This window comes from Aquila chrysaetos, chromosome 17, assembly GCF_900496995.4.
Source record: "Aquila chrysaetos chrysaetos chromosome 17, bAquChr1.4, whole genome shotgun sequence".
In the NCBI taxonomy this organism is placed as follows: Eukaryota; Metazoa; Chordata; class Aves; order Accipitriformes; family Accipitridae; genus Aquila; species Aquila chrysaetos.
The window spans coordinates 8,360,805-8,604,597 of record NC_044020.1 but is presented as its reverse complement, the minus strand read 5'-3'; the positions used below and the strand labels follow the sequence as shown (position 1 = coordinate 8,604,597).

Genomic DNA, 243,793 nt, shown 5'->3' with positions numbered 1-243,793 from the left:
ATCTTCTGAAGTGACTGGCAACTTAAATATATTTGATTTTTTAATACAGTTTGAAATAGATGTGCAAAGTATCAGTAACACTGCACTGACAGACTTCTCTCTTCACCTTGCCCCTGCACGCCTGCTTCTCACTCTGCCTTTTCAGGCCGTGTCTAGTACTTGGCTTAAGACTCTTGGCAGCAGGAAGACAAGGGCACGATGCAGAGCAGGCAAACAGTAGTTTCACGAGCAGGATTTATTATGGCAGAAGGATGTAATGTTTCTCGCCCCAAATTAGCAGCACCGAGCTCTCCCGTGGCCTAGTGCCAGTTTTCGGTCAGGGCTTTCGGGGTGCCACTGGCTCGCTTTGCTCCCAACCCCCTCCCCGCCCGCAGCCGGCGCCACGTTGCCGTTACGTGTTCTCCTCTCCAGAGCAAGGCCCGTTTCCCGCCCCTGACTAAGCCAGCCCAACCGGCGCAGCCCAGGCCGGCAGCTGGGCGTCTCTGAGGGCCCCACCCCGTCAGGCGAGCGCTGCCGCTCCTCGGGGCTGACTGGGGCGAGGCGGCCTCCGAGGCCCGGCTGCCGGGCTCCGCCTGGGCCCGGTCCCCGCGGTGCGGGCCGGGTGCCCTTCCCCGGGCCGCGACCGAAGGCTCCGGCCCGCCGTTACGTCGCTGAGGCCGCGCGGCGGTAACGCCCGGCGCCCTCCCCCACCCGGCACGTTCCCGCCTGGACGTTCCCCTCCGCCAATCGGAGCCGCTGTTCGGCTGGGGGCGGGGCGGAGGGAAGGGGCGGAGCCGGCGCGCGCCTCAGCCGCCGCGCTGCCCGTTTGCCGCCCGGCCCGCGCTCCGTCCGCCCGCCCGGCCGGAAGGAAGTGTTCCCGGAAGTTCCGGTGCTGCCGCTGAGTGGGATAAACAGTAATGGCGGAGGCGGTGGCTCTGGGAACAACGGCGGGCGCCGCGGCGGCGGCGGCAGCGGCCCTGGGAACATCCGCCGTCGCGGGAGCGACGGCCGCGGCCTTCGACTTCGCAGCCGTGCCGCCACCCGTCGTGGGGCCGGGAGGAGGCGGCTGGACCAAGCAGGTCACTTGCAGGTACGCGCTGTCGGCAGCCGGGGGGTGGTGGTGGGGGGGGGGGGTGGCGGTCGCGGCCGTCCCCGTCCCCTTCCCCCCCTCCCGCGCGGCGGCGGCGGCCGTTTCCCTCAGCGCCGCTCCCTCAGTCCTCCCCTCCCCCCACGGTCACGTACGCGCGGCCGCAGCGCCCCCTTCCCCCCCCCCCCCCCCCCGGCCCGCCCCGCCCCGCCCGGCGCCCCGGGGGAGGCCTGCGGCAAACTGCGCAGCTGGCCGGGCCGGGCCGCGCCGCGCCCTGCGGCGGCTCCGGGCGGAAACCGGCCGCGGCGGCGGGACTTGTGGGGGATGTAGTGTGGCGGCGGCGGCGGCGGCCCATTGCCGGAAGTACCGGCTGGCGTCGAGCGCGCTGCGGGCCTAGTCTGCCAGAGCCGCGGGCGGGGGCGGCGCGGGCTGCGGCCTTTCTTCTGCCCTTGCCTTACGGGAGGGTGTTCCCTGCGGCTCCGCCGTGCAAATCGCGTGTGGCTACCGTCCCCTCGCCTTCCCGGAGGGGTCGGAAGCCTCGCTGGCTCCTTATGAGATGCCGTGGGCCACTTTTTATTGTGTGAAAATATGCCCGCAGTGGTCGGTGTGAAGGAGACTGTAGAAGGGAAGTCCTGTAACTGCGTTCCAGAAAATGCGATAAAGCAGGAAATACCAAATTGTTTTAAGTTCTTGTCCGTTTGAATCAAAATTTTAAAATGGAAACGAATTCGTGATTGATATAGCAAGAATTACTTATTAAACCAGAGAATAGGAATAAGTCATGATAGGCTGCAAAATGTGAGGAGTGCTGCTACTTGTGTTACGTTAAGATTCCGTATGCTGCGTCATTTTCTATTTGTATTTTCCTTTAAACTGTATTTCTGATAAATCTTTTATATGGGGTTATGCAAATCACACTGCATGTTGTAAAGCTTGCCAGATGGACTATTTTTAAATTTACACTGCTGCTCTGTTTGCAGGCTGAAAGGAATATAAAACAGTTTTGTGAATGTAGAAAGATGTTACTTTATATGAAAGCAAGTGGTAATCCAAGATTAGTATTAAGGAGCACCTGATCCTTTTTTTCAATGATTATTTTTATTTTTTTATTTAAATAAAATCGTAAATTACGTTTAACCTGAGTATGCTTCTGAGCAAATACTTTTCAAGTCACTTGGAAGCAAAAAGGAACATCCCTTGGGCAGAAAGGGAAGAGGCTATAGATCTTGATGTGAGCTCCGTCTCTCTTCTGCATATTTTTCCGTTTGTGCCAATTGCAGATTGAAATAGTAGTATAAGAACCGTTGCTTGGCTTTCACAGGGATCTTCCTTGCTCTGTCTCTCTTTTGTGCTGTTAAGTATACCCTGCAGTATTTAACGCGTTCCTGTTAACTGTTGATCACTGTTTATTTTGGTTAATGCACTGTTAACGTGTCTATTTGAGAAGCGCTGTTTCTCAGCTCTCTCCCAGTACTTCTGCATACAAAGAGTCTTGCCTATGAATAACCGGGTTAATATTTGATGCATGGCAGTTAAACGTAGGCCAGTGACGAGGAAATGACCGGGTGTGATGCTTAGCTCGGCTTTTGAGTGAGCTGCAAGGGTATAGGTTAGTGCTCCCTCTATGCAGATTGCCTCGTAATTTCTGAAAATCGAAAGGCTCAATTAGGTGAAATGGATTGGGGAGATCTCTCTCTTCCCCCCCCCCCCTTCTCTGTTCTCAGGTAACAGGCACAATAAATCAATTTATTGAAGGCGGTGACTGCTGTAGTACAGAAGCAGTCAAGTTCATCAGTGTCATGCAGTGCAGTGAGTCTGTCTAACGAGCATATTTATTTACGAACACAGGACTAGTGGGAAGTTAAAGCTACTTTTTTGTAAGGGTTAATGTGCTTTAATGTGAGCTTAAACAACGAGATCTGGGCTTTAGACCTAATGAACCTCTCCATTCTTTGTTCTTTTTGACAAGTCCTCCTAGTTATCCCATTGCTTGCTTGCTTATTGTTTATTTTTACTAGGCCATTCAAGTTGTAGACAGAGCAGCTTTCCTCAGACTTGAAAGTGAAATTAACAGTTCTGACTTGAGCTTCTGGGGATGTGTGATAAGAATTTTGTTTTTCTAAGTTTGGTTGCAATAGGATGTATTCCTATTCAAGAAAATAATATTTCATACTATTAAATCTTGTTTTACCTTCGTAAATGAGCTTGAGGTTTTAACTGTGAGATGAAGGGGTTGAATTTTGAAATGCAGGGTTTTAATGTGATAGGTAGAGCAGTTTCTGTTTTGAGTAACAGCACAATTCTATTTGTTTATAGGCTTTATTTACTTGAATCTTCATATGGGTGACAGTAAATGCTGCCTGAAAAACTTCTGGGAGATAGTAGTCCCTTCAGTATAAAGACTTAGCACTTCATGGCTGGTGAAGGAATACTGCTGTTTTATCAGAACTGATAGTTTTAGAATTGGTAAATAAGTTCTTGCTGCTCCTTCAAATACCTGATATGATAAATTGGTTGGTTAATGAGTTTTATTATGCCAGTGTGATATCCTTGGGATGGATAATTGATACCTCAGAGTGAGAGACACAATGACTAAGATGAAGGACTTTGATTTCTCCCAGACATCTAGTCTTGCAGATGTTACCCTTCTGCTTTTCTTGCATCTAAATTTCAGAAGTCTCAGGGTGAAATGTAGGAATTCATCATGTTCCTTAAGAGATGATAAAAAATAATTTTCATACGTTGCTTCTATGGTTTAGCAGTATTCAATGCTTTTGTGGTGTGTAATAATGTATAATCTTTTAGTCTGGAATAAACAGCAGGGGAATAAAACTGTAACTCTTAACTACTTTTTATTTAATATTCTGATCCTTTTGTTACTGATATGTTTGAAATAAGAAAAAGAATGGTGGTCCTTGCCAAGTTTCTCTGTCCTTCCAGGTTCAGATGGATACGTAGTTTTATTGAGAAGTAGTATAACCAACATTGTTTTCCAAAGACTTGACACTGTTAGCTCCAGATGCTTGTGTTTTCCAGATGTCATGCAATAATAGTTCAGGTCATCAAGTTGATGTAAATAGATTACATTTCATTTGTTTGTTTAATAACTGAACATAAATAAAACCCTTAGCAACTAATTTGTGTATTTTGAGAGTTGTCTGTGTGTTTGTATCTTTGCTGCTCTTTCAGAAAAGAAAGACTTAGCAGTCTTTCAATGTGAGGAATCTGAATCCGTGAAGTATGCCTCCTTCATTCAGTGGAGCACTAATGATAAGGTGTGGAGTGCAAACTTCTTAACAGCCTGCTTGTATTGCCCTTTTCTTAGCTGCTCTGTTCTGGATTCCCCACTAGCTTTGTGCTGAAGGAGGTTATGGAGAAGAAGGGACAAGGAGATAAATGCTATTAAGACCTACTTTTTTTTCTTTTCCTTTTTCTTAAGGTTACTAACTCATGTAGAATTTCATCAGCCGCTCACGTGGCTGAATGCCCGTGTGCTGTGCTAGAACAGGGTGCCTGGCCTCTTCTCTGGGAATTGTCAATCTCTGTATGGCACCTGAAGAAGCTAATGACTGCAGTTGGCTATTATCCTCAGGTTCCCTGTCTGCCAGTCATGGCAATGTCTCAATTTTTGAAGGAGGCCTGTTGCTGGGTGTGACATTCTAATTCAGCAAAACCAGTAGTTAAATAAACAAAGTGGGGTTACCTGAAAGCAGAATTAAGTGGCCTTGAAGTAGAGAACAAACCACACCTGAATAAGCAAACCCATTGCAAGCTTCAAAAGCTATGAAAAGAAGTATTGCATATTGATTTCACTAATAGGATTACAGGGGTAAAGACTTGATATGTAGAAGTACTAGCTTCTTTCAGATGCTTCCATGTTCAGGATTTTAGACTGCAGTTATATGTGTTTAACACTGCAGTGTCCTTTTGATAAAGGCATTGCACATTCTTTTTCTGTAGCTTATGGAAAGTAATAGAAGTAATATTATTCTAGCAATGGAAAACAATCTTCAGTAGATTATTATACTTTAAAGCATCTTGGAAATCAAGGTCGTTGAAACCTGGATAAACTTGAAAATTTTAAGTATTCTAGTAAATCTCTTGTAGCACTTGTAACATCTGACCTCTCTCCAGTGGTTGGAATTCCAGGGAGTTGGAGACGTGATTAGCTTTATGGCCTTGGGCAAGTGTTTCTTCTATACAGTTCCAAAAAATGCCCACTGGATCTTGTCTACAACTTGAGACTTTTGGATGTGCAAAGCCTGATTTCTGTGACTTTAAGTACCCTGTGAAAATCAGGGTGTGCTATTTTGATCAAGGCATCTGTAACTAGACATGAGTTGAAATGTTTTTCAGTGATAAAATGCCAGTGCAGGCAACTGCTACTTCTGTGTGGTTGTTCTGTGTGTTGGGATCGCTCATGTTTTGTACAGTCATGCAGTGAACTGAACTGGGGAGTTGATCTGGGTTTGGACCCCGATGAGTTCTCTGGTCTGGTTCCCCATGCAGCCTCACCAAACTATGCTAGTATATCTGAATAGGGAAGATGGAGAGGGTTGCTGTCAGAGTAAGTGCTTTTTTGGATGACAGCATCATAGATGCTCAGAGAAAATCCAGCTACATACCTGTCTTGATCCAGTTTTACTTTTTCAGATGAAATTTAATGTATTGTTTGGGTACTTGACAGAATGCAAATTTCGGATATCTTTCTACATGTCACTGAGTGAGGCAGGTAACTCATGTATTTCTCAGTTTTTAGGGATCCTTTTTTCCTGTAACCAGAAACAAGAGGCTGGTATTGCTGTTGTGTAAAGCTACAGTTAAATTAAATACTCTGTGTGTGTAAAGATATTCTCCAACAGAAGTTTTGTTACCTTTCACCAAAAGTAATGCACTGTTTATTTTTTTACATTACCAAAGCATATTTTAGCCAAACGCAGCAATTTCATGTGTGAAATGTTAAATTCTTTGTGACCTAAAAGTAAAAAACCCTACCTCTTGTTGGCGTGGGGGGAGTTGGTATAATCCTTAGAGAAACACATTTTTCTCTCCTCCCACCCCAGCCTTCTTTTTCAAATGAGGCAGAGCTTGCTGTGTAGGATTGCAGGCCTTTAAAAGTAACGTGTGAATTAAATTGAGCTTATGAGTGTTTCAGGTTTGTTTTTTTTCCCCTTATAGCCTACCATCTTAATGTAATAAATGGTGACAACTTTCAGAATTATGTAGAATCTGTATTTGCAGAGGATTTTCTAACATAAGCTGGGAAAGAAGGAATGGGACTTGGAGCCCTATTTCCTCTGTCTAACAAGCAGTGGGAGAGCCCGATTTTGAGGCTTACGTGTTCAGGGTAAGTTATGTTGACCAAGTACTTCCTGATGAAAGTCCTCACTTCAGGCTAGTGCCTTTCTCTTAGTCGCTTATTTCAGCCATAGTGGTGTCCCAAGGCTTTGTTGGCTTAAGTAGCAGCGTGGCTGCGCAGTGGGGCTGAACAGTGATCTGATCTAGATTAAAAATAACGATGGGGGCAGCAAAAGGAATGTCAGGTTACATCTGAAGCTCTGTTCCCTGATCTGAGTCAGCAAGTGGCTATGAAATTGCATGCCCCAGCAGGTGGGGGAAGCAATGCTGTGTGGAAATAAGCAAAGGGTGGAGATAACAGTTGTTAACAAGAACAAACGTTTAACAACCCAAATTGTTTTTTACCCTATTGGTGTGTGACTCTCGCTTCTTAAAAGCAAGCCAGAAATTCCAGTTATGTTCTGGTTCCACGAGTTCGTGGGTTGTTAATTTTTTTGGCTTTGAGGTGGGTTTGTTTGTGGGTGGGTTGTGGTAGTGTGTTGGGGGGGGTGTGGGTGGTGGGTTTTTGGTGGTGGGGTTTTTTTTTCTGCTTTTTTTTTTTTTGTTCATGGTAGAGAGTGCTGTTTATGGAGTGTGGGGTTTTTTGTTTTGTTTTTGTCACATCCTATTCCTGGTGTGTGCTGGCATAGCTGATTGTGCAGTCACCTGGCAAACCTGACTAGGGTACTTGTCTCTCTGGGGAGAATATCTTGCAGAGCCTCATCTTGGTCTTATACCACTTTTATATAGGACCACATTTCTTGCCTGGTTACTCTGCAGCTACAGTGTACAGACAGGTGATTGTTTTGAGTGTGAATTGCAGCCTGATGGCAAGTGTCAGATGGTGGTTTATAAAACCGCTTTAGTTTGGGGGGGGGGGGTTTGTTGGGCTTTTTTTTTTTTTTGTTCTTAGTACTTTGAATATACCACTGGTTTTGCACATGGAGGGTTATCAGCCCTCTTAAGACTTGCCTCAGGTTTTAATAGATCCCTAGTACTGGGTTACAAATGTAGGTCTGCTTATGTCATTTGGTGAATTGTTCACTTCGATTTATCTGACATCTTAAAAATACAGCAAAGTACCTATGCAGAAGTTCATGCAATTCAATGAGTTGACACCTTTTAAGTCTAGGAATATTGACTTGAACGTGCTGTTTTGTGAAGAGCTATCCTAATCTTAGTTTGGGCTGCTGAAAGATGATCCTTCTGTCTCTTGTGCTGGCTGTACTGCTGTGTGGCTGCACAGTCAGCTGGTCGGAGGACCTGGTTCTTCTGGCTGTGTAGGTGTGGTAGTACCAATGCGGAAGTGTGTAACAGGACAAGGGCAGGACTGCCCCTTTCAGCAGCAGGATAGGTTTAGAAGGGTATAATCTGCATCTCAATCTTCCCTGAAGTGGTGTTTTATAGGCAAGTGAAGAATTTGTATGAGACCTCAATCCTGACAAATTTTTATTGTTTACCAGGTCCTGATATTTCCAATGAGTTCAGAGTTTGCAACTTACTTGGTATCTGGGGCCACTGCTTCTCTTTGTAAACTGAAGTGTTGGTAAACATGTTGATGGATTCAGTTTTTACTTAGTGGTTAGTTTTGTTTTGGTGTGGTTTTTTTGGTGGTTTTTTTTTTTTGTTTGTTTCCCTTGGCTAGTACTTCTATGTTGATTGGGAAAGATGTACTTAAACTTGTATTTTCAATTGTAGTTTTGATGTGAGCATATTGAGTCTGAGTAGTTACAGTACTTTAAAGAAGCTTGTGTCTTCTAGGTTTAAATTTCAACTAAATGGAAAATCACTGTTCAGTTTTCTTGAATAGCTGAATTTGAGGATGCTCAATTAAACTCGTGTTATTTGACATGCTGAAATTCAGTAAACTGCCCTCAAAAGCTTTGAAACTCCACTCAATTCTTCCAATATAGGCAGCACAGTACTGAAGCAGGGTGCTTCTACTGAATATTTGGCTCCTATGGCAAAAACTAATGTGTATGTTTTGTCAAATGCAGTTATCCATCATAAACATGTTTTGCATTCTTGGAGAGGAAATTACTTTTGATTGAACTATTTACAAATTCAAAATAGATTTAAGCCCTCAGGAAAATTGTTTAGGGTGTGGCTGATTTTGGTTTTTGGATTCAGTGGTAGGCTTCTCTAAGGTTTTTGTTGGTGTCAGAACACAGGAGCTACAAGTAAATTTTGTCGCCATCTACTTTGTCCAAGACTCTTCCTTCTCTCTGTCATAGCCCAGGATAAAGTTTGCTTCGCACGTTTTTTTTCAGGCATTTGTAAGCGTAAGTCCCTAAATGTGCAGTACAGTTCACTGAAACAGTTAAGGCTTCATCTTCTCTCAGATGTAATTTGTATGTTTATACTGGGACATGGTCCCATGAGTTGTTAGTGGTGTTCTTAATTCAGCATAGCTTGATTTATAGAATAATTTGTCATCCAGATACTTTGTTTACAGCCTCAGTGCCTCTCCTTAATTCACAGTAATCTTCTGTCTTGCAGATATTTCATGCATGGAGTTTGCAAGGAAGGAGACAACTGTCGCTACTCCCATGACCTCTCCACTAGTCAGTCTGCCATGGTGTGCAGGTATTATCAGCGAGGATGCTGTGCTTACGGAGATCGTTGCAGGTAAAGAAATGCATTTGACCATCTCGTAGGGGAGTAATTCACTCTAAGTCCTTGAGTAGAGAGCTCACAGAAGGACAATAAATCTTAAAGTGTTTTCCTCTTTCGCGGCAACTTCAGAAATCTGTGAAAATAGCTTCTTTTCACAAACTGCCTTCTCTTGCTAAATACTATGGTGTTTGCTTTGCTATGGAAATAAATAGCAAAGGCAAGGCGAGAAGACAACTGGTAAAAATGCTAGTTGTCAGGGTGTGGGGGATTTTTTGTTTGTTTGTTAATAACAAGAGTATATAAATTAATTGAAATCTGAGACTACATTCAAACTAGCTGAACTGATGTAACTGAGTTACATTTGCTGAGTGGTCATAAAAGCCTGAACAGGTAAGAGAGAGAGAGAGAGAGATATATATTTTTTTTATTTTTATTTTTTATTTTTCCCCTGATTGTATGTGTCTCTTCAGGAATTGCTACTCTGACACTTGAACTGCCAGTTTGGAAAAGTAACTTGAGTGTAGTCATGTAGGTTCTAAAATACTGCCTGTACAAAATGGCCCTACATTATGAAAACATAATATGACTTAACCTATACCCCTGAAATTATTAAAAAGAAGTGTGAAGAAAGGAAACGGGTGTTTTCCCAGTGTAGGAAAGCTTTACAAAGGCTTAGGGATGTTTGCATCATCTTAAGTTCACTTTATTAAAATTTATCAGGAGTTTTAACATTCTCTCTTGTTGCAGCTCTAATGCATGATTAAATATTTGCATGATGACTTCATATGGTAGTTCATAGTTAGCTTTATTTTCATGTTTAATATATGGTTACTATGTATAAGAAAGATAACAAAAATAAGCCTCTCTGTAGCCTTGTATGTGCCAATGTTGCTTTCTTGACCATGTAGATCAGTGGTCCCCAAACTTTTGATCACGTACCCCATCAGTGAAAAATTTTTGAGCAGCCCCCCAATGTATATATATTTATAGATTATATATATATCTACTACTGTACTAATACATTATGTACAATATAAAACATACAACAAAAATCAGAATTTCAAGAAGGATGTAATAAAGATGAAATAAACAATGCTTTATAAATATTTTATTAAGTCCAAAACAATTTTTGCTCTCACTAGAAGCATTATTAGTAACAATATTTTTTTACTGACACTAATGTTGATTGAATATGCTTCATTATTTTTTGAAATCTTAGTTTAACATTTTGTAATATGGCGATTTGAAGGTCTTGTTCTAAGTTCAGTTTATTTCAGTACTTAGTTTTAATGGCTGTCATAGCTGAAAAAGATCTTTCACAAAGATATGTAGATCCAAAAGGAAGAAGTGTTTTGTTGGCTGTGCTTACTAAGGCGTGATACCCATTTTTCAATCCCATCTACCAATTGTGCAAAGATTTTTTGTTAAAATTTGATTAGTAAATTTCCATCTTTGCTTGATGTCAATCAGCTGTTCTTGCAGACTAATTGGAAGGTGTTACATTTTTATATTTTTAACAAATGGGTCCAAAACCCACTGAAACTCTTTGTTTGGAAGATTTTTTTTAAACATGTTAGAGAATTCTGTTTCCAGGTTTTTTAAGTGTACAAGCTATTAGAGTTTTTTATATTTGACACGCATCATTTTTGGCAACAAAATTGCATAATGGTGGAAATGTTTCAGAACAGCCATTTTCAAAATGTTGTCTCCATGCCTCAAGTTTCTTTCAAAAAGCAGTTACTTGTTCTTAAAGCATTGTCTTTACCTTGAAGGGACAGATTGAGTGTGTTTATTTTTTTGAGAATATTTGCTAGGTAGCATACTACTGACAGCAACTTGTCATCACAGAGGTGGTCAGCAAATTTGGAACTCTTGTCTCTTTGTGAAAGAAAAATGCGTAACTCATCTTTGGCAACTTTTAAGTGCTTTACCACGAGATAACCAGCAAACCTCTGTGTACAGAAGACTTTCATGGTTGCTCTCTATCTCATAACAAAGTGTTGTAAAGATTGGCCTATTTAAAGGTCTTGGTTTTTTAAAAATTAACTATATTGATGACACTCTGTAGCACTTTGTGCACTTCTGGCTCCATCTTTGCTGCAATATCTTTCCTGTGAACCATGCAGTAAATGAATTTCTGGTGTGGTGCTATCTCTGTAACCTTACCCTGGAACCTTTTTTTTTTTTTTTTTTTTGTTGTTGTAGTCAAAGCAGCAGCTCCATCAGTGGTTACACTTGGTTACAGTTTTTCCATAGAACATTGTTTTTATTAAAGTAGTAACTTACTGTTGAGAGTCCATCTCCTCCAGTACATCTTTTTTTTTTTTTTTTTTTTAATTAAAGAAGTCATTTGTTGAGAATGTATCTCTTCTGGTACATCTTTTCTTCAGTGGCTCACAAAGTAGTTCTTCATGTATTTCATTATTTAAACAGAATGTAGCAAATATCATAAGTGGAGACTTGTTAGAAATACCTGTACTTTCATCCAACTGTACAGCAAACTTCCCACACTGCGAAATTTGTTCTAATGCTTGTTTCTTCACATCTTCAGCAGTGTTTTCTACGTGTTTCCCAACAGTATATGCTGACAAAGGACTGTGTTTTACTTTGTTACCATATTGTTTTCCATGCATTATTTCAGTCATTTTTACCACAGCAGGAAGAACAAGTGGTCCAATGGTATGTAGCTTTTTGTCTTTTATTATTATATAAGAAGCCTCAAAAGAGGCTTCTAAACATTTATTGTGAAGTTTTGTAAAGTACTAGGTTGAGTATCGCATGACTTGAAACATCTCTGAAAAAATTGTAGAGATTTGTCTTCATGTTCTGGATCTTTAGATTTTAAATGTCGTGCTAACTGTGATGGCTTCATACCACAATAGACACTGAGGGCAAGGTTCACCATTAATAATAGTGGATGTAAATCCATATTTCAAGTAGTCGTCTCGGTAATCTCGATTTATTTATTCCTCCCTGCCACGTTCTTTCAGATCTGATTAGGCTGGCATTGTCTTTACCTTGTAATGAAGAGCTCGTAGTAGGAGTAGGAGAAGTGTTAGTTCTGACATTTCCTTGTTGTTTGCTTGTGCCCACATTATCAGTGTTGTCATCAGTCCACAGCTTATTTCCAGGAATCTTTTTAAGCCACTTGTTTGTTTTGCCAGTTAATTTAGGTAAAAAAAGATAATATAATCTGTCAGTCCATTTAATTGGGCACAAACAAACTGCAATGTGTTGAAATATTCTGAAAGTGAGTGAACAAGTGAGGGTGCCACTGTCAACCCCGCTGCGTGGTGGAACACCCGCTCCTCCTTCAGGACACCTCGCACATACCTTATGTGGGACCCTCTGACATACAGACCGAATGAGGACACCGCTGTCAATCTGTGTGTTAAATATTAGTAAAACTTAATTCTTGGGGTTTTTTTTTAGAAAAAAGAAATATGACAAGAAGTTCTAGTATTTTCTTCCTGCACCCCAGTGGATTGTCTTGCGCACCCCTTAGGGTGCATGCATACCACTTGGAGACCACTGGTGTAGAGGTCTGAAGTTTTGACTTTTAAATTTGTGCTTCATAGCTTCCTTAGGAGTTCAAAGCTGACATTTGGTTGGGAGCATCTCTTTAATATGCAAGAACCGTGAGACTTTGTTGTTTTCAGTCTGACGCAAGGTAAATGAATCACAGTCGCTTAAAAGTTTTGTATGATCTCCAAAAATTCCCTCCCTTTATTCTTGAAATTAGTCGGCAAATATCTAAGACTTCGAAGGTACACCTGTAATTTATTTTCCCATGTAGTCTACTAGTTGCTGGAAGACAGATTTTTGAGGGAAATGGTGCTTTCCTGTTGCTAGTGGGATCAAAGGTAGGGCTCAAAGTGTTCCAAGCATCATTTTCCACAGTAAGTTGAAAGAGGCATTAGAAATAAGTAAAATTCAACATAAAATCTGAATGAGGCAAGATACTCAGATACAGAAAAGTATCACTTATTTTGGTGGGGATCTCTGGAGCCATGCTGAAGGCAGAGCCAGCCTAGGTCAGGTTGCCCAAAGGTATTGTCCAGTCACGTTCTGATTATCTGCAAGGATGAAGATCATGCAGCCTCTCTGGGCAGCCATTCCAGTGTTTGACTACCCTCACAGTGAATTTTTTTCCTAACACCTAATTGTAACTTCTCATTTTGGACTTTTGTCTACTGGCTGTCATTGTTGCACCTTTGACAAGACTCTGGCTGCATCTTTCGTGTGGCTTCCTACGAGGTAGTTGAAGACAGCGATATCTGCCCCTAGTCTTCTCTTTTTAAAGCTGAATGAACTAATTTATTTCATTCAGTAATACTGCACATGCATAATAGGTATGTGACCAATTTTGGACATAATTGAAGTTCATTCTATGTAAGTTAAGTAAAAATTGTGCATGCTGCTCAGTTTCCCCAAAAGTCATGGATTACCTTCTGTTTCCTTAAGCAGTGCTGACATTACAGAAGTGGAAGCGCGTTTCTATAAAGGGTCATTAGTGGCTTTCTCTTTCAAGCCATTTCTAGGTCCTCCTTCAGAATAGTGTGTTTACATATTAATCAGTTTATTTCCAATACCTTGGGCTGCTTTATGGAGGTATCTTTTTGTGAAGAGTTGACATGATGTGTCTTAACTGTTTAGATATGAACATACCAAGCCACTGAAAGAGGAAGAAGTGACTGATGTGAATCCAGATGCAGAAGTTTATCCCTCAGTATCCTCAGACTTCGCATCACTCCCTGAAACGGTTGAAGAAATTATTGCTGAGATAGAAGATGAAAATATAGATCTGGCAGCTGCTGGAGTAGGTGCTGAAGACTGGGTGAATGCTGTAGAGTTTGTCCCTGGGCAGCCATACTGTGGACGTGGTAAGCTGATCATGGGATAACAGTAAATTTCTGTCATGGGTCAAGAATTTATATGTAGTCCGTTTATTTTAATGCTTTTGGGTTTGTTGAGTACAGCTAATCATATTTATTTATCACTTCATGTGATCTGTCCTTAACTTACGTTTAAATTTTCTGATGTGAATAGTCGGACCATACCATGTCAGTTACTACTGCTGTCCTGATGTTCTGAAAGCAGGTATGCTTAAAGACAGTCTCTGCATAACTGGCTCCTTCTTGTTGTGGCTCTGAATGACTTGGAGAATCTCCTTCTTTGAAGTTTAGTTTGCATATGTGATGGGAGAAGAAAATACTGGCGATGCAATTAATATCACTACTCTGGAAAGATAATCTGCTGCCTTTGTTTTGGGTTTTTTTTGCAGTCTCTTAAAGGTTTTTTCGGTGGAGGTACGGATTACTGTAGAATGAATGGAAGCCTAATGCTTGCTTTCATGAATCCCATGGCAATTCAGACCAGAAGCTGAAAATCATTTATTCTAGTTGCCTTTCTGAGACTTGACTTTCTGTTACTGGGACAGGTCATGTTGAGAGTGAGATTGAAGAAGCTTATCGTATGGACCAGACTGTTTAAGTAGCATACTTGTCATCTGCTTTCCCTGCAGAAAGATAGCCCAAGGACTTAAAATTTAAGTGAAAAGTAGGCTGAAGGTGTTTACTTTAGCATAATTTCTAATATTTGGCTCTCTAAAACTGAAGGCTTATGGCCATGAGTACTCAAATAATTGTTTGAATCCAAAATAGATACCTTGCATCCAGAAAATTTTGAAGTTGTCATACAGTGCTCAGATTATACTTTTTGTCTCCACAGCACTACTCAGATTCTCAGATCTGAAAAGAGAATTACCTTCTCAATGTTACAGGGTGCTGCTGGAGCCTGCTCTGATTTGATTTGAGGAAGGGTGAAGAGAAAAGGAATGGTCAAGTGACATTAACATTTTGGTAGTGTTGTTGAGAAGTTTTGATTATGGAATTGTTTGGTGAATCTGTGACTTGGGTATAGTCCAAAGGAATGAAAACTTGTCTTCTACCTGTTAATATGTCACCTTACTGTCATAAAAGATGCAGCTTCTGTGTTTGAGATAGAGGATCCCCTTTTTAAAATACTTGAATCAGAATAGAATAATTTAGATTGGAAGGGACCTCTAGATTTCATCTAGTTAATTTCCTGCTCAAAAGGAGGGTCTGCTATGTCAGGTTGCCAGGGGCTTTGTTTAGTTCAGTCTCTATCCTCAGACATGTTCAAAATGCCATAACATTTCGGCAGCTTTTGCAGTGTTTAACTTCTTCCACAAGGAAAAACTCTTTCCTAGTATGTGATTGGATTTTTCCCTGCCTCGGCTTGCCTTCTGTCTCTTGTCCTGTGCACACCTGAGAAGAGTTTGGCTTTGTGTTGTTTGTTGGTTTTGGGGTTTTTTTTTTCCTTTTCCATTAAGTAGTTGAAGATAGCAATAAGATCGCTTCTTAAGCTGAACTAGCCCAGTTTCTCAGTCTCTCTTCATGGGCTTCAGCCTCCTTAATGTCTGGGTGGCCCTCCACTGGAAGCATTTCGTTGCTAGTTTGAACAGCCAGAGATCTTTTAAATACACCTACTCCTTACAGGAGAGGTGGTGCTTTCTCCTAAATTCCTGAAGCGTAAGAGCATTTCATTATACCTTTAACTCATTTAGTTTTACTGAAGCAGTTCCTTTTTCTAGGGGGTCAGGCTTATTTTTCGTGGAAACTTGTGGCTGCCACAGATTAAGTTAAGTAACATTCTCTTCTCTGAATCTTGTTTGAAGTTCTCTGTTTTGTATCCTTTGAAATTTGATGTATTTTAATGTACAAACATACTCGGCTGTTTCTGTTCTGAACGGCGCTACATGATGCTAATTCCCATGGTGACTTCTTAAAAGCTGCATTTTAAAACTTTATTTTTCTGGAGCTGTTGTCTTTATTAAGCTATAAAAAATGAAGAACCTTGCTGTAGTGATCACGAACATGTGTGCCCGGTTCCATGGTATACGCTTTAAAGCCTTACAGATTATTCTTATCAAATGCCTGGAGAAATGTACAGGTACTTGGAAATTTTAAAATGGATCCTATTTCTCAAGATCAGCTAGAAGCCTGTGTGTTTTAAATTGTCTTAAAAATGCTGAAGATTCAGGGTTAGCAGCTTAACCATGTGTAGCTTGGGCTATAATGCTCATCTTTTACTATGAGACAAGACATTCTGCTAATGCAGATGATTCTCTGATTTGGGACTAGACCTGATATCTTGAAGATGACCTCAAGGCCTAACAAAGAAAATAGTGGTGATTCTTCAGATATTCACTTGTTTGATCTACAGCTGCACCACACTTCTGTATGTGTTTTGCTGCTACTGCTGCTAGATGTTCTGGAATAATTGAGGGAGAGTGGAAAGGCAGAAATATAGGAAACGCTCTGAATTGGGTGGCTGTTTCCTGCTGCTACAAGATGAATGTATTTGATGCTACAAAGTGTGTCCTGGAGTGAAAGCAGGTGGTGTGTGAATTGAAGGTAATGAACTAGTTTTTTCACTTGTATGAATTTAACCCTGTTGACTGTGAAATGGCAGTGAGAAGATAGGGATTGGGTCCACCTACTGGAGAATAGTGGTTTTGAAAACAGCAGAGAGAATTGTAGAGAGTGAATGTTGCTCTATGAGGGATGTTTGATTCGGAACTACTGAGGCAATGATGTCTTGTGAGTTTCTCTAATTTTGCTTTCAAAGAGGTAGCAAAACTGTAGCAGATACAGTGCAGTAGATACAGGAGATATGCATGCAGGGCTTTAGGTTATGGAAGCTAAGATATTCAGAAGTGAAAATACTAATTAATTTTTATTTCATAGAAATACAACTCTTGCGGAGGGGAAGTGCTGGGACAGCACAGGAGACTGGGACTGGAAAACTAATGTCACTTTTAGCACGTTTTTCCCTCTCCAACCCTCTCATAATGTAGAAGTACCCAGAGCCATTATTAAAGACTGACCTTCATAGATCTGTATCTTCTTGTCTAGATGTCTAGTCACTAAGAACTGGTTGTACTTTTTTGTGCAAGCATGGTATTGTGGACTGGGCTGGAATTTAGTAGCTGTACTGTGCTTGTTGACATAAGTAGTTGTTGGTGGTGGCTTGTTTGTTTAAAGTAACAACTCTATACATGTTTTGTGCCAAGATGTGAAGTTCTGCTCTCTCTTTGCATGGACCAGCATAATAAATAAATGGGTTTCTAAGTAAGTCTCTGGAGGGGTAAGACTTCAAAGTCTTTATTCTCAAAGAACCTCAAGTAATAGATTGGTTTTTGGGTTTTTGGTTTGGTTTGGTTTTTTTAAACAAATAAAACCCTTTTGAATAAAATTTTGCCAAAAGATATGCTTGAGAGGAGTGCAGGTGACTGGAAATTTTTTCTGTTAAGAGGAGCTTCAAATGTGCCTCTTCTTTCAAAGAATGCATTTTCCAGGGATATAGGATTGCCTTAAGTAAAGATCATCTTCCCAGCCCCATTAAAAGAAGTACTTTATCACTTGATTCCTTTGAAACTCAGCTGCATTTGTCTGTCTAATAGGCTTCTGCCCATTCATGCCATGATCTACTAAACTCTTCTTCCTCAGTAAGGGTCAAACAAGATGTCAGAAGTCATGTGAAGCAACGAGGTAAAAAAATCTGTAACAACATTAACTAGAAAAAACACTGGCAAAAATGACAGTCGAGGGAGTAGAAACTGACTGGTAGTTGTGTTTTTTGTTACTTCTTTTGGAAGTGGAGACCATGGATTTCAAAAGGAGGGGTGGGGGTGGAAATTTCCATTAATAAATACAAATTTTCATATTATGTTCAGCTACTCAGAAGAGTAGGTAGAGCCTAGTATATGGTTACTTGTTACTTTTCTTGGTGCCAGTTTACTAGAACTCATGGGGAAGAAGGGATAATGAAGCTTTTTTGGTTGGAAATCTCTTACTGAAAAATGAGCAGGTTGACAGTTGACTTGCTACACTGTCACTCACTTGCTTTTGAAAAGTATGTTTCTAGCAAACAGACTGATCCAAGATCAGTGTGAGTGACGTCTCAAGTCAGAGATGGTTCAAGAAGCAGACTTGAACTTACTTTGAGAGCCAATATTTTCCTATGCTAATCTTCAATATTTGCTTATGCCCCAAAACTGTGAGCTCTGAGGGACCTGCTTTTTCTTTGCATGTCCAGAATCTAACAGGCTGATACATGCTTATTGTATCTCTTTGCTCCATGGGGATGAAAACTGTGTGAGCGCGCAGCCTCTGATTCTTTTTGAGAAGGAGTCTGTCCTTTACTTTTACGGATCCAAGTATGCCTTTGATAGTTTTTGCTTACTTCTCCAAATCTAGTGCTCAAATGGCTTATGAAAGTTACACTTTCTTATAGCCTAGATGACTTTTTACTATTGTAACAGCTACTGGTTATGTAAACGAAGTCCAGTTGCTGTTCTTCCTGGTGTTTATTCTGAATATAGTAATGCTTTCTTGTCCTCCTGTGTTTGTTATGTATTCAGTTTCAAACCGACTGCTTTTGTCTTATAACTTAGCTTATCCTCCTACTTATGTAATTATCTCAAAAGGCTGTTTGGCTTGTGGTTACACAGACAAGCATATGTTCAAGAGGTACAGGGAGAAGTGTTAGGCAGCAGCTGTCTAAATGGGGAAGAGAAATGATACAGATTTCAGTTCAGTTTAGAATTAGGTAAGGGAATTTACTTAAGGATTTTGCAAAACTGATGGCTAGCTTAGAATGCAATGAAAATATTCTGAATTTCAGTTCCTTAAAGCTAGGTTTACATGTCAGACTGACACCAGATATCTGTTTAGGATAGGCTTTTTGGCAAATACCTAGAATCAAGTTAGTTTGGTGAGAGGTGTGGACCCAGCTTTTGTGTCTGTCATGGAGATGCATGGGAGTCTAGAAGTGAAAGTCTGTTGTCCAGGCTGAACAACAACATGCTAATTAACCTGCACATAAGGAACTGCTGGTGTGGTGTTTCCATACTGGTGTTTTGTTATGCTGGATATACCTTTATTGCTTCAGCTGTGTAACTTCTGGGAAAAAGCCTGTTAACTTTAGCTGATGTGAAATTGATTCTCAAAGCAGTGATAGATTTGTAACCATATTTAACTGTTGCTGAACCAGTTTTTATGAAAATGTACTTAAGCTGCTGAGGACTAGCAAGATTTTTTCCAGTGCAGACTTAGGCTGTAAACGGATCTGAATCTGGCCACTGAAACCTTGATAGCTTTAGTCTTGTCTGGGTTGAAGGATGAAGAAATTGGTCATGCTTTCTTGAGTGGAAAAATAACTGTTAGTTCAGGTTGAGGGTATGTGAAACTTGGACTGAAATGAACCTTGGTTGTTTTTATTATTCTCTTTGGATAACTTGAGCAGGGTTACCCAAAGATTACTTTGCATTAAAACAGTGTATTCTTGCTCCCAGTGCTCTCAGTCTGAATTTATTGCTTACTGTCCTTAATTTTGTTTCCAGCTGCTCCTTCCTGCATTGAAGCACCCTTGCAGGAAATGGTGATTGAGGAAGAATATGAAAAGCAGCCAGTAGATGTGGAGATAAAGAAGGAGCTGTGCCCCTATGCTGCAGTAGGAGAATGTCGTTACGGAGAAAACTGCGTGTATATTCATGGGGATGTGTGTGATATGTGTGGACTGCAGGTCTTGCATCCAATTGATGCTGCACAGAGATCCGAGCACATAAAGGTAAGCAAACAACTGTGGTGTTAAACAGCTCTAAGTTATTGCTTCCTAGCTCCCCACAATCAGTTGTCACTAGTTTCCTTTCATTTGAAGGTGCATGCAGGTCAGGCAGTGAATGAAATTCCTGTTGTAAACTGGACTGTTTCCTGTCAGGGCCATATTTAAAAGCAGCTGGGTTTCCTTATCTGTGCTGGGAGAGCAGTCTGCTTAAAGATACTAAAGCTCTGTTCTTTGCCTAGTAAAACTGGATGGTATTTTAGATTGCCTTTCTCATGTTTAAAAGCAATGTCTGAAGAAAGGAATTTGAATTCTGTATTGATTGTTCCCCTCCATCTGAGCAAGTTTGTTTTTTGGATAAAGATTTTTCAGCTTAATCATACTCCATTCATTATGCAAAACAGCAGAGTAAAACTGAGCTTGAAAACCTGCTTAGAGTTCACCAGGTGACCAGTTGTCTCTGGAGTCGTTTTCTTTGTCTCTCCTTTTCAGTCTTGCATTGAAGCTCACGAGAAGGACATGGAGCTTTCATTTGCCGTCCAGCGTAGTAAAGACATGGTGTGCGGGATATGCATGGAGGTGGTGTATGAAAAAGCTAATCCTAGTGAGCGCCGCTTTGGGATCCTCTCCAACTGCAGCCACACTTACTGTCTCAAGTGCATCCGCAAGTGGAGGAGTGCTAAACAATTTGAGAGCAAGATTATAAAGTGAGGCACTTTCCCATTTCGATTGTGCTTTGTTACTGTGGAAGAACTTAGTAACTTGTGACAACTTGCAACAGACTTCCAGATGCAGACTGCACAGAGACTGCATTAAATGCATACTAACTTTAGTTTGGAAGTGAAATAATTGTTAGGGATAACATGTACACTCTGATTTGGTTAATATGGATTAAGTTTGCAAAACTCAATTAATGGTAGAAAATAACTTTCATTTATTTAGTAGCATGTTGTCCAGTGGTTACTGTTTGTGTCTTGGACACCCAGCCAGGAATCAGAAAACAGATTAACCAGTTCAGAATGTATGCTTCTTAATTCATTACCGCCCTAGTTCATTAATCAGTTGACAAAACATTTTTCCATTTAAAGGCTGTTCTAAAAAAACAAAGTTCCAATCAAATAAATACAGAAATCAAACGAAAATAAATTTATTTAATTGTAAAGAAAAAGGAGTCTGTGTGAAGTGTTTTTTCAAGCTTTTCTGAGACAAGCTGACCAGCTGCCATTGCCATTGAGTTCTTGGAGAGTTTAGGTTATCTTCATGTGTAAGAGAGAGTCTAGATTGAAAAGCTCATACAGCAAGTGTGTGGGTACAGTACATCTTTAAAGATGGATATATATGCCATGACTTGTAATTTAGGAGAGCGAGCGCCCTGTAATGTGGAATTTTGCAGCACAGTCTGTTCATTCCCCAGGTCCTGCCCTGAATGTCGGATCACATCTAACTTTGTCATTCCAAGTGAGTACTGGGTGGAGGAGAAGGAAGAGAAGCAGAAACTCATTCAGAAATACAAGGAGGCAATGAGGTATGAGCACTGCAGCCTTTTGTCAAGTTGAGACTGCAGAGATAAAGGCACACCTGGAGAAGAAGGGTGTTGATGTAAAGCCCTCTCACACCTCCTTTCCACCACCACGTGTGGAGTGCGTCCTTGCCTATCTGCCCACAGATGCATGCAACCACACAGTCGCAAAGCTATTCCTATGTTCTTTGACCTCAATCTTTCCCTTCTATAAGCAAAACGCTGGTGGTGTAGCCATAAGGTAGTACAAGCTTGTGCACTGCGAGCCATCAGCGTCCCTATGCATGCATCGACCCACACACATTGTGTAATACATCATTTCTGCGCGTCGGTGTTATACTGACAAAATACCTTCAGCTCCAAATGGTACCTGAGATCATTTTGGACTACAGGTAAATGCAATTCTGAAGTCTGGTTGGGGTCTGCTGTGAGTAAGGGTTGCGATATTTTCCTTTCCAGCAACAAGCCATGCAGGTATTTTGATGAAGGCCGTGGGAGCTGTCCATTTGGAGGGAACTGTTTTTACAAACATGCGTATCCTGACGGCCGCCGAGAGGAGCCACAGAGACCCAAAGTGGGAACATCAAGTAGATACCGGGTCAGTGCTGCTGTTTTTTGTCCTCTCTATACAGAGAGAGTGCAAGAGAGGTGTGTGTTAATTCAGCTGCTTTGAGAAGAGGACAGGGAAATGTTGACACTGGGTTTTTTTTTTTGTTTTGTTTTGTTTTTTTTTTACTTCTGATAGACCTTTGTAATGGTGAATTTGAAGGAGGCTGTAGTCTAAAGTTTGTGAATGCTGGAGGCCAAGATGGAAAGAGTGAATTTTAAAAACTTTCCTAGTACACCAACATACTGAAGTAGAAATGTTGGGTAGCATTAATAGGGGTGTGTAAGGATAAATTCTACTGGAGGTCAGTGTCTCCTTGAAAGAGAAACATGGTTTCTTGCATGTCAGGCAGTATGCTGGGGGCTGAACCTTGTCAGCCTCTGAGAAGACTCCTACCTTGTACCGCTTGGTCACCTGGGGAAATGTTTGTGTTCCACTTGCAGGCCCAGCGGAGGAATCGGTTCTGGGAGTTCATTGAGGAGCGAGAGAATGGTGATCCATTTGAGACCGACGAGGATGAGGTGGTGACCTTTGAGCTTGGTGAGATGTTGCTTATGCTGTTGGCAGCAGGAGGTGACGATGAGCTAACGGATTCCGAGGATGAGTGGGACTTGTTTCATGATGAGCTGGAAGATTACTATGACTTGGATCTATAGCACCTGTCAGTGGAGTGTGGACTGTCATCTTGGCTTCAGGCAGTAGCTATTACCTGTGGTGTTGTGGCAGTGCCTGTGTTTCTCCTAGGCAGGCCAATCAATTCCAGGTGCTGTTGTAATAACTTTTACCCAGGGTCTGTCTCTTCCCATCCCCTCCCACCCCAGGAGTGTTGTTTTTCCTCTGTTTAAACAAATAACAAGAAATAAATCTTTAAAATGTTAGTTTTTGTAAAAATGAATTTAACTGTCAAACAGTTAGCTTAGGTTTGTTGCTTCATCTGTGTACCCAACAGAGTTCACCCAGTTCCAGGGTTAAAGTGTTTACAGGACTTCCACACTCATTTTGAAGAGCCCAGATACAAAAATGAGCAGTGGCCATGCAGTGGGGATGTAAATTGGCTGATGGCCTTTCTTCTGTCTTTGTACCAATATTTCTGACTTGAGGCCAGATACAAATACTCTTTCTGGCATCAGCTCTGTTCCAGCCCCCTCATGTACACATCTTCATTTGTGATTTTGGTCTCTTGTTTACTTGCACATTACTATTACTACTGTGTAACCAGAACCAGGTGTGAACGTTCTGGGTTTTTACTGTGTTTAGCATGAAAGGAAAATGTCTTTGTGAAAGGAGAACTCTCTATGTGTATATACAGATAAATGTAGAGTTGGACCTCAAGGATGGGGAGACTCTGTGTAAGTTAAAAATAACAAAACCATCTTTCATCCCCTCTTGGTGCATGAAGTCTAGCCTCCAATTGGACATGAAACTGGTTTAGTGGTCTCAGCCCAGTCTGTGGCAGTGATCTTAACTATCGCTTAACTTAATAGATGGCACTCCCTAATACACCAGCTCTCTTTCATGGGTATGATTAGGGTTGTCCAGGAGCAGAAATCCAGTTAGCCAAGGTGGGGTCAGAGGAATACCAGAGAGGCCCCTTTAGCTTTTTTGCTCTGTAAGTTTTAGAACTTGGTGTAACCACTTAAGCCGTGAGCTTCACTAGGGAATTGTTCTGCCTGTCAGCTGGTTTGAGGTACACGTGCCTCTCAGCATCTGAGTTGGGCAGGTTGCCTGGTAAAGCTGTTCAGTTTATGTGCGTTACTGCTTACAAAGGCAGTCATGCAGTTTCTGGCTGTAATTTGCATTGAGAAATTACTTTGCCACCAAAGCCCCAGCACAGGAATTTTAACCTTGCATTACATTATTGCTGTTTTTTATTGACTCGTGGATGCCCCGTGATCTGTTCTCCTGCTGCTCTTGTCCCCTAGACTGCCTCTCCTTTCACTTTTAAATGGAATGAGAAATTGTTCTGAGGTCTATAACGTATTGTTTTGCAGCTGCCTTTTGTAAGAAGCACTTTTCCCAAATAAAAAAAAATCAAAAAAATTAAACAAGAAGTCTGTCTGTTCTTTTAAGTTTGAAGCTTCTGTGTTTCAGCTTGATTGATTATTTTTGTGTGTGTTTCTGTAAGTATAAAGGCATTTATGTCACTTATTCTTAACTCCTGCAGAATCGTTTCACACTAATACGGAATTTTAACTTGGTTATAACCTTTCCAGCAAAGAGCCTGTAACGTAAGGAACACATTCTGAACAGACAGCTGAGACAATTGAACTGTTGAAGGAATATATGGGGCCATTAGTGGGAACAGACGTGGTTTGCTTTCTCAGAAGTAAGTTGTGCACTATGGTATTAATTTTATTTGTTCAGGACAAAGTCAGTTGCAGTACATATTGTATTGATAGTTTCCTGTCATAATGCTGTTTGGATGGCAAGTCCAAGCATTGCTACAGGCCACTTCCTGAGAATCGACATGCTTCTTTAAGCCTGTGTGTTTAGAAGGAGGCATTCTTCTGCAGAAAAATTTGGCAGTAAACTACTAGAAACATTCAGATGCTGAGGGATATGTCTATGAAAAGTTTAACTGAACAGTCTAAACCCATCTTTGGGTTGGTTTGGTTGGTTTTTTTCCAGAGGCAAGTAGCAGAGGGAGAAAAGGCTTTGAATGTAACTTGCGCAAATGACATTTAAAACTGACAGGGAGAAACAGAAAAAATGAAAAGCTTTGAAGTAGAGCTAGCTTTTTCTCCCCTACACAGTGAACATAAGTTGTTAATATCTTATTGGAAGGTTGCATTCAAACATAAGTTTCACAAAGATGTGTTCTGGTAAGATGGAAAAAGGTAATAAATTTGCCAGCCAGAGCATGTGCATCAGGTTTCCTTCATAAGGGGTCATAAATGGCACGCTTTACTTTTTGTGGGGGTGTACATGTGGCACAATGGTGGATGCTGCTGCTTCTAAACCTACTTCTGTATGTGTTACAGGGGAAGCTGAGAATACGCAAGTAAGTGACTTGCTTTGGTGGAGGCTGTTCTGTCTAGCTACAAAGTGACTGATGTATTCAAGTGTGACAAGTAGTTTCTGTTGATCTCTTGCTTTGAAGCCTGGTGTGGTTCTTGTTCTGTAAGTTAAAGAACTGCATGTATTTGTCATCAAGCAGTACTGCTGTGTGTCACTTGCTGGTGGTAGGCCTGTTTCTAAGCTTGCTGTTGAACTATGATTTCCACATCCCCCACCCCAAACTGGAATGACTGAAAAGAGTAGGGCCTTTGAAATGAGTGAAGTATGTTAGTAGGCTGCTATGTTTTTCCTCTGTAAGAACAGGAATAAATTCAGTAATTTAAATTTAAAAATATGGGGGGTGATGACTTAGGCTGTGCTACATTTTCTTTAAGCAAATACTCAAGTTACAGAAACTGAAGAGGCCAATGAGAGTAGTGTCAGGATGAAAAAGGTATAAAGACTCCATAAACTTCCACCAGCAAAATCTTTTTTTCTGAAGACTATTGTTTTGAAATTGACACATGCTCTCACTTTAAGTGCCTTGGCTTTACTCCCTATGCAAGAATATATACATATGGTTTGATATAAAATTTTGCATCTTGTGGTAAGTGCAAAATAAGTGACTGCTGCCCATTCTAATTGGTCTGAATGTGATCATACAAGCAAAGAGCGCTTCTTGATACCTCTGTTGCTTTTGTTCAAATCTTGATAGGACAGCTCTTTCCCAATGGTAACCCAAGGTGTATTGTAATCTTGCTGAGGGGATGCCTGGTTCATTTAATGAAATACAAGTAACTCTTTCCTGCTACAGCAGGTACAAAATAGATTTCTGTTTGGAGGATACTGTGAGGTATGTGGTGTCTCAAGCTTGGAACAGAACTTGCATAGGTAGAATTATTAACGTTGCAGCAGCGTAAAATGAGGGAGTTCATGTGTAGTCCCTTAGGACAGAGATACAGTACAGGACTGTGCTGTTGGGATCAGGTTGCTACAAAGTCAGTTTTACTCTGGTGCTAGCATTAGAGAGGCATTCTTAAACTGTACTTGTCATGAGCCTCACTTCAGGTAAGCAAAACTAGACAGACCTGGCAGTGAAAACTGTAGTAAGCAGTGATGTTTATGGACACAGCTGGAGCAAGGAAATGTGAAGTTGCAAATATGCTAAATTTCTGCCCCTACTTGCTGCTGTTGCTTTTATCCGTGGGTATGCTATTTGTCACTTGCAGTCAAGCCAGAGTCAACACCTGTTTGGCAATAGCTTGATGTGATTGTGTAGACAGAGCCTGTGCAGGCAGCTAAGGTAAGGTTGATTTTTAGAATAACAGCACTAGAAGAAGTGCTTTAAAAGACTTTAAAAAGTCCTACCTCTCTCAAACTGCAAGTTCCTATTAAAAGTTGAAGTACTCTTAGGTAGAAGGGGCTCTTGGCCTATCTAAAACTACTCTCAGAGGACTCAAGATAGCCCAGCATTGCCTGTTGTAGTTCCAGTCCTTAACACCCTTGCTTGAGAGGTGCTTGAAAATGGCTTCAGGAGTCAGTGTGTTGAGCAATGAATATTAAAGCCCCCCTGCCTGCAGCCAAATGTGGTGTCTGGGAACCAAGATGTATAAAAATCTGCCTATTGGCAGCTCACAGCTGGGAAGGGGCAGCTCTAAACAGTGCTGTGGTTAGAGCACTCACCTGGCTGGGGGAAGCTTCAGTTTCAGTTCCTTGTCCAAAAGTGCAGGCATGCATCTCCTTCCTGCAAGAAGGCTCCAGGATAGAGCATGCTGTCTCTGTTCAGGGCCTGAAAATTTGCTTTCTCTGTCTCCTTTCCAACTATACTTAAACATTAACTGGAATGATTAGATAAGAACATGAGCTTGTGTTGTTAAGAGCCTCCCTGTTATGTATGGAAAAAAAGCTTGACCACGCAGGCAGTGCCATGTGCCTTCCACATCACTGGGTTGCACTTATGTTTGATTTTAAGCCTGTCAGCTTCTGGGAGGTGTCAGTTTGCTCCATTTTAAAATGCTTCTAGGTTTTTTTTGTTACCCTGTTACATTGACTGGTGCTGCTTCAATCTCACCTGGTGTGGCTGTGATACCAGTGCAAGTAATGTGCCACAGCTAACATTCAAATACTTCTTCCAAGTAGATAAAAATTTAACAAGTGAGCCTGTCCTTGAGCTGCACATGCAGCTTTTAAAACTGTGGGACAGTAGTAGTTTTTAGGATAGCATTGTAAACAACATTACAATAAGCTACATTTTGTACAAGTGCATTAGTGATGCTGTCAGGAAGCACATTGAATTGGCATATGATGCTGCAGGAACAAACACATTAATATAATGTTCCATAGCAGTTAATGCTACTTGCATTGTCATAGCTGCATGCTTCCATCTGCTCTGTGATGGGGAGAGGCACAACTGCAAAAGTTACACTGTGCTTTTAATCTAGTGGTTGCTCTCTTGCAGCCTAGAATAATGTGCTATAATAAAGGAGGTTTTTTAAGTTTATACCTTTCTTCATGTATTACCTCATGAGTAATACTGTCTACTAATAGACACTTTGAAGAACCTTCTTGTTAGCAACTGCTGCAGCTTGCTTTTTAAGCTGTCTTCATGTGAATGAAAAGTGACCCTATGGAAACCATTCAGTAGAACTGCCCAAAGGGCTTGTGGAAGATGCCGAACAACCGACCAAAAGAGGTCACACTCCTGGTTTAGTTGCACAACGGGTAGGTATTTAAGACTAGTTTCTCACAAGAGTAGTAAGGAGCCTGTTGCACCTGTTAAAGGAAAGGGAACAGTACAGCTCAAAGCACAATCACAAGCCTGTTCTTCCTGATCCCGTGTTGCACAGCTTTCTGCCAAGGAAGGACTTGCTTTGCAAGTAGCTCTGTGTGTGCAGGAAGAGAATGGCCAACAGCCCTGTAACCCAGCAGTGCTGGGCAGTTAAGGGAGCATCAGCCTGCAGAAGTCTCCGTACTGAGGGTAAGCAAAATAGCTTCATATGGTAATCTCTAAGGCAGTAAACCCAATGAACCATCCAAATGTTAATGCTCTGCTGGTAAGATCCTTCCTCCAATTCTTGGCTAATGAAACAGTATGATGGGAGATGAACACAGTACTTTTCTATTAAGGTCTCGTGGAAGATTAGTATTTGCTGCAAATACCATCTTTGGTATATCTGAAATAGAACACAGTTTCCTAGCAGTTTAAGTGTGGATTAAAAAAAAAAAAAAAGTACAAACTACTACCAGGGTAGTTTGGATTTGAAACACAAGAATATTGAACTTATATTTAGCTGTTTTCCTAGTGGTAAAAGGTGTAGAAACTAGTTCTTTGTAAGCTGGATTGCTACTTGTTCTGCTACTCTGAAAGGTTACAGTGTTGACTGTTGCTTAAATATGCAAACTAAAATACAACTACTAGGCTAGTACCAAATCAAGATGAAATTAAGATTTAAAAAGAAAACATCACGAAGAAGATGCCTGAAGATGATGAAGCTTTCTCCACAGCAGGCTATAGCAAAAGGCTTGGAGGCTAGCATTGAAGATTTCTCCCTCACTTTACACATAGCTGAATTAACCCCTACTCTTTGGATGTGGTAGCAAAGAACCTGGCCAGAGGAAGCATTGATAATATTAGAAATATTTGCAAGACTATAAATCAATGATTCATTCTGCTTTATTTTTTTGTGCTTCTCAGACAAGATTTTCCAGAAATATTTGCTACATGTATTTCCCTATTTTCCAAGAACTTGTGAAACATGGGTAGACTGCCATCTGGTAAGCTAGCAGCATACCAGCCTTCTCAGGGCTTCTTTGCATGTAACCCAGACCGTATTTTATCATTACAGAGTTTGAGTTCCAGTTCATAGCTTAACAGTAACTAAGTGATGCACTTTGGTACATGAGGATTGCAGTCAAAAAACTTCCTCTGTATAATATTTCTTTCCTCCTTCTCCTTCCCTGTTTCCATCTACTGGAAAAAAAGAAAACCCCAAACCCCAAACAATTCAGTTCCAGTACATAGAAGAACTAAGCCCCCAATAGCAGAGCTTGCATGTGGGAGGAACAATACAAAACCTTCTACTGCTACCAAGATGTTCAGTCTCCATAGCAGTAGCATATATACTTGCCTAGGGCTAGCTTTCTGGTATGCCTCATACCATTCCCTTATTGCTCTAAGGCGAGGTTACGTAATTAAACCATCTTACCCCTTGCCAAGTTTTACAGGAGCTTGAATCCCTTCTTCGCACTCCCTTGAAAAAATCTACAGGCATACTCTCAAGCTGCCATTAGTCCATCACACAAACTACGGAAGGCTTCTGATTAAAATCAGCACATCAAAAGCAAGACAAGTTGGGGGGCAGGGGGGGGAAGTCCTTTCACCCCAGCATTGATTTAGGCCATTACTGGTGCCTTGGAAGCTTCATTACTCCTAGCAAGTCTATGTAGCAAGGCAGAGATCACTACTGGAAACAATTCTTATAATTAGTAAAGTGAAAGACAACTTTTTTCACCCCAGGAAGAAGGTTGGGACCCTAGTGTATCATATTCTGCCTGCTATGAAACCCCAGGGACATCTCCAGGTTTGTCTGGTGAGGAAGTCAGTACAGATGTAAAATCATGTACTCTTTCACAAATATTAAGCTCCTTGGGATGGGTGGCTACATGCCTGACATCAGGACCACCCCTGAAAGAAAGTTTAAGCAGCAATGGGTTAGTGCTGCCCAAGCATGTGTCAGACTTTTTAAAGCTACTGGCAAAGAGTAAAGAGCTTGCACTAGAACAAACAGCTTAGAAGGGTCAAATCAGTGCAGAGCTCTGGTGCAAGTTTGTCTTGACACAGCCAGAAAGTTGTTTAACGATATAATTAAAGGCAATAATTTTTACAGTTCTCTTTGGTTAAGGCAAGGGCTGGCAGCTTCCTGAGTCCTCTCAGCTCAGAAGTGCGTGTTAAAGCATTAGCTGCCATGTTCAAAGCAACCTGTGCTACCAACAGCAACAACAATCTCTGAAGATACTTACAAGCCAAGCTGCAAGGTAGAGATATCAAGAGAAGTGGCTTGAGGCCACACAGCACACTTTCATGAATTGAATAAAATCAAACAGCCTCAGAAGAATGACAACTTCCAAGTTGTTCCTGAAATCTGTCTTCAGCAGAGGCACTGGGTCTTCTCCACATTTGGACTGGCAATCACTGGCCTGGAATCAAGGTAGATGCTGTTTGGAGGGTTCTCTCCATGAAGCTGTAAGGTATTTCGGGCTATTAGCTCCTTAGCCATTAACATGAACACCTCTTCTATGTTTTGAGCTTCTTTTGCTGATGTCTCCAGTACAGCTAAGAGCCCATGCTTCTCTGCCAGCGTGCAAGCATCTTCAAACAGGACTTGGCGCTTATCCAGTGAATCTGATTTGTTCCCTGAAAAGAAGGCAAATAGGTAATTCAATAATTTAGTATCTCAAAAATTAATCTTTAAATGCAATCCATTCAATTTTGTTAAACTATAGATTTATGTTGGGAACAAGAGTTACTGGAAAAAACAAGATGTGAGCACATCAGAGCCACAAACATAGAATGCGAATCAAAACTGCAGCTAATCATACGATATCAAATGAGTTAAAATCCAAAACCTAAAAACCTGTGTTCATGTAGTTACTTGCTGTAGTTAGTGGTGCCAGAGGATTATTTGGAAGCAACTGTTGGTCCCTATTCCCTAGTGTTTTTAAACATTAAGGAGCATTTAAGTTAAATATTTAAAAAAAAAAAAAAGAAATCTTGTAGCTATAGTGATTGCACACAGCAAACCAAAGCAGCATTGCTTGAAGGTTTATTCCTCACTCCTTCCAACTTCCAACCTTCAGTGGAAGCCACACGTGTTATGCTAGTGTCAAGATACCTTGACACATCTCAAAGTGGACGCTCAGCTCTGAAGACCTGGAATGTTGTTAGTCTACAGCAGATCTCCTCAAAAAAAAAAAAACCCACTAAAACCCAGGAAGAACCTGCTCAACTGTTAGGTCATGTTAAAATCTGATTTATTTATACAAGTCAGTCATTTTAAGATGACATCAAAACAGATAAGAATTCACACCAGCTACCTTAATGCTTAGAACATGTATTTAAAAAGTTTCTGCACATATATATTAAACTTTTCATTGAAGCAGTTTACTCAAAATCTGCCAGAAGTCATGAAACACCTCAGATAAAATACCTTTTTATATTTAAGTAGTTGCAGCACGTGTGGAATTATCATCGGTTCTGGTACATGTAGTACCTGGCTGAAGTCTACATTCATAGTTTCAAGATAACCCTTCCTCGAATTCAGATCTTGAATTTGAAGCATATATAAGCCAACTCCCCTCCCATTAAGTCCCTTTCAGTTTTTCTAAAAGGGGAAAAAAACCCCCATAGCCCCCCCCCCTAAAACCCACCTTGCTTGAGGGTTATTTGCCTTCTTAAAAAGAGCCACCGCCCCCCCCCCCCCCTTCTTCAGTTCCAGATGGGAAAGTTAGATTTCTTAACCTTAACCTCATGTTAGAAAAGTGTATAACATGACTACATGTAATTAAACATATAAAGGCTTCCTGCCAAAGTAAACCAAACAGCACCAGCTTTGGAAAAAAGCACCAAGCTGGATCCTTGACAAAAGCTTTATTTTTACCAATTTCAGAACTTCTTAAAAAAAAAAAAAAGAACCAAACAACCAACAGCCTCCACCACACACACAGATAGATCTTGTTCTTCAGATTAATGAGAAAAGTTGGAAAAACCCTACCAAAGCTTAGCGATCCTCCCCCTCTTACTCATTCCAAGCACTGCAGTTACATGCAAGTCAGAATTTGTTGTTTGTTTCTTCAGAGGAAGAACAAGAAGAACCACCACAGCAGAAGTAAGTAATTTGCTAGGAGCACAAGCAGAAGCTTAGGTCCCATGCCTGCTGTGCTGTGGGGCTCAACGCTGCCTGTCCTCAAGAGCCAGTTTGGGCTGGTGCGGCTGCATGCGTTGCCCTCGGCACAGTGCCACAGTGGAAGAGGCAGAAGCAGTGGAATGTAAATAAAGGCTCTGTCATTTTACTACACCAGTTCTCTCATTTGCAGCTTCCTCCTTGGAGGAGGGAAGAGCAATAATAACCTGAAACACAAAGGGAAAGAACCACATTGCTTCCTACCAGCTCCATTCTCAACAATTTCTACCCATTTCTTTCTTCAAGAGGCAAAGTTTCCTGAATGCTTGTGGAATAAATGAGGAAGAGGAGGAGGAATGCAAGCAGACTACTTCATGCTCTGGAAAAGCCATGTCCTCATCTACCATCTTACCTGATCAGAGTCCAATTACAGAGCAACGTGCATGCATATCAAAAGAACAGAGAGGAAAGATGAGAATGAGGAGTTGTGTTGCTCTGTACGTTCCCCTTCGTCTTTAATTATTGAGCCGCTGAATTCCTGTGCATCAGGAGTACAGGCTCAGACTTACTGCAATTCTAACCTCAGTAAGGTTGTCCCTGCTTGCTAGACTAGCAGCAAGCTTGTTGCATTATTCCAGCAGGAAAGGAAAAAGTAAAAAGGTTTCACTGTCTGCAATGCGCTTAGTCCTGTCAGGACCAGGCTGCGACTTTCCTCATTTTTTAAGCTTAGGCCAAATTGATACACTTTCTGGTCTCCTTTAATTAAAACTGCATTGTTCTTTAATGCATAGTTATAGATGCTTTAACTAGTGGGGGGAAAGCAAGGGGGATTTTATATACATATTAAAAAAGCTACATAACATAATATTTAAAATTAGATTCCTACCAATTAACATCATGACCAAGTTTGCGGCACCATACTTTTCAATTTCATGAATCCAGTGAGGAATGGATTCAAATGTAGACCTCCTAGTAAGGTCATAGGCAAGGATGGCCCCATGGGCACTCCTGTAATAAGACTGGGTTATTGTCCGGAAGCGTTCTTGTCCAGCTGTGTCCCACACTTGAATCTGTAAGAGAAAGGATAGAAGTTGTAGTAAAGACCAGTGAATGTGGCTTCCTGTGCATCTGCCATGAGCATCTATGCTTTTGAAACCCCTTGTCTAGAGGGGGCTAGACCTGTCCCACCTTACTCTACTACACCACAGTGTGGCTTTGTCCTCTAGATCTGAAGAGACACTTACATGCCTGTAAAGACAGTCTACACAGAGCAAAGAGAAAGCTGCAAGGGTAAACCCAGCTTTGCAAAGAGGCCAAGAAACCCAGTTTCAACAACTGTACCAGAAGATATCAAGCATTACCTTTTAATAGGAAAGGAAGAGGAGCCAAAAAGCCCTGATGCAGGGCTGGGTAAAGCAAAGCTATATAAAGGGCAGGCATCTGAACTTTTGTCTACACACAGAGGTAAGTTTTAGCCAACAATTTCTTCTGGCGTTTGTCTTGCAAATCTTCACCTTCCCTCAAATCAAGCACGCGTCAAGGCAGAGTCTTTGCATACTAGAGGGTTTTCCCTCCTTCACGTCCCAGCTCAACCCCCCCATCTCTGAAGGAGGGAAGAGACACCCCCTCCAAACCAGAGCCGGCTTTTAAAGAACTTTCTGCGGGAAAAGTGTGAGCCGTCTCCACAGGTAGCTCCAGAGAAGCCACGAGAGCAAGCACGTACCCAGATTGGGGTGACTGCCTCCTGAGGGAAAGCTCCCCTCGGAAACACCCCCGGTCAGAAAGGCTGCCAGCTTTTGCCCGCTGCCTTCAGCGGGGCCGAGCGGGAGATGCTGTGCGTCCCGCCGCTGCCCTAGCACCCGCAGGGTGCTGCCCACCGAGCGGCTCGGGCTCGCTGCGGCCACCGACCTTCACTTTCTTGCCGTCGATGTCCACGGAGCGCACAGTGAAGTCGACGCCGATGGTGTTCTGCTGCTTCTCGTTGTACTGCCCCGTCTTGAAGCGGTGCACCACGCAGGTCTTCCCCACGTTGGAGTCCCCGATCAGGATGATCTTGAAGAGGTAGTCGAAGGCATCGTCCGCGCCGGAGCTGGAGAAAGGCATCGCGGCTCCCGGGCGGGCCTGCGGGGGGGAAGCGCGGCGGTGAGGAGGAGGAGGAGGAGGAAGAGGAAGAGCCGCCGCCCGGCCCAGCTCCACTCACGGCAGCCCGGGGAAGGAGCCCGAGCCCCGACCAGCCGCCCGCTCACCTGTTGGCGCTCACCTGCCGGGACAGGTAGCGCCCGCTTTGTACCCGCCCCGGCCCTCCCGGGGCCGCCGGGAAATGTAGTCCTCCTCCTCCTCCTCTTCCTCCCCTTCCTCCGCCTGCCCGGCCCCGCGGGCTCAGCCCGGGGAGCGGTGCCGGCGCCGCTCGCCCCCCCCGTGCTCCGCTGCAGCGCTGCGGGAGGCGGGCAAGGGCCCGGGGGCAGAGCCGGGGGGGTCCCTGCCCGGCGGCGCCGGCGGCGGCGGGGCCCGGACTACAGCTCCCGCCGCGCCCGGGGGCCCCTCCCGCCGGAAGAGCCGCGTCCCCCTGACTGACTTCCTGAGGGCCGTGCTGGCCGCCGGGCCCGGTACGCGGGGGCGGGCGGCTTCCCCCGCGGCGGGGGAAGGCGGCGCGGCGCGGGGCGGGCGGCGGTTTAACGGCCGCGGCGGGCTAACGGTGGCGGCGGAGCCGGTGCGTGCCCTGCCGCCGCCTGCTCGGCTCCCCGCCCCGCTGAGGACGTGGCCGCGGGGTCACCTGCGCCGGCAGCCGGGCGGGGGTTCGCTGAGGGGAAAGAGCCGCGTCCTCATCGCCTGCCTCGGCGCTGCAGCGGGGGAGCCGGCCCGGCTCGGCCCAGCCGAGCCCCGGAGCGGAGCGGGGCTGCGTGCGGAACCGGCGCCTCAGCCCGCCTCAGGTGAGCCCTGCCCGCCGGCGGGAGCGCGGCCTGTGCGCCGGGCCGCTCGGCCCAGCCCGGGTCTCTGCCGCCGGAGCTGGGTTACCGGGGCGGGGGGGGGGGGGAGCCTGTCTGTCGGGCTGTCGCCGCCGCAGCGGGCGTGACCGCGCTGGGGTCGGCGCGGCGTTCGCAGGAGTCCCGCTTCCTCCCGAACGGCGTCCAGCCGGGGCTCTCGGGTGACAGGCGTCCGCTTCTGCTGGCTGCGGAGGGCCCCGGGTGGGTTTGGGTTTGGGTTTGTACCGCTTTTCTTCCGTTTGGAAAGAGGGCGTAAAACAGCATGTTGGGTTTGGGGGGTTTTTTTGGTTTGTTTGTTTGTTTTAAATAAAACCTCCTTTGTTTGTTTTGCATTTCAGAATGTTAATTCTGGTCTTTCCTGCCAGCTTTGGTGGACGGCAGGGTGGTATGAAGGTAGTTTATTTTGACCTTAAGGTGCCTTATTCTGACCTTAAGTGAAGGGTTAAGGGAGAATGCGGAAAGCTTAACAAAAGCTTATTCAAAATATCAGTTAGCTGAAGGTAAATAGTGCTAAACAAGCAGACTAGGCAGCCTACCACCCTAAAAGCAGTTCTATTCTTTTCTTCCAGGCTTGCACTTTGCAGCCTTGAGTTCTGCAGTTTATCCTGCCTCCTAGCCTTTGCTCCCCCTCCAGTACAAATTTAATGTGATATTCTCAGAATAATTAGAAGATTAATTTGTAAGGATAAAGTCCTAGTTGCAGACTCTTCTAGGCTAGGGAGAATGCCAGTTTTGAATATAAAAATGACAGGGTGAAGAAAGAAAAAAAGGAAAACTGAAATCTTTCATAGTCATCTCTATGCCGTAAATAAGTGAAAAGTGTCATCCTGTGCCAAAAGGTCGCCTTCTAGAAAGGTAGCTGAGATTGAAAAGCTCTGAGGAACAGATAATTTCAGTAGTAAATGCTATAAAAAAAAATGGGTGACTTTAAGGTCAAAACCAGGTCTTAACTTTAAAAAGACTCAGTATCTTGGACAAATAAGATCTATATTTGCATAAGTTGACATGAATCAAGTAGTAAATCTCATGCTTCAGGCTGCGAACTGATTACTCGAGGAAGGAACTTTTCCCGCAGCGTTGCACAACTGGCAGTGTTTTGCTTTCCTCAGGAGAGCTCTGTTATCTGCTGTTGCCTGGTGGGAGGGGAGGGAGAGGCAGGGAGGGGGAGCAAGCTCTTGTGTTTGACCAACAGACTCTGTGGTTCATAGGCTTGTAAGGACCATGGTGCTGGGAAATTGGGTTGCTTTCTCTTCATGCAGCTTCTGGGGGGGACAGCCCTGAGCAGTTTTACTGCTGTCTAAAAGGACATAGCACCGTGTGATAATGGTGTGGGTGCTGAGTTTTATTGATGTTGAGAAATGGGCTGGGACTTTAGATGGATGTAGTTTCAAGACTACTTGTGAAGATGCCTCTTCCAAGTTTAGCCTTGCCTTTCTACAGCTTCTGCTGTAGATGCTTTTTTTTTTTTTTCTTTGGGTGAACCCAAGCAGCCTAGAAGCGTGTCCCTGTTAGAAGGTGCTGCCAGACCTGGGCAGGCTGTTCTAGCTGGAGGAATGGGAGCATGGCTCAGCTGCACCTGGGCTGTGTAGATGCAGGATGGTCTCAGATCTTGTATAGACTTGCTGCATTTGTCCTGGATGAGAATGGAGGTGTTCAAGTGTGGTGTAGGATAAACATTACTCCAGTGTCTCAAAGGTGTAATAGCTGGGTCCCTATTACTCAGAGGATCTCCATGCCATTCGCCGTTTTGGAGGTCAGATGTAGCCTCGGTTTCCATGATGATTAATATATCCAGTAGCAGCTGGCATCCGTTTGTCAGTCAGGCATGCATCATCATAGAACAGGAAAGGAAGACTTCTTACAGTGGGAATTGTCTTGATGAAACCTTTAGAAGTTATTAGAAGGAAGAGCAGAAGCCTCTGTGAAATACAGACTTTTCAGCAGCAGAAATTTGGATAAGGGGGAGTCTGGGCAATGACTTCTAATTTCTCCAAGTGAGGTTATGAAGCTGAACCTGAAAAGTCTTCTGTCAGATTTACATATCATTACAAAAAGCACCTGTGGATATGAAAGAACACAAAGGCATTATGTTCTGTCTTATTTCAGCTCTGATTCTTTGGGGGAATAGGGGTGGTGCATTATTTTACTTCTCCTCAGCATTCAGAACGTGTGTGGTGGTTGAATGTTCTGAAAATGCAGTTCCCACCAACTACTTTGTCTAGCTGTCTGAAGCCAGCTAGCGTGAACAGAATCAAGTTCTACCTTCAGCAGCGATATCAGTGTACAGCATATCTTTCTCTGCACTGCTCTCTCTGTTGCACGGACACGAGTGTTTGTGTAGCTGCTTTGTGAGCTGTGGCAGGGAAATCTGGCTGAAAAGATCTCTACCTAGATAACAAAACAGAGGCATGGAGAGAGATTCATCACCTTGGTGCCCAGCGGGGTCGTTTCCCGGACTCCATTTGCAGAAATGGCCCTCAGCCATGCCAGCACAGCTGAGGGAGTGGAGTAGTGTGGCATGAGCCAGCACCAGAAACCGTGTGTCTGTCGTAACCTTTCCTCAGTACTGATAATATCTGATATCTAGAAGTTTAGGCAGATGTCACCCTTGCCCTATAGGTAGGGACAGGAAAGTATGACTTGCCACATGCTGTACTAATGAGTTAGTGACAGATGGAGCTGCAATGAAGGGTTTGAGAATGAATAAGCAGGGAGTCTAGCTGTTGGATTTCAGCACTGTCCTCGCAGTTACTTTCTTTTTTCCAGCTGTGCAAGTCCACTCTTGGGTATATTCTTTCAACAACATCCTAAAGAGGCAGTTAGATCCAAAACCATTCCCCGCCAAGTAACCAAATGCTGCTTTCTTGACTTATTCACCAGTCTGTAGCCAACCGTGTAGCAGTGGAAAGTTAGTTTATTTATGACCACTCTGTAGTGCACCGTATATGTAAAAGGTGCAGAATGGTCTTTAAGGTGGGAACACTGGAAGTTGGTAGATCCTGGGGGAACTCCTTTGGTGATGGGCACTGAAGAGGCATCTGCTAGAAGGGGATGAAAAAGAAGTGGGTTGGAGGATAACCGTGGGCTTGCTGGGCTAATGGGAGTAAAAAGACGTTTCTGGGCATAGAAAGTGTCAAGGAATGTACAGGTAATGAGATGGGCAGCGATGTGAAACAAATTGGGAAGGAATGGCATAGAGTAGTTCCTGCTGAATTCCAGCTGTTTGAGGAACACAGCTGTATTTTATACATGTGTTTTAATTCAAATATGTTTTCTTTTTTTCTCCCTTTCCACCCTCTTCTGTTTAAGTGAGAAGAAAAATGACCTAAGCACTGTCCAGCCTTTGTGGCTAAGGGCAGGAGCAGGGGTAGGGCTGCCAGGAGGATGGCTTTGCCTGGAAGCTTACGGAGGCAGCCTGCAAGCAGAGGCCTTGTGTCCCATTGCACCCACCATCATATTGTTGTGTTCCTGCTGACCTTCTTCAGGTAGGTTGCGTGTATCTCTGTATAGAGAAGTGTTCATCTCGCTGAATGTGTGGAGGTGAGGGCATGTCCAAGGAAGGAGAATGAAGGCAGGGAAATAGTCTAAACCTTTGGCTGTGAGCCTTGAAAACAAACTTAAATGCTAGTAGTACCAACTGGTCTGGGAATCATGCAGTAGTGAAGCTAAGTGTGCTATGCCCCTGGGGAATCCAGCCACAAACGGGGTTTGCACCAAAGGTGAGGCTGACTGTGCCAAGCCAGCAGCAGTCTGTTGCAGAAGGGTGAATGTGGGTGCGTGTGGGGAGGAACTAGCTGAAATGAGGAAGGAAGCAAATCCTGATGCTCAGAACTCTAATGCCTGTTCTGCCTGATGGAACATGCTGTCGTTGCTTCTGGGGTCCCCTTCTCTCCTGAAAGTGCTGTTTGCAGAGGGTAGACAGGCCTTAGAATAGAGAGGTCACTGCTTCAGATCTGAAGGTCTACTAGATTAGTTTGTTGAAAACTTGTCTGTTACACCAGCTGACAACAGCTGGAATACCACACTGCCTCTCCTTACAAACTTTGCCTCGCTGATATCCTTTGATCTTCACAGGAATACTGCCACTGATACCTAATCTGTCTCTGGAAGAGCACTTGTAATGGTGGTTAGCCAGATGAGTGTGTCTTCTCTTTTCTCTTCATTGTTGTTGTTTTTTTTTTTTTCTGAGGTACCTAATTGTTGTTGCACAGTCACCTCCTCTTTTGAAAATAAAAGAGGAGGTCCTTTCTAGTCAAGACGCTATTTCACAACTCCCCACTAAAATCAGTGTGTCTACCCATAATTTGGGGGTTCCTGCTGCTGACTACTATCTCCAAAACTACCAGTCCTCTGCTATGCTGCCTGCTTAGACAGCATGTATCTGTATTTTGAGTCCCACCCTTTCCCACTTGACCTCCAGGGAAGATTTGGCCAACCTGTGCTTGTGTGTTTTCTGGCAGTTACTCCCTGCTCCATGCTTCCAGAAAAACGTTCAGTAATGTCAAAGTCAGCATTTCCAGCCAATGGACTCCCTCCTGCCTAAACAGCACGGCCCCTGAGCTCCGGCCATATGAGGTAAGGACACAAGGGATAGGCAAGTGCAAAGAAAGATGGGTAACTTCCAGTATTCTCAGAATGTGAGTGGGAACTTTAGGTGTCTGGATTGTAGTTTTCTGGATCGTCAGGTGATGGTGAAATCTTTTCTAGCGGTCCCCAGAGAGAAACTTCTCAAGAAGTTACAGTGTTCCAATAGAAATTGGAACCCCAGGAGAGTGTCTGTAGTAGCCAGCAGCACGGAGGTGGGGAAGGAGGGGGAAAGAGTGACCCTACCTCTGAGTGTTGGAGGCAATAAATGAGAGTAGTTAACGGGCTTACAGCGATCTCTGTAGAACCCTGGCTGTGGCTTTCTCTGTGGCGGTGCTGCTGCTGCCACCCTACTAAAAGGATAGCCAAAGTAGGAAAGAAGGAATCTATCTGAAAGTGCTAGCTGCTTATCCTAAATTGATACTGGAGAATGACATTTTATCTTGCATCTGAAAGGTCTGATTTCCAAAAATCCTGAACATCCAGTACCTCTTCTCTGTAAAATCCTAGCTTCTGTGAAAACAGTGGGAGTTTTGGCGGTGTTTGCTTTCAGAAAAAGAAGTTGTATACTGCTTGCATCTCACAAATGGGAATGTGAGAACTACCTCCTGACTCCTACTCATAGTCCTTTTAGGAGCATGCTTTTTTTTAGCAGTGGCTTGTCCCAATGCTTTTGAGAAGTGCAAGAAAGTTACGTTAACATCTTGGTTGCAGGCCATGAGCTCTATTAGAGCAGGGAGTTCCAAGTCAGTTGCTTGGGTGTTGTCTGCATTAGAAATCATTGGTTATTTGAACATTTGACTGAGGGATGATAAATGCTGACTTTTTGTGATAAGTGAAAACAGTGAATTGGGCCTGTAGTGTGTTCAGGATTTCATAGTGTGGCAAAAAGGAGCGAGCATCTCAGGGATGCTAAAATGAACTACAGGGTGTTTATATTTAGTTCCTTAACTGACATTCAAACAACTAGTATATTTTGGAAGCTGGTTTGATTTTTTTTTTTTTTTTTTTTTTTTTTTTTTTTTTTTACATAGATGATTTAGTGTTTGCTGGATATTGAGATATATGTGTCTAATCAAGAAAAATGGTCAAAATGGTCCTTTTGGTATCAATTGAGATTATGTCAGTTAACAGTAAAGTGCGCTTTGAGAAACTGATAGAACAGATTAAGGACATGAACAGAGAAGTCACGTGCTATCAGTTTTGAACTTTGGTATATCTTTTTAACTACAGTTGTTCTTTATTTTTATACTTAAAAAATATTTTTTTAAAGTATAACATTTTTCTGCAATTGTTTTGTGAGTAGGACCAAGTATGATTTTATTAGAAGGACAACTTAGATCTATACTTTTCAGCCTTTAAAGATTTGTGGGTTCTGCGGAGGTTGTTTAATGAATTTAAGCCTAATGACAAAAGATTTGATTCTCTTATCTTTCTAAGACTCTTAATAGCTTGTGGACCTCTACGGTCTCTGGTTAAAAGTTGAAAGCTACTGGTGTAAGTAGGTATTGGTAGCCTCAAGTGGCAAAAAGTGTTTTTCAAGGGATTTATTAATTTTCTTGGCCACAGGAGACTTAAGCAGAAGCTATGTCAATAGGCCTTACCAATGTTACATCTTTTAAACTATGTGGATGTGTAATTAGTGTTGTCTGTACAGGATGTTCTCCTGGAGAGGTAGAATCAAACTAAAACTGATATTTTAGTTAGGCGCATCCATAGGTCAGGTTTGGATTGGGTTTATTTGTTTGCTAATGGGGGGCATGGCAGGGTGGGAAGAAAACTTTGTCCTGATTAACTTTATTCGTTCTTAAGTCATCCTCAAAGCTTGCTATTTTCAGCTGATGTCACTAATCTTAGTTTGGGGACAATTGAGTCTTTTTCCCTTTTTTTGATCATATTGAAAGTAAAATGAGACTCAGGGTAAGCACAAAAAATAACAACATTAGTGACTGGAGTTCATTGTAAATAGTTTCCAGCAAGTCTATTTCTTCTTGTTCCTTCTGCGTTCTTTCTTTTCTGTTTGTGGTCTGTCATTTCTTACTATGGTTGCTGCCACATATACTTTAAGGGAATTATTCATTTAGTGAAGACAGCAAGATAAGTACAGAAGAGACGCTGCACATAAAACAGAATATGCCTTTATTGTATTATTCATTAAGATGCTCATCAGTGTTTCTGCCTAAGAAGCTGTCTAAGAGTTGCATGCTTGTTAGAAGTAGGGTTTGTTTTGCTAGTCATTTGTCTTGATCCAGGTGGAACAAGCATTTCTTTCTTCTGGTTTGCTAGCTTGCCCTTTAGAAGTGAAATAAAGTGGCAGTGGACATTTTCTGCAGTAGGTAATGCCAGAATTGTTCTTGATTTGATAATTAAAGTGTTCAAGGAATGGGAGGCTGATGGGGTCAGATGCTGTTCTGCTTTGAAGGTGGGGTTTCCATCGCGAAAGAGTAGAATGAGCTGTGCCTTTCCCTGTTTACCTGTTAAAATTTTCTCTCTGTAGCTCTGGAACAGCAGCCGTTTATTTCCAAATGCAGAAGAAGCAACTCTCTTCTTGGGGACATTGGACACTATCTTTTTGTTTTCCTATGCTATGGTGAGTAAAACTAACCCAAAGCTGCTAAGCTTTGGTTGAATCTTATTGAGATGATCACACCCACATTTGGAGGGGATGAACAGGATCTTCTTCTTGGTCTTGCCCAGCACTAATGCAGTTAAAAAGCTTAGTTCAGGAGCAGATTTTTTTTTCTTTAAATTAGTTCTGTCCATGCCTGTCAGCCATGTGAAGATGCTTGTTAACAAATGCAAGAGAAATACTATCACTTCAGAATTTCTCACACCACTGTCGCCAGTCAGTGGGAGGGCTAGTTCTATCTCTCCAGGGGTTCTCAGCTGAATTTTTTAAAAATAAGAAATGTAATGAACAACTATGAGCAGGGTTTCTTTAGTGGCAGATGTAGTGGTTAGAATCAAAGTGTAAGTTGGTATAATAACAATATTTGGATCAGCTTGACGCTTCTATATTGTTTTAATTCTTGTAGATAACAGATGCAAATCTTGTGGCTTTATTTAATGCTGTGTTTTGTTCTTAGGGTCTCTTTGTCAGTGGCATAGTTGGCGATCGCCTGAATTTACGCTGGGTTTTGTCTTTTGGCATGTGTTCCTCTGCTCTGGTGGTAAGTCAGAACATATAGGTGTGATTTAGAGATCTCTCTTAGGGTTTCTTGATAGGGTTTTACTTTAGGGCAGAAGAGGCTCTGTTTATGTGTGAATCTGCCCATGAGCTGTAGCTGTACCTCAGTAGTCTCAAAGTCTGCATGTAAAACTTTGTCCTGGATGCACTTACTGCATTGTCTAAAGCATAGAGCTATGCTAGATGACTCACCTCTTCCTGAAATATCTATTTATGGATACTGTGTTAGAAGGAAATTCCTAAGTTTGAGGCACTGTCTAGAGGCTTATGAACAGCTTTTGTACTAGATTGGTGTATTTGGACTTCTTGGGACTGTTTTGTATTATAACTGTTCTCCCAGCCCACATTTGTTGTCATCAAGGCTTTTGCTTCCAAATGCAATCTTTGCTCTCTTCTGTAAAGGACATGCTAACAATACTAAGCATTCATTTACTTATTTTATAATTGCTGGAAGGGCATGTGTCAAAAAAGAATGTCTGCTTAAAACAAAAGGGTTCTTCAGGTTCAAGCCACTGCAGATAAGTGTGAATTGGTTTTATCTCATTGTGGTTTTCTGGTTATTAAAGTAGTGGTAAAATGTGTGGAGTGCTTTTGATTTACCCAGTGGCTACAAACCCCACTATGGCCTATTGCGTTCTGCAAACACATGACCACAAACATGCATCAAGGATAGTGTGCCACAAAGTGTGTTTATTTTGGCTAGTTTGGATTGGGGCTATTAGTAATTTGAGACCTGGCTGTTGTATTGCTGTTAAATTTTGCTCAGATAAATGACTGCTCAGGGTTTTGTGTTTGCATAGACCCTTGTGGATTCAGATGTCAGTACAATAGCAGATCAAGAGGCTACTGTATTTTTAGTGTTGTTACTGCAAGTATTTGTCTCTTTCTTCTCCTCTGCTGTTATAACTGTGCTGTTTACAAAGACAAAAGTCTTTCGGAGGGGAAGTGCCATGACAGCACGTTTGTCTCTGGAGTTGTTTGGGCTCTGGAGTCAGTGCTGTGGTGTCTCAGCAGAGGGTGCTGTTAGCTCTGAGCTGGTCCTTAAACAATGCCAGGCTTGCATCTGGCCTGGCCCCTGCGGGGGACCTGCTCCCTGAGAAGTTGTTTCTTCTTTAGGATCCCACTCCTGCCTGGCTTTCAGCAGTAGCCTCAGGGTTTCTTCACTGCTTTGTTGGGTTTTTTTGTTGTGGTTTTTTTTTTTTAAATTTATTTCCCTCCTCTTTAGGTATTCTTCTTTGGCACACTCACAGAATGGTTGCATTTCTACAACAAGTGGTTCTACTGCTGTCTCTGGGTTGTGAATGGCTTGCTGCAGTCCACTGGTTGGCCCTGCGTGGTTGCTGTCATGGGCAATTGGTTTGGAAAAGCTGGGTAAGTTTTCTTCAGTGACTCACTTATCTGACCTGCTGAGTAGCAGATTGAGCTGAAAGTCTCAAACCAAAAAGGCCAACTAACTGTTAGGTCAGAATTAAAGTTAAAGTTATGTGGGATGAAATATGCCCTACTTGTTACTATTATATGGTTTTTGGTTTTGTTTTTTTTTTTTTACCCTTCTCTCTGGAGCCACAGAACAGCTTGGTGTGAGCACAATTGTGTGTGTTAAAGGCACAGGTTCAAACTTGAAAAGTCCCATAGCGCAGAGTGGCTGAATTTGAATTTTCATGCCACTGGAAAACCTGTTTCTGTCTACTTACCACTGAAGAGACCTAATGGAAACTGACTCATTTTAGGTTCAACTCTGTCGCTTTGGGGTGTTGCAGATGAGCTCTAGTCATAGCTTGTAACCCTGTTGTTGCCAGCTCACCTCTGCTGTAACACAGGTGTTTCAGGATAGAGGTTCCTCGCTTACCTATTTGGTACCCGCAAGTTATTCTGTGTTTTAAGTAACCTTTGAGTCTCTTTGAAGTGGACTGGGAGAATGCTGTAACTTTATTCATAAGTTTAAGTTCACTCGAATGTTATATCTTTGTTTTGGTCCTAATGTCACCTCTCCCCGCATTGCCTTTTTCAAATTTTCTTCCCCTTCTGCAGGAGAGGTTTTGTGTTTGGACTCTGGAGTGCCTGTGCATCTGTGGGAAATATCCTCGGGGCGTTCCTTGCCTCCTGTGTTCTCAAGTATGGCTATGAGGTAGGTATTGCTGTCTGGCTTCTAGCTAGGACTGCATGTCTGATTGGGTTATGAGACACTAGTTTCTTATCCTGTCTCTGAGAGATAACAGGCTCAGAGTATCCAGTTTCATCTTCCTGAATTCTGTGGTAGCAAGCAGTAGGCAGAAGAGAAAGAGTATTCCTTTACTGACCCTTCCAAGTTGGGAGAAATGAGCCTGAGACTTCTCTGTAAATGGGACTGGTGTTATTGAAGAGCCCTAGTGTCATAGTGTACCCTCTTCTGATTTGTGTGGCTTAAAGTGCTCTTCAGAGTCATCCATCACAGGTTCTCACTTAACTGAAATCACTGCTGCTGAATAGTGGTGAGGTTCTGACAGGCATGGAGGCATTTCCTTCTATAACTGGGAGGAGGCCAGGCGTGTGCTACATTGCTGTAATGCGGCAGGCCGGCAATTGAATACAGGGAATGTAAGTGAACCAGCACATCTTGCAGTGCGTGACCTATGAGGACAGGCTAACAGAGCTGAGCTTGTTACTCTGGAGATGAAGAGGCTTAGGGTACCAAATAGCAGCCTTCCAAAGGCTGTGAGAAGATTGCTGAAAAATCAGAGTGAGACCCTTTCCTGGGTTGCATGGTGAGAGAGCTAAAAAGCAGTGAGTATAAAGTGAAGCAGGGACAGTTCCAACTGGATGTTTGGAAAACTATTTCACTATGAAGTTAGTTAAGCACTGGAACAAGGGGCCAGAGCCTGGAGGATCTGTCTTTGGAGGATTTCAAGACCTGATTGAACAAAGCCCTGAGCAACCTGGTCTGAACTTGGTGTTTGACCCTTCTTTGAGCAGTCCCTTCCAATATAGCTGGATCTGTAGTTGTGTTGGGTGAGCTCCTTCCTCACTGCTGTCACCTCAGTACACTAAAACAGCTGTTTCAGTGTGGTCTTTCAGCCTCGATAGAACTGAGTCTGTTCAGGAGATGCAGAGATCACTTGTTTCCAAGTTTTATGGATGTAGTCTGGGTTGTTGTAGCTGTGTTTACCCTCTGACAAGGTTGGAATGTAAAGAAACCCTCATTAGTCAGGGAAGCCTCTGTAACTGGAAGTGTTTTAAAAAAAAAAAATTGTATTTATTTATCTTCAGTATGCTTTCTTGGTGACTGCATCAGTACAGTTTGCTGGAGGAGTCATTGTCTTCTTTGGGCTCCTGACATCACCAAAGGAAGTGGGTAAGTAGAAGACAGCTGTAGAATTTCAGTCCCTTCATGGAAAGCAGATCTGCAGCTTTCCATGTAGTTCTAAAAGTACTGCTCGTTCTGACAGCACTTATCCTCAGGGATCTTATAAAATGGTGTTGCACTTTAGTGTATTTCATGGAGCAAATGCTTTACTCACCAAAATCGTGTATAGGGTCTGGATATTTTAAAAAGCGAAATAAAACAACTTGGCTCTAACATCTCCATTAAGATGTGCCTAATTATCAGGTTTTATTCACCTGGAAAATCAGTATTTTTTAAAGAAAGAGTAGGCAAACTGATAACTGGCTATTGTAGGAGAAAACTATGGCAAGCCTTAACTGTGCAGTGGGAAGGGTTTTTCATCTGCAGATGTCCCACAGCCAGTTAAATAGGTCTCGGGTTGGATATGGTCCTTCTCTGAGAAGATGGTAGGCAAGCCAAAGTGTAACAGGAAAACGAACTTTTGGGCTTTGACAGGGCCATGGAGGAGGTTTCCCAGGTGCCTGCAAAGGCTGTAAAGTTGGTAGCACTAAAGTTACCATAAAGAGTGCTCATAAGAGCACGCAGCAGCCCAGAAAGCGCAGTGCAGTTCCTAGGGTTTCCGTTCCAGTGGAGGTGTTAACAGGCAGCAGCTGAGTAGTTGCTGGTACAGCCTCCATGCTCAAGGGAAGCGGTACCCAGGAGCCAGGTCCAAGGATCCCAACCACTAAATAAGTGGGAAAATGCACTAATTTGTTGTGCCTTCCAACTAATGGCCAGGCACTCAGAACAGACAAAGCCAATGCCAGGATCAGACAGAGTACTTTCAAGAGCGCCAGAAGACAAAGAGTAGAAGCTGGTGACACTGCAGAACACCATCTAGAAGAGTTTCTAAGCCAAAGGAGGATGGAGGTATGGGAGAGCAAGGGAATTGCTAGAAGGGAGAATTGCTTAAAAGAGGCAAGCATAGCTTTAGCGTGGGGAGAGCGTGAATGGGCTCTGGTCAGTTTTCCTTGTTGTTGCATATGCATTTTAAAACTTAGGCCTCCCTGAGCTTGGAGCAGATGAAGACGACAGTGTGGAGGAAGATGCCAACAGACCTTTAATGGGCAATGATGATGCAGATGATGATGACCGGAATTACTCTATTCAAGCAACTGACACTGACAACCAGCCAAAGGCCATTGGCTTTTTCCAGGCTTGTTGCCTTCCAGGTGTAGTACTGGTGAGGACACAGATTCTTGAGCGAGATCTGACTTATGTTGTTAAACATAAAGCTGACTTTTTGTGTTGTCAGCATTTGTTGACATCATTGTTAATTTGTTGACCGTGTGTTGTAGTTGTTAACATCTGACTTCTTATGCTGTTAAAACCTTGGGGTTGGGACTGTCATCCTTGTGCGCGTGGATTATAATACTGTCTGGGTATGTGGTTGCATGTTGCTCTTCCCATTGGACGACTCCTTCATTTAGTGCATGTAATGAGCCAACTAAGGGCAGAGATTCTGCCCTTTTTGCTGCTGAATTTAGGAGGCCATGAACAAAGGTGGCTGTAGGATGCTTTCTTGGTAAGGTAGCTACACTGCCCTGAGGAATAGGATTCTCACTGCTAGCTGAGCATCACACAGAACTCTGTGGCACTGATATTGGGGTTCGGGTTTTTTTAATTGCCTTAAAGCAGAAAGCTGGCCTCAAAAGCCTTAATCAGCATGATGTAATGCAGTGAAGTAGGCAGGGTTTTTATAAACAACTGGAAACAAGGCCTGGTGATGTAGTTTCCACATATCCTCATCCTGTCCCTTGTGTGAGAACCTATATTTCTGTATCAGCAGTATTGCCCAATTCATGGATTTGGTTCAGCTGAAAAATTAACCTGCCATTAAAAAACAATGTTAACTTTCTGTGTCAGTGGGCTGTGTGCCCCCTGAATACTAGAACCAGTACAAGAAAGGGGGCAGGGTGGCTGGTTCAGTAATACAGTGTGAACTCTCTGGATTTGATCATGAAGCAGAATTACTGAATGGACAGTATTGTCAGGTACCCTTAATGAGTAAAGTGGTTGGTTGTAGTGATTAAGGGAACACAAAATCTAGAAGGGTTGGGTGGATTGTCAGTGTTTAGGGTGCTGGACAGCCACAGTTCTCTTTTTAAGACCCTGGTAGAGGGATGGCAAAAGAAAGCATACCCATCTTGAGTTCTTTCCTAATATGGCTAAATGCCATATAAACTATAGCTCGGTTTTGGTGGTCCTAAGAATGGGCTGATGTACAAAGAACCTTTAGGCAAAATTTCCTAGCAGTGGAGGCTTCCTCAGTTGATGTGTGACTTTTTTTTGTTGGCTAGAACATAAGGAGGTACTATACTGATGTTGCTGTTTCTTCTGAGGACGTTCTGTGCATTAACCCAGCAACATGAACACCTCTGAGTCTGAGTTTTATCTGATGTCAGATCAGTGCCCAGCCAAACCAGGACACTATGTCAGATCAGTGAGAGACCAAATACTGAGAGAACCTCCAAAGCCTTGTCAAGATTCTACAAAGACTTTATTTGACATATTTTTTCTGTAGTTCCTCTCTTCTCCTGCTGAGTGATATGGTGGAAGAGTTTTAGTAGACAGCTTTCCCCTGAGCCCTCTGTATTCCTGGGTTCCCTTTGATGTTCAGCATTAAGCTTTCATAATGCTGCCGCCTTACGTGAAATGCAGAAGCACTTCCCTCTGAAAGCTTTAGCTGGATACAGAGCTTTGTGGGAAGAAGCAGAAATGCTGTTTGCATTTCTCAAGTGCTAACTGCTTGCTGGCCCTCTCTTTGTGTCCCAGTACTCTTTGGCCTATGCCTGCTTGAAACTGGTGAATTACTCATTCTTCTTCTGGCTGCCCTTCTACCTCAGCAACAACTTTGGATGGAAAGAAGCAGAAGCTGACCAGCTCTCGATCTGGTACGATGTGGGAGGAATAATAGGTGAGTGAGCAAGTGAATGACATCTTCCTGCAGTTGTCCTGCTAGTGTTTGAAAATGAAAGACAATGATTGCAGCTCAGAGCAGTCATGTTCAGTGGGATCTAGTTGTTTACTGAATATATGAAAAGTCTAGTTACGTATGTAGCTGCTTGGCTGTGTTTTATTCTAAAACACAGAGTATGTGAACCCCCTAAAGAGTTTACATAGAATTTAAAGGGCACTGTCGTATTCTTGGACATTACCCTCAGTGGGCATTTTCTTTACTCGCTAGGACTTCTTGAAAAGTGCCGTGTACAAAATGGTGTCCCTGCTCCTTGCTGCTTCCTTTTTGACAGGTACCCTTGAGGGAGAGTTTAGATCTGGACTTACTGGGTACTGTACTGTCCCTTCTGTCCTGTATTTTTAAGAACAGACTCAGCACAGATCTCAGCAGAGCAGGCACAACTGTGTTATGTTCAGAAATAAAATGTAATTGCACTTGTTTCTGCTGGCTGCAAAATCTGACCCTGTTCCTCCAGAATAAAGAACATATTGTATATGTGTTTAGACTTCCACTCTCCTGTGCTCAGTTTCTTGCTTTATTACCTTGTCCAGTTAGCTTTCCTAGAATAGACATCCTTGTTTTGGTCTGTTCAGGGTCAGTTTTTTTGCCTCTGTGGCCTTTTCTATGTTAGGCCTTCTCAACATTCTAGTTTTTACCAGCAGAGCAGTTCTTACAGAGGTAGCAATGCTACATAAGGTGGTTTTTATCAGCTATCAACATTTGTTGCAATTAGTTGCACCTACCCTAAGTAGATGAGACAGCAGGGAGTGTTAGGACCCTGTGTGTTAATGCTTTCCCTGTGGAAAAGAACTGCCTTTTCCTGCACTTAAAGAAGCCAGCCACAATGTTAAGCTTGTTTAAGTCCAGAGTTGTGGTGATCCTGGAGCTGTGATGGTCCTACAGGGGAAGGAAAGGGAAAGCAGGAGCATTGGCTAGTGGTGTGCCAGAAAAAAAAAGTAATAAATTCCTGGGAAAGCAGTATGAGTAATTTTTCCTGCTCTATCTGAGCTACTTAAGTTTACTGTTGTCTCTGTGTCTGGGGCAGTAAGGGCAGGACACTTAGTTTTCAGGATTTTAGAGAGAATGCGTATTGATGAGAAGGCAAGAGGCCACTGCACTCAGTGAAATGAGTTTTGTTCAAGGTGTTAGCATCCTGAGCCTGACAATGATTTATTGTTTTGCAGGTGGGACTATCCAGGGCTTGATTTCTGATGTGCTGCAGAAGAGAGCCCCAGTGCTAGCAACTAGCCTGCTCTTTGCTGTAGGCTCTCTTTTTGGATACAGCCGTGAGTATGCTTTTGCTGCACAGTGGTAAGAGGTTCGTTCGGTACTTCTTAGAGAGAACCAGAGCACAGCCTTTTCTAATTATGTTTTCTGGTCTTGAAACTGCTTCTGGATCAGGATTGTGCCTTTTGGTCTATTTTGCCTGAAGTGTGGCACTGCACAGAAAGAAATCTGTTCTCTGGTTAATGAGGTGGAAAAGAATTAGCTGAGTGGTTGGATTTCCTTGTACTGGTGAGTTACGGTACTGATCCTTCTCCAGTGTCAGTGAGATTTTTGGCATTGTCATTGTATCAACACCACAACTGGCAGAGCAGGAAATCTCAGGTGCATCCCTCCCTAGCAAGAGGAAAGAGCATGTGGGGACAGATCTGTGCTGGAGTATATATACACTACAAAGAGGCAGAAGCTCTTAGACTCTACCACTTATGCTTCTCTAAGTGGTGAAATTGAAGAGTTTCTGCCTGTTTTATAATAAATGCAGTTCTCGGTGACTGGTTATTGAAAGGAGTCTGTCAGGAAAACTCAGTAGAAGGAGACAGGCAGATCTCATTTCTATGAAGTGTCTGTGAAGCTCTTCTAAGGGTAACGGTTTTCTGTCTTCAGACATGGTGTCCTGTGGTACCAGAGTGCTTTAACTCACTGGGATGTCATTTCACTTCTCTGTGTCTTCCTCCAAAACGGGGTGGTGATACCGACTGGCTCTTACAGAGCACTTTGAGATCTGTGGACAGAAATTGCTGCCTGAACTGGACACGAACAGTAAAGTGTGGCTTTCAGAAGCACGCTGGCTTACTCGGATGGTCTCAAAATAAGTCAATAAGGTATAATCATTAAATAGCAAGGATTGGGTTTGTTAGAGTTCAGTGGACTTTTGGAGGCTCTTGTGTGAACTCACACTTTCAGAAGTGCATTGAAAGCAAATATAAAATTATTGCTGATGAAGTTTGAAGTTTGTTCTAGACAGCAGAGCAGCCAGAGGTCCAAATGTCTTGTGCTTAGCTCTGTCCAGCCAGATATAGAAGGCTCAGACAGGCAATACAAAGTTACTGCAGTGTGATAATTAAATTCCATCAGCCAAACCAGGGAACCTTTTCATGTTCATGGTGTGTTGCACATAAGAGTAGTAATGGCCTGAGAGTATGTGAAGAGGTCTGCAACTTGCCTTACACATGGTAACTTGACCATGTGTGAGCCCCAAGTTGAAGCAGTGAGTAAGGAATTCAGGTGTTGCCTCAAAGTGAGGTATCAGGGAAAACAGTGTCTGAAAAGCACTGAAAAAACTGTAGTGGAAAACCAGCTGCATGTACACAGTATGATGCTGTTACTGGAAGGACAAGCAGAACCTGTAGATACCCAAGCATGGCATTGTAAGGTGGACTGAGGATATGGAGTTTTGCATCTTTTACTTTGTGGTGCAGCATTGTTTAGGCAGTTGCTGGCTTACTACCTCTGGATCTAATCTCTGTATTTTAAAAAAGATTTTGGAAAATTCAGAATGAGTGAAAGGGTGATTCAAGTGTTGAATACTTTATGGTGGGAGAGATTGAGTTGAGTCTAACTTCCCCAGGGAGACAGAGGGAGGATTCTCTTACTATTCAAATGGACTCTCAAGTAGGGTAAATGCAAGCTCTGTGTCATCAAAAGAGGCATAACAAGGGCTGGAACCCAGAGCCAGGCAAATCTGATACCGAAGTAGGGCACAAAATTTTAATGGTAAAGGTGACTTTTCTACTGTAAATTGCTGTCAGGAAACTTCTGGGTCTTTAGTCTCTAAATGCCTTTGCAGTAAGATTAATCTCTGTAGAAGTCTGTAGTCAAACAGAAGTTGCTGTTGTCACTATGTAGCTAATTGAACAGACAGTTCAAATTGGATGTTTGCGTGCTTCTTTCTGATCCTTTCTCAAGTTCATTTGTTTTATTTACACTTATCTGGTCTTTCTCTTGCAGGTTCTCCAAACAGTAAACCTATCAATGCTGTGATCATGGCATTTACAGGTATCTTATCAAATGCCACTGTTATGCTAGTAGACATACGTATACACCTTGCAGAAAAATCAGTAACACCAGCCTCAGGTGGTGGTAATGCATTTGTGTGTGCTGCCATCTGTGCTGGTTTTGCAGAAAGAGTAAAAGCTGGGGCCCAAGTTCTGTTACTTTTGGAATACAGCTGTAGGAAAACTGCCTTACAGAGGGAGATGTAGAATAATGGCTTGGAACTACAGGGGTCTGCCTTGGCTCAGTATGATGAGGACAGATTTATGCAAAAATACCTAGCAGCGATCTGGTATCTGAGGAGGTGTATATATGGCAAAGTCATGAGCTGCAGCTCAAGTTCGAGGGTGTTTATCAGAACCCCAACTGCCCTATGTGCTGTGAGAGGTCACAAGCTTTGTGTGCTACCAGACATACTGTGCTGTGTTATGGAATTAAGATTAGCCTGCATGAATAGAGCCTTTCTTTTCAAACACTCCTACTACAGAACTCTGTCCTGTCGCATTTTTTTCCTCCCTTCCATCTCTTTCACCAATCCCTGGAGACTGAGGCAGTAGCATGGGGGTATACTACTCCACAGTAGAAATGTTTCTCAATCTACTTCGTGTTGAGGGTTTGTATATGCATGCTGTTCAAAAGTAGCTTTCTCTATGCAGTTTGGTGTGTCCTGACTCTTCTTGCAGAGTGTGCCACAGCTAATTGCCTCGTTTTTGCTGTTGGACGAAAATGTGCTTGTTGGCAATTTCTGTGTGCGTACTCCAGGTATGCCATGACTGAATGCTTCAGCTGTGAGGGTACACTTCTACCTCCAATTAGTCTGTGATCATTGTCCCTAGACTTAATCCTTTTCCTGAGCTTTGTGTGGTAGAAAAATCTGTGTTTTGAAGATGTTCTGTTGAGAGTCTGTCCTCATGCTTGTTTTGCACCAAGGCTGTTTTCTTGGCACTTACAGGATTTTTCATTGGAGGCCCTTCTAACATGATCAGTTCTGCAATTTCTGCTGATCTGGGGCGCCAGGATCTGGTGAAAGGCAGCAGCGAGGCTCTGGCAACAGTCACGGGAATTGTGGATGGAACTGGCAGTGTTGGTGCAGCAGTGGGACAGGTGAGGCTACCAAAGGAAAATAGAGGTCTGGGGAAGGAGGCAAAGTCTGTTGTGGTTAGAAATGTTAGCTCATTCCTCAATCCAAAGTTGCATGGAGAAGAGAGAAAGAGAAAGAGAGGGTTGGGTTTCAGGTTTTTTTTTTAATTTATTTATTTATTTAAGAAACAATCAAGGGAACATGTGTGTTTTTAAGCACCCAGTGGAAGCAATTTGATTAAGAACTAAACTAAGTATTCATAGTGCTAATGTTATGGCACTTTCATAGCTCAAATGAATTTTAGAGACTTTCATATCCTGAACTCCAAAAAGCAAGCAAAGGTCAGCTTCACAAAGAGTGAAAAGAAAATATTTTGAAGTTTGATTGGGATTTTTTTGTTCAAAGGTAATAGCAAAACCTTTGCTTACAGAAAAGTTTACCTGTATAGCCGAGTAAAATTAGAATACTTGTTATGAATGTTACAGTGTTTATAAAGTAATTTAAAATTTGCTCTTATTTGTGGTTCCCCTTTTTATCTATGGATGTCTTTTACACCTTGTAAATCCAGCACCACTTGCTTCCATAGTCCTTACAGTATGCTGCCAGAGGTCTGAGGACTAGACTGTTGCAGAAAAGGAAGCTGACAGTGTGCCCACTGGGGACGTTCTTTCTTCTCAAATACAAGCGTTAACTATGTGGAAGAACACAGTGGTGCTTTGGGGTGGGGAGGATTTAGTAGAAAGATTGGAGCTAGTTCTGTTCCAGGCATCCTGATACCAAGGATGCAGGCAAGGCCTAGAAGTTTCTTTTCTGGAAAGGGATTTGGGTTTGTACTTGGCATTGATAGCCTGATAAATAAAACCATTCAGTCTCTATTTTGTAGAAAAGATGCTGCTTAGCTCCATTAAACATGGAAAATTATGAGTGCTTTGTGGACATCTTCAAGTGCGCTGTTACACTCAATGTTCTTCTTGCATTGTCTCCAGTGTTTCTGTCTTCCCCCACACATACCATTCAAACTTACGTCATCATAAAAATTGGGTCTTTAGTTCTGAAAAATTTCACCTGCCTCCAATTCTAACATTGCATTTATTTGAACAGAGACAACCATGATGTCATTCTGGGGGTGTGTGAATAACAGCAAATGCACAATGAACATGTTAGAAATTCAGATCCTGTTTTGTGCTGATATACCCAGTAGTGAAGAAGGGAGGCCCTTGTACAGCATCTGAATATAAATCTGCTAATAGGGAATACATTTTCTTTTGTAGCCTGTGTAGTCTTTTGAACTAGGATGCAGTTCAGAACAGACTGTAGTCTCAAGTGTCTTGCCTACGATGAAGGGTTAAGTAGTTAGTGGTTGCACAGCTCTTGAAAATGTGTCCTGTGTAATTTATAAGCCATTCTAGAGCTTTTAGTTCTTCTGAGAGTACTTGCATCCACTTATGTCCCAGTGTTCTGTGCAAAAACCTTGTGTTCAGCGGAGTCAATTTGTCACCCTTTGAAACTGTAGTTCAGTTCTGTCTTTATGCTGCTATGAGTTACTGTAAACCTTCAGGATGGTATCTCCGCTTTGCTGAGACTGTGGGTTTTACACAGAAAGGCTGCTGTCCTGAGTCATCTCTTCTGACAGGAAAAGATCAGCTGGAAGGTTTTGTATGAAGCTCTGTATGGAGTGTTAACAGCCCACAAATTCTAGAAAATTAAAGAGTAGTGCCTGAAAGTCATGCTTATCTTCCCAGTGTGAATAATTTTTTTCCCCCTTTCTTTTTAGTATCTAGTGTCTTTGATCCAGGAGAATCTGGGATGGATGTGGGTTTTCTATTTCTTTATTCTAATGGTAAGAAATCTCCTTTTTAAAAATTCTTTGTCAAAGTTCAATTTGCAATAGAAAGTTTTTGTGAGAACCTGAAAATTGTGATTTAGACATGCAATCTGTTTCTGCAGCAGCTGCAAACTCTGATGCCATTCTTAAAATGGTCTATGGTATGCCTTTGCCTCAGGGCGTCTAAATCAGTTGGGTTAATTTTGGATCCTTCAAAGTCATGTTGGCCAACAGGAACTGAGATTGTGGCAGAGGCACAAAAATACTTGCCTTAAAATACCTGTATGCATTTCCTAAAGCTGACACCACCTGACTGACTTCCAGGGCAGGACTTTTTCCTCCTTCATGTCCATGATACGTAGTTCCTAATATTTAAGTTAAGCTGCTTTTTTGTTAGCCCTTGAAGATTAGCGGAAGGAGTGATAAGGACCTTGAAACTAAAAGGAAAATGCCTTGCCCTGGTATACTGCTGGTGGAGAAGACCATTCAGGCCCTGGTCTCCTCAGCATTGCCACGGTGGCGAATGCTGTACAATTCACCTGTTCTTCCCTGCTGCAAGTACCTGGAATTGTCTTTGCACCTGTGCTGACAAGGGAGAAGGCCACTTTGGTAAGCAGCAGAGGTGGCCAGGAGGAAGGCCACTGACGAGGTGAAGAGTTCATCTTTATGAAGAGAAGATCATGACAGCTGAAGTTGTATGAGCTTTCCTGCAAGCTCAGTCCTTCCATCTGCTGTGCCACTTTATCATTGCTTCTCTTAGCCTGTATCTTTCTGGGGAGGCCTTGAGTGCACTTTGGAGCTTAGGATGGCTGCAGCTATGGTTGCTCAGTGCTTCTGGATGTGCTTCTTTTCACAGACGAGTTCAACAATCCTGTTCATTTCACCATTAATAGTGAGGGAGATCAAATTGCTTCTGCATGAGCGGCGCCTGCGAATGCTGGCTGAGTGACTTCTGCTTGCCTCTGGAGGGACTGTTGTATGGACCTGACAGCTGGGACACCAATCAAAACTCTGGGAGAATTGTTTCTTACGTCCTTCAGGTTTGGACTAATTCAAAATAGCTTGGTTGATCTGCCTTTGGCAAACTCAATAGTGAAGTACCAAATACCCGTCCTGAGACCACCCGCATCACGGAGCTGCTGACCTAAGCTAGACAATCCACAGGACTGGTGGATTGTCCCAGCCTACCAGACTCTTCCATGTCAGCAGTCACACTAGGGTCTTCTGTTGGGTGGTCTCACTGCTATACCTGTTCTTATTTATTTCTGGATGTCCTGACCAAAGGTCAACTGTTTAAAACTGACAGTGGAGAGGCTGTCTTGCAATGAATTTTGATGCTCCGTTGTGCCGGTGAAATCATACAGTGCATTTCGTGGGTAGTCTAAATTTACGATCACTTTAGCTTTTAGAAAGGGCAAAAATAATTATTTGGAATTTGCGCTGTCCAATTGTTTAAAAAATGCTGTTGCTAAATCTCTGCACAGACAGACCTCTGCTATCTCTAGCTATTAACTGTCACATATTCCAGTAGATTCACATGGAGAAGTTACCTCCATATTTGTTTTTAGCATTTTTTAGTAATAATATTACTAATCTCTGGGAAATGAGATTTCAGTTTTTAACTGTTTAAGCAGACAAATAGTGTGCAATACTTTACTGTGATCTCTGAGAATAAGCCTTAATAGATCCTTTCTGTCTAAAGGATCCTTGAATGGCTTTGGGGATCAGTAATGGGACACAAATACTTTCACTACTGCTTTGTTATTTGAACTCTGATTAATACTGACCAAAATGGGACTGTCAGGTGACCCTCTGAAGGAAGCTGGTGTCACTGATTTCATACTCATTGGGCAATTGCTTGTCTCCAGCAAAGGAGAACCAGAATGGAATTAAAGGCTTTTAAGGGACCTGGCTGCTCTCGGACATGGGCTGCCAGACAGGGACTGAAGTGTACTTGTGAAATCACGTCAATAAGCAAGTGCTGCTGTGTCTTCCCCTGTGCTCCTCTGCCTATGGCTGCGTAGGGAACCTCAAGCTCCAGGGTTTTAAAACTTGAGTTGTATCTTGAAGAGAAAGGTAGATGCAAGTCAGCACTAAAAACATGTGACTGCACTTAGTATGGTGGTATTTGAATGTTTTGCAGTACTGCGGTAAGCAGGGTGACCGACTGACACCGCTAACATTTGTTGGTGATGTTAATGGATCATTGAGTAACTTCTCAACAAATTGTTTTCTGCTTATGCCTTGGGATGTTTCATTGTAATAGGTATGTGTTAACCAGCAGAACTTCTGATTGAACACTCAATCTAACTAAGCAGTGATGCCTGGATGGGGGTGGGGGGCAGCAAAATTCTTGGAGCTGAAAGTTTGAAACTTTTTAAATGGGAAAAGTTGCCTTTTTAAAATGTACAGTGATTTTATTTTTTTTTTAAATTTATGAATGTCAATTTTTAGTTATGTGTTGATTGTAATGAGTGGAACATTATTAGTGCCTTACGGTTTTACTGTATTGAACGGTTGCTTGGTGATTGCTGCTTCTGCAGTGACGGCTCTGTGCACAGCTTTGCTTACTGTGAAACTCAGTTGCTCCATTTTATACTTTGAGTCTCTCTCTTTCTTGGTGGAAGTGATTCTTGCATTTTTTGCTAACCCTTGAAAAATTTCAGTGCTTGGGAAAACGATGCCATTAAGCTGATGAGGGACCTGAATCCTGTTCTTGTCTCTTCTCATTCCCATTCCAATTTTTGCCTGTATAATTAGAGCAGGAGACTGAGAATCTATCATCCTGTTCTCAGAATTATGCCCTGGGGTTAGTGTTCACATCCCAAGCTACTCATTAGCCCCTGTACAAATAGAATCAAAACTCCCTGAAATTTAGTTCTAAAATTGATGGCGGCACGGTTTGCCCCAGCCACGGTGTCTGAGAATCTGTGGTTTCAAATTCCAACCTGGATGAGCTTTTTGGCCGGCCGTCTGGGCACTAGATAAGCTTCTGATGAAAGGTAGGGTGGGAGAGGGATGCTGCCGGGGTCGGGGGGAGGAGAGGCAGGCCCCTGTAACAAATGGTTTCCTGTGAACAGTTCTGTCCCCTCTCGAGAAGTGTCAGATGTGTTGTGAGCACTGCAAGCGCAAGCTGCCCAGCAGCTCGCATGTAAGTGTGTGGCAGTGCTTTGAGGCCACCCTCAATTAGCTAGGCATGCCTGTGACTTCAGGATTGTTTTGTTGTTGTTGTCCTGGGTTTTTGGTTCTGTGTATTTCCTCAGGGTGCTCAGATGCAGAAAGGTTTTCAATCTGATCATGTCCAAACTGATCTCACATGAATAAACTTACTTTGACTTGATCTGGGCTACTTCTTCTGTGTGCTTTATTCCACTCTTCTCAATGTGGTTCTGCTGAGCGTGCTTCTCTTCCTCCTCATTATAGGCCTAGCTCTAACAGCTGCTTTTCAGTCAACTGCTGTGAAGACCAGAGCCTTGACTAACACTGAAACCAAACCCTCATCCCAACCTAAATGGGGGTCGTGTCCCACATGCTGCGGTTTGGCACTCTTCCTGATCAGTCTCATGAGAAGCTTTGTGAGAGTCCCCTAACAGAGCTGCCCATAAATGTGTAATTAACGGTCTTAAATAAAGAAGCCAGAATATACACTTGGTTTTATTTATTTATTTGTTGATCTGCATGAAGTCAGGTGTTCTCCCCTTGAAATGAAACATGCCATGTGGCTGCTGGCCCTGCTGTGCCTTCTCTCCTGTGGCTTGTTTCTTTAAACACAAATCGACACCTATGCTTAGCTGCGTTTAAATGGACACAGTGGGGAACTTTGTAATTGTGTTTGTGTTTTATAGTTTACCATAAATTCAGAGTTGAGCACAATACTGGATTGCTGGAGAAACCCCATGCCTGCACGTTCTAATCCCTCAACTCCAAGTAGTTTGGTGGTGCTATGATGCTATTCCTCAAGAAAAGTAACACTTCATATTTTTACCACTTTCCTGTCACTTTTTTATTTTTTCCTACTCATGAGGAACTTTCCATCCTACTCTGGAAGTACTTTAAGGAGTAGAGCTTTGCTCGAGTATCTATTTGAACATGCTGATAGTAGCAGTCCCCATCACCACCGCTGTGACTGCGATCTCCAAGCAGAAGTGTAGGAATTACTTAACTTCCGAGTGCAAAGGAGGCGCATTAGGAACTGATCTCTGGGCATTTGGCTGTAGCCCAGGATGTGACAGACTCTCTGACCAAACTGGTTATGAAAGAAAAGGCGTGCTTCAGCCCTGTCATGCTTTCCCGTATCAGGGGAGGTCCTTGCAATAGGTGCCCTACAAGCAATGCTGTAGGTGCTGGTTTTCTCAGAGGTGCGGTACAGAAGTCTGCCTGGCAGCAGTATCACAGGGCTCTCCAAAGGGGGAAGAATTGGGCTTCTGCTCGGAGTGCTGGGCAGCCTTCGGGAGCACGTGAGCTTCTTGTCCTCACCAAACCCAGAAGAGCAGCTTTCCCTTCTGCAGGAAAGTGGGAGGAGAAGCAGCAGCATGTTTTAAGTGTTATTGTTTTCTCCCTGAGATAAAAGGAGAAAGTATCTATTTCAAGACAGTCCCACAGATCTCACCAGTAAAAGCAGTAGCTGTTCAGGGATGTCTCAAACACACCACTGATCAGTTACTCTTGTGTAATTTTGCCCTCTACCCAGCGGTGGCCAAAGTGCTCTGCCAAACCGATTTGCAATTTCTCCCCCCCTTCTTTTCTAACTGAGAGTGCCTACAGGGATGTTTTGGGTTCTGTATTGCAAAAGTTTTCTAAGGCACAGCATGCCCACCTTCCTACATCTTTGTCAAGCCTTATCTAATCCTTTTAGTAAACAGCCTACCGTTCTCTGAAGGCTGTAAATACAAGCTCTTAGACTGTTTTGTGGGGTTGGATCGGGGCAGGGGGTGTGTTATGTACAGGCCCATGAAAGCATCTTTGTTCTATTAAAGCCTTTCCTAAATGAGAGTTGCTTAGATGAATGTTTACAGTAATGCAAAGAAGAATTTAGGCAATTGCTGTGAATGTTCCCTTTGGTTCTCCTGCACTGGTGATTATGTTTGTGTACATTTGGATCCCAGGAGGTTCTCCTGGAATATCTGCTTTGGCCACCTCTGCAACAGAGTGCAGGTATCTACGAAAACAAATGTGATGGGCAAATCAGAAGGTACTCCTGGAGCACAGGAGCAGATAGCAAGTTTTGTGGCTCTCTTGTTAGGTTTAAGATTACTGCCAGGAGAAGGAAGATTTCTGCTGAGATTACAGAAGCCCAGGTAAACTATTTGGGGACAACCTCTCTTGTTTTGCCGTAGTTTTTAAAGCAGCAGATGGCAGTTGATGGACCTCTAGATGAATTGGTGAAGTCTGCGTTCTTGCTCAGTTGCGAAGGCTAGGAAATCCATACACCACTACCTCTTGTCCTTGTGGGCCGCGTAAGAATGTAATCCAGAGCGTACCAGTGGAATGACAGCAGATAAGGATGAGATTTCTTACATGTGCTATTTAAATCTACTTTCCTTATAACGTAGTAAGCAAAGTATTGGGGATTTTGGATGGGTTGATTTCTCTGGGCTCCTGGATTCCAACACTAGCTCAGAGAACTCCTACACGTGGAGACCTACATCCTCACTCTTTCCCCGTTTGTCAGGGGGGACCAGTTTCTAGAACTCACTCATCTGCTCTGGGGTACACGGCAGAGAAAAGCGATGTAGGGCTGGCAAAAGCTGGTGGTGCTTGCCTGCAGTGAGTGCCAAAGATGACAAAGCAATTGGGTAATAGCTGACTGTGCTAGTCAGCCAGAAGGATGGGGCATCTGAAAGGCAGTTTCATCGGGACTGGCTCAACTATCCATTCACCTCTTCTTCAGCCTCCTTGCCCTCTGCTGTAACTCTTGCATCCTTCTGGCAATATTAATGTTTCATTTCTTCCAGTCAGAAGCAGGTTCATCCCAGGACTGCTTATCAAGGCACAGCAACAAGTAGGACGGGCGGCAACAGGCGGCTGTGGTTCCTGCTGTCGGATGCAAAGGAGCTGTTACGCAAGGAGAGATGCGAAGGTAGGAGCCCTGCCTGCAATCGCAGGCGTGCGTCAGCATTGCGCCAGCACGAGTGATTTCTGTATTAGTGCACACCTCCAAACGGCACGTGAGCGTGTGTGCAGGGCTGGTAGAGTCTCTGCTGGAGGTGGCTTTTCGCCGCTTAGCTTTGTTTCTGTGCGCATCTGCGATGCTGTTCAGGGCTACTGGAGCTCCCAGGCCCGTTTTTAAACACTGTCTTGGCCCTGTATGCTCAGGGAGCGTCAGAACTGGGTTCCCTGAGAGAAGGAGAAAGGTATTGGGTGAACATGGAGCCATGGCCCCAGCAGCTGGGTGCCACCCTGGTACTGAGGGAATCTGGCCTTTGCTCCCAGATGGCGAAATCCAAATTGCTTTACGTGCCTGGTTCTGCTGTACTTTGCCTCTTGCTTTGGCTGCTATTTTGCTATCAGTTGGATGAGCATCTCCGCCTGTCTTCTGCGACTTCGTTGACTGCAGTTTTCTCAACTGCCTTCACTTCTTACACAGGAAGGGAGCAGGGAGTTGTTTTGGAGGGTTTATCGTAAGGCAAGAACTCGGTTTGCCTGACTTGCTCTTTTCTTCCACTGTTTCACCTCAGTTTACCTGTTCAGCCTCAAATGTGCAGGGCCAGATTCCTCCCTCTTCTGTCCCCAGTCTGTTTTCTTTGCTCCAGCCTTTGTGGTAGCTTGTCTCCAGGACTAGAAAAGGAGCTGGTATTTTCTGTGCTAACAAAGTGAGCATTGTAATGCAGTTGCAGAGTGGGTGGATGTGATTGCCGACAGACGTATTCCTTCTGCTGGGGTGTGGATTAAAGCTCAAGGTGACTTTGTTCCTGCATAAATTCACTAACTTTCCCCGGGGAACTGAAGGGGCAGGGTTGGGAGGGGAGAAGTATGATAAATGAAAGTGTCGGAAGGAAATGCACTTACATAGCACGCACTACCAAAGCATAAATGCGTGCTCTGTGAGGAACTTTCAACATAGCTTAAGGTAGCACTCCGTGGATTGAAAAAACCCAGGACGATGTTTAGCTGAGAAGTTGAGCGCGGCTCTCTGCAGGCTGCTATCCCAGTGTAATTGCCTGGGTAAGTGGATTAGCGAGCAGCAGCGTGGCTTGTTTGGGGTTAGGCAGGCTCTGAGGGCACTGTTCCTCACAAGAGGATGAGATGGAGGCAGGCAGCCTTTGCTGCTCTCTACCAGTCAGACCTGTTCGACACTGAAAGCTGTGGCAGACGGTTGGGTTGTCATCGCGTGGGCTCCCTGGGAAGGGTCCCATGGAAACAGTTCCTTTCAGAGCTATCGCTTGTCCTTATCTGCCACGAGGTGGGTATGGTGACAGCAAATCACATCTTGGGACACTTCTTCTCTGCCTACGTTGCCATGGGAATCGGCGTCTTCTGCAGCTTTGTCTTCTGTGAAAAAAGAGAAGTATTGTTACCTCCCCTGGCTTACCCACCCAAATGTGCCAAGGATGAGGGGGTTGTGGTCAGCCACATCGTGCTGGAGGCAAAACGTTCGTGTCAGGGACGGGGCTGCCAGGTTGCTTGTATTAAAATCTCACCTGGCCAGGCTTGTCCTTCTGCAGTAGTTAACCACATCTACATTACAGGGTGGTGATGCAGAGCACGAAGCGGTGAGGCACGCTGGCCCAGGTAGCCCTGCTCTCGTCGCCCTGGGTGTTGGACACAGACCTATCTGGCCTTGCCAGCGTAACAGGGCTGGGACCTGCCCTTGCACCCGCTTCACGGTTCGGTAGAAGAATCTGGGTCACGCAGACGTCTGACATGCCAAAACGTGATGTCGCTTCAAAAGTCTGGCACAGCCCAGGGCTTCGAACGCCCATCCAGCGGGGACTCAGGTGGGGTCCCCTGCCTTGGGGGGGGCTGCAGCAGGGGCTGAGGTACACCAGGTTCGTGGGGAGAGGTGCCGCGTTTCGTCTCCCTCCCCGGGTGACTGAGCAGCCCCCGGCAGGGATGCGGGAGCCGCGCGGCCGGTCCGTCGCAACCAGGAGGCGAAGGGACCCAAGGAGTTCCCGGGGAGCGGGAGCCCGGTTGGGATCCTAACCCAGGACCTGCATCGCTCCTGCGCTTCAGCTCACGGCCAAGCCCTGTCGAGTGTGGTAGGGAGAGGAGGGAAACTGTATTTACAAAGCGAGCCTTAACTCTTAGGGGAAACTGTCCGGTCCCTGGAATTTTCCATGCTGTACGGGGAGCCAAGGCTCTCGCTCTGAACTATCCTGAGGAGATAACGAGAAACTAGCTCGGTTCGGAGAGCTCCCCGCCTTTGTACCGTATGTCTTGTTCCTTCCTCCCAGCCCTCGCTTGCGTCATTTCTTTAGATCGTAACTGATCTCTATTTTAGTTACACTTCTCGAGTGGATTCCGATGCAGAATTAAAAGATATTTATCTGCCCAAAACTCCTACGAAATAAAGAAGTGGTGTTATTTCCACGGTACGAATGAGGAACTGAGTCAGCGGGAGGCTAAATGACACATCTGAGGTTACCCAAGAGTGCCGAGCGCTGCTGGGAACCGAATCTGGCGGTTCCTCTCCCCGCTGCCAGAGCCCTCGCCCTCCGCGGCGCTGGACGTGGGGCATCGCCCCGCTCTGCCCCCGGCCTTTCCTCTCGGCCTGGGCCCTTGGACTCTGGAATGAGCCATAAATGCAGTCAGCCACTTTCAAGGGGAAGGAGTGATTTATCTCGAGCCCTAAGCTTCTGGCACTGGAATTAAAAGTAGAAGTTGGACCGGTCTGTGTAAATAACGCCACGATTACAGTCCAGCACTTTTGCTTAGACTTTGGTGTTTGTGGTGCCACCTTCTCCTGGGGAAGCAGCTGTGATGCCTCCAACTGACAAAAGGTTCATATTTGTGCTGAAGTTGGCATGGGGTTTGCAGCTAAAAATACTGCACACTTTCAAAATGTGCTGCTTCATGCTGTGCAAAGAGTCTTCTTTATGATCAGTCATTCAAGTTAGAAGCAGTTAAATGTAGAAATACAGATGAGAAACGTGGAATTCTGGAGCAGCAGGAGAAAAAAGGCCATAGCAGTTTAGCCTGGGATGGAAATAAAACACACAATTCGGTCTCAAAACTGTGTGCAAGTGTTGTATTTTTAAATATAAAAAATATCTATGTAATAGGCTGTTTTAAATGAGTCATTCAAAAAATGCAGGAAGTTTCACTTTCTCGTCTAATAGATGCGTGTATCTGTGTTTACCCTTTTGCATATGTATGAGTACATACACATGTATAAATACATGAAATGCTCACATTGTTGTAGCTTGAACAGTTTTTCCATATTTCTCCCTCTTCGGGTGGTGTTGTTTAGTCTTCAAGGATATTCATCACAAAATCCACTTTAACTCGTGCACTGCTAATTTAACAGAAAGGGGCTTGAAGCTGTTTTCGTTGCCCTTGACGTCTGTCTGCGAAAGGGCCTTCTTGGAAGTCGTCAAGAGTATTGAAATAAAACAACAGGATAAAAACAATGAATAATAGCGGGTAGGCAACTAATGACTCACCACGAAATACCGTCAGTGGAATATGCTGAGCTCCAACCCAGCTCGGTCTGGCTACCTATGCATCATTGCTGAGTTCTTCGAAATGTGCCACTACAAACGGCTGATGCAGTCAGCTAACCTCAGTGAGATGGTACAACTTCAAAGCTCTGGGAATAATAAAAGTCGTGTCTGCCACCGTCTGCTTACTCACCCTTGAAACAAGCTGGTATGAAAGCAGCAGAGAGCAATTTAGGCTCACAAACAAACTGACTCGCAGGCTGCGATGTGTTAGAAATTAGTCACGTTTCGGTTCGTGCTTCTGATTTTGCTCAGCAGCCGTCTGCGGTGCCTCGGCCTCTGCCGCCTGTCCTGGAAGTCGAGCAAGAGGGGAGAAGCAGGGAGCGATGGGGCGGAGGGGCTCCTCCGGAAAGAATCGAGCCCTCCGAGCTGCCCCACCGCGCGCGGTCCAGCGCCGGCAGGCAGCCCCCCGCGCCGGCGCGGCCGTGCCGTTGCCGCTGGTCAGGGGTTTGCGGGGTGACCTGCTGCTGAGGGCCGAGATTTGCCAGCGCTGCCGGCGGGCAGGAGCGGCGGAGGCTGGGAAGCGCGGCGGAGGTTGGGAAGCGCGTCGGACGTGGTGTTTGAAGGCACAAAGGGATGCTTTATTGGCCCGGGGCTTCTCATTCAGCGGCTTCCCCAGCGTGGACACCTCCGCAGGGAGGTCTTTTACCTTTGCCAGAAGAAAGGAGGGAAAGGTCGCCCCATTGTTCTCGGGCTTCAAAACCGCTTCCCCTCCCCGAAACTGCGGGGCCGGTGGGGGGCTGCTTTGGTGGCGTTTTTCTTTCATGAGTCTGGGGGTGGGTTAGCCTGATTTTCAGACACCTTCCTCCAGCCTTTCCCTTATTGTACAGCCATATACTCCTGCCGGCGGGCAGTAAACCAGCAGTTAAAACCGAATCCCTTTCTGGCGGGCTCTCTGAGCCCCGTCCCTCCTCCTGACTGCCGCGGGGCTCAGCCCTGCCGCGCTGCTTTTGAGGACGAGCGTACAGGGGCGCGTCCACCGTGGCCGCAGGGTTTGCTGGAGGTGGGAGCTCGCTGGCTGCCGTACCCGGTGCAGCTTGCCTACCCCAGCGAGCCGCAGGTGCCGTGGGCCAAAGCCAGGCCCTTTCCTCCACTTGTTCGTCCCTGGGAGCCCACGAGGGCTGGGGGCATTTCCACTCGCTGTCCGTGACAGCGGAGCCCCCGTGTATGGCGGGGGTCCCACGTATGGGTGGGCACCCATCACGTGTGGGATACCAGCGTTGGGGCGAGCTGTGGTGGGAAACAGCCAAGGGAAACGAGCCCGGGGGTGCAACGCCACGCAGAGGTGTCACCTCGCTGTCCTTGCCCTCCAAAACAAGGTGCTCAGCGCACGGGGAGGGAACAACGACGCTGCGGTGGCTGTAAAGGGCCCGAGCAGAGGGTGGGTTGATTTGTGGGATGTGCAGCGATATATTTTTCCCTAGCGCTGTGGGTGTCCTGGGTTATACAGCGTGCTGAGACTGCCCGGTGCTCTGCCGGAGCCCGGTTCTTATCAGTCGCTTTTTCTTTCTGCCCAGTACCAGCTCGCAGGGGACACGACCCGAGCGGCGGCAGGGGATGCCCACCCGGCCGGCGCGTCCCCCGGCACATCCACCGACAGACGCGGTGCTGCGCAGACCCCGGCTACAGCTCAGCGCCGTCGGGGCAGGAAAACCTGCGTCGGCTCCCGTCTTTCAAATAAGAGCTGGGCAACGTTGATAAATCTGAGCAAAAGGGCGATCCCGGTGCAACGGCTGGTTTTAATCAATAAGAGGACATCTCGCAGGTGAGGCCAGCTCCCCGCCGCGGGGGCCTGCAAAGGGACCCCCTGGGAGGGGGTTACCCAGCGCTGCCGGCAAAGCCCCAGAGACCCGTGTTGAGTTTGGACTGTTTTAATGTTTAACAGGTGCAGGTGCACCTCCGCAATACAGGCGGCGGAGCAGGAGGCTGGTGGTAGTCAAAAGAGAAAAGGGGTTTTACAGCACGTGCTGCAGGCGCTTTTTGAAATGTTAATATCACATCATCTCGCTTCTACTTTTCTGAAGCGGTAAAGCCCAGCTCGAGCAAAAATATTCTGTTAGAGCTAATGAGAGTCGTACATATCAGTCTTTTCAGTGGCTAGGAATTAATACAGAATATTTTATCCTTTAAAATGCTGGGCAAACATTAACTAATCCTCTCAACACCCTTCTGGGGTAGGTAAATATTACTCTCTCCCAGGTGCAGAAACTAAAGAGGAAAAGTTATGTGATTTGCTTAAAGCCACAGAGGGAGTCAGGTGGGGGTAGAGATGAGGGGGAGGTTTTTTTATAGCTTGTGCCTGTGGTTGTGCTCGTTGCAGGTGCTGCCTCTCAGCCGGTGTTGTTTTATAAAGTCAGTTGTGGCGGTGGGGAAACGCGCTGGTGTCTCCTTAGTGCTACAAGGAGCGGAGCAGCGGATGCACGAGCACGGCTGCCGCTCTACAAACCGGCCACGCTCCAGGGTCTGCCTAGAGCACGGACAAAAGGAAAGGCTTTTGGGGACAGGGTTTTCAGGGAGCGCACAGCTCTGCAAAAGCCCTCTCGCTTTGAAGTCACTAAAGTTTCGGCCGGTTGGCTTCGAGGCAGGACTTAATGTCGTGAAAAGCTTGTCGCTTCCAGGCTGAGCTTGCCATGGGTGGGGGGTGCCTCGCAGGGGGCTTAGCCCCGAGCCGCCTGCCTTTAAAGCGGGTGATAAATGTTGTCTGCAGAGCCGGACTTGTTTATCTTTGGGATTTACATCGCAGATACAGTGGCGGGACGGCCCTGTGTTTGCAGACCTGGAGGGAAAGCCGAGCGCCCGCTTCTGCCAGCGCGTCCCGAGGAGGGGGCCGCTGCCGTGGGTGTCGGGGGGCCGCCGCTGCCCGGGCTCAGCCTTCCCGCAGCACCCGCTGCTGCTCGGGGCGAGGGTGGCTCTTGGGAAGTCAGCGCCCGGTGCTCCTCCAGATGCTTGCCGCCTCTTCTTCGCGGCTGGGATTTTAAATGCCCTTGTAGCGAGAGGTTTCTCTCGTTGTGTTTAATTGCCCCACGCTAACCTCTCCCTGCTCCCGTTCCCATGGCGCGTTGGCTCGTCTCCTTGCTCGTCTTCTCATCTCTGACCTGGCCAGGGCTTCAGTTCACAGGCGATCAGATAAAATTCAATGGAAACGTTTGTGTGTCAAGCCGCTCTCGCCTGCAAAGATAAAGGTCACATATGTGCCTCCAAGGTAGCGCTGGGGTTTACCAAGTATTTACCCAGCAGACTGCGACCACGGCCACTTCAGGGCAGTCGCCGTCCATTGGAAAGCCCTTGTTTGTTGTCCCCGATCCCATTTCGGATCGGGTCCGAGGCAGGGCCACGTAGTCTGGGTCTGTTCCTGCGTGACGGGCTGCCAGGGAAGGCTCCTGTCTCTGCCGCGTAGTGCCTGGGCTCTTTTAATTAGAGACACATGGTTTATTATTTGAAAGAGTGTGCTTTCCTGGTCATTTGTTAGGATCTTGTATCTGAGAGTGCTGCAGCTTGTAAGCCTTAAATTAAGCTGTATGAAGGACATTGAGCACCTCGGGAAGGGGGTGCTGCAGAACCGGAGCCTATTGTTCTTGCCCTGAATTGCGGGGAAGCTCTTTCCCCATGCCGGCTCTTTTACTTGGTAGCCAACTAATACACACGGTGGTTTGTTTCTGTCTCCATCTGTTCCAATTTCAGTTTATTCACGGCTCTGTAGGTATTGTACATTCTGCTGATTTTTTTTTTTTTTTTTGGATGGGAGAGCCTCCCCTTTTCATGGTTCACTTATTCATTTTGTAGGTCTCTGGCTTCCTCGTCAAGTTTTCTCTTTTGTTGTATTAATTGGTCTTAAATCTATAGTCAGGTGCTGCGCGCGTGCTTCCCGTGTACACCTTAACCATCTGCTGTGTTTCATCTCCATGGTACCCAGGCCAAATTCCAGCTCTGGTAATGACATCCTGCCTCCCCGCATTTTCCCTCTGCTTTTAATTGGCTTTAGTTCACTTTTTTTTTTTTCTGTCCTAATGTGCCCCTTCACTCAGCGGCGGGGAGAGGTGGATTTGGGTGGTGAGGGGCTCCAGGCTGCCGGCACCCACCTGGGGGCAAGAGATCCGGCAGCAGGCAGCTCTCCTGCCTGCAAGGAGCAGCCACAGCACAACTTCACGACTGGAGAGCAAAATGGGGAAAATGTTGCGCTGGAAACAAGATGCACATTTTCCGCACTGAAGGCAGTTGCATGACGTTTGGAGGCATGCAGTGAATTTTGCATTTCCTCAAAGTTTTTTGCAGGAGAGAGTAGGTGGCTTGCTGAAACGGGTGCCATTGCCTCCTGCCTGTCCTGTCCAAACGGATCAGCTGTAGTTCCCGGAGAAGGGCAGAGCAACTCCTGATAACGTTTACCTCTGGCCTTAACACTCCGAGATCTTGATACTTTCAGAGTAAAAACCGATGTATCCAAGTGATCCCGGAGGGTATTGAAGCTCCAGGAGTCTCGCTGGCGCTTTCGCCTGGCTTATCTGACACTTTAATAGCGCAACAGTTGTTAGCTTTACAACCGGGTTTTGGGAGGACGAGAGTGGTGTCTGTGTTTGGGAATTGCTCTGAGGCACACGTTTTCCTGTGAGAGAGCTGGTTCTTGCTTTCTTGCTTTCTTGCTACTCTTTCTTTCCATCTTTTTTTTTTTTTAAATACCAGATTCTCATTATTGTTAAAGAGATTCTCTAATGCTCAAAAGCATGGCCTAAACTTCTTATGCACTTTGTCTATTCCTTGCCAGCCTGGAAGCTTTCTCTTCTCTCTGCTAATCCTGTTACTTCCAGTGACAGCCCCAGCCCCGGGGTGAGCCGCCGGCAGGGCTCCGTCTCGCCTGCGCTCTCCGACTGCGAGTCCTAAATGTCACAGCCCGGCTCCAGTTGTTGTACCGAGCTCTGTACCGAGACCCAGACATGGATGGATGGATGGATGGATGGATGGATGGATGGATGGACGTCCTCCTGCTGTTACTGCTTGCTGCTTATCATCTAATCTCAGTTTCACTGGAACAATTTGTGCGGTTTAATGTCAACAGTCAGACCTCTGCTACCCCGGTGTGGTTAGCTGCTCATTTATGTTGTTTTACATGGGGCAACCTGTCAGGGGGTTTCTCCCTGGCTGCTGTCAGGGTGGGGGTTCAGGGCAGGGACCTGGCCCAGGGCCCCCACTGCTCCCTCATGGAGGGACCTCTGCACTGGCCTTCCCAAGGGCATCTGCATGTCCTGCTTTCAAGCGTTGTCAAACAGGAGAAACAGCAACTGTGTCCTTCCCGAGGGCACTGGCCGAGAGCCTGGGAAGAAGCTGTGCTCTTTGGGATCCCCCCCCCGAGCCTGCCTCCCCTCCTTCCCTTTCCTAACCAGAAACCTGGCACGCTCTGCAAACCGCTCTGTGAAATCTCCGAAGGAGCCGAAATCGCTGTTGTCCCCGGCCTCCCCAAATCCAGCATGCTCTTCATGTGGATTAAAGGTTCCCAAGTGCTTTCTGAGGCCACATGCAACGGCTGGGCTTTGGACCATGTTCCCCTTCATTTCCTTGGCATCAGGTGGAAGCCGAACCATTTCCCCCACCGCAGAGTGGGACTAAATTGGACGGCAGGGCCAGGTGCCCGACGGGGGGCTGGGGCCAAGGCACGTGCCTCAGACTCTGGCCAGGGCCACCACCAGCCTCTTGCCAGATCCGTTATTAGGTGAATTTATCCATGCTCAGTTTACTTCTGCCCTTTACCTTTCATACAGTCCTGTGTGCAGGTTACAGGATGGGCTGGGACTCTTGTGTGCATTTAAATGTTGGTAAAACATGTATAAAATGAAATACCCCACGCCTTTGTGCTTGTTAGCACTCGGCTACCCAGACAGTAGCACTCTTACAGCTTTCGCAGCAGTCTGGGTGCGCAGCCCGGAGCTGCCGGCACCCATCAAGTAGGTGGGTGCCTGCTGAGGTTGGCAGCAACATCTGCCTCTTATACAGCTTTTTGTCGCAGGAAAAATCTTTCTGGTTGAGTGCAGGACCAGTGGTGGAGGCTGGGCCGCAGGCAGCCGCTCAAAAGCAAGGTGATGATTGGCATCACTTTTTGCCTCAGTAGGCAAAACGTCTGCGGGACTTCAAATGCCTGGTGGTGGTTTCAGCTGCTTTGGAAATGCCAAAGGAAGGACTGGGACTGTGGGAGTGTTCAAGGGAGGGTTGCCACATGAAGTTCTGTCATCTCCTGGGCTTATGTGAACCAGTGGAAGGAACATCAGGTCTTGTCCTTGCAGAATTCCTCTCGCCCTGTTCTGCACAGACCGTCCCTTGAAACAGTGGTAAGCCGCCTGTGCTCCCGTCCTCCTAGCAGTGGAGCATAAAGTACTTGTACCGACGTCTCCCCTAGCAAACCAGCATTGAACGCATAGGGAGAGAGACCAGTTCTTACCAATGAACAAAGCAGTGCAGCTAAGAATAAAACCACCATCAGTGAATAACCCTGCAAGCCCCGACCCAACAAGGTCCTTGCAATATTATATATTATTTGTCTTTTGAACCTTAAGGTCTTTGTGAAGATGGTGACTCGCTCGGCAAGGTGTTAAGCATGCACATGTGTGCATGTAGGAAAGTGTCTGTCCTGAAGTATTTAGAGTCCAAGTGCACAAGGCAGGCGGCAGGGGAAAGGAAGGGCTATGGATCCCCTTTCCCTGACAGGGAGTAGGCTGACTACAAGACAGATTTTTTTAATAGTATTTGGAAACACAGAGATGTCAGGAGGAGGTTTCCCTGACAAGTTGCTTGCTGGAACACTTCATAGCACGGCCTTTGGAGTACCTCTGAGAGATTAAATGTCCTTGAAAATTTGGTCTTGAACTTGCGAGACTTGGGAGTTCAGCACCAAGTTTCGGACTCTGAAGTAGTCTTTTAACCATGGCAGCATCCTTCGTTTGCTACAAGGTAATACGTTGGGTCAGATTTGATTGTTTCAAACGCATGGGCTGGTTTACCAGTGTAGTGGGTTAGTACTTTGCTTGTATCCGTCCCCCCCCAAGCTCTAATTTCTGTATTGATGGAACAGTTTGTGAATGGTAATAGATTTATTAGTGCTCTTGCTCCTGTGACAGAGAAGTGGTCTTTCGTGTTTCACAAGTAGATGGTGTGGCATAGAAGAAATAAGGTTTTTTTAACTCGGTGCCAGAGAAGAAAACGTTGGCAGGGTGTTAGCAGTGCCTCGGGTGGGCAGCATCCTGCCCCCCCCCCGCTGGGATGCTTACAGCAGGGAGCAGAGGTCCCCTGGTTAAGGACTCAGCCGGTGCTCCCTTCTCCTGCCCCTTTCCCTGTTCCCACAGATCAGATCAGCCCTCTGTGCCACAGCCTGTCACCTGATTTATGGGAGCCATAAACTGCAAAGCAGAAAGAAATAAAAATACTAAACACTTAGTTTTTTTAAAGGCCAACAGCGCATTGAAGTCTCGGTGATAATTTGCTCATAAAGAAATATTATGCTTCAGATCATAATCCTAGGCTGCAGATGGAGGCTGAGATCTGGCCTGAGTCCCTCCCACTTAGGCTGTAAAAGGAGGGGAATGGGATGAAAAAAACCACATAGCATGTGGGGATTAGGCTTGGCTATCTTGCTGTCCATCACCTCTGGTGCCTGGGAGGTCATGTGGAGAAGTGCTGATGTTCTCCAGAAAAAACTCTTGTCCTCTGCTGGAGGGACAGTGGGCTGGCGAGAAGGGAGGGGAGGATAAAAATCCGCAAGCAGTAGTCAAACAACTGAGATTTATAGGCTGTGTGGAAGTGCCCAAATTGTTGAGAGCTGTTCCCCTGGACTAAGCAGGGGGTCTTGCCTGTTTTAACTGTAATATTGTCAGCCTGGCCAGGCCAAACAATTGTTGGCGCTGCTTGGGCAGCAGTTGCCTTTAATAATTGTTGCCGAACACTGATTTTTGGTCAATGCAGATAGGTGTGTCTGTTTCCAGCAGTAAAAACCAGCCCCCAGCCAGCACAGCACCTATAAGAGCAGAGAAGCAGTAGGTACGGGAGCAGGTTAGACCTAAGTGGTGTCAGTGTCTGATTGCTGGAGAGGTCTCCCAGCTGCCCTGGGGAGGGGCCTGCTCTGGGCGGCTAAAATTCCTTTCTGGTTAACCTTCCTGCTGCAAACACTGCCTGTGGCTATTTACCTACTGGGTTTGCACTGGTGACTGGCACCCAGCAGCTAAAAGCAGTGCATTTCACCAAAGGAGATCAAGGATTTCATGGCCAGTTCAGTGCAGCCGTGTTTTCTCCTATCTGATCTTCTCCACCTTACCCTGCCAAAACTACCTACTAGTCCACTGCCATCTCAAATGAATCTTCCTGTGATGCTCTAGGGTTGCAGGAGTTCAGGAAGGTTGTCAGCAATTTGTTTGATTTTTTTTTTTCCTTCTGTCCTTTCTTTATGTCCCGCTGGCAGGGAGGCTGCCAGCAGTGCTGCCTTGCACCCTGAACAGCACGGAGCTTGGTTCCCTTTTTCAAGTCTTCTTCCTACAAGAAACTTTTCTTTAAAAGAGAACCTTGCTTTCTCAGATACACATCCTAAATGTGGTGATGTTGGGCCATTTATAAAGACGCGGGAAGGGAACTGGGAGGAAATTGTCACTTCTGGGTTTTGAGGGTTTTTTCCTTTTTTTTTTCTCTCCCCCAATAATCGAAATGAACAGATTTTCTAGGAAGCCCTAGCTCTGCTGTGGGACTCATAATATTAATGAAGTCCATTATTCCAGCTCCGTTCCAGGTGCAGCCTGAGCGGTGTTGAATTATCACCTCCCCTTGGCCTGCTGGCCACGCTGCCCCTGACATTGCCCGCTACGCAGTTCTTGGTGTTTGCGATGAGAGCACACTGCTAACTCACGCATGGCTTGGCATGTCTGTAGCTCCCAGGTCCTCTCGGCCAGTCTGTTCCCAGCCTGCGCTGATGCCTGGTGTTACTCCTCCCCAGGGCAGAGCTTTGCGCTCTCCTTCCTGTGCCTCATGAGGTTGCTGTTGGCCCAAAACTTGAGTTTCTCAGGGTTGTTTTGGATCCTCAGTTTGCTGAGAGTACGATCTTTCTCCCACGCTACATTTAAAGGGTTTTTATCACTCCAGGAGAGCTAGTGAGTTCAGCCATGCTGCACCTTGAAGGCTTGCTGGCAATCTCAGCAGAGACATGTTAATGGTAACCGGCGGGGCAGGGTACTGCATTTCAACAAGGACTTTCTTAATTAAAATAAGAGGGCTTTAACAAAAACAAATCCAAAGCTTAAGTAGCCTGGTTGAAAAGGGAATCTGAAGTATTTAACTTCTCCTGCAAAGACGCCGCTTGGGCAATTCCCCGGTTGCCGGGGTGGTCCTGGGCTCGGCAGTGCCTGTACTCCTGGGGCAGGAGCATCTCCTCCTCGTGCAAGCAGTAGAGTTTCAAATACTCTTTGTCAACCCCAGAGAAGCAAGGGCATGAGTCTAGTTCAACTCCCCCTGGGAAAAAAATCACTTTTACCTCGTAAATTAATCCAAGAGTGTTCCCTCCTCTACAGCCCTTTACAGTATTGAACACCATAGGAGAAACCTCTCTGGGAGAGAGGGCTCACAGGCTATTTCTCCTCTAGTTAGATCAGGCAGTTCATTATCTTGGAGAAATCAAAACTTTCAAAGCTTCTGGCTGCCCCCATCTTTCCTTTAGTGTTTCCTGAAATGTTTAACAGCATCCTCTTTGCCTGTTTCCCAGTGACAGGGTTCCTCTTTGCGGTCAAGGTTTCTCTTTCCCTCCTCAGTCACTGAGAAGCAAAGACCTTGTTAGTACGTCTTCGCAGGGAAAACAAACGATCGTGATGGCCAAACCACACCATTTCTTCTGGTAAGTGGCTGCAGAAGTGGAACTTGTTCCTTTCTCCAGTTGTTTTTACTTCTGCAAACAGGAGGGAGAAGGAATGCTTTCGCCCACCAGACACAAAGTACACTTGGCAGTGTGGTGAATTTGTAGTGATGCCTTTTAATAATACACAGAAAGAAATCAGCTCTGAACTTCATTCCCCCCAGACCCGTCCTTTGATTAAAAAAGGCTGCAGGTGATGTGTCCTTGCAAGTTTGGCAATAGGCACTGGTGCTATCTGAATAGCAATGAACATCTCGCTTCTAATAGGGCTAAAATAGTGGCCGTGGCTCAGAGTAAGCAATAGTTGCATGTTCACAAACGGTGCCAGAAGTGGTTGATAAATCACTGATCGCTCCAATAAAATGCTCAAATATGAGGAACACTTCCAGTAACTTTACTTGGATGTTCTTAACTCTGACCTTCAGGGAGCACAGACACTTAAAAAGAATAATACACAGATACTGTTCATTATAAAGTATGTAAATACAAACACTTCAAACAACAGAACCGTAAGCTCTCTGGACATCTGCAGGTTTGGATAAGCAAGAAGCACGCTTGTGCATCGTCCTTTAAGTCGATGTAGGCTTGTCTCTTGGGTATCAGGTCCAATGCTCTTACCCACACTGGTTCGGGCAATAGCTGCGAAGTGAATGAAACCTGCTTGGCTTTTTTGCTTGTGAGCCTGCAGGGAAGCTGGGGGTAGCAGAGGTTGTTTGGCTGCTCCGCTGGTGGGGAGGTAGTTATAACTGCTGCGTAACCCCTTCTCGCTGGGTAACTTGATTGCTGCAACAGGCGTACGCTGGGGTGAGTAGTGCCGATCCGAGGCCAGCCAGGATTCAAAGCATGCCACCAGCTCAGCGACTCTTTTGCTTTGATTTTCTTTTTGGCGACATCCTGCCCAGTGATACCTTTGGAAAACTACATTTGCAGCTGCATCCATCCGTGCTTCTCTCCCAGGTTTGATCAGTGATGGGCTCTTGCCTTCCTCTCTGCTTTGGTTCATAAGAACCTCTTTCCCTCTGTGCCTTTCTTGCAGCTCCTCTGTGTGTACATCGCTGCCTCCAGTGGGGTAGGTTTTCTGCCCACCGGTGGGGTGACCACACTCCAGGACATGTCTACCCTCTCCCTTGTTCTGCCTCCGAAGGAACGGCTCCTCAGGAGCGGCGGTCAGCACAGCAGGCGGCACAGCAGGCGGCGGATAGAAAATCACCCCTGGGATCTCAGAGTTTCTTTTGGAGGTGACCTGGCTTGTGAGGGCTTAATGGCCCGACAAGAGACTGGCTGCGGGAACCGCAGCAGTCCCCTCCCGCTCCCGGGAGAAGCAGCCCCGCTGCTCTCATCTGATGCTGAAGTGCAACGCTGACTCCGTTACCCATCCCCGCTTGTCCAGCGGCAAAGCGATTAATTTTCCAAGTGACATAGTCTATTGAACACTTCTTTAAATTAGGGCACTGGAGGCGTAATTTAGATTAGGGTTAAGTTCTAGCTGCAGGGGAGACACTTAAAACACACAGCGCATGTGCCAACGGACCCACTCATCTCACCAGAAAGTGAATAAATCTGCCTTCTCGGCAGAGAATTTCCTGCTAAACCTGGGGACCCTTTCAGGCTTCGCTGGGGTGCAAAGCCATTTTGTCACGAGAGGAGGAGGGAGCCGTGTGGCCTGATGGAGACGGGTGCCGTAGCTGAGCAGAGCTGGCTCCTCGGGCACCGGCTGGTGAATGAACACTGTCTCACCACCCAAACGCACAGCGGTGCGGTGGAGGTCTCTGGGCAGATGGGGTAGGAGATGCTTTCTCTGGACGTCTCTTTTATTCCTAGGAAACCTGTGCGATGTGCTTTTCAAATCCGCTGTTCCAGAAGAGCAGCTAAACACGCGCTGAACTTTGATCGTGTGACTGTTGGCGTTAATAAGTTACAAACTGACCCGAGTGCTCTGCAGGAGCTGAAGGCAGCCTGGGGGAAGTTCCCCGCTTTTCAGTAAGAGGCACCTTGTTACACCCCATCCCGTTCCCATCAGCTTCATTAACTCGGGCAGCTTCTCCGGCTCGGATGCCAAAACGGCTCTCGTAGTCGCGTTAGTTCAGCTCTGGGCTGATGCAGTCGGCCCTCCAGCTGCTGAAATGCCGCTGTGCGGGACCGCCGGCTCGGTGCAGACCCGGGGCTGGCGGGGCAGAGCTGCCGTGTCCCCGTTTGCCTGAGGAAGAAGGGAGGTGTCATGGAAGGGGCACAGAGGAGAAAGGCCAGGAGCTCTGCCACCAACCCACCGCTCAACTCTGGTCTTTCTCCTTTCTCTGACTTTTTACAGTCCAAGATGAAGGCCTTTTGCTTTATCTGGCTTCTTGCTTTATCTACCCTCACAAAGTCTCGTCTTAGCTGGTGGCTTTGGGAACGACTGCCTTGCTTCTGCAACTTAGATATTACTGGGAATCTCCTGTCCACTGAACTCAGTGTGATTCCTGCTTATAAAGCACAAGTATACTTTACAAGAGGTGCTGAATCTTCACTGTGAAGTGCAAAACTCAGAGAAGGAAGTGATGCTGTTTAGATATCATGGTTTCTACTCCTCTTGTTTTTCTTTTAAAGTAAGAATTTTACAGTTTTCTTTAGCAAAAACTTATTTCTGGACAAAGCTTGTTTGGAGACCTCCTTGTTGGTGGCCATAGGAGCTTTTCTGCAATGATGACTTAGAATTTATTTAAAGTACACCAAATATAATGAAAAATAGGAGGAGAAACTGAACTTTGGACAGAGCCTTCCTCTTTAGTGTGCACTCCTTAGTACCAGAAAATGTCAGAAACTGTTCTCCCAACACAAGACTGAGAAATGGGCTCTTTAGTTTTACGTATACGGCTGCCTCCTTACCATCCCTGTCCCTTATAGATACGCTTCAGGCTCCGTCAGCAGCCTCTGTACGGTAAGTCTCCCGGTGCTCGTTCCCAGACCCCACTGTTCTCTGGAGCGCCCAGCACGGCTGTCCCGGCAGCGGAGCAGATGCGTGCTGGGGTTCCTTCGTGGTCCCAGGTGCCATCCCACTGGAGCAAGCTTTTCCCTTGTGTTTGTGGACCTTATCTTTTTTTCTTTGCTTACATCCCGTTGGCTGTGTTGCCTGAACGACACCTACCTTGCGGTTTGTTTCTGCACGTGGCTAAGATCGCTGGTGCGAGCGGTGCTGGCGGGGACGTGCGAGACAGCCGAGGGCGGCCAGGGCAGGGACCGCGCGAGCCGGTGTGCCGCGTCCGGATGAGCGGTGCCTCTGCGGCTGTTGCTCGCCAGAGCTGGCCCACGTGCTGTGGCTGCCGTGGGGCCAGGCGGCCCTCGTAGTCCCTTGGACGGTGGCACGGGCGTCGCGGGGTCACCCTGCTCCTCGCACTGGAGGCGCCTGGCTTTCCCCTTCTCTCCGTCCGCGGCGGGAGGAGAGCCGAGCAGCGTGCTGCAGCTGGGGACCGACCCCTCGGGAGGGCTTGGCAGTTACGGCTCTGCCCTAAAACAAGGGGATCTGGGTCTTGCCGCCAGCCCTTGCGGGACTTGGGGGGGGGGCTGTAACGCTGCAGCCGCAGATGTGGCTCGCACGGGGCGGGGAGGGGGGCCACGGCCGCCGCTCGACGAAGCAGCGGAGGTTTGGCAGAGGCGTCCGCGCCGCTCCTGAGGCCGGGAGGGATGCGGATGGCGCGGCGGGTGCTCGGTGCACGCCGAAGCCCGTGCCGCCACATCTGCTCCCTAGCGTGGCTTGGCGGGGCTTGCCGGCCCCGCCATCCGCGGGGCGAGGGCAGCCCTCCCGCTCCCCTCCGCAGCACCCGACGACCGCTCCCCACCTCCCAGAGGCGTCGCAGGGCCGAATCTCTGGGGGAGCCGGAGGGGGCTGCCGGGTACCCCTTGGCTGTGGAGAAACACCACCCCCCCCCCCCCCCCCGCCCCGGGTCCGTCCGTCCGCATCGCTCTGCAGCCCCCGGGGCCGGGCCGGCCGTCGGGGGTGGCACGGCGGGGACCGTCCCTGCCCTCTGGGGCAGAAGGAGCGCGGGCCGGCGGGCCGGACGGGCACGTACGGCGGGGAGAGGGCAGGAGGCTTTTCGCGCGCGAGGCCTTCCTTCAACAAAGCCGTTTCTGTCCCGCTCCCGATATTTCTGCCTGTGCGGTTGGGGAGCGGGGTGGGGGGGTGCGCGTGTGGAGGAGCACAAAGGACCCCAGACAATAGGGCGAGCGGGAGCATTCCTCACACCCACGGCGGCCGGCGAACGAGCTTTGTCTGCAGCCGCTGCCTCCCTCCGTTTCGGGGGGCAGTCGCTGCCGTCCTCCCCTGCTCCTTTGTTCCCGCGCTGCCTGCCAGGGGTGAGACGGGCAGGTGAGCGGCGCGCGAGGCAGGGGGCTGGCGACGTGCTGCGGCGGGTGCATATTAATGGATTTCTCCAGCCTGTCGCTGGGTGTTTGACTTGATTCATGAGGCTCCTCCGTCTTGGCGAACGACGAACGTGGCCGGGAGGGAGAGAGCTATTGTCTGCCAGGCCTGGGGCCCTGCCGGTGCTGCTCCGGCGGCCGCCATCGCCGTCGCCCCCAGACGCAAAAACGCTTTGCGCCTTTGCCCCGACGTCCTTCCCGCCCGGGGCGTCCGTCTGTCCGGGGCGACGCGAGGTGGGACCGGCTGATGCCCGCACGCCGCGGGTGTCCCTGCGGCGTGACGCTGCGCGGGGGAGAAGGCGGGCGGGCGGGCGGGCAGCTTCCCAAACACACCGCCTCGAAGTGCGAGAGCAACCGCGCTCCAGTCGCAACGGGCTGCGCCCGAGCGGGGCTGCTCATGTAAGTGAAAACGCTTCCACCCAGTACCTTAGCAGCAGCAGAGATCAAACGTGGAAAAGCCCACTGGTGCTTTTTTTTTTTTTTTTTTTTAACAGCAGCTATAGATTTTACACCAGATTTTATAATTGGCTATAATTTTTGAACAAAATAAATACGCAGCTGGTGGACAGATAGTAGCCAGGCAGCAGTCAGCCTGTGTCTTGAAAAGGCTGGTTCAGGTACAGCATTTGATACTGCTCACATGGAAAGGGTGTGTATGGTAATACCAGGGAAGGAAAACAAACAGGACGGAGCGTACTCCATCATGCTGACAAAGACACGGATTGTACATGCTGGGGTGCAAATAGGATTGTTTGCATATTCAGCTGACTCTATCTTCCCTTTTCCCCATCCCCGAGCATCGGTGGTGCCTGGGCTCCTCGGGGAGCTGTTTGAGTCGGGGGGACAAATGTGCATGGGGGAGGGGGGCAAAGAGGCACTTGGAGGAGGGAGGGATGGGAGCAGAGAGGGTGCTGCTTTCGGGGGCTACAATGGAAAGGGGCTAGCTGGTGGGATGAAGCCCTGGGAGTAGGGTTTATCAGACTGAATGTAGGAAGCTACTGATGAGCTTGTCCAACAGCTTTCCTTTTATAACCCTAACATGCAGCTCATCCTGTCCTGAACTAGACATCAAACAACACATCTAAATCATGCTCCAGAGCAAAGTAAAGGTCCCAGGTTTGATTTTTTTCCTTTTTTTTTTTTTCTTTCTTTTTCTCAGCTGTCAAGGAATAAAGCTGAACTGAGGGGGCAAGGAGCATTTATTCCCAGTGGGTAAAGAGAAGGTGGCTGATATGAAGGATTTTCTCCAGCGATAGCACTCCCCAGGTGGCAAACCCCACCTCTGAGTTTCCAGTAAACCTACCAGGACTACAAAGCAAACAAATCAAGAAATGTCAAGGGGTATTTACTCGCCTGTTAACCTGCTGCCCCGATCCCTCCCTGGCGCACACTGGTGGCACACAAGGGTGCACCCCGACTCTGTGTCCCGGGAAGGGGTTACTGCTGCGAGCCCGGCCGGGGAGAGGTGACCGAACGAGGACCTGGCTCCCAACTCCTGCTCTCCGGCCGTCGCAGCATGGAAAGGGGATGCTGGAGGGGAGCACACGTTGGGAACAGCGGTGCTTGGGGGCTGTGCCAGCCCTTTGCGCTGCCTGCTCTCAGCGAGGCAGAAAATTGGTTGTAAAGGGGAACTCGCACACACCTGTTTGCAGCTGAAGCTGGAGGAGCTTATGTTAGAGGTCACCTGGACTCCACTGCTGTCAAATATTGGCTGCGAGATGGGTTTTCTGAATGCCATGTTTTACTTGGTGACACATCCAGAACCTCTGGGAAGAGCTTTTTCAAATAAGCTTATCCTCAAGCTTTTTGCAGTTCTCTTTTTTTCCCCTTTTTTTTTCCTTCTTCCTTCTTATAAAGAGAATTAGGCAATCACAGCATTTTGATGAAGTTGCGTCTTAGCCTCTTGCTTCATAGCACGTGGCCTTCCTGAAGAATCAAGGAAAAGCTGATAAATTGGGTGTAGGAGACTTCCCTGTCTTTCCTTTCCCCATCTAACGTTCCTCCCTGTGCTGCCCTCGGAGCGTGTCCTGCTCCTAGTTGCTCTCTTAACTTGTCCCTACTTATAACATTCTGTACATAAAACACAACCGGGTGCTTTTCACTCTGATTAAAATCATGCTCTGTAAAAGAAAATCCAAATTAGCTCTGGCCTTTGGGCTCCTGACAAGTTTCCAGCGCTGCTTTCAGCACCGCAGAGATTGCGTAACTCCACATCTTCTGTGCAGTGACGTCTCCCCCTCGTCATGAGCTGGGCTGGCTGCCGCACATGCAGGTTCAGCTATTAATACTTCAAGCAGCTTTTAGCACTGAAGGAGGAAGAGAGATTGCCAGCAGCTGGGTGGCATGCAGCAACTTGTTTTTTCTTGCTAGGGGACAATGATGTGGGAAGGGGTAAAAGGAGGAGGATTTCCTGGGTAATTCCCCAAGTTTTGATGTTTGTGCAAATACCTCCTGGTCTAATGTGTGCTGAGTGACTGGGGAGCCCAGTGCAGGGAGAGCTAATGCTTCAGTACAGGTTAACCCTTGAAGGAAGAGTACAGTAGCATCTTATACAAACTATGGCTTGAGTTTGCCAGATCTTGTATGCAATGAAGCACAGGGCGCTTTCCTGCCTCCTCCAGGGATTCAAGCCAGGTACGCTGTTACACCATTTCAGCATTGCTCACAGAAGTGCTGAGCCTGCAGCTATCGTGTCGGGTTTTCGGCAGAAACCTTTGCGTCTCGGCAACTTCCTCCAAGGATGCTGAACCAAACGCCGTCCAGACTTGCGAGTGAACGAGTTGCAAATGACATCACTGATTCGAAACGGCGCGTAGGCACGACGTGGGCGAATGTTCCCTGCGCTGGGTGTTTTCTAAAGGTCTCTGAAGCATGAGGCATGACTGAATGACTTGTGTTTTCTTTAAATGACGAGTGGGTGAATCCTGAATTGTTGGGCTGCTTTTATTTTTGTTAGATGTGTGTGGGCTGACAACATGACTCAGTATTTTCTCAGCAGATGCAAAGATCATATTGCCAATTCTGGGTATACTTTGGGCAGTTTCATGCAGAGAACTGGAATGCTTTTTTGGTCCGGAGCTTTGCTTTTTGGCAGCCTTAAGCCTCTTGATGTGAAAATAAGTAAGTAATTCAAAAAAAGAGTGCTTTTCCAAAACGTACAAAAATACACTGAAGAAATGACTGAACATGGGGAAACTACCTCTACCCCCATGTTTTCCCAACAATTTATCTGATTATTTTCATGTTATTCTAGAAATGTCCATTAATGTCTGATTTTTTTTTTCTGATTCTCCCTAGTCGGGATTGCTCGTGGGCCATCTCTTTGTCAGCTGAGTATCATCTCCACTATTTTTTTAACCAGCCATGCCCTGCCGGGTGAAAGCCACTGTCTTCTGACTGATGGGTGTAAGTTCTCGCCCTGCTCCCAAGAGACAAGTAGGCATATTTGTGTGTACATGTATGTGGTTTGGCCAGTACCCAGAAGTGACAAAAGTCCCAGAAAATTTCCCTTTCTCCCTTCTGGCAACCTCCCTGCCCTGCTCCCCCTTCTTTTTCCTCCCTGTATGCCACCTACAGCATCTGGCATGTGCTTTGGGAGATGCATGAAGCCAGCCATGGACTGTGGATGCTTTTATTGTGCAGCAATGTGTGCTCTCTTCTCCCATCCCCTCTTGTCTGCTGCAGAGCAGAGTGCTGGTAGTCATGTCCTTGATAAGAATAGGTTGCTTGCTAAGACCCTTACGTGTAATCATAGCCCAGCATCCTAGAGCCACTGATAAACTATTTTTCCCTGCTGATACCAGCCCTTAGCCCACCATGAACCTTGCTGAAGGTATGGGAATGGCTAGACAATACTAGACTTGTGGGTGAAGGATGTTGTGCAGCAAAGGTTATCTTTTGGGAGATCAGAAGATGATGTGCCTATAGATGTATTCTGTAGAGGGTGCAGGGTGAAATGAATTCCATAGACCCTGTTTTTTTGATCTCTAACAGTAACTTTAACCACAGAAAAATTCCCACACTCAGCCCCTAGCAATGGCCTTGGCTAACGTGACCTCTACTTAGCACCGTGACCCAAACCCCACTACAATCCTGACTATACTGGCCCGTACAACAGTGAGCCATACCTGACCGATAGCTAATTGTAAGCCATACGCACAAGCATGTATTGTAGTGCTAGGGGACCATATCATCTTCCTACCATTCTAGCTCTTCAGTTCTAAGCCCTACGTCCTATTCCTGACATTTTCTCTAGCCTCCACTGCCCACCCATGGCAATAATTCACCCCAAACTTTAGGTTGAGTGCATCCATCGTCCCTCCAGACCTAATGACAAGCTGCTTCATTTGGTTAGCTCTAGTGCCTTTGCAGCCCTATCCCCAAATGACAAGAACTGGATGCCAGTCCTTATCATATCTCTGAAATCCTCACATTATTCTTGAATAATCCCCAACTTCTCAGCCTTTTCTACCCCAAAGCCTGATTCCAGCTTTAACCATAAACTGTCAGCCAGCACTGCTCCAAACATAACCCGAAGCCTTCCGCCTCGCTGGGTACCAGCACTCAGGCTTGCCCAGAGGGGCAAAGAAAGAGGTGATGCTCTTTAGTCCTTGGTGTCCCAATCTCTAACCCTGACTTTAGTGTCTACAGACCTGATGGTCTTTACGTACTGGCCCATAATTCTGAGTGCCAGAGCCATTCACCCCAGCTAGCCCCAGCCCTCATGGCTGTGTTTCTAAGGTCTTTGCTGGAGTCTGGGCACGGGGCTGGGGATGGCCAGTGGGGCTTGCTCAGGGCACCTTTTGGTGGAGTATAAGGTGGAAAGATTTTGGGGGGGGGGCATGGCTTGAGGGATCAACTGGTTTGCTCCAGCTGCTGAGCGGATGGTAGGCTGGCTGCAACCTAGACCGTGGGGCAAGGGGGAGCGTGAGAGTGTCGTACATCAGTGAGAGAGCACGGAGGCACACTGTCACAGAGAAGCAGCAGTGGGTCAGCGATGATTAGAAAAGCCTGAGAATGGCTGATGTGTCCCAGTGACCTTGCTGCTTTCTTAAAACAAGCCTCATTGCTGCTGCCTGCTTACTTCTCACTGCCCTTCTACTGGTTCTTCGTCACCATCCCCACCCCTTGTCCTCCTGCCTCTGGATCTCCAGAGCTACTTGCTCCTCTAGAGCTGGTTCCGCAGCCCTCCCCAGCCCTGCGGCACCGCTGCCTCGCCTGCTTCTGGCAGTCAGATCTCCTCCAGGGGCCAAGCATATGAACCTGACGTTGCTTATTACGAGGCGCTCTGCCACCCATATTTCACGCTGGCATGTCTTGCTGGTTGGGAGCCAAGGACAGAGAGGGCTATGGCCCCAGGTCTCTTAAGGTGTCAGATGTGTTACTGTGAATCATGAGCTTGCTTGTGAAGATTTTTGGGGATTGGGCTCTAAACTGGCTTCATTTATTTGTTTATGTTCAAGGTCCATATTGCAATTTTTGTTTCTAAACTGCATTTAATAAGACTGTCATATAAAAGCTCTCCAAGTTTCTGGGAAGAACACTTATTAAAAGTGGTTTTGTAATTCTTACAGTGTGTGGTCTTTGGCTATTCTGAACTTTTGCTGTGTTACATTCAAGTATAGTTTAGTGTAGTTGGAAAGAAAGCTTGGAAAGAGAAAAGCTGACAAAGAGCAGATCAGACTGAGAGGGAGATGGATCTGGTTTATGCTTCTATTTTTTGCAGCAGATGGAGTCGGTATTCCCCACCTGCTTAAGGAGTGCCCACAGCTGACTGACTCACTAACACACCTTGTTCTGAGAGAAATCACAACAGCAAAAGGATGATGTTTGTGGCAGTAGAGAAAGTGTTTATTAAATGGCAAGCTTTGCTTTGCATGCTTAAGGTTGCAACTTCTTTCTTTTCAAAAAAAAATCTGTTTGTTGCAGTAATCAAGGCTGGTGAAGAGAAGGTCCCCATGGAGTGCTGAGACCAACCTGCTTCCTCATTCTTTGCACTCTGACTGTTGGGCAACTTTCTTCTATGTCAGTTGAAAACTTCCTCATCAAATCCAGTAACACAGGACTCACCCTGAAGAAAACAAGGTCTCCTCCCTACTTAACACACGTTAGGCAGCCTCACCCCCATCTCTTACGGGAAAACCCAACGGTGTGCTTTACCACAGAGGTTAAGGGTTTTGTCATTTGCAGACACCTCCCGAAATATGATGTGTGTATTTTTATGGCCACTTTGGATAAAGTTAGCACTGCAGCTGGTAACTGCAACTTCAAGATAAAACTCACCATGTGACATCCTAAGGAACAGCAAACTGAGGAGCAAGGAATTGTTTTTTTTCAGACTCCAACATGGCTACGTATACTGACACTTTGTTGCACAAACACAGAATAATGACTTTAACTTGAACAGTTGTCTCTTAGTAGCTGTTATATTACCTGTAATTGTTTCTGCAAGAGCTTGCAGGCCCTACCATTAACACGCATCTTCCTGGGTGTGCTTTTGAATCAGATTAATAAAGGAAAACACTATTTTTCATGAGAAAGCCTCTTGGTATGTATTATTTCCAGAAACCCCGAAATCATCATTTGTTACCCTACTGGTGTTTTTTACCCCTATTAAGCTTAACATCAGCTTTTTAGAGGACCGCTGTGTCCATGGCCACATTCTGAGTTGCTAAAATACTGGGATGCGTTGGAAAACAAGAGTACTGAAACACCCGCTAACAACATCCTGCAGGTCAGAACCGCATGCACTTTCTAAATAGGTCGGGGTTTGGTCTGAGAATCTGGTATTTCTTGAAGAGGTCCTTTACATTTCATATATTTCTCTATTTCATTCTCTATTCAGTCACAGAGCCTGCATGCTGGATTTATTTGTTTTACATTTCTTTGCTGTCCCATTTGCTGCCAAATCATCATCTCGTGTTGCTGTCTTATATAAATGTTAACATTAGCTAGCTTCACAGTAACAGCCTGGAAAGGAAACATTTACTTCTGAGCTTCCCCCTGCCAAACAAACGTGCAGTGTATGTTTTTTTGTGGCTACTGGTGGTTAAGGGCATGGGATGTAAACTCGTAACACCGTTAGTCTATTACAGTTATGATCACCGTAACGCGCATTTCAACGTACTTATTGTTTCACTTTTAAATTGGTACATTCAGTGTGGAGGACGTGACTCCCTATTCCCTTATACAACATAATCTCCACAGGTCCTTGAGACTCTGCCTGCCAGCAGGAAAAAAAATGTAAAAATTTCCATTTTAACCTCTACTTTTTTGTCCGTGATGACGTACAACGCATGCATCGGTGTTACTTTTGTGTCCTGAAAGAAAGGGCGATGGCATGGAATGGAGCAGCGCTGCAAACATACGCAGAGGCCTTGACAAGAAGTAACGGACGGCAGACCCCAGCTCCGCAGCGTGAAAGCACCGGCCGGCCTCGGCGTCACGAAATCAGGCGACGTGCCTCTGCCCCGAGACCCCTCCGGCACGAAGCAGCACTGCCCGTCCGCTCAACGTTCGGTGTGTGCCCCGACGAGCTGGGAAAAGCCTCCTCAAAAACCCGCCGGGAACGAGCGCTGCCTCACTGACTTTCTGTGACCCGTGGTCGGGTCTTCGGCTACTTCGACTGAACCCGCAGGAGCGGAATTAAGTTAAAATGAGAGAGGACGGCCTCCTGCAGCAGCAGGCCTGCGCGGCTCCCGCCGTCAGAACCAAGCGGGACCCGGCTGCTCCCGGACAGCGGCCCCTACGCCAAGGGCCGGTGCTGTCTGCGGGAGGCCCCTGCTCAGGAGGGAGCCGGGACGAGCCCACCGAGGCGGAGAGGCCGGACCGGACCGGACCGGACCGGACCGGACCGGACCGCCCCGTCCCACCGGTGCCGCGGGCCGTCGCCCGAGCCCGCTGGAGTGGGGGTGGCCTCTGCGCCTGCGCCGGCGGCCGCGGCCCGACAACAAAGTCCGGCCTTCGGGCGCCTTCGGGAGCCTCCGGCAACGCTCGGCCGCTTCCGCCGCCGCGGTTACATAAGGGGGGGAGCCGGCGCGCGCGCGCGCCGCCGCCGCCGCCGCCGCCCGCCTTCTCGCCGCCCGTGTCCTCGCGGCACCCTGCCCCTCCCCCTCCCCGCGTGACGCTGCCCGGGGGAGGGGGGAAGGGCAGGGCCAGCGCGTGCCTCCCCGCGCCACGCCTCCCGGGAGGGGAGGGGCGGGCGGCGGCACGTGCGCTCCCCTCCCCGCGCCCAATGGGAGCCAGGTCTCCCTCCTCCCCCCTCCCCTCCCTCCCCCGCGCATGCTCTGTTCCAGCCGCTCGGCGAGACGGGCGGGGCGCGGAGCGGAGCGTTCCGCGGGGCGCAGGCGCGGCGGGGACGGTGGCTGGGAAGAGAGAGGGCGGAGGGGGGGGGGCGGTTCCCCCCCTCCCCTCCCCTCCCCTCCCGCCCGCCTCCGCGGGGGCCGGGTGACGCACGTGCGCGCGCCCCCGCGCGCTGTTGTTCGCTCGCTCCCGCGCCGCCTCAGCCCGTGCCTGCCTGCCGGCGGCGGGGCGCGCGCGGCGTGTGGGGCTGGCACGCGCGCTGTTGTTATTGGTGCCGCCGGCCGCGGCGGAGGGAGGGGGAGGGGGAGCGGGCGGGCGCCTCAGTCAGTGAGTTCTTTAAAGATGGCCGGAGCGGCGGCGACTGCCGCCGCGACCCCCGTGTACTGCGTGTGCCGGGAGCCCTACGACGTGAGCCGCTTCATGATCGAGTGCGACATCTGCAAGGACTGGTTCCACGGCAGGTAGGCGCCGGGAGCCGCGCGGGGACGGGCGCCGCGGGGCGGCGGCGGGGGGGGAACGGGACCGCCGGGTCGGCCGGGCACAGGCGGTGGCAGTCGCCCTCCGCCCCCCCCCCCCCCGCCCGGTAACGGCTGGGGGGACAATGGCGACGCGGCGGCAGCACGGGGCGGGGAACGGGCTCCCGTCCGCTCCGTCTCTCCCCCGCGGAGGTGGCAGTGGCCGGTGCCGGCGAGGGCTGCCGTCCGTGGGCACATGGGGTCGTCGCTGGCGAGGGGGCGGCCGGGCCGGACGAGGCGGCCGGGCGGGGGGGGGAGGCCGGTTATGAAAGAGCAACAGATGCGGGGCTCCCCGGCCCCCTCAACTTGAGCCGGCTTTGGGGAGGCGTCGCGTCCACCCCCCCTCGCCTCGCCCCGCTCCCCCGGGGGGTCTCTCCCGGGACAGGGCGGTCTCTCGGCGGAGAAGTGCGGAGGGGGCACGGCGCCGGCTGCCGGGGCTCTCACCCGGCCGGGCCCGGGCTCGGGCTCCTGGCTCGCCGTGCGTTTTGGTTGGGGCGGGCGGGCGGCCGTCCGTGGGGAGGGCCGGGGGCGGGAGGCGGAGGAGGGTCGCCCCGCTCCTCTCGCCGCGGTGACGTTTCCAGCCCCGGTCCCGAGCGGCCGCCGCCGACTCGGTGCGTGTTGTGCGAGGCGAGCGTGTGAATAATAAAAGGCCCGGCGGCAGCCTCCCGGCTGCGAGGAGGAGGAGGAGGAGGAGGAGGCGGCGGTGGGGATTCACGGGCAGTTAAACAAAGGAGCAAGTTGGGGGCCCGCGGCTCAAGCGGCTCGGCCGGGCTGGGGCTGCGGGGCTCCGAGTTGCCGCCCCCATTATGTGGGGAGCCCCGGCGCCGGCGTGCGGACCGGGGAGCTGGCGGCGGTGTAGGAAGTGCCTTGTGATTGACAGCAGGACATTTAAATACCCCCCGTGTAACAAAAACAGGCTGCCGGCGAGACAGACAGCCGCCTCGCCCTCTGCCGGCACGGGGCGGCGGAGCCCGGCCGGGCCGAGCGGAGCGGAGCCGAGCCGGCGGCCCCCGAAGTTGCCCGGAAAGCCGGCGACCGCACCGGGGCTTTGCACCTCGCCGGTGCGGCCGGCTGCTGAACAAAGCGGTGCGCCGGGGAGGGCTGCCCGTCGGGGAGAGGTGTCGTGCGGCAGCGCGCTGGCGGTCCGGCCGCCTTCGCCTTTCATCTCTTGCCCTCGGCGCTTGCAGCAGAGAAGCGGTGGTTGTGTGGGTTTTTTCTTGGGCTTTTTTTGTTTGTTTGTTTGTTTTTTCTGTATTTATTTTTTTCTTTCTTCCCCTCCATGGCAAAAGAAAAATGCTGGCTAAAAGTAGGTTGCGTATCTAGGTGTTACTTAACAGTAATTATTACACATGGGTGTTTCCTTGCCACGTTTTAGGATGAAAGGAAGGCTTGCAGTATTTCAGATGTTGACTTGTACATACATTGGGTTGTTACGCTCTTTGTGTATGGCTTTCCCTCGACTCAAACCACAGTATAATAGAAACTATGAAAAGGGTTTTGTAAACTGTAAAAACTGGCAAAGCAGAATTGTTGTACCTTTAAAAACAACCCCTCGTTAATATTTTTAACTAGACTGCTACTACTCTTGCCAGCGCTGTTGTTTGAAGCTAGATGCACAACAGCTCTTTTGGATTACAGTTTCTTAATACAAGTTCGTCAGAACTTGGTCACTGCTTGTAGTAAAGGTGCAGACATCGTCTGAAGGTCTTTGTACAGTTACAGGTTCTCTCTCTTGCAAGTATTTTTCTGCATTTGCATGTTGCTCTTTCACTCTGTCTTGGCAGTCGCTCGGCTCACATGCAGGCTCAACTTAAGTGCCAGTCTTGTGCACCAATATTGCTAGGGTACAAGTGAACTAATTTCTGAAGTTGTTACGAGGAGGAAAGTATTGACTGTCTGATGCAAAGGTGGGACAGACCACTCTGTAGCTTTCTTCCTAAATCTTGATCTGCTTAAAGATCTACAGTGGTTCCTGTGCTTGAGCTCTGTCATGCAATTGGTAGAAAAACTGTGCTGGCACTGAGCTGCTTTGATAGTCTGAAACCGTAAGTGTGGAAAGTAAGCAAGCCAGCAGGATCTGGCAACAGCCATGTTGCTCTGGGATTTAGTTGCATGCTCACCCAGTCTCGTGAGTAAGGGACAGGATTGTGGGAGATCTGTGTCCTCTCCCAGCTGTGGTTGCTCTGGGAGTGCCTTTCCCCTTGCTCTAAGAGTATCTGAAGACCATTACATAGCTTGTGAAAGAACATGTATACTCTTAAATCTTGAAGTTTTTGTTGAACTTCTTGGTTTCGTGCTTTCTTAATCTTCCCCCCCTTCCCCCCCGTGGAATGGGATTGATGTGACTTCATGTTAAACATATAAACCCATGCTTACTTAAGGCTGTGCTGTGCTAACATGATACCTAGCATGTATTACTGGATGACGGACTCTTTGGTGCCTTCTGGTGTATAGTTAAGAGAGCACCTTAGCAATATGCAGGAGGCAGTACAAAGTCTGTTCTGGCAGATTGGTACTAATCCCTTTAAATTTTATGTGTGATTTTTTTCCTGGGTGTTCTTGCACTGTCTTCAAATGACTGTATTTTGGTTTACTGTTACCGAGATATTAATATTATCAAATATACATTTTATTGCTTCTGGCAAATATTTGTGTAAAAGTAAATATTTTGATATGCCTTACAGGGTTGTGAACTTACATTCTGGGTTTTAGTTACTCTATGAGTGGGCCTAACAGCCGGCCACAGTCTTGTGTAATTACTTCTTGCTGAACAAAAGAGCACAACGTGTGTGTCTATGGTGTTCTAGGCTTCGTCACTTTCTTGAATGGGTTGCAAGAGTGGACAGACTACAGAGACACAGATATGACAAACTGTCAAATGTTTCAGATGGGCAAATCCATTTATGTTTCAGATAATTTTTGTATTTTCCCGGTCTTTTTATCTTCTTTGAATGAAAATGTCACATTAAGCTGCTTCCCCCTTTCTGGCTTGTCTAGGATATGCTCCAGCTAGCATGCAGCAGAAAAACTCCTTTATGCTGCTCTAAGTGTTCTACTTTCTCTTGAATCTGTTCAGTAGCTCCTGACACCTATTTTAAGTTCCTGGCTTCATCTTCAAATGATATGTATCATAGCATGATACTTCTCGTTCTGTCTCCCTTTGTTTTTCTGATGCTCTACCTCAGTTATTAGGTTAACTACATACTGTTGTCTTTTCTCGCTTGTGTTTTTTACAGTGATGTATGTAACCTTACGCACAGAATATCGTTTTTTAAATCTATCTTGCAGTCAGCTGTGTTCTTGAAATGTGTTTGTGGAGTCTGTAGAAATCCTATTGTCAGCTTTGAAGTTTTTGTCCTTTTTTTCTGTCCATGATACCTGTACTTGACTAGATTGATGTACGTTGCATAGATGTCACTTGTTCTTGTAGACTAGATTTCAGACAGGTCAGAACAAACTTAAGTTTAAGCATGGAATTCACTTTTTGTCTGCACAACATAATGTCAGTAATGCTTTAGGAGTAAGTGATTGCAGAGTTAGCTTTTTAAGGCTGTTTGCTCTGTAAAGCTGCACTGGTACTGTACTGGTTGTAAAGGAGCACGGAGAAGTCAGGCAGGCAAACTGAGAATTAAAAATGCAGGTGCCCCTATGAAGTTTTCTGTGTAGCACTTTTCCAAGGGATGTTTTGTTTGTTGGCAAACATACAGTGAACTTCTAACATGTCTCAATAACAATTAGGGTAAGAAGTTATCAAACGTGAATATCAATTACAGTAATGGTCTCTGCCTTTTAAAATGCCTGTAACCTTTTAAATGTATTTTTTTACGTTAAAAAAAGATTTTTTTGAAACAAGGGGAGTGTTTTATTCTTCAAAGCTAGAGCAGCAGGGAATAGGAAGGGAAGACATCTTTTTTTTTTTTTTTTTTTTTTTTTTCAAAATCAGTAATTTTTCCTAAAATTTCATAATGGTGTCAACTTTGATGTCTCACCCTCAGGGAGAAAAAAGAAAGAAGACAGACTATCCAGCTTTGCCTAAGTCACATCCTTGGTGTTTTGTGTAAATGAAACTTAAAATTAGAAGCCATAAATCCTTTTTCTTTGATAAAATTTTATGTTTACAGGAATCAGCATTTCATTTGAGCAGGTTAGAGGGCAATAAAGGAAATACAGCACTAATCTGTATGTAGTGTGTGTATGTACGTGCTTCTGTTGCATAGCAAAATCAAATTGATTAAATTTATATGGAATTGTTTTTAAATTGATAGCTCTTGCTCTCACGATTAATTCTGTATTCTGTGTAGCCTTCTCGAAAGAATTAACTTTTTTTTTTTCCTTTCCTAGAGCAGTTCATTGATGGTATATAGAACTTCGCCATTAAGTGTTTGATGTTTTTTACAGCTTTGTCATTATTAAAAAACACTTAATAACATAATTTGAAAAGAAAGGTGATTCATGTACCTTTTGAGGCTGACTATTTAAATTGCAGATGCCTTGAGGCTTTTTTCTCAAATGGAAAAAAATTTCAGCACCAAAATCACATCTGAGCTAAGTTCACGTAGAACATAGGTTTTCTGATGTTATATAGATTTGAACATGTCTTCATTTGGTCTCTGAAGAAACATAAAATTTCTCAACCACTCCTTAATCTGATCTCAATTTCAAAATCAAGGATCCCTCTTGCAGCTGTTACGTTACATGGTACAGGTCCCTCTTAACGCATTGATTTGTACACTGAAGGCAGGCGTTCTCCTTAAGAAAAGAAGGAAATGCACGTGCTATAGTGACTACTTTTCCTGAATTGGTTCTTTGTTTTGGAGCTTTATACATGAGGTTCTGCACGATGGGCTTCGCCAGCTCCTTGCTGCTGAAAGAGGCTGTCCCACTCCTGGCTGCATGCTACTATAATTTCTCTTTTGCTGGTTCAGTGCTTGTCTGATTGTTTGGTAAATCAACCCTGCTCAGAAAACTGACAAACCCCATTCTTTTGCTGGGTTAGCTTTTTGTTGGGTTACTGAGCTGAACAGGCTCATCAAGGGCTAGGATGAGTCCCAGACTGTTGCAAAATATTAGTGAGGACTGTGTTGCTGGAGGAGATGATAGTAGGTGGGAAAAGACAGAAGAGTTGCCTGTTTTTCTTCCTCACTGCCTGCGTCGGGATCAATGGCTCACCCAGTTCTGTGGAACTTTGTTTTTGTGTCTCAGTCACCGTATGTGACTCTGCTTTTAATCTGATGGCCTCTGCCCAGACTTATCTGCTCATCTAGTGGGGTCCATAGCAAGCAAGGCATTTCCAGTGCAGCTGCAGTGTTGCAACCCCAGAGCATCATCCGTTTGCAGAGATGGGCGACGCTCCTGTGTCTGTCTTCAAGGGACTTAGAGGACAAGGTTCGGTGATGCTCATGTCAAGAAACATGGAGACTGCAAAGACAGGCTTTTACAAATGCCTTCTGGTGCAGACCTTCTGTTTACAGAAAATTAAGGCCTTGTAATTGTAAAAGTTCAGGGGCCAGAACTGAATCACCAGTCCTTGTCTGGTCACTAGAGCTCTGGTCTGGCACCAGAGGCTCCTGAGCTGACTTCCTGGCTTTCATAATGTATAAGCCTTAAATTCTTCCTGTGGCAACTGGATGTATGTTAGGGAAGTGTTTTAGACCTCAAGGGAAAGTGAATGTGTTTGTTAACCTTACTTTTCTATGGTTTAGCCTTGTTTCCTTAGAGGTAAGATGGAAGCCTCAGCTTAAGTCCAGTGAGCTGTGTGTCTTCTGCCAAAGAATTAAATAACTTCAAGTGACTTCAGCTCTTCTAACAATACAAAAGCTGAAACAGTTTTGGTTAAACTGAGGAGAAACTAATAATAATAAGGATGCCAGACTAGCACTTGTGTAATTGGGTGTCTGTTTCCAATCCTTTTATATTCTTCATTTGAGCAAACCAATTCTTCCTTCTCGGTTCCCATCTGTGAAGTGGGAAGACTTATTAATATATATTAAAGTAGATGTATTCTACCATAATAAGCACTGTAAAGCAGTAAGTATTCAAATTTCTTCCATTTTTGGAACTGTGTAAACATGTAGAATTATATATACAAGGTTTTTTTCTTAACAGTTTTCTTGAAAAACTGGCTTTATTTGAAGTATGTGTACTTTGAAAGTTAACACCTCTTTCCTTTAGACATGTAATGTGGTAGATTTTTTTCATTTGATGTTCTGGAATAAAACATAGTAGATGTTTTAGAATACGCATTTCGACACAATAACTAGGACAAGGAAAAAAAAGTATTGTCCAATAAAGATATGTAAGAGAGCTGAAGGGTACATAATTAAGCTTTTTAAAGTAGAATTGCAACAAGATTCTAGTGAGTTTCTGAACAATTGTTAAATGCTAATAGTTCTAATTTCTACAGTACAAATTAATTATTGCCTATTCAATGTTAGTTACAAGATACAAAGGTTCAGAATTAGTGATTTAAACACTACCTTTAATTTTTTGTAATGTTATAGTTGATCTATATCAATATTTTTGGTATTGTTTTTTCTTTGGCCATTCTTGACTGCGCAAACGAAGGTGTTCTAAGTCTCTATGTGTAATTTAACTGTCTAATAGTGAATTTTTTATTAGCTAGTTAATTTGTGATTATTTTATATTCCAAGATGTCATTTGTTGATGTTTATGTAGCACATCGGTATCTTTCTTTCCTTGTGTTATATTTAATACTTGCTTGATTTGACTGAAGAATTAAAATGCTTCCAGAAGGCTCTGTTTTGTGACTTCTGTATCTACAAACTACAGAGGTAAGAGAAGTCTGGGTGGGGGCCTGCTCCTTGGTACGCTTAATTTCTGTATATCTCTGCTAGGTGCTACAGTGCAGAGCATGAAATATATTCCTTTTATTTTCAACTTATCTTGCTCTGTTTATAGTGCTGAGTTCTCTTACAGGAACACAATGGCAATAAAATGGATTAAGCCTTACAGTGGAGTGTCACTCTGTTAACTGCCAGTGGGCAAAATCACATTAATTTTGTTTTCTTTCTTCATTTGTGGTTTCTCGCTTTTTTTTGTGGACAGTTTTCATATTCATTAGCAGGTTCTCAGTGCAGTTTTCTGTGCACTTTCTGTATCATCTTTTGAAAGATCATGTGATACAGTGTCTCCATTCTGTTTACATGACAGTTTGCACAAGTTGAAGATGAACTCATACTCTTCATGTAAATATTTGTACTTTCCCTACATAATTTTAAAATAAAATACCATTGTCTCAAAACAACTCTGAGTAATCAGTAAAGACTTTCATAGGTACAATGTGCAGGCTTAAAAACAGAAATAAGTTTTAAATTTGTCTCATTGCTGAAGTACGAAAATTCGATTAAGAACATTGCTATTGCTTTATTAGCAATGTAGGAGAGATATTTTAGTGAAATATACAGCTTTTAAAATAGCTAAGCTATTTTTCATTTGTCAGTCCTTTCTAATGTATTGTAACATTAGCTTATGAATACACAGAACTAACAATCTATGGAGTATGAATAGTCTTGAGATGTCTGCTATATGGTGGTAATGTGGATTTATGTGACTAGTTACATCTCCTCAGGTCAATTCTGCTTTTGAATGGAATTAATATTTAATACTGTTTTCTCCATTACTTCAGCATTAACTAAAGTAGACTTTAAAACTGGTCTTTCTTTTTGAAAATATTGAGTTCATTGTTGCTCAGGCAGGCATAAATGCTGATGTTTGCCACAAAAGCAAGAAAGCTTTTTTAAAAACCCTCCCACATCATTCTGTCTTAAAAGCCAACTGGAGTGAGGATGACTGTTCTAAATTTTTAATACATTGTGGTACAAAGTCTATTTATTTTCATTTGAAACTGTCAGCTGACATTGCAGCTAGCCTGGGAAATTAATTTCATAAATTTAATTGTGTTTGTTCCATTTACATTAATGCTTTATTCACTTAAAGGCTCTTAAAGCACGATTCATGAAAATGAGTGCAAGGAAAGGTGACTTTCTGAGAAATGAAGTCTTTGATATTGAGGAGATAGGATTGATCTGATCTGTCATTCTTACCACTTATCAGGCAGTATTTTCTGAATAGACTGACATTTTGCTTTTGGGGTATTGACATTTGAGGGCCAGTAAACAAAGGCCAAATTGGGTAAATGAAGAGCAACTAAAGAAATTGCTATGTTTTATTACCCAATATTACTTGTAAAACTTCTAGCTGGCTTGCCCAAGGTACAGATTTTTAGTTTTGTTTCAATAACAAAAATATTTGGATCTTTTCACTAAAAGATTACATCATCCTGTTGACTTGCAAAACTCAGTGTCAAGAACAAGCGGAAGTGAAATGAGGCACTGCAACTTGAACGTATGGCTTTCAGGGAGTACTGATGGGCAGATCTGTGAGCTGCAAAGTACCATATGGAGCAGTCTAGGAACAGTACCAAAAGCAAGATAGCCGTGCTAATCTGATGTTGTGCCCAGGCAAATGTTGCCAGTCTACCTCTTAGGATAGTGTTTTCCCTTTTTATTTCATGATGGTGTGCTGTGTTGACATGCCACAGCTTCAAGCCCAAACACGCTGTCCTAGGTATTTCTATGTGCTCTATTGCTTATGTAAGATAGGACCAAAAGCATGTTAACAAAAATGGTGTACACATGTAGTCTAGTCTCTTAAATCTCAAGTTAAGTTCTGCCTACAGTATACGTCTGCCTGGAGGACACAAGAATGTGATGCAAAGGTGAGCAGCAACTTGGTGCCTCTGATGCTGTGCCTTCCTGCGTGAATTGCTGGGACCTCTGGGGGCATCACTTTGAATCTCTTAACGCTGCAGTAAAATGTGCTGCTGCTCTGATGTAATGAATACAGGAGGCGTAGTTTAGAATGTTGTTCTTATTCTTCATAAGAATGAATGGGGCAGCAGTAGTATTGAGTGATTGGACTAGCATCCTTGCTGAAAAGTGTCTCACTTAACTGAGTGAAAGCAAATGCCTTGGCTGTAGCTTATACTTCCAGCATGGTCAGCTGACTTGTGCTTGCAGCATCATGAAACTCCAGTAAGAAGGATTTAGGTGTGAACTAGCGTTAGGAGTATCATTTGAGTAGATCAGAATTTTCTGAAGTGAAGATGTAACTCTTAAGTGCTTCTGCAAGTGTTACTTACCTCTTGGCTTTTATATTTTACTAGTAGGGGCAAATTCTAATTTTGTTTTGGTTTTTGGATTTGGTGTCTGTGCTAGCATCGCCAGTGAGAACATACTGTGCATTCTATGTCCTGGCCCTTATCAGAGTGTGGAAATAACTTTATTGGCTAATGAAAAAAAAACCACAAACCCTCCACTTTATAGAATAATAAAGCTTTTTACTCCTAGTTAGTTCTGGTACTGAATGTTGAATAGACTTATTAGTATAAGAGAGATCAAGATCTTGTATATTGGTGAAAGGAATGTATCGCTTTTGGTGCCAGTGCTTGACCTGTTAATGTGAGGTGCTGTTACCTGCTTCTTGCGAAGATGCCTCACATACAACTGGTGTTTTCTCAGAAGTAGTTTCCTCACATTAAGGAATAGATCCCAGGTATCTCTAGAATCCTGTTTGTTTATTGCACATTAGTGCTTTTGTGCCTTTTTTCTCCCCCCCCAGCATGTGAACATCAATGCATGTCTCTACCTTAATTGGCTGAACCTTTGTTTTTCATAGGGTAGCACTGCATTTAATTCTCTTTTTTCTTTGATGCTACACACAGTCTTAAACAGCGATGTTATGTGGGGAGGGGGATAAGGAAATGAGACAAAATCATGAGAAAGTAGTAAAACATTTGAAAATAAAGCTTTAGCCTTTGAATATGGTTGAATGATCAGTGAAATGATTTTGAGCAAACATCTTGTTTGTCTGGACTAAACTTACATGAAACAGGGACTGGTACATTTACATCATGAATTAAGAGTGAATTGCAACGCATTCCTTACTGCTCTTGGAGCATGTGTGCTGAGAGTGGAAGTGAGCGCATCCCTGCAGTGTATGATGTCAGTTCCCAATGCAAACTACATGGAAAATTCCCAGGGAGTTGCTTGTGGACCATACAGCAGCTTGAAGCAGGAAAGCCTCTGTCTCCAATTTTCCATACCATCCCAGGGCAACACTAGTAAAATATCATGTGCTGTTTATAACACATTTACTAATGTTTTGAATAGTCTATTTTTCTGTTGTGGTTTTTTTTTTTTTTTTTTTTTTTTGGTACATCTAATGGGGAATTTGGAGACAGAAGTAGCAGGTAAATGTGTTTTATATACTGTATAGTAAAATTCTGTTTCTTATAATGCCAACCTGAGGAAGCTGGACAAGTCTCTTCCCAGTGTGAATGTATGCATTGCTCTGAGCCTCCGGGAAATTCATCAGCTTTCTATGAAGTTTGTGCACCATGATACTTTGGAACAAGGTTTTTGTTAGGAAGTGTTCTCTATCCCCTCATATGCTTGCCAGTGTCATGTGTACCCTCATATGTGTTTGGAAGAAAAACTGTAAATCTCTAAATGATCATTCTTGGAAACTTACTGACTATATGCTAAGAGGCTGGGAGTAAAGCAGATACTTCCTTTTCAAAACTCTGTAGCAGGCACAAAGCAGATGAATGAGACTTCTGGTTATCAGGTGTCTGAAAAATCAGAACTGAGATTAGGAGATTTTTCTGTTCTCGTGAGGTGTCTACAAAGGGAGTAAGCAGCACAGTGAAGAAGAGATGGTCTTCTAAGTGAAAAGCTGGAGGGAGAGGACAGGAAAGTGAAGACAGTGCAGAATGAAATGGGTATCAGAACAAAGAATACTTGGAGAACATTAACTTGTACTGCAAGAGTCTGGAGTTTTAAATTTGAACATTAATTTGTGAGTGGAAAGAAAGCCTCTGTGCTAAAATATCTGTTGCAATGACCAATCACTCTGAAGTGAAGTGTGGAAGATCCAAGTTCTAATGCAGCCAGTAGGCTTGCTGATGCTGATACAGATGCATGGTTGAGTTTTTGATTTGATGGAAACCACTTTACGGTGTGCAGAAAATAAGAAGTGATGTTCAACTTTAATTTAAATTTGCAATGTAGTTTTCTGTATCTTTCTCTGAATGGAATCTAACCTGAATCAGCTGCATCAAGTCCAATCTTAATTCTTACATTTTCTGGTGATAAATACACAGTTTGAGGTTGTCTTGTGTAACTCCATCGGTTGAATTGCTAAAAGTAAAAGCTGTCTTTTTAAAGAAAGCTGACTCTAGGTGTATTTAAATTGACGTACTACAAATTATATTGTAAGGATGGGGAATCCTCACTCTTCAAATAGCTTGATTATTTTTTCTTAGTATTTTTAGTTTTACTTAGTTTCATAGCCTGTGCTATGTAATACAAAACTGATAAATAAACTTTTCTTCTGTAATTGAATTGTAAGAAAATGGCTTAATACTTCGCATTCAGTAAATTATTGAACTCATTAAAGGCTCTTTAGAGATCATTGACCTCTAAATCTTTATCTAGGAAACACTCATGGTAAACGATTATTCTCATGTGACGTATTTACTGCTTTTTGCTAATTATTAAAGAAAAACCTTTTTGGCGCTTTTGGATTATGTTAGTAGAGGTCGTAAAGGAAAGCAAAACATTACTACCACTTTCAAACCAGAAAAGCAACAACAGTTAAGTGTTACCTGTACTCCAAAAAGTCTGGCAGGTCTGAGTCAGATTTTAGGCAAATGTAAAGCCCTCACCAGTTCTGAAATATTTAGAGAAATTGACAGCCTGCCTTTTTTTAAAGAAAAACAAGTGCATTCATAGTCAGGGGATAGACTGTTTTGCCCCTGTAGGAAGCACTATTCAATCAGAAGACTAAGAAAAAGTATTAGGATGTCTTAAGATCTGCAAAAGGTTGTGCTGTAATGGATGCTCACTGTATGTATGTATTCACAGATGTCAGGAGCAGGGACCAGAACTCAAGATAATCTTGTCAATGTCTGAGTGCTCTAACCAGAAGATTATGTTTGGGTCATGTTACGTTCTGTTCTGGGGCCATAATTCTTGGATTCTTTTCTGCAGAGTAAGTGGGGGAGATAAAGAGTATCTTTACATAAAAAGTAACTTGGAGGTGAACATTCCCTTGAGGTGTGTGGGCTTGAACTCCCACAACCTGAATAACCACTGCTGCCATCTCACTTGGAAAAACAAAATAACTTCTCCTTCATAACTACTTTTTAGTGACCAGTACTTTGAAAATATGGCAGCTGTGCTTGCCTTCTGGCTTCGATGCCGGGGAACGTGGTGCATGCTGGCTCGGTGCGCAAGGTGAGCAGAATAGATGGAGCTTTTGGAATTTTCAGGTCAAGTGGTGAGGTGTCAGGTGAGTGTAGGTACCTCTGTGGTTAGCTGTCTGTCTTCTGAATTTAGGTGGGCTTTAGGGGCCAGCATTCCCTGTTTGGATATTGCCCTAATACCCTTATATAGATGTATCCCTTCCCCCCCCAGCTCCATGTTCTTGCAGTTTCTCCCTGATTCTTCTCTACTCTGGATTGAATGTACTTGTTCCTTACAGCTATTCATTCCAAGGCTGCATCCTGTTGTACTTGCTATTTTAACTAATCCACTTAGTATCAGTTGCTGTGGAACAAAAGTCCTCTGGTAGTCTTACTTTTGGTTTAAACTAGATTTGTAACAGTGTAGTGATAGACCCAAATTAATCTAGAAAATTTTGATTTAATAAATAACTTTCACAGAATCACAAAACTGCTGAGGCTGGAAGGAGTCTCTTAAGATCATCTAGTCCAGTCCCACCCCTGCTCAAGCAGGGTCAGCTAGAGCAGGCTGCTCAGAACTGTGTCCACTTTGTTTCTGAGTATCTCCACAGATGGAGACTCTGCAACCTCTTCCACTGTTGGATCATTCCAGCAGCTAAAAAGTAAATAAATACTTTTTTTTTTTCCCTTGTGTTCAGGTGGATTTAATATGCTTTAATCTGTGGCCATTGCCTTTTGTCCTGTCACTGGGCACTACTGAGCAAAGTCTGTCACCTTTCCCTTTCCATCAGGGGAACTGATACGTATTGATATTTACACACATTGATAAGATCCCCCTGCGCTTTCTCTTCTCCAAGCTGAATGGTTGCAGGTCTCAGCCTCTCCTCATATGAAGGACGCTGTAGTCCCTTAACCTTCTTAGTGGCACTTAGCTGGACTTGCTCCGGTATGTCCACGTCTCTTCTACTGGGGATCCCAGAACTGGACCCAACGCTCCAGGTGTGGCCTCACCAATGCTGAGTAGAGGAGAAAGATCACCTCCCTTGACCTTTTGGCAACCATTTTCCTAACGCAGCCCAGGAGGCTGTTGGCCGCCATTGCCATGAGGTTGCACTGCTGGATAATGATCAGCTTGTCCATCAGGGTTACAAGGTCCTTCTCTTGCAGAGCTGCATTCCAGCCAGTTGGCCTCCAGCATGTAATGGTGCAGCTTACCCTTGCAGACAAAGCCTAAGACCTGTAATAATGTGTACTTTGAATGAGTCTTGAATTGCAAAGACGTAATTTACTTAGCTTCTATCAAAACATTTTCATATAATCACTTCTTGTAGTATTGACACCCAAAATAAAACACTTGGACGTGTTGCTCTTTGGCAGGCTTCCTGTCTTCTCTCATGGAAACAATTAAGCAAAACTTGAGTCAGAATTTTCTCCTGAAGAATTAATTTTGTATTTTTCACAATAAGTGAACCATAATGTCTCCTGTAGTTTTTACAGGAATGGTAAATGTCTGTACTCATTTCCAGGGGACCTTTTGTAGTAGGTCCTCTGCTTCCTGCTTCATTCTTTTCTCATGCATTTCTTTGAGCATTCTTGTTCAAATATTATTCATGTTTTGCCCACTATGAAGAAGAAGGCATTGTAAGAGGTACATATACATACACTAGAGTGATACACGGATAAAATCTTTTTCCCCATCTAAAAACTGTGAAGCTGAGTAGTATAGACTGTGAAGTAAAGATTACCTGTAAAAGTGTTTGCGTGTAAAATCTAGAAAAAAAGATGTGAATTTGTGCTTTTGCAAATAATATACATGATTCTAGATAGCTTATGGAAGAACAAAACTGGTTTCAGTTAGAGTTTTAGATTAAAATCAGAATGTCAAATTATACCCAGAATAAAAATAATTGATGCAGATAAAATTAAATCTTAGTGCTGATGTAACTCAACCCCCAAACTCTAGTTAGCTTTGTTCTGCACTATTTGAAGTTTCCACGTGGTCTGAAAATTACTGTGCTTCATTAATTCCATCTGAAGAGGATTGAACAGTTAGATTTCTGTAGATGGAATAATGTGTAACAGTAACTTCTTGATATGTTATGGACTGCATGGATGCAGTTTTGGCCTGTATGCCCCTCTGGACCTCTATAAAGAGCTGAGAATCCAATAAAGATCTCTAAATTATAGGCATTATCTAGTTGATTGAAGGAGCTTATTCTACTTACTGCTCTGCCAGCCAGCCAATGTAACATCTGATATTTAAACTCATTATCTGTGTATCTGAAACAGTTTGCTTGTATCATAGCTTAAATAGAAGTTAATGTAATCAGCTACTCCATCTGCGTTTGAAATGAGGATGGTGAGCTAGAGATGATGAGCCAGTTTGCTCTCAGATTTCTTCAGAAATGAAGCATCTGTCTCTACTTGCTATTGCCTGCAAGTCTATTTGCCTTAGAAATGTAAGGTATTTCAAAGCTATAGGAGCCATCATATATTATTTTCTGTTGTGCTTAGAAGATGCAGAAATTACTCTGCTTACTAAAAAGTTCTTAGCAATGTCTGAAAAATATTGTAGGCTGGAGGAAGAATTACACAGTTGAGAAGCAGAGGACTTTAAAAATGTCTTGGTTTTTTTTTTTTTCTTTCTTAAAGGAGACCTATTTAATGAGTTGAATTTTGAAGGCAATAAAAGATTCATTTTGGGAACAGCTGCAGAGACTCTGAATGCTACTGTGAGTGTTAAGGCTACTTAGTAGGAGGCTCCAGGAGATCTTTAAAACCAGTCTGTTTCAGAAATTTTTAAACCAGGTAGGTGATAAACTGTATTTGGTGTAAGGAGCCAATTAAAAGGTGTATAAAGCAGGCTGAAGCCAAGTTTGGTGTTGCTGCGGTCTGTAAAAGTAGCAACGCAGTCCTATAGTAACCCAGGAATAAGGGATTTGCAGCAATGGAGTCTTAAGGTTGTGCTAATACTGGTTACTGGTGCTAGAACATGGGAGACAGAAAAGGGTATTGCCTGATGTTGTTAGCAGAAAGTCATATTTTCAAATCATGCCTGACATAATTTTCTAATGAAGGGGCACCGTTTAAAAACAATAATTAACTTCCTAATCAATCCCCTCAGGCTAGGAAGCCATTGTGGGTTTGTTACTGTTCACCTCCAAACCTTTTTTTATCACTGTGCTTGAGAACAACACAGGTCTGATGGTGCCTACTGACAGCATTACTCAGGATGTCGAAAGCTTTACAGACTGTGTGTTGCATAAAATAACACAGTACTGATAGTACTTGTCATGCTTCATGATCTTTTTAAACAGCTCATCTTTATTAGGCAACCTGATCTTTCTAAACAGCTCATCTTTATTAGGCAACCGGAATAACCAGCTAGTACTCTCTTTGTAGGAGGCTGCAGTCCATGCCCTTCGTTGATGAGGAACAGTCAACACTTCTACCTGTTGAGAAGGAGATGGAACTCCTGAAGACATACCAACAAATTCCCAAATAAATTAAAACCTGCTTTTAATATACAGTGCAGATCGCCTAAAAGAGGTGGTTGGCCTAGTATCTAGTATTAAAGAGACACTTGTTACATAACAATATTATTATAAATTTTTTTTGTGAGACTTGGGTGTAGGTAATTCTGGAATTCAGAAACTGCTGTGAGTGAGCATTAAACATTAAGTCTTCTTGTTTCCCTAAAAGCTGCCATAAAGTGATACTTCTTTTATTAAGAGCAGGTAGATATCTTCACACTTCAGAATGGTCATCATGTTTCTCTCAAACTAGGAGGTGGGAATCTAGCTGAAAATCTGTCCTTCTGATCTTGTCCTGCTTTATGGAAAGCTGTGTTTGATGTGGTTTAGAAATGTAGTTTTCAAACTGTTTGGGTTCCTTGTTTGTTTTTCTGGACTGTTATAGTTACGGCTGTACTTCAGTGAATTACTGGAAAGAGTGTTTTATAGGCAAATAACATATTGGCAGTGGCATGAAGTCATACATCTGCCTGGTACTTGCCTCAGCTACTCTCGTAGCTGGAGCTACAGATAACTGGTCTCAAGGAACTGATAAAACTAAACACTTCATCAAAGAAGGATTGGGATACCTAAAGGCAGTCAGACAAGACCATCTTAAATGTTGTGCTGTCTAAAAAACCTTGGTTCACTTACGGCATCTAGTGCCAATGTATGCATCTCTGGAACTTAGTAACATCTTTTTCGATGTTGTGCAGGCTATATGATTAAATTCTAGGAAGTTTTTCAGATGCAGGGAGGGATGTTCCCTGTAATCTATTCGGTAAACTATTGGCAATTTATTAGATCGGAGTAGTACTGAGTATTAGTGAATAATGAAGGTGAAGGTCAACAGTAGGCCTGACTGGGTCTAGCGACTTCTGTTGCCAAAAGGGGCAGTCCTGCTTCTCATGTTCCTCTCTCTAGGTTACATAGTCCCACTCCCTCTCGTGAATTGGCTCTGGTAGTTGTCTGATGGTGCCTTAAGCTAACTTGGTAAACAGGCAAAAAACTGGCTAGGTTAGTTTCCGTTGGATAAGCAAGTGAAAAACAGGTTGCCTTTGTAACCAGACAAGTACCAGGGCCATTGCAGGGAAGGGGAGTGGGAGTGCTTGCTTGGAAGGGAATGAGTAATCTGCCTCTTCCAGTGGCTGCAAGCTGTTAGATCAATGCAAGCTATATCATGTCATTGCGTCCTAAGATTTGTTTGTCATTTTGGGTTGAACCTCAGTTTCTCTTCATAGGCTGTTTGTGTGCTTGCGATTCAATTAATTTCTCTCTTCTTTCCTCCCCTTCCAATGCCCTCTCTCTTACAAGCAGCTAGTATGTCTATTCTGTGTACAAAAGGCCCTTGCTACCTAATAGGAAACTACACTGGAACTGAAATTTGTGTCGATTGTGGTCAAAGGACTTGGGATGCCAGTAATACTTAAAACCACATCATATGCAATGTTGCATTAAGATGGCCAGAGACAGAGTGATAATTAACAGGAGTCTGTGTGCAAGTTGGCGCTGAGGAAGGTTAAGACGAACAACTAAGAATGTAAAAGTTGAGGCAAGTGAATGTGTGTAGACAATATATAACTAAAATAATAAAAGCTTATTTACATTTCATTTTTTATATCTTGTTTCAGTAAAAAGAGTGGCCTTCATATGCTGTATTACAGTTGTCATATTTGCTTTATTCCTGAATGAGTGAAGGTTTAATTAACTTGTATACTGACTTCCCTTTTCCACCCTCTTGTTATCTCTGTAGTAGAGCTTAGCCTATTTCTCTTTCTTTTTCTGCTAGGGAAATAAAGGTAGCAATTTTGGGTAGTAGTTTGTTGTTGGGTAGAATACAACCACACACACAGGCACTCAGTTAAGATGTCTCTTTCAAGATAGCTATGGCAGCTGTTTTAAATAGGTTGAAGATTTTGTGATTTGTTTTTTTGTTGTTGTTGTTGTTTTTCTTTTCATAGAATCAAGACAGAGCAGTGGTTCTGCCTTTAAAGCCTCTGCGGTTTGTAGGTATTATTTTAAAGTACTTATTTTTGTTTAGTTGTAAGTTTAGGATTATTTTTTTCTTTTCTCATTTGTAAGCACAATTGTAACAGAATAACCCTGACTGGGAATTGAAGTAAGGCAAATTATGTAAATAAGACGTAGTTATGTGTCAGGGGCTTTTACTAGGTTCTGGAATATCTTAGAGGGGAAGAGGTAAACTTTTGTTGGCTTGGAGTCTTGAGGAGGAGATAAAAATACATCATGGAAAAACTTTCTTAAAGACCTAGAAAACCTTTGTTGTCAGCGTATAGGGAGACAGTTAATTTCTGTCCTTTTTCTTCCCCTTCCAATGCCCTCTCTCCTTGAACCAAATAACTAATACGTGTATTCTTTTGTGTATGTAAGGCCCATGCTACCTAATAAGAAAGCAAAGCCGCTATAGACTTTGCATTATAACCAGAACTAAAATTCATGTTAGCTGTGGTCAGATAAATTTGGACTCCAATATTCCTAGAATTACTTGAAATCCAATGTTAATCCTTTTTCCTGCATCAGTTGTGGGAAGGACAGGATAGCTCTCATTTACTTCAACATGCTTCTAGCAGGTGCAACTCCGCCGAGACACAGTGCTTGAAGTAAGATTGGGCTGTTGTTTCTCCTTTTCTTTGGTGTGTCAGTCTGGCCACACTGGGAGAATGAATGGAGAAAGGTGGGAGTCTGAACTGCTACAGAGAATCTTTCTGAATTCCTGAGCAGAGTGCTTTGCTTCCTATGTGAAGGGTTACACTGATTACTGGTTTTAAAGTGCTAAAAAAATTTTCTTCAGGTCAGATCGATATATATATATATATATTTTTTTTTTTTTTTTTTTCTTTCCTATAAATCTTATGTCTTGATACACTTGCTGGTATCATCCTGGTTTGTCTCATTGGTTTCACTCTGAAATAAGGCCTTCAGCTATCACTGCTGCTTTTAAAATGCCTTTTCTCTCTGCTGTCACTGCATGGTCTTTAGTTTTGAGGTCTGCTGCAGTTTTATTAAATGTTATTTTTCGGATCTTCTTGAGGCAGCTTATTTTGCTAAAATCCACACTAAAAGATCTAGGCTCTTTCAGACCTTCATTTCTGTAAAACAATGATTTTAAAAGGACAGGAACAAAAACATTATAAATACTCTTTCAAAGCAGCTTGACGCAATCAGTCTGGTTGGGAAGAATAAGTAGAAATTTCAGTTGGTGTCAGAAAGAGGGAGAAATTGGGTATGTGCTTAATAGATGATACTAAACAGAAGGAATACATCAGAAGTACTTTGGTAATGTTAACGTGGCCTTGTCAGGAAATTGTCACTAGGAAAAGTACTTCTCATAAAACTGTTACACGTAATCCATGATGGTCAATGCTATTATGAATTTAGCTGGACTGTGTGTCTCTTCCTAACAGTCTTACATTGTAGTGAAAAGGTTGTTTGACTTCAGTGTGGATTTCTGCATGTGAAGTTCTTTGGATTTCCTGAGCATGTACTTCTTTTGACTGCAGTTTGAACAGTCTTTTTACTCTTTTGCTTAAATTCCTAATAGTTACATGAAATCATTGTATAGAAAATGAGCTCTCCACCCAATCTTTTCATAAACGTAGATGATGAGAAGTAAGATTATGCTGATTACATCAAATATTCAGATGTCAAAGTATTTTGTAAAAGTAATGGCCCTTTCTCTCTTAACTTCATTCTAGCAATTTCAATAAATTGAACTACTTGTACTTAAAATCCAGATCTTGGAAAAAAGCATGTGTTCTGTTTCAAAACCAGATCAACTCATTTTCAGACCGAACTGGAATTATGGAATGGAAGAATCAGTGTACAAATAACGTATGTCAGTGTTGTTTCCCTGAGATTTTGGGTACTGTGGTGATTATGTTGAATACATGGCTACATCCCTAAATGTAGGTAGAAGGTTTTGTTGCATCTGTAACTGAACCTGTATCATTATGTAACTTGATAGATTTGTTCCATTGATCATAATTTTCCTATTAGTTTTCTACTTGTCAGAATCTATTCTGTGGAGTTGAGCGCTCTTTGACAAGATGTAACGCACTGATTTTATTTATTTTAGCCTCTGTGCTTTGAGGGAGTGAAGAGCACTGTTACTTGAGTGAGAAATTGCGTATACCGATTTTCTTTCTCAATAGAAGAATGTGCATGAATAATAAATGCAATAGTATTTTGGGTTTTGTTACACTCAAACAGATTAGGACTGAAAGTAGCAACTGCAGACCTTGTTACAGGTAAACTGAAAAACTGAAAGCTTCCATAAAGGTAAACTGAAAGCTATGATACTTGCCTACTACTAAGAGTTATTTGCTCAGTATATTAATAGAAATATATCTCATCTGTGATGGTTTGACATTCAGTAATAAGGCCTGATACTAAAAAAGCAAGTGTCAGTCTCTTTCTTACATGTGTATATTGTTGCCATAAGGTTGCTAAACAGACATCTCTTTCCTGTTGTTTAGCAAAGATTTTTAGAAAGACAAAAAAGTGTAGGGGTGAAATAACAGAATATTTCAAATATCATGTCTTGAAAGTAACATTAAGTTATATATTTGTTAAATAACTGCATATAACTGTAACATGTACCATTTTGTTTATTTTTTATTTATAGGAATCTTATTGTTAGGGTCTAAAGCCTATCTGAAAAAGTGAGTTGAATGGTGGTTCATTTTTTTCTTTTGGATCAGCCTGTTGAACTGACGTGTCACGTGGCTGCCTGATGGTTTAGATCTTGTATGAGAAACAATGGAAGTCCATGGTCAGACAGTTGTAGGAAGGAGGGTGGGATCTTTTTTCAGCAGCAACAGCAATATTCAGTTTAATATTATATGAGACTGTACCCTGCGGTAGTGACTGAAGTTTTGGGGCAATTAAGGCTGTCCTGTTACTAATGAATCTTTGCTACCTCTAGAATTGACTTACTCCTTTCTTCATCCTGTTAAGACACAGTAGGGACTCAGTATCTGTTTCTTCTCAGCTGTTCTGTGGATAACTGGAAATTGAAAAAGGATTTTGGGGATCTGCTCTGTCGGATAATAGGAAACATGCCTATACCCCTAGTAATTGTCTATAGCCCTGCATTCCTAGTAACAGGGAACATGCTCTAATACTCTTAGTATTTTTCCACTGGTCAGGATTTTTATTGATTTTTTTCCTACTGGATGTCAAGACATGTGCTTTTTTCCCCTTTTACGGATAAAGCCTGCGGTGCTTTCTGAGACATAGCAAGGAAAGGTTGTGGGTGCTGCTGCAAGGGTGGACTTGAAGAAGAGGATGTGCCAAGTTCTTGTTCAGAAATAGGATAGTAGAGAAAGAAAAAGAACATCACCCATAGTGTTTATTCAGGAAGAATATAGGGGGGATCTTGGAAAATGTAATTTTCAGTAACTTTAAAGCTTGGAAAAGATGAAAGGTAGTTTGCAAACTCCTTGTACAAGGCATTCCAGCATAATTGTGAAATGGTTGTTGAATCTGTCATACCGAATTATCTGTACTCATCTCTTAAATTCTAAATTAATAGCAATACTGCAGTAGAGAGCAGCCTCTGCAGGACTTTCCCCCCTCTCACCGTCCCATGAAAGAAGCTTTATTTTACCTTTACAGAACAGCAGAAGTCCATTGGTATCTATCAGATACGTTAGATAGTCCTCTTCTGATTGTTTTTGATTTACACTTGCTCCTTTTACATATCTCAAATAATCAAATGGAAATTTGAGACTAAATCAAAACCATCCACCTTCTAGTGAGACTTAAGTCTGGAGAATTGGTTCCTCGAACTTTGAGTAGCAAGGGATTTCTTCAGTTGCCAGGGTTGGGTACGTTCTTGTATGTGAAAAAACTTAGCACTTCCCCAATTCTTCTACTACCTTTTGCTGACCTTGCATTGATACTAGACACCTTGGGGAAGTTATGAAAGTCTGACCACTCAGAGACTGATACCGTGGAGTCTATTTTTAACTAAATTTTTCTACCTTGCTACTGCTTCTAGAACCATTTCAAGTATAATTGGGCCTGTTCAGGCCTTCCACCTTCATGAAGAGAATTAGAGATGTATTTTTGCATAGTCTCTTACAGTTAGTTTTTTTTTTATTATTATTGTATTTTATTTTTTATTTTGTTAATACTGTAAACTTTTCACCATTCCTGAGGATTAGTCTACAGCCTCCCTGCAGGAGATGAGCAATTCAGAAACTAGGTAATACACACTAAAGACATTTCAATCCAAATGGATGGCGAGGTGAAGGGTAATAATGATACTTCATTCAGGAATACATTAGTGGATTGGGAGTGTTACTGTGTTTGAGTATGTTAATGCTTTCCAGGCTCCCTGATACCTCTTGGTGACCTTGCTCTGATGCTCTAGGTCTGAAGTTGCACTTACGACAGTAATTGATTACTTGCTAGTAGCCAGAATGATTAATGTCAGGTTCATCTGTGTGCGTTGGGGAAAGGGACTCAGGAAAGTCACTTGTAATGGTGGTGTATGTGATTGATATGCTCTCTGGCATCCTTGGCACTGCTTGTTCTTGGAGGTGCTGGCACCTCACTTGCCCTTTGCATCAGTCGGGTATCTGCTACTAGATTCACTTCCAGTATCTCCCAGTTAGTGTTTTGCCTTTCCAGTTAGCTCTGAGTTTAGGGCATAAATAGTAGACCAAAAACGTTTGCTTGCTTTCTTGAATGGCTATTCCAGCTATTCTAATACCATTCCAGTGTCACCTGCTGTCTCTGTACACAAAACCCCATGTACCTTCATGAAAGGTTATGGAATTAATCAAGTCGGAGAAAGTGTTTAGTACTTTAACAGAATTTCTGCTTTATTTTCAGGCTATCTGTAACATTCTATAAGAGACAATAAAATTAACATTCTTAAACAGAATATGACAAACAGTTGTCAAAGCTTGAAGGTATTTTTACTATACTTTGATTTAAATTTTTTACTGGTAGTCAGCAAGATAATCTGAGTGGGGTGATGATGAATGTATCAAACACCAAGAAAAAGGAAAGGGAGTAAGTGAAGTTTTCCCATGGAGTACTGTGTTTCCTTGAATAATTGTGCAAACTTGGATCAAGATACAGTCCAACATAAATATCTTTAGCTGTTAAAAAATGAGAAATTTAGCTAAAATAATGGAATTCCTAAGGATGTATAAAACCAGCCTTCTCATTTGGGGCTTTTAGAGTGTACATTTTAAAACAGTTTTCTTATTATACATAGGATTATGAGTCACTCATCTATTCTATAAAAAGAGAGAGAACACAAGCAGAAGGAAATGGGGCATGTATTTTTAAAGACTGCTTCTGCCTTCCTTTTTGTTTATGTGTCAGCTGAATTTTCATGTAATAACGATTTCTGTAGTTGTTGGTCTTGAAACAGATACTAAATATTGCAAGAATTGTGATGACCTGTGGCAGCTGAGTTTTGTATTTAGATTTTAAAATAGTATGTATATGAAAAAGCTATATAATTTCTAAATTTCATGTGGTATGTAGCAAATGGAGAAGTAGAAGAACCAGCTGAATCTGTTCATAGAGAATTCAGAATGGTGTACTTATTGATAGTTACATGGGAGATGCTCTTCAGTTTCAGATTTGATTTGCTCATTGGTGCGCTTTGAATGCTAGACTGTTCAGTATATTGTTTTGGCAGCATGTACTGACACTTACTGGAGCGTGTCAGCAGATTTGGCACTAGGCTGCTAGGGAAAAGACTTTGTGTAGCTGGATCATTTCAAAGCTTCAGTGTTTAAGCTGTCATTACACTTTTGATACGAAACGGGTTACCTGAATGGAGTACTGTTCAAGTTCTCATGTTACTAGAATGCATTGAATATAAATACCTAATTTTGGTGTAAATGTTCCATGTTGTAGCCTTGCTTCTGTATTATACAGAAGTCAGCAATTTTGTAAGTGCCAATGACTTTTGAGAGAAAGAGCTCTGCTAAGATTCAGATTCTACCAGCAAGTAGGGATTACTTTTTTTTTCTTGAGAACTTTGTGCAAAAGCATGTCTTCTCCAATTAACCTCTAGTGTTTCAACTTCTAAGAAAATGTACTTCATTTTGACTTTTAAATTGTGTTAAATTGTGTTATTTAGATACACAGCAGTGTAGATGCTTTGTCATGACTGTAACAAACATCTTCAACTTTAATCTCACTTTGACTGTTGTATCTGGGAAAAAATGGGCACTGGGAAAACATTACATCTCTCAAGTGCTCCTTGAAATACTTGTTGCTATTTTAAAACAAAAACACTTCTGCAAAGTGATTTGTGGGGTCACTTGTGTAACTTAAGTAGCTAGTACTAGTTGTAAAGATTTCAGGAAGAATATGAAAATATTCTTCATTGATTTGTCTTGGAGGGTAGGAATCAGTTATGTGCTTTTTGCAGGAAAAAAAAAAAAGGAAAGAAAAAACAAGAAAAAAATCCATGGTATCATCTATAAATTGACAGCATAGAGACTTTAGAATTTTTTTGAAAACATAACTTTTATAAGGCAAATTGCTTGAATGATTTTGCATAAGCTGTTTCCTGTAATTAGGATCAAAGCTTTTGGGGGTGTTGAGGAGTAATGGTATATGTTGTGGACACATTTTTAAAGAAATTTGATTCTTGTTTCCTTTTCGTGATTTTTTTTTTTTATTTTTTTTAAATGGTGTTCTCTGTTCAGCGATAAATTATTATTCAAAATTTATGTGTCAGCCCAGTAGTTGAGGTAATTTGGTATCTCATTAAGAATTTGTAGACTAAGCATGTTCTGGTAAAAACTTAAGATTTAATTATTTTTTAGCTTGAAAAATAAATCTTGCATGTATTCTCACTAACATTTTAAAAATATTATTCCAGCTGTGTTGGGGTAGAGGAGCACCATGCTGTTGACATTGATCTGTACCATTGTCCCAACTGTGCAATTCTCCATGGACCTTCTCTAAGTAAGTATGGGTTATTCAAATTTTATTTTATACTTTCAGTCTTCTTTCTGTCCATGTTTGTGGTGGGTTGACCCTGGCTGGAAGCCAGGTGCCCACCAAAGCTGCTCTGTCACTCCCCGTCCTTAACTGGACAGGGGAGAGAAAATATAATGAAAGGCTCATGAGTTGAGATAAAGACAGGGAGAGATCACTCACTAATTATCATCATGGGCAAAACCAAACTCAACTTGGGGAAGATTACCTTAATTTATTACCAATCTACCAGAGGAGGGTAATGAGAAGTAAAACCAAATCTTGAAATACCTTCCCCCCACCCCTCCCTTCTTCCTGGGCACAGCATCACTCCCGATTTTCTCTACCTTCTCCCCCCCGCAGTGGCACAGGGGGATGAGGTATAATGGGGGTTGGGGTCAGTTCATCACACGTTGTCTCTGCTGCTCCTTCCTCTGCAGAGGCAGGACTCTTCACTCTTCCCCTGCTCCAGCGTGGGGTCCCTCCCATGGGAGACAGTCCTCCACGAACTTCTCCAACGTGAGTCCTTCCCACGGGCTGCAGTTCCTCACGAACTGCTCTAGCGTGGGTCCCTTCCACGGGGTGCAGTCCTTCAGGCACACACTGCTCCAGCGTGGGTACCCTACAGGGTCACAAGTCCTGCTAGAAAACCTGCTCCAGCGTGGGCTCCTCTCTCCACAGATCCGCAGGTTCTGCCAGGAGCCTGCTCTGGTGCTGGCTTCCCATGGGGTCACAGCCTCCTTCGGGCACCCACGTGCTCCGGTGTGGGGTCCTCCCCGGGCTGCAGGTGGATATCTGCTCCACCGTGGACCTCCCTGGGCTGCAGGGGGACAGCCTGCCTCACCATGGTCTTCCCCACGGGCTGCTGGGGAATCTCTGCTCCGGCGCCTGGAGCATCTCCTCCCCTTCCTTCACTGACCTTGGTGTCTGCAGGGTTGTTTCTCTTACATGTTCTCACTCACCTCTCTGGCTGCAGTTTCTGTGCCCCAGCAACTTTTTTCCCTTCTTAAATCTTTTATCCCAGAGGCACTACCACTGTCACTGATGGGCTTGGCCTTGGCTGGCAGCAGGTCCATCTTGGAGCTGGCTGGCATTGGCTTTGTCAGATACGGGGGAGGCTTCTAGCAGCTTCTCACAGAATCCACTCTTGTAGCCTCCCCCAGCTACCAAAACCTTGCCACACAAACCCAGTACAATGTACAACTGAAAAAGACTGTTCAGAAGAACATTCAAGATTAGTTTGGTTACTTAGAAGGTGCTGGTTCTACATGACTAACTCTGAGCTGATAAAAGAAAACCACAAAACCAACACAAAACAAACAAACCATCCTGAAAGGTTCCTTGATCTGGAGATGCGGAGAGAATAAAATACGAGCCACTGCTATGGATTAGAGAAATCAAAGCGCACAGAGCTAGAAGAAAACAATCTGGACTTGACAGAGTGAGAGAATGAAAATTAGGGAATCATAGTTTAAAAAAAAAAAAAAAAAAAAAAGGAAATCCAAAAGATGGCTTAAGGTTCCTGTATTTTAATCATCAAAATTCTAATACCTAGGAAGGCAACTTGGAGAAAATGTAGGAGTTAGCTGTTTTACTGTTCTTGATGATTGTAGGCTATATGCCACAACAGTCCAGTGAAATCTGAGAATAGGAACTTCCTGTGGGTGGTGTTTGTTTGTTTGTGGTGTGTTGTGTTTGGTTTTTGTGTGTGTGGTTTTTTTTTTCCTTCCTATTTATGCCTTTGAGAGTTATGCAGCTCCTAATTTCAGGTTTCTGATTTATAAACAAATTTCCACCAAGGTCCTTGTGCAATTTTAAGAGTTGCCAGAGGAGTCTGTGAAACAGAGCAGCAAGAGGCATATCTTCTTTGGTTCTCCTTTCAGTAGATAAATTTGCTGTAGAGCTCTGCAGTGGAAAGATGGAAGAGTTTTTGTCTTTCTGTAACAACTGAAAGGATACTGCTTTATCGAACTTCCTAGATTTTTCCTCATGACTTCTGTTCTCAAAAGGAAACCATGTAAAAATGAATTTCACCTTTTTAACAATGAATTAAGTTTCTATGTTCAGACCTGAAAAATGTTTATATGCACTGTGTGTCTTTAACCTCCAAGCACTAAGTCATAGTCATTTGTGTTTTCTAATGTGGTTTCTTTTGCTTGAAGACCACATAATGATTTATAGTCAGCAGTGACTTAAGATCTAGAATCTGCACCCTCAGTGGTAGTCTTGTGGAGTATGAACAAAGTGATAAAGCATTACTTATTGATGTAATTAATGTATGTTGCATGATATGTATCTTGTATAGTATGCGAATTCAGAGTTAGCTACTTTTAGGTTAGGGGCTTAAAGGTAAGATAAACGCTGTTTTACATGCTTGTAGTTTTTAGTATTCCAGTTGTCATTTTCAGTTAAAAATCTGCATGTCTCTCCTGTAAATCAGAATACAAATAAAAGCCATTTCTTTCCCTACCTTTCTGCCTGTTTTTTTCTGTGAAATAGAGGGACTAGGAGGAGGAGTAGAAGGGGGATCATATCTGACTTTCAACATAATAAACTAGTAAATTTGAAACTTCTTTTCTCTTCTTGATTTGGGAGAACTAGTATGTTCCACCATGAAGCCTGTGAATAACCTTTCTTGTAATGCAGAGGCTGCTGGCTCTAATGCAAGCTCTGTCTCACCTGCAGCAATTTGACAGTGAGATAAGAGTGATTTTTGTGTTAGAAGTCTTCTCAAAAAGACAAGAATCTGTGGTAAAAATTATCCTTACTACTTCATATTGCCTCAAGTAAGTAGATCATCTAGATTTAGTAGAAGCTTCAGACATGTCACTTACCAACCCAAGCAGAGGTGATATATTGAAATATGTCTTCACCTGGAATTTTTTTAATTGTTCTCAGTGAAGCTGTCAGAATCAAATCTATGCTAGTTTGTGGTTTGGGCTCTACTTTAGAGAGGCTGATAATGTCTCATGACTGTAAGTGTTGTAGCAATGCTCCAGAGTGCTTCAATCATATGAAATTATGTACATAAATAAAAAAAGCATTGTTATTTACAGCTTCGTATTCTAAAATCCCTTTGTCTAAAGGAGTTTTGAAAGAGAGAAAAATTCAGCTGTTTGATTTAAGAGGGCAAGTATATCTGTGATTTCAGCCGACACTTGTGTATATAATCCATCTAATCAAATGATGTAGTGCAAAAAATTTATTAAAAATATGCAAGAAACACATCCTTCGTACTACCAAATGGATGGTTACTTTCAGTATTCTACAAAATTGATTATGTAAAAGTTTCAATAAACTACTGCAATCAGTTCAGTAAGCTACTGCGTAGTCAGATGTAAAGATCAAATTAACCAATCAATTTCTTCCTGTATTTCAAAGAAAAATAAATTCTCTTGTTGATTCGGAAGAGCAACAATTTTACAAGACCGTTAGTAAGCAGCAGTGCGTGTAAAATGCTGAATAATTAATCCCCAAATCCTGAATAATAAAAAAAAAGAGCAATTTAAAAAAATAGTAATACATTACGGAGTTTTCTTAGCTTACTTGGTTTAGAGTCTTCATATTATATTTTGTTATTTTCCAGTTTTTCTCAGTGATCCTTAAGTCTGAAAATGCTCTATTTGCATAAATGCTGGGAGTCAGGTCTGTCACCAGACTCTAGAATCCAGAGCTTTAAGAGAGTGCGAGGTGCAATAAATGTTAACAGGACTGTGGTTTTCAGGACATTACTTTCTTAATCTGGTTTTATCTTCTCAAATTCTGTAACTATCCTCCCACCTGTTTTTTCTGAATGTGGTAGTAATGCCAGTGTTTGGTCTGAGCTGACAATATGAGATGATATACTAGGCCTTGGAAGTGGTATTCTATGATTTACTGTATGTTACTGTATGTGGTATGTATGATTTACTTCCTATGCTAACATTTCTCTTGCCTTTTTGATCACTGGGAATCACCTAGAGGACCACTTCCAAGACTTGGGGCCTCATTGTACAGATGTACACCTCTCGATGGTCCCCATTTGAAGTCTAACATGTGGCCTCTGAGGCAAGCAGAGTAGTAGTGTGAGAAGGCAGGGAATAGTGTTTGCCTAAAGTATTACAGTTATTGGCCCCTTGTTTTGAGTTTATAAGGAATGTAACTTAAAAATAGCTTTCTGCTTACTTTTCATGAAAACTTCCAGCGCACTCCTTTGCTTTTCTCAACCCTCCTGCAACTGTCTAGTGTACTTCTAGTGTATGTATTTTTAGTGTTGTCACAGCAGGTTGTGCCTCAGTTTTGAGGAACAGCAAGGGTGAACGCTAGTTTGTTCCACTAGTTTGGAGTAATTGAGAGGGGGAGCTGTTCTATATGCATTTCAATTTATGTAGGTTTTTTTGTTTGTTTTAATTTGAGCAAGAAGATCCATTCAGGTAAATTATTTTTCTTGCAACTGTTATTGTAATGTCTTGTGGGGTTATAAAAGGTCTAGAATTAACAGATATGTAAGTAGGAAAACTTTCCGTTACTGTTTTCTGTTCTTCAGTATTCTCTTACTTATGGAAGGATGATATACATTGCCAAGTACTAAGTAAAGGAATGACTTTAATTTCTGATTTCTAGGTGTTGGAAAGACAGATTTTTAAAAGTTGGTGCTGTGCTATAAAATCTCTTCAGCAGCTTATCTTACAATTTTCATAAGCTGTTATAACAGCAGTGAATTTATGAAAAAATACTCTGTTGCAAATTAGTATTAGCCACTAATTTCTTGTATTATTTTTTATGACTGAGAAAATAGCTTTGAAAACTTAATAAACCTGGCTTCATTATTTATGAATTTTTACTGTATTTGGATAGTTGGCTCATTAAGCAGGCTCTTCAGCACTGGTTTTCAGGTTAGCAAATAGCTATGAATGTCAGTTAATTCTCTTGAATGTCTTCTAAAGGGTACATTTTGTCACGTCTGTAGGAAACAGCTTATCAGTAGGAATAATTACCTCTTATGTGTAATGACTACATAAGGTGTCAGTTATTCCTGTATAACCAACTGGTTCTTTTTCTGGAGAAGCAGCATTTTTTTTTTTTTTTACTTTTTAGAAACTACTTTTTTCTTTCCCGTCTTAAATCCTTATCTTCCTGTTACCGTTAGCTGTGTTTTCAGTATTGCTAGCACTTTTTTAGATTTTGGGTGCATCGTGACTTTGGTAAACTTAGGAATGAGCTCTTCCATAAAGTTCAAATTTGTATTAATACAGTTGTTCAGCTGAGTGTTGTATTTGCATTGCAGGCTGTTTTGTATATGCCTGTAAAACACCATTTGTGTTGACAAGTAACAGTAGCTTTTCCCTCTTCTGTGTTTCCTCAGCAGATGTAACTAAATTTCTGCTTAATATTAGTGGTTAAATTGTAGATCTGGTATCAGTAAATCTTCTTGGGGCAGTCTTCCAGTAGCAGCTATCTAATGCTGTAGAGCAGAGTTTGGCTTTTTTAGGAAAAACTGAAACGCAACCTAAAAATTACTGTGCCCTTAGTATATTTCTTAGTGTGGTAAATGATATACTGGTAAGTCAATAAAAAGGTAGCGAGTTGAGCACTGTTGGAGTCACTTTCCCAGATGATGAGATGGTGGTCCTTTTTGCCGAGGCACCTGTTGGGAATTTAGTAGGACTTCTCAGCCTGTTGAATGTTTGAGTACAAGAGATACAGTTTTATTTGTATAGGCAGAAAGTGCTCCAAAGTGCAATTTGCTAACAGATAGATGATATAACCAAGGGCTTGCTTTCAAAGCAGTAAGCTTGTGTTCTTTATAAATCAAGATACAAAATGAGTGGTTGATGAAGATGAATTAATGAAATAACCATTATGAAATAATTTGTCACAAAATAATGAAAATTTGAAGACGGGCAGTAAGGTCACCATGATATCGTAAGTCACTTTGTCCTCTGCTTCACTTAAGGCCAAAAAATTCTACTGGGGAGACTGCATACAGCTTACAATGTTCTAAACTACAGCCTTTCAATATATAAAGGGGACTTAGATGAGTTTTTACTGAGGCCTGTAGTGACAGGACAAGGGGTAATGGTTTTAAACTGAAAGAGGGTAGGTTTATATTGGATATAAGGAAGAATTTTTTTATGATGAGGGTGGTGAGACACTGGAACAGGTTGCCCAGAGAGGTTCTGGATGTCTCATCCCTGGAATTGTTCAAGGCCAGGTTGGATGGGGCTTTGAGCAGCTCGGTCTAGTGGAAGGTGTCCCTACCTATGGCAGGGGGGTTGGACTAGCTGATCATTAAAGTCCCTTCCAACCCAACCCATGCTATGATTCTATGAAAATAGTTTTTTTTTCTCATTTGTGTGTGTCTGTCATTTGTTATGGGGAGACCAACACAACAGTTTTTATGAGAATGGCTAGTTTTTCATTTTCCTTGGCCATTGAAGTACAGGGAACTGTTAAAAATGCAGTTTAGTTGCTACTGAACTATCAGTTTCAGATGCCCCAAATTGTAATAGAACATTAATTTATCCTATGTTCTTTATTAATATGCTGTAACAGTGCATTAAAACTTCAAAACACTCAGAAGTTGGTTGTTTTGGGGCGCAATGCATGCGTTATATGTATTGTGCTTGCATAGTATAGATCACACCTGCCCAAAACAGTTTATGCCCAAAACTGTTACAGAGACTTAAGTAGTATATAAAAGAAAGGTGGTTTGGTTTCAAATAGCATATGGTGGTGAATAGTAGTAATATTATCAGACTGGATATGGGTATGCTCGTATGGTGAGATAGCACAATGGGATTAGGTCGTGTTGATTCTTTGTTAATGCATAAAATGAAGTCTATGGATCTTGAAGAGGTACAACTCTTCAGTTTATTTAAAAAAAAAAAGTCACCTTTAGGAAATTAAAGTTCTACTTCTAGTTTTGTTGCTGACTTTTTAGATTTGGACAGCTTTCAGGCTGCTGCTGTTTGCTTGTGCTGCACTGGATATGGAGTCTTAAATCATGTATAATGTGCACTGAGGTTCTCACATAGAAGGAGCTATAGAAGTATAGAGGATTACTGTCAGGTGTCCTGAAGATTTTGTTTGTTGCAGATAAGTAGAGTGTCACCTGCATAAACAATAAGGTTTGTTCATCATAATAATATGATTGAGGCATGTCTGGATCTCTGGTGGGATGACTGCTAATCTGAGCCATCTGATTTAACTAATTCGAAGTTAATCCTTCTGAAACTTGTAGTGAAGAAGAGGAGGAACTGGCACAGACATGACTACACAGAGTTGGATGATGGTTCCAAACCAGTGCAGGCTGGAACACGGACCTTCATTAAACAGCTGCGGGCTCGCTGTTTCCCAAGGTACAGAAGCTTACTTACACATTTCGGTGAAAAAAATAGAGAAATGTTGTCAGCTGAGTGTGTCTTGGGGGAGGTGACTAACATTTCTCTGCTTCAGAAAATTAAGGTTGAGGATGACTTCTTCCTCTTTTAGAATCCCCCCCTGCCCCATCCCTGTTTCAGATGGATGCATTTGCCTTTTCATGCAGTAGCTTCCTCTGTTGAGTTTTGCACTGAGTTATGTTGTCTGTCGGGACTGCTGCTGGGTGGTGTGGGGGGTTTTGAGTTTTTTGGGTTTTGTTTGTTTGTTTTTGTGGGGGTGTAGGGGCAGTAGCATAAGTGGTTGGTTTTTCTTTTTCTTTATTGTGCCTGAACTGTCAGAATATTGTCTGTCTATTCCTCTAGTCCAGGAGTAGTCCTCAGTTTCATTCCAAATAACATAGAACATTTATATGAGCTGGGAGTCTATCCATTCTCACATGCTTTAGAGGAAGGTGGAGAAACATGTGTTGTACTTTCATCCTGAGCTGTCTGTGATAGGCTATCTCACTGAAACATGATGACTTACAATTCTTTAAAGGAGGTGGTTGTTGTCATTACCAAAATGTACTTGAACGCCTTCTCTGAGAATTCCTTTTCCCCATCCTCTTAAATTACTGTGTTCAGTCATACAGAAAGATAATGAGTTCCCAGCTTATGCATGACAGTAAATGTTTCCTTGCTGGTTTAGGTTGTTTTCTTTGTCTTTTAGTTAAATGCTTAATGTAATAGTACTGGGTCCATTTCTTTTGGATTCAAATATAGCCGTTCCCATCTGTCCTCCCACAAACGGTGACATATTTTTATTTTTTTTCAGTCATGGTAATATTCTATTATTTCTTTCCACCAGTGCTGATGAAGTAATTTTGAAAATGCATGGAAGCCAGCTAACACAAAGATATTTGGAAAAACATGGGTTTGATGTTCCCATTATGGTTCCTAAATTAGATGGTCTGGGGCTCAGACTTCCTCCGCCAACTTTCTCTGTTTTAGATGTGGAACGCTATGTAGGTAAGAGTCACTCTGGAGTACTTACAAATGATCCTGTCTGTAAATTAAAATAAATATTTGCATGATTATAAGAGCTTCCAGGGTGCTAAATACATATTCTAAATTGAAGACTAGCAGAAAGTAAAATTAAAGCTATGGGGTTTTGGTTCTTTCTTTCTTTCTTTCTTCCTTCTTTCTTTTTTTTTTTTTTTTTTTTTTTGTGTGTGTGTGGTAGATATGTAATAGGAGTGCAGCCTTACTTTTCAACTTTCAAACATGTTAATTATGGTGCAAGCTAAACATGGAATGCAGGTTTCTTTTTCTGCTATGTGTTGTAAACCAATAAAGTGTAATGACTTCTAAGATTGTATTCTTTGTGGGAATTGAATGAATCACTCTTGTGATCAATAAAGTTTAATCATTGGTTAGGATATTGCAAAACATAATGTTTTGGGCTCAGTAAATTGGCATTTCTGAGTTAAATCTTTCTTCCTGGAAAATTTCCTACCTTGGCTTCCTTTAGCAGGAGAGCTAGAGCTTCCCAAGGACCATTTCTTTCCTATCAGATCTCTTGACAGTCTATAATTGTTTCAGCCTCATGTAAGTGTGCAATACAGAGAAATAGAGACTGAGCTAATTGCAATATGACATTTCCTGTAACATACAGTTGAGAAGTCTATATATGGCCTTGTCTGTGTTCTTGTGATAACCTAATATAATGATGTGTGCTGAATGTAGGTTTTTCTGTCCATCAACATTTTACAATGGCACCAGAATGTAGGAAATATGTAGTATAGGGTATATTGTTACCATTATGATGATAATAAACAGTAATGTGTTCTGCTTTAAAGTGTAATTATCATTCTGATACTTCTGAATTTTTTCTTTTGGAATACTGCCTCTTGAGATTCAGAGAGAAACTTGGTGGTCTTGTTCTCATACATATATTTTGACCTGCCAGGTTTTCCAGTTTAGGGAAAAAATTGGAATGTCACAGATTTACCATTCTGTTACTGAAATTAAAAATAAGAAAACTGAATAAATACTATTCCAACTGGAATTTATCAAGATGATACTAACTTGCAATTTTAACATACTTTGTGTTTATAATGTACATTTAGATATATTCCAGCATTCCAAAGTTAATTGTCAAATTTGACCATTGTATAACTAAATGGACATAAAACAATTACTCTTATTATATTGTTGTTAGTCCTTTCTCTTGGTTAAAGGTTGCTTCTTGCTTGTCTAGTTCTATGGACATATCGCTTCAAAATACACAATATGTAAACCAATCCTTGTTGCCTTTGGAAGTGAAGCACGCTCATGACAATTATTCAATGAAATTACTGTGTGCTTGAAAGTTATGCCTGTATATAAGGAGGGTGGGAGTGGGCTTGTAGAATGTTTGCGAAGGAGTACCTGTATAGTTTTTAACGTTAATAACTTCCAAATTATGGCACAAGTTTAGTTCAGTTTGCTAAGAATGACAAGCTGTAAGCAGTAGGATTTATTATTTGTGAAGAATTCGCAGTGGTCCTTGTATTAAATATTCAAGTGCTGTGGTGATGATTAATAGGAAGAGTGAGGAATAGATCTGCCGTGATAACTTTCTCTATGCTAGTCTTTCCAATTGCAGCCACAAACCCAATTTTTTTTTTTTTTTTTTTTTTTTTAAGCCAGTTGCAATCATTCTGTACTGCTCTTTTTCTTTTTGGTTAACCACAGGAAAGAGGATTTTTTTTTTTTTTTTACAGTGTTTTGACTTCTGTCCTTAGCTGATTATAGCAATTAAAGTTAGACCTATTAAAAAGTTGTTTTATACTGATCTGTCTCTGTTCCAAGAGAATACTGATAGCAGTGGAGTTTTTGTGCAGGAATGTTTTGATAAAGGCTGGAAAAAAGTTAAATTTCTCTCAAGCACCTTAATTGGCTGTTTTTATCTGCGATAGGTTTAAGAAAGTCATCCTATTTTTCACAGGTGGTGACAAAGTGATAGATGTAATAGATGTAGCAAGACAAGCAGACAGTAAAATGAAGCTCCATAATTATATTAAGTATTTCACAAATCCTGACCGACCAAAAGTATTGAATGTGATCAGCCTGGAATTCTCGGACACAAAGTGAGTACTGACTTAAATTCATTGAACATAGAAGTGGTTTTCACTAAGCTGAACAGTATGTGTAGGAATATAAAGTCTGTAGTGGGAAAGATAGGAGGCTGTATATTTTATGTAGACAGCTAATGTGATGTAATGTGGGTATAAAACATTTTTATTAATTCATAAGTAATAACTTTGTAGGAAACAAAAATGTAAAGCTGTTGTTTAAAAAGAGTTGTGCTTACTCTTGATTATATTTATGGTTCTTGTTTGTTTGTTTTAAAAGGATGTCTGAATTAGTGGAAGTACCAGATATTGCCAGAAAGCTTTCATGGGTGGAAAATTATTGGCCAGATGATTCTGTCTTCCCTAAGCCTTTTGTTCAGAAGTATTGCTTGATGGGTGTCCAGGACAGCTATACTGATTTTCATATCGATTTTGGAGGAACATCAGTTTGGTACCATGTTCTCTGGGTAGGAAGACTTCTTGATTAATGACAATGTGAAACAAAATTTATTCAGTGTGCAGCCTTCTGCCATGGCGTTATCACCTGTATGAAATTTTGTGTTTAAAAAGCCAGGGGAGGAGCTTGAAAGTGAATTACTGATTGTTGGTGTTGCATTTTTATGCTTTTATTTTAGCATGCTGTTGGTGACTTCTAGACTGTAATTAGTTGACTGATCATTTTAGTAGACTGGTAGGTAATATAGTGAGGTTTTAGTATGAAAAAATTAATTGAATGAAAATCATTGACATACTCAACTTTTTATTCTTCTCACAAACTTTGACTATGTACACATAAAAAAAAAGGCAAAGTGGTTTCATCTTATGTTTTCTCATTTGGCATGTGTGCACATATCCATAAATTGTTCATAAAAGCTGGAATTTTTTATACTCCAATGAAAAGTTTTGGTTGATTTGTTTGCTTCTTTTACATCACAAGACACCAACTAGTTAGTGTACTGTTGACTGAGCTTTTGGTGGATTACAGTTGGGAAGCACTGGGGCTAGGAAGCCCTAACATTCCATAATGGAGATATGGAATACTTACCATTTAGATCAATCTGTTACTTCATTAGGAATGATTCAGAGGTTGTAGTATGCCTCCAGGAGGACATTCATTTATTTATTTGACATTTTTGTTTAATAGGGTGAGAAGATATTCTATTTGATCAAGCCCACTGATGAAAATTTGGCGCTCTATGAGTCTTGGAGTTCATCTGTCACCCAGAGTGAAGTATATTTTGGGGACAAGGTTGACAAATGTTACAAATGTGTTGTGAAGCAAGGACACACTTTATTTGTTCCAACAGGTAAGATTTTACCCCTATTACTAGGACTTAGCATGTTTAATCACCAGGATTTAAGGGTGTCCTAAAGTGATTGCTTTATCAACATTTGGTTTCTCCTAAAATTTTGGTTAAGAGAGAATAATAAAAAATTTTGAAATTCAGATTTTCAAAACAAGTAATTAGCTTTTTAGATTGCCTGACAGTAATAGCAGTTATCAGGGAAAGAAAGGGTGCTTGTTACCCAATTATAAGACAACGAATTAAAGCTTTATTTGGATATCAGGGAAATAGTTCCAATTCATAGAACACACATTGTTCACCATTTGATAGATATCCAGACTGAATTATTATCTTAATTTTATAATACAATTTTGTTTTTACAGGTTTTGAATATTGTAAGACCTACTAGGCAAAATTATTACAAGGACATCACATAAACTTCTTATGCTGTAGGCTAGAGGATTAAAAATAAAAGTTGGGTGGGGGTTTTTTTTTTGTTTTTTCTTTTTTGGCTTTTTTCTTCATTTTTTGTTTTCTGTCAGCAGGAAATCTAAACTTTGGTGGAGCCTGTGGAGACTTTCTGAATCAAAATGAAAGTGTCCCTAAATAAAGTCAAAGAATGTATAATTGAATTCATGTCTTAATTCCTTTTATTAAAAGTAAAAGGATATTTCTAGATATAGTTTATGAAACTGTAGAGTTCATAAATTAATTTCAGAAGCTTCCTTTAAAAATGATGCAGAGGCATGGTCTTTTCTGATTTTCTTTATCAACGTTTCTTGTAGCCGTCACCTAATAGCATCTGATAAATTACAGGACACTTTTAAGAAAGGAGAAACACCAAAACAATTAAACTTCTTTATTTAAAAAAACCCACAGAAAAATCCTCCAAACAAAACACACCACCCCCACGCACCCTAAACTCCCAAGTACCATAAACTTAGAAGCCTTTAATAAATCAAACCATATTTTGCCAATAAAGCGAGTGCCAATTAATTTCTTTTATTTTCACTTATCCAGCCCATCCATATAAATACTTCTTATTATTTTATTATTAAAGATTTGTACTGGATACTATCTTCCCTTTTTGGGGGGAGGAAGCTTTAAATACACAGAGAAGGAAAATGGTGCACGATTCCACTTCTGGAATAAGCCTTGGAGATTATATTCTGTACCTTATTCTGTCATGAACTTCCTAGGCAGACTACCACATTTTTCTCATAGCTCAGTTCTCTCCTCTGGGGTTTAGTATTTACTGTTCTAGTTCATGGCTTGCGCAGAATAAATACTACATGGTGAGGAGCTATATATGCACTTAACATTTCTGAACACCCAGAGCTTTTTAAAACCATATATTTTTTACAAGAGATGACATTAATTTTCCATTTATCTAAGTGAAAGGTCATACTTCTATGAACAAAGAATGCAGAATTACAGAATGAAGAACTTTGTGACCCACAGATCTTTGAAGAAGATAGACTTCCCAAGTTATCAGCTGAATCTGAGCTCTCACTATAATGTGGCCAAAAAGAAAAGTATCATAAAATGATAATTTCTAATGTATATGTGTATTTGTGTGTGTATACACATAAAATGATACTTTTTAATGTAAATGTGTGTATACACATATGTGTGTATGTGTATACACACATACATATTAGTATACATACGATGGAGTATAGTGTAAGAACCAGTAAATTAAACTAGATTTCAAGACAGGTGTTTAAAAATGAGAAATTCTGTAAGACTGATTAAAGGCTTTAAAATACCCTGATCTCTACCGAAAACCACTTTTGCTGTTCCTGCTTGCATTGATGGCAGTGGATGTCATAATTATTTTATGATATCTGAAATATGTTCAGAGTAGACTTCTGATTTAAAATTTATCTTGCATGTAGATGAATAGCACCTACTGGGAGGCTCTTAAGAGTTATTTAAATATTTTTCAAGATATTCTGTGTGGTCGACACCAAATTTTCTTGCCTTGTTACATAGACCTTGATCAAAACTGCAGCATAAAAATAGCAAGTAAAATGTACAAAAAATTAAATCCTTTAGTTTGATACAGGTATGCCATAAAAATCCTTGGTGTTGATGCAACAGTGACAAGGCTTTGTTGTCAGTTTTGTTGGTGTCTGGGGAGATGTGTGTTTAAAGGGTTGAAATACACATACTCCTTGGAGAGTCAGAGGTATTCATCTACTATGATGATGATGGTAAGAGTGAAAAATTGAAACCATATTAACAAATGCAAAATGCATCTGGTAATACAAGGCAATCTTCATTGCATTGCACTTCTCAAAGAACAGAAGTAAAACTGAACAATGTATAATATTAATTAAAAAAACCCCTTAGGTTACATGTGGCATTGTATTCTACATCCTCTGGTAACTTCCTTCCTTCACAGTCTACATAGTAGGCATGTTACTTAGTCAGCGTAGTTGCTAGGTTTCAGGTCTTTTGACGTGTGGTACCACAACAACTAGAACTGGTTGTTCTTAAATGAATTAGGGCATGGATTTAATGGTAGTTTGCAGTACGTAGTTGCTTGTGATTTGGTCTGATCTTGCCTGAAGTTGGGGAGCTTCCTGTGTTTTTGTATGTCTTGCCTATGCTCAGTCAAACCATGAAGTAATCTGCAAATGTATGGCCAACTCATCTTTTGTCAAAAGATCATCTGTATGCATGCAAAATCATAAAAAAAAATCTCGAAAGAAGAAACTCTGTTTGTAGTTTATTTACATTAAAGCTGCACAGTATAAATTTTGAAGGTAACTATTTTTAATCAGCAAGCTAATATCATATGTTCTTTTGTGTACTTACTTGAAATTATCCAGTAGTAATCAGCTAGATTGCTAGCATAATGTTGGCCGTGCTTTGCCACGTTGAATAGTGGAGTTCACAAGGACAATATTTCAATTACGTGACAATTTTATGTACTCAGAGTGCCTAGACTGGGTTTTAAACTGGTAGTAATTTCACTGGAATTAGGACAACTGTATTTGGAATAATTAATGGAACTACTTCTGAATTCCTATTTGAGAAACTTCAGTTATTGCTAGATGACTTTTTTATGTTGTGCAAACAGCTCAGTTACTGTAAGCACATGTAAATATTGAAAAGAAAATAATTTCTATTTTATTTTTATGACTTTATCTTTTGTTCAGTATATTCTTCCTCTCCTGACTTGCTTATTTTTGTTGATTGGAGGGAAAACTTCTGGGAATTTCTACTTGAAAAATGACTGGTGGTCTTGCACCCCCCCCTCTGCCTCCTGTGAAAAAAGTCTTAATCTTAACTCCTTCAGAAAACTGCATTTCCACTAGATTTCTGAAACTCTGTAATTTACATGTTGTTAAAATTTAGATTACTTGTTCCTAGCACAGAATACAAATTTGTTTGGTTTTTTTTGTTTCTAGGTACAGCATTTTTACTTATATGTGTATTTTAAAACAGTCTTAGAATAATTTATATGCATTTATTAAGTTTCAGAATCTGTCATTTCAGGCTGGATTCACGCTGTGCTCACATCTCAGGATTGTATGGCTTTTGGAGGAAACTTTTTGCACAACCTCAATATTGGCATGCAGCTCAGGTTAGTCTCAGCTCTTCCTATAGCTTTTCCTCAGTAAGTAGGACATTCCTTTAATAGATATTTTTCTTCATGCTCTTAACCAGGATCAAATCGGTACAGGCTCTCAAACAGATATTAGTGGCATTTTCAGTTAGAATCTATCAAGCACGTACTCTTATTTCACTTCTGCAAAGTTTGTTCAAAAACAAAATGAAGGGTATGCAAGAATTTAAGTGAATAAAAGAAAAAATAAAGGAAAGAAAAACGCTATTTTGGAGATTAGTATAAGTGAGTAAAACAAAACTGAGCAAGCCCAGGTGTGCGACACTGAGTTGAAATGAGCGTCCTCAAGTCAGCATTGCTCTAAGGGCAGCTGTATTTAGTTTTTGTCCAAGATGTGGAGCTGTCTTCTAAACATATTGTTTTTATTTATTACAGTGGAATCCTGATAAAATTCCATCTGTTAAAAGATCACACATTGGGTTTGTATCCTAGTTTTATGAAGTCCAACTTTATTCTTAGAAGTGCCGCAGTCAAACTTGATAAGGTCAGAGCCTGGATGAGACCAGAGTTCAATCTTGTCTGTGGTCTTGTTGGGATTTAACTATGTGGTACTTGACTTCTTTTATTTATCATGGCCATGGTTATTTTATTTTATTTTGAACATTGTGTCAATTTGAATGATTACATAGTTGAATAATGAATTTTATAATTAAGACATTCATGTTTTGTAATATTTCTATTTATTTAGGTGTTATGAAATGGAGAAGAGGCTAAAAACCCCAGATCTTTTCAAATTTCCTTTCTTTGAAGCCATCTGTTGGTTTGTGGCCAAAAACTTACTGGAAACATTGAAAGGTAATCCTTATTTTGTTTTAAGAGGTGTACATGTATCTGCTCCCCCCCCCCCCCCCCCCCCCCGCCCCTTCATTGATAATGGAGAAAATCATACTGTTGTGTGAACAGAGGAAACTTCTTAGGCTGAAAAAACAGACTTGAATTTTTTTTTTTTTTTTTTTTTAAAAGTCACATTATTTTAACCAGATTTTAGTGAATGCTGCACTGTGACAGTTCTAGATTCAGCAGTTCTTGGTTTAGTAAATGATCTTTCTGAAAACTACTTTGGTGATTAAAGGTTTCTAGGGTAACTCACACTGTGCAGAAATCTTAGTGCACTTGGTGATGCACGTAAACTAACACTTTGTAGCATGCTGCTGGAACCTTTGAACTGTTTTATTAGTGTTTTTCATCCAATGCTGATGATGTATCTGGTCAATGAAAATATTCTGGATTATCAAGACAGAGTATCTGAGATCCTGGCACAGTGCAATTATACTACCAGCCAGATACGATTAATTTGCCATTACCTGAAAAGACTTTGTTAAGGAAGATAGGAAACTTATTTCAATGGCAGCAGTTTTTCACTCAGGCTTCTTCCATATCATTTAAGATCTTTGACTACCCTCTGTGATAGCCTTTCTCTCCTTCTTTCAGCAAATGACTCTCTGAATGATCCCACTAACTTATATCTGTGGGTTTCTTCTTAGTGGCTTCATAGCTGAATAAAGAGGTTTTCTTGCACTTCTACAATTTTCTTTGACCTTTCCAGTCAAACTACCTGTTGTGATCTTCTCTTTGGTGTGAAGGGAAAGATGTCTGTGAGGGCTTTTGTAGGAAAGATGCATCAGTTCCTATCAGCTCTGTTAAATCATTTATATCAGTGCTTATCAATAGATATCTCAACAGGCTCTTGTTCTTGACAGTTGCCAATCCTTTCCAAACTTCCTCATCTAGTCCTGTAATTCCTGTATTGGTACCCATGTATAATTGAGCTTGAGCGAGTGCCTGTCTGACTTCACCTTCTTTTCCTCAAATATCTTGCCTTCTGCCTGCTCTATTTAATCTTAATAATAAATGTCATATTCCAAATGATGTATTTCAAAGGAGAGAAATCAACCTTCAGAGGAGGCTGCTGAATTCAGCTTCTGCTTTGGAAGAGATTAGAATCTCATGTAACCTTTTTCTAATATGAAAACAGTCACAGTTATTGAAAATGATCTATTCTCCTTTCACCAAATGAAGGCATTGAACAACCCTTGTTTCCTAAATGAGTGTTTAAAGTTTCTGGATGAACTTAAGGCAACTCAGAAATCTTACCAGGTAAAATAAACTTGCAGAAAACTTTTCCTTCCAAAAAAAGGGTATTTTCTTCTTGAAAGCTTGCTTTGGTTGTTCTCACTCCTGCGTATTTAAAATTTACAAACTCATCAGAAGACATAGGAACCGTATTCCTGCTGGAAAAACCGTGGGATATATTTCTACATCATGTAGCTGACCATGAGTCGTGTCCTGTGTCCGTGTCATCCTCCCCCCACGCCTTCCCCATCCCCTTTTTATCCCAAGACTTCTTGAGTACATAGACTAGGAGCTTCTTGTGACTTTTGTCTTAGGGGAGGGGTATGAAGCTTATTCTCATGTTATTTTTAATCTATGGTTTAGCAAATATTTTGTTGAAGAACAATGCTATGATCTATAAATCCATCATAAAAAATAAAAATTGAGGTTTCCATGGCTAGAGTGAAGCTTATGTTGGGCTTTGGCATCAAGACTCATGTGAATTAGGTGTTTACTAGTCAGAATTTGTTGTTTTATAAATAAGGGATCTTACCAATTGGGTTGTGAAAGGTAATGGTGATAACTAACATGTGAAATTTGGAGTGCATGGTAGTTAGCAGTACTTCGTATGAAATTCAGGTCAGTAAGCAAAATCAGCACAATGTATCTTTATGGTTCTTTTTACAAAATGATAGATAACAGGGTCATAAACATTTTGATTTTGTCTTTTCATTGGGAAGAAGTGTTTTATGGTATTGTAAGTGTTGTGGCATTCACCTAAACTTCATAGTTCTTGGGGCTTCAGAATAGGTAATTTGTTCATCTATCTGATACTCATTAATTTTGATTACTCTTATGTCATGCAGTCTTTTCTCTTGCAGCTAAAAAATCCAGCCTGTGGTGCTGCATTGTATTCTCAAAATTTTATCAACTGAGTCAGCTAGTGGGCAGGAAGACTTCTGCTGCAACTCAAAGGCCTGCCACTCCTTCTCATACCCTTCAACAAGTAGGAGGCATCTTTGAGGGAAGAACAGCTGTTTAGTAACAGAACTTCCCTTTTTCTGCCAGCAGACTAATACATTATCTAGAAGAATAGTGTTTTAGTAGTGTATTCTTTTCAGGGAATAAAATGAGCCAAATAGTTCTAGTGTTGGTCCATTTGCTATTGACAAGTGGAAATATTTGTCAGGAACAGAGGAAGAGGTTGCAATCTACTTCTGGCTGTTTATGGAGGACTTGTTTTTTCCCTTCTTTTTTTTTCCCCATGAAGGAAAAGAGAAAATTGAAAAGGAATTGCAGTCACTTGGAAGCACCAGTTTTCTTAAGAAGAGCAGCTTCTGTAGCAGAGTGATTTCAGCCCCCCACCCTCTCTGATTTTGGGAGGAATAATGATGTAAACTGTGTGAGGGAGAACTGTGATAATTGGAAGGGTGACAGAAAACATTCGGGGAGTGGAAGTGTGCTAGTGTGAACCATTTGCTGTATGTATGGGAATAAGCAATAGGAATTCTAATGTAGAGGTACATCCCACATCCTTCTGGTCCCGTTCGACTAAAATATTTCTGAATGAAAGAAAAGTGATTTCCTTCTTCAAATATGTTTTCTCTTGTTCTGCATTTTATATCTGTTTTGTTTTAATTGACCTTCAGAATGTTGTAAACTCTTCCTAATTCATTCAAGAATAAGTCAAAAAAAGAAGATTTTTACAGAGAATCACTTTAGGGTGGTGTGTTGGTTTTGGTGGTGGTTTTTTTTTTTCTTTTTTTTTTTTCCCCTGCAGTATGCACACAAATACAGGATGTCATGTTTCATTTGCTTGCACAATTTTTCCTTTTTTGTGCTGTTGCATAACAGCAACTTTGTTGGCTGAAGGGTAGGTATCATTCTTTAGTTTTCACTGCTAGTGTTTCTAAATTGGTATCTGTATCCTTTTTAGAACTAAGGGAAGATGGTTTCCAGCCTCCAAGCTATTTAGTGCAAGGAGTGAAGGCTTTACTTACTGCTTTAAAACTATGGATGAAAAAAGAAGTAAGTATAAGGGATTTTGTTTGCTATTTTCGTGAGCTCTGTTTTGATTTAGAAGTGAAGGTCTGTGCCCTTTTAAAGTTTAAGATTATTTTTATCTGTTAATGAGTACTGAAAGGCTCTGTGGAGAGTATGTACTGCTGATTTGGGGAAGAATCATCATGACAATTTTATATTCCATGATGCTAAAAAAGTCTTTTTAGACCAATTAATAAGCTCTTGTATTGTAGCTTATAGTAGCAGAATCTTGCTTCACCTCAGGATGGTATAAGAATGCTAGAGGATAAGCTGATAAGGTGGGTTTTTTTTCTGACAAGTCTGTTTATGTAGTTGAACCATCCTACTCTGAGGCAATGGAGGGATGGAATGCCCTGATATTTAGCATTTTCCATTAATGTCAGTGCTTTGGAGGGCACATTTCTAGTGCACCTGTATTGCTGAAGAGTCGGTTTAGATACAGATGAGGATATTAACTTCAGTTGAATACTGTCCCTGCTGAACATTGGCTACCTCTTGTAAAATCATTAATATGTTGTCTACACTGGCTTTGCTGGTGCTCTGCTCTCCAGGAAAGCTTATTTGTTTTGGCATAGCACTGGATCTGGCCTAACTCCATGTGTTTTTTCATTTGCCTGAGCTAATAAGCCCTCTTGGAACCTGTGCTTCTGGGAAGTGCTGTTCACTGACAGGCAGTTTGGTTCTGACTGAGCTGATTAATTCTAGTTTGTTGCTGGCCATGCTGACTTGAACTGGCTCTTGGAGATCTCTTTGGTCTTTCTGCCCACAAGTTCTCCTTGTAAGAGAACTTACTATACAACAGGTATGATATTTGCACAATGCTGCATCCAACATAATGAGCTTCGTGGAACTGAACACGAGGTGCAAATGCAGAGGTGGTTACTCTGTGTGGAGTCCGCTGGGGTGCAGCCTGTGCAGCATTATTAATTCCAGGTGAACATTTGCTGGCCCTCTGTAACACCTCTGAGTTGGTTCTCTAGTGCCTCTTTGTGCCATTCTGGATCAAAGCTAGCTAGTAAGCAGTGTAGCGGTATTTACAGGATGTTGTGCCTAAGCTGTTAAACCATGCGTGAATCCAAGCTATCCCTGTATCCGTGGCAGGGATAATAAGCAAACCAAGTAATCAGACTGCTGATAAATGAGATCCAACATAGCCTGTATAAATCCTTATTTTAATCTGAAATTGGATTGGCATTCCTGTTTTCCAGATTGCTGTAGTATAGTATTGTAGCATTTGTGTGCTGTCTCGTAGCTCATGAAGTAGTTTGATTAATACTTCATCTAGAATGTGATATGTTTCCTACTTTTCTGTGGGAAAAAAAAAAATTGCACGTGCTGCATTCTGAATGCTTATTAATGAGACCTGTGAGTATTCCCAAACCACTGGCTGAAAAGACATTTCAATTGTGAGGAAACTGCACAGCATCAGTGATCTAATCACAATGTTGTCTGCTGTCCACCAGCTATCATGTTTTGTACCTTGCGTTCATCTTTTCTAGCTACTGCTTCATAAGCAAGCTGATCTTTTCTTTGCAGCAGGCCATGTGTGCAATAGGATTGTAGTTGTATGCAGCTGAAGACAGAAGGAACTTTGTACATTGCTGTATGATCTGCTAATGCTGGGGATTTCAGACAGATTCTGAAAAAGAAATGAGAAATGAATACTCCTCAAATGAGAAGCCTGCTCATGAGGTTTCACATTCCTGTCATGGAGTATGTCTTTTCAAGACATATGTGAATTATCTTAGTGTATTGTTTTAAACTATTTGCTGTAGAATTTCAAACTTGTCTTCAGCAGGGCAGTGGTATCTTCATTTCTGCAATATTTTAAAACTGCCAAAAATTATAAGATGCTGAGAATAGAGATTGAGTTCTACTAAAATTATTTTAGTTTTCATGTCTTTATTTGAATTCAGTTTGTGCAAGGCTTTTATCAGCATGTGTATCTTCTGATTACTTTGGTGCAGATCATCAATCTGCACAGATACACACAATAATGATGATGACCTATCCAGTCGTCTGAGCTCTTGGATTTTAGCTCTGGCTTCCTTCCAGCTTGCATAAGCAACAGGTCTCAGATTCAATTTTTCAGATGTTTGATTCATGTGCCAGTAAGTTTATTTTGGGCAAGTGTTCTGTGTTTTTTAAAAAAGATATTAATAGCTGTTATAAAAGGAAAAAATCAGGGGAGGGAGGGATGTGGAGTTTATTATTTTTATCTTTATTTTTTTGTGTGTGCTTTTTAAAGTATTGATATACTTCATTGTGATGCTAGTTTCCAAAGATGGCTGAATTCATTTGCCATTTACCAGGACTTTTTTTATCTGTATCTCTTGATTTAAGACAAGTTTCTTTTTCCTCTGTATATTTCCAGCATTTACAAAACCATTTCTTGAAGCTCTTGAATGCATCATAGCTTTTTTCCCATTGTTTTCTTTACCTGCAGTTTACATCTGACATACTTAGGCCATTTTGTTGTTACTGGTCTCCCTATTACAAGAGAGTTTCTCAGTCTCAAAGGCTGCTTGTTCCTTTTCCGAGAAGCAGTATGCAGAGACAACTTAAAACCAAGTTATTTAATAATGGTAATATTTTTTCAGACATGGCATCTGTAGGTATTCATCCTTCCCTTCTGTCAGACTGTTAGGTTATATGTATATGCATTTGAATTTGTTTGCATATTTAAGTTGCTTGATTTTTTTTTTTTTTTTTTAATAATTACTTTGCTACAGCTTAATTGAGAAAGCTTTGGTCTAAATAGGTACCTTTTTATAGTGGCAAACAAGTGAGCTTGCCAGTGGAACTCCGCTTTGCTCAAAGAGTTACTATAAATCATACTGGCAAAAGAATGTGCTTCTGATATAAACTATGTTTGAATTAGGAAGGCTTTTCAGTATTTTTAAACCAGAGAACCTTTGAAGTCAGTGTTTTGGAGGATTGCATCAGTCACTTCCTCTTGAAGTCTTCGTGGGCAGGAGGGCTTTTGGGAGAGTGAAGTCCTTAAGTGGAAAGGACTGTATGGTCCTAAAATGACCAGTAACTTGATGGAAAAATTATACAGTTTAGTGACAGAGGTGCCGTGTTCCCAAATGTGAATGTGTAGAGGTGATGCATTCAAAGAATGAACAATGGTAAACAATAACAGCCCATTTAATCTTTCCTGTAGAATCAATGGTACTGAAATGAATGATTATATCATGGTTATACATCCATGTTGGGTTTTTTTTTTTTTAGGGGAGAGAGCATTCATTTTAATTACTGAGAAGAAGCCAGGTTCAGTGAAATGCACGTACAGTATCAAATTGCTTCTAGCAGTAATTTTGCTGCTGAATCTCATTTTTGAAATGTGGGTAGCTGAAAGTGTTTGTGGGAAGTTTTTCCATTTAAATAGTCTATTAAGAGGATAGCAGAATTCATGTCAGTCATTCTGGTCTATGTGTGAGTGCTGTTTTGTCTGTTTAATTCTAAGTAAGTGTTTTGAGGCACATTTAAACTGTACATACAAAATATTAAACATTTTTTACTAGATCTAACTGTAGAGTTTGGACTTACTCAGATTGGTGTTTTTATATATATATATGAGATCTGTCTCTGATACTGTTTCAAAGGATTAAAGGGAACATAAACTGCTAGGGCTTCCTACATTTTTTTATAAGGAATGATTTTTTTTTTTTTTGAGTTGCTTTCTCCAACCTACTAGATTCTAAATAAGTGAAGAAGGTAGTCTTTAAAAGTGAAATGTGAGGCAGATATCTGAAAATCTGCATGTTGGTTACTGATTATTATTCTTGATTTTCTCTTTAGGTTAAATTTTTGCCATAATGAAATTTCCTTAGTCTTTAGCAATTTTGAAGGTCGTGACTCTAATGATTTTTCTGAAGTGTGGCTCTATACTGACCATGCTAAAGGAAAAAAAAGAAGCTGATTGCTGTACTGAGGGGGGAAAAAAAAAAATAAGTGATTGTCAGTATGGCTTTGTGTTACTCCTTCTTTGGATTCTTAGAGACATTGAGGGATATCTGCTGCCTTCTTAAGCTTGGACTGGAAGCTTGAGTGTGTGTGTGTGTATCTGTCCTGGAAGTTTGCAGTCATTATTGCAGAAATTAATCTGGGTTTTTTTTTTTCCTTTTAATTTTTTTTCACTGTAGCTTTGTTTTTCATATTACTTCTGCTTTTATCTGAAAAAATGAATTAAGTATCTTTTCTTCCCCCTTTGTATACAGCTTGTAACAGAACATGCCTTTGAAATTCCAGACAACATTAGGCCTGGGCATCTCATAAAAGAGCTCTCAAAAGTGATTCGTTCTGTAGAGGTAAGAACAGAGGCTACCCTACATAAGTCTGCAGAAAAAAAAATAATCTTTGAATTGGGGTATTCCACAGTAATTATGCTTCTGATTGACTGTATTCACCTTTCAATTTATTTAACTATCGTTTAATAGAAGATCAAGAGGAAAACTGTTGGGAATACTAAGCTATGGGTATTTCAGATAAAGAAAATGTATAGCAAGGGTGTTTTAGTTTTCTTAAAATATTTTTAATGGTGAAATTATCTGTAGGTCAGTATTTCTAAAATGCTCTCACTTATAACTACTTAACAATAATTACTGTGAATGTGTTGTTAAAGAGTTTAATTTGAAATTCTGTGCATATTACATTCTCCTACTGTTTTGTTAGTTCTGATGCAGTTGTCTCTCTTGCTCTTTTTCTCATGCTTTGTCACTATTTGTTACATAGAGTTTTTTAAATGTCTTTTTTCCCCTCCTATACCAGTGTTTTGCTCCTTTATTCCTTAATGAACATTGATTCTTGACAAATTCTCACATTTGCATGTGGAGAGAACAGTTCTGAGAACTGAAATATGGTCTGTTGGGTACAATACATGTCTACCCTATGCTGCCTTCCTGAATAAAACCGTATGTTCTGGTGGTAACTTTTGACATTAAGCACTACTATTACGGGAGAGTATAAAGGTCCAAATGGGAAAGAGGTGCAGTAGAGCTAAGCTTTGTACATCAAATCCTTAGGAAATATGTAGTACTTCTCTAAAAGGTCTAGCAATTTTATTTATATCATTTACATTTAATTAGATGAATAAGAAGCAGCACTTAAATATGTGGGTTTATTCCCCTGAGACTATTCTGAAATATGTGTTTTTAATTAAAGGAGGAAAACAGCAAACTAGTTAAAACTCAGGGAATTCTTGGTGCGTGTCCAACTTCACGGTCTTTGCATGAAACAACTTCCCCTCACCACTCCAGACGAAGGGTGAGGAAACTGAGAGACCATGCTGCCAAAACTCCTTCTAATCTGGACATCCTGGAACTCCACACTAGGGAGGTACTGAAAAGGCTGGAGATGTCACCGTGGGAGGAGGCAAGTATTGAGTTATGTGCAAGAAAAACAAAACCAGAGTAGATTTCTAATCTCTGTTGAAAGGGAAAAGCTTATAACATGCGTAAGAACACAGGCTACTACTCTTTGTCATGAAAGACATGGATAGATTTGGTTTTGATTTCTTTCTTTTGAGGTTTTCTGATAGGAATTGCTTTCTTCCTTGATAATTTTTTTGTGGAGGTTCCTTCAACCTTTTGGTTCAGAAGGTGTCCTGAATCCACTACCTACTTCAAGTATAGTTTTTGAGTTAGGACTGCTGTAGCTATCAAGTGGTACATTGAATCAGTTCTGTGAAGAAAAGGGAGCTTGCAAAGCCTTGGTTTGGTGAGGCTCTGAGACAGCCTGCTTCTCTATGTGTTTTTAGATAGCTGTTTCTTATAGTTCAGTTACTGTAATTTGATTAGCCTTGGTTTTCAGTCATGTTCATATTTCTTGTATGACTGTGCCTCCCTACCAGTAAGCCTAAGGCTGCCTTTGGTCTCCATTGTGGGGCTGTGGACTCTGTGGTCATATTACAAAGGTATCATGGTGTGAATGAGAGAAATGTAGTCTCTTGAAAAATTCTTTTTTTCAGGTTTGATGACCTTATTTCAAAAAACAGCAACAGAAATGGGAGGAGGAGTGAGAGAATGGAAATAAATAGCTTTCTGAAAGGAAATAAGTAGCTTTCTGAGAAAGAGAAGCGCTGACAAATTCAGTTGGGACAGGATGGACTGTCATAGTGGAGAAATACTGATTTGGGTCCGTATATTGGTCTTCACAAGGCATGAACAAGAGACATTCATTTAGCCCCCAAAGACAGGAAGTTGAACTTAAAATTTACCACAGATAGTTAACCTGTGCAGTTCATTGCTACAAACAAATGTTTAGGAGCATTAGTCATTGTCATTTAATGTAGAAGTATATTGTTCACTATTAGGGTTGACTTGTTAAAAAAATATTATTTCACATGTTTCTGGTTTGGCACATAAGTGTATCGCCGATTGCTTTAGAGGATATGTCAAATGTAAATTGCTTTGAGCTAAGAAAGTTCTGCTTATGGCAGGTTACTTTCCATTATTGATGTTTTACTGTCCTATAAATCAGTTCAGAGATACTAATTCCAGGGACCTGATACCCAGTCCAGGAGTTGCCTCATCAGTTCCAAGCCCAGCTTTTTTTTTGCTTGCCTGTCTCTATTTCTTTGTTTTGAACACAGTGATAATTCTCCAAAGGAAATATAAAAGGAGTGTTATAGTGAAGTTGTAGTTGTTCCAGATGCTTCAGGAGCGTATAGATTCAAGGAAGGACAAGATGCAGTCTGCTGGTTTTTACATCCAAACATGTTTTGTCTGAGCTTTCTTCAGTTGGTTATCAGGAAGGTAACCATCCTGATGCTGAGTTTCAGGTTTTGTGGAGTGCAGAAAAGACAATTGAATTTATAGAAATAAATAATAAGCGACATTGCTTTTACTTCTTTAGGACACCACAAGCTCAAAACTGAATGGGAGATTTAACAAGCCCTTTCAGCCATCTTCTACAGTACCTGAATGGCGAACAAAAGACAATGATCTTCGCCTTCTGCTGTCAAACGGAAGAATAATTAGGTACCAAGGGTTGATTGTGGATCACTTCTTCCTAGTCATCATGGTCTGGAGCATGCTAATTGTTAATAACATTTCTTTTCTGTTTGTGGAGCAATAAGTTCCTTTTTACAAATAAGATTCATGTTAGGAATATAGAAGCAATGTGTTGTCTGTTGTGTCTGCTGTCCTCTAGTGGAGCCATGGTTATGGAGTGAAGAAGAGGAGATTCTTTGCATGTTCCTTTGTTACAGCATTTCGCTCAGTTGGGTTTGTACTGAAGGGAATGCTTCAAAGTAGAAATGGTTGTTTTGTATCCGTGTATTGGAGTGATTCTCATTAAAAATATTCTGGTGTAAAACTTTGCATCTTTATGGAAATGGCAGTTGTACAGGGAGTGAAATGGGAGTATGTACAATTTGGAACAAAAAGATGAGCATAAGAGAACGTTACTGTTGTATCTTGAGAACATGTTGTAAATAGCGAAAGGAAAACAATTCTTTCAGGTTTGTAAGAGTAATGTGATTTTTTTTTTTTTTTTTTTTTTTTTTTTTTCTTGTGAGACAGAGATGAGAGACGCCCATTTACAGATCGAAGTCTTTACACAGCAGATAGCGAAGATGAAGATGACAGGACAAGGTCGAAAAAGATGACTGTTAAGGTAGAAGACCAGCCCTCAGGATTTGAAGGAGAAGGGAATGCGGATGCCCAGAAACCACTGAACAGTAAGCTTGTCTCTAAGTCCTATCAGTTGAACATTTTGTTGATCTTGAAGAGGGTCTAACTATTGTGAAGTCTGACTGAAATTTTACCAAAGTATAAAGAGGATAAACTAACATATCAGAGAAGTGATATTAGAAGTTACAGCAAAACATTTGTCAAATATTATCCTGTTGGCTTCTTCAGTAGACAGATAGAGTTGAAAAGTAAAACACCTTTTTGTGTTAGTGCCGTCCTGAATACTATGTACAGCATTTTTCAGAGTGGAGGTTTAACTGGTGTTCTAGGTGAGTATTTGCTCCTTTTGGTCTGTTTCATAGTGTAAGAATGCTGATTTTTCTTTACTAAAATATACTTCAGTGTGAAAAGTTCATCACATCATTCACTGTAGAGAAGCGAAGACCATAACTTACAGCTCATTTTGCAGCTAACTTTAAACCTATCTTATATTTCACTTTTCTGTTCAATTTGGTGATTACATACTTGATCATACAATTTTGTATGTCTTGTTAATTAATTGGTTTATTCCATACAAGTGATCAAACATAATTTAACATTAAAAAAAATCTTAGGCTTTTAACTTTGCAGTAATCTGCAAGGCTGGGGAAGAATTTAGGTTATCTGTAAAACACTTTAACCCCAGTTTCCAATACTTTAAACCATCCTTCACTAGGAGGTAATCTTTTTTGGTCTTTCTGTAGCCTCAAGCCTTCCTGCCAAGTGTTCAGCAGTGCTGATCACACAGTGTATTAGTAAAATATCAATATTGAATGCCTGTTTTCAGCACCTATTTTTAATAGTACTGTCTGTGTGCAGTGACAAATTGGTCCTTGACATAGCTGTTCAGCTCTCTGTTTAATTATAAAAGTCACATCCTTTTACAATAGAACTTACAAGGGCTCAGAGGGTATGTATTAGGAAACGGAGGTCAACACTTAAAAGATAACAAGACTCCTCTAGAGACTTACAATTCCCTTAGTTTCCTGCACAGCAATCCATAACAACATTTGAGTCCATTGTCAGCATGGATAAAATATTTAATTATTTTCATTAACAAAGCAATTTGTAATCCCTGTTGACTGTGCTTCCAAAGGTCACAGAGGACAATATTAAAAAATTTGCACAGGAAAGAGGTCCCTCTTGGGTACTTGTGAACCAACAAGGGAAACAGCTTGTTGAGTGAAGGCTTAGGCATATGTGGTGTTTTTCCACTTTCAGAATTAAACTAAGTAAATGAAACCAAGTTTTACACTTGAATCAAAGACTAAATCATATGGAGAAATTGTAGCTTTTCTTCAAAATTGTTGCTGTTGTTTGATACAGAATAAATATGGCAGTGTGTATCTAAATGTAAGAAATGTATTTAGAAGCAAATGTTGAGCTTGTTCTTCCAGAAATTGAGTACTCAGGTCTATTGCTAATATTTTTAATTGAATAGTGAGAGTCTTTGGACTTCCCTGTAAAGATCACCTACATTTGATTATTTTGCCTTAACTGAAGGTCTACAGAGAGAGAGATGATGCTCTTCTGCAGGGAATTCCATAAAAGGAACTACCTGTTTCTATAACAGCTGCCGCCTTCCACTGTTCTTACTGGGATTTAGGCCAAGAAGCAATGTCCACAGAGAGATGCCTTTAAACGGATGAAGCTCCATATAGCTTTGTGTGTCATGCCAAGATCCTGGTTCTAAATGGTGAACCAGTGTTATCAGAGAGACAAAGATCAAGTGCTGTACTTAATAGAGCAAGATACTTTGTGTGGATGAAGGGAAGGTGATTTAAGATATTTTTCTGAATTCACAGTAGCTGGTCTTACAGATAATGACTGCTTTCATTCACCTGATTTCTGGAGTATTCCTCCCAGTCTCTGCAAGCATAGAGAGCCATAACTTTATCTGAGGGTAGACTGGTTCATTTTGAAGTTACAATAGTAATTACCAAGATAATTCACAAAAACAACAAACAAAAAAAGCGCAAAACCCAACTTGTATATTTAGACTGAGGTTTTTTTAAAGCTCAGTTAAAATCACATTCATGGATGAAGATACGAGGGGTCCTAATAATACATGATGTGTTGTTGTGAAGATCAGTAAATGTATCTGAAACCTGTATGTGAAAGAGAACGGTGAGAAAACTACAGTAATCTTTTACAGGGGAATGTAGAAAGTTGAGGGGGGGAGCAACTGGGATTTTTTTTTTTTTTTTTTTTTTTTTTTTTTTTTTTTTTTTTTTTTTTTTTTGAGACACGTATAAAGGAATGCAGCTTCCCTGGCTTTTTGAACAATACAAGGCAGAAGGAAAATGGGAGAGGTGTTCTCTGACTGCTTTGCACAGAGCTTGCAAAGTAAAGAAGTGGTAAAAATGGACAATGGTTTAGCCACATATAGGAATACTGGCATAGCCAAACTGGTTCAGACCTGAGGCTCATACAGTGTGTTATGTCATGTATGCTAGTATCCAGCCCCAAATGAACCAGGAATGTCTCAATAACGTTAGGTGGCTTTAGTTGTTCAGTCTAGATCATATTACCAGACAGTAGGCAGATAACAAATAATTTGTCCCACTTAGTAGGGTATCATCAGTTAATCTCTATGAGAAAGCAAGAGGGCTTTTGAAGTATGAGACTCTGTATTTAGCATTGCTTTTATAAATCTTAGTAGTATCTGTATATAGCTAATTATGTACATGTTCAGTTTCTTTTGTGTCTTGCTGAATCATTTGCCTTCTAATAGGAAGACTCACATTTCTTCTTAATAGTTTTGTCATTTTAATAATTAGGATTTTCCAGTTCCTTTAGACAGAAAGAAGAAAAGTTCCTGAGGAGCCTTTGTGAAATTTAAGTTGTGGTTCACTATTTACACATTAATTTTTGCCTAAGATCTGAAGCTCCACATGTGAGCATATTTAGATATCCTTAATTGTTCTTGCCCCTTCCTTTAAATTTTCTCGAAGATTGGAGCAGGTTTTTTTCTTTGAAAAAGGCAGTAGTCATAGGAAAATTCATTTGAGCTATATAACAGTATTATTTTCTGTATCATGCATGCTGTTACTTATCCTAGAATCTTGTATGCCTTTTTGAAGTGAGCCAAAGGCTTAAATTATCATCAGAAATTCCTTGGGGTTTTTTGAGCTACAGTAGTTTAGACTATTCATTTTATTGTCATATGTTGAGCATTACTTTATTTAGCTTAACTTTGTATACAGTGTTGTTGCTCATTTACTGTGTTTGGATATTCCTCACAGTTTTTTCTAATGCTAACTTAATTTTAATTAGTCTTCTCTAGATTTTGGGCCAGCTGTTCATTTTAATCACTTTCTGATAAGATGTCTCATTCTTAGGTTTCTTCTGACTCTAAAAATAATTTCCACTTATGTAGTGTTTAGAAATTAATAATATGCCCTGAAATATATTTGATGCCTATTTGTGAGCTTTGCCACAGTCTACGATAGGAACAAAATGCTACTAGAATTGCATGTATATAGGGTTACAGTTACATCTGTTATACTTGCATAATTAATGAGTTATGAAGGATTGCATTTTCTTTATGTAGTTTCATATAAAACTATACTGAAAGCAAACCCACACACATCAGAAATTAGCTCTGGAATGAAGATAAGTAAAGTTAAAATGTTGATTTGCTTTCAGCATAGTTTTATATGAAACTAAGTACTTGAAAACTTGAAAAACTTATGTTTCTTTATCTACTACCTTCTTGACACAAATTCATAAATTTTTTTATTCTATTTGGCTTTTCTCCAAAAAACTTTTGCTAGTTAAACTGCATATTGTAGTCTTTCATAAATTTGTACCTAATCAAGATTTCTGCCAGCAGCATTGACACAGGTATACATACAGCCGACTGACCTTGAGCCTTGGATTCAGAACACTTACACATGTGTTCCATACTTGTGATTGTTTGGGTCATACGCTGTTTTTTAAGAGCACATGCTTCTGGGAGCTGCTCAGCTACTTCATGTTTGAGTTCTTTCAGTGCTTAAAAAAGTAAAAACCATGTGGACTATGTGGCTTGATTTGATTGATTGTTTTGTCATATGCCAGTGTTTTTGATATCTCTTTTGACACCTCATTCTCTAATTAGTACTTTATCTTACTACCAGCAAAAAGCATGTCTAAGGTTGGTATTTCCTCTCCTCCTCTTCCTTTTCAGGTCTTTCTGTGATGAAAACTAATGCAAGTGTATTGTGTATCATCACAGTAATATTTTAATCTTCTTTAACAGGTCTGCATTTTAACCCTGATTGGCAGCTCCATAGTAGCACAAAACAGGCAGAATATGCCAGTAAATTGTGACCTTAAATTTGCGAGTAACGCAATTAAAATTATGACAATTAAAATTGCAAGTAACGCAATGATCTTTTTACTTTTAAATCACTTAATATCCTCTGACTTCCATGTTTAGTGGTTCTGTATAACTGCTTTTTTTTTTTTTTTAAACAAGGAAATTCCAGGTTCAAAGAGCCTAAGACAAAGTATCTTGAAGATTACTTCTAATTAACTTTTTCTGAGAGCCACTTCTCTGACCTCAGCCTATATACAAAAGCAGAAACTGCCCAAGGTGCCATCTGTGGAGTATGTGCTCTATAGGAGAGAAAAAATACATGCTCCTGCTGCACCTGACTTCTCTTCCTCTGGCTTCACCCAGTCAGTCGCTTGAGGAGTCTATTGGTCAACAGTAGGCAACTCACTAGAGTTTTAAGCAAACTTGACTTGTGAACAAGATCAGTGTGTGGATGTATGTGATTTTGTTTACTGACCATTAAAAACTAAATATGTGTTTCTTGTTCTTTACTTCCAAAATAATTTTTAAATATTATATGTAATAAATGTTGGGTCTTGTATTTTAATTTTTCTCTCTGCAGTGTTCTTTGAAAGTGTGAAATCAGAACTCAGGAATGGATCCTCAGAGTACTCTGATATTTCTGATTCAGAAGAATCTGAGCCTGATTGCACTACACAGGTATAGCTAGAAAAAGTCACAAAAGTTAACAAAGCAATTATATTTAATTTTGCTCACTCACTTCAAATTTATCTGGTGAAAGTTTGTGTTAAAAGAGCAATAACAAAGTATTTAATTCTTGTTCAAGTTAATATCTCAAACTTTTGGTTCTGCCTCATTCTTCATTTATTCTAGCATTGAGAAAAATGATAAGATATGCTATCTTGAGCCAAATTTTATGATCATCTTTGTCATTAAAGTGGGGCTGGCAGAGGATGAGCCCTGCTCTGGAACATGCAAAATCTGAGAAAAGTTAGATCCTACTTGCTTTGTTCATTTCTTCCATAACAGGTCTAAATTTCATTGTTAGAATTATGAGTATCTACCACACAGTTTAATTTTAGAGCATGTTTAAATGGAAACGGTTCTTATAGGCCTTTAGTTTTTTAAATAAGCTGAAGTGGCTAAATCCTACTGAGGTATTTTAGACTATTCGAAGTAAATGGGAATGCTTCATTTTAGGGTCTAGATTGTAGTGATTTCTTTACAGCTAAGCGAAATATAAATGCATACACACCTGTGTACATGTGTTTATATCTACATGCATGTATTTTAATACAACTTTTAGTATTTAGAAATGTGCATATATATATATACATACACACACACACACAAATATTTTTATGATTTTTTTTCCCTTGCAAAATTGTGCAGTGACTTCCTAATTTTAATTTTAATTGGACAGCAGTAAGTAGTGTGGAGTGATCACCTCAGATTTTTGGTTTGTGCTTCTGGAAAGCTAATGCTTTGGTCTTTCTTTCAATCATCAGCCTATTATAAGACTTTACAGGAAGTCTTCAAATTCCTACTTCTTACACGGTGGTCAAGATCTATTTTTAATATTTGTTGTCTTCCATTGTTACCTTATCTAAATGCTGGAATAAGTTATAGGAACCTTCATGATGTGGCTTCTTCAGGTTTCCTAAACTGCATTGTCAGCAACTTTGGCTCAGCAGGTTTCCTTTTTTAAGACACAGAATCAATAGTTATTCTAGTGATTCAGAAGTGGTATACTTCTTCACAGGAGAAATTAGCCAGTTTTGGATGACTTTGTCATTGAGTGAAGTGTTTTGTATTAATACCATTTACTCTCTTGGTTCCTTCTATATTCTTCTGCTTCTTCATTTCTAATAGTATCTAATGGAGTAATTTTTCTGCACGTTTAAGTTTGTCTTTTGTAATGATATATCCAAAATGAACTGTCTCGGTTGCTCCTGTAAATCCTTTTTATGTTTTTATATTGCACCAAAGAAGATCTTAACAAAATAAGATAATAGCTTTATTGCTTACATTGAGTCATAGTTATAATTTAATTGCCCATTTGTGTCACTTTGCAAGTGTCAAGGATTAACAAGCTGCTCTTGTGAATGAAGCTATTGTATAAAAACATCCCTTGGTGATACGATGCACTTCATTCATTCCAGTTCAGTTTTTGATGATAGGGATAGTGGTGTCAGTCTTGAAAAATTATGATGCCTCCATGTTCTGATCTTCCACTTTCAACACTTTTATTGAGTGTCATGTATATTCCTTGGCTTGAAAAAAAAATTGTGGCATTCTCTGTACTTGTTGAAAACAGATTAGTCTGAATTACCAAGATGGAACGTATCTGTTCCTTGCTTCATGTAAAGGCATATTCAGTCACATATGGTTGCTCCACCTTTGAGAAGCTCCTGCCCATACAAGCTGTAATCTCAGCAGGAGCTGAATAGCCCTTTCAGTCATGAAATGAGGCTGTGCCACTGTCAGAGAGACAACAGCTGTTGTGTCTCTGTTCCTACTGTGTTCTGGACTTACCTGAGAGCTTCTGTCACTCATCAGAGAGATGCTGCTGCTGAAAGTTATCTTTTGTGAGAGCAGAAACCAGAAACAATTACTTGGGGCAGGATGTGTCCTGTTACTTGTAATAAGCATCAATTCTGGCTGCTGCTTGGAACCATACTTCCATATTTTTTTCCTCTGCTTTGAATATTGAAGATAAGAATAATCAATGCTCTCTTTAAAGAGAAAACAATGATTTGTGGATGGTTTAATGTGTGTAGTGTTTTCTGTAAGAAAATGGATTTTGGAGCTTTCTGTATTGCTGGAGCTTGTACTTATCAGTGTTACAAAATTTGGATGCATAGCATCTCAGTTGCTATATTCAAATTAACTGCATTTTGAATACTATATATATAAAAAAGTTGGACCTGGAAGCCTTTGAATTTTTTACTTAGCATAAATTAAGGTAGCGTCTCTATTTAGAAGGCATGGTGACCATTCTGCATACTGTTTCCTCTTGTTTCAGCAGAAGGATTCCTCCACAGAGGAGTCAGAAAGCTCAGGTGATGAAGAGAAACAGGAAGTAACATCAAATTTCAAAGAAGAATCTAAGGTCATGAGAGACCTTTGTCAAAATACCCAGAAGCCATCCAGAAATGAAACTCCCAGTAAAAAGTAAGCACATTGTGGGCATTTGTTTATAAACTTTTTGCACACATTTATAGTTCTGCTTTATACCAATGTAAAAAGCATGCCTTTGGAGAAATTTAGTGTTCTGTTTTGAACTGCTTAATACTCCTTTATTTTTCTAGGGAATGTCCTACCTCGACAAGTACAGAAGAAGAAGCTATTCAGGGCATGCTTTCTATGGCAGGATTGCACTATACTACATGTTTACCAGGTCATACTCAAAGCACAGACTGCACAGATAAAAGAACCTCTCTTCAGGAACACAGAAGCTACCCCAGGAGTCGGCATAAAGACAGACAGCCATCTCAGAGCCACAGAACAATAGAATGTGGTAGGTATCTGAACTAATGGCACTGCTGCTCTCTGCTCTTGGACCAACTGCTCAGAATAAGCACTTAAAAGTTATATTTTTAGTTTTGTAGTCAAGTTTTTAAGTAAGTGAGCCTGACATTTAAAAAGGTGTGTTCTTTGGGTTTTGGGGTTTTTTCCCACTATAAAAAGTAAATGTTACTTCTGAAAACTGGGGCAAACTTAGAGAGGTCATCAGAATAAATATTCTAAATAGTGCCATCTAAAAGTTTTATGGCTTCCTTACAAAAGTGGCAAAGTTATGGCTAGATTGAAAGTGTAGTCTCCTTATTGAAAGTGTAATCTCCTTCAGAAAAGGTTGACAGAACCTTCATGGTTGCAGCTTTCATGGCATGTGTGTTACTTAGATATCCATAGGAAATCTGCGTGGTGATTTTCTCATGTGTCTTTGGAAGGCGTATTTGGCTTTACTCCTGAAATTCTGCTATGAATGCAGTGCATTAAAGGAGATCGTAATCTTGAAGAGGAGAATTCAGAGGTAATTTTTTTGTCAGTGGCATTTTGATGCCAGTGGAAAACAGACATCTGTTAAATGCATTTTGGAATGACAGACAGTAGAACATTAACACTAATTCCCTCAAAGGAATCAAAATCTCTTCTTGGAACAGAGAAAAAGAGAGTCATTACGTTTGAAAATTCTTTGCTTGAGAAGGAAATGAAAGAGGATTATACCTTTGCTGATGTGAAACAAATAGAACCCCACAAACAAATAGGGTGCTAATTCAAAGAACTAATAAGTATGTTGATTTTTGTTTACATGGGTAACGGGAAAGCCTAATGTGATGTAATGGACTGTGTTCTGGTAATTGAAGTTGTGCTATATGTCCTTAAAACCCACCAACCTACCAAATAAATAAATAAATAAACCCACCACCACCACTAAAAAACCCTAACCAGCAAACCACACAGACACATGCAGTGCCTTTCTATCTTTGTAGCTTCATGAAAAACATAGTAACCAGGTTTCTAAATTGTGGTGGGTTGACTCAGGCCAGCAGCTAAGCACCCACACAGCCACTTGTTCTCTCCCTCCACCCTGTGGGATCGGAGAGAGAATAGAAAGAGCAAAAGTGAGAAGATTCATGGGCTGACATAAAGACAGTTTAGTAAGTGAAAGAAGGAGGAAGAGAAACAAGTGGTGCAAAAGCAATCACTCACCATTTTCTGCAAGCAGACTGATGCCCAGCCAATCTCTGAGCAATGACTACCTTGCAAGACCACCTTTCCCCCCAGCCTTGTCCTCTGCCCCTGCTTTTATTGCCAAGCATGACATTATATGGTATGGAATAGCCCTTTGGCTAGTTCATGTCAGCTGTCCCGGCTGTCCCTTCCCAATCTCTTGCCTACCCTAGCCTACTTACTGCAGGGGGCAGAGTGGGAAAAGAGAAAGCTGTAACACTGTGCAAGCGCTATTCAGCAACAGCCAAAACTTTGGTGTGTTATCAACACTGCTTTAGCCACAAATTTAAAAGACAGCACCATATGGACTGTTAGGAAAAAATTCCATTCTGGCCAGACCCAGTACATGTGTCAAACTCCACGCGTGAAGAAGATGAAACTGTGCTTCTTAGCTAGCAGGTTTTGCAAAACCTTTTAGTCTCTCCAAATTCAATTGAATCAGTGTCTTGGAATATCCTTAATTTTACAAGTTAACTGTATTGTAAATGTGTTTTCAGTGTGGACACTTCTTCTATAGGTCTATCGGCATAGATCTTCCATATGTTGTACCTGAATAGCACATCAGTGCTTAGAAACAATACGATCAGTAATACCTGAAAATTAAATGTCCATCTTTGTATGGACTCCTCATGATACAAAGCCATAGTAGAAAACTGTAGCATAACAAAGAAAGTAAGCCGTCTTCAACATCAGTACTTTCAAATTTGAAGTAATGTTTGTCTGACCTTCTTACTGTGGTGTATGGGTCTTTAATTAGGTGTATTTATACTGTGAGATTGTTTTCCCAATTTAGTGTGTAGAACCAAGCAGCTCTCTTTTGTTTTGTATGTCGGAAATATTTTCCACTGTATTTTCCTTCCTTTCTTGTTTTCATTTTAAAGTCATTGAAATGTATAATTAACTTTGTATTCCTAGTTTTGATTTTAAAATATAAGCTTGTTGAACTTATCTATAGGTAGGTCTGTGAAGGAAGAGGAAGGAGACTTGGGGACTTCAGCATGGGCTAGACACCTGAATGAAGTTTCGAGGACTACCCCTCAGGTAAAGCAATACTTCAAACATTTTGAACACGTTTTTATAGGAAAAAGAGATCATGAAGTTGTAAGTACAGAAAGCATGGTGGACAGGTCTTTCCACACTGCATATCTGATAAGAGATACTTCTTGTTCTGGTAACTGAGTATTATGTTTTTGTCATACTTTTTTTCATTGTTGTTTTGGGTTTTTTTCCTTTCAAACTCTCTTCTGTCATAGTGGCTAGTATTAAGAAGCTCAAGGCAGTATCTTGAAAAATAAAAAATACTTTATAAAAAATAAAGTGTGAATTTACATTCACTCTCTATACTGGGGAAGCACTGTATTGTTTATTCATTGTTATTCCCAACCAGAGCATCAGAACAAGTGGAACCTGTTGATAGTATTTATAGTAAAGATACTTGCTTAGGAAACTGATACTTCCAAACTGATACAACCTTTCAACAGCCAGCAGGTAGGAATATTTTTGCTTTCTGATGTCCAGGTGGAATCCAGCAAGGAATATATAAATGAAAGGTTGTGTGTCTTACACTCTGAACTTTTTTGGTATTTCTAAACTTGTCTACGGTAGAAGTATAAGAACAATTAAACAATTAAATAGAACAATTAAAGTTGCAAAATAACGGTGCTATTTAAAGCTGTATTTTAACTGTGTGCTTTGTAGGATTTTTTTGGTAAGAATATCTAACTACATGATACTCCTTACAATTTGTAATTCCCAACTTAGCATTTGTTCTCTCATCAGCTGAATATTGAAAACAAATTGCCTATTTAAGTAGTCAGTGGTTATGGTATAGCTTGCTATAGTGGCCAGTTTAATCAAGAACAATTGCATTTGTTTGGATCAATGCACACTAAAACCAAGAAGTAGAGAAACTGAGTAGACTAGTATGTGTAATTAATCTATAGCATTGCCCTTAAATGCATATGGAAAAGCTTGCACAGAAATACTATATTGTATCTTATTTTTAAGAGATATCTATGCTAAAAGAAATGATGGAATCATAAAGTGGTCAGACACTGGTGGAACTGAAATATCTTTTTCAAAGATACTGTAGTATAATTAGAAAAACTGGAGTGAACTTGTAGACAGAAGGTATTAACTTCCACTTTTTTTCTTCCCCTCATTTCCATACTAGGATACAAGTAAAACTCAAAAATACGTTAAGAAAGAGGCTGCATCAGAAGCCAATCATAAGGTTCAGGAAAACAGAAGTATAGTCCACAACAACAGCTTGAGTTTTCAGCACAGCAAGTATACACGAGACTCCAATCTAATTCAAGGAGAATGTCGACTGAGTGATGGCAGCCTTAGCCCTGACAGGCCGTATGGTGAAACATCCTTGTCTGTACCACTTCATCCAACAAAGAGGCCAGCATCAAATCCACCCCCTATCAGCAACCAGGCAACAAAAGGTAACGTTTATCTCTGTGGTCTTGCCAGAGTGGAGGGGGGGGGGGGGGGGGGGGGAAGACTAGGAAAGGGCGCTTGTAAACATCAAAAAGAGCTGTTAGATGCAGAAACTGAAAAAAGGACAGGCTTAGACCTTGAGGAAAGATAGAAATTAGGCATCCTGTGGGCACTCAAATTTTGGCACAGAATGTGTGGAGGTGGAATTTGAGAGACCTAACTGGGCGCATGGCCAGATGAAACTTTCATAGTTACCATTGCACCTCTGCAGGTGTATCTGTTATGCATTTACTACAGGGAACAGATCCACACTTACACTCTGAAACACTGGCTTGAATCAGATTTGTTTATCAAAGTGAAGGCTTGAAAGCTGTGACACTTAAAAAAAATAGTCTGATGATCATACTGTTTAGTTTTTAGTTTCTGGTTAATTTTCTATAATTTACTCAAGGGAATAACTTACCTGAGCAAAATTCAGGAAGCTCAGTTTAGGTTCTCTCCTACCACACCCACTGCTCTTCCCTAGGCTGGAAATGTTTGTAAATAATATAATCACTTTATGATAATGCTAGCCAGAGTTTAGGGAAAACAATTCCTGGTTTTTTTTTTGTTTACAATTCTGATTCCTTGTTTGTTTGCTTCCAAACAGACAAATGAAGAGCTTTTTTTTGTTTGGGGTATTTTTTTGTTTGTTTGTTTGTTTTTGTTTTGTTTGTTTGTTTGTTTTTTGAGGCTGGTGAAAATTCAGGTGAAAATTTTGCCTGCTTCAGCTTGAAAGCTGGGTTTCACCTTTGTTCTACAATGATAAAAATTTGTTCTGAAATTCCTGACTGAAGTACTTGATTTCATTTTTCAGGCAAACGTCCAAAGAAAGGAATGGCAACTGCTAAACAGCGTCTTGGGAAGATCTTGAAGCTGAACCGGAATGGCCATGCACGCTTCTTTGTTTAATGTAGCTGCTACTTCTACTACTGCTGTCTTTCCTACACAGACCAGTATTGAGGTCAACAGAGCCTGGAGCTGCTGTTATTCCTCTGCTTGAAGCAGACTTGCATGTACCATATAAAACACTGCCTGATGAACAAAAACAAGAAAGAAAAAAAAAATACAAAACAAAAAAAACAAACAAAAAAAAAACCAACCCAATGCTGCATTTTCACTGTGCCACACCTGCTCAGCAATAACCATACGGGAATGGGGAAATCTTCAGAGAGACACGGACTGTGAGAAATAGTCTCTCATCAGGGCTTGAATATCATTTGTTGCTGGTAGTTTCTGACCTAATTAATGAGGGGAAGATGATGAAGGTGGTATATCAATAATTTATTTCTGATAGATTTTGACAACTTTTAAATTCATTTAAAAAACCTATTTATTTGGAAGACTTTTTTTTGTGGGGGTTATTAATTTAGATTTAAGAATGTGAAAGTTTTTAATTGTTTTGATAATGTATGTTTGGTGCAGTGGAGAGCCACGTTAATTGTGATTAGTCTGGACTCCTAAATTTGATATTCAGGTTATAGTCTTAAATAGGGGTGAGATGCATTATTAATTATTTTTTAAATTAAGGCATATGGAATCTTATTTTTTTTCCTGCTTTTTGTAAGCTATTGGCTGGGCTTCTGTTGACTTGCAAGTTGCATATTCTCTGCCAGCTTGACTATTTTTTGACCTGTCCTCTTTAATACAGATTTATTTATTTGATGGACTAGAAGAGACTCTTAAAGACAGAAGAATCTTCTTACATCAGTCCAGTAGCTAACTTGTTTTAAACTGCACCCCTTTCCTCCAAACTGGAATGCATGCTTTTCCTCCTGATGATCTTCTGTCATGATTTTCTTCTGTAAAAAGGCTCCCTGAAATTGTGTTTGTACAGGTTATTTAAGAGGTGGTACAAAGGAGGGAAACCTAATATATCTTTTTGGAGGAATAGGGACATCAGTTAAGATAAATGTTTCTTCAGAATAATTACTTTGAAATAACTCGTAAGATATACGTTGCAGTCTCAAGATTTGGCATATTACTTAATGTAGCATGGAAGAAGCATTAAAATATTATTATTGTACTTTAAACACATTTTACTGAAGAGTAAGGAAGGCAGGAGAATGTGTGTTGCTTTCAAAGCTGGGTGAGACAGCCAATTAAAAGTCTTAACTGGTGCATATACAAGCATTAAGTAGCTTACTGGTATCAGAATGGTCATTTGTGTCAGGCTTCATACAGAGCTGATAGCAAATGCCGATTCTGAATTATTGTAAATAATTTTGATTTAAAATTTGTATTTTTCTGTAATATAAAATTAAATATTTAACTTCTGGGGGATGGGGATGAAGGCGGGAAGGAGAATACTTTTACTTGATTCTGGAAAAAGGGCATTTTGCAGGGTCCAGCCAAAATGTAAACATTAATATGCTAGTGACAACAATATTGTTGGTTGGTTAGGGGTTTTTTTGGTTGCTGAGAGTAAAAATACTCAGGCATAGTTATACAAGTCATTGAATTGATTTAACTTTCCATACCAGTTTTTCCTTCCTCCATATTCTATACTGGAATAATTTTCTCTTGTGGTTTAAAAACAAATTCAGTTGGACTTTCCAGAATATTTGTGCAGTTATTTTTGTCTAGGCTAGATGATGAATGCCTTTACAAATTTATGGAAAGAGTTCTGATGTCAGGTGTTTTTGATTGTTGCAGGGTCAAAACTATTTAGCACTATGTTATCCTGTTTCTGAATTGAGAAACATCAAAACATAATGCAACTGCAAATAAGTCAGGTAGCTTTCATGGCTTTACTTCCTCTGGAGCTTGAAAATTATAATTTAAGAGTGTTTTTTGCAGCCCTGCATTTACATTATATTGACTTGACTTTATAGTTTTTTGTGTATTGTTTGCGCGTATGGGTGAATTTTTTTAACCTTTTTTGTTTGCTAAATATGGTTTCACAAAAGCATGTTTTCAGTCTTTTTAATTTTTTTTTTTTTTTAATTTAATTTAATGCAAGCTATCAACCTTGTTTAGACTATTGGGAATGGAGGTAAGAAAGGATTTCTAAAAAGCAGAAGATAAGCTAAGAGGTACTCTACAGGTGCTGAAAGTGACTATAAGTACTTGCTGTTCTCAGGTGCTATGTTTTCCAGATGGAAATAGTTAAAAGAGAATATTTTAACTATCTTCTAATATGTTCTCACCAAAGTAAGTCAAAGAAATAAACTGTTGTCAATATTAGTTAAAACTATATACCCATATAAATACTCTCTGTGCTTAAGCTTGAGCAAATGGATTAATGTCTGCCAGGCTTTGAAAACTGTTTTAGCTTTAGCATATTGAACCAAACTGTTTCCTTCTTGCTGGCTGTATAATTTTTAAGAATAGAAAATTGCAGTTTAGGGCAGCAGTCAGATTCAGAGCAAAATGAAGAACGAGCTCGCTCTCCTTAAAGGCAGATTTTTTGAGAACGCTTATCTGAAATAGAAGTATGCCGGAATAGAATCTGGAGTAAGGAATTTTAAAATATGGAGTATGCTTTCTTGTACATGTGACTGGCTTATACAAAGTCTCTTTTCTGACCATCCACATTATTTATCTGTATTTTACTATTGGAACACAGATGTGGCTGGACCCATATATATTATTTCTTCTTGGTTTTATTCTTTCATTACTCTTCTTTCTACCTTTTTTTTCAAAGTGGCTCTCCACTGTCATGAATTTATGTAATAGTCTCTTCACAGGCTGTCAACAGGCAGAGGTTCAATCCATTTTCTTCAAATACCCATGCTTCCAGCAGAAGTTAATTCTGATGTTCCACCTCAGAACAAATAATTTAAAAGAAATTGCCATGATGAGCAGTATTAAAAAAAAAAAAAAAAAAAAAAAAAAAAAAAAAAAAAAAAAAAAAAAAAAAAGGGGGCGGGGGGAAAAGTCTCCTGGTAGCTCATGAAGAGGATGTGGTGACCTCACTTGTTTTGTGTACTTGTATGTAGGGATATTTTTATTGTGTTCTAGATGAAAACACTACTGCACCAATCTTTCTGTAGATGGACTGAACCTTGTGTTGTTGTAGTGGAGAGAAAAAGCCCTATTTTTTTCCTTGCTGTCTCACTTGGGGTGGAAGAGGGAGGGAGTAGGGAACGCTGACAGGACAACAAAGAGAATTAAGCCTGCTATAGTAACTCATTTTCAAGGATAATCTTTTCTGAAAAGTCAGAGAACTTGGATTTGGCATAAAACTTTTTTTTTTGTAGACAGAACAATAGGAAATGAAATATTGTAGGGGTTTTCCCATTCTCTACGTTCTTACGTTCCTGCAATTGAAAAAAGAAACAAACATGAAAATGGAAAGACCACCTAGAAACTATATCAAAGACTCTTCCAGCAACTTTCCCTTTTCTTCTCCTACTATACTTGCTAATAAACCCTGGCTACAAGGTAGCCTTTGTTGACCTCTGAGGTAGATTACCTATGCAACCTATAATACTCTACATGAATCCATTCTTAAAGACAATTTTGAAAGGGTTAGATGTTGAGAGTTAAAATTGTTGCTTTCTGATCACGTGGGGGATTTGGGGGGTTTTGGTTTTTTTTGGTAGTTGAAGTGCTTATGTTACCTTTAGTAGAGATAGAAGAGAGCACAGTGTCATGATCACATTTGAGAAGCTTCAGCTTTCCGTAGGCTTTGCTATATGGCATAAGCTACCTTCATTCACAAGGCAATGAACTTGTAAATGTTGAAAATTTTTGCAGGGTTTTGGAATCAGAGCTGATGTGAATCTTGCTACCCCCTTTTTGGTAATTGTGGAGACTAAGTAGAACTGAAGCTAGAATGACCTGGTACTAGAAGCTTATAACTAGTGCCCGATTTAAGCTCCACATGCTCACCTATCCCTTCACACCCCCACCATGTCCCCCAAATCTAGTGTCTTTCCACATAATACTTTTCACGTAATACTTCCAGACCATTAAAAGCTGTTTGTAGCTCCGGGGTTGAGTGAGCCCAGAGCTACTGTTTCACAGAAAAAACATAAATGGAACCAAGGGCCTTACTATTTGTGGTTAAACAAGATTAAAAGCTGCAACATCCATTTTTCCAAAAAAAAAAAAAAAACCCCAAACAAAAAAAACCCCAACAAAACCACCCTAGTAACCCTCTTTGTGGGAGCGTATGAGTGATAAATCATGCAGTGGATGGGAAGTTTAAGTAGCACTGATAAGGAAATGCATGTTCTTCATAGGCTGCATTTCTGTTTGGAAAAAAAGACTTTTTCTACTTTTAATATAAATTAAGCCATAAGAGTTTCATGCTGTGGGAAGGGAATGAAAGGGATCACTTTAAGAGATTATATTGATATGTATTGTCACTTCTGCTGGGAAATGTCTATTGCTGCCAGTGCTTTGGTGAATCTTTTTTTTTAAAAAAAAAACAATGAATTTGAAAAAAAAAGAAAAGGGGGCTAGTTCTTGGCTATATTTACTAGTTTTGTAGTAACGTTTTGCTGGCCCGTTTGTCTCTTCCTCTCCTTTTTCTACTCTCATAGTCTAATTTCTATCTTTCCTTCTAATGTGTCTGAAAATATTAGCTTGTCTGCTCAGTAGAGGTCGGTGTATGTGTGTCTTCCTTTTTACAGAAACGCACTACTGTGTTAAGTATTTGGCTGGGAAATGGGATGCTGCAGCTTTAAGAGCATTTTTTTCAATTCATAACAGTATTTCCCATCCTCTTTTGCCTGCAGGCAGGGAAAGTGTATGTACAGTATTTATTTTGTTTTGATTTTACTTTAAATTTGTAAGTTTCTATAAGTAGTTCACATTGATTATTCTAGAGGAGGACAAGTGGCTTTGTTTAAATTTGTATTTGATATTCATAGTTTCCACTTTCTGTACTTTAAAATACTGAAATTAAAAAATTGTATTGCTTATGTTTTGATTTTAGCACTCCAAAGTGTTTAATTTCTTCAGACTTCTGCTCATTTGCTTCAGTGTAAATACAGAAAACTGTACAGAATATCATGAGGAGAAAAATGCTTTTCTAGGTCCAATCTCTGTGCCCTTTACTTGTCACACTTTAAAGAAGAAGTTTTCTGGAGAAATGTGAGAGGGAATATTCTCATACTTTTTAAAAATTTTTTTCAAAGTGCGAATCTCATTTCAATCCATGTGTATTATATGGCAACTAAATGCATTTTGTGAAGATGTGTATATTCTTTTTGAATCCTAATGTAAAACGGAGGTGGAAGTGTTTGTGATCCATCATATTAGCACATCTATAACTGTAAAAAGGGTGTCAAATGGTATTTTCATGTTCTTGCTCTTGGTTTTTGTTCAGGTTTGTCTCATGGTACTGATGACTGACTCATCTCTTGATTTCTTCTTATTATTATTCCTTTAAGTGTGTGCAGTTTCTGGAAGAAGAGATTTCTTTTTCAGACTTCCATGTACTTTGTCATACTAGCTTTTATCCCAGATGACTTCTCTGCTGATTTCTCCCACCACATGTTGTCTTCTGATTTACAGTTGTCACTGCTCCCTGTTTTGACTCCGTATGGCGGCAGTACAGTGTTTGCATGTGGGTACACTACTTGGGGGTAACAGAAGCATTACTGTGTTGCACTCCAACTCCGTGTGATGCATTTTCTTCTGCAGATAGTGCTCCATGCTACTGAACTGCTTCAGTGCTGTGATGGGCAGACGCTTAGATTCCAGTGGTGGTCATTTTATGAGAACCTTAGATAAATGATGCAGCAATGGCATTGAAAGAACCAGGTGGCAAAAGGTGTTTGATTTGAGTGTCCTCTGCAGCTGCTCAAGTTTACTTCTTAGCCTGGCTTTTACTTTACAGAGAATTTATGGTTGACTATAATGACTAGGAGATCTGTTCATGGACCAGGACTTCATTGTGCCAGGTGCTTTACAGACAAAGAACAAGAATGCTGACCTCATCAAACCATGTACTGCTTAAGTATAAGATTGAAATAGTTTAAAAAAAATCCCAACAAACTAGAAGGTTCTGTGGCCTACATGGTAGTGTTGTAGATTTTGGGGGCGTAAGCTTCTGTGCTGTTTCAAAAACAAATTTCATTTGAGTGGAGTAGGAAATCATGAGGAAAACTCATTATTTAAGTACAAGGGATGAAGATGAAATATTTATCTGTCCAGAAATCAGTTCCTACTGTATTTTGACATGCCTTTACATCTTTTCAATTAATGTGTTAAAACTGATTTTAAATTTGGTTAGCCAAAGATTTGCCAAAGATCTGAAAGAGCTGTTTGTCTATCAGACTAACCACATATTTTGAAAAAGTCTTGATCACTGTGATTGAAGAACAATGCTACAACCTACGCATTTCCATCAGACAGACTCATCTGGATTTGTCACACTGAACTCGCTGCTTATACTAATGTTTTGGTCTTAAAACAACAGACTTAAGAGAGCGCCTTAGTGGGCCACAAATACAAGTTTCATACCCCTATAAAAACCTGTATAAGCACCTTTACTATTTGTCCTTTTGTTTTTGCCAGCTACGCACCAGAGCTTTTCTCTGTGACTGCTGTTTGGTGGATAATAGGTAGGATAATACACTGGAAAATATGTGAAATATCTCAAAGTGCTGCTTTAAATGCTACTGGATAGCCTTCAGCACCTGGAGCCATATTTCCATTAAAAGTCAGAGTTTCTGTTTTTCTGCTTTTCTATTTGGGGAGGATGGGGAAATACTTACCTGGATTGTTCTTTCCTAATGGACAGATGGATTTTAAAGATTTCAAGGCTACCAAATATGGCAAAAGAATTGAATTTCTAATGTCAGGGAATGGGCAAGATACCCTTCTTGGTATCTGAAGACTAAAGTTGTTGGGTTTGTTTTTCTTTTTCTTTTTTTCTTTTCTTTTTCTTTCTTTTTTTTTTTTAAAAATCAACAGTATTCTACTGTGTTTCCAGTAGAGTACCTCCTTGTAAAGTGCCTACAAACTTGGTTTTGTGTACATTTAGTGAAGTTCAAGTCTTTCGCTGGAGGGTTTCTCATGACCTGCTTAAGTTGTGAAGCTATTGTGGTGGTGGCTCATCACTTAACACATTCAACCAAACCTTCTCTTATTTGTTTTATTTAGATATAACTTTGGATAGATGATGGAAACCTGAGTAGTAGAACAATTATGGTGAAGTCAATCACGCTGAGTGTTGGTTTCTGTAGAAACTTTTTTTTTCTTTGTATAGAAGTATTTCTCCTGGGAGCCCTTGAAATTATGCTTTTACTGCTGGTAAGTAATGTCAACTATCTCAAGCCAAAAGTTAATGAGGACTGAAACTAAAACCAGAATGTTACTGTTAGTTATTCTGATATAACCAGGAATTTTAAATGCCTTTGTTTCTACAGCTGTCATTGACTAAAGTCTTTACCTGCAGAAGAAATACCTGGTGATCAAGGCGGTGAATAAAGTCTGTCATTGCTAGAGCTCATAGTATTCCACATAACAGCCAGCTAATAAGACAGTTTGCTTTGTCTAGACTAAGGTCTGATTTCTCTGAAGCCAATTATATTCAGTCTTTAGAATAAGTACTGCAAATTTTTGAAGAATTGTGTTTGGCTTAATAGATCTATTTATCTGTACTGCTCCTGCTGTATTTGCTTTGGTCTTGGAAAAAATACTCTACTTTGGAACATATAAGTCAACTAAAAGAACAGTATACAAAGAGTCTGCTTGTTTGTGATGCTTTGCCCCAAAGTTTATTTCTCGTAAGAAGTGTTTTATTTGCTGCCATGAGTGTGAGTAAAGTTCCCACCCATACTTGGAGAATGTGGTATTTATCTGGAAGAAACATTTGCCCTTGAATCATACACCTTGGTGGTAAGTCATAAGGATGCAAGTCGGCTTTTTGTTCTGGTAAAACTAAAAGCCAGTAAAACTCTAGCTGTTCTCATCTCCTAAAATAGGATCTGGGCTGTGGAAATGTGGTTTAACTAGGCAGCTTTTTCAAGCTAGTATTAATTTGAAAAAGATACTAAATCATGTGCTTAATTCTTAAGCTGTTGATTTCTAGTTACAGAAGTTTTGGTTTTTTACGACAGATCTTTGAATAGATCCATTACAGGTCTGCCCCAGTAAGGATTTTCCAGTAAGGTGCTCGACCTGCACTCGTAGAAATTGTTTTGAATTCCATCGTGTAATGATTACTGAACAGAGCTCTTCCCATGTGGTTAAAGTGCTTATCCTCGAGAGGCAGCTAACCTCTGTGTTCTGACAGAGTTACACCTGTTGAAGAAGGAGAGCATTCAAAGAGTATATTCACCATGCCAACAGTCCTAAAAGTGATGTCAGAACTGGGTGGCTCAGATGAGGTTAGCATTGAGAGGAACCCTTTTGCAATTCATATTCAGCTGAGGTCCACTGGGAGGAGGGGAGAAGAAAAATCTGTGAGCTGTGCAGTGTGCTACTGCAAAATGAGTTGATCATGTTCCAAAGACTGCTGGGCAGCTGTGCCTGTCATAAAACTAAGCACCACAAGTGATGCTGAATTGTCGTAGTCTTAGGAGGGAGACCAAGCATTAAATGGGACATGGCATCTGAATGATCTCTCTCTCTCCTGGCTTTTGCAGCAGCTCAGTGAAGAGGTATTAGTGAGAGGCTTTGGGAAAACGCAAAAACACTGTATAACATACCTCTTCTGCGGCTACATGAAATTATTTTAGGCACTGGTTCTCTTAATCCGTTTTCTTCAATATTGAGAGAATTTCACTTAAAGAAGGAGTTCAGTTTGTACAGGAAGCAGAAAGAGATTTCATGTTATACATCCCACGGTTACCCTGTGAGCGAGGTGTGTAAGAGGAAATGATATGTATTAGACCAACTGACGTATTTGGAGAGTGGGAAATGTAATGTTTAGCGCTCATGGTTCAGATGTAAGACATTTCCTCTCCACACATACATTGTACTCGCAGTACAGGGCCACTGCGGTGAACTGGTAGCTTACAGACTGTTTTCAGTAATGTTGCCTTTAGTAGCTTTTTTTATTTTAAAGTACATTTTAAATACCACTTACTATAGTAATTGAGGAGAAAAATGATGATGTTTGGATGGATTGAATGCATAATACATGTAGTGTCTAGGAGGAGATGTAGGAATTCCCTGAGGTTAATGTGTTCAGTACATTAAAAAACCACAACAGCTTCAAAAAGAGAACCATTCACAAGATTACTAAAGTGAGGAGGTCAGAAATGCTTTAGCAGGCCACAGGATCTATATATGTATTTTTTTTACTATAGTCAAAAACTGTCTTCAGCCATGGCGGGTACAATATCAAGTGCGTGTGTATGTATACACACACACACACACGTATTTATTTATTCTGTCCCATGTTTTCTGTTGCCTCTAATTTAAAAGAATTTTAAACATTATAGAATGTCAGCTACCAAACTCCAGTAATATTAGTATTTTTACCATAACTATAGTTAAAAGAATGTCTTCACTAATCCTTTTATTACACATTTTAATTGACAACAAAATGGTGCTGTCAGTACTCTAAAATACTGTATTTAAATTCTTTTCCACTTGGTTGGGACATTCAGAGATTTCTAAATTTTTTCTTCACTGATACTAACTCACTATATTTTACAGTTCATGGCTTGAAGAAAAAACTGAGTATCATTCTGTGCCAGACTGTTGTGGTTCACTGAAAAGGACTCTAAAAGACTGGGAACAACACAAAAAGAAATCTCTGATCTGGTACATGTTCTGTGGAGTCTGTACCTCCAGTCATTAGCTGAAGCACTAAAACACGGGTTATAGTGTAACTTGAGATCTTAAAGATGCTATGTTGACTAATCAGATCAAAATGTATATAGTGGTAGAGAATAGAAGGAAAACCGTATGGATGAAATGAGGTAATTTTTCCTTAATTAGCTGCAGGAATGCTAGATTTTTTACTGTTTCACCTTCATGGAGGAGTTACACTGAATGGGCTTAACACCTGAAGTACTTAGACTGTCAGGTGATAGAAATGGCTACAAGTAATAGCACCAAAATAGGGTTGATTTCTGGCTAGAAGCACAAGGGTTTTCTTTTTCTAGGGAAGAATCTGCTTAAATTTGCACACCTTGGCTACAATCCTACCCTTAATTTCTAACCAGTTCAGCTGCTGAACGTGCATACACTGGTTTGAACCTGCATACGCTGGTTTTAATGAGGTCTAAATTAATGCCTCAGCTGATGTAGTGACATATCTTTAAATATGTAGCTGTGCTTCTAAGGGTCTTCAGGTGATGTTGCAGTTTGCTCTTTTGGGATCCTTGATCAAGACTTCTGATGATTCAGAACTCCCAGTGCTCTCCTGGATAAAAAGTTGTCTTGGTGCTTCCCAGTCCAGCGTATTGTGGGAAGGAGGCAGGGTGATCCTCTCTGCTGCCTGGGAGCTGCTTTCTCCTATGCAGGAATTCATTTAATGGGAAGGCTTTGGATTGTGCTGCTATATCTTAACTTTTGTTTTGCTAATGTGATGAGGGCCTCTGCGGTGTGCTTGGTGAGGGAAGGGAGTAGCAAGGGTCAGAGTAGTGGGCCAGTCAGGAGAGGAACGTGTGCCCTTTAGGAGACTGAAGCAGCAGTCTGCAGGCATCACCGAGGCACCTGCAAAAAGCAGAAGGCATTTCTCCCATTTCGACTGGTTGACATGCCAGGTCCCGTGGGGCTGTTTTTTTCACCTCTTTTCTCATGTATTCAAACCCTGCCAGCCTGTGTGGTGAAGAGCATAGAAGTGGTGGGACCCCAAAAGATGGACATCACTGCTTTCCCCTGTGTGGGGAGAGAAGCAGTAGCCAGGCTACGATCTGACCAGTCTCACCAGGGTCTTCTTAGAGGAAGGCTCCCAGCCACTGCTCACTGGGGGCTGCTTCCAGACAGGGAAGGGTTCTGCTGTGCTTCCCTGGATCGGAGACCTCCGTGTCCTTTGCACAGATGTCAGGTTTGGAGAGGTTAAGCAAGTTTCTGTGATAAACGGGACAGAAAATAATACGGAGGTATCCAAGCTGATACCTGGAATGGTGTGAACTTTCTTACAAATGCAACCCCTGGGGTCAGCTTGAGTTTTTTGAAGTAGTGTTTAAATCTTACTTTTCTGAATCGGTCTTTCACTTACACTACTGGCATAATATGAAGTGAACCTCTCCAGTTTGTAATTTTGGAAGAGCTTTTTCTAAACCATGTTATTTTGCTATGTTTCATTCCTCGGTTGTCGCTTCGAGTGAAATTGAGCGGAACGTAGCTTTGTCTGATGTTTCAGTCACCTAATAATGTAGTAGCTTAGCCTGGAAAGCTGTGTTACCACTGCAGCACTTTATCGTCAGTGTTTCAGTCACTGTAGTAACAGGGCGGAAGGAGGTTGAACAGACACATTTCCTTTTCTATAAAAACATCTAAACCATGTGACCTCTTAGAAAATCATTTAAGATCTCTGGATCTTTCTGCTTGAATTTATCAGCTGCCAGGAAGATTGGACTATAATTGATCCAGATTCTGCCTGGTTTTGCAAAGGATCTGAACTGGAGGATATTTAGTCACTTCTTAATTGTAAAAAATTCTTTTTTTTTTTTTTTTTTAGTCCACTTCACTACTCTCATATGTTTAGGCTTGTATTCTGTCGCAACCAAGTTTGATGCAAGTTAAAAATCACGGGTCTGAAAAATCTTAAATGTATTATTTCTATAGGTTTCTAGGGTTTTTTGTAGCTGAAGGCTACAAAATATTGGGCATTTTAGGGAGCTCTATTCATTTTCATATTTTTCTCCACTTAATTTTTTGGCTATGCTTTACAATGTTTCTACTATGAAGTACTTGGTCCTTTTCACTGATGTAATTCTCATAGGTAAGCTAAGGCATCTCTGGCCTTCCATTTCTACATTTTTGAGATTCTCCAAATCTTTGAAGGCATTTCTGGGTGCAACTGTTGCTAGCTGATTTTCCTGTCTCCTCAAATGCTATTGATATCTTAAGGTGCTAATTAATGATGCAGAGCGAGCCCAAAGGTTGCCATACCTGTGAATAGCCAATAAAATTCAACAGCCCAAACAAAAGCCTTTCATATCAACACCATCAAGATCATCATCAACAACCTCAATAGCTGGGAAATTAAAAAGGTGTAACAGTAAAATTTAGAAAAAGCAGCTCTTCTCGCTTGGAGACATTATGGCAAGGGGCTTACAGATCACTTTTAAACATAGGACCTGCATCACTGTTAGTTCATAAGGTGTCTTGGGGATATGCAGAAGAAAATACACGTATTTGTGTGTATGTGTATGCAGCTCATTTAATCCATGCTTTTCCCAGAAGTGGGGATTGGCTGCTGAGGCAAATAGTCTACACAAGAATGCAGCCTGATACAGGGCCAGCCTGTGCCTCTGATCTCTGGTGTAATCCACTTCTACCCCTGTGTGATGGTACCTGGGAAAACTAGGTTTTGGAAGCTCATGGTCTGCACCTCTTAGGCTGAATAAGAGATGGTGATTATGTAGAAGCAGCAAAGGAAAGAAGGAAGGGATGGTGAAGATAGTGGGAAAAATGGATCCTCTGATGTTACGTAGATCAGCTATTGTACAATTCCATGCCAAGTCATCAGAAGGATATCCTGGACTAAAATGTTTCTAAAATGAGCCTTTCTAATGCAAGATGTTGGGTTTAACAGTTCTGACAGGAGGCATTTTGGCTATATACTGAAAATGGGCAGCATTAACAAAGGCTTCTACTAGCCCACCCTGAAGAAAGCGTCTGATCTGTTCTGAAAATTTCAAAGTATGTCAAGTCAGTTTTTGACAGCAAGGCTCTGAGCAGAGGCAGATCTGACACCAAGATTTTGTTTCTGCTACCCGGCTAGCAGCGCGTGGATAAAGTATTCATATAAATTAATTTATTTGTTTATTTACGTATTCATATATTTATATAACTTCATGTTGTAAAGAGAACAGAAGATACCCTGCAATGCCATAATACCATATACTAACAGCCAGCTAGAAGGGGAGTGGAGAACATTGCTAGTGACAGTCTTTGCAAAAACTCTTGAATTGTTTTCTTTCCCACCTTTTGTTCCACTTAGGTGTTAATGCTTGTTCTTCGTAATGTAACCTTTTTTGGGACAGCAGCTGTTGGATGCTAGATGCTTGTGCAGTGCCTAACAAACTGGTTTGGTTAACGCCTTGAGCCAGGATTATTTATGATTTAGCTTTCTGTAATATTTTTACCCATGCTATTTGAGTAGAATAGAATTTCCCATTCTATCCATTCCATCCCAGTCTCAGAAAATGATACGGAAAACTCTCCTTCCTCTTTCCCTCTTCCTGCCCTGCAGACTCTGCATGGAGAAGGCTGTCTTCAGCAGACATAAATAGTTAGGAAGGATGTATTTATTTGGCTGTTGGTCATACAAAAGAGTGGATTCTGCAGCAAACAAAATTATTTCTTCTGCTAGGAAGAAAATGCTAAGCTCTTGATTTTTATTGAAAAAAATCAAGGCAAGGGGTAAGGATGTGTTCATTCCCTTTATCCACATCTGCAAGCACTGCGGAATGAACACCTTTACATCACTCTCAGAATATATGGTTTATTTTCTGTTTCCATTTTAAAATGTGTTTCTTGGCTATAGAAGAAAAGAAAAATGTCCAAAAGCTGTGTTTTTATTTTTGAGCTCACACACAGGGGAAGTTAATACAATATTAATGACCACCAGGAGGAGCTCACGATACAGCCTGCAGCGTTAGCTGCCTGCTTCTAAGCTTGTCGGAATTTCACCAAAGTAGGAACTTCAAGTCAAAGCACGGTGCGGGCAGCCATCCCATTAAAGGTGACAGTGCTGGCATTTGACATAGGAACGCACAAAATAAAGCTACATCTGGAAAAAGCAAAGCAACCCAAAACAGAGGGCAGGTGGGACGACTTGCCACGGGCAGATGCCGGGAGGTTAGAGAACAGCGTGATGATCCACTGTGCTGCGCGAATGGCCTCTTCTATACAGGGAATCCCAGCCTCAAAATTTACTTCCCAAATCTCTGTTATTCCATTGGTAAAAAAGCCGAGGTGGCATAAAGACCAGCTGGCAACCAGAAGGGGGGAGTGTTCACATGGTACAATGCTTTTTAAAGTTTTAGTAAAGACCTTTATAGGCGGGTCGGTAATTCCACTCACCGATGTGAAGGTTTCTAGCTATCCAAGGGTGGCAGAACAAATTTGTAAGTAAAAGGCTCGTAGTTTTTATTGTGGAAGAGATGCTCGATTGCAGAAAGCACAGATTTTCACCTTGCAGCTGCTAGGTTTCCTCTGTCCAGGACAAAGCAGGACAGCGCCAGCCAGCGCCAGCCAGCGCCAGCAGCACTGAAATTGCCGAGGAAACTATTTTAACAATTTCCTGCAAAACTCCAGGATGAATGAGAAGAACCCACTGTCTGTCACATCTATTCTGCTCGCTGTCTATTTTTGTACTAGTTTTAAAATCCAATGTTTGACATTGCCTCAAGACTAACCAGTTCCCATTTCACTCAGGCAAGAGACTAACGTCTGTAACTCAGTGACTGTGGGCACCTTTCTTCTTGCTAAAATAAATTAATACTGAACAGAGTCTTTTTATCACGGCCATGTTCTTATCAGACCATCTCCCTTTATATTCCTTCCTTCCCCAGCCATTGTGGAAACAGACATCCTGCCCAAGGCATCAAAATCCACAATCTGCTGCTGCTTCTATGGAGCCTCTGGATTTTTGCCAACGGCCCCTTGAGATGGTCCCAGATGTGATTGCTTTTTCTGTGCTACCCTGAAAATATCCGGTAAAAACAAAGGGCTGCACTCACCACGGTTACCGCTTTGGAGGCCAGCACTTCCTTTGCTGTCAGGGATGTACAGTAGGAGATGTTAGTCATGATGTACCCCACAGAAACCATGACTAAAACGGTAGGGTCACAGTCAAAGGGATATTCCTACAATAGAATAAAGCCAATCTTTTTATTGCATCTCTCAGCTGGTTCTTGAGTTTACCTCCAGTTCCCATGAACCCAGGAGATGTGTATGGGATGTCTTTCCCACAGCGTTCTTCTGTGGGGAAACGGCACATTCCTTGCACCTATGTTGTGTGTGAAAGGAGGTTAGGTTTTGATACTGCTTTTCTTCAGGAGAAAAAAATGCAAACAATTCTGGTTTTATTTCAAAGTAACTTGGACTTAAATAGCAAAACAGCCAATGCCTTAAAACAAAACCAAAATGTTTTTTGACTGACTCAATAACTTTTTGGGGAGAAGGCTGGAGAAGAGAGGAGGGAAGTGGAAATACCAACTCGTGACAGGTTTTGTGGGGTTTTTGTGTTACTTTGGTAGGCTTGGAAATTTTTAGTAGTCCTCTCTATCAGAAAAACAACATTGTAGTTCTGGCTGTTACTGTAAGTGGTTGAAGATACCCATGAGGAATCGTGGGGATGAGGTATAGCAAGTGCACCTTGCTGCTGGGTTTCCCTGTATGAAGTCTTGTAACGTTTTTCCTTTTTCTTCTTGCTTAGATCTTGCCTGCAGCTTCCCTGCTTTGATGTAAGTTGCCTAACTGCCAGAGTTCCCATAGCCTAAGAGTGCACTTGTCTCCATAAGTATTTGTGCATGCAGTAAAACATTCAGAAGGGTTTCAGCCAGTTCATCAATTTTTAGGCACTCATTAAGGGTGAGAATCCAATGTTATCTCTCGTGTGAGTCTGTGCTTATTGGTTAAAGGCTTTATTTCAGTGTCACATCAAAGAAAAACTTCAAATGTCTCTTTATTGGGATCCATCTTGCAATCTGTCTGCCACTAAAATGAAGAGATTGGAGGAAAGTGAAAAAAAGAGGAAAAAAAAAAAAAAAAAGATGGATTCCAATGAAATCCACCCAGTTCATGCCTCAACTGCTCCAGAAAGCCACGTGTTGTTTGGTTGGGCTGAGGAATTGTTACCATTGAAGGTACTTTATTGCTACTTTAATCGGGAAAAAACCCTGCTCTGCAACTTATTTTCCTAACAGAAAGCAATTCGAGAAAGTTGATGTTGCACTTGTCTCTTGGAGTTTGCAGTGTTTTTTGGAAGGACATTTATGTAGAACCTGAAATGAATAGAGCTTTTCAGGACTGCAACTAATGAGGTTATTCTCCCCCATGTCTCCTCACCAGTCTGCAGATAAATCCAGCCAGCTTTCTGAGATCCAGCTCACGGCTATCCTCAGGGCCATGCAGTAAGTTTGTGTCATGTCGGGGATGTGTGGGCATGTTCAATATGGCCTTCATGTTTATTTCCAGAAACAGAAGTGTATCTCTCTGGCATCTGTTCTGTTAAATATTGACTTTCTATCAGCAGTGTTAGAGGAAAGGAACCTCCCTGGAAAAATTAGCTCATGGGGATTTGCATGGCAGTTCTATGGCTGGAGCACAATTTTGGGGTTGTTGGGTTTTTTTAAGTTAATTGGGACAGAGATGCCTTTTGAAGTGCCTTTTCGTACAAGGCAGGAGCATTGCTTCGACAAAGTACAAGGGCTGATACTCAGTCCTTTGTATGCAAGACTGATAAAGCAGAGTAACTTAGGACTGATGATCGGTGATCCATTTTAAATGGCGTCTGCCTTTTTGTTGTTACTCTTCAGAAATGTCCTGACCTTGCAGACTTACAGACAGGCTTTTCTTAACAATACGTGCAATGTCAGCACCAGCCAGAAACGTATCACCCTCTGTAAGCAAACGTCCTGAAATAAAAGGCCAGAGGTGGCTTGTAAAGAGTCAGTGAGCTTGAGTCCAAAGCATGATGAAAACTTCCATAGGAGAGGAAAATTCAAGAACCAAATATGATTGGTCCCTGAAAAACTGGTGATAACACCTAAATGGATATGCAACCAAGAAGGATGTAAGTATATTCATGCCTTTTGCAAGCACAGTGGTAACACAAAACCCGTCTATAATGGTTCCATGTGGCAAGGGCTTGACTTTTTTGGTGTCAGAAGGAAGACTGCCTAGCCTAGCATTTCGAATAGCACGCTGTAAAATACCATGAGGTAAGCCCTGTGGCTGTCCCCCTCCCTATCATGTGAGCCTACAGCGTATCTCGTAAGGAAGCATCTTCATCTGAAGTCATTTACTGCTGAGGATGTCCCGTATCAACTGGTCATCTTTCTGACAGCTAACCACTCTCACTGATTTGGCACTGGTGTGAAGTGTTGGGTTTTGATCTACAGGCCTGGGTCTGTGTAGCTGTAAGTGAGCATAGGTGCTTACTGGTGCAAATAATTAAGACAGGGAAAGGCGACTGGAGCTGGTTACAGAGATTTTCTACGTAAAGTAGGAAAAGTCATGCTGATAATTTTGGCAAGTTTGAGTAATTAGACTGTAAGAGGGACAAAAATAGGGATATTTGTTAGTTAACTGCTTTACAGAAACTTTGTCTTTCTAGTAGCAGGGAGAACATTTTGAGGATGGATGTGCATAAAAAAAGCAGTGTATTGTAGTGCCGTGTCAGAGAATATGTATTATATAAAACAGGAGCTGGAGTACCTTGTCTTTAGACTTCTGCCTGCAGGCGGCTGCTGTCCTGCTGGAGGTGATCTGGTCCATGTGCGGGCGCGATGCTATTTGTTGTGTTTCCAGAGTAAAAGTAAACTCTGGTGATGTTTCTGGCAGCGAGCTAAGTTTGTGGACAGGTGGAGGAGAGCCCAGGTCAGCTGATGGGGAGGGTGGGTCTCACAGGGTTGGACCCATCACTCGATGAATTCCTCCTTAGCCAGGCTCCTCTTGTCGGGTTGTTTTCTTCACGGATGTCCTGGGTCTGGGATTGCTGCCAACTGCATGAGGGGTGGCAGTACGCATGTTTTCATGAAGCAGAGAGATGGCTCGGGGGCCAGGCAGTCCCCAGCTTCTGGGGTGCAAGTGCGTATGTGGCTTGGTCCAAGCGAACCAAGCCTTTGCATTTTGTTGTAACCAAATATTGCAAGGGGCACGTTGCATCTCCGTGCTCTTCCTCCCCGCAAATGGTAGGAGAGAGGACCCGTCCCAGCGACCGTTAGCGATGATTTGTATCTTCATAGAGCTGAACTCTGTGTGTGCCGTCAGGTGAGCTGTGCCCACAGAGCTATCCATTATCCTGAATTTCTCTTTGTTCTTTTGTTTTGGAGACTTTAATGCTAAAGGCAAGTATCAGTCTGACAACTCTGAGAACTGTAATCTCTTTATGCCATAGGAAAGAAAACAAACGGGCCCCCTCCGCCCATTTATTCCTGCGTACTTCTGCCAAGGCTTCAACGAGGAAGGCAAGCATGAGGGTGGGAGCTCTTGCCCCATCTTTCACACACTTATGTTCCCCAGACCACAGCAAAGGAGAGACGTGCTATGACACGTTGCCTAGTGTCATAAAAGTAATGCTGTCCTAAAGACACCAAAAGCAGCTGACTGCAGAGCAGGGACCTCTGCCTGCATCCCCGGGTCCCCGGCTTGGCAACCTGATAGTTGGCTGTGGTTATTTCATTTCTAGGAAAGAGGCTGATGCTATTGACCCTGAGCTATTATTTGCCTAATGAAATACAGGGAACTGAGGGGTGGGAGCTAGATGTGAGGATCTGCGGCTTGCTGTCTTTCCTCCCTCTCCTTCCCTGGAAGAGTTTTGCAAGAATGCCTCGGCACTGCCAGAACACTAGTCCTGACAGCTGGTAGCTACGTCCCCGCTCCGAGGGTGTCATATCCTGAAATGCTCTGCGTCGGTGTCTGCAGCCCTTACAGACTGCAACCGTGCAGCCGGAGCCTTCCTGCCTGACAGAGGAGCTACGGTCTTAATACTCCGAGGACCCTCGCGGCGAGACAGCGTTTTGCCAGATGCCCCCAGCCGTCCTTTAACGGTCCTAGCAGCCCCCCGCCTCCGGGGCGCTGCCCGCGACGCCGAGCCTGGCCGTCACCTCGGCTTTGTGGCCCAAGCAGAGCGTCCTGCCCGTTTTGACGGGCCCGCGCCGCTCGGAGCGTTGCGCTTGAGCAGGCGCCGGGACGGTCCGGCCCTGCTGGTGTCCGGCTGCCTTCTCCCCAGGGTGCCCCAAGGGCTGGGCCCGCGCGGGCTGGCCTCGGCCTGCGCTGGCCTCGGCCTGCGCTGCCGGGCCGGCGGGGCTCTGCCAGACCTGCCCGCTCCGGCAGCTATGGCCGCCGAAGGCAGAGGGAGGCGGGTCACGTATCGAGCAGATTTCTGGATAGCACGGGGTCTTTTTCTGTCAGAAAGCCCAAATGAATTTGCAGATCACAAAGAAAATGCCGTCTGCCTCATTACGGAGCTGCAATCTGTTCCTTCTCTACCCCCCCAGTCGTATTCCTCACCAGGGATTTATCGTTCCTTTTCAATCTGATGTTTCAATCTCCCTTTCCCCCGTCTTTGCCCCTCTTGTTTCCCTTTCCAGAGCTGCTGCTCTTACTTTTGTCTCTCCTGCCCCTGCCAGCTGGAGTGAGACGCTCGCACGGTGTTGCGCTCAGAAGCGCCTTTAACTGCCCGCCACCGCTAGCTGCCGAAAGAGAGGAGATGCCCCGTCAACACAGCAAATGAAAACACTGCCACAAGGCTGCACAGGTCCTGCCCTTTCCAAAGCGCTCCTGTAGCTAAGCACTGAAAACACGAGCTGCCAGGCAGATGCTCTGGGGTCTTCAGGAGACATCAAAAGCTGGGGGGGCTGTTGTAGCTGTGCTTGCGCTAAGATCTGTGTAAGGCAAGTCGCATCAAAGCAAAACACCGAAGGGGAATGTACGTATTTGCATTGCTGTTGCATGCACGGAGCTTGGCTAAGGTTCGTGCTATCTTCAAGCTCAATAAGTCCTTGCTGTGAAGAAGCTACAGCAAAGCAGGAAGAAAAATGGCCCTGGCTGCTTGCTTTGCAGAGATAAACGGTTGGTGGCAGCTGGAAACGAAGCCTTTAGTGACAGGGGATCTTTCCCTGCAGGTAGAAGCAGTCTGGGAGAAAGGACTGAGACACCCTGCATTTGACTTGCTCCCAGAAAAGCCTGACAATTACGTATGTCGGGACATGTTCCCTTATACCAATAACCTAAATATTTTTGCCTAAGGCGGCCAGTGACGTGGTACGGCAGGGACATGCTGTTTGCGCTCGAACGCCAAATCTACTCCCCTCCTCCGTGCTCCGATGTCTTCGGCACGTGCTGTACAGCGAGTCCTTTTTCTCCCAGATAGGGATGCGTTTCCTGTGGTTTGTCCTCTGGTGCCTATTTTTCGGCTTTTCCTGCCGAGAAGGACACGAGCCTCCGGCGATGCCATCAGCTGGAAGCGAGCGAGCGGCCGCGGCGAGCCCGCGTCGCCCCAAGCTTGTCCCTGTTGGCTCCGCGGCCCCGGCGGCGCGTGCCAGGGCGGCGCGTGCCAGGCGCTGTGCAGCTGCAGGGCTCGGCGCCAGCGGCGAGGTCTCTGCCTGCGCCGCAGAACGCCTGATTCAGCAGCAAAAATCCCCGAGCCGCCTCCGAGCCCTCCTGGAAAAACCATCTGCAGGCATCCCGCTTGGGTGGGAACATCCAGTGCTGGGTGTGCCTGCCAGATCGCCCCGTCTGCCGCACAGCGTGCGGCTCCCCGGGGACCGGGCAGCCCCCAAAGGCTTCACCTCGAGCATCCCGGGCTCCTCGCTGCTTGAAGACATGAACAAAACGCGAGGGTTTGTGGTGTTCTTTCCTTCCTTGCCCTGAAGGTCTAACCTGAAGCCCCCCTGAAACCTGTGGGAAAGACTCTCATTGGCTTTCCCGTGTCTCGGGACTGAAATTGCTGCTTGCTTCTCTGTCAGCCGCACATCTGTAGCGTTCTGCTAGTGCCTTTTTAAATTAGATTTCCTGGGATAAAACAAAACAAAAAAATACACGGAGGAGGGGGAAAAAGAACACAATAAACCTTTTCCTTCACCTAAACCAGCAGTAGCTGGCTGGAGAGGGATGAGATTGTTACAGGAATTGCCTGAACGCAGTGGCCTGGTATCCTCTGTACCTGCTGCTGAGTAGCCATGTTAAGTAGAACCAGTTAAATGCACCTGGGATAATCTCTTAATACTGCTCCTACTGTCTTCTCTCTGTTTCATTCATTCTTTCTGATGTGCTTTATGGAAGTACAGCAGGAGGCTAGACACGTTTTGCACGTTTGCACGGTCGCACAATGTATGGCCCGTTGGTCTGGGGCTGAATGCCTCGCGCTGTTTGATCTGGAATGGAAACTTTTTCCCCAGCTTTTTGCACTAAATTTGCGTTAGGGTGCCTGGCAGGTGGTGGCCAAAGCAACACCAGGAAAGGAGAGGGTGGCTGTTTGGCAACCTTGGCCACGATGGGTGAGTCCAGCGAGCAACACTGACCATCACCTCCCTCTTCGTTTGTCCCCGTGCCTCGCCAGGGCTCAGCACTGACGGGCCAGGTCAGCTGTAAGCAGGAGCTGCGCCTGGGTGGAAAGTGGCTGGGAGGGACCGGCAGCTCGTGCTGGTTGTGGCAAGGCTGAGGGATGCTCAGCATCGCCGCTGGTTGAAAGCAAGCGCTCTTGGTGGCCCCGAGGTCCAATTCTGAACAGGGCTAAGGAGCAGTCCTGACGGCCAGTGAACTCATCCCAGCTGATCATGCTTCCGTCCCAAGCTCTGACAAGCACAGAAGCCCAAACTGGGGCCAGAGGTCTTGTGTCCCTGAAAACCTGTCTTCGCGTGGCAGGGGAAGCCCACTGGGTTCACCGGCACTGTGGCAGGGAACGAGGGCTTGGCCCCAGCTGTGCAGTCGCTCCCCTTGGAAGTGTTTTTTCCATCTCTAGAAGCAGTGCCTCAGCTGGTGCAGATCGTGCTGGCCCCAGTGACATGTGGAGGCTGTTACATGCTTACATCAATCACAGCATGCCAATTTATTTTCTTTCTCCTTAGCTGTTTTGCAATGCCTTCCCAATTCAATTGCTAATATTTTTCATAATTATATTTGAGCAGCTGCATCGGTTTGGAATTTGTACAGATGTCCTGAATTTTGCAATGTTCTCCCTCACATGGGGCACCTCTCGCAAACCACTCGCTCCTCGGAGAGGATCCTGCAAGCCAGCCAGCGTTGCTGATAGTGCCGCAGGCCCTGCCAGAGCAGTGATCTTCCTCAGGTAAACAGCCTCCTCATCCCACCTCAGCCGGGTGAGCGGTGGTCGCCCTTCACGGTCCCCTCTTCTCCTTGTCTTACGTGGCAAGTCTGCTGGGGACAGAAAAGAGCAGAGGTTTGGATTGCTGGTGCCTGCGCAGCGAGTACCCCCACGATGGAGCTGCGTAGAGAGGATGGGGACTAAGGATATTCTGGCCGGTATTGTTTTAAGGCACGCAGGAGAGGAGCTGAATTTCGGTCTTCCATGTTCAGGATGGTGGCTCCTTGGTGCTGGCCGCAGCGATCCCAGATCCCGGTGCCTCACGTGGCTACAGCCCCGTCCTGCAACGGAAGGTCCTCGCTTCCTCTCTCCAAGCGTATACTGCGTCTGTGCTGAGCCACAACGACAAGGAAAAAAAGCTACATGGTGTTTCTTCCTTTGAGCGGCCGGCAGCAGAGCCTTGCTGGGCTGCCCTGGCCCAGCGCTCAGTGTTGTGCACAAAGGAAACCTCCTTCTGAGACGCCCCGCAGCGCTCAGATTTTCCTCTGAAGCAGGAGACGCAGTGACCTCTATTTCAACATGAATAATCGCAATTGTAGTTCCTGCCCCTCCAGCGATGCAGGTCTTTATTAGACCTGACTGGGGTCTGTAACCTCTGCTGGCTGCAGGTTCTCCCAGCTGCCGGCATGCTGTGTGAAGTGCTGTTTGTATTTCCTTCTATTCATGCTAACCTTACCTGCCATGAATGATGCAATCATGCGGACAAGAAGAGATCGTAGGGAGGTTCAAAGTCCAGGACGGAAAAAGGAGAGAGAGAAAGGAAAAAAAAAAAAAAAAAAAAAGATAGAGCTTCCAAGGCTAGAGGTCATTTGGGTGTGGGGCTCAGGGGGCATCAGAGACATGCTGGAGCCCACGCTGGAGCCTCCAGGTTGGAAGGGAATATCCACGTGGTCCCTTTCACTTGCCTGTAGCTATCTGTGCTTCAGCCATCGCAGCCTGCAGCTGTGTCGAGTCCACTGGCTGCAGGGAAACCTGAATTCTGGCGGGGCCCCGAATGCTGGAGAGGGAGGGGTGGGAAGGACCGTCACCGAAGGCAAGTACGAGCTGATCTGGGCAGGGAGACGTGAGGCTGAGCTCCTGCAGGTCTCGGCAGTGGTAGGTGATGTGGCTGGGGATGACAGCCACAAGCAGCGGCTTGGGATGTTCAGGGTGGCCACTGGGAGAAGCTTCTCTCCAGGAGGGTGGTGCAGCACTGGAACAGGTTACCCCGAGAGGTCAGGGACTCTCCGACCTTGAGGGGTTTTAAGACTCGGCTAAACAAAGCCATGGCTGATCTGAGCTAGTGTTGGTGACAGTTGACAGTCCTGCTTCGTATGGGAGGCAGGACCAGAGGCACCCAGAAGTCCTTCCCAGCAGATACTTCTGTGACTGTACTTACATTAAAATTGAATAAACATGCCCTTGTGTTGACTTAACCTTCCCAGTGAGCATGTTGATCTGGTTTTGTTGACACGCTCGTTCCTAGAATCTGATGCTCGCTAAATACGACTGAAAATGGGAAATGGCCTGTATGTTACCTGAAAAAACACGGGCGTTGGGTTTTTGTTTAGCTTCTGGTGCCATCTTTCAAGCTCTGGGAAAGCTGGCAGGGGCTGCAAACACATCCCTGTGATGACGTGGTGCCAAATACCACCCCGTAGCAAGCTCTATAGATGCAGTTATTGGAATAAGACTCCTCCTTGTGCTCAGGAGCCTAATGGGCCCTTCAGCGCATATTTCTGCTACGTCTTTGCACTTCAGCTCCTGCTGCAGGTAAAAAGGGCTGCAGCCAGTGAGGGCTTGGGGAGTCCGCTGCCAGGTGTTCATTCCCTCACCTCTTCTAAACCATGAGACATAATAATGTGTTTCTGCTTCACTGCAGGCACAAAACGGGACCTTTGAGGACTTTGTGTACACAACTGGAAGTACTCCTTCAGGCCAGGGGTTAAAGCTCTGCCCAAGCTGCTCCCGGCATGGAGCACGCTCCTCTCCCCTCCAGTAACTGCCACCCTTACCCAAACCTTCTCCCGCTCCCGTGCCCCACCAAGACCTTTGTCTGGCAGCTGCCAGCACAGCCCTCACCCATGGCTGGGCTAGAGAGGCCCCGTATGTGCTGGCAGGGCTGAGCATAAGTCTCGTTTTTTCCTTCTGGACGGAGGGTTTGCTGGTTTTTTTGCAAGGCACTGCTCCCCGTTACCTGGGATGGGCCACCAGAAACTCTGGATGTGCATTCCTGTGTTGTCTCACGGGGGATGAGGTAGTGGCTCTGGTGAGAAAAAAACCCTCCTTGTCCCCCTTCCTGCCATCAGAGGCGTGGGGAATGGTGAGCAATTAATCTGAAACCCTGCGTAGTAAAATATAAATCCCCATAGCCTGAGAAATTCTGGGTAAGAGCCAGAAAGGGTTAACAAGGAAACATGTTCCCTCCAGCGTAATTGTATATTTGGCTTGTATTTTAATAAATGAGTAACAGCTGAGCAGAGAGGCCAAAAAGAGAGAGTCCCCCCCACCCTGAGGTATGTTCAGGGCAGAGTTTGGGCTGTGTGCGAGTCAGGTACTGGAGTGGGTGATTTAGCACAAAACACTGAGGATTAACTATGAATTAGACAACTATGTAGACAGTGAGTAGCAATCAAAATGAGTGGCTAATGCAGGTGTAAAAGGTTGGTTTTTTTTTTTAATGTTTAAATTTTCTTGCGGATTCCCTGAAGGTGGGAAGAGAAGGAGCAAAACCAGGCACTGTGGTTGAGCCTGAGGGGAGCTGGAGGCCTGGGGTGATAAATCAGCAGCACTGCAGTGAGATTAAGGGGGAAACTAGCGTAATATATGAGGCAATATGGAAAGAGGAGTTTTATTACTACAGCGAGCTCTGAAAGGGTTCAGTTCCAGATGGCTAAAGCAGGGGTAGATCAGGAACCCCCAAGGGATGGGGCCCACCATCTGACAATAGCAGAAGCAGAGGAGGGTTTCCTCCGCATCCAGAAAGAGTTTCACCTGGAGAAAGCTGTCTCCATAGCAGGATAAAATAGCTTGCATTAGTGGGGAATTTCCTCTCTGTGAGGAAATCTGGTGATGAGTATGGCCGTTTTGGCATTTCCCCCCATTCAGGAAACGTGTCTTGTTCTTGCAGAACGTTTCTGGGAGGGCTTTGGGATTAGCCTGCTGCTCAAAAGCAGCGGGTGGTGCTGGATGATGGTGTCATTGGCATAACGCTGATGGGAATATTGGCCTTGATAAAGCCCCCCCCCAATGTAGCAGCTCTGGAGACCGACAGCCCCGGGGCTGGGTGGCAGTTTAGCACCCGCTACAGCATCATGGGGACTTGTGTTCCCCAGGGAGCAGCCTGAAGCTGTTAAACGGTTGGGTTTTGTGGTGGTTTTTTTTTTTTTTTTTTTTTTTTTTTTATAAATCACCAAGCAGTGGCTAGGAAGCAGTATCTTTTATAAGCTCTCAGCCAGGGCAAGAAGTAAAACAAAGACCTGGTTCATGGAGGAATTTCTCCTGCAAGAGCGAGGGCTGTCAGGCATTGGCACTGCCCAGCTCCACGTCAAAGACAGACTAACCCTCAGACCGCAGCACTGATGCAGCACGACAAATCGCTGGGAGGAAGGGGGATGTTGCTCTATTATGGGATTTTTTTTTTTTTTATTTGAAATGGTTAAGAAGAATTCTCATTTGGGGAAATTTTGGCTGTACTTTGCTACAGCATTAGACTTCTCTGTTGGGTCTCTTCTGCTAGAAATGTTTAGATTTATTTTTGTTTGTGTTCTGTCTTACGCAGCTAAGAAAACAGTTTCAAATAGGACAAATTGTCTTGTTCCAGGGAGGAGGTCTGATCTGGAGAGTGAAAACAGCTTGCTACTTGGAGAGCCGTCCACAAAAGAACAAAGCTCTAAGGACAGTTCCCTACGCTGTGCCCCACAAGAGATATTATAGAGCCAAGATGTTGGCCTCGGGAAGCACTACTATGTGAGACAGTCTCCTCGTTAAGCGGCTTTTTTTCCTAGGATTTATGAGCCCCAGTGCCTGGTCCTCTGGGCACTGCTCCTTTGGGTCTGATGGGCAGGGGGGCAAGTGCCTGGGATATTCCTTTCTCCTGCTTGCAGGAAAGGGGAATCGCATTAGTTCATTTCACAGGGATGCTGGTGCACCTTTCTGATAGTCTATAATAGCCGATGCTGCAGAAGAAGAGTTGAGTCTATTTTAAACAGGTGTGCATCTCTCCTATATTTGTGTTTTGCGTGTCACTGGCAACAGGAAAGAAAGAAATGCTCATGAAAGAGCCAATGTTCCTGCACAACATTCATGGAAAATCAGTTCTGGATGCACAGAAGTGCGAGTTTCTTGTGGCAATTGCATGGAGAGTTACACTCGGATGCTTAGAAAAGTGAGATGACATCATATGATCTGTACATCTTGTGAAAATGAATCAGTGCTACTATTATTAAAACATCTCCACTTGTAATGGCTGCTTTGGCAGACTGGTCATAATGAAGAATTTTAAACTTGGTGTAGGATAGAAATCCTGGTAGGAAGGAACTCCTAAGAGCAACAGGAATTTTGCTGCTTGAAAACCAGACTCAGTTTAGTCCAGTTTCTTGCCAAAGAGCCAAAGTGTGGATTCAACACTTTTAGGTTCTCAATTAAAAGGTCATCATCACCTCATCAAGAGGTCCAGACTCACCACATCATCAGTCTGTTTTCCAGAAAAAGTCACTCTTGTCCAAAGGTCAACTGGAAATGCCTAAATGAGATGATAAAAGTGGTAAGTGTGACCTGAGCCAAGAACCATTTTACTGTCAAGGCTTACAAAAAAAAATTTTCGTTAAGAAAGAAATGATAGGAAATGGCAGTCTTTTGACAGACAACTCACGAGACTAAACTTGTGAAGCTCTGTAGGAAGAGGAGCTGATGGAAATTATTCTTACATTTACACCTAAGGCAATCACCCTGGATTTATTACCACATCTTGGGCTGCAAGTGTGAGTCTGATTTATTAACTACTGTCCCTTTTGGTTTCTTATCCAGGGTGGTAAACCAGCTGTAGAAAGCTGAAAAGAAGTTGAGCTGCATGTCTTGTCTTTTCAGCCTGTTTCTTGTGTTCATTTTGGTCTATAAACAAACATCTCTCAGGTGTCCTAAATAGATTTTCTGATCGAGTTCCCAGAACAGACTGCCACCAGTTTCATTAAAGCTTATTTATGCTACTTTCATGCATGAATAAAAAAGCTCCCACTCACTGCTGATTTTATTTAGTTAGATCCTTGTGGTGGACGTTGAATCGGAGTGACATTTTTGGCAGCAAAAAAAAAAAAAAAGTGGGACTGTGGAGAACAGTTTGATGCCTGCATCTTTTGCAGTATGAAAAGGAAGGGGTTAACCTGTTCTTGGCTGTATGGTATTGATTGAGGCCCCTGCAAAGAAAATACAGCTGTAAATAGTTAGGAGTATTCCCTAGTAAATGGGGTTTTTTGGGGGTAAGTCATTGAATTGGGACTCTGGAGGTATGATCTGTTTCCCAGGGATGCCACCCCCTTCCTGTGTGATAGGAGGAGGAAGGTCACTCGTTGCTCTAGGTCTCAGCTCCCCAGCTGAGAATGATGCTTTCTCCCTCCTCTGCTTTTTCCAACTTGCTTGTTTATATCGCTAGCTTTTCAGCAGAGTAACATCTACTCTGCCTGTGCGCTGATCGCGGTGGGCCCTGCTCTCCGCCGGTGCCTCTAGACACCGCTACGAATGACAAATATGATTTTCCCTTTACGCTTGTCTCCTTCATCTCCATCCATGCTGCAGTGCCTGTGAGGTAAGATTAACAGCTAAAAATAATAATAAAAAAAAAAAGAATTCGGTAAAGATGAAGAACAAGGGAGCAAAGATCCAGCAGGTGTGAAAAGTTGTGAAATGGGTTTGTTGTTCTCCAGCCTTGCTGGCTGATGATCTCGTGCAAAGGTACCCCAACGGGAACGAGAAGGATTGGAGCCTGTCCTTTAAGTCAAAAGGGTGAACAAAAAGCAGCTTTGTATGTTTCCTTTGTGCTAAGCACATTGTGAATATTTTTAAGCATTGCCACAAGGATTAACATCTCTGCATTTTAATGTGCCTGGTGCTGGAATGTAGCTGGAAAGCAGAGCAGGCAGGAATGGTCTCTCCAGGCAGTGGGCTCTGCTAGGTGTCTCTTTGAAGTGCTATTCAATAGCTTTCTGTTACTGTTTTTTTCCGCCCCCTCCCTTTTCCCCCCCCTCCTTCAACAGCTGCTGGAACAAATCCTGATAGACTTCATGTTTCTGAAATTTACTGGACTGGACTGTTTTATCTCCAAATACTTTTGCATGGCAGTAGTATAAAAAAAAAAAAAAGCTTGTGGACAGAAGTATGGAGTTTGGTATTTACTTTGGATCATTAACCTGGTCTGTAAATTTGATTTGATCTCTCCTTTTTTTGTTCCTCCCCCCTTCTTTGTGTAATTTCAGAGCCTGCAAAGAGACGCTGTCTTTTGCTGCTTCGGGATCCCAGCAAGAAATGGGAGTCTGATGGATTGTAAATGCACCTGCTTTGTTTAAAACCCAGCCAAACAGATAAGTGCCCTTTTAATTATCTCACAACAGCTTTTTAGACGTAGCTGTGCACAACATCTCTCTTCAGTTTGGTTTCAATTCGGTGAGCCCTCTGTGTTTCACCATTGCAAATGAACGCTCTGCGGTTCTCCTTTCGGCTAAGAAATACCAGATGATATCGGTATTTTACGTGAGCTAATTAATTAGCGTCTGAGGGAACCGCAGCTGACGGCTTGGGAAGCTCCCGGGGGTCTTTCCCTGCCCCTCCGGAGCTGCCATCTCCAGCAGCCCTGTGAGGTTTTGGGACTCTGAGGAGCAGCTCTGCGGGACCAGACGAGGCTGATGTGACCCATCTGAGCCTTAAGGAGTCCTCCGGGACTCATTAGAGGTTTAATAACGAAACTTGGCTGGTTTGATTGAGAAGATGGTTGTGCAGGCTTGGCACGGTCTCAGAGAAACCAGCTAACGCTGCTGGCAGGAGAGAGGGCTTTCTGCACGTGCTATTCATATGTGTGCGGAGAAAGTGATAACTCCCGCTTCTCCCTGCTGGTTTCCAGGTGGGAAAATAGCCGGGACCGGGGAGAGAAGCCTTTCGTTATACTGAGTTTATACAGGGCATACAAGAGGGTATCGTGGGTGGGTGGTAGCAAGAATTGTCCCCTCAAAGTTATGGGGATGTTTATATCTATGGATGCAAAATACAGACTATCAAGAAAATAATTTCTGACAGCTTAGATCTGCTTCTATAGGTGACCGCTGCCTGCTTTTGGACACACCACTGCAATTATTAAATAATTCAAGAAATCCAGAAAATATGGTCTCATGTACAATGTAACTTTGCAATAGCGTACAGCCACGGGGCTGGGGCAAATATTCACTATACCTGCAATTTACTGCGTTAGAATAATGAAAATACCACTAACGCTGAGCGTGTGAGCTTTGGAGGGGATGTGTGGAAGGAGGAGGGACAGGAGCCAAATTATCTACTCCAGACCTGCCTTGTCTGCTCTACCAGGCTTAATTAGCACTGTAAAATGTCTACCTTGCTGTTAGGAAAACGGTAAACAGGTTTGCTATGGCAAATTAAACTGTAGTAACTGATGTAAATTTGTCCTACCTACCTAAGCAGAAGGTGAGTTTCTTGGTGAAGGTGTCAGCCTAGGACTGAGGGAGAGACCGGAGAGACAAGACAGCGAAGCAGGAGGTTACTGCGGTGTGAGACAACTGGATCTAGATCAACTCGTGTGATCCCTGGAGTGTCTGAAGTTCCCTCTTTTCTAGGAAAAACTTCACTCCTGCTGTTATTACCAAGAAAGTTTTTATATTAATAGAAGAAATGACACGTCTGATATTAATGACTATGCTCTGTCTTACAATTTTAAACAGTACTTATTCTTGACTCTTCAATACTCTGATAGCAAAAAAGCTTGACGGTATATTAAGAAACACTGATAAAATGAAGCCCTAGTGAGAAAATTGGAGTTTGTTCATTCAACAAGCATGGCTAGGAAGTTAAAGAAGCTTAACTCATCTTTGTACCCCAACTAACAGAGCTCTTTGCTGCTCAGAAAAAGAAACAAAAAAGTTTTAACCTCAGAGATCCTCAAGGTCTCGATTATTAGGTTTGCAACTTGAAATCTGCTTTCTGCCAGTGTGCTGATATCAATGTTCCCCCAAATCAAGTCCCCTTAAATTAACCCTAACCTGGCCAGTTCCAGTGCTGGCATCAAAGTTGAATTTGGAAATCATATCCCAAAGTGTGGCATGCAACTTGTAACGCTCTGTGCTCCTTGGCAGAAGAGGCAGAAAACACTTACAGTCCCTCTCAGGAGCGGTACTGGTGTGAGAGATGATACTGAGCGTGTTACATCCACCTGTGGTTTGGTTTGTGCATCCGGCAGCTGAGGAGAACAGATTTCAACAGATCTTGACAGGTTTCTGTGAAAAATCTTGTCTGGAAAAGCAGACCCCCGAATCCCTAACTCTTTCCTCGTCTTACAGGTGAACCTTGAGGACACTTGGGAGACCGTAGCTCCTGAATGCATGACCTTCCCCTGGGATTAGAAGAGAGCCATGGGGAAAGACAAGAAGGAAGAGGAGGCCGTCTTTCTGAGGAAAAAGATAACTTTGCTGCGGGCTTTCTCCCTCCTCATCGGCAGCATGGTTGGCAGCGGCATCTTTATCTCCCCAAAAGGAGTACTGAAAAACTCCGGCAGCGTGGGTTTCTCCCTGGTTGTCTGGTTTGCCTGTGGGCTCCTCTCAATGTTTGGTGAGTGGTGAGCTTTGTCAGCCTTTGCTTAAGCACCTGGGAGGTGAGGGGAGCCAGCACATTTTTATGTATAAAAAGCTGGGAGAATTAAAAAAGCAAAAATTCCCTGTTCCTACTGCAACAGAAACAAAGGTTTAACAAGGTGTGTGGGGCGGGTCACCAGGGGTCTTTAGTTCAAATGATTCCTCTGGGGTGATTGAGGAAATCCCAGCACTTAAGGTCTGTGAATATGAAATAATGCGCAAGTCGAGGGCAGAGGAGTGACAATCACTGCAGGTGGAGACAGCGTCATTTCTGCCAGGAAAGCTGGGAGCAAATGAGGGGACTCATTCTATAAGGTGGAAGGGAGATGTAGGCATCTAAAAGCGAGTCCGAGGGCTGCGCGGTGCTTTTCATAGACACTGTGAAAAGGGCAAGAAGTGACGGTCTTAATGTGCCATAAGGGATCCCCCTTCTGTCGGTGAGGATAGAGAAGCACTGGAGCAGATTGGGGAGCTGCAGAGTATCCACCAGCCGGGGGTGGGTGTCTGGGTGTCTGTCAGAAATGGTTTGGAGATGTCTGATGCTGCCTTGGAGCAGGAGCTGGAGCAGATCAGTTCAGCCCTGCTTTCTGTGCATTACCCTTGGCTCGGTTTCTGGCATTTAATACCAGCCTTTTCTCACAAAGGGTTGACTTTTTGATGACAGCTTCATTCTAGTTCTTCTGAAATAACATAGCTCTTAAAGTTACAATGGATAAAACGTATGGCTTTTAGTTTGCTTCGCTAACTGTATAAAATCACCATCTTAGAAACATTCTAAAGGTGCTGTTAGGAGAGAACTGCAAGATCTCTAAGATCTGGGGAGAAATCTGATGTTTATTTCAGTGGGCGACTTTAAAGTTGTTCTTCTATCATAACGTAGAAGGAAAAAAGAAAACAAAAAAGGAGAAATACTTCATGTGGAAAAAACCCACTTTGGCACTGTGACATGTACACGCAAGTTTAGAAATTCAGACATTCAATGTTAATGTAGCAACAAGTGTAGTTCTTGCTCTTAGCCTGTGCGTACAGGTATTTCACGTTGCAGCCTATGTGTGGTTGTTTGGCAAATGATATGCTTTTGCTTAAAGAAAATCTTAAAATATAGTGTGAGCGTGGTGTTTCTTTTAACTGAGCAGAGCAATAAATAATAACGTGTGTGCTGGTCACATAGCCCAAGCTGTGCACTTGGAAAGGTTTCTCTCTCCATTGCATCCTTTGACAGACTCTGCTGGAAGGGCCTTGGGAGCCTCTTTATCAAGTTATTGTATTTTGTAGCCAAATTTGTTGGTTTGTTCTTCCCTTTTATCAGCTTGATGACCTCCCCTGAGCGTTTCTCTGACGCTATTTTTGCAGCGCAGTAAAAGGCTTGCTTTCTTTTACGCTTTTTTTCTTTCAAATACGGTGTTTATACGAGTCCCATAGCACGAGTTCAGCAAAGCACTTAAACGCACGCTTGAAACATGTAAAGAGACCCACTGGAATAAATGAGACGAGGCGTCTGCCTATATTTGACACTTTGAACAGGGATTCTGCTCAAATTTGCCAACAGAGAGGCAGAAAAAACAGTGGTCCTCACCATCGGCGTGACCTGAATATGGCACCATCGCCACGGGACTCGGAGGCATGGCCACGTCAGCACTGGGTTCCTCTGCGCTCTCCCTCCACAGCTGCCCGAGCTGGGCAAAGAAGTCGACAGCACAGCTAGAGGTGCTCTTACCCCACAGGGTCACATCCCAACAGCGCTCAGCCCCTTTGCAAGGAGAGTTGTGCTCAAAGAAGTGAAGTGTTTTATGATTTCTTTTGGTGAACAAAGGACGTTTAACCTAGCAAGTGAATCCAGTGTCGGCAGGGCTTAAGATTCGTACTTAGACGTATTCAAATGGCATGATGGATTGCTCTATAGAGAAAACACAGATGGGATTTTTTTTTTTTTGGCACAGGTGGAGGAATAAATATTTCAATCCGTTTGCCTGAAAGTTTTAAGCTGTCTTCTCTGGCGCGCCTCTCCCAGGGTTTCTGGCTGTGCCCCGGCGCAGAGGCACGTGTCAAGGCAGGAGCAGGCGGTGCCGGGTCTGTCGGTGGCTCGTCCGTCAACACGTGAGAAGAGACGGACTGAGCCTCTCGTGCGGACGCTTCCCTCGCTCTGCGTCATCGGGGCCGTGTCTTCCTCCAGGGGCAGGACTTCTCTCTCAGAGAAGGTGCCCTTCCAGGTCCTCAGTCTCATGTCTTCGAATGAAGGAAGGGATTTACGTGAAGATGCAAGATAAGGACGCAAGAACATGGTCTGTGATCAAAAACATGATTGAAATGACCAGTTCAGCTGTCGGCCGAGCTGCTGTAACTGCCTTGTAACCACCATTTCACCAGTCTAACTGTGAGAAGCGAGAACCCAAACCTCCAGGACTTTTTTCAAAGAAAACCTCTTGTAGCTTAGTGCAACATTTCTATCACACACCTTTGCACGTAACTTCCATGGAAAAGTTGTATCATTAATCAGAAAATGGAGTGGTTCTGCTAACCCCCTTTATTTTCCTCTAATTCCCTACTTATTTAACAGATTGATTCCATCCCTGAAAAGTCACACAGAAAAGAGAAAATCCATGGGATGATTTCCTCAGTGCATTTCTACCTGAACTTTTCCAGGTGCCTTGTGTTATGCAGAGCTTGGGACAAGAATCACCAAGTCTGGAGGACATTATATCTACATTTTGGAGACACTAGGGCCTCTGCCAAGTTTCTTATTCCTGTGGGCAGAGTTTTTTGCTATCAGGTAAGAGATTTTGTTTGTTTGCCTTTTGCTGGATGCTGTGACGATTTAAAAAACCAAAAGTTACGGTGCCAAGTATCAGTCTAGGCAGTTTGTAAAGGAAAGAGTAGAAACAATCTGAACAACTTCTAAATATTTTCAGTGATAAAAGGAAGAAGGCATAATGAGTAAATAGTTACACATGTTCAATGTGATCTGTACTTGAAGAGTATCTCTCTTGTTCCCTGGCAGCTGATATGCTCCAAGAGCCATGGTATTTTTAAGAGACTGACAATATATGCCAGATTTATTTCAGATTTTCTGTTTTCATTGTGAAACTTTTTCAGATTTTCCTGTGGAGACAACATTCTGGCTTAGCCCGGAGTTAAATAATATTTTAGAAAATTGTGAATTACTTCTTTTTTAACCTTAAAAAGAAAGTGCTCACCTCTCAATAACCTGTGTCCTTCATGTAAGCTGAGATGAAGCAGGACATATGAACCACACTGCGTTGCTCAGTACGATTAATCTCAACTTTTGCTTTCAAGGTGGGAATGAATCTTTTTTCAGCATGTGATTTTTTTTAACCCATTTACTGAGAAATACCTATGAAGAAGACTCTACAGGAATTCACTGTCTGCATGGGAAAGCAGGATTCAGCCGGGTGGGGAAAATTCCCCCCCTCCTGAGTTTTGTGCGGTTTTACATCACGCCGTTTTTTGGCCGTCCGCAGACCACAGTTTGTGCTCGGTTCGCCCCTCCAGGCCTGCCAACAGTGCTGTGGTTTCTTTGGCATTTGGACGCTACATGCTGGAGCCGTTTTTTGCCCCCTGTGCAGCCCCTGTCCCCGCTGTGAAGCTCGTGTCTCTCCTGGGGTACTGTAAGTACTAACCTTGACGGGACCGCCGATCTCGGAGCCTCTCTGCCCTGGACCGGGGGCACTTACGGGGTGTTATCTTCTGGGATAACGGTGGGATCAGGGCCTTACCTCCTTGGCCACCCAAAATTTCCTGACCCGAGGCACTGGTTTGGGGCCACTCTATTCTCCGAGAAGGGGAATGGGCCTTCCATCCCGATGGATGCCATTCCAGCTGTTGACCAGCTGGAGCCCGAGGTCGGGGGGATTGTGCCAAGTACGGGAGTAGAACCTCTTCATGTACAAGTGTGCAAATGTCACCTGGGTTGAGGGTGTAAGGCTCAAGGTTTTGGATTCCTTGCCTGGTGCACCCAGCCTGTGAGGCTGTCCTGCCTGCTCCAGGCTGGTGTGTGCTGGCACAGGGACGGCTGTGAAGGGGGCGGCTGAGACGTCCCTGCAAACTCACGCCTTCCCCCCAGGCAGGCGTGGATCACCCAACAGGAACCAGGCTCCTGGTCCCTCTTAGGAGCATAACTCGGCTCCCCTTCAAATGCCTTATGCTGGGCCACACCTGTAATGTTTTCTGACATCCCTCGCCCCACGCATCCTCTCTGTAAAGACGCAGCCTTCTCCCTGGCATCCCTAGAGCAGGGAGAGCTGCTGTATTTTTTCCTGCGTCCGTCGAGCATGGGCTAGAGCTGTAGCAGTGTGGTCTCCTCTCCAGACATGGTCCTCACCCTCAATTCCTGGAGCGTCACCTGGAGTGCCCGGCTGCAGACGGCTCTCTCCGTCATCAAACTCCTGGCTCTCGCGCTCATCATCGTGCCAGGGATGATGCTGCTGGCCCAGGGTAGGTGTGCTGCTGCGGGGCTGAGGGAGGGTGCTCGACACGCCCGCCTGTCGTGGCTTTTATCGGTCCCTAGGGACAAGTGTGGTTCTCCTTTAGCTGGCAGGAGCTTTCTCTGCTTGTGTGCTGCATGTGAATTAGCTGGGAGCCGAGACCGGTCGGCACTAAGCTGCACCGTTGCACTGGGCTGATGCACCTGGCTCAGCTGTGCTTTCTCCAAAATGGACTGAGCCCCGGTGCCTGAGGCTGTGTGAGCCTTCGCAGGGTCACACAGGCACCTTCCTCTGCAGACGGTCTCTCTTTGGTGTCAGACTTGCCTGTTTTCAGCGTGGTTCGGAATCCTTCCAAAGCAGCACAAATTTGATGGACATCGGGGACGTGTGACAGCATCCCATGGTGACCTGAGCCAGTCACAGCTGTGTAATGAGTTACCAGTCCTCAGCTGAGCCCTGGTAACTGCATCTCTAACCTTTCTGTGGCTTAAGCTAATGTTTTTTACCTCCTAATTGAGATGGGCAGTAACTTAGTAAACTTACAATGGACTCATGTAGGATTGCACGCTCACATCCAGAGCGGGGAAAAAACCCCTACCAGTAGTATCTCCTGGGAATGATACAAACACATTGGCTTTAATCCAAGCCTCAGTTTATAGAAAAGCCCAAGGCATTCCCACTCAGGGGATGAAGCCTGCTCCCTTTCCACACTATTACCTTCCTCTGCAGAGTAAACAACACAGGCAGTAGGCTCCACATTCATATTTCTTTCTGATGTCTGGAGCTGACTCCTTTGAACCCGCAAAGATCCATGCGGGCTGGCAGCACTTCTGAACTGAAGGACTGCCCTGCAGCTAGAAATCCTGAGCCATTATTGTTAGGAATGCCTTCAAATGACAATCTGGAGCCCTGGCACTCGTCCTCCGGTGAAGAGGATAAGTGCTGGTGACATCTGGAGGGAGAATTCGCCAAGAGACCCTCCATATGACAGGTCGTATTTAATGTGACTCATGGGGGACTGTAAATCAGTCATTAATGTATTGCGGGCAATAAATCCTTTTTATGCACCATCACTTATCAGCGATCATTTTAGAACATAAAAAGACTACCCGGACAGGACTGCTCCTGTATTTTGGTTTAGTTTTCTTCAAATCTATTTCCTTTTTGATTTGCTTGTTTTGTGCTTAAAAATCAATTTTGTGCTTTTAATTCAGTTTGCCTGATTCCCCTGCCGCCTCCTAATTTTTTTGGTTACAGTCTTGTCCTTTCCTCTGCCATTACCTTCCATTTGGCTCAGGTTTGTTTTATAGGCTTGCTGGGCCAGTGTTTCAAACCCAAATGCCCAAATCTCATCACAGAGCTCCTTGCAGAGGCACTTCCATAGAAGTGGCCTGACATTCTCCATGTGCTCTGTGCCATTTCATTCCTTTCCTGGTGAAGCCCAACTAGGCGAGCTCCACAGCTTTTGCTTGTAAAGAGACTTTGATATGGAGATCTGAATATAGATGTGGAACCAAATCTTGGGCCACCTGGGTTTGAAAATGTTGGAAATGCAACTCCTTTTGGCTGCGTTTTTTATTGGTCTTACTTTGAATGAGACCCCATTAGGAGTTTCTCCCTTCCCAAGGGTTTTTTTGGAGTTTGATAAAATACGGTTCATATCCAAAATCCTGACTTTGATTTTTTTGTTTCTTTGTTTTGTCGTTGTTATTTCAAGCAGAGAACTTTTAGGAAAACTGGGGGAGTTGGTAAAACAGGATCTCTACCTGAGCCACCTCTACTTTTTAAATTTTATTTGCTTTGCCCTTTGTGTCCTCGGTTCCTCCTCCAGCGAGCGAGCCGTGGTGGCTGGCAGGGACTGCGGGCAGGGAGCCTGCCCGGAGCCGGGTCCAGGCTGGCGGTCCCCGCTCCCTGCTCCCGCTCCCTCCTCCGCCCCGGTTCCCATGCTCCGGCCAGCCCAGGGCTGGGGTCAGCGCTCCGGCAGCGGGATCGGGAGGGAGCGCAGCGAGAGCCGAATTAGCCGCCTCGCTGGCTGCACCACATCAAAGACGAGCGTGCATCCAGCTGCTTAGGGGGCTGGGGGGCAAAAGAGGGGGGGGTCAACCTGGTGAATTAATTTTGGGCCTAAAGGAAGGACAGGACAACTTGGTCCTCTCGTCTCCGTGACCTCCCGTTCCCACAGCAGGCTCTGTGTGAAACAGAACCAGCCGCCGCCGTTGCCCTTCCCGAAATGTCTCCCATAGCTGGACGGGGAACGGATTTGTTCTGTCACTGTTTGTGAAGTAATCGCGTCAGCACAGCACTGCAAATTAAAGCAGTGAAACAAATCTGAGTACCTGGCTCCAGGGAAGTCACGCACACCCTTCCCAGGTCTGGGCAAGAGGTACAAGGGGTGTTGTCCTGCGGGAAGGAAGCCTGTCTCTGATGTTTCCCTGCTCCGTGTCCATTGTTTATCTCTTCTGCAGGCCACACCGAAAACTTCCAGGATGCTTTTGACAGACAGTCGTTGCTTTTGGATAAGCTGCCCCTGGCCTTTTACGCAGGCATGTTCGCCTATTCAGGCTGGTAGGTGTGATGGGAGGGCGCTTCACAGGCAGCAGACTGGTGTCTGCGACGTGGCTCAAACTCTCTCCTTGTCTCTTCCCACCGTGCAGGTTTCAGACCAGCTTTGTACGTGAGGAGTTGGTCAGACCTGAACGGTAAGGCTGGGAAGAAGTCGTCTTGGGTTACCAGCCTCTGGGGTACCACAGCTTTCCCAAACACAGTATGGGAGGAAATAAGTTTGTGGGTTCACCTAACCAATGCCAGCTGCAATCTGTAGTAAATACTGTGCGTAATAAGGGATAACAGCTTGTTCTTTGTGTGTGTCTCTTTCCCTTTCTTGTAGAAATATCCCCCTGGCTGTCATCGTGTCCGTGATCACGGTAATTGTGGGGTACATGCTCACCAACATCTCCTATTACACGGTCCTGGGAATGCAAGACGTTCTGGCTTCTCCTGCTGTGGCTGTGGTGAGTTGTCACCCCCACCGTTATCTTTCTTCAGTGTGGCCAGCTTCTGCTGACGGGGTGGTCGTGGCAGATGTTTTGGAGATGGTTTTCCTATAAATGCTTTATCGCTTTGTCATTTCTCTGGATTATTGGGCAACAGTAACTTCTTCTAGTCTTGCCTAAAGATAATGAAAAATAACCTGCAAATGGCAGTAGAAAAGGCAAGATTTATGAGTTATATTTTACTCCTTCGATGGAGGAAGTTTTCTTTCCTTTGAATCTGATGTTGTCTAGAGATCACCATGTGTTCCTAAAGTGTCGCTTGCTCTTCCTCCAGAGCTTTGTGCAGCGAGCCTTCAAAAGCCTGATATCTGTGGTCCCCGTCCTTGTCGCACTGTCCTGCTTTGGAACCATGAATGGAGGAATCTTTACGTTTTCAAGGTCACATCCCTAAGAATTTATACTCTTTTGGCTTACTGAACCGGAGGGAAGCATCAGCGACCTGTGCAACTGCCCACCCACACGATGGCATTTTAGTCACTCTTGTGGGAAAAATAAGGCCTTTGACTCCCAGGCAGTCAACTACAGGATGATCCCTGTGGACTAAGAGTCTATCCTTTCTATTTCTGGCCAGGTCCAGACTTTGGTATCTAGGGCTGGTCAGAAACAAAGATTTTTTTATATATCTTCTCCCCCCACCCTTCAGTTTAAATCCCCAGTTTAAAGTGAAATGTCAATATTTCTGGTGAACTAGAGGCTTTGTTGACGTTGGCAGCTGCTCAGCGAGACCGAGTCTTCTTTCTCTGGGTTCACCTAGCTGCTCTGCTGCAGGGCACCGGGTCCCTCTGTTGTGGGGATCTCTGGCCAAAGGCAAACCCTCCCTCGAGGACTTTGCTTTGAGGTCAGTGAAATGTTACTGGGGACGGGCTCTTCCTGAAGCAATAGTTGAGGCTCAACACATCTTGTTGTTCCGTGGAAAAACTATCTTGCCAGCTTCACTGGCTACTACACTGCATGTCCTTATGGGAGCCCTGAAATTGGAGAGGAGGGCAGAGCTCACGGAGAAGCACGTCATGCTGGTCCTGAGGAGCTGAGCAAACTCTCTGGAGCCGGTTCTGTTTCACAGCTCTGATTGCAAAAGGAAAAATCAGGTGATATGAAAAGGAAGTTTCATAGCACAAAAGCTAATGAGTTATTTGATCCACTACCCTGAAGTCCTGTATTAAATACAGGTGCGGAGAATCCTCCCCTTGAGCTCCCCTAGATAGTGGCTTTCTTTGAGGATGAGAAGTCCCCAGACAGCACAGAGGTTCTGCGTGTCCCTATCGCCTTTCTCTCCCCCATCTTGGCACCATTAACATAATAACTGCAGAAAGGCCATAGAAACAGCGATGGGGCCTCCCTGGCTGCTGGCCAGCCACACCCCTGCAAAACCACAGAGACAGCAATAAAACCAGTTTTACACTCATGCCCCAGCTGCCTTGGGCCCTGCTCCAGCCCAGCTGATGCTCTGGCATGGTTTGTTTGTGGATATTAAATTCATAAAATTGGATGCAATGCCTTCTCCCTAATTGCCCTTTCATGAGTCAAAGAGGGATGGAGGCATGGAGCTCTCTGCTGTCATTTTGTAGCTGGTCTTGTGTGTACGGCCTCTCGGCAGTACGCCAAAACTATATTTTCCAACAGCTGGCCAGAGGTTTGAAAATCCTCTATTTTTTGAGGAAATTGCACTTTTTATATATATATATATTTTTTTTTTTTTTTTAATTGATATATGTATATATAAAAATACAGGTATCAAGACTGACAACCCCTTTTCGTAAACTTGCTACCCTCTCTTATAAAGAATTGAAGTTTGTCACCCCTCTACTTCCTACTGGAAAGATTAACCCCTCCTCTGATGGCAAGAAATTGCTTGCTTCTGTTTCCAGCCTGAACTAATTCATGGTCACTTTGGACTTGCCCAAAGGTCTCTGCTAACACGCCACCCAAGGGGATGCTGCCAGTGGTCCTGCTGGTGGGCTCTGCGGTGCATTGAACTAACTGGGCCTGGGAGAGCTATGGGAATTCAGCATTGGGTTTTTTCTTCCAAATGCTCCAAAAGTACGGCTAAAGGCAGAACTGTGGCCATGAATAGCAGATCTGTGCTGGGGGGCGGGGGTGCCTTGTTGTCCCAGGTCAGTCCAGTGACTGATCTTCTCATTTCTATTCTGGATGTGGGATGCTAATACGTAGGGCTCCCTGTCTTTTCCTAGGACTCTGTTTGTGGCTTCCAGGGAAGGGCAGTGGCCTCCTCTCTTCTCCATGATCCACATTCGAAGGCATACGCCCCTTCCTGCTGTCATGTTAATGGTAAGGAGACCTGGCTATGTGATATGTGCCCTGTTCTTGCAGTCTTGGCTTTCTTGCAAAGCCTGGAGAAGCTGAGGAGTTTCAAAGGGTGTTGAGACACTAAGTCAGCCTCTGAAAAACAAAGAAGGTGGAATACTGGAAATGGCTGCAAAGTTTTAAGTCCCCTTGTGCCAGCAGTGGTATCCAAACCCACTACCTCGAAGTCCCTGCCTTATAGCCTTGGACACCTTTTTTAAAAGTACTGTCCCTGCCATCTGCCACAGCTGCTGCGTGATATTGTCCTATGAAAACACCTCTGCCAGGCTTTGGCTATTTGGAAAACTGAAATTCTCAGGTGTGGTGGAAATGCAGGGAATGAGCATTTGCAGAGATGCTCTCAGTTTTGGTTTGGTTTTTTTTCCAGCACTGGTCCAGCTCCATCCTAACTGTGCTGCAGTGCCTCTTGCAGCTTGGCTGACCTGCTAAAGGCTTAAGAGGTATCTTTGTAGATAGCCTTTGTACTGACAGCGCAGCCTTTTGGATCATGCGTGTTTTAATTGCCCTGCCTAGGACATAAAGCATCAAAGATGCTGTTGATGTTGAAAGGATTGCTCCTTTCTGTAGCACATCATACTAGTGCGTTTAGGCCTTTTGCCTTCAGTCTGTGACGCTGTTTTGTAAAGCGCTCTGACCTCTGAAATGCTGGGGCTGTAAAGTAGCTGCCTGTGAATGCAGGGGGGCTGGAGGAGGTGATCCATATTACCCTTACTAGTCCGAGGACCGTAGTAAGGCTTTAATGACTGTATTTCATCTTCACAATGCTCAGTTCCCTTTGGTTACTGCCATGGTGTGTATCGGAGATATCTACCATCTAATGAACTTCTTCAGCTTTTCCCGATGGCTCTTCATAGGATTAGCCACCCTCGGGCTCATTGTCCATCGCCACCGTCACCCGGAGCTGCACAGCCCATTCAAGGTAACGCATGGCATATATCTAACAGCCAGGAATGTGCAGGCTTGTCATTCCTTTCTCTTATTTGCTGAGAATTAGAGCATTACATGGCCATGGTTGCCTTTAGGCTCTAAAGGGGTCTCGATCCCTATTGCTCAGGTAGGCATGCGGGGAGCTCCTGAAATTGGTTGATGTACCCAAACAACCAGATGTGGTAAATCCTATAAGGCTGGTTCATGGTGTGACCAGTCACATCTGTAAGATGGAAGCCTGCTCCAGGGGACAAAGTTTCAGGCTGGGAACCGGGAGATGTGCAGAAGGCATTTCCCACATTCATCTCCCATGGGCTGCAAGGAGGGACCCTTGCCTGAATGTTATTTCAGTGGTAGGTAAATCTCAGCTCTAGCTGAGAAGCCTGGGGGAAAAGAGCATGGCGAGAGGGATCCTGGGAGCAAACCTGACTTAAGGGGAATCATCTGCTGGCACAAAAATATTGTACAGCGTAAAGCAGCTTGTGTGCAACTCTTGCTGCTGCAGGCCCTGAGGACATGCCCAGCGCATGCATGCGTAAAGCAAAGTGTAGGACGCCTTGTCCTCTCATGCCTTTCCCCAGCCTCCAGCTGGGCTCCTCCGGTGGCCCTTCGCACGCTGTGGGGTGCTGCGATCCTCCTCGTGTCAGCGGGAGAAGTTGGAGTTGGTGCTGGAGCGGCTTTCTCGCGCTCAGGGCGCCTTTCCCACCGCCGGAGAACGTGCAGAAGGCGTTTGGCCGGGACGGTGCTCGAGGTGTGCGCGGTTTGTTCCCGTCTCCGATTGTGCCTGCACGGTGCCTCCGGGGAGGAGAGGAGACCTCCAAGGCCACAGGCACCGGGCGGCCGATCGGCGAGAAGCCCGGGGGACAGAAACACTTCCCATAGCTCCCAGGGCTCCTCTCCGAGCCACGCGGGGCCTGATGCGAAGTTTGGGGTAATTTTTCATCTCGGCCTTTGCTGGAGACAGCATGTTTAGCAGAGAGCTTCAGGCTTCCCAGTTTGTTGGCTGGCTGCACTCGTGTACTCCCCCAGAAACCAGATTTTAAATAAGGTTTCTTTTTTTCTCTTAAGCCAAGCTTCTCAGGGGAAGTTTAGCAGTGGATACCACTGGTGATGTTTTCAGTTGCTGAGATTTTGCCCCATTTTGTTTTAGACGGAGATTTAGGCTTTTAACGGTTCCTAAAGGCAGATTAAGTACGGGAGGGAAATGCTGGGCTTTTGGTCAGTTTGGTTGGTATTTTTTCCCTGCTTCTCCCTAGCTTTTATAACTACTTGAAGCCTGAAGCCCAGTTACCTGCAAGAGGGAAGGTCTGCGTGCAGTGGTGTGGGCATGTGCTGCGCTCTAGTGGTCAGATACAGGTCGTCTTCTGCCTCTAACTTAGGGAGAACAAATCATAAAATACGTGTGATTGTGCTGGTACTTCTCCCCTATAGCATTTTGAGTCAAAACACGGGTAGGAGGAGGAAGCAGTCCTCTTGCACACCTCTCAAGCAGATGTGCAGCATGAGTGCATGCACATGGGAGAGGATGGCAGGGAATGCTCCGGCTGGAAAGACGGCAAGAGCACGTAAGTTTGGTGGCTGGATGGCTGCCGCCGCTGGAGCAACAGATCTCTTCCAGCTCGGAATGGTCAGCATCCAGAATAGGATCTCTGTTACCAGAAAAGAGATTGTCAACCTAGATGAGACCAGCAGCTCCTCCATTCTGTCAGCCATGGCGAGGAGTAACTTGGCTGAGGTTGGATCTAAAGACTGAGTTTTATTATTTATTGCAGTCTTCCGATTTGCTCTCCAGATAAAAACCCAGATGAATTGGCTCACCCAACAGGGTAAAGCTGAAGTGCTGACTCCTTCTTTGGTCTTTCATCAGGGTGTTGTTGAAGCTCATGCTCTTGATGCAGGTGCTATGGAGATAAGGAGTCTGGTTTATCCTGTTTTGGTCACTATAAGGCTCAGGCAAGCTGGAGGCAGGTCAAAACGAGTCACGAGTGTTATAACCAAAGAACGGTTTGATTCAAAGTGCTGCGTCTACTCTTGGCTTCAGATTTTTTACCAGCAGTTGCCACAGGTGGCAAGTAGGTACGTGTGCATGTGCGTGCACAGGAGCAGTACATTCAGAGAGCAGTGGGGTAGAGGCGACTTCTCCCCCTGCTTGGCTTCCAGTTGCAAGTGAGGTTTATATTTTGACGCACATGAATATAGGAGGCACGCACCTCACAGGGCACACTGGGCCAATTTCTGTTCAATGCATCCTACTTGTTTGCAACTGATTGTACAGAAACAGTGTGCAGGACAGCTATGTGATTTTTCTCATCTTTAAGATGGAGAAGTGAATACAGTGTGTGCTGGCACGGATGGAGGCTGATTTGCCACAGCCATCAGTTTTGCCTGAGAGTCTTCTGTGCTCTTTTCCCCAGGTTCCCCTGTTCATTCCCGTCTCTTTTACCATCATCTGCCTCTTCACAGTGGCAATGTCCTTCTATTCAGACCCCGTGAACATTAGCATCGGATGCACCATGGTTTTAAGCGGTTTTCCAGTCTACTACCTCATAATCCACAGGCAAATGTCAACTCGTTGCCGTAGCCCGTTTTGTAAGTATGCGTTTGAGTTTCAGTATTGCGGACCTAAACACGCTCAGGAGTGGGTACGGTGGTTTGTTCCCAGGGCTCATCTCTAATGCAAATTGTTCCGTGACCAACAGACCTTATAAAAATGAAATCGTATGACCCCTGCTACCCCTTCAGTGGCTTTCCCAAGACCCAGCCTCACAGCTGCAGACACGAGGGGTAGGCTGTGCTGCGGGTGGGCGGCAGCCAGGCACGGGCTGTGTCTGCCTGGCTTGTGAATATACCGACAAGTCGGTTTGATGCTCTGTTTTAAAAAAGACAGGGCTGAGGTCTACCAACAAGGGGAACAGAGAGGGTCGCTTTCGCACCCCAGCCCTGGTTTCTACTAAACTTTATGATATCTTCTGGGATCACCACCTCTCGGTCAAATTTGTCTGACGCTGAGCAACGAGATCAAAAGCTAGGATGGAGAGACTGACAGGCAGATGCTGTAACCCAGTGCACAAACATACTTGCTGAAAGACTGGGGAGACAACTGGTAGGAGAAGACAGTGCTGCCTGAGGGCTTTCTGTCTGCTGAAGAGACCAGGATGGTTTGGGGCACAGATGTGGGTGTGTAAATTAAATACATCTCCACTCCGTGCAACGTCTAGCACAGATTTCCTTCGGGTGTAGGCCTGGTGGCACAATGATTTACTTGGAAACATGAGCCCAGCTTTGAGTTTAATTTACAATTTCAGTTATGAATCTTGTTTTCTTTTGATTTGATGTTGGGCTTAGGTGTATCAGTAACCACTGAATAGAAGAAAACATACAGCAAGAAAGGAAACAGATAGAGTGATCTGCTAACATAAAGTGCTCCAGCCATCAGTGCTGATGCTGTGATTTTCAGCCATATCTCAAGATATCCTTTGGACTAAACTTTCTTCCTTTTTTCCCCCTCTTTCAGATTATCTTACACACAAACTACAGTTACTGCTGGAAGTAGTCCAACAAGAAATCAAGACTTACTGACAAAACCATCAGAACTCACAGGAGAAGATAAAATCTACTTACTTCCTTTCTGATAGCTTTGATCCTGACAAAAGCAGGCCATGTTCTTGTTCTTTTAATCACTGCAAATGAGGATAAGCCTGAGCCAAAACCTTGCTGCAAGTGTTCCTAAGTTTGCCAATCGGGATTGGGATGAGCGCGTCACATCTGTTTCTGCCCTTTTCTTTTTTAGCAGAACAATCTAGTTCTCTGAAGTGAGCTTGCTTTGCCTGCAGAGTGTCTTCAAAACCAAGATCCTAATTTTGCAGTCTAGCCCAGTTCTCTGTAAAATAGTATATGTGTGTGTGTGTGTGTGTGTACATATATATGCATATATATATATACACACCCACTATTTTTTAATTTCCTAACTTGGCAAATAGAGGAAGGGAGCATGTTGCAGAGTCCAATACATGGAAGCCAAATGCAGGTTTTAAACTGAAGCATTGTAGTAGCCCTGCTGTGGACAAGCATTATGAAGGGAAATGGGTGGGGAGAGCAAATTAGAAATAAGGTTAGATGTATTGGAAAGGAGGAGGCAGGGGGATGAAACTTCATTCACCAGAAAGTGCAGATTGAGATTAATGAGAAGATATTTGAAAACCCCTTGAAGTTCAAATATTACCAAAGTAAGGTCAGAATGTTTTGCTTTGATTATTGTATAAGCAGAATAAGTTTATTTTGTTTTGAAATAATATTTCAAATTTGAATTTTATTTTTCTGAAGTGACATTTCAAAATGTACAAACAAATTAAAAAAATCAGCTGAATATCAACAATATGACAAAATAGATCCTGATCCCTCCCCTAACTCCCCAGCCCCACTCCTCACCTGGTACTACCAATGAAGTTGAAAATTCAGATTTCGGCCCAACTCCAGTGAAATACAATTTCTCCTTTACTTAGACAAGACCACTGATGAGACTTGAGCAGATTCCCGAATAAGTGCATCTTTTGGTGCTGTAAAAAGACACAAAAGACTTCACGTCGAAGTTTTAACTTTAAATCTGCAGTCAAATTATTTGCTGAACCGATACATAAATACTCATTTGAAATATTGACGTTAGAAAAGTTTCTGTTATTGGATTACTTTGGTTTACATTATTAATGTGGCAACGTTATGTCCAGCTAAAACAACAATTAGCTATTTCCAATCACTTAATTGTTAATCTTTTCTTAAAAGATGGGAAGCAGTATGCTGAGGCTCCTCTAATGACTGCTGGAGAGAGGAATAGCAGAACATGGAGCATTTTTAACCTTTTGTATCAAGCATTTATGTACTTAGAGTAAAACCAAAGTACTATTTACAAACCCAGTGTAATCTACCGAAACTTGTAAAATTCACCATCAAGATTTGGAAATAAATAAGTCGCTTTTTTTTTTTCCAAAGCAATTGAGAATTATTATTCTTGTTACAACTGCTTCCAGTTCCTGTGCTAAATTAAGCTGGGATAGCAGCAGTGTGGTTGCAGGGCTCGTTTTCCCCCCCTCCCCTCCCGCCGTTTAATTTACGAGCTGCTGGATGTCGTCCAACAGGAAATCCAGTCTTTCGGGGAAAACCATCACAACCTACAGGAGAAGGTACCGGCTTTAAATGATAGTGTGGTTTCAAGCCGGATCTGGAAACGTTTCCAGGCTCCCAGCCGTGGGTCGGTCCCCTCTTGCGCCGGGCTTTGCTGAAGCTGCAGCCCCTGGCACACCTTCACCCCGCGGCCGGGCCCCGGTGCGGGTGGCTGGGGAACCAACCTGCCGGCGACCTTGCAGAACCAGGTGAGCCCCAGCACCCCGATATAGCCTGAATCCACCCCCTCGGGTACCGCTTTGGGGGATTTTTCCACATCTTGAGGTAGAAGCACGAGGTGCTGCCAGCCTGGTCCTGTGCCGCGGGACCCCGTGGCATCGGTACTCACGCAACAAACCTTGGAGCGGTCTGAAATTGCAGCAGAGCTGCTGTGCGTCTGCAGATATACACACGGAAAGGGTAGAACATCACTTTTTTTGTCCATTTCCTCTCAAGAGAAAAAGGGAACAAGAACCGAAATTCCCTGGGGGGAAAATAAGTAATCCTACCTGCCGGACCGTGGTTTCTTTATACATGATTAATCATTTGACATATGCAGGGAAACCACACTTGGGTGCCTCTGCTGACTCTGCAGGAATATGATCTTGCAGGGCTATATATAGGATGTGGGCTCCAAAACCTGTCAGATACTAGAAATGCAGACAGATATAGTACCACGGTTACGTGGACAGTTAGAAATCAGAGATTCAACAGCTCCACAGATGACATTGCAATTAAAAGTGATAAAAAAAACCCAAAAAACCAAAAAAACATGATGTTCAGAAGGTGTCAGTTTACAGTGAGCTCAAGTTTCCAGTTTGTGGTGAGTTGTTTGTTTTTAGAGAGGATGGTATGCTGCTCCCAGCAAAGCTACATAAACATTTTCTACCAAGCCAGAATGTTTTTCCTAGAGCTGATATCTCCTGCCTGCTGAAGCTCTTGGCCTCAGTTCAAAAGAGTATTTTACTAGAGAATTCACATATGCAAAAATGAACCTGTGGGACCTGATCCGATAAATCTCATCAGTCAAAGGGAAGCATAAAAGTTGTGCAACTGTGGAGATGAGAGCCAGATACTATATGGGAGGTCAAAAGCTAGTCAAGAAAGGCCAGACGGGGAAGAAGCAAAGTTCAACTTCATAATCACATTTGTGGTGTTTTGGTTTTTTTTTTTTAATACCGTGTCTATAAAATGCACTCAGAGTAAAGCCTTTCCAGAAACTAAAAGAGAGATTTATGTCTTTCAGCCACTACTGATCTGGTCTGACTAGATCATCAGGAAATAAAAATGTTCTGGGCAATTCAACTGAATGTAATTTGTGTAAAAAGGCCAACAAAGTTTGTATCTGAACAAGTTTATGTAGTTAGTACTACTTGAACTGTCGTTAAGCTTTATGCTTCAGAGCTCTGCTGGGAAACGCTGTCAGCCTTTTAGACCGAAAGGCTGGAGGTCAGACTGGAAAGCTCCTAACCCTTCTCTGATTTCCGTGGCGAAGAACACAGCAGAGACTCAGGCTTCAAGGTAAAGGAATACAAATACTCTGTATTTGTATTTGTGGGCTGACCGAGCCTGTCCCGCAGGGCTCTGCGCTTGGTTTGCACTGGTTTGGCTGGCTCCGCGCAGCGCTGCGTACCGCACCCCCCCCGAACAGCGCGATAACCAACACGGAGAGCGGCTTGAGACACGCACCCCCCTTTCTGCCCTGAGATTTGGGGTTCGCTTTGCAAGGCAACGCCAGCTGTTGGCTTTCAAAGAACGATGTTCAGCAGAAGCTGCTCCCGACAGGAATCTTGAAAGGAGAAGCTCCTGAATATCACCGGCCAGCGGAAGGATGGGAGGAATCGGCTCAAGGTAAGTGCTGGTGCACGACGACAGGAACCGAGCAGTAGGGGTAACCTACGCCAGTTCGTAGGGATGTTGATTTTACTGATGCATCTGCCAAAAACCTCAGCTGTGCCTGGCCGGTCTGCTCGTGCCTGGCAGATGCGTGTGCGTATGGTGCAATAACCAGAAGGAAACGTTCCTCAGCTCCGTTTCCTCAGGGTCAGTGGCTGGCGGTGACGCGCCCGTCACATCCCGCGGAGAGACACGGCGAGGTACGGGCGTGCGGTTGGGAGTTGACGAGGAGCTCTCGCAGGCCAATCGGATTTTATTTCCGAAGATCTTATTGCACCCAGGGGACCTTTCCCACGCGGAGCAAGGGTTCAGAGGGCTCGTCCGACCGGCGGGCACGTGGCTGAGGTCCTCCGCTCCCGGGGGTGGTGGCCGGGCAGCCCGACGGCAGGACTGTGAGTAGGGGAGCTGGGGAGACGGCTGTGCTGGGCTCCAAGAGCTTTCCTGGGGTGCCTGGGAGGGAGACGGAGGAAGTTGGGGATGCCATGGTTTGTGGGCTTGGCTTTAAGGATACCTGCTTGCCGTTAGTCATACTGTTAGCTGTGTTTGTATCTTCATTAATTCATCCTTTATTCCATGTGAGGGAGAAGTGTGTAAGAGAAAAGGTGGCATGAGGTTGCTTTTTATGTATAAAATTTCCTCTGTATGAAACTATTCCTGTGGAGATATAAAAAGCAAATTTACAGGGTATCTCTCAGTTGCACGAGACCAGATAGCGAATTCTTCAGTAGAAGTTGAAGGACGCTACCTGTTTTGCCAGTGAAATATTTCTGTCTGCTTTATTAAGTGTTTCACTTCTGTTTCTTTCTAGTTGGGGTTAGTTGGTGAGTTGGAAAATCCCTGCAAGGAGCAGAAATGCTGGCAAGTGAAAGTGAAAGTAGGGCACAAGTGGACATTTTGGAAAGCTGATGGAGTTGGGGCAGACTGAGAGCCCTGCATATAGGCAGGGGAGCCAGCAGAGGTTAGCATCCATCTACGGAGCAGGGAGAGAAGGAACAGGGATGGGGGGAGCAATGGAGAAAGGCTGCCTGGAAACATCATCCCACCCCATTCCCCTGCTTTCTTCTCCGTTTCCCCTCCTCCCCCTCAAATCCCACACTTGGTATCCACAAACTTCAAATTCTTCTGCCGTGGCGGCAGCAGCAGCAGCACACTGCTGTGCAGAGAGGAGAGAAAGGGCAGCTGCATCCAAAAAAAGTTCCCAGGAGTGCTGGATCTCATGAACCTCCTGCAATGGGATTTGAGAGAAAATGAATTGGGAGCATTTTTCTAGGAATAGGCCTGGCTGGTGGTACTGCATACAAAGAGCAACCGTGGTCTGAAGACAGCAGTGGAAAAAGCTAAGGCTGCGAGGGAGACTCGGGTCCTTCCTCGCTCTTTGTTTTGGCAGTTCAGGGGCTGCCAAGCCTTTGTTCATGGACCTTTGTACTGTAACCAGCTCTATAAGGGAGCTCCTCCTATAATGATTTCCTCTGATTAGCCTGCTCTGAATACCCATGATCCCTGCCAAAGCATGAAGGGCATCAGAGCTGGATAAATGATCATTTCCAGTTTCTGTTTGAATACTGTGTTCAAATGCTTCGAGCAGCTCTGAGTAGCTCAGCCCCAGATCCTTGCAAATTCCACGGCAGGCAGGTGGGCAGCTCTCAGCTGCGTGTATGTGCTCCACAATAGGGTAATGTTGTAGGAGCAGCGAAGTGATGAGATGCATAGAAAAACGTTGCCTGGGTCCCAAACTGGGACATTCAAAGGAGGCTGAAGCACAGCAGCAAGCAAAGTAAAATCCACATAATTTGAATTATTGGTGGCTACCTGTTTCAGCTTCTTCTCTTTGTAAGTGCTGTGTCTTCGGGGTTAGAGCGCATAGCAGAGACTTTGCTGATAAGCAATTTTATTATTATTTTTTTTTTTTTAACCTGCCCCCCCAAAGGAATTTGACCTCGGCTGGCTGCCAGCTGCCCACCCAGCCACTCTCTCACTCCCCGTCCACAACAGGACAGGGGAGAAAATAAGGTGGAAAAGTTCACAGGTTGAGACAAAGACTGGGAGATGACTTACCAATTACTGTCATGGGCAAAACAGACTTGATTTGGGGAAAGTTAATTTATTGCCAATTAAAATAGATTTAGCCAGTGAGAAACAAACCCCAAAGTTAGAACAACACCTGCCCCCTTCCCCCTTCTTCCCAAGCTCAACTTCATTCCTTCATTCCTGACTCTTCTACGCCCCCCCGCCAAGTGATGCAGGGGGGAAGGGGATGAGTGTTGACCTCAGTCCATAAGAGTTGCCCTCTGCAACTCCATCATCCCGAAAAATTTCCCACATTCCAGCATGGCTCCTTCCCACGGGCTGCAGTCCTTCAGGATAAGCCTGCTCTGGTACGGACTCCTCTCCATGGGTTGCAGCTTCCTTCAGGGCATGTCCATGTCCTGCATCATGGGGTCCTCCACAGGCTGCAGGATGGATATCTGCTTCACCACGGTCCCCCACAGGTTGTAGGGGGACAATCTGCTTCACCATGGTCTTCTCTGAGCTGCAGGGGAATCTCTGCTCCAGCGCCTGGAGCACCTCCTCCCCCTCCTCCTTCACCGACCTGGGGGTCTGCAGGGCTGTTTCTCTCACGTTTTTCCTCACTTCTCACTGCTGGGCGGCTTTCTCAGAGGTGCCACCAGCTTAGCTGATGGGCTCAGCTGTGTCCTGCAGTGGGTTCCGTTGAGCTGGCTGTCCCCGGCATGGGGGACCCCTGGTCTCTTCTCCCGGAGGCCAGCCCTGCAGCCCCCCGCTGCCAGCGCCTGGGCACCTGCACCCAGTACCGTACCCGTGAGTGGCAGCTTTGCTCTCCTGAACACTAAAGGGGGGGTGATGCTATCAGTGCCTTCCGAAGCTACCCTGACTTCTGCAGCTGATCACACGCTGCCTAGAAGCCAAGTCCTACTCCTGTTAGCCAGGTGGCACCGCTGGCCTTCACGTAACGAGCTGAGTTTATTGTGTCAAATTGTATTTTCTTACAATGGGAATTTTAGAAAGATATATTTTAGAGAAAAATAGTGACCTGGGTCCAAGCCAGAGAGGTCAGGGTCATTTCTGTGATGCTTACCGTGCCCCATAAATGTACAAACCTCAGTTCCTCGGTTCTGGGCCAAACCTGCACTTGCCAGCAGGAGGGGGGTCTCCTTTTCTGAGAAGCGATCAGACTTCTGACCAGACCAGAGTTATCACATAGTTTGACAGCTTTGGAAAAGACCCATACTTTAATCTGGATTTCTCTTCTGATGTTAGGGCCGAGCAAGAAGCCAGGTTGTGGTCAGCTCTTCTGCGCCTGTGGTGTCTTCTGACTCATCCGTCTGCTCCCGAAATGGAGTACGCCTGGTATTGGCTCGATGATTCTGGGGAGTGGATCGAGTATGGGGAAAAGGTGAGGTCCATCCACTGTTGATGTCAAAAGCTTTTGTTAAGCCATCTTCGGAGAGTTATCTAGGGCACGCTGTTCTGCAGCTGGGGTGTTTCACACGCACCACTGGGTGCCCTTGCAGTGCTGCTCTGATGCCCTGGTGGATTTGTCTTATTAATTGTCCCTCAAAGCAGTACTGCTACTCTGTGAAGGCTTTCAAAGGACTGGCTTTGAAAGCGGGTGCATTTTCCAGAGATGACGGACGTCTTTTGGCTGAAGCTGACCACACAGGCTGAAGGCTGCTTTGTTGCTGCTGTTCCAAGCAGCAGTTCTCTGTGGGGTACCCTTCTGTTGCTGAAGAACAAAATGCTTGAAGCCTTGGAGACTTAGTTCCAAATGGCAACCCGTGATAGGGGCCTGGGGAAACACTGGTGTTTGCCCACAGTGTCACCTAAACCAAAGGCTGGTTTCTAACAGGTATAATTTCTTTCCTCTTTTTATAGCATCCAGATCACTGCTCTGCCACGGTAACATCTGCAGATCTGGAGAAGGAATTTCGAGCTGACCAGAAAGGCATTGTGTTATTCAGGGCTGGTTCTCAGAAGTATAAGTTAAGCTTTGAAGGTGAAGTATCTCCTTGTTTTAAGTTCATTACACAGTGTAGCTGGCTCTAAGGTAGCCTCCTTCATGCAGAGTGTGCACCCTATGTCTGGATTTCTTTGGACAGGTCTTTTTCCTCCTGTAAGTTTTCGCCAAGCAGAACTTGAGCAGTAAATACATTTCTCTGCAGGTTTGAGATGCCCTGCTCGAGCTTCTAGACTTGTGCATCTCTAGTCAAAAAAGCATCTCTGACAATATTGTATATTCAGAAGAAGAGCTGAGAGTAAACACTTCATGGTATCTGGCTTATGCATTTGGGCTTATACAACTAAAGAGGAGAAACGAGACAGGAAAAAAAAAAAAGCACTGAAAAGTCAAATGGTGAAGAAGTGAGCCCATGGTAGACATCTTTCAAGCTAGTTATGGGGAGAGAAAGCACGCAGGGCAGCAAAGGAAAATTTGGGGCTGGTTGCACAGAGAGAGAAACAGGAAAATGAGAAATGCTTTTCTGTTTCTAATTTATTTACCCATCTTAAAATTCCTGTTAGTTTTCCAAGCTTTAAATCTGTTTCCTGGCGTGAATAAAGAGAGTGGTGTTTAAAGGAGGAAACAATGGATAATTAGCCTTGTCACACAGCATGTGTTCTGTGATATTGTTACAGGGACCAAGAAGAGAGGGCAGACTTTCCTCTTAGCACCACGTAACAATCCCGCACTGCTGGGAAAGCTAGATTTATGGCCTCCATCATACTGAAAACTCTTCCCTGCTGTAGGCCTGACATCAGATGTGGTTTTCTCTGGCCAACAGCCTGGATGTGAATGCATGTGCAGGTGCAGTTGGTGGCTGGTTGCCTTTGAATTTCACAACCTATGCTAGCAAGTGGTTAACCTTGCTGATCTCCCAGCAGAAGCAGCACAAGTGGGAATGGTTGTGAAGTACGGAGTGGGGTGGGTGTGATAGAAAGTGCACCACGACGTGATATTCAAGGCTACCTCCTTTTTTATTTTTTCTAATCACATAAGAGTGTGTCTCTGGACAATAAATTATCTAATTATTGAGTCATTGTTTCTGTCTTTCAAGACATGGTCCAAAGAAATTTGATCTATGAAACTCAAAGAAAAGTTGCCCGACTGCCAAAATTTCTGTCCTCTCAAGGTGAACAAGACAGAAGGTAATATACATTCATTATTTAATAATGTCTCTAGATGTCAGCACCTTTCTGCTAAGAAGTTCCTCCTAGCTGTCTAGAATTCAATTTTAGATCTCTCTAATTCATTTTTAGATACCTTTTGCTGACTGGTTTAATGGCAAATTTTGTGGTGACAGTATTTGTAAATTATGCAACGCTTCTGTGAAGTGTGCTGGAGGGGTGTTTGGTGGCAGTCTCTGGCAGCTGTAAGAGACCCCTACAGTAGATTTGTTCTCTCTGTGAGAGCAAGGCCACATAGGGCTGACACGACTGTGCCAGGAATTTTTGTTCCTTGATTTATGCCCCAACAATACTAAATAAACTGTGCACAGAGCAGGAGCAAGGGACTGCCAGTCCCAAGAACTCTGGAGCAGATAGACGCCATCCCCTGGAAAGCTGAGGATAAAATAAAACCCAGAAGCAAATCCCTCTAAATGAAGTGAACTGGATGCAATTATTTGGGATACTCTGTCTTATGGCTGCTTTAAAGGAAGTTCAGCTTGATGATAGAATTTGAGCATGTAAGCTGTGAAAGTTAGCTGTGCTACTGCTTTATTTTAAAAAGAGCCGCCTTTGCTTCAGAAACCAGCAGACAGTGCATTTGAAGCCAAGGGTTCAATTTAAGGGTTGGTTCAACCAAGGGTGGGTTGATTCAAAATGAAAACAAACTGGAGCGTTAGCATCCATTCAGGAGCTACTCTTGCCTGGGTTAAAATGTGCATGCCAGGAGGGCGTTAGTGCTGGAAGCTGTTGAGCGCTGACGGGTGCAGTAGTGCCTGCGGGGCACAGCTGTCCACCCACAGCTTGGTCCTGGGCACGGGTAGGGGCAGGCCACCCGTCTGGCCAGTGGTTTAGAGATGAGTGGCCACGTGGAGGGAGAGGGCTAACGCTCCAGTTTCCTAGAGGTTCAAGCAACGTGTGTGGAGGGCTAGCTGGAGCAGTTGTATAAACCGCTCGGCTAGGAGCACGTTACTTCTCATTTGAAGCTCTCCTACCAGGGTCTTGACCTGCCAAGAGATGCATTACTGCCACTAGGATGTGTGTGGAAATCTAAACCAGAGAAAGGGATAACGGTTATGTGGAAATGTCGTGGTCTTGACTTAGTCTAAGCACTACTTAGCAACAACTGAAAACATCAGTGTGTTATCAGCATTATTCTCATACTGAATCCAAAACGTAACACTATACCAGCTACTAGAAAAAAAACCAAACACTACTTAGCAACAACTGAAAACATCAGTGTGTTATCAACATTATTCTCATACTGAATCCAAAACGTAACACTATACCAGCTACTAGAAAAAAAAAAAACAAACCCCAAACCCTCTATCCCAGCCAAAATGAGGACAGGAAAGTAAAACAAAAATAAAAATCCAGGGATATCCAAAGTCTGTCATAGAGCCAGTGGCTGGATCTTCTGGGAGAGGGATTTTGTTAGGAGTATCATGGACTAACTTGCTCCTTTTTCTTTTCTGCGGTGAAAGCATGACTCTCTCATGTTCTGACTGTCCTCCACAATGGGACCAATCTGCACTGCCTGATATCGGGTTCAAGGTGGGTCTTTCCAGCTCTCCAATGGGTAGGGCGAACCGTGTCCTGTACTTTTTCTGCAGAAGAGGACCCAAGGCAGTTGAGATGTTCCCAGCTTTTAAACATGTCTTATAAAATAAGCAACTATGAAGTGAAACAAGACTGACAGTTTCACATTCAGAGTAGACCTATGTCTCCTGGGAGGCTCTCTGAGACCCCCTACATGTACCATGCAGGTGCGTGTGTGTGTGTGTGTGTGTGTGTATATGTGGGTATATAGAGAAAGGCCCTTTTGGATATTACTGGTCTGACCTGTCCTTTGCGCTCTCCCAAAGCACCCCATCCTCTGATAAACTGGATGAATTGCATCTTAAGGTGGTGTTGTAGTATTTGCTCCCACGATTTGAGGCAAAATGTTATTTGCCGTGGTAAAACTAGGGCTTAGCCCTGTAGGGAAGGAGCTAGGGCATCAAATTAAGGTGAAACTGATATTCACTCTTCTCCAGCCTGAATATTGCTGTGCATTTCAACTTTACATTACTCTAAAGTAAAAATAATCTAGATGCGGAGTTGTGTCCACCAAAGGAAGCCCGTGTGGGATTGTATTAATTTCCGTCAGTCAGCGTCTGTGCTTCCACATGGGGAGTGAGGGTGAAGGTGGGAAGAGGATGGTTAACTGGAAAAACAAGAGAAGCTTGTGATTTTAATGGCAGGGCTTTTCCTCTGATGTGAGGAGATTGATGAGTCCTTTGGAAGGACTGGGAGTTGTTACTATCAGTAATACCTTATTTTTGGTGTTAAAATTTTCAGTTGGTACAGCTCAGCTACACTTCCCAGGAATATGGAAAAATTAAGAGGCTGTTTGAGAAGACGATGAAAGATTACTACATCCACCAACTGCAGAGGATCCAGAACCCAACACTTTGGCAAGTTTTTCAGTGGTTTGTATCTATTTTATTTCATTATCCTTATGGTAGCAGAAGACTGGTATTTCCTGATCTATTGTCCTTCACAGTCTGCGTTAGGAGTTGCCAAATCCAGCAGCCCAGCAGAGGTGAGACTGCCACGTATCTGTGTGCCCGGGTCTGGCTGGCAGCGAGGTTCAGCACAAGTAGGCACACATGCACAAACACACACAAAATGTATGAATACACACACAGCTGGCCACAAAACCCAACACAGACAGCACAGCACTCAAGCAATCATAAACAGAACCAATGGCCTCATCCTGTTCCCTTCCTCTGACTGATCGGGATGAAAGCCTGTTACTGGAACATACGTACATGTATGGGTCCCTCCAGGAGCTGGTCTTAGACACTCAGCCTACCCTCATGCTGGCCTCTGGGTCCTCTCATCTCCAGTTATGTTCTGCAGAGGCACACACACATGCAAATGGGTCTCTGTAGACTTCATGGTGTCTTCAGGGTTTGGCCTGGACCTCCTGGTCCCTCTGGTAAGCAAGCTCAGACCTTCTGGTCTCTCGAGCATCTGGCACAGACTTAGGACTTCTCCAAAACCTGGTTCCCAGGCCAGCTACCCTCCTCACTGGCTGTCAGTGTTATGTTGGCTAGTGATCAAACACTGACGTGCACCCCCTCACTTGCTGCAGTTTCTGGTTCTGTGGACATGCAGCTCCAGTGACCCAAGGTCCTACTCCAGTTGCTGCACCCAGACCCCCATACATGCGCATACACACAGACTGGAGAGTCCATCACCCAGGTAAGGGTTAGAAATGGAATTTAATAAGATAGGGCAGACTGCGCTGATCAGGCACAGGGCATGGCCAGACAAACCTACTGTCAAGCTAGCTGCCTGTTTATACGCAACCAGCCCTTTTTACCCCCTTATCCATCTATTTTCCCACGTTTGTTTCTCCTCAGACCATCTTGATCCCTCCCTTCTCCCACCTACAGTTCCTCTGTTAAACATTCCATTATAAGTCCTGTGCAATCCCCAAATGCTCTTCCCCTGTGTCCCATAACAAGTCCCATACTCTGGTAGGCAGTACCCTCCTTATGTCTGTGAGCTGCTCTGGACCCTTTCCATTGCTCACGGTGCTGGGTGTCTCCCTGGTCCCTGGGGCTGCGGCTCCCCTGGGGCAGCCCTGGGAAGGGGCTGGGGCTCTTCTCTCCGTGACAGGGTTATTGGGGTTGTCTCTGTGCTCTTTTGTGCGTGTGGAAATGAGCCTTTTATCACATAACCTAACAGGTTGTGTGGGGGGTTCTTGATAGTGTTATTCAAAAAGAAAGTTCTTTTCCTTCACCACGACTGAGCTGTGGTATCTCAAATTTATTCTTTTTGTTTTAGTCACTTCCACATAGTTTAAAAAAAAAAAAAAAGAGGGGGACTTTTTATGTGATAAAATAGGGGTAGAGATTATACAGTCTTCACTGTGGCTTCATACAGCTCAGTTTTATAAACATATTTATGCATTCAGGATTTATGTAACCTGGGAACTGACCAATTCCCAGTCAAGAGATGTTTGTCTCTTTACTCTCTCATGTGGTATGAAGTTGTGGGTGACACAGTCCATAGCGATGCTGAGAACTTTTTGTTTTGCTGGAAGGAGCCAGCTGTGCAGCAGGGTACCAACAGAAGTGCAAAGCAGGCAGTAACCCCACTGAGAGTGGTTTGTGTCACTGTTCCTCCATGACCCAAAAGTAGGAGGACTTCAGCTGGGAAATTGTCCTCGTTTGAACCAGGATAACATGTCTTTTTTTTTTTTTTTTGGTCCCTAGGCAAAAGTTGCAGATGAAGAAGCTCAATAAATCGAAACAGGTGGATGAGCGGCTCCTGTTCCATGGGACAAGTCCATCCCACATGCCTGCCATCTGTGAGCAGAACTTCGACTGGAGGATCTGTGGGACTCACGGGACAATGTTTGGAAGAGGTACAGGCACAGAAGTAGGGGGCTGTAGCAGCACGGGCTGCAGACCCTGGCCAGGCTGGCGGGTGGTGCAAGGTAACTGACTGTCCCTGACTCCTGCACTCCCACCATTAGGGCACTCTCGTCTGCGTGCGTCTGCATTGCTGCAGGCAGCATCTGCAGCAATCCCATTTCGGGAGGGGCTAAAAACACCCCTCTTCGCCTCGGGGACCTGTTCAGCAAAGCTCTTGGAGAGGTGGGACTGGGAGGTTGATGGCAAAATGTGGCTAGAGTCTGTCGATGCTTTAAAATAAGCCGACGTGGAAACATCTGGCAAGGATGCGTGTAGAGCTACCTGGGGTTGTTGAATCTCTGGCTGCCAAAGCGCCGATAGCAGATGTTTGTTCCTCAGTTGCTGTATTGTCTTACCTGTGGCTTTTTCTGGTCCCTAGGAAGCTACTTTGCCAGAGACGCCAGCTATTCTCATGACTACTGTTCCTCTCGCAGTGGTCGCTACAGCATGTTTGTAGCTCGCGTTCTTGTTGGAGACTTTGTTCAGGGAGACCCCGAATACCTTCGCCCTCCACCCAGAGCCGGTAATTCAAACAGACTTTACGACAGCTGCGTGGATGACCCGACAGACCCTTCCATCTTTGTCATCTTTGAGAAGCACCAGATTTACCCTGCCTATATCTTGGAGTACAGCAGTGAGGCCCAATGTATGATCCTATAATGAATGGCGGAATCTCCTTTGAATTCACCCTGAATAAATTACACTTTAGTACAGCTTTTTAAAACGTTTGTTCAATTTTAGTAGCAGCTTTGGAACATTTTCTAATGCAGCGAACCAATATCAATCCCCTGAAGGATTTCGGGGCATAGGTTTTTGGTAGGGGCTATTCTTTTGCCAGCAGGGAGTGCTAAACTTTAACCTCCACCTTTACCCTGGGATGGGGATGTACCTGCCTTGCGTACCCTGATGCAGTGGCACCTACTGCTGCTGAAAGCGGCGCTGATGAGGATACGATTAACTTGATCCACTGATATAGTCACCTAGGGATGATCTTGCCTGCGATGGTGCTGATGTGCCGAAGAGAGACTGGGTGGGGAATGTGGCAGGAGGAAAAGTGAAAGTACGCTCATCATGGTGCACAAGAAAGGAATCATGGCCTGTCGTTCCAGTAAATGGCAGGAAGCTCCTGCATCCTGGAGGCCTTGTAATTAATACTGGCAATGAACTTTGCTTTGTATCCTGCTTGCGTTGCTGACGGCTCTTCTCACCTTGTTCTATGTCAAGTTTTCCCACCTCCGTGACACCCTGTCCTCGCTCTGTCCCCACCGGGTTTAGGTCGAGAGAAGCAGGGATATTGCAGCTGCTGCAGTTAGATCCCCAGCGCGCCGTGACATTAACAGCGAGGAAGTCCACGGTGAGCTGAATAACGGCGCACGGCAGCGTCTCGCCGGGGCTGCAGAGCCGGCGTTCGCAGCGCTGAGCGGTGAGAGGCAAAGGAGCTTTGTGGGGGTGGCCGCTGGCACGGCCACCCCCTTCCCACCCCGCAGACTGAAGTCGGCGGTGGCTATTTTGAACCGCCCTGCTGCTGCCTGGCACTTCTCTGGGTGATGGAGAAGCGTCCCAGCGGTGTGTGCTCCGACTGGGATGGATGGGGGAAAGCTTGGATGATGGACATAGTACTTGAAACTTGGTGGATGGTGGGATGACATTTGGGATGACTGATAGCATGGAAACAAAAATTAATGGTTTATTTTAAAACAGTCTTGCTGTATAAGCTGTTGTAATACAGCAAAGGAGTCACAAGTGGTTCGGTTGTGCATGCCATGAGTGGGAGAAACTGGGTAGGGGTGTGTGTAGGATCTCATCAGCTTTCCTGAAGCCTGCTATCTTCAGGCACAATCAGTGCCCTTAGAAAATGTCAGAAAGGCAGCTGACTGCGATGAGTCCCTGAGCTGCCATATTTAGTGCATTTCCATGTCCCACCTCTTTTGCAGGAGCCTAAAGGTTGTTCCTTTGCAAATTAGTGACCTAATCTTGTCAGCCACGGGTGAGCAGAGAGCTTTCCATGCAGTCAGGAAGTAAAAGTGAAAGTCACTCAAATGGACTTTTCCCTGACTGTAGGACGTACTTTAATTAAAAAAAAAGAAAAGCAAATGGCAGCAAGTTATCTGTCACACACCTTTCTCAATAAGGAAAGTGGTGTAGAACAGTTGCTTTCCTGTGCTATCAATACCACTGCATTGGAAAACTGGTGATTTTGGAGAGCTGTTTGCCTAGGATGTCAGTTGTCATGGATCTGCATCCTGTGCTTTGCATAAACATGAATCTGAGCGTTATTTGTACAAACAATAACAGAAAGTCTGTTTTAAGATCTTAATTTTATAAATAGGTGGGATTATATAGAGGTCTTTTTCGGTTTACAGACTTGCTGCCTGGCTGTGGCACCCAATGGGTGCCGTGCATGGGCAGCCTTCACCCCCCCAATCTCCCCCCCCTTCCTGCTGGGGAGGGGACTGGGAAAGGGCTGAATAATGGACATTTCCAGCTGTCACCCTGCCTTGGTCCTTGCAACATTGCGTAAATTTGCTCCATGGCTTCATCAGCTTATGGGGGCAGTTGCGTGTGCAGCCTTTGGGCAGGACAGGGGCTGGGACATGGAGGGTTTGGGAAGAGTTTTGCTATTCGAGAAAATGCTCTGTGGAATGATGTCCTTGTACAAACCACCTTCCGCTGTTCTTCTCTGCCATGACAAAAGAAACAATCCATCGTGTGGGAGAAAGCTGTTTCTAGCAAGGTGGGCTTTGGGGCTTGATTGCCAACCCCCTCGGGGCAGGAGAAGGCAAGGAAGAATGTGCTGAGGGGCAGGCAGTCACTGAAAAGGGGGTTTTTGTTGGTTGAAAAGGAGGAAAACAGGCAGAGAGGAGAGGAGAGGTGCAAACATGCAGAGTTTGGAAGAAAAGGAGATTTTTCCAATAGGACAAAACTAGTTCTGACTGCAGGGAGAGTTCTCGCAGGCTCCAGCAATTAGGTTCTGGGTGTCATATTGAGAAGATCAGGCAGGGGTCTGGTATGCGCAGCTCTAACGGCGTGCTGCGGTGTGGGACTGCCGAGGTGTAGCTGCTGTGGGCTTTGTAGGTGTTGGAGTACCAGATCTGAAGTGGAAGCGCTGCTTGAGGAGCCCGTACTATTTCAGGGGCACTCTCTGCGACTCTCACTTTGCGTCACTGCCAAAAGGAGCATCCCACCTCCGGGTGTGTGTTGCTGCCGTTTTCCCCATGCCACTGCTAGTGACTGTGCTGGGGTGGGGAGGATCGGATGCGGAGCATTCACCTACTTGAAAACTGACATAGCCAAAACCCCCACAAAATCCAACCCCAAAATACAGTGTTCAGCAAGAACAGTTCCCAGCTCTGCTTGTGCCAACACCGATAAAAAAAGGGTGGGGGGCAGGATAGATTTGGACTGACATAAGATGGTACTGAGCCTCTAGCCCAGGCAGGGCTTAGAATGGTGAAAGATTTGGGAATACTTCAGTCAGCGAGGGAGTGAGAGCAGAAACCACTGGTAAAAGTGAAAAGCAATTTAATCTGTGAATACCTCTTCATGGGAGTTTTGTTTGGTGTTATAAATGCGCTAAAACTTCTTCCAGACCTGAACCTCCTGCTACATCTGGAGTACCCGGGTGCCTCCAAAGTACTGAGCAGAAAGCATTCCTCAGCGCTCTTTTAGAAGAGAAATACTTGCAAACCCGCAGCAACACGTGCAATTGTTGGCAGGCACTAAGTGTGGATCTGATCTGTGGGCTTTTAATTTTTTTTTTTTTTTTTCCCCTGAAAAAAAAAAGTGTTTGAAGAGCTCCCTACCCTGTTGAGAAAGGATTAAATGACTTCTGACTCAGACACATGGGGCTGACAGTTTCAGAGTCACTGAGATGGTGGTGGAAAAGGTCTGACCTGAGGAACGTTGTGAATAGCCAAACTGATTTTTGTGGTGTTTGCTGCCTTCCCTGCCAGCCGGGCAGGTGTCAGGGTGGGCTTGTCCTGGAGCCTTCACTGCTCTCCTTCTGCCCATGGGTGGGGAGTAAGGCTGCCCTCAACATGCGAGTAAATGATCAGTTGGTATCTCGGCTAATTGCTTCTCCACCTTTCGAACATATTCCCTGTTAGAAGGGTGCTGTGGGAGCACTTCGTCCGCGCCGCCATGGGGTGGTTTTTTGGGAGCGTGGCAGCTGCAGGAGACCGGAGGGAGAGGGCTCTGCTGAGAGGCTCTGCCTCCCCAAGAGTCACCAAGTGGAAAGGTTTTAGCTCGAGTGATCCTTTCAATGTAATGCATTTCTAATTGATTTTCTTGTAGTGCTCTTAAAACCAGGAACACTGTGAAGTCCTAACGCTGTTGGTTACGTATTCATGCACCTGTTCTAGGCTTTCTATTAAAAAACACCTCAGCAAGTTTTCACGCTTTCTTTTAATTTACTGGTGCCAAATTTGACTTTTCAGCATTTTAAAGAATCATATTAAACAATTTTGACAGAATTTATTACAGGAGGATTAAACCGTAGAAACTTAATGCTTGATTGAACATGCTGAATGGCATGTTATTTTCCAAAACATTTAAACTCCTAAAAATCAACCTGAGCCCCGTAACCTGGCATGACCACTGTATGGGTGCCAGGTGAAGAAAACACAGATATTGTTCTTGGCATGACATGCTCAACAATTGCATTATTTAACTAGGCCGTTTCTGGATCGAGGGAATAATGATTCTGAATCACAGTGTAGCTCTGGTAATGATGGGGGCTGAGGGTTTGGGGGAGGGCAGAGGTCCTCAGTTAGGGGCTGCAGAAGACAGAGCTGCAGGAATCAGACTTTTATGGCTCAGGGAACAACTTTTTATATTTGTTCCTGTTCTTTTACAGTTGTGTTTCTTTTGATGAAGCCTATTGTCTGGTGTGTTGAGTCCTAGGCACTGTTTCCCAGAACAACTCAAACTGTCTTTCCAAGATTACTTTTACACTGACAAATAGGAGCAATAGGAAAGGCTGACCTGGTTCTTATCCATCTGTTCTTAATAAGCTTAGATTTTCCTTCCAGATGTTTTACTGTAATGTCAGAGGACCAGTTAATCAGTGCGCCAGTGCTCAACCTGTAAATATTTGGGAAGTGTCTACACACGATATCCCCACCACTGGAGGAAGCTGTGTCTTTACCCATTCCCAGAGAGAAGCTTTATTTCACTGTGTGTTCTCTGAATCATTTTTCTTGGGCTGTATCTTCAGCTTTGGTCTCCGTAATTTTAATTTTTTTTTTTTTCAAAATGGTTTTCCCTTTACTAAGTCCAAAGGAGACATTAGAAGTCACATTGATCTCTGCTTTCTTTAACACTTTGTGCACGCTTTCACTCTTGCTTCTTGCAGACTCTTTCTGACTGCATTTTGCAGATAGCGCCTTGCATCTTTCAGTTTGTTTTCCCTTTGAAAGTTCCTGTAAGTTTATGATTTTTTTACCTGTACTCTGTGGCATCCATCTCAAGCTGTGGTCTGTTCTTCTGTCCTGAAGGCCAGCTGACTTTCATTTTGCCTTTCAGCTGAAGCAGGTTCTTCTAAGCATCTTTTCCACATCCTTTTTCCTATTCAATCCTCATACAAGCTGACCTCATAGTAGCGATTACACAACCTCTCTCTTCATGTAACTTATTTCACTGAAAGTCCTCACATCTGTCATAATGTCTTAAAAAATACCTCCCTTTTTGTGTTTGTGTTTGTTTTTTCTTCACTGAGCAACTCAAATCCCTTACTAACAGAATGCACTCTCTACATTTCTAGTATACTCTGAGATGTGATTAGTTTCACTCCATGAAACTGTAGGACACTAACCAAACCTCAACTTTGTGACAGCGCTATCAAGAATACATTTTTCCCATCAGGACCTCCTCCAGCTGCTGCTATTTCTGGATAATCTGAGTAACTCCATGATGTGTCCCACTCACCAGCTTTTCTTTTCCTTCCCAGATCAAGCTTTGGATTTATTTTCTTTTTTCCCCTCAACTTCTTGTTCTACTTGCTCCTGTTAACAGGTGGCATCTAGGCAGTTTTCTGATCTGAAATGTAATTAATAAGACTCATAAGTAATGCAAAAGCTTCATTATATAGCAGCTGGCAAGGCCATTTGCAGGACTCCCCTCTATCTAAATGCTATCAACTGAGATAAAAATTCACAGAGTCCTCTAACGGATCTGTGAATTCGTGATGATTGTGAAAGCTGTTGCTCACCACGGGAAGCAGCTCATTGCGGTGGGCAGCATGAGGGACGTGGACTTGGCGGCCAGGTGATCTATGCCCACATCTGCTGAGGTTTTGTTGGGGAACCCAGGGAAACTCAGAAGTATTGACTTCTGCAGGTGAAACATCGATAACAACCAAATAATACTATTGGTAACTAACCAGGGTCAGGTGTCTGCTCAGTGCATATACCATGGGCTGGCACACTCAGAGGGCAGAAAATGGCATGCCTCAGCTCAAGCACAGGCAAAAAAGAAAACCAAAAACCTTTTAGGACTTGTTCTCATCCCCGAGGATTTGGAAAACAGACAGTTTTCTGGGCTGTGAAATGATGACAACAGTCCAGGAATTCCTGCTGAGTTTGAGTTTCCCTCTCAAGACTACTGTTAAGCAACCTGCCAGAAGTTGATAATTTCCCTTTTCCCTTCTTTTCCCTTCTTTTCCCTTCTTTTCCCTTCTTTTCCCTTCTTTTCCCTTCTTTTCCCTTCTTTTCCCTTCTTTTCCCTTCTCTTTCTCTTTTTCATCTTTTTTTGAGACAGTTCTGCACTTCTGATCGTTCCTGACACTCACTCATTTGGTGGCACGGAAACCCGCTGGTACTGGCTGGATGATTCCCTGCGGTGGACTGAATACGGGAAGCAGGTAAAACTCACTGCACCCCTGAAACCCAGCTCCAAGCCCCAGCCACTAGTGGAGAAGTCCTGCTTTGAATGTTTGGGTTTTTGTGAGGACTGCCTGTCAGGTGGCACACAAGCTTTCTCCATAGTCCTGTAGTGCTGGCCAGTCCTTGGAGCGTCACTGATACTCTCAGGGGAGCTTCTGATGCTGCCTCTACTGTCACAACCTTCATTTCTGTAGCGTTCAACCTACTCTGCAGCCTCAGTGACTTCTGTCCAGGTGGAGAAGTCATTCCAGGCAGATCAGGAATGCACTCCGAAATTCACAGAAATACAAGATAAACTTTAGAAGTAGACTACTTATTTTTTATAATTTATTTAATACATGGGATGCGCTGCTGACTCTGTAGTGCAGCTTCTCTCCTGAATATGCCTCATGTAGCCCCATGATGCACAGAAGTGGCTGTCTTCACCAGAGGGAATGTACATCTTTAAAAGCGCTTGCTAGAAAATTAATTGTGTAAATTGGGGAAGTAAGGGAGATGCTGTTTGTGTCTGACAGAGCATGAAATGTGGGAAATATATAAAATTTCCCATTCTTTTGTTTAACTTTGTGATTTAATTGCTGGAGCTATTGGAAACCTGTACAGTTGAAAGATTAGAAAAATAAAGTCATGGTATTCAACACACACACAAAAAAATGGAAAAATATTAGGAGGATAGTTTGAGACTAACATGTAGGTCATGATGCATGTAGCACCATGAGCAAGGGAGGAGTTGTGAAAGAGGAAGCACGAAGGAGAAGACCTGGATTTGCTAAGGCTGTGTAGGAGGAGAGCTGCATGAGAGACAGCCCGTGGTTCTCCATTGCCCTAGGGTGGCTGCTCGACGGTGGGGCTGTTTGCCGAGAAGGACGTTGTTTGGGTGACTGATATTTGTGAGCAAAAAGGATGGGGTGATATTCAAAGAAGAAAAAGAGAAGACCTAAATTATGTGTAGGTACTATTTTAAGTGCCCACATCCATTTTGGAGGAGTGGGATTGCGATAGCTCGAAACTTGACTGTGTGATGGGATCAAAAGAGGAGCCTTCCACGTGGACAAGAAGACGTGTGTCTGCACTGCTCATGCTGCCGGTTCAAGCGGGAGCAGCACTAGACAAAATGACCTCATGCTGCGGGGATGACACAGGTAAGGGCACAGGTAAGGCATTGCATGGCTGCATTAGCCATTTTTCATATGCTTGTCTATATAAGAGTGGCTGAACAGAGACAGGCCAAAGTGTGCTAACCTGGCTCCTGGCTCCTGCCTTCAGCAGGGGCTGGATCCCTAGAGAAGAGGAGGAGCAGCAGGTAGCGATACATCCCTCCCTGCCAGCGACATGCAGCTCGGGGACTTCCTAAGCCTGAGATAACATACGTGTATTTAATGGCCCTCGTTGGATTTCTCTTCTCCTGTGGATTTAGTCAGGATTCTTTAGTCAAGAAAAGTCAATTTCTTGAATTGCTGCAGACTTCTAGCACCTGCATTGTGTCGCGGCAGTGGGATCTGTGGTAGAGCTATGCATTTCTTGAATAGCTGCTCTACTTCTGCCTGCTTTCATGGTTTTTTTTTCTCAAGACATGGTCCAGAGAAATCCAAGCATGCAGATGACAAGAGAAATCTGCTGTTGGCCAAACGATGAGTCTGGTGGAGGCAGGAGCCGGCTGGAGGAGAGGTGTGGGGTGCTGGGTTCGCATGTGCCGTGTCGCTAGCTGGCGGTACCCATCCAGTCCACTGGAGAGAGGGCTGTGGTGGCTGGAGAAGTGAAGCCCCCAGGTCCATCCTTGCTGCCCTAGTGTTGAACAGCATGGGCCTGTGAGGTGGGGGCAGCAGGTCTGGCCTGGCTTCCAGCCCCGTGGGAGAGCTTGATGGCCAGCGTGGGCCCTGGACACAGCACTGGGATTGCCCCGGTGTGCCGTGCACTGGCAGTGGGCAGGGGGTTGCGGGGTGCTGGGTTGTGCGTTGCACTATATCTTGGCTGCTCTACCTGTCCTGAAGTGACATGACTCAGATGTCCAGCCGCACATGTCGTGCTGTGTGCTGTCTCTCCCCTCCTTCATCGTCAGCACCGTGAAGAACAACTCTGCTTTCTGGACCTTTTGAGGCAAGGGGTGGCAAAACTGGAGGTGTCGTCTTGCACGTGACCTGCCTGCACTGGCAGGAGGAGGTGAACGCAGAGAATGGAAAGGGTGAAAATGGAGGTTACTGATTTCCATAGCTACCAGGCACTGATTTGCTTTTTCCTTCCACCTCCACATCTTTTCTCTCAGCGTGTCACACGCTGGTACTTGCCCGTGGTCAGTACAGAAGACTGCTGGTAGTGGCTGGATGACTCTAACCAGCAGCCGGGATACAGAGAGGCAGTAAGCAGCTCTGCCCTCCCTGCCTGTGTGCCAGCCACCCCTCGGGAGCTGTTGGTTCTTTTGTCCTTCCCAAGCAGTGCCCTTCACGCACGTCTCAGGTCTTGCCTCAGTCCCTCCCCATGGTGCACATGCATTTCGGTGTGTTCAGCAGTCTCCCATAATTTTACTTATATCACTCAGGACCCTGTGAGGTGGAGGTCTGAACACTGTTTATTTTCTTGGCCAAACCAGAGCCTTTCAAAATTGAACAATTTTTATGCTCTGTGTGCATCTGTGAGGAGAGTGCTCTTCTCTTTTGGAAATCCTAACAACTCACTGCAGAAGAGAGTGCCGGAAAGCTATCCCGTGTGCTGACAAGGAACAATAGCAAAATACGTGACCGTTTTGAGAGCCACGGTGCTGTTCTCCAATCCTACATGGAAGGGCTGAGGAGAAGGCAGCGAGCACCACAGAGATGGACGGGGCTCTGGGGCATACACCACCCCACCAGACTACGTCTGTGCATGCTGTGATGAGGAGAGAGCAGTGTCCAGCAAACAGCTTCTGGTGGGAGGTGGGGTAGGGCTGGGGTGCACTAGGAAACTCCAAGTTGTAGGCAATTACCCCTGGTTAGCAAATAAAATGCTGGTCTACGGTGCCTTTAAGCCAAAACTTTTTTTCTGACGGGCAATTCCCCTCCTTTTTCTAGTCTCCAAACCACTTTGCTGCTGCTGTGACTTCTACACAGGTGGAGAAGGCATTTCAGGCTGACCAGAAAGGCACTCTCCAGTTTCAAGCAGATTCGCAGCAGTATGAGATCAACTTCAAAGGTGAAATATCCGTTTGCTTGATGTTTAATGCAGGTGGGATGTGACTGGCGCTGCAATGCAGCGTGTCCTGGGAGAAGGCTTGCAGGCAGGGGCACAAGAGGGGTGAGGAGTGGTTTGTGGATGGTAAGCAGTCAGTGCTACAGCAGCGTGAGGGGAGGATGGGAAGAAGGGGATCCTCCACTGAACAGGCACAAGGACACGTGCAGATGTTGGTGCAAGGAAGGATACAGCCCCAGCCTAAGCAGTTCCCCCTCTCCCCAAAAAGTCATGGTTTAATCACGGCTGCTGATTAGTGCGGAGTTTGACCCACAAGAGGAAGAGCTGGAGGAGGATGTAAGAGACAGGGAGTGCTGCAGAGCACACCGAAGGGCTGCAGACTTACTTACTGGAAATGCTTTCAGGACTGCCAGAAAACGATCTGCCTTTTTTATTGCCTGTGGTCATCTTTCTGCACTATCTGTCAATCACTGACGTCCGCTCCATGGGCAGGATGGAAAGCTGCTGGTACTGGCTGGATGGGCACAACCATTGGGTTGAATATGGGAAGCAGCTGAGCATCTCCCTCTGACGCCCAGCACCGTAGGCCAGTCATTCCCTTCCTGCTGTCTCCTTCCCTCAAAGTGTAGGAAAGGCTGGAGCATACCAGGACAAGAGGTACATCTAGCTTCAGAGCCCAACCCCATCACTGGATGACAGAGGTGTCCAAAAGAAATTATAAGCTCAAGGCGGGCATGTAGCGATACTTTCCCAAAATACTCTCCCTGTCTCCAGCAATCTCCTGCATCAGAGTTGGTACCTCTACATGTAATGAGCCTGGCTGAGTTCTTTTTTCAGGAATTATTCCACCACTTTTTAAATCCATATAAACCTTTATTATGCCACAACATCTTGTGGCAAGTATTCCCACAGCTGAACTGAATGTTGCTTGAAGAAGGCTTTCCTTTTCCTTGTTTTGAACTTAGCACCTGCTGGCTTTAATGTATGTGTCACAGATATTCTCCCAGCACTTTCCTGATCACCTCACACATTTCTGTCATTTTTGCCGATTTTCCTCAATACTCCCAGGAAATCCAGCCCTGAAAACAGGCTGCCTTTACAGGTGGCGGGGGAATTTTTTGAAAACTCATTTTAATTTGAAAATTCTGTGTATGAGAGAAGGGTCCGCTTTCTGTGTACTTCTGCTGAAAAACAAGTTCCTGAAAACCACCTGCTTTCCCCATCAAGGCCCCTGGGAACCATCCTCAGCTTTAAGCCCATTTGGAAATAACTCTGGAGCCTGGAATCGCCGCTCCTCCTTCCAGGGAGCCTCTATTCCTTGCCCTCAGGGCAGTCAGAGGAGGGTGAAGCGCTGCGGGGAGCGAGGTGGGTGGCACTGCGCAAGGGCGGTGGAGGGAGGTGGCATGCACAGGTAATGGGGTGGCACTGCAGCCACCACTGGTCCTCGGTGGGGGACACAGAGAGGAGATGGAGAGGAGAGAGCCCCTCTCGTCTGCAGAGGTGCAGGGACTGGCAAAGACAGCAGAGACCATGCCGTAGCTCATCTCGGAGTCCGTGATCTGACTGGTTTGAATCACTGGCTTTTCCCCATGACTTGTATAGGTGCTAAATCCAACTCCCTCTTGTGCATACACAGCATAGGTGGTTGTTGCATGCATTGTAATTTGACTTTCTATATGAATCCAGTTTACCACGGTGCACAGTGAGCGTGACGCGCTGGTGACTCTGCTTTTCCTTGGGTGTGAATGTGCCGTACAGGTAGGGCTTTTCCAAGCAGAACCTCCCCCGGCCCCAAACTGCTGTGGCCATTGCCTTGGGGGAGAGGAGCAGCGAAGAAGAAAGGTCAGGGGCTCCACAGCTTAAGCTGTATTTGAGTTTCTATGGTATATATACATTCTGTGCAGACCTTAAAAAGAAATCGTGTGCAGTGGCAGTTGCTTGTGATATATAATATTTGAAGGAGGCAGCCTTGGTTAAATGTTAAGAAGTGTGTATGTCTTATGCCTAGATGTGGTGGTGTGCATCACCGTATAGTACCTTCCAAACCAGTCTGAGGGAACAAGAGGTAGGTAGGATGTCCTCTTCTCCTGTATGGGGCTGAAAAAAGAGCATTGCTTCTCTGGTGGCCTTCTTCAACAGCTGGAAAAAGAGAGAAGTTTGTTCCAGATCTCTGCAGAGTGAGTGAGCTGTAAGCAGGCCAGTGAATTAGCACTCAGACGGTGGCCGAGCAGCATCTCAGTAGCTCCTTCTGGGTTTTATCTTCTCATAGCTCTGCTCCATTGCTGTGCTCTTGTAAGTGAATGTGCAGAGTTTTTATCCTTACATCTTCCCTAGCGATAAAGCCGAGACTGAGTCATCCGACACAATCCAGGCACGTCAGCGTGTGGGGGCTGGTGAATCCAGCGTTCATCGGAGAGGCTGCCAGACTCTCAGGGCGTCTGCACGCAGCAGGCTCTGGGCTTCCCCAGCCTCCGAGGCATCATCCTTCGCTGAGCTATCAGGGCCTCATCTGGCGTGGGCAGCACCAGCTGCCAGGTTGTGGGGAGCGGCAGAAATTACCCCGGGCATCTCTAGCAAACGGCAAAACAGTGAGAGCGCCTGGGACGGGGAGCTCAATGCGAGGCACTATGTCGTACAGGTGGAAAACAGTGAATGTGTAGCATGAGTAAGGCAGAGTCTAGATCCCCAGAGAAGGACTCGTAGTTCAGAGAGTCCTGTTTTTGTGATAGACATCCCACTACTTTAAACAGAACAAAAAGTTTGCTGGGTGTCACCATGCTTTGACCACTTTGACTGAGGCGCAGTCAAAAAGATGTCCACAAACCTCCCCAAAACTTTCACAGGCAGCACTTCAAGCGCCTGTGAGTGTTTGCCCTGTGCTAGCACCACAAGTTCAGAGAGGAGAGGGTTTCTTCTTTCAACACCAGAAGAGGAGCTAGTGCTGGTCGGAAGCCAGGTCAGCAACTCCCAAGTCTCAGTGGCTTTGGAGACAGAACCTATGTGAAGGGAAGAAAACGTGAAATTGGGTGATGGTGATAATCAGCTCCTCTCTCAGCCGCTACAGCATGAAACGTCTGCACAGATCCCTTCTTACTGACAGCAAAATGCCTGAAGCAGAAATGTCAGGGAGCAGCACGAGCGAGGCTAATCCCACTGTGTTGCACAATGACATCTGCTCCCCTGGGCAGCATTCCCAGATGGCAAAAACCTCCTTTCTCGTTCGTGGTGCATTTGCCTTCTCTTTCAAGAAGCAGTCCAGAGAAATCTGAATCCTCAGACCCTGATAAAAATCTGCAGAAGTCTAGCGCTGCAACGCGTGGCAGTAGGAAACAGGGCAATGAAAGGTATGGGATGTTATGCTCATTATTTTCCTGCCCGTAGAAAATAATGTCTGTTGATTAAGTCCTCTCCTGTTTCAGGATGACTCATTTATCTGCTGATGTAGACTTCGTGCAGGTAGGCTGGGCGGTGGGTTTGACAGCGTTGGCAGGCTGTCACTGTGACAGGCATGCTGCAAGGGGAGTGCACCGAGGAGAAATCCCAGCGGCCTGGAGATTGCCAGGGCAGTTTCCCACTTTCTGCTGATGAGAAGTTACGTAGCTGGGGGTGTTCAAATAAATCTGATGGAGGTCGAAAAACTCTACCGTAATGGAGTTTCTAGCGTGGTGTTTTATATTCTTCGATCAAGGCTGATACTGGTGACAATGTGAAATAGCAGGTCCAACTCAGGCGTGCATAGCCATTTAGCCTGGGGAAAACATACTTTTGGTTTGCCACGCAGCCTGCTACTGAGCTGGGAAGCCCAAGGAATAAGGCTGACATCCTGATTTGTGGATGCTGTAGTCTGGAGCAGGAGGAAGAGTGGGACTGAAAGAGCAGAGACATCAATTAGGGGAAATTTGTGCAATGTTGTTGGAACAGGGGTGGGTAGCATCTTGTAGCAGTTGGGGGAAATAAGAGAAAAGGGAAGAAAGTGAATGTTTTGGTTGGAGCAAAAAGCACTTGATAATCTGATGTGGTTTTGGTGAGCTTTTCCTTCTCTGATTCCTCTCCCAGTGGGTTGAATTGCATGGTCCTGCCATGCAATTTAAGAGAAGAATAGTTTTAATTATTTCTTAGGGTCTCAACAGACATTGTGTGAACTGTTCGTGCCACTGCATTTTTTTTTCTTTTTTGGTAGCTTACTGCCAGAAGAGGCCATTATGGCCTGGTGGCGGTAAGGAGATGTAATGCAGCGATTGTGCTTGAAAAGCTGTTTGTACTTTCTTTAGACAGGACTAGGTCATGATATTATTAGGCGTGTTTATAAGCATGTAGCCAAGCAAGGCAGGAAAAGGTAACGCTTTGCTGAAAGCATTGTGTGATGCATTTTGCTGCAGAGCATCACTATAATATATGTGGACATTCTCTACTTGTAGCTTGCATTAGTAAGAGGGAAGAGTTTATACAGAATACAAAGACAGAAGGTTTTCTGAGGCAGTCCCTGAAACATGACCAGGAGACTGTCTCGTGGAAATCCCTTGAGTTGGTTAATCTTGGTCAAACTTGTTTTTAACAGACAATCGGATGCTGTTCACGTAGTTTGTTTCCTTCAGACTGGGACCATTCAACACTGCCTGAAAAAGGGTATGAGGTATATATATGTTCACATCTGCTCACTACTTTGGGAAAGGTTATAGCCTGTAATGGCTTGCATCAAGCAAATCTAAAATACATGCCTGAGTCCAGGAACTGGTTTTGTTAGTTTTCAGCTTGCAAACGCATCACTCCAAAATGTACAGCTACAAGAAGGACAAAGACTGCTGTGCAGAAGAGCTTTGCAGGGGACACCGGACTGTCCATTCACACCATGGCATTGTACATCTAAATGGCCAGTGCACAGAAACGTTGGTTTATCCATTGTGCCTTTGGTTTGACCTAGATAACAGCTGATGATCTGGAGGTCGAGCCTCAGTGCTCCCTATTCAGAGGACTGTTTCTCCTTTAAAACTCAGTCACGCTCTAGAATTTCAAATCAAAGCATGCGTGTTAGGGGGACCATCAGCTCATTTAGTGTTGCTATAATGAGATTTAGGTCTTGTGTGTTTCTGAAACATCAGGCAGCGTGATTATAGATAAAGCTGCTTTGATGACTCACTACAGTAACATCAGGGCTTGTCTATAAAGATGAGTTAGTGCCCATGGAAGATAAGCGTGCACTTGGTGTAGAACAACAATTTCACCTTCTCTTTTCCAGCTGGACACCTATTCTGAACCCCCAGTGTCTTTGCACAGCTTCGCTTTAGCTTGCTTGGGACTGCAGATGTTCTCCGGGCAGAAGAAAAGCGCTCCACAGAGAGCAATAGCTCCCTTGTACTACGGACAAGCTCTCAGGGTAGGAGTTTAGAGCACGCTGGGACAGGAGCGAGAGTGAGGAAAGGACCACGAACAAGTGAGAGAGGGCTCTGAAAAATCCCAGGCCACTATCGCACCCGCGGTGGGTGGTGGCTAGGTCCTTTGGGAGGGACCATGGAGGTGTAACCGAAAGCACTGTAACACGTTGGTCTGTGTTGCGTTAACTTTTTTCCAGCTAGTAGAAGTCAGCCGCTATGACAGAAAATCCAGGGAAATCGAGAACCTATTTCAGCAGACAATGAACGATTACGGAATCCACAGGCTCCGGAGGACTCGGAGCCCGACGCTTTGGCAGCATTTCCAGTTGTTTGTATCCGCTTTGCTTCATTCCCCCAGTGGCAGCAGAGCCGTTCAGATAATGGCTGGGCCCCCATCCCGTCCTCCCAGCGTGTGGGTGGTTCCCCCTTGGCAAAAGGCAAGCTGACTCCCTCTCCGAGCAGCCCCGTATCCCAGCCCTCGTGGGCTCAGGCGCATTCCTCGGGAGCAGACCACGTGGATTCTCTGATTTATGGTGGAAAAATAACCAAATCCAAAAATGGGAGCGGGGGATGACAAAAAGGTTGGGGCTCTGTGGAATTAGACCTGGGGTTTATAGGAAATGTATGTTTTGATTAGGAAAGCTCAGCAACTTACAGGATTTTTGTTATAAAGATGGCTTTTATAAACCTGGGGTTTAGATTTGGGGTGCATACAAATCTTGTTTTGTAAGCCTGGCTTTACATAAGCCATTTTTAAAACTATCAGATTCTATGACCTTTCTTAGGAAAAAACCAACAAACCCAGGCATTATAAGTTCAAATTGTACATACCCTCGCTGTTGGTAGAACAACATGGTTTGGGGAAATGTTTTCTTTGCTGTTTGGCTTCTTGCAACTGCAATGTTCTCATTCAAAATGGAGAAGGCCAGAGTTTTGTGTTTTCTTGAAATCTGAGAGGTTGATTAACCACAGCCAGAGGAGTGGGTGGACTGTTTCCCCAGGATATGGGATACCTACATTTAATCCTATACTCGAACTGAACCTAAGGCTCCCTGTTTTGGGTGCCTGCCCCTATCATTTCACAAGTGGAGCATGGGATAGATTCACTCGGGCTTGTGTGTAGTAACCAGAGATGCCAGTCTGGGTCTGAAGTTTTCCAAGGAAAAAACAGGACCAAAACTGAATGTTCCTGCAAAAAAAGTGGTTCCAGTTGGCATAAGCATTTTCCACAAATTCAGCAAAAACATTTAGTCAAAACTGGTGGAGTGGGCTCTTTGTTTTGCAGGTGTAATGTGTAGTTTTACACATCTCCTTGTCTCAAACTTGGCCATGACTGAACAGAGCATGAGAAATTAGTAGACAGGTTTGATTTAAAAGCCAGTAAGGGGATGGATGTAACTGGTTAAATGAATTTTACCTCTCAGAGAGAGGGACTGAAAATGTTTCAGTACACCTAAATGAGTGACTACTTCAGTTCTTCTCTGAGAACAGATATATTGAATTTGTAGAAAATGTGGTCTGCTTACTGGCCAGTGTTTTATCAGAAAAATTGAGGTCTGAGAGCAAAACTTGAAGTGTTCATTTTATCAAGAATTAGAGTTCAGGGCTGCAGAGGGAGTGTGTGAGAGCACTGTTTGGCCTGTGATCTATTGTCTTTATCCCTGTATGACGTGCAAGTAGCAGCTATTTGCTATATATCAGAAAATCAGTTTTCTTTGTTTGGTTCTCTTCTCCTTCATCAAGACAATCTTGTATTTCTGAAATAGCTCCTGTTATACTAGCAAAGTTTCTTTTAAAAATATCTGAAGCCCAGTGGGATTTTTTGCATTTGTGATGATACAGGGATTCCTCTCAGCTCCAGCTCAAAGTTCCTGTGTCTCTTTTGCTGGTTTTGCAAGGAAGAAGGTTTAAGACACTTTCCTTAGGATGGAGGTCAGGGAAGGAAAAAGCATGCCTGGGGACGACCACCTGACACACATTAGTTATCTTGGCCTTCCTGGTACTGACACGAACAGAAAAGCAGCAAACTCTTTTTGAAGGCCAGCTAAGGATCAAGCCACCCCTTCAGCCATGCTATCAATTCCAACCATCTATCTCAGTATTTCAGTGTCCGGCCATAGTCTGCTGAGATTAGATCTAACACCACAAAAGGAAGAAGTTGTTTTTCTTTTTCCCCAGCCACATACCCTCTTTCTCTGTTAAGGGATTTCTCCAGAGGCAATGCTGCAGTCTTCTCATGGCATGCAGGAAAACACCAGCCACTTGATTTCAGGTGGAAGGCTGTGGTGGGTTGACCCTGGCTGGAAGCCAGGTGCCCACCAAAGCCGCTCTATTACTCCCTCTCCTCAACTGGACAGGGGAGAGAAAATATAACAAAGGGCTTGTGGGTCGAGGTAAGGACAGGGAGACTTCACTCACTAATTACCATCAAGGGCAAAACAGACTCAACTTGGGGAATATTAACTTAATTTATTACCAATCCACCAGAGTAGGGTAATGAAAAATAAAACCAAATTTTAAAACACATTCCCCCCACGCCTCCCTTCTTCCTGACTCAACTTCACTCCTGATTTTCTTTACCTTCTTACCCTGCAGCAGCGCAGGGGGATGGGGAACGGTGGTTACGGTCAGTTCATCACACGTTGTCTCTGCTGCTCCTTCCTCTGCAGAGGCAGGACTCATCACTCTTCCCCTGCTCCAGCGTGGGGTCCCTCCCATGGGAGACAGTCCTCCACAAACGTCTTGGAGCCGGCTGGCATTGGCTCTGTCGGACGTAGGGGAAGTTTCTAGCAGCTTCTCACAGAAGCCACCCCCATACCCCCCCCCCCCCCCCCACTACCAAGACCTTGCCATGCAAACTCAATACAAATGTTTTGTCCTGAAAAGTGAGAGAGGGAAAGGCTCGAGTCAAGGGAAAAGGGTCTTAGCTCAGCTCCTTTGCCTCTTTTGATTTCAAACACCACTGCCTCTGGTTTGGTCAGGCACACAGATTTACTGGGGAGGACCAAGGCAATGCTCCAATGTGTGCAGTGTGCGTGTTTCATCATGCACTGGGATACAGGTTGTATGGCTACACCATTTTTTTGTTCCATCTTCCATATTATTTTGGATCTGGTGGGGAGTTGGGCGGAGAAGGCAACGGATCTGTAAAGATAAGCGCTTGTGCATGGGTGTATATGCATATGCTAAACCTCTGATATGTTTTTCTGTAGGCAGAAAGAGCACATGGAAAAGAGAAACCCAGGGCAGGTCGTGGGTGAGCGGTTCCTGTTCCACGGGATGAGTCCATCTCACATGCCTACTATCTGTGAGCAGAATTTCTACTGGAGGATCTGTGGGACTGATCAGACAATGCATGGAAAAGGTGCAAGTGCATAAGCTGGACCTGCACCAAAATGCCTGGGCTGTTTCCAGAGTGCAGGGAAGAGCACAGCACAAGCTGTGCTTCCTACTGTGTGGGCCTGATCCTACCTCCTTAGACCTTTTGTAACTGGTAAAGCAACAAAAAGCAGTGGTGAAAGCTGCCAGATCAGCCTCATCTGTTGATGCCTTAAAATAAACTCATGTGGAAACACCTGGCAAGGATGTGTTTGGAGCTATCTGGGGTAGGAAAGAGAAGAAGGTGCTTGTTGAGGAGTTGGCTTACAAAGTGCCAATAGCAGATGTTTATGACTTTGGTTTATGCATTTTCTTACCCATGGCTTTTTCTGGTCCCTAGGAAGCTACTTTGCCAGAGATGCCAGTTATTCTCATTAATACTGGCCATCCAGCACAGACCACCACAGTATGTTTGTAGCTCAAGTCCTTGTTGGAGACTTTGTTCAGGGAAACCAAGTCTACCTTCACCCTCCAACCAGACCTGGGATTTCAAACAGACTTTTGGATAGCTGTGTAGATAATCGAAAAAAATCCTCCCATCTTTGTCCTCTTTGAGAAGCACCAGATTTGCCTGGCCTATTTCTTGGAGTATACACGTTCACCCCAATAAAGATGATGTCAGAGGTAACAATATCTTGTCTGAAAATAACAGTTTAAGGTTTAACTTTTTTGAAATCTGTGTTGCATGTAAGAACCTTATATCTGACATTCAGCTATATTGCAGCTCTGTTTCAGTTACCGGAGTGAAACTACAAGTATGGTAACTTATAGAATGGCTGGGTCCTCTATGAGAGTTGTTTTCCTCCTAAACAGACTGGTGGCAGTTAAATTGTAATAAATAATATAACCATGACAATGTGATGATGATTTGGATGCAAGTGCAATGTAGATTTAAATGTGCATTATGATTAATTTATAAAACTAATTGCTTCCATGTAAAATATGGTACATAAGTAGATGTTGTTTAGGACATACTTGGGGAAATGAATACAGAAAATGGGGAAAAACGGAGTATAAAAAGCATGTTTGAGGGGTGACTCTTTGGAGTTGTTTTTCCATGGAGTGAAGATCATCAGCATCTTGTCAGTAGACAATGGGCTCTGAGCTGTTTTTGTCCTGTGGTTTGGCTGCTTTGAGTTTTGTGGCAAGAAAAGGCTTTTAGATCATATCCTAAAGGACTGTTACATCATGTTCCCTAATTTCTCTGCTGGTCCCATTTGGTTATCTTGCAATAAGAGTCAGAACGGCTCCAATTCAGACGGAAAAAAAAAATATTCCTGGATAACAAAGCAGCAAATGACTCATTGGTCTTCCTCAGTCTGCCTTGACCATTGATTTTGTGCTGAAGCCGGAGCAGAAAACACAGTGGGCAGCTGGAAAAGGGACCTGTCTTCACATAACCCCTCTGAGAGAATGGGTAGATGCCACAGGCTATACTGAAGTCCAGTCATACCACAAATCAAAACAACAGTAATTTCCTGCCCTTCTAGAAAGAGCCAAGTTGTTATTTTGAGCTGTCTGTGCCCTCCTGGACTGCAGGCTGGGCTGGGATCTCACTTTAAGGGGATTACACAACCTCCCTCCCAAAACTTGAAGGACGAGTGTGAAACGTTCCTTGGATTCACACCAGGATACCGTAGTGGATTTCTGCTGGGTGTTGCCGCGCAGGTGTGCGGCAGCCCGCCGTGCGCCTGGCCCTCTCGTGCTGAGGGCAGCTCCGGCACATTCGGATGGTAAACCGGAGCTGGGGGGGGGAGCAGAGTGGTGATGCCGCTGCAGGCAGCTGTTGCTCAGTTTTTGCTCTTGGTGAGGGAAGAGCAAGCTCTCCGGTGCTTGCTTGAGGATCGGTCTTGTCCTTGGACCAGCTGGAAGCAGCTCCCTTGAGCTCTGCCCTGGTGCCAGCCCTTACACTCAGCCATCCCCTGTGAGCAGCCCTGGCCCCTGCGGGTCTAGGAGCGGTTCGGCAGGTCTGTAAAGGGGCCGAGGGTGCAGGGCACCACGGCTGCTTTGAGTCACCTCCTCTTCACCGGGGACGTTGTCTCCTACCCCTGCCCAGAGCTGAGTTTGGGGTCATAATGTTGGAAACACCCGAGTGCTGGTGGCCCCATCCCGGCTGTCTACTGGGAAACACCGTGAGGAGGAGTCCTGCAGCCTCTGTCGGCGGGAAACCCTGGGGGTGTAGGAAACCGATGCTATAAAACATCCTGGGAGCCCCATAACTAACGCTGGGGATGCGTTTCGCTTTGTTCCCTGATCGCATCACTGTCAGCACTTCTCACCCTGTTGTTCTGCGTCAAGTCTGCCTGTCCCACTGGTGACACCCTGTCCTCGCCCTGTCCCCACCGCGTGACTCCCTGTCCCAGAGCAGAGCTTTTTGGGTTTAGGTCGAGAGAAGCAGGGATATTGCAGCTGCTGCAGTTAGATCCCCAGCGCGCCGTGACATTAACAGCGAGGAAGTCCACGGTGAGCTGAATAACGGCGCACGGCAGCGTCTCGCCGGGGCTGCAGAGCCGGCGTTCGCAGCGCTGAGCGGTGAGAGGCAAAGGAGCTTTGTGGGGGTGGCCGCTGGCACGGCCACCCCCTTCCCACCCCGCAGACTGAAGTCGGCGGTGGCTATTTTGAACCGCCCTGCTGCTGCCTGGCACTTCTCTGGGTGATTGAGAAGTGTCCCAGCGGTGTGTGCTCCGACTGGGATGGATGAGGGATCGTTCTGTCATCTCAACTTTCAGCTCATGTCTGTAGGAAATCCCCTAGGTAGATTAGCCCCTGGACTAACTGTTGCATTTGGTTCATTTCTACCTTCTTATCTTTCTGTGGGGAGTTGGGGGATTTGGTCAGAAACTGAAGGGTTTTTTTTTAAGCAAACTAGTGAGCTCATCAGGAGCTTTGTGGACCTAGTGGATGAGGATCTCATTAACCGTGGCTAAGCACAGGGCTTTCAATGAGAGGAGGAGGTAAAGGATGCATTGGGAGGGATGATATTTACTAGACAATACTTCCAGTTAGTGATAAGACTGTTCTTTAACTCTCTCTCTCTCTCCAATAATCAGCATACCAAATCCAAGTCTGTTCTTGCTTCCCTAAACCACCTGTCCTGCTAGGTGTTGTTGGGATTTGCTAGGATATAGGTGCTTTTCATTGCAGGTTTATCAAATCTCATATTCCTACCTCTGTCTGTTCCTGTCTGTTTGAGTAGTGCACATTTCACCTCTGCATAACAATCTGAGGACCCGATTTTACTGAATCGCTACTTTCCAATTCAGGGCTGGAGGTGCACGTGTGTGGGTGTTTGAGATGGACTCTTGCCATTACTGGGTACAAGTATTTCCTCTGCAATGCAGAATACCTCTAAAGGTTTCAAATAAACGACTTCCTGTGACTGACCACACACGTATACAGGAGTCTGCCGCTATGCTTTTTATGGAAGCCACGTTTCAGATTCCCAGTTTAACAAAAACACCCTGCTTCGACAGGCTTCTAACAGAGCAAACACTGTTAGTTAAATCACATACAGGCAAACAGCTCATTTCCTTCCTGCTCTGTTGTTAAACCTTGTAACTCAAAATCCAGCCATCTCGTTTCATGTTTTTTTGAAGGTGAGGAGGGAGATGACTATACTTTAATTTCACAAAATGCTATTGCTTAGAGCATTTTGTATTTCTGAATCCTCGAAGACTTTTTTGCTAACAAAATGCTGGAGAACTGAATGTAATATCTTGCTGTGCTGTGCATCTTCCTCAATCTCTGGCAAGCTTTCACATGGGGGGTACCACACCATTAGAGCACACTGTCCTTTTGCGTGGTCAAGTCCCGAAGGGAAAGCACCCCAGAGCACTATTATAAATTTACTCTTATATTTTGATTTAATTATTGTGTGGTGAAGGGAAACAGTGACTTCTGTCCGTTGAGGTGCAGGAGGAAATGAAGGAGATGGACTTTGACCAGTACTGGGGAATGCCTACTGGCCATAGATGGCACAGGTGGCTGCAGTGTATTTACTGGAAGAGGATTTGGTGTCTGCCAAGTAGATAAGCTATTGTCTAGCCACCCGGAAAGCCCCATGTGGCTTAAACTGATTACTTATTTACCCACCCCGCAAATAAACTCACTGTGTCCCTATACATAGCGAGATGAGCGTGATAAATGTAGCTGTTTTCAATGCATGGGATTTATAACTCTCATAGGAAAGAATGGCTTTCGGTTCCTGCAGATCTAGATAAGGTTCATAGAAAATGTTCCAGTTTAGCATTGGTAATGGTAGGGTGTTCTGGCAGTAGGAAGCAATGGCTAATTAGTACTGAATGAGAAGATGGTTGCAGAAAGGCTGCTGGCAGTCATGTCATTCTTGTGTACGTCAGTGCTCTCTCTGCCTGGACCAAGCTTTCCCATTTCTGTATTAACTCTTGGGATGAGGCTGTCCAAGGGGTTTCTTTCTTGCACAAAACTTTGCCCAGTGAGGCTTCTAACACAATTGCAGAACAAACAGTAATTGTAATACATTTTTTCCTTAGAAATCAGCTTATTCCAGTGGGATAGGAGGATTTCTCTGTAGGTGAAAAGTATTTGAAGAAAATGCTGTTGAGGCATGCTAAGAGCTGGCCTCCACATCAATGTGGAGGACAGGATGATAGCTTTTCCCTGGAAAAGGATCAGATCCCTGTGGGGATTACTCACAGATGTCATATGGAAAGGGAGGACAGGGGTATTTAAGGAAGGATGAAAGCAAGAGTTCATTTGGGTTTTGAGTTAGAAACCTGATGAGGATCTGAGCCTGAGGGCAAGGCTAGGGCTGCAGCTCCGGTCAAGTACTCACCCAGAAAGCCAAATCATACTAAGGCAGGCAATATCCCTTGGGGTCTCAGAGTGCTCACTGCAGGAAATGCAGCCGAGGTGTTTTGCCCTAATCAGTGACTTACAGAACAAACTTCTTGACCATGCTCTTCCCCAGGCCTTACAGGGTTGCGTTACTTTCTGCAGAGCGGTGCAGGTCCCATAGGTGGGATGCCAGTCTACCCATCTGCAGGCATTTGATGGCTTGAAAATGAAGGAAAGATTGCTTCACAGCTGAGTATTAAGCACTGGTTCTGGTTTTAAAACTGTTTCTGGAGCAGTAGAAAGCTTGATTACAGTTGCATCCCTTTGTTCATTGCTATTTATGTCCTGTGTTTGGCCTCAAGACAGCAGAAATCAGTGCCCACCCAGAGCTGTGGGCACCCGCTGCCTTCCAGTCAGGTTACACACCCAGCAGCTCAGATCACCCCTTTTGCCTCAAATGCTGCTGGCGATGGCTTAAGCTACAAACCCCAATGCTTTCAGTCTACTTCTGGCCATGGGAAGAATCTTCCCAGGTCCACAGACCATCACAGGCCTCTGTAAATCAAAAGAGTTCTAATTGTCTTTTGCAAGGTGGTACACAAAGCATTAACCTCTAACGTAGACAACTGCCAGATCATTTAGGACCTTCAAATCCAATGTCCACTCACAACGTCACAGCTAGAAGATCTACTGATGTGATGACCAGGAAAGACCTCTGTCGATACCAAAACACCAGCTCCCAAGTTTACTCAGTCTCAGCGACAGAAATGTGGCACGTTCAAATCCTCAGGTGAGAAAAAAGTGACTGAGGAACAATCAGTTGGCAGCCAAAAGCAAAGGCTGCCTACATGCCATGGTCAAACCCCAGCGAAGAGGAACCTCTTCGTGGGGGGAAGCCAGGCTGGATCCCCGAGCTGTGGCCACGGATGAACCCCCCCAGTCAGAGAGGTAGCAGTAAATGCCACCATCTTCCTCCGGCTGGTGGCAGCAGGACCTGGGCCAGAGTGCCAGGGAGCAAGAAACCAGGGGCCACAGGTCGCTCAGGGAGGGAGGACTTTGCGGGCAGCTGACCGTTCATCGACGATGTTCTTGCGGTTGGCTCTGCAGCCACGGCACCGCGAGGCTTGAGCTGGGCACGCGCGTAGGGAGACGTTAATAACATCCTTGACCCTGCTGTCTGGGCTCTCTCTGAGAAAAGCAGTAGTGCTTGGAGCTGGCTACATGCTCCTTCCAAGATGAGGGGTAAAGTTGTGGCTACTAAAATGGCCAAGGAGAGCTCAGATGCTGCCCCCAGGAGCAGAGGCTGGTCAGGTAGCGTGGCAAACTTCCCGCAGAACCCAGGCTTTACTTTACTGGGTAAGTAAAGGATGTTGTGACATGTATGGACAACCTGACCAAAACTGGCTCACGGTCTTATTAATTAGGTATAAAACGGCAGAAGGCCTGATTTTGAGCATTAAACAAATGTTTCTTTTAGGGAAAAACCTCTGGGAGAGCAGTTGCTAGCATGTCCTGACCAATAGGCCATCTGCAGAGCCAGAGCTGGGATTGTACCATGGGTCTCGTATCGTGGTATCGTTTCTCTGGCACCAAATATAGCTTGGGACTTAAAAAAATAGCTTAAAACAATTAAAATTCCATTTTAAATCCTTTGGAAAAAAAAAAGTACTTAATGAACCAGAAAGCAAGGCAGAAAGAAAACCAGTAGTATTCCCTTGGATTTTAGAATTCACTTTTCACTCCAAGTTGTCTTAATTCCTTTTTGTAAAACACACCTCAACCCACACAATCAACAATTCTCCAGTCATCTGCTATAGTGAGGTGGCAGCCAGAGCAAGGTTAAGGTAATGTAATATTATCCCTTTCCAATTTCATTACGATTTATTATCAAATACTCTGTTGCTGAAAACAGAATTACAGCTCCAGTCCATCTTTTCTCTCAGAGGGACCTAACTGTTCAGGGTGAAATTAAGCTCCACTGATTGAGTTTTGTACTTCACATCAAAACACAATTCAAATCCATGAACGTTATACAGGAAGGAGCAACAGTAAAGCCCCTCAACCCTATGCCCTCTCAAAATTGCCAGCAGGTTGGAAAGCTGACTCAAATGTTGGGTTTGTCACAGAAAGCTGACTCAGGTGAAATTGTTAAAGCCTTTGTCAGGATGCCACCTGCACGAACAGTACCAGTTAGATGTGCTATCTTGTGTGCATTACTCAACTTCTCATTTGCCAGTATTAAAATGTAGGTGTTGAGATGGCCATCGCTGATACCGCCAGTGTGAAAGGTTCTTTGAAGAAAGGCTGGATCTGCAAAATTCAAATTTACAGCAGCAAATTTTAGATTTTCAACAACCTCCCTAGTTTTCAGGAAACCAGAAATCAAGTTTTTTAAAGCCTAAATTGAATAGAAAAAAAAGTTTTCTTGAATCAGCCAGAAGCATTTATTTGCACTGTGCCTTGACACTTGGTATTTACATCTGGTCCCCTTCAAAGAATCTTGGAGACAGCAGCTACCTGAATGTAAGCTGGACTCTGCGGACCAAGGTACAAGAAGCACATTTATTAATATGTCATTGTGGTTATTTTATACAAATTTTTTTTGCTATCAGATGACTGTTTCTCAAGTGGACATATTGTAATCTGTGGACAAACCACCACCTATTTCTCAGGAGGTGCAGGCACTGTAAAGACAATTACTTAAGTTAAGCAAGACAATCTAAATGTCAGTATTTAGACTCTGGAAAATTTATCTCCTTCAAATACACTAGAGTCCTTCAAAACATCAAACACACCAAAGCAATATAGTTCTTTGAAGTGCACCTCTCAGATCAGTTCATTGTTCAGAAATCCAGAGCAGAAGCTGGGATTCAATTGACCATTGCGCAGGAAAGGAGTGCAGAGTCTATATAAATCTCAAATTCCTTTAATATACCTGGGATCTAATCATGCTTAGTTTTCTTTGGTACATACATTTAATTTTCTTTCTTCTCCTGTTGGTCCCGGTAAGCTGCTCTGTCCTTAGTGTGAATTTCATCTGTACCTTGTTTCTTTCTTGTATAAGTTAAAAATGTGTCGTCTTTACACAACTTTTACTACATCATGGTAGTTATCAGAAGGAAAGGGAACGATATTTAAACACACACTATTTTTTTTTTAAATTGCATTTGAATATATTGCAAAAATACTGCAATTTATTAAATTAACTGTGAATTAATTCTAAGCAAATTTTATTTGCATAAATTCTGAAACTACTTTAGTTTCATAGTAATATACATAAGCATGTGGAATTCTTTAACCCTGACAGGACAAAATGCCTTTTAGCTGAAGAAATCGATAATTCAATTTTTTTTTTCCCCCATTCTTGTAATGAAGCGTTTAACAACACGCAAACCTTAACAAATTACAAACACAAACATCTGTCCTTAAATAGCAGCAATTCCATCTGACAATAAAATTGTTTCTATTCCCTCACGTTGGGACTTGAGTTCAGAACGTACAGGCTGGGCGAGCAGATGACAGCACACAGAAAGACTCCCATTTATTGAGACTGGGGATTACCATCTGCTTTTCTGCTCCTGCTACAAACTGACCCCTAATAATAGCAGAGGGGGTGTGTGCCCTCAAAACGCAGAAACAACGCAATGTCCTTTCTCCAGTTGAGCAGGTCTTTTAATTTTTTTTTTTTTTAAATAATATTTTGAAGTACTCAATTCTTTTTGGGAGGATGTATGTTCTTTGTCTAATTAATTGCTCTTATTTTGCAAAGTCGAGTGAGAACAAGTCCTATGGCTTAGGTCACACTCAGCTGGATCTTATTTACTAATGCTCCTGGCAAACAAATTAGCTAGTGCCCCCTTACTGAATGAATTAACAAGGATTTCCAGTACACTATACATTCATTGAGCTCATGGCTATGTTTGCTTTGGGTTTCTTATTGTGGGCAAAGCTCCCAAAAGTGATACTGCCGATCTGAATTCTTTAGTATGCTATTGCAATGATGCTCTGGCCGCTTCACTTACCGTTTGTTTCAGCTGCTTAGCAACAGTGACAATGGTCCATCAGATAGTCGCTATCTCCGAAGGGTATTGAAAACTCAGTAGTTTGTGCTTGATGGCCACACCAGACGCACTTTAGTACCTGCTGGTGTTTCTAGTTGCAATGTCCTTTAAAAATCAAGAGATTATCTTTGTGTTTCAAAAAGTCTAACCTATAGTACACCTGGTGTATCTTCCAGGGGCGTGTGTTGGATTTTAGCATCTCAGCACAGCACCGTTCCTTTTCTTTTAGCTCCTGTCTGATCTCTAAAATCAGACACTTTCTTACTTTTCTCCCTCCCTCCCTCCCTCCCTCTCACCATGTTTTTAATTTCTCTATTTCCTGACCATTAAAAATATTAATTTTACTAGATTGATTCTAAAATTGTTTATCCGATGGCAGGCACTCTTCTTCCTGAATAGCTTTAAACAAACTTGTATATAGATATGCACACATAGGATGTGAACGTGAGTACATATTAATGCAACCTTTTCTTTTATTCAAATGAAACCTGAGCATTTTCAATTTGCAGTTTCATTAGCGAAAAAATTCATTTACTGATATAGTGTTAGGATTTTACATTTCTGTGTGAATGAACCTGAGAGTACACGAAAACTTGGGATAAATCTTAGAGATAAGGGGATAAGACCAAACACAGAGGGTGACTTATTTCCTTTAAAACCTAGAAGGGATGAATCGATATCCTAACATGAGTAAGGGGACTGTGACATTTACTTAGCCTGGTTGTGGAAACAGAAAGTGTCTGCTTACAGCTTGGGATCGTCAAAGGCATATTTTCCACCCAAGGTCCTCCCTTTGTTCCTTCGTCTTTCCCAGAGAATGGCAAGAGAAGAAATTTGCACTTGTAACTGTGGACCAGCTCTCACAATGCAGCCGTATCAGCTCATTTTCTTGGTCAGAGGCTGAGCGTGATCCATTGCTCTCTTTCACAGCAAAGCAGGACCTCTCTTTGCCTCCATCCCTATCCATAGCAGTCTGGTGGTAGCAACAGGTTTCTGGAGAAAACTCAGTGATGCAAGCAAGGCTGTCCAGGTGAAACCAAGGCTGCTCACCCCTGAGGGTCTGAAGCTGCGTGGCAGATGGACCCTGACTCTCCTGCCTGCCAGGGACAGCGAATGCAACGGCCGCATGAAGGGAAGTCTCTGGGCCAGACTTTATTCTGGAAAGTCAACAAGAAAGACTGAGCCGCTATCAGACAACCCTCTGCCTTGCTTTAAGCACATTTAAAAGGAAACCCCCTAGCTGCAAGGGTCAGTTGTACATTAGCACCTACCCCGATCCCCCTCCTAGGAAACATGCCCCGAGTGCTTTCTGCTGGACCATGGCGCTGCTCTTACTGCCTGCAGGGAAGCAACCACTGGGGCTCGGGAGCTATTTTAATGAAATAGCTGAGGAGGGCTGTTTGTTGTATGCAATGACATTGTTGTATGGTCCGTACCCCTGGTACGTGTATCAGCAGACAGAAAACACCCCCCCCCAGTCCTTTCTTCTGTGCAAATCCCCCGCTGCCTCCCTAGCCTTCTGCAGCCATGGGTTTGCATCATCCTGGAAGCAGAAGAGAGTATACCAAGGGGTTGTCCTGCTGCAGCGTGTCTCACAGAAGAAGAAGAATAAGGCAAACCAGACAACAATAATTGCAAAATAGCCCTGCTCTGAAATCAGGCAAACAGCCAGAGAGCTCTTATGCAAAAAAAAAAAAAAAAAAAAAAAAAAAAAAGGGGAAAAAAAAATAGAGGCAAAAAAAAAAAAAGCTGGAAATTCAGCTCTCCCGCATAAACAGCTTCCTTTCAAAGTCAGAGTCCAGTGCATACAGGCACACATGTATATACATGCCGCTCTTCCTCAGCAGGCTTTAGAAATCAAATGTGTGCCACCCCTCCAGTGTTAGCATCATTGTTGTCATGGTCTCTGGCACCACCACCTAACAGTGCAAGCCTGAAATTTGGCACTTTGGAAGATCTGTTTCGTTTGGGCCATTAATTCATCTTCCCAGGTTCCACCCTCCCACGCAGGAGGAAAGGAAAGGTTATCAGAAGGTGGTGTCTGCTGGAGCACAGGGTGCCCTCTGACCAGCAGGACCTCGGATCCACCAAACATCCCCACACCCTCAGAACAGAAAACTCAATGTTCTGTATTCTTATGGCTTGGAACAAGCAAATATTTCATCACAAGCTGTACATTTCTAAACTGATCTGTCTTGCACAACTTCACTATGCATTCAGGCAGTTCACTCTAATTATCACTTTATAACATTTTGCATCTGCTTCTGTTAGGGCACTGAAGTTGCTAGTATGTTTTCTTGAGTTGTTTTATTTTTAAACAAATTGTTTCATTGTCTGGCTGTCAACAGCTGCACTCTTCATTTTACGCATGTTATATACACTCATTTGCTGCAGTGTGTCTGATACTGCAGCTCTGCTTCAGGCTTGAACCCAGAGAAATCCTTTGACAGGCTGTCGATTAGGCTTGCAGGTCATCTGCAGTTTCAGGGTTTTTTTCCTCAGACTCCTGGAATTTGTTCTTGAATAACATATAATACAATTTAAGCCCTTGCAAAAGTGTGGCAACTGTTAGGGGATCTTCTACAAGGTTTTCTCAGTGTGCCCAAGAGCTCTCCAGCCTCAGCCAGAAGCGGGCTGGTACACCTGGGTGAGATGTTTGACTCCTCAGAGTATCTCAGGTATCCTCAGGTATCGCCCACTCCATCATTCACCCCTGCAGCAGCAGAGCCTGCCAGCTCCGGGTGGTGCTCCAGATAGATAACCTTGTTAACATCTAACCTCAGCCCCTGTTAGGCTTGGTATTATCAGTAGCTCAAAGTAGGGAACATAAACAATGAGGTGGATTGGGGTTAAAAGTCACCAGAGAGTGATTGAAGTGCAGGGTTCGGTATTTGATCACTTTGGTTCTTGACACAGTGTGAAAACCTGAAAAACAAGTTTATTGTAGATTCCATCCCATTTGGAGTAAAATAATGAAAGACCAAAGAAAACACAGAATACAAGTATGGTACTTTAAAAAATGGTATTCTTGTAAGTTTATTTTTATAATTCCAAATCAGACACATTTTCTATGAAATGTTTCAATCATTTTTAAAAATAAGAGTGTTAGTATCCAATGGACAAACTGTTGTCTAATATATCTGTGTGGCAGTATCTAGTGAAAACAGTCTGCTGCAAAGTTTCTGATGCTAGTGTTCATAGATAGTGTCCTGGTTTGTTTCTTTCTGTGGTTCATCAGTGCATTTTCTTAAGCGTGAATTTGTTATTTCTAGTGGGTTTTTTTCTCCCTAAATTGTACCAATAATAATTTAAGGTGGCACTACACCGTGTTGTACATTGCCACAACCCTGGGCTGGCTGACATCCATTAACAATGACGTGCAGTGACTTAGGTATTAAATGGATGAGGACGCTTGTATGCTCTGTCATTCTTCTGTTGGTGTTTAACAACGTTCAAGACAGCAATGAAGTAGTTAGATATATGTCAATATTTGCTTGGTTCAATCTTCCTGAAAAAATACCTGGGCAGTATCGGTTTGGACAAAACTCAGAGATCTAAATATCTCAGGTGGAAAAGCTGAAGTTTACATCTGAAACACTGAAGTTCTCTCACGTTGCTATGTGTGACAGTGTTACTGCTGACAATAACAGCAGTTGTTCGTCAGCAGCCAGCACTGTTACAATACTCTAAGCAGTAAGGCATAAGCAAACCACCAGTAATATATACTGTATTTAATAATTTTCAGTCCCAAGCAGGACACAGGCACCTCAATTTTAAGATTTAGATTTGGTTACCAGTATGATTTTGAGACTGGAAAACAACAAAGGCATATGTTGTCATATATAGGTGGGATTCCATGGTTTTCATGACTACATGGGTGACAAAGCATGCCCTGTCCCCAACGGGTGTTGTGTCAGGAAGGCTGTGACGCTGCGTGTCTCTGGGGCAGCGAGGGTTAAGCCGTGTAGACTGCCACTCTGAACAAAGGCTTGATTCATATGTTTTCTTCCTTGAAGGGAGTGAGAGAAAGAAACATAAGTAAAATATAGCAAAAGCTGTTGTGAAACAAGCCCGTTGCTGTTCTCTGAAAAACAAGTATGTGAAGATTCATTTTTAGAGGCGCGCTGAAGCAGCAGGGGAACCGGTGGGTGGCCACAGTCACTCTTCCTCCAGGGGCTGTCACCGCCCCGCCAACGCCAAGGACTAAAATCGGCCGGCTTCTTAGAAGAGGACGTGGTGCTGACCGTGTGCCACGAAAAATGTCTGCTGTACAAAACCACAAGCTATTTCCCACTCCAAAGCAAAATCTTTAATGGTAGCTTTTCTTGCAGTAATTGGAAAAGTTATTCTGATTCCCTTTTTTTCTGGAAAAAAATATCCCCAGTTGCAACTTAATGCTCTTGAAGAGCAGTTTGAAAATCAGTCCAGCTGATCTAGAAAAACTCAAAATCCATTGGAATAAAACTTCTTCATTGATTGCTCAGCTGGGGTCGGAATAACAGAGTCTATTACTGAGTGCTGATTAGTGAAAAATCAAATGAATTCAATTGTTCTTATTTATTGCACTCAGAGATGTTATTGACGACTTCTATTCCAAAGGTCTCTCCCTCACCAAGGATACTAAGTGAAACACTCGGTCATGTTAAGGCTGACGTGAGGAACGTTATAAACTGGTGTGACTAGACAAGAAGCACAGTGAGATATTATATCTGTAGTCACTGTGTGAATTAAACTATGGCTAACTCTTAGAAGACTTTGCCTACAGGCAGCAACACATCCGCTGTCTTCTGAAGTCTTAGATAGTCGTAGAATAATTTAGGTTGGAAAAGATCTTTAAGATCATCAAGGTCAATCATTGACCTAGCACTGCCAAGGCCACCACTAAACCATGTCCATAAGCACGCATCTACACATCTTTTAAATGCTTCCAGGGATGGTGACTCCACCACTTCCCTGGGCAGCCTGTTCCAGTGCTTGATAACCCTTTCAGTGAAGAAATATTTCCTAATATCCAATCTAAACCTCCCCTGGCACAACTTCAGGCCATTTCCTCCTGTCCTGTTGCTTGTTACTTGGAGAAGAGACCGACCCCCACCTCGCTACAACCTCCTTTCAGGGAGTTGTAGAGAGCGATAAGGTCTCCCCTCAGCCTCCTTTTCTCCAGGTTAAACAACCTCGGTTCCCTCAGCCGCTCCTCACAAGACTTGTGCTCTAGACCCTCCACCAATCATCCACAGAAATGGAAAAATAGGTGTGTCTATTATATAGCTCTGACAAATTATCAGTATTAGCAGTAAGCTGTGGTAGCACCTCCACAGTCCCCTGGGAAGGTGAGGTCTCTGCTGTGCTAGCTCTAAGAGATGCGTGCAGGAGCATCCCCGTACAAATCTACAGCAGCATCGTGTCACTGGTATTTGGCCAAATCATCCAGTCTCTCTGCCTTCCTGCTTTTGTGCATGGTACGAATGTGAAGTTGGGCTTTGGCACTTCTTTTGCCAATGGGAGCGAGCTGAGGTGCCGGGAACCACGCTGGAGGGCAGGAACGATGGGGAGCATTGGCCTGATGTCAGCGCTCACTGGGATTCAGACACTGCAGAAGAACCCCAAGCCCCAAAGTCTAGGGAGGTGAGTCTCCACAGGCTGCAAAGGTGGCAGGTGAACGGGACAGAAG

At 43.7% G+C, this 243,793-nt stretch overlaps 7 protein-coding genes across 23 annotated transcripts; 6 read left to right on the top strand and 1 right to left on the bottom strand.

Moving 5' to 3' along the window:
- The first annotated feature begins 804 nt into the window (after nt 1-804).
- MKRN1 (makorin ring finger protein 1) lies at nt 805-23,840 on the top strand. The gene is made up of 8 exons (XM_030040494.2): nt 805-1,069; nt 8,903-9,031; nt 13,676-13,902; nt 19,449-19,675; nt 20,162-20,376; nt 21,084-21,194; nt 21,648-21,786; nt 22,239-23,840. The coding sequence occupies exons 1-8, from the start codon at nt 897-899 to the stop codon at nt 22,449-22,451; spliced, it is 1,434 nt and encodes a 477-aa protein (XP_029896354.1). The 5' UTR covers nt 805-896; the 3' UTR covers nt 22,452-23,840.
- Nucleotides 23,841-28,449: 4,609 nt separating this feature from the next.
- Nucleotides 28,450-34,168, bottom strand: RAB19 (RAB19, member RAS oncogene family). 2 transcript variants are annotated; one of them, XM_030040585.2, is made up of 4 exons: nt 33,938-34,168; nt 33,600-33,812; nt 32,578-32,761; nt 28,450-30,205 (listed from the first exon to the last, which is right to left on the bottom strand). In XM_030040585.2, exons 2-4 carry the CDS (start codon nt 33,792-33,794, stop codon nt 29,940-29,942), a joined length of 645 nt encoding a protein of 214 aa, XP_029896445.1. In that variant the 5' UTR covers nt 33,795-33,812; nt 33,938-34,168; the 3' UTR covers nt 28,450-29,939. The 2 variants fall into 2 exon arrangements, with proteins under 2 accessions (XP_029896445.1, XP_029896446.1); XM_030040586.2 differs by having other exon boundaries at nt 33,952-34,040.
- Nucleotides 34,169-34,256: 88 nt separating this feature from the next.
- Nucleotides 34,257-58,288, top strand: SLC37A3 (solute carrier family 37 member 3). 3 transcript variants are annotated; one of them, XM_030040581.2, is made up of 15 exons: nt 34,257-34,297; nt 37,985-38,160; nt 39,136-39,250; nt 41,757-41,849; nt 42,346-42,429; nt 43,672-43,817; nt 44,478-44,574; nt 45,693-45,777; nt 46,809-46,990; nt 48,583-48,724; nt 49,951-50,052; nt 51,998-52,045; nt 52,995-53,146; nt 54,898-54,963; nt 55,805-58,288. In XM_030040581.2, the coding sequence occupies exons 2-15, from the start codon at nt 38,060-38,062 to the stop codon at nt 55,895-55,897; spliced, it is 1,506 nt and encodes a 501-aa protein (XP_029896441.1). In that variant the 5' UTR covers nt 34,257-34,297; nt 37,985-38,059; the 3' UTR covers nt 55,898-58,288. The 3 variants fall into 3 exon arrangements, with proteins under 3 accessions (XP_029896441.1, XP_029896440.1, XP_029896442.1); XM_030040580.2 differs by lacking the exon at nt 34,257-34,297 and adding an exon at nt 34,311-34,621; XM_030040582.2 differs by lacking the exon at nt 34,257-34,297 and adding an exon at nt 35,014-35,068.
- Nucleotides 44,855-85,429, top strand: LOC115352429. Of its 5 annotated transcripts, XM_041129572.1 has the most exons (7): nt 44,855-44,866; nt 59,925-60,102; nt 60,191-61,027; nt 66,125-66,372; nt 81,869-81,990; nt 82,168-82,305; nt 84,799-85,429. In XM_041129572.1, the coding sequence occupies exons 3-7, from the start codon at nt 60,992-60,994 to the stop codon at nt 84,837-84,839; spliced, it is 585 nt and encodes a 194-aa protein (XP_040985506.1). In that variant the 5' UTR covers nt 44,855-44,866; nt 59,925-60,102; nt 60,191-60,991; the 3' UTR covers nt 84,840-85,429. The 5 variants fall into 5 exon arrangements, 1 of the variants encoding a protein (XP_040985506.1); XR_005934231.1 differs by lacking the exons at nt 44,855-44,866; nt 59,925-60,102; nt 66,125-66,372; nt 84,799-85,429 and having other exon boundaries at nt 60,109-61,027; nt 81,492-81,990; nt 82,168-84,773; XR_003927145.2 differs by lacking the exons at nt 44,855-44,866; nt 59,925-60,102; nt 66,125-66,372; nt 84,799-85,429 and having other exon boundaries at nt 60,111-61,027; nt 81,866-81,990; nt 82,168-84,773.
- Nucleotides 85,430-87,367: 1,938 nt separating this feature from the next.
- Nucleotides 87,368-159,741, top strand: KDM7A (lysine demethylase 7A). Of its 4 annotated transcripts, XR_005934198.1 has the most exons (21): nt 87,370-87,632; nt 112,345-112,430; nt 119,665-119,782; nt 120,651-120,811; nt 122,772-122,913; nt 123,179-123,365; nt 124,043-124,205; nt 127,692-127,779; nt 128,510-128,616; nt 131,810-131,901; nt 136,140-136,229; nt 137,083-137,292; nt 138,775-138,899; nt 139,443-139,600; nt 144,476-144,573; nt 146,900-147,048; nt 147,186-147,394; nt 149,567-149,652; nt 150,785-151,061; nt 151,913-159,306; nt 159,423-159,741. XR_005934198.1 is itself a non-coding variant. In XM_030040770.2 (20 exons), the coding sequence occupies exons 1-20, from the start codon at nt 87,514-87,516 to the stop codon at nt 152,005-152,007; spliced, it is 2,760 nt and encodes a 919-aa protein (XP_029896630.1). In that variant the 5' UTR covers nt 87,368-87,513; the 3' UTR covers nt 152,008-159,741. The 4 variants fall into 4 exon arrangements, 3 of the variants coding, with proteins under 3 accessions (XP_029896630.1, XP_029896631.1, XP_029896629.1); XM_030040770.2 differs by having other exon boundaries at nt 87,368-87,632; nt 147,186-147,398; nt 149,571-149,652; nt 151,913-159,741; XM_030040771.2 differs by having other exon boundaries at nt 87,369-87,632; nt 146,903-147,048; nt 151,913-159,741.
- A 20,097-nt stretch (nt 159,742-179,838) lies between these two features.
- On the top strand, nt 179,839-198,742 carry LOC115352549 (cystine/glutamate transporter-like). 5 transcript variants are annotated; one of them, XM_030040925.1, is made up of 14 exons: nt 179,839-179,963; nt 180,631-180,735; nt 182,716-182,983; nt 185,650-185,776; nt 186,517-186,632; nt 187,333-187,458; nt 189,914-190,013; nt 190,103-190,147; nt 190,336-190,459; nt 190,776-190,879; nt 192,694-192,790; nt 193,596-193,745; nt 196,168-196,342; nt 197,268-198,742. In XM_030040925.1, exons 3-14 carry the CDS (start codon nt 182,788-182,790, stop codon nt 197,330-197,332), a joined length of 1,425 nt encoding a protein of 474 aa, XP_029896785.1. In that variant the 5' UTR covers nt 179,839-179,963; nt 180,631-180,735; nt 182,716-182,787; the 3' UTR covers nt 197,333-198,742. The 5 variants fall into 5 exon arrangements, 4 of the variants coding, with proteins under 4 accessions (XP_029896785.1, XP_040985538.1, XP_040985536.1 ...); XM_041129604.1 differs by having other exon boundaries at nt 180,631-180,817; XR_003927183.2 differs by having other exon boundaries at nt 180,631-182,983; nt 193,658-193,745.
- A 1,777-nt stretch (nt 198,743-200,519) lies between these two features.
- On the top strand, nt 200,520-211,166 carry LOC115352551 (protein mono-ADP-ribosyltransferase PARP12-like). 3 transcript variants are annotated; one of them, XM_030040928.1, is made up of 9 exons: nt 200,520-200,761; nt 204,083-204,218; nt 204,698-204,818; nt 205,876-205,966; nt 206,592-206,597; nt 207,469-207,538; nt 208,325-208,455; nt 210,253-210,404; nt 210,833-211,166. In XM_030040928.1, exons 1-9 carry the CDS (start codon nt 200,742-200,744, stop codon nt 211,111-211,113), a joined length of 1,008 nt encoding a protein of 335 aa, XP_029896788.1. In that variant the 5' UTR covers nt 200,520-200,741; the 3' UTR covers nt 211,114-211,166. The 3 variants fall into 3 exon arrangements, with proteins under 3 accessions (XP_029896788.1, XP_029896789.1, XP_040985539.1); XM_030040929.2 differs by lacking the exon at nt 200,520-200,761 and adding an exon at nt 200,783-201,198; XM_041129605.1 differs by lacking the exon at nt 200,520-200,761 and adding an exon at nt 201,251-201,764.
- The last annotated feature ends 32,627 nt before the right edge of the window (nt 211,167-243,793 follow it).

Excerpts from the sequence above, each read along its gene's own strand:
- KDM7A (XM_030040770.2), top strand. The coding sequence starts at position 87,514 with ATGGCCGGAGCGGCGGCGACTGCCGCCGCGACCCCCGTGTACTGCGTG. Across the intron at positions 131,902-136,139 it reads AACTATGGATGAAAAAAGAA|CTTGTAACAGAACATGCCTT; the intron begins GTAAGTATAAGG and ends CTTTGTATACAG. Across the intron at positions 139,601-144,475 it reads TGCCCAGAAACCACTGAACA|TGTTCTTTGAAAGTGTGAAA; the intron begins GTAAGCTTGTCT and ends TTCTCTCTGCAG.
- LOC115352549 (XM_030040925.1), top strand. The coding sequence starts at position 182,788 with ATGGGGAAAGACAAGAAGGAAGAGGAGGCCGTCTTTCTGAGGAAAAAG. Across the intron at positions 190,460-190,775 it reads CTTCTCCTGCTGTGGCTGTG|AGCTTTGTGCAGCGAGCCTT; the intron begins GTGAGTTGTCAC and ends CTCTTCCTCCAG. Across the intron at positions 190,880-192,693 it reads GGAATCTTTACGTTTTCAAG|GACTCTGTTTGTGGCTTCCA; the intron begins GTCACATCCCTA and ends GTCTTTTCCTAG.
- RAB19 (XM_030040585.2), bottom strand. The coding sequence starts at position 33,794 with ATGCCTTTCTCCAGCTCCGGCGCGGACGATGCCTTCGACTACCTCTTC. Across the intron at positions 32,762-33,599 it reads TCGACGGCAAGAAAGTGAAG|ATTCAAGTGTGGGACACAGC; the intron begins GTCGGTGGCCGC and ends TTTCTCTTACAG. Across the intron at positions 30,206-32,577 it reads CTTGGTCATGATGTTAATTG|GGAACAAATCAGATTCACTG; the intron begins GTAGGAATCTAA and ends CCTTCTTTTCAG.
- MKRN1 (XM_030040494.2), top strand. The coding sequence starts at position 897 with ATGGCGGAGGCGGTGGCTCTGGGAACAACGGCGGGCGCCGCGGCGGCG. Across the intron at positions 13,903-19,448 it reads GCAGCCATACTGTGGACGTG|CTGCTCCTTCCTGCATTGAA; the intron begins GTAAGCTGATCA and ends TTTTGTTTCCAG. Across the intron at positions 21,195-21,647 it reads AAATACAAGGAGGCAATGAG|CAACAAGCCATGCAGGTATT; the intron begins GTATGAGCACTG and ends TTTCCTTTCCAG.
- LOC115352551 (XM_041129605.1), top strand. The coding sequence starts at position 201,712 with ATGGAGTTGGGGCAGACTGAGAGCCCTGCATATAGGCAGGGGAGCCAG. Across the intron at positions 204,819-205,875 it reads GTATAAGTTAAGCTTTGAAG|ACATGGTCCAAAGAAATTTG; the intron begins GTGAAGTATCTC and ends CTGTCTTTCAAG. Across the intron at positions 210,405-210,832 it reads CGGGACAATGTTTGGAAGAG|GAAGCTACTTTGCCAGAGAC; the intron begins GTACAGGCACAG and ends TCTGGTCCCTAG.
- SLC37A3 (XM_030040581.2), top strand. The coding sequence starts at position 38,060 with ATGGCTTTGCCTGGAAGCTTACGGAGGCAGCCTGCAAGCAGAGGCCTT. Across the intron at positions 44,575-45,692 it reads TTCTCAAGTATGGCTATGAG|TATGCTTTCTTGGTGACTGC; the intron begins GTAGGTATTGCT and ends ATTTATCTTCAG. Across the intron at positions 50,053-51,997 it reads CTCTCTTTTTGGATACAGCC|GTTCTCCAAACAGTAAACCT; the intron begins GTGAGTATGCTT and ends TTTCTCTTGCAG.
- LOC115352429 (XM_041129572.1), top strand. The coding sequence starts at position 60,992 with ATGCAAAGGAGCTGTTACGCAAGGAGAGATGCGAAG. Across the intron at positions 61,028-66,124 it reads ACGCAAGGAGAGATGCGAAG|TACCAGCTCGCAGGGGACAC; the intron begins GTAGGAGCCCTG and ends CTTTCTGCCCAG. Across the intron at positions 66,373-81,868 it reads AATAAGAGGACATCTCGCAG|ATGCAAAGATCATATTGCCA; the intron begins GTGAGGCCAGCT and ends TTTTCTCAGCAG.